The sequence below is a fragment of the Glandiceps talaboti genome, chromosome 2 (genome assembly GCF_964340395.1).
Source record: "Glandiceps talaboti chromosome 2, keGlaTala1.1, whole genome shotgun sequence".
Lineage (NCBI taxonomy): Eukaryota > Metazoa > Hemichordata > Enteropneusta > Spengelidae > Glandiceps > Glandiceps talaboti.
The window spans coordinates 33,008,744-33,297,101 of record NC_135550.1 but is presented as its reverse complement, the minus strand read 5'-3'; the positions used below and the strand labels follow the sequence as shown (position 1 = coordinate 33,297,101).

At 35.4% G+C, this 288,358-nt stretch overlaps 13 protein-coding genes, 1 long non-coding RNA gene and 1 other non-coding gene across 27 annotated transcripts in view; 7 read left to right on the top strand and 8 right to left on the bottom strand.

Annotated features, from left to right (window-relative positions):
- Nucleotides 1-30,631, bottom strand: part of LOC144453401 (uncharacterized) — a 45,054-nt gene extending 14,423 nt beyond the window's left edge. The window contains exons 1-4 of the mRNA XM_078144685.1: nucleotides 30,478-30,631; nucleotides 12,570-12,731; nucleotides 2,981-3,071; nucleotides 1,827-1,906 (exon numbers count right to left, since the gene is read on the bottom strand). Of these exons, the coding sequence (XP_078000811.1) occupies nucleotides 1,827-1,906; nucleotides 2,981-3,071; nucleotides 12,570-12,731; nucleotides 30,478-30,531 (387 nt within the window). The 5' untranslated portion in view covers nucleotides 30,532-30,631. The remainder of the gene's footprint in view (nucleotides 1-1,826; nucleotides 1,907-2,980; nucleotides 3,072-12,569; nucleotides 12,732-30,477) is intronic.
- A 7,820-nt stretch (nucleotides 30,632-38,451) lies between these two features.
- On the bottom strand, nucleotides 38,452-39,444 carry LOC144453699 (protein IMPACT-B-like). The gene has a single exon (XM_078145031.1). The coding sequence runs from the start codon at nucleotides 39,442-39,444 to the stop codon at nucleotides 38,521-38,523; it is 924 nt and encodes a 307-aa protein (XP_078001157.1). The 3' UTR covers nucleotides 38,452-38,520.
- Nucleotides 39,445-44,855: 5,411 nt separating this feature from the next.
- Nucleotides 44,856-45,740, top strand: LOC144446831 (uncharacterized). Its single transcript, XR_013481979.1, has 3 exons — nucleotides 44,856-44,887; nucleotides 45,211-45,331; nucleotides 45,559-45,740. It is a non-coding gene; the product is annotated as an uncharacterized LOC144446831 (long non-coding RNA).
- Nucleotides 45,741-49,189: 3,449 nt separating this feature from the next.
- Nucleotides 49,190-69,117, top strand: LOC144446824 (tRNA (32-2'-O)-methyltransferase regulator THADA-like). Its single transcript, XM_078136668.1, has 25 exons — nucleotides 49,190-49,341; nucleotides 49,715-49,904; nucleotides 50,121-50,214; nucleotides 50,673-50,882; nucleotides 51,405-51,557; nucleotides 52,396-52,459; nucleotides 53,762-53,986; nucleotides 54,400-54,596; nucleotides 54,975-55,151; nucleotides 55,450-55,595; nucleotides 56,163-56,300; nucleotides 56,704-56,808; nucleotides 57,317-57,427; nucleotides 57,653-57,745; nucleotides 58,125-58,275; nucleotides 59,002-59,245; nucleotides 59,532-59,771; nucleotides 59,926-60,154; nucleotides 60,640-61,076; nucleotides 62,351-62,515; nucleotides 64,056-64,194; nucleotides 65,989-66,110; nucleotides 66,826-66,910; nucleotides 67,492-67,612; nucleotides 68,518-69,117. Exons 1-25 carry the CDS (start codon nucleotides 49,190-49,192, stop codon nucleotides 68,772-68,774), a joined length of 4,245 nt encoding a protein of 1,414 aa, XP_077992794.1. The 3' UTR covers nucleotides 68,775-69,117.
- A 1,134-nt stretch (nucleotides 69,118-70,251) lies between these two features.
- Trnal-uag (transfer RNA leucine (anticodon UAG)) lies at nucleotides 70,252-70,333 on the top strand. The gene has a single exon. It is a non-coding gene; the product is annotated as a tRNA-Leu (tRNA).
- Nucleotides 70,334-72,813: 2,480 nt separating this feature from the next.
- Nucleotides 72,814-73,923, bottom strand: LOC144446813 (GPI-N-acetylgalactosamine transferase PGAP4-like). The gene has a single exon (XM_078136657.1). It carries the CDS (start codon nucleotides 73,921-73,923, stop codon nucleotides 72,814-72,816), a length of 1,110 nt encoding a protein of 369 aa, XP_077992783.1.
- A 3,809-nt stretch (nucleotides 73,924-77,732) lies between these two features.
- On the top strand, nucleotides 77,733-115,431 carry LOC144453790 (serine/threonine-protein phosphatase 4 regulatory subunit 3-like). Of its 6 annotated transcripts, XM_078145150.1 has the most exons (17): nucleotides 77,733-77,986; nucleotides 78,290-78,345; nucleotides 78,563-78,661; nucleotides 98,504-98,540; nucleotides 98,583-99,169; nucleotides 103,147-103,290; nucleotides 104,860-104,904; nucleotides 105,167-105,283; nucleotides 105,818-105,872; nucleotides 106,581-106,651; nucleotides 107,689-107,788; nucleotides 108,273-108,431; nucleotides 108,802-108,971; nucleotides 109,478-109,623; nucleotides 110,699-110,898; nucleotides 111,567-111,739; nucleotides 112,632-115,431. In XM_078145150.1, exons 1-17 carry the CDS (start codon nucleotides 77,845-77,847, stop codon nucleotides 112,731-112,733), a joined length of 2,403 nt encoding a protein of 800 aa, XP_078001276.1. In that variant the 5' UTR covers nucleotides 77,733-77,844; the 3' UTR covers nucleotides 112,734-115,431. The 6 variants fall into 6 exon arrangements, with proteins under 6 accessions (XP_078001276.1, XP_078001272.1, XP_078001274.1 ...); XM_078145146.1 differs by having other exon boundaries at nucleotides 98,504-99,169; nucleotides 106,581-106,663; nucleotides 110,678-110,898; XM_078145148.1 differs by having other exon boundaries at nucleotides 98,504-99,169; nucleotides 106,581-106,663; nucleotides 107,686-107,788; nucleotides 110,702-110,898.
- Nucleotides 115,432-125,946: 10,515 nt separating this feature from the next.
- On the bottom strand, nucleotides 125,947-138,855 carry LOC144453553 (cilia- and flagella-associated protein 36-like). Its single transcript, XM_078144870.1, has 10 exons — nucleotides 138,741-138,855; nucleotides 138,577-138,641; nucleotides 136,064-136,168; nucleotides 133,801-134,018; nucleotides 132,518-132,668; nucleotides 132,087-132,170; nucleotides 131,232-131,429; nucleotides 130,552-130,578; nucleotides 128,645-128,822; nucleotides 125,947-126,500 (listed from the first exon to the last, which is right to left on the bottom strand). The coding sequence occupies exons 1-10, from the start codon at nucleotides 138,838-138,840 to the stop codon at nucleotides 126,394-126,396; spliced, it is 1,233 nt and encodes a 410-aa protein (XP_078000996.1). The 5' UTR covers nucleotides 138,841-138,855; the 3' UTR covers nucleotides 125,947-126,393.
- A 1,066-nt stretch (nucleotides 138,856-139,921) lies between these two features.
- On the top strand, nucleotides 139,922-189,024 carry LOC144453763 (girdin-like). 7 transcript variants are annotated; one of them, XM_078145111.1, is made up of 27 exons: nucleotides 139,922-140,465; nucleotides 140,574-140,659; nucleotides 142,790-142,898; nucleotides 160,203-160,415; nucleotides 165,040-165,180; nucleotides 167,403-167,648; nucleotides 168,051-168,209; nucleotides 168,472-168,618; nucleotides 169,718-169,856; nucleotides 170,251-171,635; nucleotides 171,966-172,093; nucleotides 172,534-172,623; nucleotides 173,030-173,164; nucleotides 174,686-174,761; nucleotides 175,155-175,804; nucleotides 177,285-177,390; nucleotides 177,619-177,764; nucleotides 178,168-178,257; nucleotides 180,174-180,219; nucleotides 180,728-180,878; nucleotides 181,393-181,527; nucleotides 181,763-181,861; nucleotides 182,437-182,592; nucleotides 183,652-183,732; nucleotides 184,727-184,983; nucleotides 185,930-186,560; nucleotides 187,661-189,024. In XM_078145111.1, the coding sequence occupies exons 1-27, from the start codon at nucleotides 140,421-140,423 to the stop codon at nucleotides 187,669-187,671; spliced, it is 5,658 nt and encodes a 1,885-aa protein (XP_078001237.1). In that variant the 5' UTR covers nucleotides 139,922-140,420; the 3' UTR covers nucleotides 187,672-189,024. The 7 variants fall into 7 exon arrangements, with proteins under 7 accessions (XP_078001237.1, XP_078001234.1, XP_078001233.1 ...); XM_078145108.1 differs by having other exon boundaries at nucleotides 184,727-184,959; nucleotides 185,930-189,024; XM_078145107.1 differs by having other exon boundaries at nucleotides 185,930-189,024.
- Nucleotides 189,025-189,876: 852 nt separating this feature from the next.
- Nucleotides 189,877-197,338, bottom strand: LOC144453481 (molecular chaperone MKKS-like). Its single transcript, XM_078144792.1, has 6 exons — nucleotides 197,208-197,338; nucleotides 193,903-194,234; nucleotides 192,395-193,442; nucleotides 191,850-192,028; nucleotides 190,932-191,042; nucleotides 189,877-190,756 (listed from the first exon to the last, which is right to left on the bottom strand). The coding sequence occupies exons 3-6, from the start codon at nucleotides 193,422-193,424 to the stop codon at nucleotides 190,469-190,471; spliced, it is 1,608 nt and encodes a 535-aa protein (XP_078000918.1). The 5' UTR covers nucleotides 193,425-193,442; nucleotides 193,903-194,234; nucleotides 197,208-197,338; the 3' UTR covers nucleotides 189,877-190,468.
- Nucleotides 197,339-211,103: 13,765 nt separating this feature from the next.
- On the bottom strand, nucleotides 211,104-224,876 carry LOC144453267 (spermatogenesis-defective protein 39 homolog). Its single transcript, XM_078144541.1, has 16 exons — nucleotides 224,866-224,876; nucleotides 222,411-222,530; nucleotides 221,438-221,573; nucleotides 220,236-220,389; nucleotides 219,498-219,547; nucleotides 218,240-218,331; nucleotides 217,237-217,398; nucleotides 216,699-216,835; nucleotides 215,872-215,899; nucleotides 215,489-215,562; nucleotides 214,904-214,994; nucleotides 214,408-214,542; nucleotides 212,677-212,808; nucleotides 212,287-212,373; nucleotides 211,866-212,060; nucleotides 211,104-211,273 (listed from the first exon to the last, which is right to left on the bottom strand). Exons 1-16 carry the CDS (start codon nucleotides 224,866-224,868, stop codon nucleotides 211,253-211,255), a joined length of 1,617 nt encoding a protein of 538 aa, XP_078000667.1. The 5' UTR covers nucleotides 224,869-224,876; the 3' UTR covers nucleotides 211,104-211,252.
- A 5,801-nt stretch (nucleotides 224,877-230,677) lies between these two features.
- LOC144449474 (calmodulin-like) lies at nucleotides 230,678-233,993 on the top strand. Its single transcript, XM_078140015.1, has 5 exons — nucleotides 230,678-230,794; nucleotides 231,500-231,530; nucleotides 232,012-232,146; nucleotides 232,275-232,508; nucleotides 233,275-233,993. Exons 1-5 carry the CDS (start codon nucleotides 230,792-230,794, stop codon nucleotides 233,298-233,300), a joined length of 429 nt encoding a protein of 142 aa, XP_077996141.1. The 5' UTR covers nucleotides 230,678-230,791; the 3' UTR covers nucleotides 233,301-233,993.
- Nucleotides 233,994-240,767: 6,774 nt separating this feature from the next.
- LOC144450040 (atypical kinase COQ8B, mitochondrial-like) lies at nucleotides 240,768-252,184 on the top strand. 2 transcript variants are annotated; one of them, XM_078140614.1, is made up of 13 exons: nucleotides 240,768-240,889; nucleotides 243,001-243,216; nucleotides 243,994-244,437; nucleotides 244,611-244,731; nucleotides 245,223-245,308; nucleotides 245,728-245,868; nucleotides 246,491-246,572; nucleotides 248,365-248,458; nucleotides 248,581-248,722; nucleotides 249,603-249,710; nucleotides 250,278-250,346; nucleotides 250,574-250,660; nucleotides 251,259-252,184. In XM_078140614.1, the coding sequence occupies exons 2-13, from the start codon at nucleotides 243,016-243,018 to the stop codon at nucleotides 251,532-251,534; spliced, it is 1,851 nt and encodes a 616-aa protein (XP_077996740.1). In that variant the 5' UTR covers nucleotides 240,768-240,889; nucleotides 243,001-243,015; the 3' UTR covers nucleotides 251,535-252,184. The 2 variants fall into 2 exon arrangements, with proteins under 2 accessions (XP_077996740.1, XP_077996735.1); XM_078140609.1 differs by having other exon boundaries at nucleotides 243,001-243,219; nucleotides 243,994-244,444; nucleotides 244,606-244,731.
- A 4,333-nt stretch (nucleotides 252,185-256,517) lies between these two features.
- LOC144452918 (mammalian ependymin-related protein 1-like) lies at nucleotides 256,518-262,348 on the bottom strand. The gene is made up of 6 exons (XM_078144133.1): nucleotides 262,174-262,348; nucleotides 259,948-259,982; nucleotides 259,317-259,451; nucleotides 258,605-258,785; nucleotides 257,342-257,429; nucleotides 256,518-256,856 (listed from the first exon to the last, which is right to left on the bottom strand). Exons 1-6 carry the CDS (start codon nucleotides 262,340-262,342, stop codon nucleotides 256,790-256,792), a joined length of 675 nt encoding a protein of 224 aa, XP_078000259.1. The 5' UTR covers nucleotides 262,343-262,348; the 3' UTR covers nucleotides 256,518-256,789.
- Nucleotides 262,349-265,806: 3,458 nt separating this feature from the next.
- Nucleotides 265,807-269,641, bottom strand: LOC144453820 (mammalian ependymin-related protein 1-like). The gene is made up of 6 exons (XM_078145185.1): nucleotides 269,575-269,641; nucleotides 268,768-268,802; nucleotides 267,756-267,890; nucleotides 266,899-267,079; nucleotides 266,579-266,669; nucleotides 265,807-265,873 (listed from the first exon to the last, which is right to left on the bottom strand). Exons 1-6 carry the CDS (start codon nucleotides 269,639-269,641, stop codon nucleotides 265,807-265,809), a joined length of 576 nt encoding a protein of 191 aa, XP_078001311.1.
- Nucleotides 269,642-288,358: the final 18,717 nt, after the last annotated feature.

Here is a 288,358-nt window from a genome sequence, read left to right as displayed (position 1 = left end):
AAATTATCAAATGTGTTATAATACCACTGTCAGTTCAAGTTAGCTGATAACAGTATCAAATTATCAAATGTGTTACAATAAAACTGTCAGTTCAAGTTAGCTGATAACAGTATCAAATTATCAAATGTGTTACAATACCACTGTCAGTTCAAGTTAGCTGATAACAGTATCAAATTATCAAATGTGTTACAATACCACTGTCAGTTCAAGTTGGTTGTGCATGTACTGATAAACAATGATTGCAATGGGAAAAGGATTTCTTGATATCATATTGTGTATAAACTTGAAGAAAGTTTACACAGGAAGTTCAGATATACTGATTGATTTTATACATGGTCAGCTGCTACATGTGATATATTGTTTGACCAGTTTTAAGGCATGACTAGATGTCTAAAGAATGGGTGGCATTCCTGCATGCATGGTTAATCAAAGAAGACAGCTTCCCATGAACTTCTACAATATTCCTTTGGACTGTCACATGTGGCACATTTGTGTTTCTTTCAGCTGTAACTAATTGCCATCAACACAAATGACTTTTGGTTACAGTGTGTCAAACCACTAAGTTCCATTTGATACAATATCTAGTCATGTAGAATGAACGGTTTGCACCAGAATATCTCAATGTGTCAATGCAGTTTTATTTGTGATTGTGACAAGGAAGCAAAGTGTGTTTTATACTTCGACTTTAGTACAGGGCTGTACTCTATAAACTTTACACAGTAGCCATCTTGAATGGTGCATTCTGGGTTATGTGGAAACACTCTATTGATAAATGGGAATAAGCAATGCCTGAGTGTTCATCACCACAAGTCAACTAATCTGTCTTAGTTACCAATATCCTTCCTATCACCTCAGAACTAAATTCCAAAATTCTTTGCAACTACGCATACTCACTCTGAATTGTGAATTGACTTGTTTCTGTCTACTACTAGTATCTCATACACATTTTCTTTGCTTTTTTCTATTTATTTTGACAACTTCATTTTATATTGAATTTTATAAATGATAAGGTATTCTGAGAATAGTAACATTTTTTTGTCTCTGATTACTGAAAAGCTAACATGAATACATTATTTTGATCATAATTTTCATACCTGACACAATGATCTACAGGGCCAAACTTATTGGTTGAAATCGAATTTCATCACTTTCCCTGACATTACCAACTACTGGGTTCCTTGGTGAAAAAAATATTGCCTATAATTTAATAGATAGCGCTTCCAGGGCAAGGAAAGAACATTTTTGGTTGTAGATATGGCTCGACTCTTTCTGATAATATTGTGCATTATGTTTACATAATAATTTTATCACATAAGAAAATAGCAAATTTATCACCAAAATATCTCTGGAGGTAAAGATACGAGTCCTTCCTTCCTTGAGTCTTACATAACATCAACTCTTCCTCTTCCTTCGGATTCAATCAAATGTACAGAAATCACAAGTTTGTCGCTCATAGCTGTACCTTCTCTATTTGTTAGTTTAGGACCTTTGTTAGTCTATTCCTATGTGTGCTACAATCATCTCCACTGTGGAGACAGAGATTGTAGGAAACAAAAACAACTACATGTACATATATCGTGACTAGACTAGACCTTTGCTGGTTGACTTGGACTATGTCCTGTGAATTGAGAGGACATATTTGACTCTTGTGAAGTATCTTTTAGCCAAGCCTTTAACCACAAGGAATTTGGAATATTCAACATTATTAAGTTGCCAATGGTGTTGTAAATGAGAAGTGTAGAGAGAAAAGTATATGTGTATTTTACTAGAAGGTAATGATAGATATTATATCACATCACATTGTGCATTTAAAGTTACATACTTACATAGCCAGAGTCATTCTTCCAAGCTTTGGGAGCATACTTGGATAATTTCAGTTTGAAATCTATAAATTCAAATTCACAATCTGTGAAATAGAAGCAAGAAAACACTACAATATGTCAGAGGAGATGACAAATATTACATGAAAAGGTGTATCGATGTAGTTTTGGGTGAATGTGATGAAAAAGTATGAAGGTAGAACTATTTCTGAAACTTATCTGTTACAAGGTCTGTCAACCTATTTTGGATGAAAGGGTAAGCACTTCTCACTGATATGTCTTAAATTTGTAGAAAAGTTAATCTAATTTGCATAAGATTCTCCCAAGGTCCATTGTAATTGTATGAAACAAATTTCTCAATAATATTAACATTCTCTATGAATACCAAAAGCACTTTCCTTTTACAACTCTAACTTTATCATTTTCTGAAAATAGTTCACATTTGCAAACTATTTTAGATTAAATTGTTTAAAACCTTTACTATACACAATGCATGTGAAAACTTGCAATGATAAATGTACAAATGTTCTGTTTTCTCCTTTGGCCACCAGCATAGTAAACAAGCAAATAACAGACATTTGACATTGAAGAATTTCATATGTGGCACCTTTTATCTGGTTAGTTAAAGTGATTGCCTAGTGAGTTGAAACTTGACACTTGCCATGTATATTATGATGTGGCATAGATGGTGGATACCATTGAGACAGACCAAGAAGTTAAAACAAACAAACAAGTCTAACAAATCAAGTCAATATACAAGTATATGGAATATATGAATAAATATTGCATTCAACCTCAGTACCATTGAATTTGCTCTACCATGTCTTGTGAGTCTTTATAGAATCTTAATAGCTGATTGTAATGGTAAAGTGTGTTTATAATGTCACATAACTGACAGTTTGAGAAGTTTCTCACTTTGCAAAGCCATACATTCTTGCTTATTTTTCTACCGTTTAATAGACAGAAGCCATACCATACATCTCTTGCTTTACTGTAAAATAGGACACCATGGATTCTGCCTGGACAACTAGTGAAATCTTACTTCATCTGGGTTCAAATTTCAATTATTTTCATCACCCATCATACTCCTTTTCTTCGTTTTTGATGACAAAGAATCAGATAAATATGTCATATAGTGATTGCACAGTTGATTTTCTCACCTTGTTGGATGGCTATACCAAAATACTGACTTTCCTCTATACCCAGTAATGCTACCACCTGGTCAAACAGGTCTTGTCCCCTGGCCTTTGACTGAAAAGTAAAACAAAAACATAAACATATAGTGTACTCTTTTGTATATTGTCATAAAACTACAGGTTTGCATACAGCACTGCCCAGAGGTACTAGGTGGTGTCAGTGGAAAAAACTACAGGTTTGCATACAGCACTGCCCAGAGGTACTAGGTGGTGTCAGTGGAAAAATAATGATACTCTCTGGCTTGTGAGGATTACTAAATATAAGACATAATAATCAAAATGTTTGTCAGTTTTCATGATAATCAGGAATGGTAATAAACTAACTGTGTAGAATGCTGTAACAAAATTTTGCAGCTTTAAAATTGTCATAATTCATTTGCAAAAATGTGATCAAATCCTGCAATTTTGGGAAAGATATGGTTAGATGTTATTGCAATATGTGATATGCAAAGCAAAGTTTTTATTGTATTCCTTCACACCATACTTTACATACCAGTAGCTATAAATGTATCTCTGAGAACTGGTATGTGTTCATAAATTCTAAGCAGTAAAACTAGTGCTGACGAATAATCAACTAAAAAAGAAGACATCTCTGAATATTTGCAGCATGTTGGAGGGAGGCAAGTGAAAGTATCTGGTGACCATGTGAGATTTTCTTAACTCATCTTTAGTGCATTGGGTATAAATAATATGTTATCACCCGAATCACACCAATAACCTTTGCATCGCTAACTGTCTTTCTATTCTGCAATCTCCCATGTATGTTAACAATTTTCTTGTATACTCTGAGATGGTATGTCAACCGGTGACCTGGGTTGACACTGGAATTTATTCAGTTCAAATACTGGGCATTCTTCAGAAATTTATAACAGCCCACTGCTGCTATCTTGCAGTTCAATATTGGACTTCTTCCAAATCCCACACCGACAGCCCATTGGTCAGGGTCGAGTATATTTACCAATCCAAATACCACACCGACAGCCGATTGGTCAGGGTCAAGTATATTTACCAATCCAAATCCCACACTGACAGCCGATTGGTCAGGGTCGAGTATATTTACCAAAACCAAGTAGAGGCACTAAGAAGGAATTTTACACTTAGAATTTATAGTCACAGTTATCAAAACCAACTATTTTGTTGTACAAGCAAACCAAAGTTTCCTAAAAGATTCTTTTATAAAGTACGTAACATGAAAACAAACATCTTTAATTCTAGCCCACAGACTTGACAATGTTGATCACCAGAATGCCACTCTGCCCATAGACTTGGCTATCCAGCCTGACAATGTTGATCACCAGAATGCCACTCTGACCAAAGACTTGGCTATCCAGCCTGACAATGTTGATCACCAGAATGCCACTCTGCCCAAAGACTTGGCTATCCAGCTTGACAATGTTGATACCCAGAATGCCACTCTGACCAAAGACTTGGCTATCCAGCCTGACAATGTTGATCACCAGAATGCCACTCTGCCCATAGACTTGGCTATCCAGCCTGACAATGTTGATACCCAGAATGCCACTCTGCCCATAGACTTGGCTATCCAGCCTGACAATGTTGATACCCAGAATGCCACTCTCTCCAAAGACTTGGCTATACAGCTTGACAATGTTGATTACCAGAATGCCACTCTGTCATGCTGACAGTCAAGTTGCTGGACTACTATAATGCCAACATAACAATTTTGATGTACATGTATATATACAAATGAACATTTGTAACAGTAAAATTAGTAAAACATCTGAAATTCACAGGGTTTCTATACATCTCTAAATTTTCTTTTTCAACAACACAAAATCACAATTACAGGCATGAGTCACATGACATGACATTACATTACACTGAAGACATTAAAAGTTAAAACAGACTTCAAGACTACATGATATGTCAACTCTAATGATATGTCAAAACTAACATTACTAGTATTTTCTGTGAATCGTACTTGCTCTGTTTTTATCCCAATTTCAGTTTAAAATAATACCAAAGTATATCTGAAACTGAGAATGACACAATGCACCCAGACTTCAAAACATACATCATGGAATGGACACTTTACTTTCTGTCTGCCAGGCTACCATATCTGTGTATGTATGACGAGAGCATAGATTCCAACCTACACTTTAATAAATCAAATCAAATCACAGATTCATAAATCACACACTCTATATGAATAAATCTTGTATAAATTCCAACAATTACATGTGCCATACCTTGGTTACAGTTATCTGTTTAAGGTCTATTTTTAGTAGCCTGTCAACACATATGGGCAAAGATTTAGGATTCACCTTGTGTACGGAAAACCAAAGCCATTGTTTTTAAAATTCATGCAACTTGTTCTAAAATTGCAATGAGTATTTCAACAGTACTTTACATTTGTTTCTATGACTTATAAGATATGTTCAAAAATACATAAAATGAAAAGGCTTATTTTCATCCCTACCCTGCTTAACTGAGGGTCTGGCCATGATTTGTTCCATGCCATGTGCAAACTTAGCTTGAAGGAACATGCCACTATGATTGTTCGATGTCATGCAAACTTGGCTTGAAGGAACATGGTCAGTGTGACTGTGTAGACGATTGAAAAACACACATTATCTGATGTGATAAGTAAGATAACTGTGTGAACTTGAGATTGAGAACAGAAGTTGGTGCCACACACAGTTCAATGAGCTGTATTTCTAAAGTTCACCATCTCACTTTGTTTGATTGAACCTTTTCCATCTGGTTAGAATCTTCCCGTTGACATGCCAGCTTATCACTGGGTTTTGTCTTGATCTAATCATCTGTTAAAACAAAGTTAGTATAGTGAGCTAAACAGGTTGATATTCTCTGGGCTTCTCAGCACACAGCCATGCTCATTTACAGAGGGAACGTTCAAATTTTTACAAGTGACTGTAAAGTTGGATGACATGGCATTCAAGTTTATTACAGTTTTCTTTCTTTCTTTCATTTTGTTTTGTTGAATACCACAGGCCCCGATTTCTTGAATACCGTAGTAAGTAATGATTTCTTAGATTCTACATGTTATTTTTTATTTCTAACTGTCATACAAATTACATGTAGTTATAGAGTCTAATAGGTAGAAATCATGATGAAGACAGGTACATACTGTATTTTTGTTTGTTTCATTTACAATATCAATATTTGATTATCGAAAACACATGGCATTGTACATATAGCTAGACATATCACCATATCAGGATAGAAATACTGTACAGTCAGAACACCTTGTCATATTTTATGACAATATATGACTTAGTTTGTATTATTACACAATTTCCACTTCCATTCAACCATATGCATTAGAAGACACCATGTTAGTACTGTAGCCAGCCACTCCCCAAAACAACAACAACAACAACAACAACAACAACAACAACATCATCATCAAAACAAACAAAAAATGGTAGCACAGACTATGATTAACTCATCTGACAGGATCAATGAAAAGAACACACAACAGACCAACTATACTATGTTAGCATTTATTTCCAAAGATTAGCAAAGTCTGTGATGTTTTCATGATTATCAACTACAATAATGACTGAAAACTGAAGACTCTAGGCTACTAGTACTAGCATTTACACACTTTACAAGCTAAGAGGATCTGTAAAGGTAGTATTAGAGCTAATACAAATACTAAGTTATCTTAGTTACAAATAGTTTCATACCTTTTGAAAATAAATCAGTGTTCTAACTTTTCAGTCAAGTCAGTCAGTCAGTCTGTTTTGTGTTGAGTTAACAAAGCTAATTTCTATGTATACCCTTACTACAGAAAGTCTATCTTAAAGATGATACTAGACAGTGAATCTTCTACGGAGTCTGTGTTGAAAGTCATGTTAGTGCATTCATGTCAGAATTTTTGCAACAGTCAAAGTGTTATATAGTAATAAAATTAAAGTATACAAGATACATCATGGTATACTGTCTTTAGTAAACAAAGTCTGGTGTTTTTTATTGAGCATATGGTAGGTGCACTGCTTGTGGTGGATGAAGCCCTACAAGTGCATCCTCACCCATTTATTATACTTGTCTTCTGTTGCACCATAGACAGTGGATAATCTGTGTCTGTCTATGGTTGCAGAGAGAGAGTTACAGCTTTGAAAAGATTCTACAGCATCAACTTGAATCAATACTTCCCTGTTTTATAGAATAGCAGCATAGCTATGGGTTGTCGGTGGCCGAGCGTTAGCTCGTACGCCTCTTACCTCTGCAGCCGGGGTTTGAACCCACCAGGTGTCGGCTGGGCTTAACCAGGTCTGTATATAAGAAGGGTGATGCTCAGTTTGACACTGCTGACCAATGCAGCCCCCCCCCCCCCCAACAAATTTCCAAATTTATTTTGACAAATAAAATTATTATTATTGTTATTATTATTATTATATGAACTAAACCACATTTATTGTTCCTATTTTCACCAATCCTATACGGAGATGTGATATGCTGAGGTATTTAATTCAAAAGGCTGAGACTGTAATACACTTTCTATTTTGACTATATATACACACCAAGCAGTATCAATATATCATGTGGTTTATACTCCATACTTTTTGAGAAACTACTCATTGAAAACCGTGACTCATGCATGACTCAGTCTGGAAGGGGATAAATCAGAATCTTCGAATCACACACACACTGGTATTAACAGATTAGATATGCAATGAGAAAAGCATATGCGTTGTTGTTTAAACAGATCATTGACTCCTATGATGCTCTAGAATTACATTCAAGTCTCGACAAGCTGATACTCTCATAATGATATTTTCATGTTTAAATCATACTTCATCTTTATCAGTGTTTATAAAAATTATTTACTACTTCCTTCTGGTTGTGGTCAAACTAAAAGTGTTCCTTTTAGCTGAATCATTCAAACACACCCGCCAACCAGTAAAACTGTTATCAAGAAAAAACACTAAGGATGCATAGTGAGTTATAAAGGCTGGACAGGTTAATGATGGACAGCATGTCTAATGTTAGAATGAGATTGAACTGTACAGGTTGAACTGTACTGGAGTATTGGTAATGTCTGGATCATACACATTAACCTTATCACCTCCATAATTGACAAGTGGTTCAATTTCTTCAGTCAGAAGCTATCTGCTCATCCCCCAAGAATGAATTTCCTGTAAGTGATCTCGGTAATAAACACTAAGAAAAGCAAGAAAACAGTTTGGACCATGTGTCTGAACCATGTACATGCCAAACAGAAGTAGAATTTAAGAGCTTCTTGGCAGTGTCTCCAGTCATGCCAACAATAACCCTGCTCTCTCTAATCTATCATATGTCTCTGTCTGAAGGCTGTACCAAATGAACTCAAAACAATCCAAGGCAGTTACAAAAATAACACAACAAAATTTGATAACATTTAGAGACCACAACGTGGGCACTAAGCAACTAGATGAACTAAATATACACTTTTATTCTTTTTACACTACATATCAAACTATACAACATGAATGAAATATGTCTTGTTTTCAAAAGAGAATGTTGTTTTCACACATGTCCCTGGCTAGCAAGAATGTGGTTCCTGCAATGTGTGATCTCTTGATCTCTGTGTATCAAATAACTTTTTGAATTATGTTATTCATTACTATGGGATGACACTTGTGTCAGAATGGCTGGTATCCTTGGATGTTGCAGACTTGCCTTGGTGACAAACGTATGTACTGTCAAAATTGAAAGTATACTGTGCTGCAGACTTGATAGCCTTGGTGACAAACGTATGTACTGTCAAAACTGAAAGTATACTGTGCTGCAGACTTGATAGCCTTGGTAAGAAATGTATGTACTGTCAAAACTGAGAGTATACTGCGCTGCAGACTTGCTAGCCTTGGTGACAAATGTATGTACTGTCAAAACTGAAAGTATACTGTGCTGCAGGCTTGCTAGCCTTGGTGACAAATGTATGTACTGTCAAAACTGAAAGTATACTGTGCTGCAGACTTGCTAGCCTTGGTGACAAATGTATGTACTGTCAAAACTGAAAGTATACTGTGCTGCAGACTTGCTAGCCTTGGTAAGAAATGTATGTACATGTACTGTCAAAACTGAAAGTATACTGTGCTGCAGACTTGCTAGCCTTGGTGAAAAATGTATGTACATGTACTGTCAAAACTGAAAGTATACTGTGCTGCAGACTTGCTAGCCTTGGTGACAAATGTATGTACTGTCAAAACTGAAAGTATACTGTGCTGCAGACTTGCTAGCCTTGGTGACAAATTCACATATCAACCTTGACAATATCAAAATGGTCATTAGACAGCTTTAATATCTAAGACTGCATTATATACTATACACTTTGACTCCAATGAGACCTACCATCCAACCTATGAAGTAGGGTGCATGATGGGAGTTTATAAGGAGTTCCTCAATGGGAAAAAATCATGTAAACAAAATCCCATGCCATCCATCCATCCGAACTTCAGAAACGAATCAACTATCCCTGGCAAATAGTAAATACAGGCCTTTTCCTCATTACATTGTATTCCTACATACTAGAAGTTGAGGGTATCATATTATAATAGTAAATGTTTGGTCTTATAAATGAACTTTTGACAGTATAAATTTACCTTTAATTTGAAACAGTAAGTGACACATACTGAGATTGGTAGACTGCAATTTGTTATCCTTTGACACAGGTTATAGTGGTACTGCTATAAAATGTAGACCACCCAAACCGTACATTGTAACATGAGAAATCTTATCAGTGAAGTTCTTGACCATCAGTTTTGAAACTATCCACAGCAATTATGTATTAAAGTTTCCACAGTTCCATCACAATGCACTTTTTCAAGAGTTCATATGAGATCTTCTGTATTACTAAGGACGGTGTCACATTTTGATGACACACTACTGTGTTACAATACTACATGTATTTTTTAATCACTTGTAAAAAGTTATAATTAAAGTCTGATGAAGAGAAATGATCAATTAATTTCCCTTTCCTTAATTATCTTCACTTGACCTCAAATTGTATGCACACATACATAAAATGCATTCTAGCAAACCAGAGCTGGAATTTTTTTCCATGACACTGTGAAATGATGGTTGCGTTTTGAATGGTATGTAAAAGAAACAAACAATAGTCTCTTTCCATAAAATGTATGTAATGAGACTGCATACGGGAGTAAGGGCAAGGCTGAATTTGATCAGTTATCTACCCTAAAGTTATTTTTTGGTCAAAAACTTGTACAAAGTCTGGTGGGCCAGTCTGGAATCTTTTTTATTATTATTTCTACAAGAGAGTCCATGCTGTTTTGTCAAGTATATCAGATTTTAGACCAATCTGCCCGTTATTTTTTTTATTTCAAGTTTTTTGACCAAAAATGATATTTGTTTTACTCAAATCACATACCTGTGATGTAATCATTTTGCTTTGAACAATTTCCCAGCTAGACATCAAAAGTAATGTCTCCACCAAACACCAAGGCAATTGGTCTGGAGGTTTTGAGTTTAAGTCGTACACATATGCACACACACACACACACACACACACACACACACACACACACACACACAACAAATGGACAGACACTGCACCATGCCTATAGCACTACTAAACCTTATCAGTTCAGTTGTGCTAATAAAAACTATGTCACTCATCAACCTTTATGCTGTCCACCAAATCTGCCTGATAATGATCTTTGTATTCAAGTGTTCCAAATCAAGATTTGTAGTGTCTGATTTATGAGGCAACGTTGTTTACAGAGCCACTAAACCAATTGTAGTCAAGTTGAACTTTGTATATAATAGATTAATTCCATCATCTCAACCTACATTCCCACAAACAAACAAGTGTCAACAGGAAGTCATTCAAAATGTTCCTTTTAAAATTTTGAAATAATGAATTATTACAGAAGGGTCCTTGGTGGTGTAACAAACACTGGGACTTTCAAATTTGAAAGTAGGTCTGTAGCTGCTTCCTTGATTGTCATGAAAACATATTTGCAGTTGTCGAATTATGTCAAGTTTTTTGCAGAACATTTTCAGCAAATATCAGCTAATAGAGATTTGTACATTTTGAATGGTCCAGTTTCAGTTCCTAAGCTAATCTTCTAAGGAACTGTAAACAGTCAATGTACTACATTAAACTAAGTGAAGATTCAAATCATAGTGAACTTATCAACTTGTGTTCCTGATTACAATCACTTTGACAAAGAAAGTTTGCAAACTATTATCAAAAGATTACACGTGGAGACACAATTCACTATTGATTGGTTTTTAACTTCATGAGTTTACTAGACTGGCTAGAGGTAAAATTATTCCAGATTACTGTTCCTTGCAAAGAAAAAAATGAAACTTCTTTACTTGCTTCTCTGTTTAATGATTAGTTAATTGTTCATTTTCTATTAACTGCATTCAATACTTGTCATATATTTTCCCACACATATTATGACAATACATCGTATAATTAGTTTTAATTTTTCACATACATGATAAATGGTCAGAAAAAGTTATCTTTTTGTCCAAATTCTATTAATTCCTGTCAAAACAATGATAACTATTGATGTACACTCAGTACAGACCTGCCCATTCATTCAATAGCATTCTTTCTACTTTTAGTTCAATTTAACTGACATGCACATACATTTATTGACAACAATTAAGTAGACTTTTGTCTTGCTAATAAAGAAATGATTTTCATTTATAGAGATCTAGACTATTTCCATTGTTCACAAGACTTATAATGGTTTATTTATCGCTATATCCGTTGCAGTCTTACACATGCAAACCTTTCTGAACAGGGTTAATACATTGTACTAGACCCCAAGTGCAAATGGAGATCAGCTTAACATTAGATTGTGTTAACTTGAGGCTTTTCATTTGCTTATGACAAAATGTATATATTGGCAAGCAATGATCAGACATGCCTGGACTGTTATAGTTCCTACAATCTACCCTTCAGGAAATGAAAGTTTTAAGTTATCATAAATCCTGACAGCAGGCTATACCTATCGTTTTTCAAATTAGACTTGACTGGTAGACATTAGTGACGCTATGAAAAATTGCCAGTACTCCCTGAATTTTCCCAATTAAGATCATGCTATTCACTGCTATTATTATACATTATGTACACTAGTGAGATAACTGATTCACAAATATCATAACATTATCATCAATTTTTTGATAATTGGATATAAGTACTTTAATAGGTGAAAAGTGTGAGCAGTGGGAACAAGACCAGGATATTTCATAGAACAGTGAAGAAATACTGGGAAAAGCCATGATTCTCGAAGTATGATGAATCATTCCAGGAAAGCAAAAATAATGTAGGAGAAATAGAGTTGCTGTAATAGTACACAGCATTGATGTTTTTTTCACTGGATGTTGTTTTGCAAGAAAATTTACTTTTCATTTGAAACTTTTTATGTTGTTGAAATTATCGAAAGTATTTTGTTACATATTGGCTATTGCTACTACTTTTGAGTGAAATTAAACACAAGATGTACCAACCACCACATAAACAAAACATTCATTTGGGAACACTTCATAGTTAGTAGAATTCCCAGTAAAAATCTTCTACATTTGAAGAGTTGTATTACATGGAACTTACTTCAACTGCTACTTGTGTTTCTTCTTGAGTAGGTAGAACCACATTGACAAACTTTCTTCTACTTGAAAATGTCCTTCCAGTTGTTGACATGGTGTCACTGTCCCCAACTGTTGATATTGATGTCATTGACTGTGCTGATAACTTGCGACGACCCAGGAACTTCTGTAAAATTTACAGATCATAAACTATTAAGATTAAGTGATATTCTTGCATTGGTAAAGACTTACAATAGTATAGCCTTTCTTTGTATTAATAGTGTCAAAATCTTTGAAAAATACTAAATATGGACTTTCAAATGTCCTAACTTAAACTATCATGCATTTCCATTTTTTATTGAAAATGAACAGAAAGAACATTTGTCAACCAATTACCAAAATCAATCAACCCTACACCATAAAAGAAAGAAAGAACCTGAGAATTGTGCCAAACTAGGTGAAATCAGTGTTACACTTCTGCTGATGCTTTGATTTCCAGCTTCAAGCTAATGGAATCATACAAACTATTAGTAAGTAGTTGTGTGTAAACATCATGCAGGGATAATGGTGATAACTATCTAGGGAACACTTACATTTATGTATATAATGGTGATAACTATCTAGAGAACACTGTTTATTTAAGTTCTATCATGTAAACTACCATGAATCATTCTTACAAGTATCTCTTCCTAATTATGGTGTCAATTAAGTGTCATTTTGAATGACTTTATAAGATGGCAACTGTGACCATGACAACAAGTCACATTCATGCCTGTTTGGCTGTCTTGCTATTTTATTCCAATTCCTGATAAATACACATACTGACCATCAACATCTATAGGTCACAGCCAATGGTTACGGTTACATTCAAGATAAAATTCCAGAGAAACTTGGCAAGCTATAATCAGAATTCCTGTATCTTTTTTCAGTCAATGAGTTCACAAATCACATGAGTGTTTTTATTCAGATATCCAACCACTGACATAGTAAATATACCAGGTAGTATGTTGAAAATATGATGGACCTGAATGTAAACATTCATTCTAGTAGTAAACAATCCACAGCACGAACAGTTACTCCTGACCAACACAACATGGACTCGCCAAGATTCTGTCACTACACCTGATGAGAGTTTACCATGTGTAACAACTTTACAGAAAGCTCACAAATTTCATGGTCCACATATGAGGCAAAGCTTCCCAATTACAGATCATATGTTTTGTTTCAATTTCCTACTTGATTATATGAGAGCCAACCACAAGATAGTACTTCAGCATTAGACATCCGGTTGCCGTGAGCAATAACTGCTGTGAGAGAATGATCACTATCAGCAAATTATCAGATTTGAAAATTGAGCAATGTAAGTTCAATGAACTGGAAAAGACAGCAGAGCTAAATACAATAATGTCAGTATCAGATATATCTAGTGGCATGGTTTGTATACCTACAAATACTGGTGACTGCCTGAGGAATTTCCAGATGACCAAGTTCAAAGACACTTACATCAAAATGTTGCCAGAAGTTTTCTAGTGAAGTAGTCTACCAAGTGTATTCCAGTAAGGTTTGACAGTTGAAATGTTGCCAGTAACAGACTAGCACATCCCTTACCGAAATTCTAAACCATTTATCTAAACTTAAGATGGTAACTCCATCATTGGCCTTGATCATTATCTCCATGGGGGGGACAACCACTCAAGTATCACAACAGGTGCCTAAAAAGTACCACAGACAATAATGACCTGACCTACTTTCTTGAACTTCACCTGATAAAGCCTTTACAATTCATTCCTTCATACAAGGTAATAACTCAGCACAAACCACACTTTTTGGTTAGGCAAATCATAATTTTCTCAAAACGTTCCCTTTGGCCCTGACCACCCCTATGTCTGGATATTCCAAATCACTGACTAACTACCCATATTCTCACTAACATAAATTGACAAATCCAGATCTTCTCCTGGGGTTTATGGAATGTTGCACTCACTGGAGGGATTGATTTCAGACAGCTCATGATATGACGTCAGTAACACTCCCTGTGATTACAACCAATCGGAAAGGTTGTTGCAGGACAAAAACATAAAGTTGCAGCCGTTTGGTTCATGCTGTTGATTTAAACAAGTAACAGAAATACATGTTTATCTCACACCATTATATCACACTCCGCATAGTTTAAACTGGATATAGTCAACAAGTGAACAGAAGGTTTCAACTATGTGGAAATACAAACAATTCATGTAACATGCAGTAAAGAAATCAAAGTACCACAAGCTTTATTCAAATTCTCTACATGCTCTGAGTGAGGTCTGACAATATGGTAGCTGATCTATTTTGGCACCAAACCTTTGGCTTGGAGTTAGTCTAGTTCCTGTTGGACCATATTCCATACTACGTTATCATCATACTAAACCAGTATGAAGATAACATCGTACAGAATATGGTCCATCAGGAACTAGACTGGAGTTTGCATTCACTACACTGATGTTGATCCAGCATCTCTAGATCTGTTTAGCAAAAGTTACATTTTTCATTCATCCACCTGACTTGTAAGGTCAATTTAGTGCAGTGGCCTTGGAACATGGGCTATATGTTCACCCCATAAAATAGACATAAGTTGTACAGGGAATCCAACAAGGGCAGCAGGCCCATAGTGCCCCAGTTGCATTTCTACTAATACCATGGCTCCCTCTGTCATGATGACTTCATGATATTCATTACATTGTATGTACCGTACAACTGTATTTTCATCTCTTATTTTTATATATACACGTCTGCATTCTCATTCAAACCATGTCACATTTGTTGTACCATGGTATCATTGGTGTAGCTACAATAATATTGTAGTATTGTTTTGCTTTGCAATAAATTTTTATCATTTTTTTACATTTTATTTTGTGTTTTAACACTTTTTCTTTTCTCTTTTTATTTTCTGTTTGGGTTTGCAAAAAAACAACAACCAAAGGTACAATTCCATACAGAGACTGAGGCAATCTAAAATTACTTGGAAATTAGTATCATGGATAAAATCTCACATTACATCATGAAAATTTGGCATTCTGTAACTTCATTTCTAGTTATAAATACCTAATTGACATGGTAAATATCTCAATTATTTTCAGAAACTGTAATAAATACTTTCAAATTGTACAAGATCCCATATAATCCAAAACGGTTGCTACTTGTGTTGTCAGCTCTTTGAGAATTGAATTTGCAGTAGTCTTTGCTGCAAACTAACATTTTGAAGATTTAATCCAACTATAAATGATGTATTTATAGTGAGCAACATAGGATATGTTCTATTTTCTAAGAAGTATGGGATAATCTCAACAAAATCTGTATTTAAAGTGAGCTACAGATCTGTAGCTCGATTTTAGACCGGAGCATTACCTTATGGGTGCCGCTCTGTAGCAGTTCTAGCCTAGGACACAGAGTGGAAAATTACTACAGTTAGTGTCGTTATTATTGGTGAAATCATTTGGCAAACTGTCATGAGAGAAATTTCACTAGTCTTCATGAGTTTATTTGAACTGCAAGCATTCCAACAAAGTTTCAACACAGAGATGAAGGCTAAAAAGACAAGTTAGTAACCTCACGAGTCACATCTGGTTTTAATCATTGTTCTTAGCAATGAAGTTGTCATGCTGTTGTGAACATACATAATTGTAGGAATGTACTGTACTAGTAAAACTTGTACCAGGTTGTAGATACAAACTGAAAAGTGATGTTATGTCTAGAACCATGTCATACATTACACTCTACTTGGTTTGATAACAGTGGGCCATGAGATGACTTGAACAATAATACCACCTGCTATCCATTGTTGTTCATGATAAATAATTTCTGAACAGGAAGTTGCCTGTGAATGCATTGTAAAAGTCCAGTTGTGGTCAGAATCTATGTGATATCCACATACATATAATACATTGAATTCATACTATTCTATAGATAATTATGCCATCAATAAGACTAACGAAAGTTACTACATAAAACACAATTATCAAGTATTTTGTATAATTCAAGCACACATTATGAATACCCCCAACTTCCCCAAGATTAAATAGTACTACAGTCAAATGCTACATGTTTTGGTGACAATAGACATCTGATAGGTCACCTGAAATATTCAAAATTAATAACAATACTAACTACAGTTACATAGAAAATCAAAATTACATTGAAAGTCAAATACAGTTGATCAATATGTAATAATAATAATAATAATAATAATCTTTATTTATACTGGATAATTATTTAAGGCATATATAAACACTTGTCTCCCAAGAAATCTAGTGAGGGCCATCCCTCACGAGTTCAGTGTTAATGCAGGAGGAAACTGGAGTACGGGTATACCCGGGGAAAACCTGTGTTGTTCGGTAAAGTCAAACTGAATGACACTCTTCTTACTTTCAGCATGGTAAATTTAATCAAACCCTGAATGGAGTTCGAACCCCGACCGCAGTGGTAAGAGGCAAGTGGTTTAACCACTCGGCCACCGACAACCCATATTCATGTTTGGAATTTCCCACTTCACTGGTTGGTTTGTTGGTTTATTTATAACCTTTGCCATCCTTCAAACAAATAGATCAGTCCTGTACAAACAAGATCTCTTGATATAGGGTTCCTTATATGAAGATCTCTTGGTATAGGGTTCCTTATATGAAGATCTCTTGGTATAAAGGACAGAAATGGCTTTCTTATCTTACAAACTATATGAGTACAAGTCTTTACTGGTTACTTTAAGGTAATTATCACTAATCACCTACTAGACAACCAAAAAAGAATTGGCTTCTTTTAACATCTTAAATATATCTCAGATCCCATGCACTTCCAATGTAAAGCAGTATGTTCTTGTTACAGTGTACACATTCAAAATAACACAATTTAGTATTTAATACTTTACCTACTTGAGTTACCATAATAAACATTTGATTTATAGGAGTGAAATAGATTTTTGACACTAACAAACAAGGCTTTGTAGAAGACACAGTCTCCAATGATAGCTTGCATCTGATTATATGGGGGTAGACACTTGAATGGAATGTCTGTGTATTATAGTTTTTGAGTTATGTAGCAAATATAAATTTTCAACTACAAAATATGGCTGCCATTTGGTCAAATTTGCATATATTGCAAAACAAAGTGACATGCATAAATCATGTACCACATGAATGTCACCTATGTGCCAGGTATGTAGCATACATGTCTGAGATATGAGGTATTACAGAATGGATGGACAGATGCACGCACACACAAGCATACACAGATGGACGGAGCACCATTGTAATAGCACCTCCCCTTCAGGGGGCTAATTATAAAATTTGTAATCAATAGGAAATTATTATCAAAAATATTTTCAAGTGATGCTCACAATATCAGCATTGTAGACAGAGTTGACATACACTATGTATCCACTTCATTAAACACTTGGTGACTCATTGTTATTTGAGACTGGCTAGACACACATATATTTATCAAAACACTATTAATAACACATAGTCACATAAATTTTCATATATAATATATATCTAACAAACACTATTCTGATAACGTAGAATTTCTTAGTACTAGTAGTAAGTATACCTTTCCTGTAGAATTGTTTTGAAGTATAAGAGAAAGAGTTGTCAGTGCTTAAAATCTAAACAACCTATGCAAGAGTCCGGCTCTTGGTGGTCAGCGGCTGTTGGGCCTGACTGCCACTCACAATTGCCAACCTTGACTCAGAGGCTGCCGACCTAACTACTTGAAATGCATTTTTGTCCCCCCCCCTCGTGTTGATCCATCACTGTCACATAAGTTTTTTGCCCACATGTGCATATTGATTGACTTAAAAGACAATGAACTATAAAAATGTCTTTGAGAAAGGAACAATGTAGACAACCATTAATAACAATAATGACAAATACTTGACCATTTTCAAAGACAAAGTGTGAACCGACCACAGCTGATGCTATATATTGATATCTGCATGTATGCTAATGTGTAAATTATATGGTAAACATGATGCTGTAGACTTTCGACTAGCATTCTTCAATGTTGTCAAAAAAGTATAACAGCCTCATATACCTTTTGATAAAGTGATGTTGTGTCCAATCATTAGTTTTCTGTTCAATTTTACTCTGAAAACACTTTCAGTTAGTAGTTTGACATAGTGTGACAGTGAAAGCATGTATCTTCCAACATGGTGGGTAATGACGTCACAAACTATCGCAAGATTTTTGAGTCATCAACAGTAAAGTATAGTAAATCTCACATATCACAAGATTCCGACCAGACCAATTTTTTAGAATTTTGAAACTTTACTCATCTGTGGACATTAAGTTTGAAATAAGTTTAGCTTTTCTGAGAAAACTAATCGAAAACTGCAATTGAAAAAAATTGATGTGCGAAGATTGAGTTCAGAGTTACAAATTTGCAGAGAACGAAAAGTGAGCTTTAACTTTTTCATTGGCTACTTTGATTGTACATCACATAGTTTGATTGTACCATTAATTTATTCATGAATATTTTAAATGCAAATTAGCATGAATATAAAATAGTGACCGGGACTACTCTCAAGATTGGGAGAACCCTGTACACATTATACACTATCAGTAACTTGGAACCAATGCTTTTAGCATACAACATTCCATACCCAGGGAAATGCCTAACAAAGGAAAAACTTACCTGTAATATATTTTGATCATGATTGTAATAAATAACATATTTACTAATTTATACAAGTTTAATGAAAACAGATGACTATGCATCGAAGCATCTGTTATTGAATAACTGGTAGAACATTACTCTGAAGTGACAACTACCAGTAGACAGTGATAGTGTCAAGTTATACATGTGCATTGTAGATCATGGTTTTCACACACTATAGCTACAACTTTGTACAAAACCAAAATGCACCACTTGTGTTCAGAGAATGGCCAGACATGCTGTGCAGGTCATGAGCAGTACATACTATTTCACATGTCATGCTACAGAAATGAAAACACCTTGCACTGTCAAGGTACACCATACAGGCTTTTATGTGGCAAAAAAAATGGATTATATGTAAAGACATGAACAGTGTAACTCCATGCAAGTTGCATACCTTCAAGGAGCTACAGCATGAAGTTACATCAAGTGTAACACACTTGTTCCATGTAATCGATGAATGGAAACAGTGGTAAACAACTTAACTGCTCAAACAAGTTACAACATCAACAAAATTCCACAAATAGTGAACTTACACTGCCCCTTCTGCTATCTTCCATGGAAATTTTGAGTATTTATATACTAAGAATTCCATTTCTAATGTTGTTGTTGCCTGCAGTCTTTGATGACATTGTAATATGGTGAAATTTAAGAAATTAATGAATCATGAAAATATATTTGGGAATGTTTTATCAAATAGAATACCTCAAAAGTAACCTTGCAGTCAAAGACTCACAAAGGAATAAATAAATACAGCTTTACAGTTCACCTAGCCATGGAGGTGATCACTGAGTCACAAATATGTGGAATATGTTGATATCTAAAGACCTGTCACAATAAGACCTTCAACTATTCTTTAGCAATCAAATACCACACATTTTCAGCAATAGATCACAAAGTATTTTTCAACAATAAACTAGCAAACTATTTTTTAGTAGTGAGATTCAATGTTACCCATACATGTTATGTCAATAAACATTCATTTATCAATAGTTTCTAAGACAAGCAATATGGCTAATGATCTTTTATATTTCATTTTGTACATTTCAAATTAGACTGTCAACAGTCGCTCGCACCTTTTTTCCCCTACGTTTTATCTAAACTTAAGTTGTTGCGGCACTCCGATCCAGCGCAATACTACTATAATCGCATACTGATATCGAGGGCTGAAGGCCCAAGCAACTGTTCTCGCTCGTGCCATCTCTTATAGTAGTGTTGTGCCGGATCGGAGCACGGCAACAACTTAAGTTTAGATAAAACATAGGGGAAAAAAGGTGCGAGTGACTGTCGACAGTCTAATTTCAAATGACAATTATACATATACATTGTATTAAACTATACATTCTCAAATACAATATTCATAATGAAATGAATGAGTTTGGTCTGTATACGATTATTTGGGCTTATCACAACTTCAAGTAATGAAAATTTTGATCAACATCACACTCAGAAACTGTCATTATAACAATACACACAATTCTCTTTTATGGATCAACTTCTGTCATAATTTACAAAAACAGATTAATAAAGATACTATAAAAATATTTATCATGTTGTCACTCTCTGTTATCACTAGGAGTAACTGTTTTTCCTTGTGCCAGACTTGTTGATATATAAAACCCTCTGCCACTTGTTATCAGGATAATTATGCATATAGAATAACAACATGATCACTGGGCAATTTGACCAAAGGCAAGCAGTAGGAAAAACATTCTTCTCACTGCATTACTTTATGAGAATTTGAAATGATTTTAAATACTAGTATAGTAGTAATACATCCATATTTACTGTAGTGACAAAACCACTCTGATAAACCAACACATGAAAACATTGTCACACAAAAATGTTGTCTGACATATGTATATCTATCAGCAGCCATACAGGAGCGTACAACATAATCCAGTCCTGTATTTATCACTTCATCTTATCGTCTTTACAATTATACTGAACAGAAGATTTTGAAAATACCCCCTGGCTTTATCTTGAAAATTATCAAGTTAAAAGAAAATTGAAAATTGACAGCAATGTCTCAAGGGACAAGGTTCAAAAGCCTGGAACCTCAAAGTAAATACTAATAATACCTTGTCATCTCAATTTATTGCTAAAGATACTGAAGCACAACTGACCATAACTTACTAGAAAACTCTTGATAAACACTTCTATCCTGATAAATTGTCGCCTTTATTTACTGCCATGGACACTGAAAGTGAAATATTATGACTGAACATAACATAACTTACTGGAAACTTCAAAGTAAATACTTAAAGCTTTTTAGTTACCTCCCCCTCTTACCCTACCTTACTGTCTTCAAGAAGGGACTTTTACAATGAGCTCATCTGTCCATCCATAATATATCATTTCTCTGACATACAATATCACATTTCATCAAAACCTGGCACAAAGGTGATAGTCGTATGAGACATCATAGACAATGGCGACCATATTTGTACATAAAAATCACTTATTTCCTACATAATTAAAAACTGTAATACACAGAGACTTATTTCAAGTGTCTACCCTCATATTTTTGGGTCCAAGTTTTCTATCCAAGACATTGACCTTTGACCTTGACATTCAGGGTCAATTCTAAAAACCATTTCTTGCATATGCTTTGTAGCACTTATAATACATTGCCAATTTCTTTCCAATCATATTTACAAACAACAGAACAATTTGCAATCTTTAAAACCAATATTTTTAAGGATCTTGGGTACACGTGAAACAACATGGAGAAATACACAATGTGCCATGCACATATCTGTTAATTTTGGTGCCTATACCCCCTTCAAAACTGAATGACAGCCATATCAAGTGTAAAAATCACTCTTTACAATATGATTATATACCATAGAGATAAGACTGCATTCAAGTGTCTACTGTTTTCAAGGACAAGCTTTCTTTTAAGACCATGACCATTTCCCATTACCTTGACCACCATGCATATTGTGCTGTTTGTACACATTGTGGCATTGAAGTGTGATCAATTTTAAACCTTGTCCAAAGGTGATACAGAATATAGGACATACACACATGCATCATGAAAAGTACACAATAAACAAGTCATTGAGAATGACATAGTCCCCGCTATGATTGGGTTTTAAGGAATTATCACTACTCTGATCACGCAACAACACTTGTGAACCTAAATCAAACAGACTTAGATATGTTGTGTCTGCTTGTTGGACATGGAACATGCCTACAACAATAAAGGATTGGTCGGGTATGGGGGATCATATCACGATGAAAATGGATAATTATGCACATGTATGTCATAGAACACTGTCCTAATACCAACTTTGAATGTGAGCTGTTCAAGCATGTCTGAGTTAAGGCTTTGGACATGAAAATTCACAAACAAAATGGCTACCAGGTGGCCATATTGGATAGTATCATGACAACAATGAATATGCACATGTATGTCATAGAACACTGTCCTAATACCAACTTTGAATGAGATCTGTTCAAGCATGTCTGAGTTATGGCTTTGGACATGGAAAATTCACAAACAAAATGGCTGCCAGGCAGCCATATTGGATCGTATCACGACGAAAATGGATATGCACATGTATATCATAGAACACTGTCCTAATACCAACTTTGAATGAGATCTGTTCAAGCATGTCTGAGTTATGGCTTTAGACAGGGAAAATTTGCAAACAAAATGGCTGCTAGGCGGCCATATTGGATCGTATCATGAAACAAATTGACGTGCATATGTATGCCATTGTATGTTGCCCCTGTACCAAGTTTGAAAAAAATCAGTCCAGGCATCTCCAAGAAACGGCTGCGGATGGACAGACGGATGGACGGATGGACAGACGGAACCCAATCCATAAGTCCCCGTCCCAGACTTCGTCCGGCGGGGACTAATAAAGACACTGAAGAAGCCCCGGCTGTAAATTAATACTGAGCACTAAAGCTATATTTACATCTTCATGTTAAATACTGATGTAACTGGATATCAACATGTTTCAAATGTGAAATGTCAGTCATTGACTTACCTAATATGTATGATGTACAATATATTTGTCACGCAAATGCTTATATTTCTACTATTTTGCTTTGAACAGTACACACTGTGATGTAGTATCCTTTCTATACTTTTCACACTTTCTACAAATGCCAAAATTACCTTCACACACACACACACACACACACACACACACACACACACACACACACACACACACACACACACACACAAATTGAATATTGCATTTATAGAGCCACTGCAACAATTTGCTACCACAAACATACAAGAGATTGAGTGTCTATGCTTTGTTAGCTTTGCAGACTGTTTTTTTACCAGTCAGGGTCACTAAGTTACCCAGTATTTAACTGTGATTGATGATGGATCATATAAATTTAGTTTGGATATTCATTTTGTCTTTTAGATAAATATCTGCAAATGAAGGAGAATATAAACCAATCACAGTTTAATATTGTGTTTATCGCACCGATTACGCTCATGTGCAGGCAACTTTTAATGAGAATTTTGTCATTTGTGGCTGTGAGCCAAATATCTAGCATGTTTGATATTTTTGCCCTCACATGGATTTTTCCTCATGTGTGCATTTGCACACGAGTATTCTGCTCATGACTTTAGCGAATGCGTGGAGATGACATAAGTACAAAATGTTTGCCCCAGTCTAAAACATAGGTGAGTAAACTTCTATGTCAATACCTATGGTATTTTCATGATTTCAGAAGACAAGCATGTCCATCTTTCGCCAAAATACCCATATTGCCAGTGCTTTACTAAGTGGGATTAGTCACAAAACTATACCAAATGAGATAACTAGTATCTCATGCTATTAAACAATCACTGGCATCTTGTTGACCATTCCTTCTAAGGCAATAGCCATGTTTATTTAGGCCAAAGATCGACACGTTTGTCTTCTAAAATCATGAAAATACTGTCGTTATTGACGTAGAAGTTACTCACCTGTATTTTAGACTAGGCACAATCATTTTGTACTTTCACCATCTCCATGCATCCCTTCTTAAGAGAAAGTCATGAGCAGAATGCTCACATTCAGACGCACACACAAGGAAATATTCATGTGAGGCCAAAAATAACAAATACACTAGATATTTGGCTCATGGCCACAAATGACCAAGTTCTCATTAAAAGTTGCCTGCACACAAGAGGAAGCACACAAGAGGAATCGGCATGAGGAAATTGTTACAAGTGAAATTTCCTCTAGTGTGCTATTACAATTAATTTGCATTTAATTAAACAGAAATAAATCTTCATCAACTCTATTGCCTTTTATTAACAGATATTGATACTCTTTCCATATTTTAATTTTTTTTTTTACAAATGAAGATAGATGCTGGTACCTGTAGTCTTGTTTACAGTAATATCAGTAGCTTTTGACATCTAGTATCACTACAATACCTGCAAATGTATTGACTGTTATCCAGTAGCCCACATAAAATACCCATAGCATCAGCATCACAGTTGGTCATTTGAGATTTACATTAATTTTTCTTGTTTGTATTTTGCTTTGTTGTTGTTGTTTGTTTGTTTTTTGTTGCTTGGTTGTTTTTTATCATCTTGATGAATGAAATGTTGAATATCAAAAATTAATCAAAACCATTCACAGGCCTTTGTCTTGGAATGATTCACACAGGTCTATGAATGATAAAAAACATAAATCAAAACTTTTTGTGGTAATCGACTCAACAGTAAAAATGACAGGTATTGTGGTTCTAACAGACTAAAACTACCATTCAGTCAGAGTGGAAAGCTATCTCAAGTACTGGTAGGATATTATAACAAGTGGCATGTAGTCAAACAGTACAAAGAAAGTAACAAAGAAATTGCCACAAGCTTTTGGATACAGTTACCCTGCAAGCACATTATTACGTCATGACTTTCTCTTAACAAGCTGACAAGAGAGTTGTGAGTAACAGACAGAACAGAAGCTATTCATAGCTCCATTTCCCATTAACTGTCTACCTGTTTGTCAGGAAGAGATATCTTTGAAAGCTAGTTTGTATTAGCCATGGCATGATGTGTACATGTACTTTGCAATCTATTGTTAACAATGAAAGGGAAATAAAAGAATGCATTCCACAATATCTGATAAAAACACCACACCAACTACCCCATATCAACACAGAAAATTATACCTATTGCTATTTCAAGATTTCTACAATGGCAAGATACACTGCGCTTGAAAAACAACTTAATAGATATTCAAAAAAATTTGCAATGTATCTCAGTGTTCTCCCCAGGATTTTGTCACAAGAGGGGGGAATTGTTGCTGAGCGGAGCGAAGCACTGCGTGCGTTATGCGCACGCTGGGGGGTGGTGAGGAGGGGGGTGTCCCCCCTCCTGCCTAGGAACTTTTGCAATTTGCATCTTGAAATGGTGGCTTTTGGTGGCACTTTATTTAGCCATTTTAACCCACTTTAATCATGTGAATTTCAACACAACTGAAGTGTCAAAGTGAGTTTTGATATATTATTTTTAATAGTTTGTCCTAAATAGTTACTCAAATAGCTCATTTTAACACAAATGCTGAAAGAGTGTAACAAAACAAAATCTTCAACTTTCTGTAAAAAATTGCAGCAAATTTCAAGATGTTTCAGGACAGTTGTAGTGTTTACTACAAAACGAAATCCATTTTCAAGAGCTTCATTGCATCATCACCATACCACTACCAAAACAAACAAAAGTCAAACACATAAGGGTGAAGATAACTTTGCCTTTATGCATAACAGCTGAGTAACTTGTCTCACTTCTGTGAGAATTCTCCTGTCTTTGTAATTTCCCCATTGGTGACTGCTTGTTCAAAGTAAACAGTATCAGATTTGGTCCATCTATTGATATTCCCATAGTGATTCAATTCGTCTAAATGTACTCTTTTCTAGTTGACTTCTCATTAAATTTATCATTTAATTCCCGGACTTGAGAACTGCTCAGAATGACGGACCAGTATTTGCGGTGACGCAAAACCATGCGTATTATACCGTACGCAATGGAAATTAATTTTTTATGCATATTTGATCGAACGATCCGTATCTTATACGCAACGAATTTTGTTACATTTGCCATACCCCTCGACTGACGATCGTACTATACTGAGTGAGAGTCGATTGTTTTTATTTTGATACATAATACTATTAAGTATTATAGACCACTAACGAACTTGTACCCTGACCGGCCCTGTTACATACAGTCAATGTAAAAAAGACGCAACACTAATGTTGCAATTTTTGTTGCCATTGTTGTGTCTAACTGGAAAATTAATAGTACATGCCAAACACAGCTGCACATGTTCAAATGGACACTCAATACGTCACGCTCCCACGTCAAAAAAAACTCACACTGTAAGACATGCCTAGCCATGATATAGTTCTCTTCAGCATGTTCAGTTTTTTTTACGAAAACAAAAATAGTCGGTGACAATACGGCATGGCAGTTTCAGTTAGCACAGGTCTTTTTTGAAAGAAGGCGAAACCGCTTCGTGTCACTATGGGTGGTAATGAAGTCAATCAAAAGAAAATGAAATAAAACGAATCGGAATACATAGTTTTCAAGTGGGACAGGTATCCGACAAAACTTTCTGCTACGACGACTCACTAAGATTTTGAAAGGTCAAAGATTGTACTATGACGACACATGCAACGTCCGAACTATTAAACTAAAGGGAAGGGACAGAGGGGAACTTAGCGTTCAACTTCAATACTGACGTAGCCATGGAAAATCTTACTTGCGTGTTTTTATATTAAGAGAAGCAATTCATAGACACAGCGACTCTGAAAACCATAGATTTTGTAGTACATTTAGTGTACACGTAAAAACAGACCGTTCCGACACTTTTGTCACGGCCCACCTATCCATGAACAATGGAATCGCCCACATTGACACCACGTGTTTATCTGTGTTGAGGCCATCGCATCTCACCCGATATCTCCGTAAGTTCGATCGTGGTTCGATGGGTACGAAAATATTAGCCCATTTTCGTTTCGATTACAATTCAATAAATAGTTAAGGAACTAGAATGTACCATTTTGTTCATTTTAGTGACATATTATTTAGTATCATCTAAGTAGTGTCGGTGAACAACACAAGCCTTTCAAAGTTTCGCATTTCATTTTGTTTTTGTACCGTAAACTCGAGAAAGTGTGTGTTTACATGCAAACAATCCCACGATCTGAGTTCAAGTTCGCCCTGAAAAGGGCCGACGTGTAAAATATTCCGTGTACCTCCTGATCTTCATTGAGCTAAATGACGGAGGAAAGACATGTTGACTGTTTGAAAGCTATAGAATGAATGACAAGTTTGATGAAAGTATGCGTGAATGTGATTCGCACGAAGTTTGACATCAGTGACAGTAGCCTCTTTACCGAGATATTTGACTTTCCAAAATGGCGACCATGAGATCGTAGCGAAACCGCGAGAGAAGTAAATCGTTTTGCCCCGTTTGTTGAAAAAATATTCAATTCATTTTTTTCCCGTCAAAACTTACAAGGGGGCGCCAAGAATTTACAAGAGGGCGCGGCGCCCCTGTTACCTTGTTCAGGGAGAACACTGTATCTACTGAACTGCCACTAACATGTTGCCCTTTGAACTATACTACATGACTGACCAACCGATTCCTCTGATAAGCAACACAGTAACAAAAGAGACTCTCATTTCAACAGGTAGTCACCATGTTTAAGAGTGCTTATAGCTTTCTACATACCTCTAGCACACGGCTTTAATAGTTCCTGGCTGTCTACACTGTGCTAATAAGCATGCAACCATTACACAAGATGACGGTTGGTGTGGGTGAAACAATACATAGTCTGCAATACAAATGCTTTGAGCACTTAAAATTCACCCACACACATCACTTGCTCTGCCGTCTTCAGCTCTGTTTGTTCCTCAAATAAATACCTAGCTTACATAACTGCATGCACCAACAGCATTACTTTTACTGTCCAAGGTCTGACCACAGGCAAATATTGAGTGGAAAACCCAATATGTATAATTCACTGTTTTGTGGTTAACTGAAACTCTTTTCTTTAGCCAAATAAAAGAAAGATGCCTCCATCAATACACTTTCTGTGGTAAATAAACCACAATGCCCCAACAAATACTGCAACACTTCCGACCAAACCATATAATGTATGTCAAGGGGTGGAAAGGATTGAAAGTGCACATTTGAAGTGAAGTAATTCTGATAACAAAACTGTGTTTAGAAAGCTCACATTAACGAACTCTGACGGATACTACCATTTTGTATCAGAGAAACTAACATAAGTGACATATATGTCGGTAAAATGGCAGAAAATGAAATTACTATTTTTCAAGGGAAAAATCAAACACCCCTAATGAGATTCAGCTATGTTGTTTGCCTTTGTCATTTAAATTAAGGACACAAAAGGCCAAATCCATTGAACTATGTGTGGTTGTGACAATGGAAACACTGCATGTGCTGTTCACAACACTTCAATATTTTGGATAGCTGTTTTGACACTCTGACTTGATCAGGACAGTTACATCCAATGATACTCATATGACAATCACTGCTCGTGAACTGGAAAGAATGTAACAGGAGAACAAGCTAGTTGTGTTCATTATATCATGCTACTATTATGCCAGTGTCACATGCTCACAGCTCACTGGAATGTGTAAGGGTTGGGGCATTACTGGTGTAGCAGAAGATTTCATTTACATTATGTATCATCATATTGGCATACTATTAACTTATCAAACCTTTAATATTAATATTATTTAATTGATGGAATTAATTAGTAACCCTGTTAATAAAGCTAACATTAAAAAATTATCTTATGTACCAAAAGTTCAAAACTAAGTTAATTTTTAAGAGTTGATATGCAGCAGAAGTAGGTGGGGGTATCTATATAAAATAAACATATACATACTCCATGAATTTCTTATAAAAATGTAAGTGTGGCAAGTCACAACTTTTGGTTTGAGCTATACTAGGAAAATACTAGTAATAGATTTAGCACTATTTCAGTGTTCTGAACTTATATTTCTAATAAATATTCAAGTTCAGTGGTAAATATCTCTAAACAATTCACATGAACATAACAGTACTTGTCAGTAAGCTCAGCATTGTTGATTGAGGTGTTTTCACTGGTCAAAAGATGATATGGTTTTATGGTGGCACATGTTACTGTGCTCCACATTTGGAGGGAAGAAAACAATCTAGCAGGTAACTGCTGTATTCTTTGTATCACTTCTTATTTAAAATAGTCATGCTCAGGTGAACAGTATGTAGTATGTATCTCTCAGATAGTGGGGGGTAGGGGGGTGATTCATTTTTTTATGTTACATAAGCTAAATTTACTCTCTTTTTCAAATTATAAATGGCAAAGGATAAATAAAATGTTCATAACATCACCCAGATTAACAGTACACCATGCTATACACCAATACACAATAATAGTACAAAATACAATATTGTATATCACTCCTCTGGCTCCCATCCCTCTCTTTTTGATACTATAAACATGATGAAAAGGTTTTCGACAACTTGAGAAGTTTACGTTCAGCTCAGTTCGGTCATGGTTCGGTTGACTTTGGAAAAAGGTACGTATTTATATAAACCATGGATGTATTGGGAGATAAACAAACTTCACCCTAGCTGCAGGCATAGTTGAAATTGTTGTCTTATCATGTCATCTCTAGATATTACAGGTCCAGTTTGGCCTACTTAAAAAATAAATAGCATGGTCGACTTATTCTGTCGCACGACGGAGTGTACCGTACACTACTACTGTACTGACGATACAGTTGCTTCTGTAACGCGTTCGACTAACGTAATTTACAGTGATTCGAGTGAAGAAATTGATGCTGTCGTCATCACAAAAACAGCATAAATGGAGGTAAATACCAATGTGTCGTGTAGTAGTTACCGCTAAACCGACAAGCATGCGAATCGGTACAATCTGAAGCTCACTCAGACTGTCATAAATTATAGGTCCGTAAATTATAACTTATGGTCGGCTGCCTCATGACATGGGTACGTGGTATGTGTCTCACAAATCGGCAAAGATCGTCGTGTACACAAATACTGCCCGGTCTACGTGCAGACCACATATTTGACAACAGAGCTGTATTTTTGTTTGTTTCTCATATGATATTACACACTTTACACATGCTTTCTCGTAACACTTCTAACTACGCACGAAGCGTCTGCAAATATTATGAGGCCCCGCTCGGGCGACAGTCGATCTTACAGTTAGTGTTACACATACACATCATAAATATAGTTGCATTTTACCTTAAAACTCGATCCATATTTTGATGGTACATTGTGGTTGTCATCTGAAGACATCCTTGTACATCACCGGCTGCATACACGTTTTGGTGGGAGTAAATGGACGGCAGAATTTTAGATCTAGATGACGTCCCAGGTCCCGTCAACCGTACCGCACAGTTTCCGTCCTATAGAACTTAGTACAGTTTGTTGCAAACTTTCAACGCTGGCGTGGTTCAGCATATCATGTCGTTGGTGGCGCTGTATCAACAACTTTGTCACATATTCGAACACATAATACGTGTCTTCCTGGTCTCTTCCCGGACACTTGCGACCCGAGATATGTTTCAAATATCCAAAAATATTGGCATATTTGGCCGATAATATTTGAAAGGGTAAAATGACACAGATTTCGAGTCCACACACCTCGTATAAATATACAATATGTGTGGACTTAACGCGATCCGTAGAAACCATATATACTATAGTTACCACTTTCGCAAATCTATATAGGCCAAATATGCCAATATTATCGATATTTATCGATAATATAAATGAAAAAAAAAATATTTGGGATTCGGCTGACGAAATCGCTAGGCCCTATGCCATATCTTGAATTTATTCTTTTCGAAAGGGGAATTCCCAGACAATTTTAAAAGTTGCTCGTGTTATTCCCATCTTCAAAAAGGGAGGGAGATGTGGAGAACACTGGCAACTATAGACCTATTTGTTTTGCCTCTGCTAAGCAAAATTTTCGAAAGAATTATTAATAGACAAATATATATATATATATATATATATATATATATATATATATATATATATATATATATATATATATATATATATATATATATATATATATATATATATATTCTATTCTGAAACATATCCTGGGTTACAAGTGTATGCGATCTCTTCTCATGCTTCCTTTCAATACTAACAAATAAATTACCTAGGTGCGTCGGTGCACAAAATTCTTTATTTTTAGTCGTCTGAGGTATTGGAAAGATAAATTGGGGAGATATAGTGCTACACGATTGCAAACCAATGTATTTTCATTTCATTGCAGTTGTTATTATTTTTACAATCACTTTTTTTGACAATTCATCTAGCTATGATCGAGAGACTTAATCTTAAGTCTCTTTTTTTTTCGCATCAGCATGACGACGTTATATGACAATATCGAAGATACCTTACAATGGTCATTGAATATCGTGCATCATTCCTTACATGTAATGGAAAATAACATATAAAGCGAAAAATGAAAGAGACAGACTTTATTTATGGTGTAACCCTATTATCTAAATTACATAATATATTATGCCAAATATGATTTTGTTTAATTAAAAAAGTATGTTGTGGAATGTTTGCTGTATTAAAGAGAAACATTTTTAGAGAGACATTTCCTCTATTGTATGTTCTATTATCTTCATTACTTCTATTATCTGACATTTGTTTTGTAAATAATAAATGATGATGATGATGATGATGATGATGATGATGATGATGATGATGATGATGATGATGATGATGATGAGGATGATGATGATGGTGGTGGTGGTGGTGGTGGTGGTGATGATGATGATGATGATGATGATGATGATGATGATGATGATGATGATGATGATGATGATGATGATGGTGGTGGTGGTGGTGGTGGTGGTGGTGGTGGTGGTGGTGGTGGTGGTGGTGGTGGTGGTGGTGGTGGTGGTGGTGGTGATGAGGAGGAGGAGGATGGTGGTGGTGGTGGTGGTGGTGGTGGTGGTGGTGGTGGTGATGATATAATAATAACTTTAGAAGCGGTAAACTTCTGTTCTGTACATTTATTGGACATAAATCTTTCCCATTGTGTTTTACTTTTATCGAGACAAGTTTCCAGTTTCTTGTAAAAATAACAAACAGAACCCCACAACAACTTAAAATTCATATAATCAGTACTTCAATAACAACATATCTTCGTATTATTTTACCACTGTGTTCATCAATTTATACCCTTTTTTGGAGTGGCAAAGTACTGTCAATGAGAGGGACACAGACTAAAAAGTTAATCACATTTCTAGAAGAAAAAACATAAAATAGATGACAACAGACGGTCACTATATCAAAAACCAACAGGTTCTGTTCACCTGGCCATTGTATGTACTGTATTAGAAGCTGAGTCACCCACATAATCCATGTGTGCTGTCAAAGTCCACCCAGGGTCCACTTTAAGTTTATCATGTACATCTCACCGTCTATATATACACTTCAGTGACCGTGACTGAATCTACCATCCATCAGAGGACATGTGTCGAGTGGATTGTGACTGAGTAATACTGTTTTGAGTGTAAAGAGATATGCATTTAGAAGCATAAAAATATCGATAATCATTTGGATCGAAGTTAACACTTTGTCCCACGGTATACACCGGGAACGAAACAAATATTATTAGGTGCGCTTCGTACCCAACGTCACAATGGCTAGACGCTCAGTGTTAGGTAAGTACCAGCGCGTTTTTTTGTCAAAAATATGCTCAATACATCTCGTATGGATTGGGAAATGTTTTTATCAGGCATGTTAGTTAATTTCATTTATACCATGATACGTACACAATACAAGTGATCTAGTGATCCCAACAGGGGCGTGTAGTGTTTCGGCAAGTGAGTGAGTGAGTTATCACTATCAGTGTCACTGGCGGCAGACTTCACATGCAGACTTGCGCCCTCAACAGATAAACCCGAAAAGTTATAAATTTTATCCATTAACAAAGATGGCGGCGAAGAGTTTATTGTGACACGAATATAGACGGGAGAAATATTCTACTGCATCGTTTGAATCAAGCGAGTCTACTAAATGATTATATAGAGGTCAGTCGATGTTGAATGTATGACATGCAGCTATAAACATTCAGTAAATATTCTTCAATGATCAAAAAGTGGACAGTGCAAAGGGTCGTCACTCATATCACTCACATTCAGTCTGACCATTGATCATTGATGTATATTAAGGGAGATAATACATCCATGATCTGACTTGGTAATCTAATAAAAGTAGACTCAAAATTTGCATTCCTACCATGTACGTAAATGAACGATTCCCTTCCCGTAATTCATGTTATGGGTACTGTACTACTACAGTCATATTACTAGAGACAAAATATTTGAGGTGCGGCGTTTTTAAAAAAAAAACCCAGCATTGGCAGCAGTATTTTGTTGGAAAAGAAGAGCATACCATAGCAGTATACACTGTACAGACTGTGTGTGTACTCTCTCGTATTTCCTGTCTGTAGGAACAGCGTGTAGTCTTATGCATAACAGTGCGATCAATGACGAGAACAAACCGTTGTATGTCAGGCTAAATCGTTGTTTGGGGATGTATGACGAATTTTCCACCACAGAAAACTAATGTATAGTAATAATAATATTCAATATAATGATACATTTATGTTTTGTTTTTGTTAAGATGTATAACATTGTCGACTTGTACTCCATTCATAATGTATTAAAGTTATTTACTGCAATATCCAAGTTATTTATTATGTAACAATAATTGAAAACTCGTGAATGAATATCAGTTGAATTTTAAAAAACTGTTTTTGTGTTACAGTTCTTTCATCATGAGTTGTGGTACTGACCAACCAACTAGCTTGTCCAGACAAAACAATATGAGGTGTGATAAATGTGGATATACAACCTTCAATCCAAGTTCTATGTGGTACCATCGTAAAACCCACAATGGTATTAAACCATACAAATGTCATTATTGCAGTTACTCAGCACTGGTGCACAGCACTCTTACCACACATATGAAGCGTCGCCATGGCTACTTCCCCACTAATAATCGACCTGGACGTAAACCTAACCTGCAGAGAAGTCCCATGATGATGGCTATCAAATCTGAACCTACAAGGATGATGAGCAGTGATAAAAAGAAGAGAATGAATAATGTAACAAATGACTGTACTGACAAAAGTGGCAGTTCTATGCCCATCATATCTAGTGTCTATACATTACCTAGGGATACACCCTCTGAACCAACTCCAGTTGCTATAATTCAAAACAGAACAGGTAATACAACTCTTGTCACTAGTCCTATATCAACTGAAGCACAGATGAATGGTTTGTATACTTTACCACAGACAGTAAATAATATTACTAACAACATGCCAGCTCGGCCCAGACAGACATCAGCACCAAGCTGCGAAGCACCAACTATTGTTGGGCTTCTGAATCGTGTCTCTGCTGATATTGGTAAACTTATGAAAGGGGAGCAAAACAGTATCACATCTCATCCAGTCTTTTCTCCAACTGAGACAGTTGCTAGCCCTTCTCCAGCTGCATCTAACATAACCACATTAAGTAGTCCTAGACAAAATGAGGCAACAGACAGGGACCCTGTAGATTCAAGACCACAGGAACAGTTGGAATCTCATCATTCAAGCTCAGAAAGTGAAGTGACACAGTACTCCGTCTCAGAACAGGAAAATGGACTGTATGCATTATTAAGAACAAACTCGCATGATAATCAGCAACACTATCATCAAAGACAAGAGAGTTTAGAAAGCCAGAACTCTGCAGAGGCCGGAAGATCTCACAGTGAAAGCACAACCCTTACAGAGGCTGCAAGATCCCACACTAGTGCTGCTCCAGTGCAAAGACATTCACAGAATAGATATCCATACAGATGTAATCACTGTGCTATAGGATTTGAAGATGTGATGATGTACATCATTCATATGGGGTGTCACAGTTCTACTAACTCATTCCAGTGCAATGCATGTGGTCATGTCTGTGAGGACAAATTTGACTTTGCATCACATCTCATTATTGCTGAGCATGGTGGAAATAAATTGTAGGCAGAGACACATGAAGAACAGTATCTATGGAGATATCACATAATCATATCATTGTGCAATCACTAATGTAATATCATTCACGAAAATATCAGACTTGTGTACATATTCTACTTTGAAGTAAAGTTAATGTATGATGTTGTAGAACCTTTAATGTTTTCACACCTACAGTGTAGTGCTGTTTTTAAAAGAAAATTTTTATTTGATAAATTTAATTTGTTTTAAAGGAGATGATAGAAAAAATTGACATCATGATATATTAAAATGTAGACTTTGATTCTTAATTTACCAAAACACTACTAGTAAGTAGAACTAATATGATATTAACTTTGTTACAGCAGTGGATGATTTGGCATCAATTACCATGTAGTAAAGATGTAATTACAACAAAGAAACAAACTAATGCTGCAAAAGTAATACACACAGTTTGTGTCAAAGGTCACAACTCAACCTTGTAAGGGTCAAAGGTCAATTAAACTGTTGCTCTAAAGATCACACTGAACAAGTCTAAATATAGAGTAATCTCAACCAAGGGGATTTAGTGTGTGGTATTTTGTAACATATAACTTGCAACTCTTTATTGGTATCATCACATGACTTTAGTAATCCTAAGATCAATATTATATCAACAGTTCAGGTGTATGCAGTACATAACCATTGGAAGTCATTAGAAATCATTGTATTGAAATATCCTGGTAAGAAATTATAATATAGATGTTGGGTATTAGGAGAGTGCCCACTCCTTACTGTGATGTAGTCAATGCTTCCATTATGCTATATTAGAAGAAAGAGAGGTGGTTTCAGCTCCACCTGTATGGATAATAAAATGGTGAAACCCCCCTCCCCCGACATGAATGAATTCAAATATTGGGCGTGGATTTATCAAAGACATATGAGAAATTACATATCAAGTCACCAAATGTGGAATGCTGGTGTTTGGTGTGGAATTTCATTGTAATGAGTCCAAAGAAACTTTTTCTTGTGTAAAATGTGTTAGTATTGTCATAAAAAAACTTGTTGATAAGAACAATCAATCATATCATAATCACAATTGATCATATTGCTAATATTAACAACTCAAAATCAATACTACCATCAACAATGAAGGTATATTGTGTAAACAACTGGAGAATATCAGCTATAGACCTGGCTGGTCCACTTGCCACATATTGGTTGGTAGAAGTGCTCATGCTGTAGAAACACTTTGTGACTTCAGATCAAATATTAATAAATATTCATGATGAACATCATGTATAATACCTATAGTTCAGAATTTTGCATTCTAATGTGTGTAAGACTACAAAATTATGGTTTTGCTCTACTTGAAAACAGATGCACTTCGTGAATATTTAGGTCATGCATCAATAAATTTGGTATTGTGATGTGACAAAGTATTAACTGCTTTTACTAGAACCATCATAATACCCAAGTTTATTAGAAGTGCAATAAGAAAACATGTTCTTCCAACACAAGGCATTATAGTTGGGAGGAATAAGTTACTCACTTGATATTAGCGTGCACGTCATCATTTCAATTGAGTAGTTGTGGAAGAACTTGTCATTAGTCTTGTGTGAATTGGCAACAGATTTATAACAACAATTATACAAAGAAAATATTAATTATATCAAATTAATCCAACTATTGAATCTGTGCAAAACTGTATTACTGACATTTAAGAAGTGGACGACATCTAATAAACTCCGGTTACATGTAAACGATAGTAAAACAGAAGCAATACTAATGTCATCACCCAGACTATCTGCTTACCCCCCCCCTCCTTCTATGCATGTCAGAAATTCTGATATAGTTTTTGCCTCAGATGTCAAAAACCTTGGAGTCACACTTGATTCTAATTTGAATGTGTCTAAGCATGTTCAGAATGTTCGCAGAGCAGATCAACTCTATTCGTCACTTCCTCTCTCCACAAGCTACTGAAACCCTTGTTTCTGCATTTGTTCTGTCTTGCTTAGTCTATTGTAACTGTCTCCTTTTTGGTTGTCCTCAACACCTTATAGATAAGTTGGAAAGAGTTCAGATAAGTTGCAAAGAATGCTGCCACACGTCTCATCTGCAATGCTAAAAAGTATGACCATGTCCAACCTCTCTTACAACAACTTCACTGGTTACCTATTAGTTCTCATATTCACTACAAAGTTCCATGCATTTGCTTCAAATCAGTTGTGGACTGCAATACCTCTCTGACCTTCTTTATATATATTTCTTTTGATATACTCCACAAGACAACTCTGCTCTGTATGTGTCACACTCATTTATAGTGACCATATGATGTGTAAAAGCCATAATTTAATTATATGCCTAGTATGTGGTCTTTGGAACAGTCAATTTGTTTTCTACTAGAACAAACAGCAGACTGGTCACAATAAATGATAGTTGCCTCAACCATTACATTTAACTCTCAATTAGACTAAGATATATTGTCTGGTTCCACCCTCACCACTCTCTGATGTGTGAGGGCGCCTGTCAGAGTGTACCTTACAGACAAGCTCGAGGCAATGTTTTATGGCATTTATGTTTACATTCTTGTCATTGTCAATTTCCTTTCTTTCCACTGCAAATATTGTTTGCAGATTGAGTAGATTGAGACACCAGATACTGCATATACAGTGTACTGGGCTCACAAAGGGCTGATGATCAAAGCAATTGAAACAGTATACTTTTACATTTGATATTAATGCTGTAAACAATTGTGGCATCATGCAAACATTTTACTTGAGATGAGTAATAACATTTGGCTTTAGTGAAGCAGTAAAGTGTTTATGCAGAGTTCACGCTAGCGCTCACCACAGTCGCAAAATGCGAATAAAATTCCTAATTGGCGAAAAAAATGATAATGTCGCCACGGTGGCGATTGTATTATTTGCTGCTGTCAATGGAAGTTTTCGTGATTGTATCATTCCACAGTCATTCCAGCAGTTACCTTTTTATAATGCGTTCCCTGGAACACGTTCTCACCAAAATTAGCATCAAAATCCCAGTACGGTGCATCTTTTCCAAATTTGATACACACGACATGTACAGATGTACACGAAATACATAAATTATGTCAGAGTTTGTTTTTTAAGGATTTGGTTTATTGTTTTTAGAACCAAGTCTAAAATACAAAGTATGTTGTGGATCAAAGAATGTAAAGATTACTGGTAAGATAATGATTTGACCCCTTACATGTAATTGCTCAAATCAACTTCATAACATAAAGGTGTCCCCTAGTCAGACTATTTTCTGTTGCCATGTCTTTTCTGTTTGGATTTCTTGGTTGTTTCCTCTTTCTTTTCGATGTAACCATTGGCTTGTAGAATACTCCTTGCAGCATTATTGATGTGTTTGAATCTATCTGGACCAAGCAATATACCACCATACCACCTTGATACAACCACCAACACGTTGCTGACATTCAATATTTGTAATAGATGCAAAAGTCTGCCTCCTGCAGCTGTTTCTCCATCATCTTCACAATCTTGAATCACAGTATTTTTCTCATCATTGTGAATTCTATATGCATATATATTGTGTGTGGCATTTGCAATTTTCCTATTTTCATACAGACTATTCAGCACCAATTTGACCTGTTTTACATTTGTAACTTTGGCAAGATGTCCCTGAAATGTTGATCTTCTATCAGTGGTTGGTTCCCCATGGATAATATCTGGAGTATCATCTTCATCATATGGGATTGATAATTGTGATAAATCTATACAGTCCACGTCAACCTGGTACTCTGGATCATCAACTTCTACCACTTCCTCACTTTGTTGACTCACATTAGCCCGGTCTTCGTTTTGTTCTTGCTCTTCTGGTCTGGCTATTATAAACTCACGTAAATACTCCACCATCAAGAAAATTACACTCTCACCCATGTTATCTTTGCAAATTTCATTTAAACCATCCAGCATATCACATCTTTCCTGGGGTTTTAACCAAGCTCCATTGATTTGAAATATTGGTGATGATTCATTTGGATAGTCCTCCGGCAGTAAAACTTGTAAACATATTTTTCCAACAGATGGTTTCTCTGTATCAGATACTGCAATGCAATACACCCTGCCAATTTCATCAATAACACACCACTCGTCACCATATATAGAAGACAGAGCTTCAATCTCCTCAATCTGTCTCGTCAAACTGTCGTCCGATGCCATTTCGTTCTGTAATATTACAATGCCTTTTGCATGATACACAATATTTGACACGTGGGAGACAATTTATATTAGTCCGCGTAGTTACCACACCCCTTTACGGATTTCGTGAATTGGTTTATCAAATGTCAGGGTAAGATTATTTCTCAGGCAGCTGCCATTCCATGGTACATATTTGACGATCCGGTAGGTAAATTTAGCGATGGTCAAAGTTCATGCGCCCTCTAGCGGAATTAACATTTTAAAAATGGCCGCCTCCATACAGGTCACACTTTTAGTGTGTTAGCACTGTTAGGCTTGCTAACTACAGATCTGAACTAGATTTACCCATCAACATGGATAAACGTATGTGCTTAGAATTGCTAGGAAGGATGGATGTGCTGGGTTCACCAACAAGTGTTCTTGGATGTGTGGGTGCAGAACTAACCGACTTTGTGAGGTAGATACTAGGTTTTACCTTGTGAGAGATACCTTTTTGAAATTGGTTTTGTGTAATTCTGTATTTGTGTTTTGGGTTCTGTGTAAATTTTATGCTGATTGTGGTTTTACCTTGTAGAGATTCCTTTTTAAATTGGATTCAATTGTATATGTTTTTTTTTGTAACTCAGTGTAATTTGGCCCTTTGTCCACAATGGCTGAGATTAATAAACCATTATTATTATTATTATTATTATTAATTATTATTGTTGTTGTTATTATTATTATCATCGTCATCATCATCATCATCATCATCATCATCATCATCATTATTATTATTATTATTATTATTATTATTATTATTATTATTATTATTATAACTTGTAACTTATTCTCAATAACTGTATACTACTATTACTACTAGTGGTTTTAGCCACAGTCCCTACTGTGCTTTAGAGTTTAGTAGTCGTAGTACGGTAGTACTAGTAGTAATTTTTTTTTGATGTTTTGATGGGGTGGGGGCGAGGTTTCTGCTGTTTTTCTGCTTTTGTGCTTTTTGTCGTTCCATGTTTAACTGGAAGCAAACATCGGAGCGACAAAAAATACAAAAACAGCAAACACTACAATTATTGCTATAGTATCTTTTGCTTGAAAGCCAATGTCATTAGGTGTGCATGGCTAATAAATAGATGAGAGATAAACAATGACGTAGGATATTCACTCATCCAATTATTCACTCACTCACTCACTCACTCACTCACTCACTCACTCACTCACTCACTCACTCACTCACCCACCTACCCACCCCCATACATGTATGTAGACATAGCAACTTACAAGAAATTGTAAAATTGTAAAAAAACAACAAAAAAACCCCCACAATTCCATGTATTAAAGTGGCCATATGGAAGAGGATTGTGTATTTATTTTGTATTTTTAATTTATAAAAAAACTTTATCATGGATTCTAACTTGAAAAATAAATCAGTGTAAAACAGCGTGATATGCCAAGTCCTAGTTTGTAACTCAATAAGTTACAAAAGATTAATAAATATGTGAAATCTTTGTTATTGTACATACAATACCAAACATTTTACACATTTTTTTGAGATTTTACTTTGCAATGTACTGAGTTACAAAAACAGACTTGGTCTACATTGTTTGACATTGATTTTTGAAGTAGGAAGCTATGATAAAATTGTTGTATAAAATTGTTGTATACCCAACCCTCATTCATATAACCTTGTGAATTACAGAAACAATTGCAGCCAATTTCTATCACCAGATATGTCATGATGGCAAATCAGTATGTGTCCATACTTAGTGGTATTTCAGTTCATAATACTAGTAATCATAATTCTATCAATGTTTACAGATCCAGTAATGCCAAGTCTCAGCTACAGGCGATGGAAACCATCATCAAAGAATTGAGTAAATTAAAAGAGATATGTGATAAAACTGAAGAAGAAACCAACGTATGGCTAGGCTATAATTCTGTGATTTGTAAACTATATGTGCATGATGAGAAAATGACTAGCAAGGTATCAAAAGCTGCTTTAAAGGTAGGTCAAGGCATAGTCATGGCATGGGCATGGCATAGTCATGGCATAGTCATGGCATATTCATGGCATGGTCATAGCATGGTCAAGGCATGGTCATGGCATGGTCATGGCATAGTCATGGCATAGTCATGGCATGGTCAAGGCATGGTCAAGGCATAGTCATGGCATGGTCAAGGCATGGTCATGGCATGGTCATGGCATGGTCATAGCATGGTCAAGGCATGGTTCTGTTAGTGAGAATCAGATTGTGAATACTTCTCTGATGTATTGTTTACCGTGATCAAAATCTAATCCTTTCCTAGTCTGGTATCAAGATTATGTTATTCTTATGAAGTCGCCTGGTGTTTGTCAGTGATCTTTGTCTAATTTGAGAAAAGTACATGCTGTTCTAAGTATGATACTTATCAGTGAAAAAGTTGGATATTACAGACAAGAAATGCTGCAACATAAAACACTTAGTAAACTTAGGCAATCTGTCTTCATCAATTACCTCTGGAAAGGTCAAGTTTGTAATACAGGCAAGCAGAAAAGCATTCCAAAATTATGTCTGCTCTGTTAGGGGTGGGAGACATATTTTTGCTTTTTCTAGTAAACTAGTAGATGTGGAAACCAGGTCATTCATGTTGAAGTGAAAGTGACAGTAAAAACATAAAAGCTGATAGGTTTACATGCTGATGTACTTCATGCTTTGATATTCATGAACAAAATAACTCAACTCATTATGCAGTCTTACATCATTGGTATATTCACATCTGGGAAGAACATCAAACTTGTTAGTGAATTTAAAGAATCAATGGCTATGACCAAGCCAGAGAGAAAGTTCAAACATCTTGCTTTCCTGAAAATGGTAAAACGAAAGTTGCAGTAACTTTCATGGTGATTTTCATGTTTGTGGTATCACTGTAACCATCTTCATGTCTGTACCTCATGGCATGGTCATGGCATGGTCACGGCATGGTCATGGCATGGTCATAGCATCTGTACCTCAGATGCTGCCAATTATGTATGTCTTTTAACCTGTAGCCCAATCTGAGCAGAAGGTTGATACAGATATCATGCTGCTACTCAGAATGTGGATGTGTCCATGGTTGCAATAAGACAAAGGGTAGTGAAGGCTAATAAGACAATGGTTTTGTATGTATGAACAAAAAAAGATACTGTAGCAAGCAGACTACAAGTCAATGAACGATCCTTCTCACTAGTACATCTACGACCAGGTCACAAATCTAGCCAGGGAAATCTGGATAATATGAGCATGCTGCATGTAGCTGTGTACATTCCTTTGTAAAATATTTGTTTCTTTTCAGTGTGTTTTCCAGGTGGATATAGTGATTCTAAGATCAATCTACAGTAGATTGCGTTTATTGTGGCATTTATTGAATCAGTTTTAACTTGGAAATTTTTATCAATAGATCATTATCAAGCACAAGGTGAAGGTCAATATGGATATATGAACAAGTCTTCATAAATAAATTCATTGGATATCAGATACTAATTATTGTTTGGTATAAATGATCACCAGGTTGTCAAACAGATGTACAGATTGTTTCCTGCCACCACCATGGTGGAGTTTGATAAAGAAGTAACAGACCTGTGGTTCAAAATGGAAAGAAAGACAGACAAAATCTTACACAGAGGTAAGAATGATGGTATACATCGTTATGGCTGTGTTTCATTTACTATGCAACGACAGAAGCAGATACAATGTACTTAACTTAATTTCACTGCTACTCTGTTATGACTGCGTTTTCATTTAAGATGCAATGTGGAAGCAGATACAATGTACTTAACTAAATTTCACTGCTACTCTGTTATGACTGTGTTTTCATTTAAGATGCAATGTGGAAGCAGATACAATGTACTTAACTAAATTTCACTGCTACTCTGTTATGACTGCGTTTTCATTTAAGATGTAATGTGGAAGCAGATACAATGTACTTAACTAAATTTCACTGCTACTCTGTTTTCATTTAAGATGCAATGTGGAAGCAGATACAATGTACTTAATTAAATTTCACATCTTACTTGTCCTTTACAGTGTCCACCATGTTTGATGAATGTGAAATGATGAAAAAATTTGTAGGCAAAAATTTTGCAGATTTTATTTCATTGCTGGCAAAAATGATGAATCATTGTTGTGGCAGTGAAGGTGACTATGGTGATGTGTCATGTCAACTTATTACAAAGGTAAATGTTGTTGATATTTTACATTTTCCCAGAAGTGGTCTTATACCATGGTAGTTTAGAATATGTCATAAACACATCCAAAGCTTTGTTGTTTTTTGTGTGGGAAAAGCAAATGGAGATTTACTGGAGAGTAGATCTCTCTCAGTTATAAGCAAATATATTTAGATAATGAGGGAAAAGAAACAAAGAAAAAAGAACATGAACAAAAGACTATTTTTTATAATGTCAGTCCAGAGCCATATTTTCATCACCGATACTACCACATCTGATGAAAATATAGGCCAACATATATGACCACATCTGATGAAAATATAGGCCAACATATATGACCACATCTGATGAAAATATAGGCCAACATATATGACCACATCTGGTGAAAACATAGGCCAACATATCTGACCACATCTGGTGAAAACACAGGCCAACATATATGATCACATCTAGTGAAAACACAGGCCAACATATATGACCACATCTGGTGAATCATAGAACAACATATATGATCACATCTGGTGAAAACATAGGCCAACATATCTGACCACATCTGGTGAAAACACAGGCCAACATATATGACCACATCTGGTGAACCATAGGACAACATATATGATCACATCTGGTGAAACATAGGACAACATATATGATCACATCTGGTGAAACATAGGACAACATATATGACCACATCTGGTGAAAACACAGGCCAACATATATGACCACATCTGGTGAAAACACAGGCCAACATATATGATCACATCTGACAAAACAGACTCTCTCACAGTCCTCAGATCTTCACGTTACTAAAATTAAATCTAAACGAATTATTTTGTATGTACCGATACCAGCTACATAACCATACTAGAATATCCTTGTACTGTGCGCCCTCATCGACCACATAGAGATAACCATTCGTTGACATGTGACTGCGACGCTCCATGTTTTCGCAAAGTGCCGGGCTTCGCGTCACAGTCACATGTCAATGAATGGTTATCTAGATGGTATTGGTACATACAAAATAATTCATTTAGCTTTAATTTTAGTAATGCGAAGTTCCAAGGACTGTGAGATAGTCTACTGATGAAAACCTAGGCCAACATATATGATCACATCTGGTGAAAACACATGCCAACATATATGACCTCGATGTTGTTATTTCAGATTTGCCTCCAAGTTGTTCAGACTTTCCTAAATGACATAAAACCAGTGATTTGGGATGACAGTGAACATGAACTTCAATCTGACATAATACAGATAATAAAATGTTTATTATCAGTGATATTCACCCAGGTAAGCCTTGAATTACATCATTAGCTTCACAAATATAAAGGAATTCTTTTTTTTAAAACTAAATAGTGCAAACATGCACATACCAATTGTCCTTTCAGTAGATAGAGTTGATTCCTAATATGACTACTATTAAATTGGAATAGAAAATTATGTATTTCCATCCACTCTTTTACTCTTTAAAAATTTATTATAATTTTTATTTTTTATAAAAATGTTGTTTGATTTTAATATGCATATTCTGAGATTTTGTGTTTATAACAGCATCCTATTTCAAAGATATAAACATTCAACAAAACTGAAGACTGTTTATTATTCACTTTCAGAGGTTCAGCCCAGAATGTGGTTTGTTGGCTGGTAGTGCAGTTGGTCTATTGATGAATGCAGCAGCTGATAAAAATGGAGTTCTGAAAACAGCAATCAACCTCCTACAAATGAACACAGGGGGTAAATACTCATTCAGTCAAACAATTGAAATCTGTATTATATCATGGAACTCTGAAAAAGGCAAAAATTGTGGTGCATATGTCTGACGCACTGACACAACAAATCTGATATTTTTCACATGCCTTTCTGTATGTGATATCATTATAATTATATGTTTTGTTTCTGTAAATGTAGAAAGAAACTGTTAGATGCCACAGTGGTCAATTTATCAATGTTTTTGATTGCAGGGAGTCTTACAAAAAGACTACAGTTTGGTCACTTGGTGATAGACCTCAGTCTTGGTGATAATGGTCAAAATAATGTATTTCCTACTTTGGTTCTACTAAAGGCAATGTTGACATGTATGGACAAGGAACTGCTCATATCTTTGGTACAACAAGATGGTAAACAGGTGACAATCCATAATTAATCTACTAACTAGCATATTTGGTACATTAAGATGGTAAACAGGTGGCAATCCATAGTTAATCTACTAACTAGCATATTTGGTACATTAAGATGGTAAACAGGTGACAATCCATAGTTAATCTACTAACTAGCATATTTGGTACAACAAGATGGTAAACAGGTGACAATCCATAGTTAATCTACTAACTAGCATCTTTGGTACATTAAGATGGTAAACAGGTGACAATCTAGTATCTTTGTCTTTTTAAAAAAACTCATGTCATTACTAAAGCATGTTTGAAATATTGTAATCTCACACAGTTACCATCAGATGCTAGAGAGATTTAATTTATGTCATACTCCCAAGCCATCTCTTTAATAATAACACTTTAACCTGTCTGGTACATATCATGGATGGAACTTTCATGTCAAAATTAAACAGATTCTTGATGATAAACTTTCCTTCCAGGGTCCATTCATGTATTGCATTCTCTTCCAAGAAGTGTGTTCATTGTGTCGGAACATTGCAGAAGATCAATACCATGCATTTCAAGGTACATGACAGAATTTTTTTTTTTTTAGAGTGTATAGGAAGATATTTGGTTTGCTCTACAAACTCTAATTGACTACTTTAGGAGATAGTTTGCTCTACAAACTCCTTACTTACTAAATTTACTAAACTCCAATTTCCAATTTGTGAAATATTATTTGAAAGTACCCATGTATTTGATATCTAAAAAGGAAAACATTAATCAAGCACATTATTGAAAAAGATAATTTAAAGTACAACGAGTGTTTTGATCCCATTTTGAAATGAGAATCTACCAAATAGATCAAATCACAGGTATTCTAACCTTTAAGTGGAATTTTCTCTTTGACAGTGTTGGCGTTATGGCTGCAGTCTGCCAAGAACAGTTTACATCTACTGTACACAAACAAACATTGTGAGGAGAGAATATTCAGCAAAGATTCCAGCTATGTGAAAGAAGTGTTGCAACTCATTTGGGAAAATTGGGAGAATCCTGTAAGATATCATGATTGTTATTCTAGTTGTAATAAAGTTATGAAAACACAAACCCAGGAAGAGAAGTAGATGAATTTAGATGATATTTTGATGTTGCAATACTTGCAAGGACATAATTTTTAAAATAAGTATGGTTTAAAATGTGACAAAAGTGATTTGCAAAAGGACTGTTGTCAGAAATTGTATTGTAAATGACCTCTCATAATATGACTATAATTATTTGCAGATTGATGGAGTGGCTGACTCCATAAAAACCAGTTTTAGTAGTTTACTCGATATCTATAATGAAGAGAGTAAACTGTGTGGAATTAATGATCAAATGGTAAGCTATTTTGTAGTCAGTGGCAGGGTAAATCACTCCCCCCCCCCCCCCCCCCCCCCCTTGCCCACTGCAGTCTGGGTTCAAACCAAACCAGTGCAGATTTGGGTTGATTAGGTTAGCCCTGGTCTGTATGTAAGAGTGTTTTATTCAATTTAACCCTACCAAACAATACAGGTTTTCTTTGGGTACTCCAGGGTTTCCTCCTACTACAATGTACATCATGGGAATACTTTGGCACAGTGGCAACCACAATAACAAATTTATGAATTTATTTTAAACAGTAAAATATTATTACAAATGTATTAGGTAGTCACACTACAAGCCATAGTTAAATAGAAGTTATACTCCATAAATACTGAGTTCAGTTACATAATAATTGACCCAAACTGTAATGTAACCGGAATATTTTAATAAATATTCCTTCTTTATAAATTTATCTAATATCCTAACATGTAAATAATATTGAGTTACCTTAACTCTGTGAATAACAGCAGTTACTTTTGTCATTGAGTTACCTTAACTCTGTGAATAACAACAGTTACTTTTGTCATTTTCTGTAGTTTTTTGAAGAGTTGTCAACAAAATTAGTGAATACATCTTGGCATGTGAAGGGAAAATATGGACCACTATGTTCACTGGTTCCTTATATTGGAGCTTCCAAGGTAAGTACCCATAAACCAGTATGTAGAGCTACCAAGGTAAGTACTCATAAACCAGTATGTAGAGCTACCACATTGTTGCAAACCACGGCCTGTTTTACGACAACGTTCTTAATGAGCCCCCTACACGAAATGTAGTGGTAGAAATAATAACTCTGGTTTGCGAGAATGAGCTACCAAGATAAACCAGTATGTAGAGCTATAAAGGTAAACCAGTATGTACCCAGGGTAAAAAGTCTTCCAAGGTCAAGTAGACTGACTGACACTTAGCATGACATGCCGGTGTAGTATAAACTTTTATAGAAATATTTTATATTGAATATGAAAAACATGAAATGCTCTGACAGAACTGAATAATTTCAAGGAATGTATTTGTACGTAACTTTGCCATGTGATGTGTTCTTACAATTAGGAGTGATCTAGGTGACAGAACTGGTTTACAGCACCATTAACACAACACTTGTACAACTATGTGTTTATCTCATAAATGACACAACACCATTAACACAACACATGTACAACTATGTGTTTGTCTCATAAATGACACAGCACCAAAAATACAACACTTGTACAACTATGTGTTTGTTTCATAAATGACACAGCACCATTAACACAACACTTGTACAACTGTGTGTTTAGCTCATAAATGACACAGCACCAATAACACAACACTTGTACAACTATGTGTTTATCTCATAAATGACACAGCACCAAAAATACAACACTTGTACAACTATGTGTTTGTCTCATAAATGGTACAACATGCTGGTATTTATAGAATTGCTCCACAAGTCAGGAAAGAGGACAACGTTAAAACATTTAATTCATAAAGGATTTTGTATGATTTACAGCTCCTAACAGATCATCCTGAAATTGCTGAAAATTTGGTCAGTTGCTTAGCAACCAACTATCTTGCTCCACCATCCTGTGAAGTTTATAAGATGTTTCTACAGACCCTAAGGTCAGTCAATTCAATTTTATCATTAATTTGTTGAAAACTCAAATAATTTTTTCAATGAACTGTCACACTTTCTTATTCCCAAATGTGTGAAGCCCAAAGGAGGTTACTACACTGGGTTGTGTCTGTCCATCCATTTGTCCATTTTTACCTGTATCTCTGATATGCACATGCCAAATGAATTCCAACTAGGTACAAAGGTGACAAACCAGACTGGGCATGTGTGCAATCTTTAGTTTGGGTGGGTGGATGGGATTGTTATGGTGTTGTTTTGTGGGGGGGGGGGGGGGGGGGGGTTATGGTGTTTCGTGGTGGGGGATTACTATTATTATGAAGTAATAACATTGACTAGAAGTTGTAAGTTATGCAAGTAAAATATATTAGAAGAATAATGAAGTTAGTGCATAGCAGAAGAGAAATTCGCATCTCAAGTTTACAATTTTGGTGGATATTTACCTGTTTGTTTAGATACTATATTGTTACAACTTTTCTAAGGGCATATACCAGTATGCCAGAATTCGAAGCCTTGCTTAGATCAAATTTATTCATATATTCTATACACAGGAAAGAGTGTCCCAAATCTGATGAAGACAAAATGGCTGAGTTTTGGAGTCAATACTGGAGAAGTCATCTGATACATGCACTGTGTCACAATACACAGTAAGTCATTTCCATTTAACCTTTCTGTGTAATTCCCCCATCATAGGGTGTGTGAAATGCATTGACCACTTTTTTCTATTATCATAGACATTTTATTCAGACTGAAGTTTTTTCTTTAAAAAAGATCTGTTCTTTCAACATAAATGAGATTTAGCAATGTGTCAGTTAAAATTAGTGAAATACAATCCAGCATACAAGGTAAACTTGAATGTATAACAATTGATTTAATAAGTTTACTTTGTGTACATCACTCATCAAACATATCATCTAAAGCCAAACAACATAATTTCTGACACAATAATCTACAAATATGCAAATATGAACAACTGTAAACAAAACTATGAAATGTTCATTTCAATCTGTTTTGATGCAGATTGTTGAGGCATAATGCATCTCATTATTGGTTGCCATGGACACTGAAGGTCTTCCCATCAGCCTTTCACTTATTGACTGAAGTACTACGATGTAATCCAAGTGAAGCATCTTCTGCTAGATGTCTACACTCTCAGATATCAGTACTGAATGCTGCCAGGAATCTTAACCTTATCCATGGATCTGACTTGGTAGGTATTCCTCACGCTTAATTGTAATGGTTGAATCACTTTTATTGTATAGGTGACAAATTTAAATGATGAAAATATGAGAAAATCAAATTATCAATTATCTTTCCTGACCTTTGTGCAGGAAATGTGTGTATTGCATATCTACTTTACAAGACTGTTCAAAGAGTAGTTGTCTTGTCAGAATTCTTCACTGTTTCAAATTTGACTTGTTTACAGACATCTGAGCCAATCTGTGAAGCCTTGTGGCATAGTGATGATGACATCAGATCTGATACTGTAGGTTTGCTATGTACAAGTCACAGGAAATCAGGTAGGGACACATGACATACTCAATAAACCAGTGATGGTCACATGATACACATGTGATACATATGTCATTGAATGGCTAAATTCACCAGGAAATGTGTATATTAATTTGGGTAGATTCACCAGGAAATGTGTAATGTGTATATTAATTTGGGTAGATTCGCCAGGAAATGTGTAATGTGTATATTAATTTGGGTAGATTCACCAGGAAATGTGCATATTAATTTGAGTAGATTCACCACATGAACAAGTAATAAACATGTGACAATTTATACAAAGTATAAACTCATGTTAATATTTCAGGAAACATCACTAAATGTCTTTCCAGATTTTCCTGAATACAGCTACAGATGTATTTATATTCATAAATTAAAACCCTTCAAATGAAAGGAAACATAGGACTTGTAAACAGCTATCATGTCAGAAACATAAACTCATCAATTTATTTTCAATCTTGTGTAGAGTCAATGTCAGAGTTGGAGCTGACTCTTCTGAAGAACTTTTTTCCTCTTAACATGAACTGTGATTCATCATCATTCCGACAACATCTTTATGCATACACTAAGAGATTAATTGTCAGAATCAGAGACAGTTGTATAGCCATGGTTAAGCAGTACAAAAAGACATCAATGACAGACGTGGACCCTCCAAGACAACTTCAAATGTCTGTTGGTAAGATATAATTAATTTCAATAATGACCATACTTGCAAGATAGAAATTCTTGTAGTTGTATTGCTATGTTGAATCTTAGTGTCTTGTTTACCCTTAGAACATGGAGGGGAATTTATCCTATGTGTATTTGACAGCAATCAACCTATCATTATCTGTTTTAGTGTTTATATTTTATGTTTATATACGATATAAAACTTTACTCTGAGCTATTTACAACACCTGTATGGGGAACTTCTGATGCTATTGAAAATTGAACTTTCCAAAATACTGTATGAATTGACAATATAAAATCATGTGTGATACTTCCACATCAAAATACTAATATAAATTACCAATATATAGGCATATATGAAACTCCCACACCAACAAACGAGTGTTGAAATGTTCAGCATTGCATGACAGCTATCCTTTAAATATGTGCCAACAGTGTCATTTACTGTCACTGTTATTTATTTCCTGTTCTATGCTATTATCAGTAGACCATATTACTAATTATAGACATGTTTTTATTTACTTTTCAGAATTTGTAGACTGGTTGTACAGTCTGTGTATATCTTCCTTATTTCCTGGATCTTCTTATCAAAGAAGGAAAACATCTTTAGAATTGATAATTGCTGTTCTTGAGGGTTTTATCACTGAAAATACTACATGTCAACGAAAAGGACAAACACCAGGTAGCAAAAATAACATATAAAATATGTTATATTACCAAGGATAACACAAAAAAGTTAAAAACTGATTTTCTTTATGGCCCTCTTTGTAAGACATAAAACTGTACTAGAGGACAATGATAATAATGGAATACACTTCATATGTGATATTGAAAATACAAAAACAGACAAAGACTAGAAATGAATGAAATAGAAAACAGCTGTATTGAGACTAGTTTAGTTCTATAAAGTCATGATAGTTTGGTGTGTAGGACTAGTGGTATAATAATCTCATTTATAGTACTTGACCTTGACAGTTACAAAAAACTGACATTTAGTGTTGAAAAATAATTAATTGTTTACTACTGCAGTCATATTAATTTTGGCACATGAAAAATTTGGCAGAATAGCAATTTAGGATGTGTCAGGTGCACTTATATTTGGAGGACAATGCAAGGGGAAAATATACACTATTTGGAAATATCTCATCCAGTTTTCCCACTGTATTCAGTGCAAATGTTGTGGACACCATTAACAACAGCTGAATACAGAAATATCAGGCAACTTGCAAACTATGTTAAAGGGGCGTATTTCTTCAGAGAAATCTTTTGAGTGTATTCAGCTAAAACAAATCTAATGGCAAAAACATATGACTGCACTATACAGTATGTACCAACAACTTTCAAGTCTGCATATTACAATTGTTTTCTAATGTTAGTTTTTTCTGTATGAACAGTTCTATACATGAACATGAAAAGAAAATGAAAATGACAACATAATATGTGTAGAAGTGACTCAGACTGATTGATTATGCTATGGATTCTTGAAAAGAACTCATAAAATGTTGATATTGATATTCCAGGTGCAGTTGAAGTTCTAATTAGTTGGGCCACTGAACACAACAAATGGTCTTTCTTTTCTAATAGGTAAGTAATAGTAATTATCAGCCATGCTTATTAAACCTATACCAAAGATGACTATTGTCCATGGTAATTCAACCTACACCAAAGATGACTATTTGCCATGGTAATTCAACCTACCCAAAGATGACTATTGGCCATGGTAATTCAACCTACCCAAAGATGACTATTGGCCATGGTAATTCAACCTACACCAAAGATGACTATTGGCCATGGTAATTGAACCTACACCAAAGGTGACTATTGGCCATGGTAATTCAACCTACCCAAAGATGACTATTGGCCATGGTAATTCAACCTACCCAAAGATGACCATTGGCCATGGTAATGCAACCTACACCAAAGATGACTATTGGCCATGGTAATTCAACCTACACCAAAGATGACTATTGGCCATGGTAATTCAACCTACACCAAAGATGACTATTGGCCATGGTAATTCAACCTACCCAGAGATGACTATTGGCCATGGTAATTCAACCTACACCAAAGATGACTATTGGCCATGGTAATTCAACCTACACCAAAGATGACTATTGGCCATGGTTATTCAACCTACCCAAAGATGACTATTGGCCATGGTAATTCAACCTACACCAAAGATGACTATTGGCTATGGTAATTCAACCTACACCAAAGATGACCATTGGCCATGGTAATTCAACCTACACCAAAGATGACTATTGGCCATGGTTATTCAACCTACCCAAAGATGACTATTGGCCATGGTAATTCAACCTACACCAAAGATGACTATTGGCTATGGTAATTCAACCTACACCAAAGATGACCATTGGCCATGGTAATTCAACCTACACCAAAGATGACTATTGGCCATGGTAATGCAACCTACACCAAAGATGACTATCCAAAATATAATGGAGAACTGTGTTAAATGCTTCTAGTTAAACAAATTACTGTGTACACATTTTATACATACTATTATAACTTCAAGAAGAAAATGTATTTATCACCATAACAAAACATGCAAAATCCAAAGTGTGTGTAATTGTTAAGATTAAAAGAAAGAGAACTTTACAATTGGTTATACATCATCTTATGTCTTATCAAATTGATTATAGGAAAACTTCCCAATACATACAATAAATTATGACAATTTGCCTCAACAGACAGGCAGACTGCACCATTTTTTACCCAGTCTTCCTAGGTTTTATGACCAGGACTTTTCAGTGAATAACAAGATATTTGTTGTCCCTCCTTCAGCTTCAATAATAAAGTTAGTTATAGAATTAAGGGCTTATAAGGCTAGAGACTTAGATGATATTATTGACCTGTTGTTCTTTTCAGAAATGCTAGTGTTCTACTACATTGCTTGGAGGATGGTACAAATGAGATACGTGAATTATCCTACTCAGTTCTAACAAACTACTTTCCATGGCCATTAATGTGCTGTGAGAATAGTGTAGACTCAGCAGAATGTCAGATATTACAACATTGCTATCACTTGCTATGTAGTCCTAAAGCCATGCAGTGTGAGAGTGGTGCATTGATGTGTAAAATGGTCTGCAAACAGTAAGTATCAGTCATATCTGTAATGAAGGTCTTAGAAAGTGGTAACAGAAAGGACAAATTAAAGCCATCTTGCCCATTCAATGCTCCTGCAAACAGTTCCATGCAGTATAAATGAAATTCAGAATAAATAGAAATTAACTAGAAATTTGCATGATAGAGAAAATGTTGACACACAAACACTTTTGTTAATTCCAAGGTTACATTTGACCATCAAAGATTACCTGTGACAGAATAAAATGCTAAAGAATGAATTACAAACTGTAATTGAGTGAATATATTATGGACACATTATATTTGTCAAATTCCACAATTGAAAACATTTGATAGCAGTGAAAAGAATGTTCTAGTAAATCAAAAGATACTGATATTGCACAAAAATGTGAATAAATATAAACATATATTTCTATCTCAAGGTACACTACAGGACTTGGCTGGGACTTCAACATGGTGACTACCACCCCTGGTAATGTAACCATAACCAAAGATACAGAAACTACAAACAAATATTGTAAACTTCATTTTATAAAACAACTTGTACAGCTGCTAGCTGACCAATATCACTGTGCCAAGAGAAATCTGCTGAAAGCAGCCAGTACAAGTCCAATGCATGGTAAGTAAATGTGAATGTTAGTTCTTTATACAGTATATCTTGTATTGCACTAAAGATTCAAGAACATACAAGTGACATGTGGTTGTGGTGTGTTTAGGTAGCTACATAAAGTCAGAACATACAGACTATTTCAAATGACGTGTAGCTGTGATGTCAGTGGTTGTGGTGTGTTTAGGTCAGTAATGCAAATATTGTAATGGAAGGCAGAAAATACTCTGTGTGACCCAAGGTGGCCTAATTGTCACATTTTAATAGAATGTAAATGAGCAAGGACAGTTTGGTGATGGTTAATGAACTCTGCATGGTATGTCTGTTTTCCTTATATAACTATTGTATAGTCAATGAACTCTGCATGGTATGTCTGTTTTCCTTATATAGGCATTGTATTAGCTCTAAGAAGATGTCTCACTGAAGATACAGATATTGCAGCCATGACAACAGGAGTAGAAGCTACAGAATGGCGGTCTTTGATTGGTCAAATTCTTAGCATGGTGGAAACCATCATCAACTCTATGTTACAGGTTCTCTTTGGCAAAAATGCTAACCCAGACACTGGTAAGTATAGTGCAGTCTTTTTTGGTTGCTAACCCAGACACTGGTAAGTATAGTGCAGTCTTGTTTGGTTGCTAACCCAGACACTGGTAAGTAAAGTGCAGTCTTGTTTGGTTTGATTTGATTTGTTTTGTGTAAGTTATGTCAGCCTTCAAACTAAAATGTCCTAAATGCTGTTGACATGTTTAATACATTTATTTTGATTTGGGGATTGATAAATGTAAAATAAAGAAAATATGGGTGAGTGAGATATTTAAATTTCATTCATATTATTGTTTGTTCTATTATTCTAATGCTGTAGATACATCACCAGATTTTGCTGAGATGGGATTGGCTATTGATGAGGTCATAGCTGAGTCATTAGGTGAAGATAGTGAATATGAGGAATCAGCAGTCATATCTACAGAACATCAACTTATACTGGCTTGTTGCTGGCTGAATATCAAGGTAAGGTATATATGTCAAGAATATATGTCATGTTTTGGAGATTAAGTGTGCACTTCATAGGTGTAATGTAAGGGCATACAGCTGATACTCTTTGTATTCGTCAAATCAACATAACATTAATTTAATCATGTGAATGTACTCTCTGTCTCTGTCTCTGTCTCTCTCCCTCTCTCTCTCTCTCTCTCTCTCTCTCTCTCTCTCTCTGTCTCTCTGTCTCTCTCTCTCTGTCTCTCTCTCTCTCTCTCTCTCTCTCTCTCTCTCTCTCTCTCTCTCTCTCTCTCTCTCTCTCTCTCTCTCTCTCTCTCTCTCTCTCTCTGAAAATGAAATGAAAATTGGACTGAGTAAATATGCGATTTTCTTAACTTTAAATGGTTTACATCATTATTTTTCATTTACAAGGTTATATACAATATTACATATTATATATGCAGAACCCTGCATGAATTATCAAATTGTAATTCACAAGGAAGTTACACAGTTACTGCATTTTTTTATTTCAGGAGTGCAGTCATCTTCTTGGTAGTTTTAAGTTACACAGTTACTGCAATGCTGTTTTCTTTATTTCAGGAGTGCAGCCAGCTTCTTGGTAGTTTTGCAAACAAGTTTTCCTTTTCTCTTGAAAGTTCCAATGGTTTGTTGACAACTGAACAAGTTCGAACCATGGCAGACATTTTTGTGAAAATTTTGACTAAATGTAGACACAGGGTAAGATGTGACAAACATTAATTAATATAATTTGTTGTGAAAAATTTACTGAAGGACAGAAAGACAGACAAATGTGTCCTCAAGCTTTGTTTGCAGGAGAATGTTGTTACTGTAATCAAGCATACAATCATATACACTGTAATATCAAAAGTGTAGTTTAGTTGATAAATGTAAAAGTAAGAAATACTCCAAAAATATTTTATAATTAGTGCAAAATTCATTAGAAAATCTGTATTACTTAGTCATTTTTTACTTGGGAGGTGGATTCTTTTGAGGGAGGAAGGTTATATATCGAAATAGTCATGATTTCATGTGGCAAGAGTATTTTCAAATATATTTTAGCACAGATATATGTTCCCATTACCTATAGTACCAAGACCTTTTAAATTTGATTGTTTTGCAGGGTGCCATAGAAGGTTGCAGTTTGGGTTTCATCAAGTTATGTTCAAGGTTATTGTCAAGTTCAATTCAGGAGTTATCAAGTATACCAAAAAACATACTTGTTCAGGTAAACATCAGCAACTATAGAAGAGTGTGGTGTCACTTTGTTAGCTAAAGCCTACAAAGTTTACCAGAGTGAATAGTAATTGATGATGGAGTGATATAGAAGATTGTGATGTCACTTTGTTAGCTAAAGCCTACAAAGTTTACCAGAGTGAAAAGTAATTGATGATGGAGTGATATCCACAGTTTGATCAAAGCACTGGATTGACCTACAATGATACAACCACTTTCCATTTTCTCTACTCCCAGGGGAGCATATAGTTCATGCTACCGCTTGGTGCATAGGATTAAATCCTTCAATTAACAATCTAATCTATCAGAATCCTAACAAAACGGCTTGGTAAACCAAGGTGAAAAATACATATGTTTTGAGAAGCATTTATATTGGTAGTATGCCTGTGTGTGAATCAGCCCTGATATAACAGGGACTACACCTCATTGTCAAGTAAAGTATACACTGTTGGCATTTATAAAGTAAAACCTCACTAACTCTCATTTCTACTCCTCTATAGACATTCAGTTTGTTGGAATCTCCAAAGTCAGGTACATCAATCACCAGGAGAAGTGCTGGTCTTCCACTAATAATAGAAGCTATCACATCTTGTGAACCCAAAGGAAGAGAGGTAATTCTTGACATACAATACTGTGCTGAGAACAAAACACTTAAACAGGTCAAGTACACGGTGAACAATTCATCAGACAACTTGAAACCTTTCCTAGATCAAAGTGACACAGAAAATAATTCATCAGTTATGAGAAAGTGTTTGGCTTAAGAAATGTTTGAAAGAAGACAGAATTCAGTTTCTCCCACAACTTGTCTAATAATTTATTTTATTTCTCCTTATCAGAAATTACTACTAAAACAGTGTATGGAAAGATTACTGATTGCAGTACACCAACCATTACCAGAAAGTGCAGCCCAAACTATGGATTTACCTCAGGTATCTTGGTTTACTGTTATTTATCATACATTTGTAATGTTCAGTGACAGAGTTAGGTTAGTATACAATTCTTCATACCCTGGAGATTTGTAAAGCAACAGGTAATGTTATCTTTGGTCTTTTATTTAAGTCAGGTTTTGGGGTGGGGTGGGGTCAGTATTTTATCTTTTCTAAGTCTTACCCTTTGTAGCTTGTAAACTTTCCCAAACATCACAAATCCAAGGCAACTTTTTTTATTTCAAATGTATACGAAGGAGTTCACTTACTTGTCAAATTTTACAGTGTAACCATGGTTTTACTTAAAATGCTTGCAATGTATCAAACTTTCAGATGTAAAAAGAGAAATGATAAGTATGTATATATCTATTTTACATGACAGGTACATGCTTTCAATATTTTGAGGTCATTGTTCAGAAGTTCTGTGCTTGGAAATGCAATGCTGAAGTATGCATGTGATGTTGTCATGGTAACCATTAAAGGCTTCTCATCTCCATCATGGGCAGTAAGAAATGGTTGCACACTGTTGTATGGTGAGTTTAAAGACTAAGGTCGTATTAGAATTAATATTACATATGAGCTATAGTGAAAGCTATCTAGCTCTGTCTCATCTCCTTAGTCAATGTGTTATAGTGAAATCTATCCAGATCTGTTTCATCTTCTTAATAGCATATTTCTTTTTGTCTAAACCAAGTTGATGACATTTTCATAGTTAGATGTAGAATTGTAGTCTTTTATACCACAGTGTTTACCTGAGACTAAATTTTTGTCAATCTTTGAAACTACAAAATTTTGTGGTGTCATCTACTTACGATTTATGGATGCAATATGACCTTGACTCTGCCCTTGATTTCCTGGAGGTTGGACTCTGACTCTGACCTTCATTCCCTATTAGTTGGACCCTGCCTCTGACCTTGATTCCCCAGATGTGAGACCCTGCCTCTGACCTTCATTCCTTGGGGGTGAGACCCTGACTCTGACCTTGATTCCCTGGGGGTGGGACCTTGCCTCTGAGTCTGACATTGATTCCCTGGGGTGAGACCCTGCCTCTGACCTTGATTCCCTGGAGGTAGGACCCTGTAGATTGAATGATGGGGAAGGTATGATTTCATGAAAGAACTGTGTTCATTTTTGTATTTCTATTATTATATATATTCTTATGTTCCATAGCTGTTTTGCTGTTTATAAATGCATATTATTATATTCTGTAAGGATTGTTGATAAGTCATAAACTAGAATGTGTCTGCCCTTAATTTTAGGTACATTGGTAGCTCGTATGCTTGGCCAGAAAAGAGTGCAAGATGAACATTCACAGTTAAACTCCATCACAGCACAGGAGTTCTTTGTACGCTATCCTAAACTCTATCCATTCCTACTGTCACAGCTTGAAGAGGCATCTCAGTACCAGAAGGACAATAAACTTTGTCTGTATCCAGCACTACATCCAGTGTTGACATTGCTTTCAAAGTTAGGTCCTGGAATTCAACAAGACAACACACAGTGGTAAGAGATTATGGTCATGACTCATGCAGAGAGTTTATTTCGGAACAGAGACAGTGTTTTGTATGTAATAATACACAAGACTTATAAAGTATTAATTTATCAGTGAATACCTTTTGATGTATAGATCATGAAATTCAATTTAAAAAGTACACTTTCAGAAGAAAAAAAAATTTGAGAAAATCTCCAAATAATGTTTTACCTTGACTTTACTCATACTTCCACTTGCTGATATCTCTTTGAGATAGAAATTTGATATTCATGATGTAATCTTGTTGTTGGATTGCAGCTCACTAACAAAATTCATTGAACCAGTTATGAAATTATCAAGCAGTCCCATCTATACAGTAAGGGTATTAGCAGCAGCAGCACTTGTACCATTGGTTGCTATGAAAGATAAGGTTGAAACTCTGGCAGCCATCTTGGATAACATACCTGATTCTGCTTCTATGGTCAAATCACATAACAAACTACATGGGATGTTGTTACAAACTGAAAAATTACTGTTTTCAGTGCTAGCAAACATCAGGTAGAGAAATTTATTATTATTCATAAGAAATTATTTGAAACATTTTTGTCTATTGATTGATTAATTGATTGAAGTTGACTTTTCCCTTTTTTTAGTTTACAAAATAGCAAAAGTCTTGATTAGTAAAGACCAGATGGGTAATTTCTCTTTACAGAAGACATGAAGATACTGTAAATATCTCCAAGCACCTCCTAAAGAAAATATGGCTAGCATCAGAGAAGAATTTATGCTGTTTGACCAAGGCATTGTATTTAGATATTTTGATCAAATTTTGTACTCAAGTCAGATGTAATGATGATGCTGTTCATCTTCTTAGTACCTTGAATGAAATTATCAAGAAGTCTGTCTCTGAAGTTGAAGTTACACCAGTGAGGAGTATTCAGGTACAAATATACATGTACATGTCTAATGACTGATATATCAAACATCCTCCAACATATATGTGTGTGTGTGTGGGGGGGGGGGGGGGGGGGTGCATTGGTGCATGCATGGGTGTTTGGATGTTTGTATGTACACACACATGGACATGGGTACATGCATGGATGTGTGTGTGTGTGTGTGGGTTTGTGTGATCTCTGTAAATCAGACTAACTTTTCAGTCACATTCAGAGAGAAATTTTTGAATATTATACAATAATTCAATATTATGATGGTTATGATGAGAACTGAATAAAATTGAGATTGACCAGAAATAATTTACTTCATCATAGATAGCCTTTCACAACCAGGATTTAATGTTGCTTGAAATACACGGAGAGAAAATTGAAAGTGCAAGGCAGACAAATGTGATTTTTAACAATGTGGAGTAGTTTTGGGTTAAGATGTGCAATCCAGTAATCGTATCTCTTCACTTTGGTTGACTTTACAGATTGGTGATGCAATGTTGTCAAGGGCAAAGGTCACTGCTTCATTGAAGATGGCAAGTGATGAGAATAAGCAGAAAGAGTTTCTGACAGAATTCCTAGTATGTGACAATAGAGAAATCAGATACTCATCATTACAGTATGTTGCTGAAAGTTTGCGATCTGAGACCAATACTGTCAGATTTCTTAAAGAGTTTTTACTGAAATATATTACAGAACATCTGACGGCTGAACAGGACATGGCATGCTTACATACCAAATTAGAACTGTTTATTGAATTATCAGAAGAATTGGATTTATCTGTTTGTGAAGAGAACTTGTTCAGTTTATGTGATGTTCTTTTACCATTAGCCAATGGAGATAGGGGAACTACACTAACAGCTGTTGCTATTCCAGCACTAGCCTGTATTGTCAAACAACATATACACCATAGAAAGTACAGGTATGTGTGAATCTACATATACACCATAGAATGTACAGGTATATGTGAATCTGCATATACACCATATAATGTACATGTATGTGTGAATCTGCATATACACCATAGAAAGTACAGGTATGTGTGAATCTACATATACACCATAGAAAGTACAGGTATGTGTGAATCTGCATATACACCATAGAAAGTACAGGTATGTGTGAATCTACATATACACCATAGAATGTACAGGTATGTGTGAATCTACATATACACCATAGAAAGTACATGTATGTGTGAATCTACATATATACCATAGAAAGTACAGGTATGTGTGAATCTGCATATACACCATAGAATGTACAGGTATATGTGAATCTACATATACACCATAGAATGTACAGGTATGTGTGAATCTACATATACACCATAGAAAGTACATGTATGTGTGAATCTGCATATACACCATAGAAAGTACAGGTATGTGTGAATCTACATATACACCATAGATTGTACAGGTATGTGTGAATCTACATATACACCATAGAATGTACAGGTATGTGTGAATCTACATATTCACCATCAAATGTACAGGTATGTGTGAATCTGCATATACGCCATAGAAAATACAGGTATGTGTGAATCTACATATACACCATAGAATGTACAGGTATGTGTGAATCTGCATATACACCATAGAGAATACATGTATGTGTGAATCTACATATACACCATAGAATGTACAGGTATGTGTGAATCTACATATACACCATAGAATGTACAGGTATGTGTGAATCTACATATTCACCATCAAATGTACAGGTATGTGTGAATCTGCATATATGCCATAGAAAATACAGGTATGTGTGAATCTACATATACACCATAGAATGTACAGGTATGTGTGAATCTGCATATACGCCATAGAAAATACAGGTATGTGTGAATCTACATATACACCATAGAATGTACAGGTAATAGGTATGTGTGAATCTACACCATGGATGACACTGCAGTCACCATACCATTTACAGGTACACTTTCTTTTATGATAAGATCTGATAAGTGTCTCGGTGATGTAGGCATTCTACATTCCATTATTTCATAAATCAATTTATTAGGATTCCTGTAGATAATTTAACATGATCAAGTAATACTATCCAAATTTCACTTCATCAAAAAAATAACCCCAATAAAAAATGAAATATGACAGCAGAGATTTGCTTTATGTTGGTCATTTATGTTAAAATGATCAGTTCTTGTATTGATGTTGTTTTTGTTTTCTATTCTCCACAAAGAAACCTTATATGTGAGTTGTGCTGTCTGGTTGACAAATATAGTAAATCTACAAATGTTGAAGACTTGAGACTCTCTGTAACTAAGACATTACAGATTGTTGGTTGTCAAATAATCACAATGATAGCTCAAAGTCTGGATGAAGATCTCCTTCCATTTGCATTCAGGTAAGATCATCATCAAATTTACCATTTTAATATAAAGGCCATTTTATCAGTTAACTAATGCTGTGATGTTGTCTCACATACATTGTTACAATGATATGTGTTTCCAAGCCCTAACATGTGCTAAACAATACAAAATTCAAAAAATCCATCAATTTTTTCATATGCACCCCTTCTACTAGACATACACATATAATATCCCAACATAAGACATTGTTATTGGAGTTATCCTAGCAAGTAATAGAAGACATTGTTAGTGGAGTTATCCTAGCTAGTAACAGAACACATTGTTAGTGGAGTTATCCTAGCAAGTAATAGAACACATTGTTAGTGGAGTTATCCTAGTTAGTAATAGAAGACATTGTTAGTGGAGTTATCCTAGCTAGTAACAGAAGACATTGTTAGTGGAGTTATCCTAGCAAGTAATAGAACACATTGTTAGTGGAGTTATCCTAGCTAGTAATAGAAGACATTGTTAGTGGAGTTATCCTAGCAAGTAATAGAACACATTGTTAGTGGAGTTATCCTAGCTAGTAACACTAAACAGAAGACATTGTTAGTGGAGTTATCCTAGCAAGTAATAGAACACATTGTTAGTGGAGTTATCCTAGCTAGTAACAGAAGACATTGTTAGTGGAGTTATCCTAGCAAGTAATAGAACACATTGTTAGTGGAGTTATCCTAGCTAGTAATAGAAGACATTGTTAGTGGAGTTATCCTAGCTAGTAACAGAAGACATTGTTAGTGGAGTTATCCTAGCTAGTAACAGAACACATTGTTAGTGGAGTTATCCTAGCAAGTAATAGAACACATTGTTAGTGGACTTATCTTAGCTAGTAATAGAAGACATTGTTAGTGGAGTTATCCTAGCTAGTAACAGTATCAATAAACAAAGTTACTTTGTGGAAATATTTACTCTAAAGGAACTAATTTATCCTATATCATACCATGTGATTTTGTTATCATATTTTACTTCAACTTCAATAAATCTTCATTCATTAGCCCCCCCCCCCTCTATATATCTCAAAAATGATAATACATACTATTATAGAGACTTCAATTCAAGTGTCTACCCTGTATTATCACATACAAGCTATCTTATGATACCTTGGCCCTTGACTTTGACCTTCAGGGTCAGTTGTCAGTGGTGTTCATTTGTGTTCAATTCTTTTAAATCATGTTCACAAATAATACAGGCAGGGAGATACTTGATCAATTGTTATTGTTAAAGCTCATGTCAATTTTTACTGAATGGCGGCCATTTTGTTGCTCAAAATCTATATTTATTACATCACTCAAAACTATATTACATAGAGACTTCATTCAAATGCCTACCCCTACATAATTAGATGTGAGCTTTTTATTAACACTTTGACCTTAATCTTGACCTTGACCTTCAGGGTCACTTAACAAAATCAGTTAGTTTCTTGCATATCATATGCACTTAATGGTGTTCATTTTAGTCACATGCAACACAAGTAAACTACATTAGGGTGGGGTTCTCTGTCTCCTATGAAGACTTGTTGTTTTTGTTTATATACAGAATATTTACAAGTAGTGTCCAGCTTCTTCAAGATGAAATACAGGAAGTGAGAATGGCTGCAGCTGAGTTTACAGTCTTGTTACCTCGTCCACCATGTTTTGTGCGGTATTCAAGTCTTCATAGTAATGCTGGACTACAGGTATTATATAATATGATGAAACTGTACTGGTATTGTCAAAATATACATGATCATATCAATAATTAAGTATTGATATTTCAAATATATACAATTTAGATATTTACAAGTATACCCAGCTTTGCAAAAAGTAAAACCTTGATTTACATACGCTAACAATTATAATGAAATTAGTACTTGGATTCATTGGATCTGCTTTTTAGCACAACAGAACTGATAAGGTTCAATAGTGCTATAGGCATGGCAAAGTGTCTGTCTTTCTCTCTGTCTGTATGTATGTATGTATGTCTGTCTGTCTGTCTGTATGTATGTATGTATGTATGTATGTATGTATGTATGTATGTATGTATGTATGTATGTATGTCTGTCTGTCTGTCTGTGTGTAGATGTGTGTGTGTGTGTGTGTGTGTGTGTGTGTGTGTGTGTGTAGTAAGCAACTTAAAGTCAAAAACCACAAATTAGGTGTCAAAATGTGAGTTTTGGTCAAAAACCTATATCTCAAAAAGTACTTGATCTGAGACTGAAATTTGGTAAGCTGTTTCTAGAAGTATTATTCTGCAGATTTTGTTCAGAACATTTTGACAAAATATGCCCTAACAACCATGACCACACCCTTAGCAACAACCAAATGCCAGTATGTTTTGCTAAGATAACAACATCTTTTAGGCAAGTAAACATTAAAAAAAATGTATGCAAATATCCCTAGCAACCATGACCATGTCCATAGCAACAACCAAGTGATGGCGTATTTTACAAAGAAAAATCAGATTCTTCGACAAGTGAACAAACATTCAAAAAGTGTATGCAAATATGCCTAGTGACAAGACCATAGCAACAATCAAATGATCATATATATTGCAAAGATAACAAGTGATTAATAGCCTAGCAACAAGACCACACCCATCACAACAGCCAAACGATGATGTATATTGCAGATAACATCAGGGATTCATAGACAAGTGAACGAACACTCAAAAAATGTATGCAGATATGTGTAACAACATGGCCTTACCCAGACCAACAGCCAAATTATTATGTATATTGCAATGATAACAACAGGGCTGAATAGGCAACTGGATAATCATTGAGCAAACGAACACCCATATCTAGCATAAATCAGTATGCGGATTAACATTTTTAAAAACTGGACAGTTGTGCTACAATGCCATTGGCACTATGTTTGTAAAATTGTGACTATGATATAAAAGTACAATATTTTACCAACTTACTGTGTGAAATTTGTTCTATAGTGTGTGTGAGTCATCATATGAATCCACAAACCAATTTATTACTTTGCTGAAAACAAAACAGGATAGTGGAAGAGCTGAACACCAGAACCACTTCTACACATGTTACAAAAACAAAAAAAAAGGACAAAAAACCAGTGGAGCTATTCTGACCGATAGGTCGCTTTATTATGACATGACAGATGGATTTGGTTTGGATTATGTTATTCCAGCGTGAGCGTCAGAAACAGTCTTGTTTTGATTTCACTTGTTTGGATTCAGCTACATAAATAAGTTTATCAGTAGTATAAAAACAATATGTATACATTGTGAGAAGGAGGAATGATTTGAGTATGTACTGGATGAGATTATGTAAAGTTGTTAGTGTATAACTACTGTCTGTTATACCATAGACCCTACACCCTGGTGTAGGGTCTATGGTTATACAAAGGAAACTAGAACTACTGTCTGACTATTTGTTAGTGTATAACTATTGTCTGTTATACAAAGGAAACTAGAACTACTGTCTGACTAAAACCTTGTTAGTAATTCTATTAATTTTTTTTTACAGCTTTTGATGATGTATTTCTTCATGGTTTTTGACTGGTCAGATAGTTTCCTTGATTTCATACTGGGTTATCTACAGGGAAATATTACACCAGTGCAGGCCATTAAGGATCAACATCTTACAAGGTATTCAAATTTGACTATGTAGTATCTCTAAATATCTTCAATACTTTATCATAATTAAATTTTGCATATTAGAAGTGAAAGTTCATCCAATAATTCAAATTTGTCTCATAATTTGGAGACCAGTTTTGTATGAGTAGATATTCCATAGTTATAAGTGACAAGACATTGGTTTGATGGTGTCTGTATATCTTTACATTAGCCCAACTTATAGGACATTGGTTTGATGGTATTTGTATCTTTTTGTTAATCCAACTTATCTTTTTTCTTGTTTTAAAAGTTGTATTTGGCAAGTGACTCTGCATCATTGTGTTGATATTGTATGTATTGATATTGAAATGAGACAGTGGTAAATAAATGAACATGGTACCAGTGATATTTTTTTTAGATCATTACATTACTGGCACATTTATCAATATTTTTGCTCAGGAAATGACTTATTCCTTGTGTTGCGTTTGTTTTTAGTGTTTGCTATCATTCACTTCTTTGTTCTTGCTACTGTCATCCAGCATTTAAGTGAGATATCTAGAAATGTAAAATGTAAACACATATGAATATAAGGTTAATTATTCTAGAACTAGTACTAGAATATGTTTAGCACTTGTTACTTGTTGCTCTGATTGAACTGTACTTAACTGGTTATCTTGTCACTTCAAAGTTAGCATTGATGTACTTATTATCTTATGGTCACTTCACCCATTTAATCTTCTCTTGACAGTTCAGTTCATTTATTTGAACAAGAAGATGCCAACATTTATGCAGAGCATTTGATAACTGTACAGATGATGTACACAAATTTACATGTAAGATCCCAATATTTACTTGTTACTCATCATTATACATTTGCAGATGAAATTAACATGTTGACGCAGTAACTTCATGGATGAACTTATCACAATATCATTGTTTTACAAAAAAAATATATCTGGTCAGTTTAGTGCCATTTTTAGAGTCATTTGTTGCTTGATGTTGTACTTACACTCAATAAAGACATTGTCACGACTTCTAACATAAAAGATGCTGGTGTGCCTTTCCATTCAGCGAATCATCTCATTTTCCCAAACAAAATTATTCAGATTGTATGTCATACAAACATTGCCAGCCATCTTGTTAACACATAAAGATTGTATATATTATGACCAGTGTAGTGGGTTAACACATAAAGATTGTATATATTATGACCAGTGTAGTGGGTTAACACATAAAGATTGTATATATTATGACCAGTGTAGAGGGTTAACACATAAAGATTGTATATATTATGACCAGTGTTGTGGGTTAACACATAAAGATTGTATATATTATGACCAGTGTAGAAGGTTTTAGCAAAACTGTTGTACTCTTCTTCTGTTCAATGTTTCATTTTGTTTTATCACTTAAACAGAAACTGGTTGACAAAGGCATCAAGGAGAGATATTTTAGAGACACAGTGAAGTCCACGTTACAAAGTACCATCACTATACTGAAAGCAACACATGACGAAATCCAAACATCTCCAAAGCAAGGTATAAAATAACTCTTTTGGTAAAATTCATGCAAAGAAATGTCCACATGTTTGTCAATTCCTGTTTCTGAGTTTAGGAACTGAACTTATTCTTGTTATATTTTTTTAGTAATCTGCTAGATTTTTAAATCATTAATATCTGTCATATCTTTAAATAGATTCGTAAAAAGTGCTAGTAAACAATTTTTAAAAAGTAACAACTAACATTTTGGTATGCCTTTCAGTATTGATTTGATTGGTTGGGGTTGATTGACTTTGATTTGATTGGATGAGGGTTGATTGACTTTGATTTGATTGGATGAGGGTTGATTGACTTTGATTTGATTGGAAGGGGTTGATTGACTTTGATTTGATTGGATGAGGGTTGATTGACTTTGATTTGATTGGATGGGGTTGATTGACTTTGATTTGATTGGATGGGGGGGGGGTGATTAACTTTGATTTGATTGGATGGGGGTTGATTGACTTTGAATTGACTTTGATTTGATTGGATGGGGTTGATTGACTTTGATTTGATTGGATGGGGTTGATTGACTTTGATTTGATTGGTTGGGGGTTGATTGACTTTGATTTGATTGGATGAGGGTTGATTGACTTTGAATTGACTTTGATTTGATTGGATGGGGGTTGATTGACTTTGATTTGATTGGATGGGGGGGGGGGTGATTAACTTTGATTTGATTGGATGGGGGTTGATTGACTTTGATTTGATTGGATGGGGGTTGATTGACTTTGATTTGATTGGATGAGGGTTGATTGACGTTGAATTGACTTTTATTTGATTGGATGGGGTTGATTGACTTTGATTTGATTGGATAGGGTTGATTAACTTTGATTTGATTGGATGGGGTTGCTCGACTTTCAACATATATGAATTGTCATTTTCCTCCTTATTTCATCTCACAGGGTATGGTATTCATGGTGTACTGGGTTACACCAAACCATTTTTGGCTGTTCATCGCCTGATACTTTATTCAAATTTACTACTGAGTGTTGCCAGGCAAAAGGTAGCTAGACAGAAAGGTGATTTGGATGAAGAGATCACGACTTTATCACAAGAGTTACAATTATGTATAAGCATGTTATGCCAGATAGGAAGCACAGCTCATAACATGAAATGCACTGGGGAATCCTTTGCAAAATTTCCAACAATAAATGAATGAACTATCAAATAAAAATCCTGTAAACCCAAGAATTTACAGTCATTATGAACAGTTATAATGATGTAGGCTTGGTGTTTCATTCATGGGATATAACATTTTTTACACACATTTAGACAAGTTTTAATGAAAAATAAACAAGAAGAGATGTGCACACTTAGTTTGATATCAGAAAAGGTGCATTGTGTGATCTGTGTATTGTAGAGAATGACACTTCTTATTGTTATGTATGATATATGCTACAAGATGAAATGTACTTTGTCATCTGTACATTGCTCATAGTATAGTAGTAAGAGAAACTTCATAAAATGATCAAGATTCTGTAAGGACATGTAAAAACACATAAAGGTAAGTCTATAACGATCTGCAACTAATACTGCATTGAGCACTGTTCTCTCCAGTGAGAAACTTTTATGAACAATTATACATATGTGTAAACAATTATGTAATGAATAAAGATACGATTTATTAAAAAATAAACTTCTGTTGTTTTTTGTGTTATTACACTTGAAATATTAAAGAGGTTTTATTTTTGCAGTTGATATCACAAAGAAAGTAAATTGAATCTATTAAAGTGCTGAAAACTCACACTTTGCTGAAGTGGGGTAGGTAGGTAAAACATACACTAGTTGTATTTCTGAACATTCAATCTTCGGGAACTACATATGTTTGTCCCTTTTAAAACAGTAAGTTACAATTTTGTAGGTTTAAAGTATTATATGAACCTTTACATGTAATTGAATATATGGACGATGAAATGATTTACTAGGAATAGTGTTTACAAGTACGCGTAAATGTTGCGAGACATGTTGAGGGCGCTCTTAAGGTCAAAGGTGAAAAAGCCGGCCGGCAAATGTTATACATGTAAACACGTGTACACACAGCTGAATGGTTGATATTTTGAATGTATTCAAAATAATTCTCAGTATGTGATGGATGTTATAAAATGATGTCACGTTATGTGAATTGAGTAATCCTCAAATTTAGCTTACAGTTCATTAGTAAACGTTCTGGTTTGTTAGTAATGTTACAATAATAATAAATTCATCACCATGTGATGCGTTTAAATAACAATAACACTTTACCAATGACGGTAATGGCGATCGAAGTTTCAGACAGAGTATTCAAAGACATGAATTCAGAGAGTCAAAATATTGATTTTAAAAGAACCCTTCTTTGTGTTCACTTCCCGCCCATATAGTATGACGTACGAGTGAATGACCTTGGTGTCGACGTGATGATGATTCACGTCACACCAAAACATGTCATGACAACAAATATGGCTGTACGCGTTCACAACGAGGCAAATGTTACAGTTTTTTTCCTGTTGATTAATTGTGTGAAATATAACATTTACTTATAAATATTTTGTAAAATTTTATCATTGTGATCTTGGTTAATAGTAGAATTTTAAATTCCCTTTGAATATCACGCCGGGTAGCCAGAATTGGTGCGTTGTCAATGCATGTTCTCCTTCAGCGGTAGCGTGGCCGAGCGGTCTAAGGCGCTGGTTTTAGGCACCAGTCATTTCGATGGCGTGGGTTCGAATCCCACCGCTGCCAAGAATTTTTTCTTGAAATTACGTTGAATTATTAATGTAACATGTTTTAAAATAGTATATCTTTGTGTCAGACTCATATAACTATATTTTTTCTTCTTCCTATATTCACAGCCACGTTTTAAGTAAACGTATCTGTTCTTTGTAAAGTTGCCTGATATCATTGCAACACATGCTTAAACTTACAACTCTCCCATTGCTCTTTCCATGATATAATAAGCCTATACAAAGTGTACATGTTTTGGTAAATTGTTTGTATGAAGTAAACATTGATATTGTGTAGAACACAAATAACATTAACACGACGGATTTGAAAATAAGATTATATACACACTAGTACACCTCTATATAATCCGCCCCATAAGGTAAACACGTGTTTATACTAAGTAACACGGACAATTACAGCACGGTCTATTATAGACATCTAAAAGCTAATGTTATATTATTATTATTATGTGTGCACTAGGATAAAAGCCAAGTGGTGGACAAAAACTGATACTGTTTGGTGAGTTCAGATTGGACTCACATGGTACAGGAAGCCAAGTACAATGACACCATAGGCCTATTGGATTCAAGTGTATAAGATCTTTACCGAAGAAACTTTACTGCAATTATAAAAACATAACAACAAATAGTGGATAATGTCAACAAATAAGTGTGCATGACTTGGTGATGTGACCAGACTTAAGCTGTAAATAACAGACTGTAACTGAAACTATGGGTGGGCATCATTTTGGCGAGAGTCTCATTATCCTTCTCTTACATGATGTAAACCATCGTTCCCATACGGTGCTATATTCGTTTTATTGCATTGATTGTTTTATCTAAAAGTGCGACACCGTTTGTCGTGACACATGTGTCACCCGTTGCATGTATATTGCCGTGGTCTTTGCCAAAATAATTTTGTCCCTCCAGTGTACACGGCATGCGTCGATCGAGAGATATTTCTTCGTGTAAGCTTATATTTGAAATTGATCGAAATATACATAGATACCAATATAACCCAAACCAATTACCTTAATCTCACCTCAAAGGGAACAATATAAATTATTATCTTGTTCATTCATAAGCTAAGTACCTTTGTAGAACTACATTGCCACTGAATATCATTATGTTGTTTTAGTGGCCGGAATGTACACTACTGGAAAAAATAGAGTTGTTGTCTTATAACGTTACTTTGTAAGTTATCGTGAATGTTTGATTTGATGTTTACTCGATCCCCATTTCACATGTCGGTATCGGTATATTTATTTCAAAGCAACCCCGTTTCACACCGTCCCAGTATCGTTATTTTGCAGGTCGACAGGCTGAACTGCGGGTTGATTTGCGGGTCTTTCAAAATGACAATTATTTGTATAAAATCAACCAAAACAAATATGTTTACAAAAAATGGTGACAAATGAATACATATATATGCTCTTATGCAGTAAATAATCTGTATGAGCACATTAAGTATTCAGCCAATAATATGGTGATCATCCTCAAAATGATGACGATTTATTTTTAGTAATATGACATGAATAGAATACAGTACAGGGAGCTGTTTTGTGGCAATAATAGAGACAAAATTGCTGGATGTACTGATTATTCTATTTCAAGATTGTGGCTGTTCTACAATTCATTTCTGTTCCTCAGTGATGTAACTAGGGTCTAACTACTGTTGTAGTGTCATTGTCATTCTTACAGGCTAGTGTGTGGGAGCCATTGTGTAACTAGTCAGACTTATTTGAGTGTGTAAGATATATTTCAGCCATAAACTTGACTTATTGTTTTCAAGACAACAGGACACCACTTCCTATTAAGAGTTGCAGAGATACGTTGGTCCACATTCATCTCTGTTACAGTAAATAGTTAGTCTTATATAATCACTGAAAGTACATGTAATATTAATAGTGGAATTGGGATATTTTCTGAAGTCAATGCTATATGCTAACTAATCATTTTAAACAAATGGCCATCACTTTTAAAGGGGAGGAGGGTAAATACACCATTTGTGTGCAAAATAAGTTACCCCCAGTGGTCAGCAAACAAGTTTCTTGGGTTATAAAAAGTGAATAAATCATGCAAAAATAATAGCGACCTGCAGCGACCCGCAACCCTCACAATAGTTACACTCGTTTCACACGTCGGCATCGCTAAATTTGTGCATTTCAAAGCAACCCCGTTTCGCATGCCGGTATTCGTATATTACTACATTTCAAAGCAAGATTGGAAAAAAAACTCACGTAAAAGACGCATTAATGATGGAATAAAGGTAAATACAGGAAAACCAGCCTATCTAACATCAGATTTTAATCAGATTGGGTAATGACATACATATGTACATGTACATGTATAATGTACATGTATATGTACTTATTGTATTCTAAAATTATGACGATTTTATATAAATTGTAAAATAAAGTAAGCCTTAAATATAACAAATACATTACATTCAAATTCTAAAGTACGATTTCTATTATATCATATCTCGCGAGTCAAACGTTAAACATTCAGAAACTCCTCGGGATTTTTAGGCTCTCGATGAAGTGTGGAAAACATACCAATGTGGTCGACTAGGTTCGGAACAATATAGTGTTGTCTCATTCCCGTCTGTCTAACAAACTCGGAGATGGCTATGTCTATTGGGTATTCGGGAGAACATTCTATCGATTTTAAAAAGTCAACGATTTGTTTAACTTTTCTGGTATTGTACAAAACAGCTGGAATACAGCAATCTGGGGCAGTTTTCAACATATATAGATGTTTTGATAAACGACAAAGTTCCAACAAATGTTGGCGACCAACTAATAATAACACTAAGACAAAATACACAACTGATAGGAAAAATGTTATCATACGTAGAGTTAAGTTTGGCTTAATTCTACGGTTGAAAAACCAATACAGCTTTGCTAAAAGTAGCCCTCCAGTGCATCCGATGACTAATAATTCAAAGAGACTCGATTCTGTCCACGAAAATCCTTGCCATTTCTCCGGGAAATGAAGCTTGATAGTCGCGAAGCTGTTGAAATCATTAGTCCTCACGAGTTCACCTCTTTGGTAATTATTTTCTATCTTTGTTTTCAGCACGTATTCAAGAATCTCAAAGAAATCCCATCTCAATAATGCATCGTCCTGTAATATAAGTGTATAAGATGCGTTGAACTTTGACATAGTGTCCAAACAGTATAAATAGTCCTTCTGTTCTGAAGGGTAAATTATTTTGTTCATTGGCAAGCGTTCTTCATCACTTTCATGACCAACTTCGTATTTCGTAAATCTCCGTATATATTTAGATAGAAAAACTACCTCTGTATGTTGGTGTGGGTGATGGTCAACATTACACATAGCTACAACAACATTGTTGTCAGGGCGACGTTTGAGAAGTTGATGTATTCTTGATCCCACTTCTGTTAGATATTTTGGTTCGTATCCCGGATAGTTGTGACTTCCAACACGGTGCATCGTCAATATGCCTACTGCAAACTTTAACGACTGCTGTTGCTGATGGTTTTCGTCTAAATGTTTAGTTTGGTATATTGGTGACAGTGATGAGAAATATGCTCTCGCTTTGGTAAAAGCAGTGATCCTCCGCTGGATGGCGCTGTTCACCATGGTAGAGAATGGCCCACTTCGGAAGTACATAGAGTAAGGTGCATCATGACAGAAAAATGGCAGAATCATTACAAATGTGACTATATATAACACAATTGTGTGTTTTAGTATTCTAATGAATGAATCTCTCCGTAAAACACAAGTAAAAATAGCTTTGCTATTCATGGTTAAGAGTTTAGAATAATTTAAACCAAGGCATGTAGCTCTCGGATTCAGTGTTATATGTAAATAGCTGGTTCCTTCAATTTCTATTCGTATATGTGTACTTCAAAGACGCACACGTCAAAGATCTCCAGTTCATGAGACTGTCCAGTTCCAGTTCAAGGGTTGAGAATATGCAGAATAGTCATGAACACAATCATTTGAAAATCAAATATACCGTGCCAGCTTCTATAATGTATATAGAAGAAATATTGACACTTACATCCAGGTGTATGTGCATACAGAATAGCTCGAACTTATACACGTAAACTACAACAATTTCATCGATCATGTAATATAGCTACCGTTAGGTTGACGACTTGTTGACATGTAAATATACCGTTCTCGAAATCAGATGACTGGTTGTTCCTCCAAAACCAAAACCTTTGCCGTGATGCAATGTAATGAAAATAACCGTAACGTGGCGGCGACCATGCATGGGTAGGCTTATAGTCGTCAAAATATTCGTTAAACATTAACTCCTGAGAAAGATACATTTATAGTACATGTACTTGTAGTCCAGGGTCAGGCTCTACACTATGATCTGACATTGTGAATATATTTACAGCCTAATCCATGGCTAAATAGGCCTAATTATTGAACTAATGCCCAAATTATGTAAGTTCACAGTTGAAATCTTCATATTTGATGCAAACTATCAAATGAACAAGTATTACAGTAAAGAATTATTAAGGATCGGGATAGGTTCGTTGCCAACAGTTTTGGTAAATTTATCACTGAGCTGTTAATAAATCATAACAATTTGTATTAGTTTATAGATTAATAAATTTATTATTATACATTTAGTGTTTTGTTGTATTTCTGTTGGTAGCCATGAATTATATATTTGTCATTATTTATACTATACTATACTATACTATACTATACTATACTATACTATACTATACTATACTATACTATACTATACTATACTATACTATACTATACTGTACTTACTGTACTGTACTGTACTGTACTGTACTGTACTGTGCTGTGCTGTGCTGTGCTGTGCTGTGCTGTGCTGTGCTGTGCTGTGCTGTGCTGTGCTGTGCTGCGCTGCGCTGCACTGCACTGCACTGCACTGCACTGCACTGCACTGCACTGCACTGTACTGTTCTGTACTGTACTGTACTGTACTGTACTGTACTGTACTGTACTGCACTGTACTGTACTGTAATGTAATGTACTATACTATACTGTACTATACTATACTGTACTATACTATACTATACTATACTATACTATACTATACTATACTATACTATACTACTATACTATACTATGCTATGCTATACTATACTATACAATACTATACTATACTATACTATACTATACTATACTATACTATACTATACTATACTATACTATACTATACTATACTATACTATACTATACTATACTATACTATACTATACTTCACTGTACTGTTCTGTACTATATATTAGCCTAGTACTGTTCTGTACTATATATTAGCCTAGCTCATACATACATACATACATACATACATACATACATACATACATACATACATACATACATACATACATACATACATACATACATACATACATACATACATACATACATAAATGTGGAATTTAAATTGAAGGCTGAAAAGGAATGACTTGTCGTTAAACACATAAAAATCCAACAAAGAAAGAAGCAGTCAACAATCAATCAATCGATCGATCGATCGATCGACCGACCGACCGACCGACCGACCGATCGACCGATCGATCGATCGATCGATCGATCGATCGATCGATCGATCGATCAATCAATCAATCAATCAATCAATCAATCAATCAATCAATCAATCAATCAATCAATCAATCAATCAATCAATCAATCAATCAATCAATCAATCAATCAATCAATCAATCAAGACAATATCATCTCAAATTAGAATTGGGTGAAAATATTTAAGAAAAGTTTAATACCATTATGACAGTAAAAAGGTTGTTGGTGTATCTGATTGTTGGTTGAATGCATGAGTGACCTCTGGGGATGAGGGAGTCCTTGGGGTTTTCCCCCTGACAGATCTGCAGTTTTTTGCTTCTATTAAGACAGTGTTTAGTTTATTCATATCCTTTGAGGTAATATTTCCAAGCTTCGAATAGCTAACGCAAATGTAAGTTTTAAATGAGTTTCCCATGTCACATAAAATGGACCCGTAACATAGGGGCATTAATATTGCACGTTAAAGAACTTTAGGTGGTCATACCTAGTGTATAATAGAAACTGGAATCTGATAAGATGTGGTGATTGTAGTGTCAATAACATGTAGTGTCCAAAATAGAAAGTGTATTAATCCCTTCTAACAAGTTCATAGTGACGAGTAGAACATTTTAGAGTAACTTCTTTTATAAACTATCTATGAAGATTAAGCTTACCATTACGAAACTTTCAAGTTCACTTTTGCCCCAAAGTGCAATATAAGTGAAGCACTGATTGTGAAACAGCCAAGCATTTACACGACATGTTCTATAACTAGTGTGGTAACTAGGTAATACATGTATTATATGTATATGTATAGTTATGTTTGAACTAATAAGTAATATTAAAGAATTGATGTAAGAAACAGGGATAAGAACAAATATTTACATGTACCACATTTCAGACAAGGCTATATGCCATTGTAGAAAAAGGATTTTTTTCTTCCATCACAATCCAAAACACAATGACCCCCCTATCCACAATTTTGAAAACAGCATGACCCCCCCCCCTACTGCCAATTTCAAAAACAGGGTGACCCCCCTACAAATCCACCCCCAGGCCGAAGAAACTGACCGGTCCCTTAGCTTTTTCTGCCCAGAATCAAGATTGAAACTGAAAGATAAAACCCTGGTGACGAAGTAAGCCCAATGTGGTGTGAGACCTTTTCAAGTTCGCAAAGCCCACAGAAATGTATTTGTAAAGAAATCTCACACTGTTATGTATCCATGAACACTGAATTTGATTTATACCCTGTTTATAGTTCACATATAATGTAGTGTACCCAATCTGATGTGGTGAAAACGGTTATATGCCGCTTTATTTACTTCTATTTCCATCGTTTTGTGTCGTTACTTTGTTTTTGTTCCGAGTGATCGCCGCCTTCAGTGGGATCATGATATTTTTGAGAGCGCAAGGGCCCGGTGGGGTGGGGGTGGGGGTGGGTTTTGGAATTTTTTTTGACCAAAATAATTTCTCCCTAGCCCCCACCCCGACCGTAAATTCTACACCCCAGTCGTCTAGTCCATGTACGACACACAAAGTCACAACGCATTGCTGTTGAGTAAAGAAAGAAATAGTTACAGGAGGCAGACGGTAAACAAACAAACCAAACTTACAAACTAACAAACCGCAACAAAAAAACCTGATGAAATTCTATATTTTTTAAATCTTATAAAGTTACAATGAAATAGCCACCAAAACGATGTGTCGACATCCAGTCCATTGTTTCGATGTGTTATATTAGTCTTTCATTTTTAGCGTTAATTTGACGGTCGCGCCGTATCGTGTAACAGTGCGCGAATGACTTGTACATTTTAAATTTTGGCGGCGCCATGTATAATCCCTGTATCACAGTAATTGAAACCCCGTAGGATGTTGTTGTTCGATCCAAGATGGCGGCTGGGAAAGCTTATAAAGTGCATATTAGCTCATAACATGGACTCGTACCCCCCACCACATGTCCCAATACACAGAAATCATTGAGAAAACCGCTAGCATTTCAACATGGCTGATACCAGGCGGCGTGTTAAGTTATACGTTCTAAACGAAGAACGCCAGTGGGACGACAGAGGAACGGGCTATGTATCGTCTGCCTATGTCGAGCGGTTGAAGGGAATGTCCTTGTTGGTTCGTGCGGAGTCGGACGGTAATCTAACAATTCCAGCACGATTTCATTACTACAGTGATTCAGTCGAGGCATTGGTCGTTCCAAAGACTAATCAACGTTGTCTGAAACAAAGGACATAACAGCGATTTTGATTGTTAAAATCCGGCGAAACACGCGCCACTATTCACTGAACGCACTGATAGCGTAAATCGTATCATTGACCTTTGTTAAAATGGAAATACACTGACCTGCCGATGAAATTTTGATCACATTCATTGAGAAGGGAGATGTGTTATAGTTTTCAATGGCAGATTAACTTTCATGTTGTTTTGTTCATTACAGGTACTTTGTTACTCGAGTCTAGAATCCAACACGGCACAACTTACCAGAAACAACAGGTAAAATGTTAATCGTACGAAATCATATGAAGGCAAACAATTTTGACAGATGAATTCTGTGTAACGTTTAGTAGTAGTAGTAAGGAACACGCGATGGTGGTTTTAGTTTTAGTAAAGCTATTATTCCAGATCTATCACTATAAATGACGAGGAATGGATGCAGTTAGCCATATTATAACATTCTCCGTTGATTTTATGTCTGTTCTTTGTGTTTTAGGCTACACTGATTGTTTGGTCTGAAGCTGATAACTATGATCTGGCCCTCAGTTTCCAGGAGAAGGCTGGTTGTGATGAAATATGGGAAAAGATTTGCCAGGTACGTGTGTATATCGTGGTATAGCTGTATTTCATTGATACGTGTGTATGTTGGTGATTAACCGACTGTTGAACTTTCTGCTTCACTTCAACCAGGACATGTCTGTCAAAAATTGATCTTTTGTATTTGGCTGGTGTAGGGCTTCAAAAATATGACTACTTAGTCCATGGACAGTGATTGTATCACATGCCAAAGGGCACAAGAATACAACAACTCATAATTCTCTTTCTTGTCAGAAAAGGGGAAGTTGAAAAAACTGCAAACAGCTAGACTGTTGTTTATATTGCAGTAAACATAGTAATATATATGATGAATCTGACTTATTTGAACACATACACCTATCTGTCTGTTCCTCCAGTCTGGAGTGTTGCTGTAACTTAATATTGACAGATGGTTGGAAATAATCAAGTGGAAATTTTGATCTGTCTCTTGAATAACATGATTGAGATATTTATCATTTGATTTCCAATAATTATGATTTGAATTGTGGTACATACAAAGAAAGTTGTGAAATTTGTCGTATAATACATTATACATTATCTAACATCCTGATCAGTAGATGCTCACTGTAACAGAAATATTGTGGAGATCAAGGATTAACATATATTTTTCACAATATTTTGTATACAAATAAAATGACTGATACTGTTACAATGTTGTTTACCTCATCAGCTTTTTAATGTACTTATCAGAAATGCTTTTGTGACACTGTACTGTTGGAAGAAATATATTTAGACAACTGCAAACTACTGCTGTGTGATGTTGTGTTAGAAATTCAAAAGTAAATCCAAAGATATAAAAGAGTTGAAATGGTGACAATCTAAATAATTTGTTGGCATTGTGCTGTTGGAAGGAGACATTGGCAATATACCTCTATTTCATGTCATATAAGAAATTCAAAAATAAATCCAAAAATATGAGAGTTGAAATGAATGTGTATATTACTTTCACATCCTACATTGATCATTGTTACAATGTAGGATGGTTGTCATTGGACAGGTTCTATTGCCCAGACCTGTATATAAAGCAGTATTACATGTCATTTGAATTGTGATTGAAGTGACCTATAGTATGCATGTTTCATTGGTATGACCTGCACCACATGTCGAAATTTAACACATTCTTATTGTAAAAGAGCTTTTCATACATCAGTTTTACAATGTTGTGACTGTGATAATGTCAAACAAATAGGCATCACTAAACTAGTTCATGGGAACAATAACTTGATCTAGTCACTATGTAAATATATATATATATAATAGTAACTTGTGGACAATTCTAGATTATTGAAAATTTCTTCAGACTGTTTACACTTTGAAGGTTTTCGTTGATATCCCCTCTTCCCATCCACATAATTTGTAGTAAACACTTACATGTAACTTACATACTAGTTATATCCACCATGATTGAAGTAAATATATGTCCTTTTCTTGTCCCAAATCAATTCTCAAATTTTTTTAAATGAGTACTATTTAGAAATTTTTTTTTGGTCAAGTGGATTTATTCACTTAAGATATCATGATACTTACTTTATGCCAAATTTGGATATCTGTTTCTGTTGCTGTGATATGTAATGTCAAAAATTGTAAATTTCCATTTAATTGAAAAGAATGCAAACAAATCAAAAGTTAAAAGTTCAGTTTGTGTATAGAGATGATTTATATAAGAGACAAAATATTGTACACTAACGATGAAAATGTCGTAAGGTGTGAGTGTCATAGAGACTGAGAAGGTAATGTTAGGTTATGACCTTTGAGGAATATAAGTGGTTTACAAATTCAGCACATGATGATGGGATGTCAAGGTCACAACATATTTGCCTATGTCTTATTTCTTTGTACTAAGGCATGTCCTGACGAATTTGAAAGCACAGGTGTTACTGAAGTTTCCTATTGTTGTCTGTCTCTGGCACTCTAAAACACACACTTCTTCCCATGAATAAGGAAAGCCACTGATATTTCTTAGTTTAGATGTAGATCTAAAGTTTCATATTGTTTGTAAAGTATTGAATGTATCAAGGAGAACTGTTGTAGCCTGTAGAACAAACAGGTTGTCAGTGTCTGTTTTTGTGTGAATTTACCAGCCATGATTGTTATGTAAATATTGCAAGCCTGAATGTTATATCTGCTATCTCTCTTTTATGTCATGCTATCCCTTTATGTACTTTCTATTCGTGTGTGTGTGTGTGTGTGTGTGTGTGTGTGTGTGTGTGTGTGTGTGTGTGTGTGTGTGTGTGTGTGCACACATACACACACACACATACACAGACAGACAGCACACATACACACACACACAGACAAACAAACAGACAGAGTGATATGCATTTGTATCAATCCACAAATATCTATGATAAATATTATGCACCACGAATCACAGAACACAGAAAAATAGTGATGACCTTCTGTGACCTTGACCCGAGGTCTGTTGACATCAGATTTGTAAACAGGTGTGGTGTAGATATGAACATTTACTGCTTATATACATACAATATTGTATGGAAGTCACTTAAGGCTAGACTTGCCAAGTGTAGTATTAGTAACAACAAAAACAAGGAAATGTTCAAGTCTTTACAGTCAGTCTTTGTAACAATGAACAAGAAGCACTAAATAGTATTTAGTGCTAAAATGTTACACTTTCTTACAGTAATACTGAAGACTGATTTCAGCTGTGTAACTATTTCTATGCCTCATATATAACACAGAATAAAACACCCTTTAAAAAATACTGGTGGTCGTTTTTGAAATTACATCTTCCTTGACTCCTTTTGCATCAGTATTACTAGTAGACAACTATCAGGAGTGAGACAATCAAGATTGTACTGTAAACCTAGATATTTTCGCTACTAGAAAATCTGTCAATTTTACAGTCTTTAGCTAGTTCTCAAAGACTAATTTTAACTAATTACCAATACCTGACTGGTACATTGTGTTCATGTACAAGAATGTATCTTAGTCACTGCTTATTTTGGCATTTTTGTTTTCCAGCGAAATTAGCAAAAATAAGACTTTAGCAGAAATGTTCCTGTTTATAGTAATTAACGTGAAGGATGTTAGCCTTTGTATTGACATAATTAGAAAATCATACTCTGTATATTTAGATATTCCAATGTTCATCCTTGTTCGGCCAACAAAAATGTGAAAGAAATAGCATCCTTTGTCATGGTATTATCAGGGTGAATAGACAAAGCGTCCTTTCTTATGATATTATCAGGGTGAATGAAGAAAAATATTCAATGATGATATCATTGTACATCTTCAAAGTTAATTTAAGAAAAAATGCAGATATAATGGTGATTCTAAATATTTTGACTCATACTGTTTTTTGAATCAGTCATATGACACAACATGTGTGTTGTCATGACATAGGATGACCAGGGTATAATTACATATTTTCTGTTCAAATGTGTACAACTTGGCTGGTGCGTAGTATGTTAGATATTATTCCCAGATATTTGTCTTCATTCAGCCATGTGAAATATGAGTGAACTAAGAGGCCTTGTTGTAACACAAAACCCTTAGATCACAAGTATTGTCCTGTGGTTTAGAGAAGAAAAAGATTGGGGATAATATCATCATACCTCCTCAAGCATAATTTTCTGAAAAATTGTGAAAAAATAGTAGTGATTTAGAAGATTTCACGTCATATTCTGAGCACTGTAGAACCAATTGACAGACACAAGTTGTTGTCGTCTAGAACAACCAGTTTATAAAAATACATATTTGGACAAACATGTTTAATTAACCTGCCGTGTATTTAATAAAATGTATGTTGTTATGGTAATCGGTTAGCGATCACTCCGCTGATTCCAATGTAATGCGACACTGTACAAAGTGTTTTGGGTAAGATCGCCCTTGCACTTAGTATTTGCATATATGTCAATTGTCTGTTAGCCAGTTAGGAGGAGAAACAGATATTCCAGTGTTCCTGATCCTTACCAGAATAGACACAATAATTATGATTCCTGACAAAAAAAATCTTATCCTGCACACCCCTTTTGAAATTCCGTAGCACAACTGAAAAGCCATGTAAACAAATCCTTGACTGTAGCCGTGATCTGCTGTACAGAGTCCTACTTTCATAATCCGCTCCACTAGCATGGCGCTATTTGTAACCTCTAACACATATTTATTGAAATGCATCATCTTTGGCATCACTTCCGTCCAAAGTTTCTGTGTTTGGACTAATCGCAATGTTACTCATGGTGATGCTGAAAAGTTTGATCAATGGATATTTGTTTTTTGATTGGATTATTTGTGACTGATTTACATGATTTATGTTCTTACAAAACTGTTGTACACTGGTTAAATGGTCAAAATTGGTGAAAATTTGTCAGAAAATTGTATTTTCAGTCATTAAATTTAAATAAAAATAATCACTAATCCGTTTATGATACTACAGTCAGTCCCCCACCAGCAATGAAAGTGTGAAGTCGTTGCTTCAAAACCTGAAACATGAGCTGCTGTAAATATAATTCAATATTTGACAGGACAGCAAAAAATTATCGCCCAAATTTATTCTCTAAATCGGTAAAAAATGACTGTAAGTTGGTAGTATTGTTGCCAAAATCAGATGCATACCAATCAACGGAAATATTGTCGTTATTTAAATCCAATGTTAGGGGAGACAATTTTGGCTGCGGCCATATTGAATTTGAATTTTACCTAAAAAAACGCAGGCTAAAAATCCGGTCCGAAAATCCTCAGATCATGCGTAATCTATCCACCACTGACCAGTATAAATTGAACTTGTATGAGTATTATTCATTATTGAATGTTACCACAAAAGAAATATGAGCAAAATAATTCATTATATGGGTAAAACTTAGCCCCAAGGTGATAGTTTGGGCGTAGATTACAGGTCAACGAGTTATTCATTTTGCCTACTTTCACTATGACACCCATAAATTCCCCGTTTGGAGATTACATGGACTTCGCAGTGTTTCTGACTATACCGTTCCCATGCAACTACATGTATTCAACGATGTATTTCTGGTAAAATTCAGTGGAAATTTTGGTGAGCACCCTAGAGCATTCCTGCAATAGCGGGAATCGGGGAATCGGTGGTGAAAGGGTTAAGTATGTGTTCACAGTTTCATGTGCACTGAACAGTAAATTTCCATATGAATGATCTGTGGTCAACGATATATGGTGTTCCTCTGGTGGTGCTGTATGGACCTCGGCCCGCGATCTCTTCCCTAATATGTCTGATGATAGAAAATGAATAATAGAAAATTCTTGAACCATTCACAAAGTAATGTGTTGGCATCAGTTTTGCTAGCACGATACAAAACGCTAATTATAAATTGTTAGCTAAATCTGGTTTCAAATGAGAGGTATACAAGTGATATGAAGTAGTAACAGTCTGTTGATATGGTGAATAATTATAAGTTGTCCACACTGTTAAATACTTCCTGAGGAATGTAACAGTTCACTGATGAGGCCTGACCTGTATTTTGTTGTGATGAAATTACTTGTTGGTTCATTTATGTCCTCCTGTGATAGTACATTAAATATAACTTATACAGTCAATGTTGAACCCAAATACAGCTTTCATATTAACGGTATAATGTTTCAAAATTTATGGCTATGCCCAAAAAGAAAAGAGAAGCATGAAGTTCTTCTTGAGATAAAAAGACTTTATCTTCACCCATAATATAACCTGTTTTGTTGAATAGCTACTATGAAGGACTAAATTTATAAAAACAAAAACAAATACTGGGTAGTAGTTAGTTGTTATGCATGACTGTAAATGACAGTAGGTTTTTTTCATCCTTTTCCTTCTATTCAGATATTTAATAAGTCCAATAAAAATTAGCCAATTCTAAAATTCTCCACGGCATTGCTGTGTAAATATGTTAAATGTATACCACCCCTCATGATTGAAATGTTTTGTTATAATAATAGTAGCAGTAAATTAGTTTAATTTATAGTAACTGATTCCAGCCCATCAAGCTTAGATGTCACAAAAATAGATACAGTGGTAGTACAGAAAGGATAGAATGTACAAATACAAGTTAACTCATATAGTCGCCTATACAAATTTTCTTTCCACCATAAAAAATGCAGTCTCAGTGAATTTTGTAGTGTTCTTCATCTAGTTTGTAACGAAATACTCAAACTTCTTGACTGACAGAGTGATGAATTCTGTGTGTATTTTCTGTTATGATGCAAGTATTATGCAAATTGTCATAGCGACCACAATGTTAAAGAAAGTGTCAAAGCGTCATAATAACCATTTCAGGTTGTGAATCACATCAGTTATGTGACCTTGGAAATCCTGTGAACAATGTACATACACTACAGGTCACTCACCTGAATTACACACACAGTACACAACATTTGATTTCAAATATACCACAGTTTGCTATCATTACAAACAACACCTGTATATATGGTTAAATATTAAAAGACAAAGTAATTTGGTGGATGATACTACAAACGTATTGTGATACTAGGAGTAGATTTCTGTGACAGAATAGTGGACTGTTGTTTTAATGAACCAGATTGATAACATGATTTGAATTGTGAACAGTTATAATGGCCAATATAAAGGTTGAGTCTTCCGAAATAGGTCAGTTGCACTCAGCATATCTTCCTTAAGACATGCCCCAAGGACATTGTTCATAGTGAATGCCTTGCTTTACTAAAATCAGGTTTTGAAAGTTTTACACATGTAAATCAGTCATTTTATAGTGAATTATGAAATAGATCTTTAGATTTTAGCACAAACACTTCTGACTGATGTCAGATATATATGTCAGTAACAGACTGAAATACATTTGTTTCAGCTCTATAATTTGGCCCTGTGTATCAGTACAATTTTATTTTATTTGTTATTTTTTGTTTAGACTGAGCACCCATATCTATTTTAGACTAACTCTGTTTTTGTACCCAAATAATGTATTATTTGCTAGCCAAGGAGGAACAAAAGAGGGTGTAGTGAGTAGAGTTGGCAATTTGCCAACAACCTTTGTACTACATTACCGTATGTAAATAAACCATGTAGGAGCTCACCTATGCTTGTTTCAGTGCTGCTGTGATAGAGATGGGAACACATATATCAGTTATGTATTGTATCATCATGTTTATCTCAAAGTCAAACCATGATTAATAATCAAACACACACACACACAAAAACAGTTTATTTTAAACAGCATATTAGAGTAAAGAAATGTCAATTTATATTTTAACAGCAATCTGTTTTATTACATTAAAAATGCTAATCACGGGCATAATATTCCTTGCGTAGCATGGTGCTGTATTCTTTGCAAATGTTTGTCCATGCTTTTTGAGAACTGTAATCAGTATTTAACGCAGTCAAATTGTGATTATATGTTATATCAAATTGAAACTTTAATTTGGAAAAGTGGTACAGGTATTAATGGAATGATCTTTGCTAAATTAAAACATATGGCTGGTTACTTCATTAATTTGGTAAGCAATGGGAATACAGTTAAAGAAAGAATTGAGGTGATTATCTTCCACATTCAGGTAAAAAACAACTATGTTTTGTTCTCTTTCTCATAACGACATGGTTTTTGAAAACATAGAGGCATTCCTCAAGGTATTCTTCAAATGTACAAAGCTAACTAAAGGTGGGGTGAAGTGAGGGCGTTTAAATGAAACGGCCACTTTCAAATCGTGTACATTTATTTTACTATTGCTTAGATATTGCCTATTATGTGTAAGTGATACACTAAAAGGGATGAACTCTTGTACTGAATTTTTAAATTCAGATGTTCTAATTTTGTAAATTTTGTAAATTTTTGTAAATTTTGTAAACTGATTAAAGTAAGAATTTTGCTTTGATTTCAACAACGCTTTGAAGATTTGGGGTGGAATTAAAAACAGAAATATTGAACTGACTGTGCCATCATCTCAGTAGGAAGAATTTTGAAAGCAGCCTGTATTTGTAGAAATAGTCACTTACCTGTGGAGTTCAGTGTATTAGTAAATATTTTACTCTAAGTAAACTATAAGTAGCTCAGGCCAGGCTATTATAATTCTACAAGGAAAGTAAAATGTGCTGGATCATTTGAGTAGCTAGCGTATACTATACTTTACTGCTTGCACATTTATGCAAATATATGCAAAAATAATGTTAATTGTTATGCACATTAGCCATCCCTTAATTTTTTCTGTGGAGAACACTGCTTATGCTCTATTTCTTAGCTGTTTTTCGTTAGGCCTAAAAAAAAATTGTTTGCTTCTCATTACCTGACCCCCACTTAGTTTTTCACTGCCAACCCTAAACTGAGTAAAAATAAATAAAATTGTGAAGAAATAGTGGATGCGGAAACTTATATAAAACTGTACTTCAATCTGTAATGGCTGTACATCTGATGAGAAGAAACAAATAACACACAGACCATATGGAAAACAACGGAAAATATAACTACCTGAACTAGACACTCACACATGAAAAAAAAAAGATTTCAATCTACATACCCCACCTATTCTAAAATTGAATGTAATTGGATCGCACAATTTTTGTTTTTAGGCCTTAGTGAGAAATAGGTTGGCTTCCATCTTGTTTTAGATAAAATAAGTTGAGAATGCTGTAAATTGTAGCTGCACTTCAATTCATGTATTATTAGATACTGTTCCCAACATTTTTCTTCATTCAACTGAGGAAAATATGAGTGACCTAAGGGGGCCTTGTTACTATGAGTTGCAAGACGAGTAGTGGCAAACCCTTTGGTCATGAATATTTTTCACCTGAATGAAGTAAAATATTGTGAATAATATAATTATACCCCCTCAAGCATAATTTATGAAAGATTGGGAAAAATAGTGGTGATTTGGAAAATTTTGACATATCTTGGACACGGTTAGAATCAATGATGCAGACACGTGTTATAGAACAACCAGGCCCATAAGGGTATACAATCCATATTACTGTTTGAGGACAATAACTTGTGTGAATTGTAGTGTGTATCAAACTGGTAAACATAATCACATTAATTGTACAAAACGATATAGTCATATGTAACAGTTGTGTGTGTGTATGATCATAAATATGAATGGTCTTTGTCATTGGTTACATCATAAATACTAAGCTGCTTTTCAGATAATAGTTGGTTTTGTTGTAAATGTTGTCAGTATGGAAGTGATGAAATAAGCCACTGAGGCAGTTGATGATGTAGGTGTAGAAACCAAACATTGATGATTTAAATCTATTCCAAGCAGATTGGAAGAAATATAAGATTAAATTGTAGATAGAATGAATTAATTGAATTCACCAACAATTCATATTTTATAAATCATTGTTTTGTGACAACAAATTTTTAGTCAAGAAATTTATAAATAGCCTGTTTGTAAGAAGTTGAAGTATTGCTTCTTGTCATTCTATTAAAAAGAATAATAGTGTTGTTGTGTACTGAATGGCAGTGTTTGCACTTTGACAATAGTACCATTGAATAATATTTCAGTGGGTTGTATTTCCTACATGTATGCACAGTCCACAAATTATGGTTGCAGTCTTTGAGCCTAAGTCATGCTAAGAGTGATTTCACCTCAAGAAGTATTAGTAGTATTACATCAGATTGCTACATGTAATTGTGTTGTCATTAACTACAGGTGTGTCTATGTTGTTGTCTGTCTGCACATTTACTTTTACAAGCTACTTTGATTTTTTGCAATTTTCGATTCAATATACGTTGACATCAGAAATAGATAAAGGAAGGATGACTTGTTAACATTCACATGAGAGCAGTGTACAGTAAATGTTATTATGTTATGCGTAATGGGTATGGTTAATGTTTAATGATGCATAAAGGGAGACCAGTACACAGATGTTTGCATGACAGGGATTATTATCACAATCATTGTACACATTGATGAGGCAGAACATTGAATGCTTAGTGTGCCAGGTCACAGGAGATATACTGACTGTGTGTCTACATATCATTACATGTACAGAGTGCTTGGAATCAGGGTATACTACTGTACTAACATTTCACATATGTAGACAGACAAAACACACACAAACCCTATTGCAAATTGTGAGATTTCATTATTTTTTTAGCAGATCACACATACGGATACCAGAGGTTTGTTATAGACTTTTAAATCTACCAATCCTATACCAATTGTAGAGTTGTTAGATTAGAACACCAACCAACAATACAAATGGGCTAATACTGGTAGCAATCATCATCCCTTTGCAGTGATAGTCAAGACATTAACGTAACAAAACACAGAATGTACATTTAATGACCATGTTCTCTCATTTTATGAAATTGTTGCCATGATAATCCATGTGGAATGAAACCCCATTAAAATATCAACAATTGATATGTCACATCCTGGTAGTCATGAACTTACATCAATAAAAAGAACAAGAAAAAAGATGATACCAGTCTCTGTGGTTTGTAGCTTACTTTAATCTCTGTTTGATTCAGAGACTTAAAAATGATAATACCTGATCTTTGATCAGAAAAAGTTGTATAAACTGACATTAATTTATTAGACTGGCTCCATTTGTCCTTTGTATATATTATGTTATTGCAATACATGTAGAAAAAATTGAAAATAAAAAGTTCATTTGTAAGTCTTTCTATGTGTGATGTATGACAAGGGTGCCACTGTGTCTGTACATGATCCCTAATGAATAAACCAAACACCCAGTTCTTTCAACAGTAACACTAGTGCTGTTGTCTGTTTATACGAGGAAACTGATCTGCTGTTAAAAGTAATTTGCATGCGCACGCGCTCACGCCACAGTGTCACACACACACACCTACACACCTACACACCCGCACACACACACACACACACACACACACACACACACACACACACACACACACACACATGCACATTCACTCATTCATGCATGCACGCACAGTATCTTGTTGATCTTTTGATCAAGTATTTTAGGTAACTGGTATTTTATTTCTATTTGTTTTATGAAATTATAATGTTTTTTGTGTTCCTTTAATTAAGAAGACAACCCTGACAAAATGATGATTGATATTGCAAAATTAAATATTCCATTATGATGTAACTTTCATGTCTATAGATGTTTGAGTTCAAAATATTTACTTAAAAATAGTTCATATAATTGTCTGGTCCTGTTTATTCTAGCTATATAGCAGTGATAAAACTTGGTTGGTCATAGTTCATAATACTGTAAAAACAACTGTTAAAAACATGATTGATGTATGGCTGTTTTAACAGCTGGGACAAATTCTGTTAAAATTTCACAGAATTCATGCCACAAAACTTGTACAGCTTTGTTTTGTGACGCTGGTGATGGAATGACAGATCAAAGTCTGTTCTATATATGTACAACTAACAACTAACAAGAGGCATTTGTGCTGACCCTGACAGTTTAGCAGGGAAAAGCAAACAAAGCCGCAGCCATTGCAACGTTTTGCATCAGTGTCTGACATTTTAACGTGTGACAATGTGGTCCAATTTCGTCAATACTGACCTTGTATACCTTTGTGAATTACCTTTGCTGCCAAGTGTACTTACTGAACAGGTAGTTAGCACTGTCATATTGCTAATGTTAAATTTCTGGACTAAATATTTTAACCATATTCCCATATTCAATTTTTTACGCCTGTGCACATTCCACATCTGCTTTCAGTATCTAGCTTTTGTGATTGACTTGCAAATGGGGTACAGTACATCAGGACTCAACTAAATGCATTGCCATTTAGTTGGATGGTAAAATCACATTATACATACTAAAATGTGTCCACAAAATGAAATGAAAGTGAGTTTACAGGTGAATATGAAGAATTTTGACATTCTTTGAATTGATGAGTCATAGAAATATATAGTATTCAGATTACTATTAATGGCAGTTATATCATGTCAAAAGAAATATGTCATGGTTGCCAGTTGTGCAGCATGTTGTTTTATTTGATAACTTACTAAATACTTCAGTGAGGGAGGGTACTTTGAATCGTTCCTCATCTGCCATATACATAATATATGTATATGTGGAAACTCTCCCACTCATCTCAAGTACATATATGCTTTATTGTCACTATACAATACTAGTTGCAGTTGTTGGTTGTGATAGCCATTTATCACATTCTGTATTTTAACCAAGTAAGTATACTTTGGTTTTACATGACATAACCATGCAACTATGGAGATTGTATGTACTTATTCAAAGAAGTACTTGTATTTCATAGTATGTAGCTGTTATTGGAATATTGTTTATGTCGATTTCAGTCATGATTGTGTGTTTGATAACCTACAGGAAACAGAGCAGCATTTCAGTGACTCAATCAGATTAATAAATAATGTATTTTCAAAGTTTTGCTTTAAAATAGCAGTAATTGAAGCCATTTAGTGATTCCATTAATGTAACATGTGGCTGTGTTCATCATAGAATGATGATCATGTTTAACAGTTCATCTCTGTTATTCAGGACACCCAGGACAGTTGATCATGTCTGTGATTTGAAATCAGTGGATTTACCTCATATGAGTCCATGATTTGAGATCAGCAGATTACCTTGTGTCTATGATTTGAAATCAGTGGATTACCTCGTATGAGTCCATGATTTGAGATCAGTAGATTACCTCACATGAGTCCATGATTTGAAATCAGTGGATTACCTCATATGAGTCCATGATTTGAGATCAGTAGATTACCTGATGTGAGTCCTTGATTTGAAATCAGTGGATTACCTCATATGAGTCCATGATTTGAGATCAGTTGATTACCTCGTTCGAGTCTATGATTTGAAATCAGTGGATGACCTCATATGAGTCTATGATTTGAGATCAGTGGATTACCTCTGATTGGTCCATGATTTGAGATCAGTAGATAACCTGATGTGAGGCTATGATTTGAAATCAGTGGATTTCCTTGTGAGTGTCTATGATTTGAAAAAACCTAGTTATATTGATATCAAAACCAGCCCTGGTTTATCATGATCATTCACCAGTATCTTTTCAATAGCAACCATAGCAAGAAAGAGGAAAACAAATAACTTCCGTGTGTTAATTCAACTGACTTGAATGTTGGCATGAGATTGTCAGATTGCCATGACAACATACTTGACTGTAAGACTGAATATTTGTTGTGTTTACACAGTGTGTAAATGTGGGAGATTACAGTTTATATTGACAAATATCAATAAGAAAGGACCAGAAATATGAGTGGTTTCAATTTCATGTGAGAAAAAAAAATGTAAATTTTGTCAGCGTGATTTTACATATTTCATTGCAGGTATCAGATTAAAAATGTGTTTTCTTTTCAAAAAATATTTCTCAGATAATGAATGAAAGAAACAACTTAATTTAGTGATGGATTGAAAATCACAAAAACAATTAAGGTCAGTTTCATAATAGGTGTATGAAATTAAACCATTTTAGCATGTTCCAAAACCCAACCTTTTATAAAGAGCTTAATTTCAATTTTCCAATTACAATGCAATGATGAAGTAACAAAAAAAATGACAAATTATAAATTAAATCGATGCAGATTAATAGACATGTCAAGTTCTGGTGTTAGTCAGTGTAATTGTTGTCTACATTGCAATGCAAAAAGTCAAGCCCAGTAGATATTTTCAAAAAAGAATAATGTTATTATAGTTTAGTATAAATATTGATGTTTACAGAATGATGTATCAGTTATACTTTGATTACTGTAATAGTGGTACTAGATTACTATGGAAATCAAGCCATAAACAAACTAACAGTGGTACTAGATTATTATGGAAATCAAGCCATAAACAAACTAACAGTGGTACTAGACTACTATGGAAATCAAGCCATAAACAAACTAACAGTGATACTAGATTACTATGGAAATCAAGCCATAAACAAACTAACAGTGGTACGAGATTATTATGGAAATCAAGCCATAAACAAACTAACAGTGGTACTAGACTACTATGGAAATCAAGCCATAAACAAACTAACAGTGGTACTAGATTACTATGGAAATCAAGCCATAAACAAACTAACAGTGGTACTAGATTACTATGGAAATCAAGCCATAAACAAACTAATAGTGGTACAGTCAAACCTGTGTATAGTGGTCAGCCAAGGGACTAACAAAATGTGGCCACTATAGAGAGGTGGCCTTTCTGTAGAGGGTTGGTTGTTTTTGTAATCAGGTGGCCAAAACATTTAGAAGTTAAGAGAAGTGGGGACATAAACTAAATACAACATAATATTAAGGGTTTAAAAACTAATTATTTAATCTCACATCAAAAATACATGTACATGTATTTACAATTCAATGACAACTCTGCTTTGCATACATTCTAGAAGTAATTTTGCAGTTTCTGTGAAAAATATCAATCATCAATAGTCTAGTCCAATTACAAATTTATGTAACACAGTTTTTCGTCTTTCAAATCTTTCTTTTACGATCACCTGGTGCGTTGCTTTCGAACTCCTCCAAAAATTCAGACTTGCGTTTCTTTATGATCAGTATCTGGGTACGCCCAACACCATACTTCTCAGCCAGTTTGCGTGAGCCCACAGAACAACCACTCGCTTTGTACAGACTGATAATCTCGACCTTCTCGTTCAAAGTCAACGTCTTCCGAACAGCCTTCGCCATGGTTTCGATGATAAACGGTAAATAATGCTGTGATACAATTTGTTACGACGTGATAGCTACGGTGCAAAAGCATAGAATGGTACATGTACGAAGCTCTCGCTCCGAAACACAGTTGCCACCATTGATGTTTTGTTTACGTTCACGCACAGAGTGACTGTGGTTCACGTGTTACGTGATGACGCACTTTGACCTATGACCTGTCAACTGTACTTCGATGTTTCTTTGTACGGTAAAGTTTCTGACTCCTTTCGGCACTGCAGCAAGTGTTAAACGGGTATCGTTGACATTACTGTGGGTCTATTGGCGGTATGGTCACCCTGTTTGATGTTACCGGGTGATGCCCACAGTGTGGCTGTAGTGAATAACATGAACGAACTACGTCATTGTCTTGTTTCCGTAGTGCAGTGCCTATTGTTAACCAAAGGAGGTGTGTGTTTTCACACTGATACGGCGATAAAACAAAACATCGGACAACCTCTGACGACTTTCTATTTCAATTGAGAGTTTCAACTCAAAGATACCGACCGTTATACACGGTATAATTACCAAATTGGGCCGGTAATAGGTGGCCGCTGACCGCGTTAAAGAGGTGGCCGTTCTATCAAGTGTCATTAACATGTAAAATTGCATGGGACTGCCACAAAGTGACCGCTTAGAGAAGGTGGCCGCTCTGTCAGGGTGACCGCTAAGACAGGTTTGACTGTACTAGATTACTATGGAATCAAGCCATAAGCAGACTAACAGTGGTACTAGACTACTATTGAAATCAAGCCATAAACAAACTAACAGTGGTACTAGATTACTATGGAAATCAAGACATAAACAGACTAACAGTGGTACTAGATTACTATGGAAATCAAGATATAAGCAGACTAACAGTGGTACTAGATTACTATGGAAATCAAGACATAAACAGACTAACAGTGGTACTAGACTACTATGGAAATCAAGCCATAAACAAACTAACAGTGGTACTAGACTACTATGGAAATCAAGCCATAAGCAGACTAACAGTGGTACTAGATTACTATGGAAATCAAGACATAAACAGACTAACACACAAACTGAAACTGAAACTGTTCTTGCACATGTTGATATAAGTTATTTATGAACATTGATGTAATTGCTAATTACACTTATAAGAGGGTGGCATCTCTCATAGCAAGTTTTCCTCAAGTAGCCACACATTTAATCCTATTCAATGTTTTTACACTAGTCCTGCTTCCAAATAGAGTAAGTTTGGACTCAATTATGACATTGTCCCCTTCCTTCTACTTCTTGCAAAGAGCCGTGTAACAAACCTGAACTACCCTAGAAGAGCCTGATTCCATAAAATTACCAGACGAAGCAGTCAAATATTAGCAATTGGTTGAGTATTTATCCATTGTCATCTCTTTGACTACAGTAATCCCTGCTTGGATGACCAAAGTCTTAAAAATTAGAAATTTTGATAATTTCAAATGCCTCCTTATTCAACTTTGATACACTGGCATATCCAATATGGCAGCGTATGCTCAAGTACATAACTTTGAGATTTCACATCATGAAAAGTTATCATGAAATATGAAATAAGAAATAGTAAGTTGGTTGATTACTGTAACATTTGATTGCTGGGTATGTTAATTCTTATGTTATTGGTAAACAAGTATTTTGGTTTATTACATAGGTTTTTACAGGACGGTGTATAGGGACAATGTCAGAAATGTGTCACTGGTTACAATATCTTGATTATAGGGTGATTATATCTAGTATATACATACCAAGACACTGCATCAACAGTCCTTTTTAGTTTGCCAACAGCTTGATTTCCAGAGTAATATTAAAGCAAAACAATTGGTTATTGATCACTGCTTGTCATTCATTTTCATCTTGATCATTGCTATTCATACCGCATTACATGAATAAGTCACATTCATTCATGAATTATTTTCATTAATATACAGTTCACAAGCAGTGTTGAAGGTTTCCAAAGTGTTCAATTCAATATTGCTCATTAATGTGCAATGAAAAATAAATAACTGTGAAATCAATATATGTCATATGTGCTATGTAGATAAAAATGATTATAAAATGTACCAGTAATGGCTGCTAAATATAGACACCAAGGGATATATAATTGTTACTCATGGTTTGCAATGAATCCTAGTACATTAATTAAAATACGTTTTAGTCCCACATTTATTGTGGTGTACCATGAAAATAAAGGTGTGCTGCATTATATAACAAAATTAGATAAATTCTGAAACAACTATTGAACTAAATGTTAGTGCAGATTTAGATAGAATGCTATTTACATTGTAAGGTGTATCTGTTTTAAAATTCAAAATGGCCACCATAATATCCAAATGCTATTTCAAAAAAATGAGAGGATAATATTCTAAATTTTATAGAAGTGGGAAGGTAAATGTTACAGTTGTGTACAGTATGTTTGCAAAGGACTTAAAAGTCTTATAGCTAAGTGTGATAAAATTTGAAGTATTTTGTTACCTTGTGAAAACCCTTCCTACTGCCATTATATTGTGTTTAGTGTAGGAGTTGTATTCACTTGTATGCACATGTAAAGTGACAGTATATGTATATGCAGAGGATTGTGTTGATCAGAATTAGAATTTACAAATCTGTTTGTATTAACATTTACATAACATGATTGACTGGACAACTATTTTAACTGTTAGTGGTTGATACAGGATTTACATTTGGGCAATATACCAGTACTCTGCAAATATGAATAGTGATGCGTGATGGTTTATGATATGATATGTATGTCTAAAAATAACCTAAATTGATACGACAGAGATATCTGTGGTATGTTCCACTGGAAATGTGATATTGATGTAGTATGTACACAATATAATCAATGAATAAATCTGAGCCAATATGCTGAAATATTAATGAGAATTAATCATAAAAATTGACTTGATTAATCCAGTAGATATCAATCAGATATCGGGTTACATATCCTTGTCTGTGTTGGTTTTAGCTTGATTTTGATGAAGTGCTCAATTTTCCCAGTGGAGTACTATATAGGGAAACTAAATTAGAATGTGAAATGACAAAACAGGTGCAGGAATTTTAACAGTCTGTTTGTTAAATTAGTCTGTACGCCTATATTTTAATTGCAAAAATAATATTGAACATAGGGGAAATGTAATGTTGTGTTATATATATTGTTTTGTGTTACAGTTGTAAAGTTGGCAGACATAGACTGATTGATATGAATATTGTAATGATTGCAGTAATAATAAAAAACATCCCAAGATTTATTCAATGATGTGAAAAGAAAGAAGGAAAAAGAGAGTTTAGTCTAGTTACAAATTAACTTAATTTTTTTATGACAGTGAAAATGGAAATCTGCTTGCAAACCATTTTTTAGCACAACTGATTTGATAAGGTTCAGTAGTGCTATAGGCATGGTGTGACAGTGTCTGTCTGCCTGTCTGTCTGTCTGTCTGTCTGTCTGTCTGTATGTGGACAACTTAAACTCAAAAACCGCTTGACCAATTGGTGGGGACATTACTTATGGTATCTAGTTGGGAAACTGTTAAAAAAGGGAAATGATTCCATCATTGGTGTGTGATTTTTGGTCAAAAAACTTAAACTCAAAAACTACTTGGCAAATCAGTCTGAAATTTGGTGGGAATGTTTTTAGGGGTGTTTAGATTTAGAATTGCTAGTGAAATAATGATTCTGGCAGTGATGTGCAAATTAGGTCTAAAAATGTGTGCCTTTGGTCAAAAATTTATAATTCCAAAACTACTTAGCAGATTGGGATGCAATTTAATGGGGATGCATCTGGGGATGTGTAGATGAAGGTGTATGGTGAATGGAGCTGAAACTTGGTAGGGGTGTTTATGGAAGTGTTAGTGTGCAGTTACTGTTCAAAACATTTTGACACAACTGGCCCTAGCAACCCATGACCACACCCTTAGCAACAGTGAAATGATACATATTACAAAGATAACAACTGGGATGGGTATGTACATGAATAAAGACTTAAATATGTATGCAAATATTCCTAGCAACAATTCACATAGCAACAGCCAAATGATGTATGTCTTTTGGAATCCCTTTCATTTGATACAGTTGTGCTACAATGCCATTGGTGCTATTTTCAACTAAACTCTTTATGACAAACAGTGAAACATGGAAACCTGCTTGCAAACTGTTGTTACAAATATAAACAGAGTTCAGCTTCAAACGTAGTGTTAGATTGGCCATGCATAAAATCTGTCTTGTTCCTATGTAACATTGTTGTATGTTACTATATTAGGTATTTTACCTACTGATGATGGTTATATTACACGATGGGATCACTTAAGGATAAAATTTGAACCTTTCCAAAAAGGAAGTCATGAAATTTACAGCGTATATCAACAATTTAAAAGTATGGTGTATGTTTTATGTACACTTGTGGAAATATGTAAGTGGTCTATTTCATAGGTAAATTAGAATTGTTTGCTCAAAATAGGCCATTTACAGGTATTCTTGTATAAAGTTATCAATATTATACAGGTAAACATGGCTAATGAACCAGTTTTGATATTTCTTTGCTAATTCGTGAGGGAATAGTTACAAATGTGCTGCCTAAAGGCAACATATGAACTGAAAGACCATATTATACTGTCATGTTGGCGATTATCACTATTGTTATTTAGTATGCTAAAAATAATGTTAGAATAGTTTACTGTATAATGCTGGTTGGTTAGAATTATTGGCTTTTATACTAGTCAGAATTGGTGTGTGTGTGTGTGTGTGTGTGTGTGTGTGTGTGTGTGTATGTGTGTGTGTGTACATGCGCGTGTGCATGCATGCATGTGTGTGTGCATGTGTATGTGTGTGCGTATGTGTATGTGTGTGTATGTGTGTGTGTATGTATGTGTATGCGTGTATGTGTTTAGGACTGTGTACTAGTTTTCACACATGATTGATAAAGGATTCCTAAGTTTTCAGTGTACTACATACATACATGGTTGAGGATCAGTTACTTGGCAACAAATTATACAGCTGCTGTACCATGACACTTTGACATTTGTTATTTTAGTCTGTACCTGTAACCTTTTAATTGTGTTGTTGCCATGGCAACATAATTATCTGAATTTAGTTTGAACAGCATAAAAAACTCTGTGCATTCAAAACATTAAAATATGAAGGGTTGTGAAAATAGATTGCAATACATGTGAACAAAATTTTGTTCTTGACTGGTTTTATAGATTCCAGAATGTATCTTGACCATCCATGTGTGGAAATTCAAACTTGTGTTCTTTTATTTACTTATTTTGTATATCTGGATTTTATTCCTTAGGTACAAGGAAAGGACCCTTCAGTAGACATCACACAAGGCATCACACACAGCATCCCACAGTCTCAGGAGATTTCTCAAGACATCGTAGAAGAATCGGAAGAGGAGAGGTTTGAAGAGATCCATGATGCGGCTCCCCCAATTGAACTACCACCTTGTGAACTCAGTAAACTAGAAGAAATATCAGAACTTTTTAACAGTGTGCTCCCATCACCCATCCGCCGAGAGAAGCTAGCAATCGCCATAGAAAACGACCACTACGTGAAGAAATTAATAGAGCTTTTCCATATGTGTGAAGACTTGGAGAATATTGAAGGCCTACATCACCTCTATGACATTTTGAAAAGCATATTTTTACTGAACAAGAATGCTTTATTGGAAATAATGTTTTCAGACGATATTGTAATGGACGTTATAGGATGTTTAGAATATGACCCCAATCAACCACAGCCAGTCAGGCACAGGGAGTACTTAAATTCCAAGGCTCACTTCAAGGAAGTCATTCCAATCACAAATCTAGAATTGTTACATAAAATTCATCAGACTTACCGAGTTCAATATATTCAAGACGTTGTGCTGCCCACGCCTTCAGTCTTTGAGGAGAATATGCTATCAACGCTCAATTCCTTTATATTTTTTAACAAAATCGAAATTGTCAGCATGATACAGGTAAGTTCAAGTGGGTGATTTCATGCTTAATTATGCTTAATGGAGATGATGTCATATATACATCTTTTTATGTTCATAAACTGTTGTATTTTGGTTTTCTTCGTGATATTTGTCTCTGTTTATGTCTGTGATTTGAATATTAATGGTGGTCTTCTGAAAGAACACATCACATTTAGTTCTAACATTTATAGCTAAAACTGCAGAAATTCCAGAGAATGTGAAAGTACAGCTGCCTGAAAAGATAAGGTTCTGAGCCTAACAACACTGGAAATTTAATGGATAAGAACATATGCAATACCTGAGTTCCAAATGTAATTGCAGAAAGCAATACCCCAACACTTTCCTGAACTCTGAACTTTGATGAGAGATTGAGGTCACCCACTACACTATTAAAACCAATTGGAGTGATTTCATGGCTTATGTAGTATACTTGACATGACTACATTGAACAGCTGTCAGTCGTGTTAGAGATATGATAGGAAAACAAGGATTCCATAATATGATATTGCAATATGTATGGATGTGGTTACCATTTATTTTCAATGAAACACCATATTATGGGGTATACACTTTATTACCTGTATCTGTAGGAATGTGTTGAAGAGGCTGGGGTACAATTTACTGTGTTATAAGTGTGTACTGTATGCAGTTTTAATATACTAGTAGTTCACACATGAACTCTGTAACACCACAGTGCATGGTAGTGGCCCACTCTCGATAACTGGTAAATTAATACTCCTTTTGTATTAGTTTGCAAGCAAGTAAGGAATATGAGGCATAGCTGCATATTTTGTATAAAGGAAATAATGGCTGGCTTCTATAGGGGGACCTCTTTTATACCACAAGATGAGGTTGGTCACCCATGCTACATCTAATACAGGTACAGTTAAAGATTTTAAAGCAGTGTTTAGAATTCAGAATATGTACTTGCTTCAGGTATGTCTTTTTATTAGACAATGAAGAATGAACAAAACCAATAATGAAATTGCCCCAAGTCATTGATCTGTGAAGTGTTGTTCATAGGTCATGTGAGGTCATCTGAATATAGCAAATTAACAAAAACTACTGTAACATGTTCGTGATGGAACACTGTCGACAGATTGATGTGTTTGTTTGATGGAATGTTGTCAAGACTGTGTGTGTGTGTGTGTGTGTGTGTGTGTGTGTGTGTGTGTGTGTCCGTCTGTCTGTCTGTCTCTGTCTTGAAAATTTCATTATTAGACCATCTTACAACATGCTAATATATAGTAGAAGAGTTAGCATAGTAATGTTAATCATGTTTGATTTACACAGAAACTCATAATTATGCTACTTTTATAAGTAATGAAATAAGTTTTAAGTTGAAGTTTTAGAAAGCCTGAAAAGGAGGGAAGTACATACTACATGTAATGTAGTTGTATAGGTCGATGTAACGTGATATAACTCAGGCAGTCTTATAGCACTTGCAGCAAGCCATCTGTTGATACAGCAATACATGTAACACTAACAGTTGGTGGCTTACAAGCTCTAGAATATTGAAATATAGGCAGATGTGTGGCAAGTTATTACAATTAGAAATCAAGTCACATATTCTATTTTAATTACATAAGGATGGTTGTTTTCACCCCTGATAACACAATAGTAATGTAGTCAGCCTATTGACTAATCAATTTATAACTTATATCACAGGATGGTGTTTTCAAGAAACTAAAGTGTGGTATGTTCTGATTACATTTAGATTGCCAACCTAAATTAGGTCCTCCCAAATATAGCTATACCCTAGTAAATTACCAACTAGATGGATTATTTGTCTATAATGATTGATGTCATGTTGTTGTGTTATATTGTGTGTCTACTAGTACTAGTAGTAGATACACCTCATGTCAATCCTAGGATATCTTATGTAAACAATAGAGCCCTAAGATAGTAAGGGTCAGTTAGGGTCATGCAAAGACAACTGGAATGTGATCAGGCATAACTGTCATGGGTTTATGATCTAGAGAGCCAATACTGACATTCTTTGGAAACCTTAATAATTGTTGGTTAAACAACAAAGCAAAGCCTGGAAAGTATGTCATGAATAATACACAAGATATGTAGAGTTTGTTTAAAGGATTTTATCCATGGCATAGTTCAAGTCTCAGCCATCTGTTTGAGCAGAAAATCCTAAACATTTCACAGAATTTATTTGAAGAAATTATCAGACATGTTATAAATTAAAGGTTATGATTTTTGTTACGAAGAACAATTAGATAACAGAAAATGTATATTTCTTTTCACTTTTCATATCAATTATTGACTAAAAAGATTTGAATGCATAAATACTGAATGGCTGCAAATCCATGAAAAGAATGACTTGTATTTTTTAGTGTTGTAACTTACTGAGAGGTCCTTTATGTATATATGATATGATATGATATGATATGATATCTTTTATTACCTGATCAAAAAGAGAAGAGAAAAATGACATTACAAATATAGCTACAAAGAATCAAACTATCAGATCGAATAACAGGAGTCAGAAAATAGCAATGCTAATTGTGTCTGACCCCTGGAAACAGTAAATAATGGTACAAGTTTAGGGTGTAAATAAATATGCAAATGTAGCTCTACCCTCGATATCCCCCCCCCCCCCCCCATATATCTCTGAGAGGCAAAATGAAAGGAATGTATTTGTTCACAGTTTACACTGATCATGATGGTCAATGTACAGCAATCCATGAATAGCAAGGAAACCATATTTTCAAACAACAACAACAACAACAACAACATCGTCATCGTAACTGTACAGGTTGATGATGTTTACAAATAATTCAAAGTAGTTCCGACCATATTAAAATACTGTGATGTCAAAGTCAATCTGATTAAAATCCGATGTGGTGAAAGCATCTAAATGCTTCCATCGTTTTGTGTCGTTTGTTTTTGTACCGAATGATCGTACAAAAACAAATGACACAAAATGCTGGAAATAGAGGTAACTAAAGCATTTAGATGCTTTCACCACATCGGATTTTAAATTATAGTCAAAGTATAGGAATATGACATGTATGGATTTCATATCATTTCTATACTTTGATGTCACACCCTGGGAATATGAGGGTCTATGTATATAATAATACCTGTGTATGTCATTGATTGTTTACCATAATATGTTTAATAGAAGGTACACATAAATTGTCCTGGTCTTTTTGTCATGTATTGTAGTCATAGTTTAACACATTGCAGTATTTATCAATAGAGTGTGGTAAATTATTGTGCAGCAAATCATAAACAAAGGTACTGGTCATGAACCTATGCAGCTTATATACATCAAGAATTTCCAGCTCATTTAAAAGTGGTGAAGAGTGAGTCCTAAACTGACTTTGTATACTTAATATACTTATCTAGCCCACAAACTTACCTATTTGACACCAGGAGTTGAACTGGTGAAGATATTGTCCAACTAGATAGCCAAGTCTTTTGGCTAATTGCAGGTTTAAGATATTTGAGTGTTGTTTAGACTTGACCCTTGAATTAGGTCAGTTGTAAGGTCATTGTGTTGCAAAGTGTATCATAAGCTGTGAATGAAAGTACAGCGACAGTAACTAACAGAATCACTGTATCGCTAAGTCTAATATTGACTATAACAATCACTGTATCTCTAAGTCTAATATTGACTATAACAATCACTGTATCACTAAGTCTAACAAGTCTTTATACAGTACATGTCAAAGTTGATCTTGTCATATTAAAATTGCTGTGATTGTGCCGGACTAAGTATGCACAAAAGTCGTTTTAGACGTGTTATTGAAGTGCTAAGGTTTGATTGCAGATAAGCAATGGAACATATCCAAAATGGTTGTGGTCCATTTTTGTGATCAAGTGAACAAGAAGAATTCCTGATTTTGGTTAACAAAATATGTCTGTATTAAAAGGTTGGAGTTTAAGAATGGTTAATCATGTTATTTTGACCTACAGTAAGTGGTCCTATAATTTACAACACATTTTATCTGTTGTAGGATGACGACAAATTTCTTCCGGAGATATTTGCACAACTGACAGATGAAGCTACAGATGACAATAGAAGGAAAGAACTGGTCTTCTTTCTAAAGGAATATTGTACATTTGCACAGACATTTCAAAATAGAGAAGCTGTTTTCAAGGTATGTATACCTTACAATGTGTTCTAACAAATGTGGCTGTCTGATTTATTTGAATAACTTAAACTTAAAATTAAAACAAGTTTACGTTAGCATTGGTATCTTTATAACATCTCAACTTGTGATGAATATATAAAGACAGTGGATAAATTGAGTTGTGTTTGATTTCATCAAAACTTAGATGATATGTATTTCAGAAATCCTGACTGACTTGTGAATTGTGACAAATATTTGTGCAAAAATTGAATGAAATTGGTATGTACCTTCAGAGATCGCGTGAACGTGTTGTTTGTGCATATTTGACGCCATATTTGACACTTGGGACACTTTTTTGGATGTATGCATCACTGGGGACGTGTCATAAACAGCTGGGACAAATGGGGCTTACTGTTGGCAAACGTATGGTTATCATCTTTGCTTCGAAATTGTAGAGCATGACATCGTGGATTTAGTCAGTTCTGCTTGTAACTATTTTCTAAATCTTTATGTGCAGTGTGACCTGTTAAATTTGAATATGACCCATCGTATGCAAAACGTTTAAACCGTTTCATGTGCCCCATGACCATTTCTTGACGTGGAGAGTACGTCTTGGGTAGTTTAGAAAACTATGGGATATTATCATTACTTATCCACGTGATTGGTTACTTGTTAATATCCACATGATTAGAAAGGGTTTCCATTGATAGCATGGCCATTACGGTGAAGCATCTTCCCTCATGGGTGAAGCGATGATTTAATAGACCACATTGGTGGACAGTCTATGCTGAAAACTTCACGTAGATAAAATCATACTGCCATGTCACCATTTCATTCTCACTAAAACTGAAATTTTTTTTTGAGCTTCGTTATGAGATTGAACACATTACATGAATTTACAGTTCACTACATGCTCTTCGTCTATCTGAGGAGAACATGGTTCACATGTTATGTTAAGGCATCGTTCAAGAATAAACGAATAGCTTCACGTATACAGAGTTAACAGTTCTTCTCAGTGACACAAAATTTGTATCAAATGCTTTTACAACTGTGTCTGTCAAATTGACAGTTACCATCTTACCATAGAAAATAGAAAATCTAGAAAGATCAAATTAAACCACTGTATAGAGTATTGTTGCATATAAATGTTTTCTTTTTGGAAGTGCAAACTATGTACTTGTATACGGTGTGCAGGAGAATGACGTGTTCATTTCATGTACATGTATTTACATGTGTAACGTACATGTATTTCGTATACATCTGCAATACATGCAGTGTGCATGCAAATTTGGAAAAGACGCACCACTGTAATGGGATTTTGATGCTAATTTTGGCAGGAACGCATCCCAGGTACTCATCAGAAAAAAGCTACCTCGACCTCTGACCTTATAGACAGATAGTTTCAATAGATACAAATGTGTAAGCTATGATTTTCTAATTCTAATGTGATGCTACTAAGCTGTACTGAAGACTGTTGCCGTAGTAACATATTGTAGTATATGTAGTGTACATTTGTGTCAGCTATGTTATCTTGGCATCATTGCATATACTGTATTTTGACATCTAATTCATATGATTGTATTGTTATTGTTTCAGATGCTATCAAATTTAGGTGTTTTACCTGCATTAGAGGTTATATTGGTAAGTTACATAAATACTATTGCAATCAGATATGTAATTCAATGTCATATCAAGGTTGGTGTGTTTCAAACCTTCCATAGTCATACATAATTTAGGCATAAATTCAGCTATGAAATGTTTTTTTACAGTGTTTGTTTTCACTTTAGCAATTTATCATAAAACATAGTTGTACACATAGTTGATGCTAAGTTTGCCATGTATTTGAATTTATTGTCTTGCTTTGTTTTCAAAATGAATTGATTTGTTGTTGTTTACTTTGCAGGCAATGGATGACAATGATGTGAGGCAAGCAGCCATTGACATCTTTGCATACATTGTTGAGTACAGTCCTTCAATGGTCAGGGAATTTGTTCTACAAGAAGCAAATACTCAGGATGATGTAAGATTTTATCCCTTTATCCCTTTATCTTGTTTCCTAGAGATGTAATTGTCTTTTGCACAGATTCAATGAAAGACAAACACTTCTCACCACTTCTCCCCATCTACCACTTCTGTCAAACACCTCACCACCATTCCCCATCTACCAACCCTGTCAAATGCCTCACCACCACTCCCCATCCTAACATCCTTGGCAAACGCCTCACCACTACTCCCCATCCTACCACCCTTGGCAAATGCCTCACCACCACTCCCCATCCTACCACCCTTGGCAAACGCCTCACCACTACTCTCCATCCTACCACCCTTGGCAAATGCCTCACCACCACTCCCCATCCTACCACCCTTGGCAAACGCCTCACCACTACTCCCCATTCTACCACCCCAGTAACAATTGCAACATTTGACATGGTTCTAGAGACATTACAAGTATTACTAACAATCAAAGTGACCATTTCTGTAGTTACACTGAATACAATTTATAAGGTCTGATGCTAATATTGGTTTCATTGATTATTTTTGTTCTCATTTGTAGGATGTATTATTAATGAATCTTGTCATAGAACAAATGATCTGTGACCCTGACAAAGGTAAGTAACTAAAGCTGACAAGCAAAGTAGTCTTTGGTGTGCTCTTTTAGTACATTGTCATGTATTCTTTTTGAAAATGGGTTCCTTGACAAGCAACATACACACTTATATGAGGGAGACTGTTTTATCACTGTACAGACACCTGTAGATTATACCAGTTTTAGTAAGGAAAATACAAGGAAATTAATGATTGCTGAAATGTGTTTTGCACAGACCACCAGTAGATAATGGTATCTGTATCTGTATCTGTATCTGTATCTGTATCTGTATCTGTATCTGTATCTGTATCTGTATGTCTGTCGCTGTCTTGTATTTCATTGTATTGTATTGTATGGTATTAATTATGTGTGGTTTATGGAAATCTACACTGTGCAATCTTGTTAAAATCTGATGTGCTGAAAGCTGCTAAATGCTTTATTTACCTCTATTTCCATCATTTTGTGTCGTTTGTTTTGTTCCAAGTGATCGCCGCCTTCGATCACTCAGCAATGAACGATTAGCCGACATCTACATCGGATTTTAATCAGATTGATGCACACTTTGATGTGTCAGTTCCTGTGCAAATGGTGTCACATTTCCAATGTTATATTTCATGTACTTCACAAATATTTCCAGATTTCTTTCTGATGTAAAAGGTCATTATTATACTCAGTACATTTTCTTGCAAGTTGTCTTAGTTTAATTATAATGAATTTGCATATTTTTCAGAACTTGGTGGCGCTGTCCAACTAATGGGACTTATACGAATTCTCATTGACCCTGAGAACATGTTGGGGAATGTGAGTTTAAATGTAAGTCATATATTAGTATTACATGTAATATAGAGAATAACAACACAATAATGTGACACTACTACTACTATTACTACTACGATGACGATGGCGGCGATGGTGGTGTAGGTGGCGACGATGACGACAACGACGATGACGACTACTACTACCACGACTACTACTACTACTACTACTACTCTATAGCTGACTTGACTAATCAAAGTTACGCAATGCTGATCATTAGATAATGATAATAATGATAATAATTACTTTATTCGTCATGTAGAACGTGAAATTTCCTTTGCATTGGTACTACATAGCCATATAGATTACAATTACTCAAATAAGAAATTCATGAAAAGTAAAGGTTACAACATACGGATAAATATATTTAGCAGCGATTACAAGTGATGATCATTTATAATGTTAAGTACATGTAATAGCTTTATTTTCAACCTAGTGTTTCATGTACATTATGTATGTTTAGAATACTGTACTTGTGTTTGGAAACTTCACAAGTAGTTAATTACTGTATCAGGGTTCTCCATAATTATGAAAAATAAAGGGGCAGCCTAATTTACATATCAATTTGCATACTATTAGCATATTTTTTCAGATCTTAACATTAGAGAGTGAACAAATGTTTCAAGAACAAAAAGACATGGCAGGCATTTCGTGCTACAACAATTGCAATTCAAAGCCAAACTTGATCATATCATACCAGAGTAGTTATTCTTTAAGAATAAGTGTACATTTTAAGTTTTCATTTGTATTCATAGATACAATATAAAAATGGTCAATGATATCCCATGATCGTATGTACTATTAAGAGTACGTATGGGAAGGCTTGGAAAATCCGGAATGTGAACCGGCCACGGAAACTATCATCTACGGAAACTACATTTTCATGTATAGACAAAAACAATGCCACAGTTTTCTATGGACTCAATATGTTACTGGATTCAATGTGAACAAGCCTTACTGTGCTTTACCTTTCCAAAAACATGGAGGTTAACGTTCTTTCTTTTCTTTTTTTCGATCAGAAGACAGAGAAGACAGAGTTTTTAAGTTTCTTTTACAAGCATTGTATGCATGTTTTAACGGCACCAGTGCTAGCAAACACAACAGAAGACAAACCAAGTAAAGGTATGTATGTCATTTTGGAATCATCAAACTAGTCTGAGCTAAAAAGGACTACTATTATGAAGTGTTTGGTTTGAATATGACTATAGAATTGGAAAGAATTGTATATGTTTACAGTGTATCTCTCAGTGTAATGTCTATTATCAATCCTGACTTGGCTCTTGTTGTGTATATGTGAAAAGTAATTTGTCCAGTAAGCTAGTTTGCTGTGTAAGGAGTCAAGTCTGTGGGATATAATACATGCTGAAACTAGTAGGTAGCAATACTTAGTAAGTTTGAGTCACATACTAGAAATGTAGACAGTAAATCAAAAGTTACAACTACTGTGGCTTTCACTGTGATAGACTTTTGGACCACTTAGTCAGTCATTGATCTATTGCAATTTAACTGTTACATGTGAAACTAGTCCTTCTATCTATGTTGGACATTAGGACATTTGAAAATGATTTTAAGATGACACAGATTGTACCATTGTCTTTTTTTACAGATGACTATCAAACAGCCCAGTTACTGAGTATCATCTTAGAGTTGTTGTCGTTTTGTGTGGAGCACCATACATATCACATCAAGAATTACATCATGACTAAAGATTTCCTGCGCAGGGTACTAGTCCTCATGAAGTCCAAACACATGTTTTTAGTCCTGAGTAAGTAATATCTCTACTACCAAGCAACTGGTCACACATACGCATTTCTTGTTCACCTTACTATCAACAGTTTAATATAAACAGGCCATGAACTTTCTGAATATGAGTGGTTACTATTTAAAAATATCATTTAATTTAAGGGTAAACAGTTTTTTTGTTGTTGTCAAATATGATATGGTTTGACAGAATTATACTAGACTGACGTTGTTCTTGGTTGAGAGAGGAAATGTCACACAAAGATGTGACACTTATCAGAGTAACAGAAGTTAGTATAACTTAATTACATAATGTATGGAAGAGTTTACTTGATTTAGAATGGCAGATGTTGTATAACCATGTTTTAAAGTATATTGCTTGTCTTACTCTTTAGGTGTAGTACGGTTTGTCCGTAGAATAGTAGGTCTGAAGGATGAATTTTACAACCGTTACCTGATAAAAGGAGACTTGTTCCAGCCATTGATAGATGCATTTCAAGCTAATGGAGACAGATACAATCTGCTCAACTCAGCAGTGTTAGAACTATTTGAATTCATTAGGATGGTAAGTAATCACTTCCATATGCTTTTTGTATTTCTGTCTATTTAACTGTTCTTCAAGAACTTCTTAAAATTACTGAAATAGTGACGAGTAAAACTTTTGCTTGATATGGTACTTGTAGTATCATGCCAGGACATATGAAGTGAAACCCTGCAAAGAAATGCCACTAAGTGTTGTAAGACAAGACTATTTCAATAAAGTGATCACATTCCAGACAGACAGTGCAATGTTTTTACTCTGACCTTAGTATAATTGACTTAAATGCTTGGCCTGATTATAGGGTATGATCTTCTCTTCAAGTGATGACCTAGATAGACTGAAGAGACAATACTAGGAGTCAAAAGAGTTTTATCATGGATTGTCAATACTGTCACTATAGGTGACCTCTCTTCATTGGGGTCACGGGATGACATGTGATTTGTCTGTTTACAACTTGGAAATTCCTTTGAATCATGCTACCAAGGATGACTAGAAAGTGAGACAAGACATGTTTTGTTGTTAAATTGCAGGAAGACATCAAGTCATTGATCACCTATGTGATAGAAAGTCATAATGACACATTTCAAGACATCAACTATGTACAGACCTTCAAAGTACTCAAAATCAAATATGACCAGCAACAAGACAGACTGAGTGACAAGCCAGCTCTTGAAAAGTAAGTGGGTATGCATGGATTCCATGTAGTAGAGATACAGAGATGTACAGCTGACTTTTGAGTGTGTTTGATGGCTGAGGGATGTAGCGATTCCAAAGACAGATTCAGCAATATTGACATATTTTTGTATGAAACTGAAGAATGTTTGTATTGACAGCCACAGTGAAATGATATGCAAAGAGAAATTATACTGTTATAAAGTATGTGTCATGTTTGGAGGTAGTAAATGGGGATGCATGTCATACTGTCAAAATGTGGAGATGAAAATCACTAAAAACAATGACCATAACTGTGACCATGACCTTGACTTTGACCATGATCATGACTGGCCATGACTTTGATCATGACTGACCAAGGCCATGATCAAGACTGACCATGACTATGAATATGACCGACCATGACTATGACTATGACTGACCATGACTATGATCATAACTGACCATGACTATGACTATGACTATGACTGACCATGACTATGATCATGACTGACCATGACTATGAATATGACTGACCATGACTATGAATATGACTGACCATGACTATGTCATAACTGACCATGACTATGAATATGACTGGCCATGACTATGATCATGACTGACCATGACTATGACCATGTCTGACTGTGACTATGACCGACCGTGACTATGACTATAACCATGACATGACTATAGCATAGCTGTGGCTGTGACCATGACCATGACCATGACCATGACATGACTATGACTGTGACTGTGACTGTGACTGACTGTGATCATGGTTATGGCTATGACTGGCTGTATGTTGCATTTTCAGTAGGAAAGAATACCTTGTGGCTTGTTTGAGAGTGATGTTTTGTTTTTGGTTGGCACATAGATTACCCCTTACCTCTGTGGCTACAGTGTAAATAGTGTTACTTTACTTAATCTAACATGTAGCACTGTTTTTCCTGGCTACTGCAGTGCCTTCTTGCAGTATCACCTGAAATCAACTGTCTTCGTTGGTCACTGCCTTTTCTCGCTGTATGAAATCCCAAAAGTTTAAAAAGATCAATTTGTCTTGTTTTGTGATGTTCCAGAAACCCATTTCTGTTTTACAGTAGTGTGCACCAACCAGCCATCTTACACAACAGTCGGTTTAGGCGGGATGCCAGATCACTTGACGATGAGGAAGAGATCTGGTTTGATCAGGAGGATGAGTCAGAGGATGGTGAAGCCATTGTACCTGTATCAGATATGCTCAAAACCAAAATGGATGCTGAGTTGGATCATATTTCAAAAATTATAGATGGAAAGAAAGGTAAATCAATCAATCCACATTTTGCTATGAATGTCCTATGTGTTCAAAATGAGTACATAGAAATAACATCTGACGAAGGTAGATGTTGACATTATGATAAGAGTCATTGGGCTTGTTGACTCCCTGACATAGATTTGAATGAGGAAAATACAGATTTTTGACCACTTGACAAGGAAAATACAGATGGTTGACCACCTGTCAAGGAAAATACAGATGGTTGACCACCTGTCAGGGAAAATACAGATGGTTGACCACCTGTCAGGGAAAATACAGATGGTTGACCACCTGTCAAGGAAAATACAGATGGTTGACCACCTGTCAAGGAAAATACAGATGTTTGATCACCTGACAAGGATAATACAGATGTTTGATCACTTGCTGAAATTATCGAGTTGTGGTGTTTGAATCACAAAACAGAAATAGACAATTGCAGTTGACATACAAAGAGATTAAAGTATTTTCATGAAAAGTCAACCTGCCATATGGTTATATTAATGGTATTTCTTGGTTCAGTTGAGTGAGTCATATGGTTATATTAATGGTATTTCTTGGGTCAGGTGAGTGAATCATATGTCAATGTATAACAACAGTTAACATGATTAGAATTGAGACTTTCATATTGTCACCATATAATTGTGTTTTTATATTGATTTTGTTATTTACTTAAGGACACAACAACGATTTAGATGGTAACAAAGACGTGTTCAGCAGTACTAGACCAACCAATCCACTAGTAAATAGTAACAGATCACCTTCACCACCACCAAGTCTAGTTATCAAAGCAACATCACCTCCTGGGGCCGGGAACACACAGAATGCCATCCAACGTAAAGTCAACCAAGTAAGTTCATTATGAGTTAGTTAGGACACTATATATTTGTTTAAAAGGAAGTTGTCCAATCAAATGTCATAAAATGAGACACTGATATTATAAACTTGTAACTTTATCATCCCTTTCAGGGGGTATTGTAGGATTGGTACATTATCCTGTATTGTGATAAAGTTGTAACTTTGTCATCCCTTTAGGGGGGGGGGGGGTATCGTAGGATTGGTAGATTATCCTGTATTGTGATAAAGTTGTAACTTTGTCATCCCTTTCAGGGGGGTATCGTAGGATTGATAGATTATCCTGTATTGTGATAAAGTTGTAACTTTGTCATCCCTTTCAGGGGGGTATCGTAGGATTGATAGATTATCCTGTATTGTGATAAAGTTGTAACTTTGTCATCCCTTTCAGGGGGGTATCGTAGGATTGATAGATTATCCTGTATTATGATAAAGTTGTAACTTTGTCATCCCTTTCAGGGGGGGGGGGGGTATCGTAGGATTGATAGATTATCCTGTATTGTGATAAAGTTGTAACTTTGTCATCCCTTTCAGGGGGGTATCGTAGGATTGATAGATTATCCTGTATTGTGATAAAGTTGTAACTTTGTCATCCCTTTCAGGGGGGTATCGTAGGATTGATAGATTATCCTGTATTGTGATAAAGTTGTAACTTTGTCATCCCTTTCAGGGGGGGGGGGGTATCGTAGGATTGATAGATTATCCTGTATTGTGATAAAGTTGTAACTTTGTCATCCCTTTCAGGGGGGGGGGGGGTATCGTAGGATTGATAGATTATCCTGTATTGTGATAAAGTTGTAACTTTGTCATCCCTTTCAGGGGGGTATCGTAGGATTGATAGATTATCCTGTATTGTGATAAAGTTGTAACTTTGTCATCCCTTTCAGGGGGGTATCGTAGGATTGGTAGATTATCCTGATGAGGATTCTGAATCTGATGACGATGAGGATGATGATCCACCAGCCACTAAACGGCCACGTTTCATCTGATGACAACCAAACCAGTCTGTCCATCATCATGAGCTTCTAGTGATTGAAGGTAGTCAAGGCATTCCAACCTAATTCACCAACAACACCTAAACTCTGTATTTCCCAGTGTAATGGCAAACAGAGACACATTGCGTCATGTATACGTCCCAATGCCTTGTTTACCAGCCAAGCCTTATCACAAAGCATCACTTCAAGACTGGACTTCCGTCTTCACTGTTGTCTGAAACACCTAAAAATGAAATAGATACTATTTTTATGAGCTATGGAACTGTTTTTGTGTTTTCTGCAGTATTATGACAACAACAAGAAGAACAACTTGTCACCTGTGGTGGTGTCCTTTTAACTCTTCTTTGCATAGTCTGTGCAAACCATACCACAGATGAGAGACAGACACAAGTCAGCATGCAAACAACTGATGTACTGCCAACTGTGTAAATACAGCAATACTCCAAAAAAGAAATGTTAGTATTCTCCTAATGTGGTTGGTCTGCCATAATGAAATTAATAATCACAAGATCTAGTAGAAAATTATCAATGTGAGTGAGAGCAGACTTATGATCAAAGGAAAACTCAAAAACACAAAAAATTCAGGGAATTTTCTTGAAGGATTTTGTAAAAAACTGATATTATGTAATATGATGTGGTCTGTCATTTTGTGAGTATGATTTAGTCATTCTAAGACAAGGAGATTTTACACAGCTTTCAACCAACAAAACAAAAAAAAATGTTAAAAACTTGGACATTGTTCCTCTGAATGTATGAAATATGTACAAGGCTGAGACTTGACGATGAACACTGTTTCAAATTTTGGACAAATGTTGTTGAATATGGTCTTAATTTGTGTGTTGATGTAAATTCAACATGATGAACTATGTAGAAATAGCTAAGCTAATAGTAAAAAATAATTATGATTTCTTAAGTGTCATTGTCATCTATTTTTAACAAGATATTTCAAACTTTCTACTCTTCTTCCTTTTGCCTCATACAAAACTATAGTTTTTTTCTGCCAGTGTTTTATTTTGTCCCTCTACTAAGCAATGGCAGGATTGGGTTAGAATGACTCTAGCCTTGGGAATCATAGTTTAAACATTTGTGAAAATTGACAATGAATTGAATAATGAAATGGGTACTTGTGTAATTTTATTGAATGCTGATTTTCTTTTTTTGTTTTGTACTTTTTGCCTTTATTCTTTTTTAAATAGAATATTGTGTATGTAGTCCAATGCCAAGTAAATAGCTTTCCTATGTAATTTATTTTGAGTCCCATGTGTTACATAATAGAATGACCCTTAGAATTCAACCATTGTAATTATGAATCACTGTCCGTATGCCAATCAAATTTGTATTGTATATTTTACATTTTGTATCTGAAACTGATGTATGTAGCACTCCATATTCAGTGGAATATTCTCTGTCATTTGAGAGGAGTTTGTTTCATATAGAGCCATGCTGGACCAAATAGTTTATGTACAGAGATCTGTTTTATGATTTCATTCCTTGCGATGTCAACGTTCATGTGAGTATTTGAATTCATTTATGAAGGTCACAGGTCATTGATTGATGTATTCCTGTATGTGCAGACTTCACTTCCTGAACACTTTGACGAGTTCATTATTGGTTCATACTGACAAGAAAATGTTGCCACAAGATATAGTTCCAAGTCTCCAAGACCTTGGTCACTTATTTGACAGGTCTAGTGACTTGTGCTCTCTATCAGTTCACTTTAGAGAGATGTAAATATGAGAAAGTGTCCACCCTATGGCGTGAAGTCTGGAAGTTACCATCCTATAGCTTGAAGTAATGAAGTGATGAATGGTGAAGTTGGTTATGAGATTTCTAATGACTAGTCTTCCATCCTGGTATATCAATGAAACTGAACATCACATGTTGACCCTCTACACCACAACTCACTCACTCCATTGCCATACTTCTCCACTGGAATACTTGGATACAGATCTCAGCACCTGTCCTAATGTTCACCTTGACAGCTATCCCAAGCCCAAATTGTTGTGTAAACCAGGCCATTAGAAAAAAACAAAATAAACAAATGTTATCTCCCCTATCAGTGTGCATCCAATATTTAAGAAAGTCTAAAGATACATAGTTCTGAGTATTTGTAGAGCCACTGAGGAAGATTGGAAAATGTCAATGCAGTGTTGAGCATCCACCCCATCAAGCACTGATCCAATTTTAAAAAACCCACAAAAAACAAACAAACACTACCAATGTAGATAAGTGCAATGTACAGAACAGAACTGTTGCCTATAATTCTATCATAGAGTTTATCAAATATTTTTGTATGTTTTCAAATTCTCAAATATACATTGCAGACTCCATGTGGCGGGTGTATACATTGCAGACTCCATGTGGCTGTCAACCATACAGACTCCATGTGGATTGCTGGTGTATACATTGCAGACGCCACATGGCTTGTTATCAGATAAAATGGGGGCTTAAATAGAGAGCACTAAAAGATATGGGTATATGTCATATACAGTCAATTGTGGTCTATTATATAGTTTGTACACATTGATGGGGTGTTTGCTGAACACTGCAGTTTTTTCTAGTCCAACATATTATGTCAAATGTGTTGCTACCCCTTTCATTTTATGGTTACTGTGTTGTAGCCCAGAACCAGGGGTTTTTAAATGATGAATCATAACCAAGTTAATCTCTATAAATAAAGATTCTTTGAGATAAGCCAACATATAACTGCTGAGTCAACTACTTTGTGTGTGTGTGTGTGTGTGTGTGTACACATGTGCATTTACCCCGGTAAGCATGTTGGTAGCCCAAATGATAGTTTATATTTGGAGTCTGGGTCCAAATTTGTTCACATTCCAAGAATGATGTGGTAAAGAAAGCCTTTGTGAAGAATATACAAAATAAACAAATTATATTAAATTTATATATATATATATATATATATATATATAAAACACGAATGTAACATAGATGTGCGGAATCAAATACAACTCTGCAGTGTTATAATACCAATTGTGCATTATTTTCAATGTTTTTATAAAAGGCTTCCGTTAATACATAATGCTTCTACAATTTCATTTAGAACAAGCTTTTATCTTGAGAATTCCTAATACACAACTAGCCATTATATTTTATCTTGAGAATGCCTAATACACAACTAGCCATTATATTTTATCTTGAGAATTCCTAATACACAACTAGCCATTATATTTTATCTTGAGAATGCCTAATACACAACTAGCCATTATATTTTATCTTGAGAATTCCTAATACACAACTAGCCATTATATTTTATCTTGAGAATGCCTAATACACAACTAGCCATTATATTTTATCTTGAGAATGCCTAATACACAACTAGCCATTATATTTTATCTTGAGAATGCCTACACAACTAGCCATTATATTTTATCTTGAGAATTCCTAATACACAACTAGCCATTATATTTTATCTTGAGAATGCCTAATACACAACTAGCCATTATATTTTATCTTGAGAATTCCTAATACACAACTAGCCATTATATTTTATCTTGAGAATTCCTAATACACAACTAGCCATTATATTTTATCTTGAGAATTCCTAATACACAACTAGCCATTATATTTTATCTTGAGAATGCCTAATACACAACTAGTCATTATATTTTATCTTGAGAATTCCTAATACACAACTAGCCATTATATTTTATCTTGAGAATTCCTAATACACAACTAGCCATTATATTTTATCTTGAGAATGCCTAATACACAACTAGTCATTATATTTTATCTTGAGAATTCCTAATACACAACTAGTCATTATAGTTTATCTTGAGAATTCCTAATACACAACTAGCCATTATATTTTATCTTGAGAATGCCTAATACACAACTAGCCATTATATTTCATCTTGAGAATGCCTAATACACAACTAGCCATTCTTAAATGCTATCTACAAAAATGTTTGAATTAAATTCTTATTTGAGAAATGGTACACATGGCACATGCAGATGTTGAAAATATGAGCGGGGAGTTCGAGGGTATGGGGTATCCCCTCTCGTAATTTCTTATTTGAGAAATACACAAATAGTGCACATGGCACATGTATATGTGAAAAATACGGAGAGGGGAGCAAGGGTATGGGAGGGGATATTCTCCTCCCGGTGCAGTAGAATATTTTGACGAATTACAGTATCTCAGTTACCTATCTATCTGTTTTTTGTATCAAATACATTATTTATATATATATCCAGGAAAAAATTTGAGATTAAATCGCAGATAAAACGGTGATGTTTAGGGGTTAGCTTTAGGTAAATAGCATTTTCTAGGAAACCGTAAAGACTCTCCTTTTTCGTAAAAATACAAAATGTGGTACTTCCATTGAAGAGCTTAAAGACCATGAACACCACCCTCAGGTGGGGAATAAATCATGATATTGCCCCTACTATCATGACGTGTTATTATTTAAATATACTAGGATGGATGCTGGTGTTCTCAAGACAAGTATAAAGTTAGTGTCAGATTCAGAATCAGATTCAAACTAGAGGACAATATGAAGCCAGTCTCATATTGAGCCTTGTCAACCTAATAGGTTGTCTCATTCGAAAAATCACGATAACACCTGAAAAAAAAAAACGGTCAAAAAAGAAATCATAATATCCAGGTTACAGGAAATGTCCCCCTTCACACTCACTTGATGGGACTGGGGACTCAGCTTGAATAGGAAAAATATTGCCTGAAAATCAGAGATAAAAGCTTGTTGACAAAATATTTGTGAGGTCAAAGTTCAGGTGATGTGTTTGTTGGTAGACGCACTATTCCAATGATGTATCTGCATTGCAGCTGTTTAAAAAGATTTTAGTCTCATCTAAAAGTCTGTAGAAGTAATATTTTACGATGGGTGAGAAGTGGGACATTTCCTGTAGCCCCTATGGTATAACAGTACTTCTTGCAAAGGTGGAATGTACATGTTTGTGTGCAGGGAGGGGGACTCTCCAGACTCCAGTGTTATGTGATGATTGACTGGGTGAGGAGAGTGTTCTTCCCATGTATTTGAGAAAATTGATTGTGTGAGGGCATTCACCAGGGTTGGTTTTGCAAAGGTAGGGTGCTATCCAATGTTGGTTTTGTAAGGTTGAATGTGTGTGTGTGTGTGTGTGCGAGGGGGGCATTATGGAATGTATGTAATATTTACTCCAATCTGATTAAAATCTGATGTAGATGTTGGCTAATCGTTCATTGTCATTTTTACCTTCGTTATTTTGCCTGAATTGACCTTCGTGGTACATGTTTACGTTTTTATCCTGATCGCCTCCTCGAAGGTAAAATAGCAATGAACAATTAGCCGACATCTACATAGAATTTTAATCAGATTGCATTTACTCCATCTCAGTTTGTTTGGATGGATGGATACACAATAACCATTACTGCCAGTGTATATAGTGAGAAAAAGAAGGGGGAGCACTGAACTTCAAGTCCAGTAGTAACTCCTCTGTATGGATCTTACACATAACATTTTCACATGCATTCATCAGCTCACCATATTTACAATGTAAATTAACAGTCATTTATGTCATAGGCCATGACCCCTTTCTTAGCCAATCAGCAGACTGCTATCAATGGCTATGTCACCAGGATTCACTATAAATGCATATTTACATACAGAGGAGTTTGTACCAGACAACGATCTATTTTGTATTTTCAAAGTTAAGAGCACTATTTATGACCATTGGTAGCTGGGATTTATTTATCTAACTTTTAGGCTTATCTGAATAGTTTTGATTGAAGGTAAATAGTCAATAAAAGTTCATATTTTACAGGACATTTCACTCTAAGTCCCCTTTCTTTTTCCTTACATCAAGCGAGCATAGTATATGGAGAATATACTTATTTGAACCAATGTTATTCAACAGTTTGTATGCATTACTGATATAAATACTTTCAGGCAACATTACATTTCCCTGGCCCTGGCCCTGTGTGTGTGTGTGTGTGTGTGTGTGTGTGTGTGTGTGTGTGTGTGTGTGTGTGTGTGTGTGTGTGTGTGTGTGTGGTGAGAGCATTGATGGTTGTGCCCAAGTGGAATGTGTGAGGGCGCTGTATGATTTGACAAGAATAAAATCTGTGTTTGTGTTCACATTCTACTGTGCTCATCTCATGACAGCAAGAAAACTGGTCATCGTAAGTAAACACACAATTATAAGTTTTTCCAAAAGATGTACATGACCATTTTACTTCAATATTGTTGACTAAACTGCATATTCAAATACAATAGCATATCACATCAATGTATGAAGCTATAAAGTAAGTTTGGTAGAAGAAGGATTACCTAGGACGGCAAGTAGTAGATATGTTAAGTATACTATTTACATCACAACTGAAACTATATTATTCTGTAGACATCACATCAGTGTTAAGTTTGTGAAATAAATGTGTCAAATATAGTATATTGTGCCACAAATCTATTGCAATTCATAGAAATTCAAAAACAGAGAGTAATAACTGATTTTTGGACATGGTGAAAAATCAATTCAAAGTAAAACATCATTTTAATGTCATTAGTTCTCTCATTCTGTGAAGTCTATGGGTATCTTAACAAAAAAACTGTTATCACATTTTTTAAAAATAGAAATATCAATGGCAAAATTTATATTTGAAATCCAAAACATTTCTCATTTCAAGAGCAATAGATAAGGTGTATGTAAGGTTACATTTCTGTGTTTTGCCTTATTTACTACTCTTCAAGCTACATACATAGGTACATCTGAATACATCCATGCCTAAACTACATACATAGGTATTTCTGAATATCTCCATGTCTAGATAACATACATAGGTATTTCTGAAGATCACCATATCTAGACTACATACATACTTTTTGGGTAAATCTGAGGGTATGATACATACATAGGTACATCTGAATACATCCATGTCTACACTACATACATAGGTACTTCTGAATATCACCATGTCTAGATAACATACACAGGTACATCTGAATATCACCATGTCCAGACTACATACATAGGTACATCTGAATACATCCATGTCTAGATAACATACATAGGTACATCTGAATATCACCATGTCTAGATAACATACATAGGTACATCTGAAGGTCACCATGTCTAGATAACATACACAGGTACATCTGAATATCACCATGTCCAGACTACATACATAGGTACATCTGAATACATCCATGTCCAGACTACATACATAGGTACATCTGAATACATCCATGTCCAGACTACATACATAGGTACATCTGAATACATCCATGTCTAGATAACATACACAGGTACTTCTGAATATCACCATGTCTAGATAACATACACAGGTACTTCTGAATATCACCATGTCCAGACTACATACATACTTTTTGGGTAAATCTGAGGGTATGATACATACATAGGTACATCTGAATACATCCATGTCTACACTACATACATAGGTACTTCTGAATATCACCATGTCTAGATAACATACACAGGTACATCTGAATATCACCATGTCCAGACTACATACATACTAGGTACATCTGAATACATCCATGTCTAGATAACATACACAGGTACATCTGAATATCACCATGTCCAGACTACATACATAGGTACATCTGAATATCACCATGTCCAGACTACATACATAGGTACATCTGAATACATCCATGTCTAGATAACATACACAGGTACTTCTGAATATCACCATGTCTAGATAACATACACAGGTACTTCTGAATATCACCATGTCTAGATAACATACACAGGTACTTCTGAATATCACCATGTCTAGATAACATACACAGGTACTTCTGAATATCACCATGTCTAGATAACATACACAGGTACATCTGAATACATCCATGTCTAGATAACATACACAGGTACTTCTGAATATCACCATGTCTAGATAACATACACAGGTACTTCTGAATATCACCATGTCCAGACTACATACATAGGTACATCTGAATACATCCATGTCTAGATAACATACACAGGTACATCTGAATATCACCATGCCTAGATAACATACACAGGTACTTCTGAATATCACCATGTCCAGACTACATACATAGGTACATCTGAATACATCCATGTCTAGATAACATACACAGGTACTTCTGAATATCACCATGTCCACACTACATACATAGGTACATCTGAATATCACCATGTCCAGACTACATACATAGGTACATCTGAATACATCCATGTCTAGATAACATACACAGGTACTTCTGAATATCACCATGTCCAGACTACATACATACTAGGTACATCTGAATACATCCATGTCTAGATAACATACATAGGTACTTCTGAATATCACCATGTCCAGACTACATACACAGGTACATCTGAATATCACCATGCCTAGATAACATACACAGGTACTTCTGAATATCACCATGTCCAGACTACATACATAGGTACATCTGAATACATCCATGTCTAGATAACATACACAGGTACTTCTGAATATCACCATGTCCAGACTACATACATAGGTACATCTGAATATCGCCATGTCTAGATAACATACATACATAGGTACTTCTGAATATCACCATGTCCAGACTACATACATACTAGGTACATCTGAATACATCCATGTCTAGATAACATACATAGGTACTTCTGAATATCACCATGTCCAGACTACATACATAGGTACATCTGAATATCGCCATGTCTAGATAACATACATACATAGGTACTTCTGAATATCACCATGTCCAGACTACATACATACTAGGTACATCTGAATACATCCATGTCTAGATAACATACATAGGTACATCTGAAAACATCCATGTCTAGATAACATACACAGGTACTTCTGAATATCACCATGTCTAGATAACATACATAGGTACATCTGAATATCACCATGTCTAGATAACATACACAGGTACTTCTGAATATCACCATGTCCAGACTACATACATACTAGGTACATCTGAATACATCCATGTCTAGATAACATACATAGGTACATCTGAAAACATCCATGTCTAGATAACATACACAGGTACTTCTGAATATCACCATGTCCAGACTACATACATAGGTACATCTGAATATCACCATGTCTAGATAACATACACAGGTACTTCTGAATATCACCATGTCCAGACTACATACATACTAGGTACATCTGAATATCACCATGTCTAGATAACATACACAGGTACATCTGAATATCACCATGTCCAGACTACATACATAGGTACATCTGAATACATCCATGTCTAGATAACATACATAGGTACATCTGAATATCACCATGTCCAGACTACATACATAGGTACTTCTGAATATCACCATGCCTAGATAACATACACAGGTACTTCTGAATATCACCATGTCCAGACTACATACATAGGTACATCTGAAAACATCCATGTCTAGATAACATACATAGGTACATCTGAAGGTCACCATGCCTAGATAACATACACAGGTACTTCTGAATATCACCATGTCCAGACTACATACACAGGTACATCTGAATATCACCATGTCCAGACTACATACATAGGTACTTCTGAATATCACCATGTCCAGACTACATACATAGGTACATCTGAATATCACCATGTCCAGACTACATACATAGGTACATCTGAAAACATCCATGTCCAGATAACATACACAGGTACATCTGAAGGTCACCATGCCTAGACTACCAAATACAGGTAATAACAAGTCTGCATTGGACGAAGCTTGTACATGTAACAACCATTACATCAAAATAGCTGTATACTATAAAATATGCAACCTGAATTTAAAAATACAATCATTTGCTTTTGTTCCAAATTGGGTACAATATAAGAACCTGTAACATTTCTTTATAACTTCTATGTATGTTTTACCATACTGAGAGTTAGTGGATCTTTTACAGGTTGAAAAAATTGTCTGAGGTAAACATCCAATATACTAAGTCAACTATTTTCCAAGCAGTGTGCCTACAAATGCCATACTTAACAATAGTTTGAATTCATTTAATTATTGTTGCACATCAATAGTTTAAGAAGTTTACATTAAATAGAGACCTCAATATACAGCATAATTTTTATCTATCTACACACCAAAGTTATTTAGAATTGAAAAGAATTGTAATATTGAAATAAGAATAATTACAAAGTTCTTGGCAGAATATAACTGCCTCTTTTTTGGTTAGTAGATTTTGCCATCATCAAAGGAAGAGAATTGTTTGTGTAATATTTAAATACATAGGAATATAATGAGCCATTTTGCCAAAGGCACTATGTTTTCTTTCCAGGAAGGTTATATAATGCTTTATGTACTGCTGATCCTCTTTGGAGAGATCTTTTCAACAGTCTAAGTTTATAGTAAGTGGTTCAATGGTCTAAGTATAAGGTAAGTGGTCAATGTTCTAAATATACAGTAAGTGGCTGCAATGGTCTAAGTATATAGTAAGTGGCTGCAATGGTCTAAGTATACAGTAAATGGCTCAATGGTCTAAGTATATAGTAAGTGGCTGCAATGGTCTAAGTTTATAGTAAGTGGCTGCAATGGTCTAAGTATATAGTAAGTGGCTGCAATGGTCTAAGTATATAGTAAGTGGCTGCAATGGTCTAAGTATATAGTAAGTGGCTGCAATGGTCTAAGTATATAGTAAGTGGCTGCAATGGTCTAAGTTTACAGTAAATGTCTGCAATGGTCTAAGTATACAGTAAATGTCTGCAATGGTCTAAGTATACAGTAAATGGCTGCAATGGTCTAAGTATATAGTAAGTGGCTGCAATAGTCTAAGTTTACAGTAAGCGGCTCAATGGTCTAAGTATACAGTAAGTGGCTGCAATGGTCTAAGTATACAGTAAGTGGCTGCAATGGTCTAAGTAAGCAGTAAGTGGCTGCAATGGTCTAAGTATATAGTAAGTGGCTGCAATGGTCTAAATATACAGTAAATGGCTCAATGGTCTAAGTATACAGTAAGTGGCTAAGTTTACGGTAAATGTTTCAAAGGTCTAATCCAGGTATCTGAACACTGCCTGCTAATCTTAGCTTACATCAAGGTTTAAATGACCCAGTATAAGATCAGCAATGAACAGTAAAAACTATTAGCCTTTTCATATTTCTGGAGAAAATTATTAAGTTTCCTTTCATTTACTTGGAATAAACATGGTACTTGGTATACCAATCCATTCATATCATACTCACTCAGCTCTAAACTGAAAAGATTCTAGAAGCTATGAACACAATTGTCATTTTTGTACATTTGCATGAGTCAATGTTGTACAGAATTTGCATGAAAGTGTCATTTTTGTTCAAGATGTGAGGGAAAGTGTCATCTTTATACAAATTTCAAACTGTCATGTTGTACAAGATTTGAATGAACCAGTCACCATTCAACTTGTACAAGATTGAATGAAACTGTCATCTTTGTACAAGGTTTGAATGAAAATGTCATCTTTGTACAAGACTTGAATGAAACTGTCATCTTTGTACAAGGTTTGAATGAAAGTGTCACCTTTGTACAAGATTAGCATGAAATGTTAAGTTTGTACAAGATTTGAAAGACCATGGATTAAGCATGGAAGAGAAATGGCAACATACAGATGTTTATACAGATAGTCAACAAATATGCTGCTTGTGTGTGGTATCTTATATACATGAAGGCAAACTGTAATCTATTTTATTCTCTAGGCCAACTTACAGGCTCACCAAATTATCACAATTTTCAGGGGTAAATACTTCAGTTAATATCTCACACAGAAATTTCACATAAAATAAAATTGATTGAAGGCAAAAACAAATATACCGTATAATACATGCACTTTTGTATTTTAACTGAGACAATAAAGCAAAACCTTTGAAGTAAGATGTAGAATGGTGATCAGCTGATAAGTAAGATGGGGAATGGGATCAGCTGAGAAGTAAGATGTAGAATGGTGAACAGCTGAGAAGTAAGATGTAGAATGGGATCAGCTGATAAGTAAGATGTAGAATGGTGAACAGCTGAGAAGTAAGATGGGGAATGGGATCAGCTGATAAGTAAGATGTAGAATGGTGAACAGCTGAGAAGTAAGATGTAGAATGGGATCAGCTGATAAGTAAGATGTAGAATGGTGAACAGCTGAGAAGTAAGATGTAGAATGGGATCAGCTGAGAAGTAAGATGTAGAATGGTGAACAGCTGAGATGTAAGATGTAGAATGGTGATCAGCTGAGAAGTAAGATGTAGAATGGTGATCAGCTGAGAAGTAAGATGTAGAATGGTGATCAGCTGAGAAGTAAGATGTAGAATGGTGAACAGCTGAGAAGTAAGATGTAGAATGGTGAACAGCTGAGAAGTAAGATGTAGAATGGTGAACAGCTGAGAAGTAAGATGTAGAATGGTGAACAGCTGAGAAGTAAGATGTAGAATGGTGAACAGCTGAGAAGTAAGATGTAGAATGGTGAACAGCTGAGAAGTAAGATGTAGAATGGTGATCAGCTGAGAAGTAAGATGTAGAATGGTGAACAGCTGAGAAGTAAGATGTAGAATGGTGATCAGCTGAGAAGTAAGATGTAGAATGGTGATCAGCTGAGAAGTAAGATGTAGAATGGTGAAGAGCTGAGAAGTAAGATGGGGAATGGTGAACAGCTGATAAGTAAGATGGGGAATGGGATCAGCTGATAAGTAAGATGTAGAATGGTGAACAGCTGAGAAGTAAGATGTAGAATGGTGAACAGCTGAGATGTAAGATGTAGAATGGTGAACAGCTGAGAAGTAAGATGTAGAATGGTGAACAGCTGAGAAGTAAGATGTAGAATGGTGAACAGCTGAGAAGTAAGATGTAGAATGGTGAACAGCTGAGATGTAAGATGTAGAATGGTGAACAGCTGAGAAGCAAGATGTAGAATGGTGAACAGCTGAGACATAAGATGTAGAATGGTGATCAGCTGAGAAGTAAGATGTAGAATGGTGATCCACTGAGAAGTAAGATGTAGAATGGTGAACAGCTGAGAAGTAAGATGTAGAATGGTGAACAGCTGAGACATAAGATGTAGAATGGTGATCAGCTGAGAAGTAAGATGTAGAATGGTGAACAGCTGAGAAGTAAGATGTAGAATGGTGAACAGCTGAGAAGTAAGATGTAGAATGGTGAACAGCTGAGAAGTAAGATGTAGAATGGTGATCAGCTGAGGACATAAGTATAGCAAGACATCATTTCTATAAAACAATACATGCTTAATTTACACATACTCTTCAATTTGTCAATTTACACAGCAAATACTACCAACTTTGCATTCATGTACTATCTAATTGATACATTGGGTAATTGCAAATTGTCACAATATGCATACAGTCTATAGTTCATTGAAGACAAGTATGGCTGGCTTAGAAAGGGATTTGAAAGAATAAACTTTGCTGTACCTGGAACCATGGAAACACTAGTAGCAATGAATCACAAATTGTTGGGTTTTGTAGTGGCTTATATGATTTTATCTGACTTTGTATCTATGTCTGTACTGACTAAAAGTGAATTGATGATTTTGTACTGACTTGTAGATATGATTCTGTACAAACACTGGCAATGATGACTTTATAACTTGCTTTAATACAAATTTATGACTTTGCTGATATACATGTAGATAACCTTTGAACTTTGCTGAAATTTGCATCATTGCCCAGTAAAGGCATTAAGTTTAGTCCTGTCAACATTGACATCATCTTATTATTATTTCTTGTTTATGACTTCTTGTTTCAATCTGGTTGCCAAAGCTTGCCTCATGGCTAGTTTCTTCTGTTCTTCTGCTGACACTGCTGGCTGTGGGGCACCTTCCGCTGTGTACATGGATTTATAATAACATAAGTTAGAATATAAAAACATGACCAAGTACAAAAGGTGTATTGGGTGACATATTTGATAATTTATAGGTCAGCTGTATCTACGGAATTTGTCATTCTAATAAGGAAACATTGACCAGGACAGATCACAATCAGTGTATAATAGATATATGTATTAAAGTTGAACTGCTTGGGACAGGTATATGATGGACATACATGTATTAAAGTTGAACTGCTTGGGACAGGTATATGATAGACATACATGTAGTAAAGTTGAACTGCTTGGGACAGGTATATGATGGACATACATGTATTAAAGTTGAACTGCTTGGGACAGGTATATGATAGACATACATGTATTAAAGTTGAACTGCTTGGGACAGGTATATGATAGACATACATGTATTAAAGTTGAACTGCTTGGGACAGGTATATGATGGACATACATGTAGTAAAGTTGAACTGCTTGGGACAGGTATATGATAGACATACATGTATTAAAGTTGAACTGCTTGGGACAGGTATATGATGGACATACATGTATTAAAGTTGAACTGCTTGGGACAGGTATATGATGGACATACATGTATTAAAGTTGAACTGCTTGGGACAGGTATATGATGGACATACATGTATTAAAGTTGAACTGCTTGGGACAGGTATATGATGGACATACATGTATTAAAGTTGAACTGCTTGGGACAGGTATATGATGGACATACATGTATTAAAGTTGAACTGCTTGGGACAGGTATATGATGGACATACATGTATTAAAGTTGAACTGCTTGGGACAGGTATATGATGGACATACATGTATTAAAGTTGAACTGCTTGGGACAGGTATATGATGGACATACATGTAGTAAAGTTGAACTGCTTGGGACAGGTATATGATGGACATACATGTATTAAAGTTGAACTGCTTGGGACAGGTATATGATGGACATACATGTATTAAAGTTGAACTGCTTGGGACAGGTATATGATGGACATACATGTATTAAAGTTGAACTGCTTGGGACAGGTATATGATGGACATACATGTATTAAAGTTGAACTGCTTGGGACAGGTATATGATGGACATACATGTATTAAAGTTGAACTGCTTGGGACAGGTATATGATGGACATACATGTATTAAAGTTGAACTGCTTGGGACAGGTATATGATAGACATACATGTATTAAAGTTGAACTGCTTGGGACAGGTATATGATGGACATACATGTATTAAAGTTGAACTGCTTGGGACAGGTATATGATGGACATACATGTATTAAAGTTGAACTGCTTGGGACAGGTATATGATGGACATACATGTATTAAAGTTGAACTGCTTGGGACAGGTATATGATGGACATACATGTATTAAAGTTGAACTGCTTGGGACAGGTATATGATAGACATACATGTATTAAAGTTGAACTGCTTGGGACAGGTATATGATGGACATACATGTATTAAAGTTGAACTGCTTGGGACAGGTATATGATGGACATACATGTAGTAAAGTTGAACTGCTTGGGACAGGTATATGATGGACATACATGTATTAAAGTTGAACTGCTTGGGACAGGTATATGATGGACATACATGTATTAAAGTTGAACTGCTTGGGACAGGTATATGATAGACATACATGTATTAAAGTTGAACTGCTTGGGACAGGTATATGATGGACATACATGTATTAAAGTTGAACTGCTTGGGACAGGTATATGAGGAATGTGAGGTGTAACCTTGTAATACAGTATGTTATTTATTATTTTCTGTTCATACAATGTGGTATAAAATAATATACAATACGATAAAATAATATATGATTATTTATCCTTGTTGTGTTTATCATATATACAACAGCTGTAACCATGGTGATGACAATCTACATCAACATCATGCTAGGGAAGCAGTACACATCTGCCATGAAGACATTCCATTAAGGATCTTTTATTTATTAGGTATATTATTGTGTTTTATACAACATGACTATAGTTAATATTAACTTTGAAAGTTTGACTTCATTTAGTATCATACACATACACTTACTTACAGAATCACTGGAATTTGAGATTTTGTTTTAAAGAGCCAAATAAAGACAGAACTCCATTGCATTGAAATTTTAGATCATTGGTATTTACCTTTTGTTGCTTGTTTAGCAGCTCTTGCTGACCTAGGCCGATCTCTTCCTTGGGCTGATGATGTAAAAGTATCTAGTGTCTTCTCCCTTTCTTTCTTCTTCATAGCAAGCAATCTGTCACGTTGCTGTTTTAAGTAGTCTTCTCTACGCTTTATTTCTGCTGGATCACTTGAAGATAACTGTAATATACATGAAATTCAAACTTAGTTCTATATTTTATCATGATGTGATCTATGAGTAGATTGGTTCATTTATAACACTGATATGTGCCAAGGGTTATCATAGAGTTAAATGATGTAATCTGTGGGTGGATTGGTTCATTTATACCACTGGTATGTGCCAAGGTAGATTGGTTCACTTAAGAATAGCAATTATTAAATATGTACCAGAGATTACTTGCACCAGTGTGCACCCATACTTGTGGTATTTCCATGGCAGTGCAATACCGAAAACATTATTGCATACTTGCATGCAAATAATATACAAATCAGAGCCTGATTGTTCAGTCATTTGTTGTTTTAGATTAACATGTCATATGAATACTGGTAACAGAACCGCATACCACGTGAGTTCCAGTGTGGGTACTCAGGGTGTATTTGTACTTGTGCTTGCAGTGTTTTCTACTTCATTTTCACTCACTCACTATGCTTATGAAAGTACGGGAAAGTATGACCACAGACAATACTGCAAGCACTTGTGTAAATATCCTGTATACAGTACACCACACTGGTACTCAAGTATACTCATGAGGTTCTGTCATAGTAATACCTCCTATAGCTGTTATACAAAATCACGCTAGGAATAAGAAATAGAGAATAGCAATGAATATGAACCTACACAACTGCTTGTGAAAATGGAATACAACTCTCATTAGCAATAATGGCATATAGAAAGTGAGAATAGAGTGACAAGATCATTTCTTTTACTTATGTATGCTGTTTTTCAACCACTAATGTTTTCAATTATACATAACAGATACTGTAATTGACACTGTAAGTAAAATGAAATTGCAAATCTTTATTTATATCAATTTCTAAATAATACTTGTTAACAAACACATAGGTGTTAGTGGCATTCCAGTTGAAAGAGCCACTATTTAATAATATTTTTGGATTGACAAAAGGAAAGGAACCTAGTCAAGTATATTACATGTGTTGGATACTTGTATCAATGATCACAAATAGGACAGGAATGACGTAATAACAATGTCAGATTTATTTTCTGAGGTACTGTGTTCAATGGCTAGGTTACAGACCTGGAAACTGGGCAAATGGGATGATTTCAATAGAACTTACATGTACACATCAAATCTGAACAAGCCAATCAATGACCTTATGACCTTATGAGCATGTATTGGATTAGCAGTTCAATGCATTTATGATTTAATGGCTGTTTTCGATAGATAAGCTTCTGTATTAGTTGATTAAATGACATGCTTATCATGATGTAATACATGTAGAACCATACCTGGTCTGGCTACAAATTTATCAATACATAGGTACATCAAGAATTCACCAAATCAAGAAGAAAGTACACAGTATTCAAAGAAAAAAAGAGAAAGAAAAAGAGAAATTATGAAATTCACACGAGATAAAAAAACTTAAAAAACAAAAAACTAAATCACAGTTACACAAGATATAACAGAGTTAATAAAAAAAATAGCAGAAAAAACAGGGTATAAACTAGGATTTACTTTACATTTGTTTGAAAAAAATACTAAGAATGACTTTAATATACAAAGAGAAAACACACATCTTTCCGTACACAAACAAACAAATATGGACAGAATTACTATACTTCTATCTGATTGATTGTTTTACGGACGGACGGACTGACTGACTGACTGACTGACTGGCTTGTCAACTTAATGACTGACTAACTGGCTGATTCACTGACTGACTGCCTGACTTGTTGTCTAACAGACTTGGTGACTGGCTAAGTGGTTGGCTTGTTGACTTAATGACTGACTCAGTACAGTGACTGACTGACTGAATGAATGAATGAATGGCTTTCAAGTTTCTTGCTGAACTGAATAGGACCTATCCTGCTGGCTGGGGAAAATATATATACATAGCACCTACATATACATAGCACCTACTCTACTAGCTATACACATAACCACATAAAACATACCCTGCTAGCTATACACATTGCCACACAGGACCTACCCTGCTAGCTATACACATCGCCACATAAGACCTACCCTGCTAGCTATACACATCGCCACATAAGACCTACCCTGCTAGCTATACACATCGCCACATAAGACCTACCCTGCTAGCTATACACATTGCCACATAAGACCTACCCTCCTAGCTATACACATGACCACATAAGACCTACCCTGCTAGCTATACACATCGCCACATAAGACCTACCCTGCTAGCCATACACATCGCCACATAACACCTACCCTGCTAGCTATACACATCACCACATAAGACCTACCCTGCTAGCTACACACATCGCCACATAAGACCTACACTGCTAGCTATACACATCGCCACATAAGACCTACCCTGCTAGCTATACACATCGCCATATAAGACCTACCCTGCTAGCTATACACATCGCCATATAAGACCTACCCTGCTAGCTGAAGAGCTGGGTCTTGATGTCTCTGCTTCTGCTTTAGCACTACTGATCCAGCTGGCAGCAGCTTCAGCACTACTGATATCTTTCTTCTTGCTAGCAGCAGCCGGAGGTGGGGCTGGCTTGGGTTCTTCTATTTTTGGCACAGGCACAGGTTCTTTTGTTTTACTTGGTTCTGGCCTAGCTGCAGATTTCTGTTAGGAAAGTACAAGAATGAGAAAAACTATGATTGAGAACAGAATGATTTTTAACTTGACTCTCTTCACATTATGAGATATCCTTCTGTACCAGAAAGGCATTTCATGAAAATTATTTCACAACTGATTCTGTTCTTTATTTTTCTCAATCTAAATTGCAAGGTCTAAATGAAGTACTATGATTGTATTGTGTTTACATTTGTATTTATCTTGAGATGAATCAACACTTAATACTTGTTTTTTTTGAAATAGAAACCAAACTGTCAACTATTCTATTTCATAGCCTTGTTTATATCTATGGTAGTCTACAACAGTCTCCCTGGCTACAAGTTCTACACTATGGCTACAAGTTCCACACTATGGCTACACGTTCAACAGTATGGCTACAAGCTCAACACTATTGTTGCAAGATGAACACTATGGCTACAAGGTGAACACTATGGCTACAAGTTCTACACTATGGCTACAAGTTGAACACTATGGCTACAAGTTCTACACTATGGTTACAAGTTGAACACTATATGGCTACAAGTTGAACACTTCAGCTACAAGTTCTACACTATGGCTACAAGTTCTACACTATGGTTACAAGTTATGCACTATGGCTACAAGTTCTACACTGTAGCTACATTTCCACAACAGAATTCAGCCTACCTTTGCTTCCTTACGTATTTGTGGTAAATCCTTCAATGATGCTTGTGACTTGGTTGCTTCTGAATCCAGAGAAAGCTTGAGAGCCTGAACATTGTAAATATAGACAATGAATATGTATCATTACAGTGCTGATAAAGATGGTCTTCAAAGTGATGAAATTCTTTGAGAAAAGGCTTATCTTTCATTTGACAACAATATCTTGTCCACACACAACATAAACGTTCTTAAAGAGTCTTTTACCTTTTTCTGATGGGTTCATTCATCTACAAGCATAAGTTTGTCTGATGGGTACACACAACTTTACTAGTCTGATGGGTACACACAACTTTACTAGTCTGATGGGTACACATAACTTTACTAGTCTGATGGGTACACACAACTTTCTGATTTAGGAGGATTTATATATAGTTTCAACTGTTGACTCGGTTTACCTTGTCCAGCATATCTTTCTCTCTTTCTTTATCAGCCTCAAGTCTAGCTGCATCTGACTCACTGCTAGCGATGGCTTTTTCCATTTCTTTATCATACCCTGAACCCTTTCCCATTTTCCTCTGTTGTTGTTCATATTCTTCTTTAGATTTCCTGTGGGTGAGGGGACAGAAATTGTTTAGATTTCCGAAGGGTAAGGGGGAGGGAGACCAGTTATATTCTATGTGTGAAGGAGAGTGCGCAGATGGCTATTAGATTTACTTTTTGTAAGTGTGTGTGTGTGTGTGTGTGTGTGTGTGTGTGTGTGTGTGTGTGTGTGTGTGTGTGTGTGTGTGTGTGTAGGTAACATCTACCAAAGTTCCCAATGCCTTTACATTCCCACTGAATTTGACTGATACTTGCTGCTCTAAAGCTAGCATGATATCAATGCCTCAGTAAAAACACTGCACACATAATAATAGTAAAATTGATGTCCAAAACAAGTCCTCATAGAACACATAGCGACCCCCCATAGAACACATATAACCCCCCAATGTGACTGAATGGAGACATGATTTAAAGAAATTGGTTGCAAATAAATACTACAAAGTGTCTTGTGATAATGAAGGGAATTGCTGAATTTCAGTAGCTGAACCTGAAGATCCAGGTCTAGGTCAAAGTTCAATGTCTAAAGAGAAAATTTAAATCTGGCAATATAGGGGTAGAGTAGACACTTTAACTTAGTCTCCATGTATTTAACACTTTTGAGTTAATTGGTGAATCATGATTGTTCACTACAAATATGGCTGCCATTGAGTAAAAAGTGTTATGAGCACCAAAAGTAATGTATGTATATGTTTACCTGAATCTGCATTATCTATAGACATGATCTAAAAGACATTAGCCACACATAATTGCTACAAAGTGTCTGCAATATGTAAGAAATAACTTAATTTTGATGGTCTATGAATAGAGTCTATGATTAAATGTTTTGATTTATGCAGTATTAAATATAGTGACTGTTTACTACAAATATGGCTGCCATTCAGTTAAAGTAATATGAGCACCAAAAAGAATGTTTGTGTATACTTCTTTTCTTCAATATTAGTTGTAAACATGGTTTAAAACAAATTGGCAATATGTAAACACTACAATGTGTCTGTCACCTTTGTGTCAGGTTTAAAAGTAATTGGATATTGCATGTCCAAGGAATGATGTATTATGGTCACACATACGGATGGACAGAGCCCAATGTAATAGCACCTGGGGGTGATGGTGGGGGGGGGGGCACTAAGAAGTATAGTACCTGAGAACTTCTTGTAATATTCTATCTTCTTCAGTTTCCATTTGTGCATGTGAATATTGCACTGAGCTCTTGTCCCCTGGTTGTAAAGATTCTGGTACCATTCCATTACGTTGCTGAATCAGTCTTAAGGCTTGAAGTTCAAGTTCAATATTCTTCTGGATCATCATTCTTTTAAAGACTTCATATTGTTGTGATGCTTCCACTTGTTCAAAGGCTACCTACAGAACAGTGTACAGAACAGTGTAAAGGACAGTGTACAAGACAGTGTACGGAATAGTGTACAGAACAGTATTTGCAGAACAGAATACAGAAGTGTACAGAACAGCGTACAAGACAGTGTACAGAATAGTGTACAGAACAGCATATAGAACAGTGTACAGACCAGTATTTGCAGAACACTATACAGAAGTGTACAGAAGTGTACAGGACAGTGTACAGAACAGTGTACAGATGAGTACTGGACAGTGTACAGAAGTGTACAGAAAAGTGTGCAGATGAGTGTACAGATGAGTGTACTGGTTAGTGTACAGAACAGTGTACAGAACAGTGTACAGAACAGTGTGCAGATGAGTGTACAGAACAGTGTACAAGACAGTGTACAGAAGTGTACAGAACAGGGTGCAGATGAGTGTACAGAACAGTACAGAACAGTGTACAGAACAGTGTACAGAACAGTGTGCAGATGAGTGTACAGAACAGTACAGAACAGTGTACAGATGAGTGTACAGAATAGTGTACAAGACAGTGTACAGAAGTGTACAGAACAGGGTGCAGATGAGTGTACAGAACAGTACAGAACAGTGTGCAGATGAGTGTACAGAACAGTGTACAAGACAGTGTACAGAAGTGTACAGAACAGGGTGCAGATGAGTGTACAGAACAGTACAGAACAGTGTACAGAACAGTGTACAGAACAGTGTGCAGATGAGTGTACAGAACAGTACAGAACAGTGTACAGATGAGTGTACAGAACAGTGTACAGATGAGTGTACAGAACAGTACAGAACAGTGTACAGAACAGTGTGCAGATGAGTGTACAGAACAGTACAGAACAGTGTACAGAACAGTGTACAGAACAGTGTACAAGACAGTGTGCAGATGAGTGTACAGAACAGTACAGAACAGTGTACAGAAGTGTACAGAACAGTGTACAGAACAGTGTGCAGATGAGTGTACAGGACATTGTACTGGTTAGTGTACAGAACAGTGTACAGAAGTGTACAGAACAGTGTGCAGATGAGTGTGCAGATGAGTGTACAGGACAGGGTACAGATGAGTGTACAGGACAGTGTACTGGTTAGTGTACAGAACAGTGTACAGAACAGGGTACTGGTTAGTGTACAAAACAGTGTACAGAACAGGGTATGCTGTTCTTGGATATATGATAAACTTGACGTCATATAAAAAACTAACAATCAACTATATTTGATCTGTTTTGGTTCAATGTACTGCACTTATACATTGTCTGTACCCAATGGTAACCTTGTGACTTCATTTTTAACTCTACTTCATTTATTAGCAATATCATTATATGAAATACCCCCTAATTACTGACAAGTGCTTATTCACCTAGAACTAGATTTCCCTTTCAGTAACTGGAGTTTCATATAATATTATCTAAATGCAAGTCAGTCTTCTTATTCAATTGCATGCTGTTGAATAAATTCACAATTATCATTAATGTATAGTTCATGTTGTAATATTACAACTATACTGGCTGTCAATATTCAACCATTTATTTAATTTTTCATTGCATTATAGTCACTATGACTGATATCACTATGACAACACAATAGACTTTAAAATTGACCAATTTTTTATAACAATGATATGAAAATGATATTTCTAGATGATTGAGGGATATAATTTAACTTGAAGTTGAAAGCATTATAATGCACTCTAAATCTTTCATCTTTTCAACTAATTTATTCTATGACACATTAGTAATGGGTAAATACTGACAATAGTGCTGAAACAGTTGTTAATTTTATTCCAATGATGGCGTTATGGTTCAACACATCTCTAATAGCAAGAAAATACCATTTATCAAGGTTTGTCACCATGACAACATGACACCATTAGATGTTAGTTCGTATATAAAGTGATAGCTATCTACTATTAAAGTGACTGCCCCTGTTCTTGCATCTCATCCATACTAGGTCAAAATGTGGGCCCTGGAGTTTAGGTCAAACTAAGGTCAAGCCAAAAAGATGCCCTAGAATCATTACATTAAAAGACACAAAGCAATAAACATAGTACATACATAGGTTTCCTCTGAATGTTTCCCACTCTTTTCCTTGCAGGCAGTAATAAATTCTTCTGTAGAAATTCCGACATCTTCCAAGAATTTTTCCAATAAAAATTCAACCTGTAAGAATTATACAAATTACTTTAGGATAATGTTTATTCAAGAAATTGTCATATTTCTATAGCACTACTGCACGTGACAGCCATGTGTATGGTTAATAAACAATACTGTTGTAGACTTATATATCTTGTACAGAATATATCTTGTCTACTATGTACATTACAATCAATCTGTTATTAATCTGGTGCTATCCTTCATACAAATGATTTGACACCACTTTGGCATCCAGATTAATCTCTCATAATCTGTAAACATATCTTTTTGTAGACATGGTTGCTTGATATGCTATGACATAAAATCATGTACCTCGACTAACATTGACAAAGTAAAGAGCCAATTTCTACAGTTCTACTGCCTGTTTGGCAAGTTCCAGAATTCATATACTCGTAGCTATTTTGTTATCAAAATCTGTAGATACACCAGACCCTAATAAATGGACTTTAGAAAAAATGTCATGAATCTGACCAAGATCATTTTGAGTATAATCCCTACTATTTACATAATCCAAAGGACTAAAATATCTGTTTTCAATTTTCCCCTATTTACTAGATAATATAACATCAATTCTATTTATTTTGTATATCATTAATTATATCAAGTCAATCTGTTGAGGTGAAATGTAATCAGTTCAGTGGGACCTTCAAATAGTTTTACTGTAGTTAAAATACAACTGAAAACATATGCACAGGAAAATGTCAAGATCACTGTGTTACTGTAAGAATATGTACATTGTAATACTAATACTAGTGTCACATAAGAAAACTGAGCTTGAAGTTGTGTATTTCCATTACATATTTTTTAAAAGAACTCTTGTGATTTTTATAGCTTTGTATATGTATAGAACTGAGATGAAAGTTACAATAGATTGATTATTTATTACACACATGATTTTCACATAGCAAGACATGAGAATTATAGAGGAAACCATTCTATTCAGCCCCAGTTTCTCATCATTTGGCATAACCTTATTTTGTTTTCAATAAGATTGGTTCAATGTATTTACATAATAGGGGTGTTTAAGATTACTAGGTTCTCATTATGTTTCATCAATCACCTCAGGTAAATGTCTACTCTCATAACAACAGGTCAAGGTCCTGCATTATACTAACAGAAGGTCCTATATTCAGCTGACAAGGTTTTTTTATTCAACTTGTCTACAAGGGAAATGGCGACTAATTGTCCTAACTGCCCTTTCACAAACACATGCCTTTTTTTTGTTCTTTTGTGTACAAACTTTCAAGTAGCATAAGAATGCTGGTTCAGACTTTCGTTTTCATGCAACCCTTGCTTTTAGCTAATTTCAACTGTAAGTATTTTCTCCACAAAACATGCCAGTCCAGATTTCAAGTTTTCAGTAAGACTCAATGCATGGAATATGTAATCTAGGAAAGAAGGACTTTAGGATCCTACCAAATCCATTACCAAGTCAAGATCTAAATTATTCAATTTTACTATATAAAGGATTTGAATAATTCAATTAGAGACTATCAAATTCTGTTTCAGATACATTTACATTTTGTATGCTTTAGTATAGTATCTAACTGTATATTTGTGAGCCATAAAATGTTTTGGGGAGTTGTTGAGGGAAAACAAATATTAGGATTGCAGCCAAGTTTCCTAGTGACTGGCTTAGGAAAATCATGGCAATGTAAATAAAAAACATGGCGATTTAAAATCAAAATTGTTTATTTATCAATTTAATTTAGTTTAATATAAACAAAATATTACATTTAACAGCACTTTACAGATCACTGTGATTACATAACAATTGTCACTGCAGTAGTTGCAAAGCACAGCTTGTCAACTAGATGGGATTCTAGTATTACAAAGTAGTTCTATTTCTAGAAACTGCTCATATAGAATTGAATAAATTTTAATGACCAATCCAAGTTGTTGAATGATCATTAACATCTTGGTGGACACCTCTACAACTGTCTGGGCAAACTCCACAAATGTGTACAGTTTTGTCCATTTTATATTCAATTTACTGATATCTTTAATACTGGCAATTTTTTACTTTAGACAGGATCCTGTTCAACTTTCTGACAGATAAACCCATGTCTCGTCTGTTGCCATGACAGCAGATGTCATGGAGAGGTTTAGAAGCATTAAACTATTGGTCTGTGTCTATACCATTAGTGATGCACTGATGTTTGATGATGTAGTGGTTTGAACAACAGAAATCAATACAACAGGGATCTTAGAACAGGATCTAAAACGGTTCAAAGTACTATTATAATGACACTGACTGATAACTAACTAACAGGTCAGGAATGAGTCACCTCATGCATACATGTCACATTGGTTCAGTGTGATTTTAAAACATGGGTGGAATAACAATTCAAGGGGTATGAAACTAGAACAATAAAAGGGTCTAAGTGAGAGCGATTGGTGAAACATCCACATACCAGTTCCTTGTATTCTCCGTGAATTTCTGTGTATACTTTGGTGTTGTCCTCTTCGGGGTCGAACACTGTGAAAACACAAGGTATCGTGCAGTTATTTTAATGGTATTTCTTGATTGGAAAAAAAATCTAGTACAGTTCCCATACAATGCTAACTATGCACTTACCCAAACACTTGTGTTCAATAAAATTGACGATGGGCACAGTCCATATGGGACTGTAGAGGAAGCCCACCACAGTGTCAAACACCCAGTCACAGTCAGCCATTTCTGAACCGCGGTTCAAGCAAGCAACTTGTTATAACTGGAGGAAAGATTCTGAGCAAACGATTTTCGATTTTTTCAAAGTTGGGTGATGTACGCCCTCATACGCTCGGGCGCAATCAAAATACGGATAAAAACGTGTACGTGTTCGCGAGTAAAATGTAATAGATGATGAAAATTCATGCGCTGACTTTATATCTACAGTAAAGATAATTTAGTTTAGGACAACATAGTACAGACTTCTAAACAATCAAGCTCAGTTCCTGTATGGAATGAATGAATGAATGAATGAATGAATGAATGAATGAATGAATGAATGAATGAATGAATGAATGAATGAATGAATGAATGAATGAATGAATGAAAAGGTACGGATTCTGGGTTATTTAACTCTGCGAACCCTTTCTTTCGAGGTATAAGAGAAACTTAAAACAAAGATACGTAACATTCAATTTGTAGAGTCTATACTAGTATACTTCAAAGATGCTTCACAGTCAATGTAGCAAAACAATCAAATAAATTAAATCATTTATTAATTGATTGATACACATAATTGACTAATGAATCATTTTATGAGCGAGATTAATTATTTTTTTCTTTTTAGATTTTGTCACCTTTTCACCGAATCCCTCTGTTACAAGAGCTACTTCCCGAATCTGACTATCTGTTACATTGAGTAAACATTCGTAATCCACCTGTTGAAGACCTATAACACACAGTATCAGTTGAGACTCTAGTCACGTGATCATATTCATCCGCACAAAGATAGTTTCGTAGCTGACAGGTTCATTCGTTTTTATAGTATACATTTGGTAAAAATTGACAAATTTAGAAAAACTAATCATGTTGATCATTGAATTAGAACAAAATATAACGATTATAGTATCTTTGTGAGGTTCGTTATGAATATTACAGAATTACTTTATTCGTCGTCTGTCCCGGCGGAAGAATATCTTAAACAAGAGCAGTTGTGAGCACTCATGATGAGGTCATAGCAGAGGGGAATTTGATTGGCTGTAATATTGGCTAAACAATCGCAATCCGATTTACAACTTTGAATTTTCCGTACATCACACAGCATGACAGAAAGACAACAGTGACTAGCGGTGCTATAGCAGTCAAATTTTCGGCACTATGATACTCCCCTCTCACTTTCCCTGGTGTTGTCATCTTTGGAATGATTTCTAGCACCCCCGTGGGTAGTTGAATTATTCGGAAGTGTGTTTATTCGGGCATTTCAAAATCTTTGCCAGGGTTTTGTACTTTGTCTAGGAGTAGGAGAAGTCTTGGCAAGGTCTGTCACCGCGACGCGTTCCATCGTGTATGTGTTGGAATATATCATTTACCACAACGCAAGTTCTTCGACAGTTCTTTAGGAATTTACCTGTAACTGACTGCGTGGTGTGCTTTCAGTGACTATTAGATTGCCAAATATTATCACGTCGTGCATCCGGCATTTTTAAAACGACAATATTAGACACTGTGTGGATTACGGTTTCCAAGAGGTGGACTTATTTCGTTGTGTGTGCCCCATGTAAACCCAGACGTATTTCCCTTGCTTTGAATCATCGCCAACCATAAACGATGGCTGCCGCAGTAGAGTTCATGAAACACCCACTTGTAATATGGGTAAGAAATGTATTTTTCTCAATTTCACAAGAATGTCAATATGTCGTCATGCATTTATCTGATTTGTCCTTTATTCCATGCACTAATTACCGCAAATCTATTTTGAAGGTTGGTGCTTTCAAAGAGGAAAAGAAACCACTCGACTTCACAGAATTGGTTGATGGCGTCTTTTTAAATGACATTATGCTTCAAATGTAAGTATGCAATCGTATCAGTTTTGAGACAGACTTTGACCTGGTAAATATGTTACGGACGTATGAAGACAGTATGAAGGATGTAATTTTGATATTTGGATTGTTTCAGAAGCACGTCAGTGAGATTATACAATGACTCATATCGGATATTCAAATACAAATGTAGAACCCACCCTTGAGTATAGGTGATGACAAACATATGATGCATCCAACCTTGGCAGTAAAGGTGTACATTTCTCAACTTTCAATGTATAATGTTAAGCAATGGGTGGATAGACTGTGAATAGAATATCAGAATTGCAAGGTATTCATATTGTACACTGATGCCTAATCAGAGACACAACACAATGATGTTTTTGAGGTGACCTGAATACCTATTGTTAATCTTTTATTTGTAGTCAAACCTGTCATTGTGAAGGAAGCTCAGTAGCAACCTTGTTGGTGTACATCAGCAATTTTAAGGCTTTTTATACAACAAATTGAAAAAATGTAATATTGGTTTAATAACTTGTGTGCATATTGTCAAAGTTTAGTGAAATTTCCATACATTTTGAGCCAGTGTAAACATTAAGATTCCAAGTAAACACATTCATTGATCCAAGATGTTTTTAAAAAGTTGGGTGTGGCAGTTTGTCAGATTGTGGTTATTTTCAGATGAAATAGAAAATATCCTGTGTAATACAAATGGCTTTCTGTAGTATGTTTCCTGCTGATACTAGATATATACACCCCTTCAAGTACATGGCATTAACTTGTTTCCACGGTGACCTCAGACAGGCTGGTCACTCATTGAGGTTAAAATTCCGGTGTGACTGCATGGCCACAACCCATACAGGTTTCATAGCAGCACAAATTGAACACAGTTTGGTCACTTTCGTTCAGTTGCTATGTTCTGATTAATCTGTCCTTAAGATGTGATGCTGTAAAAGTTATGAATCAATACATGCACATATTTTGTGAAAGATATAAATTTAAGCCCAAAATAAAAACTGCTATTAAAATTTATGTTATTTAATTTTTTTTCTGGCATACAATGACTGCTAATGAAAACCTAATCCAATTTAAAGTTCAGTTGTGTGTAACATGGATTTTTCCAGATTTCAATGCAGAAATCACAGAATGTGAAACAACTAGATTTTCTTCAGACTTAATTTATAACAGTGATGTCAGGATTGTTGTTAATCATGGAAAAAAATTCTCTTAAAAAAATTCTCTAATCCCCTGTATGTTTTAGGTTAGCATGAATGAACAAGGAACATATTCAGTTTTTGACAAGCAGTTTTCTTACAAGTTTATTTATTGATAGTGACTAACTTACCTTGACTTTAGTAACCAATAGTACAGTAACAATGGAAACTGCAATCTTGAAGTAAAGGATTTCTGACATGTGTACAACAGGAATTAATGTACACCACTGAATACCATGTACAGTATTACAAAACATATTCAAAAATAAAGATAATGCATGGAGGAGTTGCATTCTTACAAGCCAGAGTACAATTTTTCTTGACAGTGCATGAAAAGAGGCTGTGATATATTTGTGTGCTAGATGTCTGGTACTCAAAAGACTGACTTTGCTTGCATTATGTAAGACTTGTGTCCTTCATACAGTATTGTGACATTTTAAGACTATATGTCAGCCTACATCTTTCCATAGTCTCTAAATTTGAGGAGAAAAATGGTGATGAATAGAACCATAGGCAATGGCAATTGCTGATGGTAGAACAAGTAATCACATATTATGGTATAGTTTACGGTCAATGATCAAAAGTTGCATGACACTTCAACAGTGTCAGGAAGTCTTACGTTTAAAGAATAAAATAATTATCTTGCATGCAATTGCACGTAGCCTTTAATACTCATGAAATGTGGATTGTGATGCCAAGATGAACACATATCAGCATTGTCAAGGTATTGATGGCAGAAATATGACCTGCCTACCCATAATGATATCTGGTGTTTCACAAGCAGATGTGTCACATAGTACATGTTACTTGCTAAGGAAGGTGTAACCACACACCTACCTCCATGCAGTCAAAGTGTTGTTGAATTTCACAACAGTTCATGAGAAATTCAAAGTTTGTTCAAATAGTTAACTTTATTGACAAATATTGTTTTTCTTGTATGCAGTGATCCTCGTCCAGCAAATATGATAGTGAATAGAGAGGTCAATGGTGATGTCAACTTGCGTATTCAAAATCTGGACAATGTTTTACGGAACATAAAATCATACTATCAGGTAAGTACAACCATGTATAATCAATGGTGTCAATATTTGAATACCATATGATTTATTTTCATTGTATTGATACACTAATACAGAGTTGAAAGAGGTATCGATATAATGCACTTGCTGGAACATGGTTAGTAGGTAATGTCTTCCAGCTGTTGCCTCTCTTCCAGTAAGAATGTCGGCTGCTGAAAATAGAAAATGTCAGTTTCTTGGTACTGTACAAATATAATGAAATACTAATACTAATAGTCATTTATGGCTTAAGTATTAAAAAAAAGATCTTTGTGTAGAATATTTTTAGTGGTTAATGCTGAAGGCTCAAGTTTGAGAGAAACTGAATAGCTTTTTGTTAACTTGGCCAGCAATTGTCAATCACTTGCATGGAGTACAAACCTGTGCATCTTATATTGCATGTAATAGACAGGGATTTGTGTAAAGCTTCATTGATTTGTATTAGCTGTTATCGCAACATCTGCAGACTAAGCAGCTGTTAGTGTTATATACAGTATACATGAATGAAGCATGTAGGGTGAAAATGCTTTGACATGTAAAAGGTACAGATCAAGCTTTAAAAGTGAAGTTTTCACCACAAATCTTTCTCATAATATAATATGCATAGTTAGGATGATCCTATATTTGCATTTAGGCATAGGCTGACTTATGTGTTCATTTTGGGAGTTTCTTAAATAATAATTATTAAATTGTGTGCAAGTACTGTGTCAGTTTGATTTGATTCACAGACAAGGAGTGTTTGCCAGCGTCTGCTACAATCACTCCTTGCCAACATCTGCTACGTAGTTTTCTATATCCACTGACTTGGAGAATATCTAGAATGTTAATCTATGTCTGATAATCTCATGCCCAATAAGTCCTTGTACTGTTATCAATGTAGTTTCTGTACTACCCCAGCCGCAGGTACATTTTATATGAATCACCTCTATAGCAATCTCTTTACCTGTAGATTGTCATCCATTTGCCTTTGTAGAGGTCTTTCACAGTTTGTCAACCTGGCAGTGTGATCTTTTTAGTATACAAATTAGGTTTAATCCTTTGGGTAGTACACCACCAGGGACAGGTGTGTACTGTTCAGGTCATTTTAAGTTTCATATTTAGTCAGACCACACAGCTAAATGGGAACTGACAAACACACACCATGATAACTTAATGCTATAAATATGTTTGACATATACAGGTATGTCTGTATGTCGGCTAAGATAAAGGATATGGTTAGAAGATATTCAGATTAACTTGTGCTGTTGTATACATACACACTAAAAACTGTCATGGTGAAATGGAAAACGTCAACAGAGCATTAGTGTCATGATAGTCAAGTAAAAGTGCAAACAACTGCAGGCACATTCTTTTACTTTTCAGTAATACAAGAGTGCTTTCTGGCCAGGATTCATGTCCTTGCCATAACATGAATTGTGTGTTTTTCAAAAAGCACTGCACAACATTTTGTGATCTTGCCTCACCAATAAATAGAGCTTGAACTTTATCATGAATAGGTATGGTGGGAAAAGTCCCTGACTTTGCATCATATTTGCTGCAGGCAGTCTGGATATAGTAGTGTTCATGTATATTCTGGTAATATCCTGTGAAGTAATGGAAGGTGATTTCCTTTGGAGTATGTCATGTGGAAAATAAAGGCAGGAAGTAAATTCAAACCAGTTTTTATGTCGTTAGTGTAATGGGCATTAAATTTTGACTGCTGTACCCATAATTTACCTAAAGCTTGTAATTATAATCAAATACTGAATGTTTGCATAAACTGATAACCCCAGGTAAAACTATCCAGGTACAGTGTGCTTGAATTATAAGAAAAGATGGAGACTTCAAATTGTAAATTTCATCGCATGACTGAAGGAAAATTAACAACGAGGTCTAGGTTGCTCACATTCACTAATCAAGACTTGTTGTTCATTGAGCTTCAAATTTCTATTGTGAACAGTAGTTGTACAGCCTGCATGGTTCTACAGCTTATACAAATTAAAATGCAAAACAATTACATAGAGAGTGGTGACACCCATGATGGCCTCTCCTCAGAACACACTCAGCTTTCAGTGTGTGATACACTTTGGTAATAAGTATACTTGGTGTTAGCATTTTGCATTTAGTGGAAATTGAATCTGCATCTGCAAATAACAGTTATTTCCAGGTAAAGAGACTATGAAAGAGGAGATGGCTTTCAATCAGGCATACATTGCAGGGTGCATGTAAATTGAATGTCTGCTAGCTTTGCACAGGTTTCATCATTGCTTGCTATGGTTTTTCAAAAGTCTCAGTCAGATGTGGAAATATTCTGTCACAAATCACTCCAGGGAGGCTCACAATTTAGTTAGCATAACAGCCATGGAAATCTGAAACTGAAAATTGTCGAATAACCTAAGTAGTGAGTGTCTCCATTTATATTAAATTTTCTGTCCCTTTTAGATATCATTTACCCATATTTTGAAGTTCATAAATAAACCATGTACAAGTCAATGAAATTACTCACCTGCTTGGGCCACTTGAAGAAAGAGGATAAATCAAAAAATATATTACAGGCTGTACATTTTGATATTCATTGAGCTGTGTGATATTAATGGTGCAAGTGTTTGACTGACGACTGCTTTGACACTGATCTATGTGGCCAGGCACGCAAATTGCAAAATTGAATCACTTTTTTTCTCCTCAGATAATTGAATTCCATTTATCATCCAATTCTTCACCATAGAATTACATTGCTAGGTGCTATGAAACAGGAAAGGTTTTTCCATTCTCCATTCAGCCGGAAATTTATCTAGGAATTATGACTGACTTGCGCTACTTAATGGAATTTGAAATGTAAAGAAACAACCCCACTGAATATATTATTGTGATTGTATTATGATTAATTAGATATGGAGCCTAAGAAATTAGAGGTTTTGATGATAGATGAATATTCTGAAAATTGACACGGGTCATTCTGATCAAACCATGTAGAAAAATTCTCCATGCCCCAAAAAAGGGAAAAATAATGTTAGTTTAATTAACTTGTTTTGATTGCCAATATTCAGATTTTGTTTATCATAACATTGAAAGGTAATGAAAATCACCTTCTATATAAAAATTATTGTATCATACTTATTTCAAGTAATTTTAATATATTATGATTTGTGTAAACCTATGTTGTTTGACTGCAGTGTGATATAGCTAGTGGATTCATAGTCATATATTACATAATCAAATTTAAATGCTGACAGTTGTATTAGCCTGGAGGTCACAAAAACAATAGGTTTTTTTCCCAACTGATTTGAATAACAATGCATAATGTATCAAATTTAGTTAAATTCCCACACTCTCCTGGTCCACATTTGTATAGAATCTACATTGAAATTTGAATAGAAGTTTTCAAATAATATACATGAACTCAAAATAACTTTTTTAAATGCTATTTTATGAGCAATGCATTGTATTATTGTACAAAGATACTGTCCATCTTTTATTGTTTTCTTTGTCTGAGATTAGAATCAGAAATATGATGGCAAGATTCAATTGATAGTGAAAACCATCCAAACCACACATCTATATTGTATGCTGAAGTTAGATTTAAAATGTCATGTGTGTAGCACTAATTTGTAATGTTCATGCTAAGCATATTTTCAATGTCTGGTATGAGATAAGTTTAGAAGGGAGTATTTCAGAATCAGTCATATTGTGTAATGGAATGCACAGACAATGTCTAGCCTGATATTCCATGTAACACTATCTTGATTACCATACTGTATAATTTAGTATATCAGGTAGATTTTAATCTGGAGTTCAATGCACTACACTCTGTGCTACATGACAGCTAAGATTCCTGTCAGACATATGTAGATAAGAAGATAGGCGAGCAGGAGAATAAACAATTACTAGAGAGGTGATATCGATGGAAAAGCTGAAATACTGTGCTTTGCATTTTATGGAATATCTTTGTATGGTAAAGGGTAGCCTGTAAAATGACAAAGAAACGTAATATTTTGTTTCCACATTTTTGGAGTAAACTGTATATCAACTTTTCTTATTATGTTGGTACATCACTAGTATTCATGACATAGATTTCATTATTCCCAAACCATGAGTTTAAAGAGAACAAAGAAGATAAATTAAAAAGACCTAACTGAAAGTTTATGATATTTAGAAATTCTAGAATTGAATTTTCCAATCAATTTTCATGTTATAATTACCTCTGCAATTTATCAGATATGTATCGTACAGAATCACATACATGTACAATAAGTAATTTCCGGAGTGCCATTTGCTGTAAATGTGTATGAGTATTTCAGGGACTGCTTTCTCATCCATGGAAACTTTATGTTTTCTTCACCATGGTCCACAATTTCAGTAGGTAACCTGTATGTTTAATTTCACAACTGGTGTTGTTGAGGGATTATGCAGAGAGGTGAAAATACATCCCACAAAGGCCTCATCAGTATTTTTATAGCTAATGCCAAAAGACATTTAAAGGAATGCATATACAAATGTAAATGTCTCATAAAACTGTAAAGGAATTCATGTAATAGATGCATCATTTTATAGGTTGTCCATCCTGGTGAATTCTAAAGTTGTGATAACAATGGCAGTGACATGGAAACTTAGGTGATAGACATGTGTTGATATGTGTCATTGGAGTTAATGTCTAGGTTAACAAAATATTGACATGTATGGAAAGAGGACATGAAAATTTACACCAGTTTAACAGTCTTGCAGTGTTCATAACAAATGTTACATTGGTCTGTCCTTTCAATACAACTCACATGTAAAAGCTGTCATAATATTAAAGTAGTTTGGATTTTTATGGTCTCTTCTTTTCGCATGCTCTAATTTTACAGTGAAGTATGTGCCAGGTTGTTTATTTTCTCAAAATAACAGTATATTCTTTAATTACATGTAATTGATTTCTATACTGAATATGAACAATAATCTGTTTTATGATATTTCTTTTTCAAATAAGTTACTATCATTGCTTGAAAATAAGAAAGATCTCCAATTACAAGTATCTGGCATCTTTACTTTGTATTACACAAACCCACTGACTGAAACCAATGATTAATGATGTGTTGAACAAAGCTCCAATGTTATAAAGTTTCTCTGTATTTTGCTATAATGTAGTCTGTTCACTTGGTGTGTTGATTGATCATGTCAATTAATCATTGTTTTGATGTTAATGCGTGCAAATGTGGTGTCTACCGACAACAAAAACAAACAATTATACAAAAAACATGCTCAGTTGACATGAAACTTGACAGTATTCTCACAACATTGTTGTGTGAGGTTGACTTTTTCTTGGAAAGAGTAGAAATTTCAACATATGGTAAGGAAGGTTTTGACATGTTTAGAAGGTGGAACATGGCAAGATGTCATTTTGCCATCCATATGACATGCACTTTGATCCAGCAGGGCATGCACTCCATTAGTATAATTTCTATTTCATTCAAGGTAATACCAGTAGAGTTTATTAAATTAATAAATTCAATGTCAATATTTGTACAGTTTGTAAATCAGTGCAGAGTAGCTAACTCTTTATCATGTGCACAATTCTTCTATCTCAAGTGCAGGTGATAATTATAGGAAAGACTTGCACGGTTTCCATGGAAATAATAAAAGTGAGGTAGTCTAGTGATGGTAACCTAGTAACAGTTGAACACCAGAATGTACTAGACATAAACACGTTTGTTAATAAAAACAAATTGAGAAAATTGGTGTAATTGAAAACATGACATGAATTATGACTGGCTTTGGGTCATTAGTTATCTAGGTCTGTGTATAGTTAGGTGTATGTACTAGTCCAGATTTACAACTTTGTTTAAAGGTTAATGTCAGTACTGTGTAATATTATGGTACCGTATTAAATATTTTACTTGTTATAGAGCGGTGTACATATTATGCAAATGAATTCTCTTAGGTACAGTGAAACTTCAACATGGATATCTTTCAGTATTTTTGCTACAGTTTGGGAACCGTAATGACAGAGGGGGAGTCTGGTGAAATATGCATAGATTGCCATACCTGCAAACCTGTACCATCTTTTTGGTGGGTAGGGTCACCCTGGTAAATTACCAAAGAAACTTACCATAATGTTTTTGATGACTAACATAAGACCACTTACAATATCAGTTAGACCTGTTTCCATGTCATGAATGCAGTTTTACTGTAATTGCGCCAGTGTATAAAAATCCACTTCCAAGGTAATTGTGAGTATGTGATACATGGTACATTTGGAATGAAGTTCAGCTGTCAAGGACTCCAGGAGTCACAGTATTGACTGTATAACTACTCATCACACCCACTGTACTGTTCAAAACCCTTTAGAGTTTAGGAATGTTATACCACCTACATGTATTTTAACACCCCACTATCACATGCCCCATTCACATGGAAAGCTGTGGTAAAATACTAGTAGAAGCTGTGAGTAGACATGATGTGATCTATTCATTTTGTGTTCAAAAATTACTCTGCCTGATAAAGAAAGTTAACAGTACCCTATTGTAACATCTTCTTGTAAGGCGATGTTATATTATAATGTAGAATTGCACAGTCTGACACACAAGTTCTGCAGTGCAGATTGTCAATCAGTTTTTGGTATTTAGAAATTAAACAACCAACAACAGTGTTGTGTATTTAGATATCAAACAGCCAGTCACAGAAATTTATGGTACCTGTTATAAGATAATGTTACAAATTACTTTAAAAAACTTCACAGCCAACTACTGGAAATGTACCGGAAATTCTACAGAACAGATTTCAAAACAACACTGTGTTATGTACTATTGACACGTTACTCAGCTGGTGACAAGTTGTTTATGAAAAATAACACAGCAGCCACTGAAATTTGATAAAACAGATTGTGAAACAATGTGCAATGTACTATTTCCAAATAAAGACAGATTACAACAGTATTGTGTGTTAAGAAATTACAGTCATGCACACAAATTCACCAGCACAGATTGTCAGACACTATTGTGTATTACTGAAAATTACATACATAGTGAGACACCAAAATTCACCAGCACAGAATGTGGAACAATTAGACATATGTATGGGCCATTAGAAATTCAGTGATGACTTAGTTGGCCAATTATGTACAACTATAGAACTCATATCGAGTGTCTTTGGATGCCAGGAATATTTAAGTCGCATTCCTGTCAACATGTAGAAATAAAATTCCCAGTATTTATATAAGCTACTTGTGTCTGTATTAGTTAATTTTCAAAATACATGTATACAATAATACAGTACTAGCAAAATAAGATGTGTGGCTATAATTAGGGTATGTATTGATAAGATAAAGATGTATATGATGGACATGTTTCTGGTAATTGTTACAATGTTACATAGTTTCATAATTTTTGGGAAGTGTAGTGTGATCTTGACGTTACAAATTGATAGTAATCATATATGGGACTGTACATGTGGAAAACTGCATAGTCTGCATAAAAACTACAAACTGGTATTGTGTTTTTGTTGTATTTTGTAACTGTGTAACCTTCCTATCAGCACTTATTTCCACACTGGTGGGTTACTTTCCTACATACATGTAGGGGCTGTCCCAAATTCCAAATGGTAGTTACATTTATGGGAAACTATAAAAGATGTTGACTGACAATGACATGCCTTGCTGTATTACAAGGTTCTTAAACCCTAGGAAAAACACACTTCTTTGAAAACTATTGGTAATGTACAGTCTGTAACACACTTCTTTGCAAACTATTGTACAGTCTGTTATCTATGCCCACTGGCATTACATCTACTGTTGATCTCTGTACAGCCTGGTATAGATAACTACTTTGGCAATGACTTCTTGTGTTGCTTGGCATTGGTATTTCTAACAGTATTGGTCGCAAGGATGCTGCAGGATCAAAGTTACTCAATTATTCAGTTATTTGTCAAGAGATTATTGAACAGGACATGTCACTACATGAATATTGGGAAACAATACATCCATCCCTTCAAATATTTCTTTTGTGGTATGTTGCAGACTGTTATTGGCAATGAAATGGAAACACTGAACACAATACTGTAACATTACAGAATGATGTGTTTGGTTTGTATTGACAATTTTACAATGATAAGAACAGGAGCATTGTAGAGTCAATGAACAGTCAAACATTAGAGGAAAATAATGAAGAGAACAGAAAACCAGTTCAATATTATGGAGGATTTGTTGTAAACCCTAAACTACACGTTACAATTGGGTGATGTGATTAGTTCATATTATTTGAAACTATAGACTAGTCCTTCTTTTGACAAAGTGTTGTAGCTAATGAATGATGTAAGTAGTTGTGTAATCTTTATGTGGCTTTCAAGGTACATTGTGCATGCCTTTTGTCTCCTCCTAAAAGCATTTTAGATAATGAACCAAAACAGTAGTCAATATTTTACTGTATATGGCTTACTGTAAGGCGATGAGCATAGTTGCAATTCTGTAGGTCTTTCATTAAACCAGGTTTATGACAGCATACAACTGGGTTCAGTTTTTCTGTGGTTTGTGTGCCTTGCTGAACTTTGTAATATCATAGTATGTACAAAGTTAACCACCATCAACAGAGTGGTTATACCACTTGAGGTAGATTTTTTTCACAATATAAACACAAATGAATCATTTGATGACCAATTTTGTCAAGCTGGAAACACCCAATACACCTTTTGTTGCATTGCTTTACTTCACAACTTGATTCATACTTGTATGTGTAGATAGACCTGTTACCATTCACAGACTTTTTATGTCACAATGCAGGTGGCATTATATAGTATACAACTTACAAGAGAAGGTTTACAGTTTCTATAACATTTTAGTGGACTTTCAATAACACACTGACTCAATGGGAGTCATTAAAATCAATATGAAGTAAAATTAAAATCAGAACTTGCAGCTTTGAACATAAAATTAGAGCAGACAAAATGGTATTGTTATGATTTATTTCAATAAAGAATTGGACAGTTTGAGAACAATATGATTTGTAAAACAATAACAGAAAATCACAACAAAGAACAGGACAGAAGGTCTAGTGCTGTCTTTCATCAAATCTTTCAGATCTCTCTTTGGTTAGAGACAACTTGTCATCCAGACTAAACACAAGAATACCCAGTAATATTGACACCTGTTTAAGATATCATCAATAGGTTATAGTTATTTTCAGCTGTGATATTTATCAGAATTATTTCTACCTGACAAATCTTGAGATTATCTGAAAAGAGTATGTTTGCCTTTGAAGAGTAAGTAATTGTAGTTGGACATTTCAAGATATCAATACTGAAGTGCACAATACCACTTCAAATCCTAAGACAAAGATTTGGACAAGATTTGGTTGAAGATTTCATTTATTTTATTTTGTAAACCTAGTCATAAGTCACTCTATATTCTTCCACTGTGGTGCTTGTTTTTTGACCTTATCCCTTTCTTGATCCATCATTGTGGTGTTGTCATGGAGATACTTACTTAAGGATTTAAATTCCAAATTCTCATCATGTTTTCTGTGAATGAATGCAATAAGTGAGTAGTTTTGACATTCAGGTATATGCTATAGGTAAAGAGAAGTCATTAAGCATGTAATCTGTGAGCATTAGTCACCCAGTAACTTGAATGCTAGCTGTGTCAGTGATTTCTTTGCATTTCAAGCTGTCTATCAAACAGGCTTTATAAGTTTATGCTAATTTGCACTTGACTGCCATGAACTCCTGTGGTTGATTCTAGCAAAGCTCTAAGTTGAGGTAGTGACAGTAGCCATCATAATACATATACACTGTGGTAGGGTATGAACCAATGAACTGAAGGATAGCTAGATGGTTACTACATTTTAACCTGTACTTTAGTCAACATTCTGTTGACAACCACTGTACCAGTGCAGATTTATCCGTTCAGCCCACTTCTATTGAATATCAATGACATTAAAAGAACGAACAAAACACTGCCTCTGCATACTTGCAAACTACAGAAAAGGGTATAACAGAACACAGGAAGAAATTTGAGTGGGTGCCAACAACAACTACTTTGCATAAGACTACATTGGCATCATGTTCTGGAAAGGAATGTGAAGGACTTATTGTTCTGGTTGATATTTAACCAGGCCTGGGAAGGATGAATACCTGTTTCCAAAAGAAATACAAAGGAATAAAAAAAGAGAATAGACTTGACTCAGTAGGAACATGGATTACATTCTTTTATTACCCTTCATTCTCTAGAATTTAGCAGATCTATTTGACCACAATCAGTGTCCTACAAACTGCACTATAACAAATTCATAATAATGTTATTAGAGAAATTGTAGTCAAGTTGATATGTGGCAAGTTTTGATGATTGTGTCTGTAGAACAGCTGTGATTTGTTGATTTGTTGTGTCTCAACTACTGAATTATGTAAACTGGTGAGATAGCTACATAACATGTAGACATAGATTGTGGATGGCTGGTGTCTACATATCATGGAACTTTTTTCTGTAAACAGAGAAGGACTAAATATATCATGGTTTACCAGTTATATTTAGTTAACATATGGTAGAAGAATAATCCAATGTGCCTATATTTTGTTGTGATATTGAAAATAGATCATGCCTTGAGTAAATATATAGTTGTGAGAAGTAATTCAGTTATATTTTTCGACCTCTGTACCTTTGCTGAGAGATGAATTAATTTTAGTGTTTGTCTAGAACTAAGGGCGTATGGCAATGACAGAGTCTGTATATCTTAAATAATATGAACATTTGAATTGTAGGAGCACCGTGGTATGGTGAATGAAACCAGAACCCTGCCTTCACCTAGGATACTGAGTTGAAAAGTGTCCTCTTACAGTTTTGGCATCAAAAGATGCAAGATGTGTGAATTTATGTCTGTATTCACTGTTGTACTAATAAAAGGTCCTTTAATATGTAGCTTTGGGGTCACAATTATGAAACTTTGTGTCAGTTTAGTAATACTATCCAAAAGAAACAGAAACCCTGACCTGGCCATGGGAACACAACCTGATCTAGCTTGGAAAGAGTGTGAGAGAAATAAATGATGCCAGAAAAAGACTAAGGAAAGGTTTCACAATTTCCTTTCACTCTGAATAATGTAAAATACTTGACAGAAAGCAAGAGATGGTAGAGTACATTTGTTGAACATCATACATATTAGTAAGTTATAAAAGATATGGTGAAACTGATATTTTGATAATAAATGCAATTCTTGGTACCTGGAATAGCATTTTACCTCATGTTACAGAGTTATTATGAAAGGAAAAATATCAATTTGCATATTATAGCATGTATGTGTAGCATGTTGAACAGAAGACATGGTGTTGACAAAGAATTCAAATGATTTGCTATTTTCCCTGTGATGCACTTGGGTAGTAAAATTCTATTTCTAGTAATGAATATTGAATTATAGTTCAAGGTAGAATATTCATGCTAACTTACACTGTCTGTCAGTTTATATTTAAATCCTGTTTCTCGTGCTACCAGCTCCTGCATCATGTATATCCTATGATATTTGAACCGTGTCTGTAAGGGTCAGACTAGAACAAGTACACCTACTGATCCATGTAAAAACAATCAAAAATGATGTTGCCTGGATTGTTTGATAGATCTATCAGTGATGCAATTTCTGTCTGAAATGTATCTACACTATCACTTTTCAAAACATGTAAACAGCTAGAAAGAGAGTTGGCTCCATGATTTATTAAACAGCATGTGTAGGTTAAAATAATGTGGAGTTCCAGTTGTTGATTTGTATGTACTATAAATTGTGTATTTTGTGTAAATTGCCTGCAGCTGTAAATGATTTATATTGATACTAACAGCAAGGTAGTCTAGAAGGACATGTAGTTACCGGCTGCACTATCTCTCACAAAAGGTTGAAGTGTCAATGAATTTTCTCATGATTTAAATGAAAAATGCATACCATGGGGAATATTGATATTAGAAAGTGTATGATAAATTGAGTATTTAAGAACAGAGCTGTGGGAGTTGTAATCATACCACAGGATTGCATTATACATTGTTGGACATAATGGAGAGGGCAAAATGAGTTCATTTGTGTGAATGAGGCTAAATTTAGGCACATTTTCAGGTTTTCCTATTAATGAATGATATAATAGTACTATGTATTGATTGTGGTGGATTACTGATTTCATCACTTGAAATTGGACCTAAATTGTGAACACATTATTTAATTGTCCTAAAGGATTATTTGTATGGGCAACTTAAATGTTTAAGATAGGTGCAGAAAAAAATCACTTCTTATCAGGCATCACACAAAGATAGAATATATTTTTGACAGGTATGATAAAATTAAATGGTTTTGATTGACCCTTAGTGACACTCTCATAAAAAAAAAATTGTTGGAAGGTATATAATGTCTAGCCTCATGGGTTGTAAGTCATTCATGCAGTACACTCACAAGAATTTTCTTCATTACCTTCTGTGGGAGGTCATGTAAGATTGTGCATGCATGAATACTTTGATTGGTAGGGCCAGTTCAGTGCACCCATTAGGCATTTGAATGATCCATGACTTGCTGACCAATGAAAAGGTGCGTTTTCTAATGAGGCCCTGCTGGGGGAAGTAAATTGAACCTTGGTTCTAAGTATGACCTGAAAGCTAAGTGTAGACAAGGTTTTAATTGTCAGTCAAGGAGATATGAAACAAGATGGTGACATACTGTCTCAGTCTGGTTATCAAGTAAAGCTTGGTGATTCATACATGTACTGCCTAAAACATGCGGGTACAGAAATAATAATGATTGCATCTATCAAATGTCTGTTTGTAATGTTTTTTATACTCTGAAGTGTCCTTCATTGCTGGCAGTATTTCTAACAATGCAGGTCATTATAGTTTATATATAGTAGGTATACAAGTATATTTAGATGCATGCATGCTACATTTCACTTTCCCCCTCGTAATGGATTCAGCACTGTATGTAGATGGTGTTTGGTGTATTTTTACCATCAGTGATGACAACAGCTACAGTATTAGTAGAGATGGTTTAATTACAGATGATAATATGGCTGAGTGGTTACCAGCTGCCAGTACATTACCTACATATGTTACTATTAAACCTTTTTGATATGCAGTTATGAGTGGATTTTTAATCTCTTTATCTATTGGTCAGATCAATGTATTTGAAGGAATGGTCAGTTTTATGAAAGTGACAATGAAAAAGAACAGAATATTCAGTTGGTATTCAGAGGTAGCATTTCAGTGTATAACACTCTAAGGCCTTTTTACGATAACTAAAACTTCTACAGGGATATCAATTTTTTTTAAATTCAGTATTTGGTGAATGAAGTATTTTTTGCATTAAGGCCAAATTAAAAAAGTTTTTTGTTCCGGTTACCTGACCCCACCTAGTTTTTCGCGCCACCCCTAAACTTTTTTTTTACATATTCAAGAAAAAAAAAGAAAAGCGTGAAAATTGTGAAGTCTTGCAAGAAATAGTCGATGCAGAAACTGGGATCAACTGAAAAAGACAATATAAAACTGTTCTTCCAATCTGTAATGGATGTACATCTGATGAGAAGAAGCCAATAACACAGAGACCATATGGAAAACAACAGAAAAACATAACTACCTGAACTAGACACTCGCATATATGGACAAAAATAAAATAAAAAATAAAATAAAAAATCTACCTACCCCACCTATTTTAAAATAGAATATAATCGGAACCACACAATTTTTTTATGCCTAATCATGAATAAAGTCTGCAACAAGAGTCATGTTTTAGCTGTACTATAAATACCTACATTCAAGCCAAAATGGGTGTTGTTTGTTAAATGGGGTGAGCTGGAGGACAACCAGAAAAACACACCTGAAGCGTAATGAGAAAATGTCAAACGTGGGTGCATTGTGTAAGTACACAATAGAGATAGTGTTCTTTAATAGTTATAGCAAGCTGTTATCCATATTTGGAAAACCCAGTCTGGCTATAGTAATTTCAAAGTTTAGGTCAGCACGCTGCCAGTACAGTTTTGTGAATGCTGTACAGAGTGTTTGATGCATTGGAAGGTCATTGTTATACTTGAGTATGATCATATATCAGGTTATTAAGGCAAATAAAGATTTAATGAGAGCCAAGTCATGTGTAAAAGAAATATATATATATATCACACACAGCAAGGCATAACATCAAAACAACCCATTAATTTATGACTACATAGTGTGATATAAAACCATCATACTGCAACTTTGACCAGGTTACTTTCTTCCCTACATTGGGCTCATGATAAGACAGTCAAATATTTGACGTTGGGAAGTCCAGGTGCCTTAGGCCAATGATAATAGCTTTATTTGTTAAAGAAGTTAAGTTATTTGTTGTCAAGTCATAACTTAACATTGTGTGACATGTTGATACTGATTCTAAGGTCATACTGATCAAGATCAAAAATGCTGTCAATGTCAATCTTGCTGATCTCATTTGTGGTCAACGCCATCCTGTACATGTGTGTAGTTGCTAGGTATATGTTCACATAGTTTACACCTCTAACATTTAAGACTTTATTCATCATGATGTAATACACTATGCATTATTTACATAGAATTATCATCACAGATCAAACACTGTTCATATAAAGTTTGGTCTAGTGGTCGATTCTAATATCAGATTACAGAATATTCTTTGAAACATATGAAAGGAACAATATTTTATTTAAATACTGTACCTAAAGCAATGTTTATATTGGTTCCTGGACAGATACTAAATTCTGAAGGGGAAGCATTTATCCATCTGAAAGTAGGTTGGTTTGAAAGCGAGAAGTGATATTTTCACTTTAATATCTACCAAGGCAATGTCATCCACTTGTATCTACTGATTATATGTAAAAAGGTCTAAGTTGATAATAACTACTAATCAATCATCTGTATGAAATGGAAAGACAATAGTATGTGTTTTCACACTTCTGGTAGCAGCATGTGTGGGCTTTACTATTACTAAAGGGCATTGGTAACAGTACTGCAACCAATCATTTTGATATCTATGGTCAGGCAAAAACATACCAGTACCTTGTCCAAAGCCTACAGCAAAGTACATACAAACATTCATGGATATAACTAGACAAACTTTTGTGTTCACCCTGATAATTTCAATAAAATTTGGTGTGTGGAGACAAATTAGGACAGTCTCATGGGGCCTTGGTTAGCCAACCTGAACTCTTCAATCTTGGCCAGTCAAAGACGATATATATGAAGGTCCAGTGTGAATATCTGTGTTATTGTTGTAAGTAATATCAGCCTTGAAACATACACCAATGTTTTATTACAGGCAGTTCATGTAGAATTACTTGTAAAGAGATTATGCCAATATTCTGGTAAATTTGATAGTCTTGTCTAATGCTTCCTGAATGTTGTATTTTACGAAGGGCAGTTAAACCTGGTTTAACCCTTTCACCACCAATGGCCTCATGGGATTGTGTGTTGTCCACCAGCCCCCTCACTAACATAATGTGAGAGTGAGTGTGGTGTAATCAAACTGATATAAAAATATTTAGAGTTGCTTATTTTTTAAAAATAAGGTATCATTTGAATGGAAAATAAATTGTCTACATCATAGTAGCAAATACATAAATTCAAATATCACACACATAACCGAAATATGGATTAATGTAATAAAATATTAATAAAACAAGCATAGGTTGTTTATTTATTGACATATCACAAATAAACAAAATATCTATATTACAAACAAAATTCAAATTACCAACATTTATGTTCCTACAAAACTTCTGTATACTGGTTAAATGGTCAAAATCGGCGAAAATTTGTCAGAAAATGTTATTATTAGTCGTAATAAATTTGAACGAAAATAATTAACGGCTCACTAATCCAATTACGACGCAATAGTCAGCCCCACACCGGCAATCAAAGGGACAAAAATATCTGAAGTCGTCGCCCCAATACCTTCTGAAAAATCAGTTTGTGTAATTATATATCATTATTTGACAGAACAACAAAAAATTATCACCAAATTTATCCTCAAAATCAGTAAAAAATGCCCCCAAGTTGGTAGTTTACGAGTCCGAATCGGGACGCCATCGTGACGCTTTTCGCCGACATGTTTACCCACAAAAGCAAATCTGCAGTCGGGACTTTGAAGTTACGTTGCGATAATCTGATCCTTCCATATACTGCATCGAGTTCACGCAGCCATCTCCTTGTATAAAACATCGTATTCATAGTCAAAATTGAGTGGAAATTTCTACGAACAGCACCTTTATTTACATTGCAAACGATGTTAGGGGAGACAGATTTTGCCTCAGCGATGTTGAAATTTGAATTTTACATTGAAAAACTCGCGTAAAAAATCCGATCGGAAAATCGCCCATATCACGAGTAAGTTTCCCTCCACTGACCTCTACACACTGAGCTAATACAAATACAAGTCATTATTGAGGCGTAACAAAAAGAAATAAAACCAAAATAATCCACTATATAGCCCAAAATTACCCCCAGAACGTTAGCATGGGCGTCGGCACGGTCACAAGATTGCGTAAATTTGAACGACATTCAAAAATTCAACCGTAAACTGCCGTCGGCAGCTCACACGGCCTTAGCGGGAATTTGATGCTTACATACAAGTACAATGTGTTCCCATAGCTAAAAACTTGTATTCAACGATGTATTTCAAGTCAAATTCTGTCGAAATATCCAAAGATAGTGACATAATTTATATCGTAGGCCATGTTATGAGAGCCGTTAATTACTTCCGCCATGTTGAAATTCGATTTCGTGAGCGAAAAACGCACAAAAAATTACGATCGCTCGTCATTTGGATCGTACTCGAGATACCGTTCACTGTCATGCTTTCAAAATGGCTGTGTAGATAAACAAGGCTAATACGCATGTGTGGAACTAGTTATGGCAGCAATTTTTGCAGCAATAGCTGCCGTTAAACGGCATAACGGCGAGGTAGGTGAATGAACTTTGGCGTTCCCGCAATAGCGGGAATTGGTGGGCGCCCTAGAGCGTTCCCGCAATAGCGGGAATTGGTGGTGAAAGGGTTAAAATCAAATAACATTTTCAAAAATTCAAACTCTAAAAGCAAGAAATCCTCAGAGACCAATGATGACAACATCTCCAATGTAAACCTTAGTTCAGTTGAGCATTATGTCCTGGTGTGTGATGTAGTGAAATTAATGAAACATGTCACTTAATAACTCAGCCTGTATAAATTCATATTTGTGTGCATTTGCAGTCTTAGCATAGAGTCTGAGTCATCCACTATTGCAAATTTTCTGCATGACTGCACAGCTGCTGAGAGTAAATTTTAAATGGCTAATCTCAGAGATAGAATGAACATTTGATGTAATAGAAATTTTTCTTGTATGAATTTATTATAGGATATCCTACAACAGCTAATTGTGATGAGTCTACCAAATATACTGTTGATTTCCCGAGAGCCAGAAAGTGAACAAAGTGTGCAAGAACTCCATAAATTACTATTGCTGATGCTGGGATGTGCTGTACAGTGTGAAAGGAAGGAGATATTTATTGAAAAAATTAAACAGCTGGACATCGATGTTCAACATGCTATTGTTGGTCATATTCAAGAGGTATGGTAATATTGGAAGTATGTCTCATCACAGTCATAATCATAATCTCCAATTCAGATTTAGTGAGAGAGAGCATCCCACCCCATTTTATGTGTAGCTGATAGTCATAATCATAATCTCCAATTCAGACTTAGTGAGAAAGAGTATCCCACCCCATTTTATGTGTAGCTGATAGTCATAATCATAATCTCCAATTCAGATTTAGTGAGAGAGAGTATCCCACCCCATTTTATGTGTAGCTGATAGTCATAATCATAATCTCCAATTCAGATTTAGTGAGAGAGAGTATCCCACCCCATTTTATGTGTAGCTGATAGTCATAATCATAATCTCCAATTCAGATTTAGTGAGATAGAGTATCCCACCCCATTTTATGTGTAGCTGATAGTCATAATCATAATCTCCAATTCAGACTTAGTGAGAGAGAGTATCCCACCCCATTTTATGTGTAGCTGATAGTCATAATCATAATCTCCAATTCAGACTTAGTGAGATAGAGTATCCCACCCCATTTTATGTGTAGCTGATAGTCATAATCATAATCTCCAATTCAGACTTAGTGAGAGAGAGCATCCCACCCCATTTTATGTGTAGCTGATAGTCATAATCATAATCTCCAATTCAGACTTAGTGAGATAGAGTATCCCACCCCATTTTATGTGTAGCTGATAGTCATAATCATAATCTCCAATTCAGACTTAGTGAGAAAGAGTATCCCACCCCATTTTATGTGTAGCTGATAGTCATAATCATAATCTCCAATTCAGACTTAGTGAGAAAGAGTATCCCACCCCATTTTATGTGTAGGCGATAGTCATAATCATAATCTCCAATTCAGACTTAGTGAGAAAGAGTATCCCACCCCATTTTATGTGTAGCTGATAGTCATAATCATAATCTCCAATTCAGACTTAGTGAGATAGAGTATCCCACCCCATTTTATGTGTAGGCGATAGTCATAATCATAATCTCCAATTCAGACTTAGTGAGATAGAGTATCCCACCCCATTTTATGTGTAGCTGATAGTCATAATCATAATCTCCAATTCAGACTTAGTGAGAAAGAGACCATTCAATCCCATTCATGTGTAGCTGACAGTCATATGTCACATTGCTAGGCATTATTCAGGCTTCCGACAGCAATATTTTATTCCTGATTCTGAATCCCTCAGGGTAATTGATGACTGCTGGAGTCATCATGGCTAGACAACAGTTGTATATTATGGCAATGTCTTGGGGAAAATTAATGAATTTAGTTATTCTGTGAATATTTACATGTATCATTATTTCTGCAGTGTATTAAAAGATAAATGACAAATAGACTACTCAGTTGATCCCACCTCATTTTCACCCCTCACCCCCTCCCTCTGTAAACAGTTGAATATGAAAACTACTACAGTTTACTGTTTCAGTGTGTGGTGTACATGTCCTTAATTAAATACCATTGAGTTGTGAAGATATGTGTTTAAATGAAAGTGCTTTCTAGAATTATGAATATATGAAATGGCCACTGTCTGACTTTTGAGACATTGATTCAATATATTTTCCTTTCCCATAAGTTAGTGAAAGTATAGTTACTGTCATTTCCTTTTTATACAATACATCAGAACCTTGTAAACTTTATGGGCGTCTCATCCACTGCCATTCAATGAGTTCTTTTGTTCAGATACACATGAAGGCAGAGGTCAGTGTGCCTTGTCAAAGGTTGTTGCAATGAAACAAGAAAGGCTTTCATGTGTGTTTTTCTGTACGGTTACTATTGTAAGGCCTACAGCTCATAGCAGTTCCCATTGATTTTGTCAGAACACACCTAAATTGTTTGTAAGGGGTATAGCAGTATTGCTTTGTTCATAACATGTACTACCAGCCCACAAACAGGGTCAAAACATAATTAATATGCCAGCTGGCCTTCAGACTATTTGTTTGTCCACTACTGCCCTTAAAGTAATAAGTTATAAAACGCTGCATATCTCATGGATAGCAAGAATGAGAAACTGCTAAATGAGGATTGAAGTACCAATCCATTCTTGAATGATGAAATACATGCTGTATGTCATGTATGAAGGAGACAGTAGTTCGTAGTAGATACTCCATGTATGTGTGGAAAAGATTTAAGTTGATCCTTTGGACTTTGAATAAGCCAAATATCCTGAAGCTGTCTCTGCTGTGGTACTGAGAATAAATATTAGATAACACTTGGCAAAGCAATGTGTATGTCCCACACAAAGTCAGACCTTTCATTTCAAAATATAAATATTTTTACCCATTGTTCAAAGTTTACTCAGCAGAATAGCAATCAATCAGCATTGTTTCTGAGTAAAGACCATGATATTGCATAGCAATTGTAGCATGCTTGGTTGTCAAGGTCAACAAAAATGATAAGGGTATACTCAAGACTGAGGTTGTCAAGTGAGCTGTGCTTCAAAAACAAATCCTTTGACTTGCTAACAGTTTATATTTAGTAAGTTGTGATATCCAACTACACAAGATATATTCTGTCAAAGGTGAATTGAATACGAACATCTAGAAATAAATACCTTTCCTTTATAAACTATATCTAATGGTCTATAAGATATGACACATCCATGTCACAGTGTCAGCTACCACTCAGGTAAGAAGCCTAATAGGGCTGAGCAATGTGACATTTCTTACAATGGTGTAGAAATCTGATAGAGCTGAGCAACATGATGTATCTTACAAGGGTTGAGAAGTCTGATAGGGCTGAGCAACACAGTGTATCTTACAAGGGTTTAGAAGTCTGATAGGGCTGAGCAACACAGTGTATCTTACAAGGGTTTAGAAGTCTGATAGGGCTGAGCAACACAAAGTTTCTTACAGTCTATATCTAAGTGTGTATTGCAAATACCTTGCAGTCTTCACTTCCAAAGTCTATTTATTTATTTGTAGTTACATTTTGAAAAGAATTCTCATTAAATCTTCACCACTCTTACTCCACCTTTTACTATAATGATTTCAAGAAGGGAAAGGAGTCATTTTCCATCTCCAATTTCTTTAGCATAATTCTACCTTCTTAGAAAAGCTCAACAGAAGCTATGAAATCATTGACTGTGTCATTGTTCCAACAAAACTTGCACATCAGCCCAATGTGCCCTGGAGAAATTCAATGTAATATAATTTTATCACTGAGGTTTTGCTTATCCATGATCAATTTCCCACAAGTGATCTACAAATGTGAAGGAAAAGAATTGATTTTGAATTAAAACGGAAGATTGAGAGTCCATTGTCATTTTGTGATCAAGCATGTCAGATTGGTTGGTTTTCAAATTATTCTACGTGGCTACCCAAGGGAAGGAAGGGGAGATTAGAAAAGGGGATCACAAAGGTGATTTTACTATTGGTTAACCTGCTACAGTGCTAGTTTAATACAAGGATTCAGACAATATGTCATCTTGTCATCTTTTTGTTTTTCACCTTTACAACCTAGCTTAGGGTTATGCAAACCTATAGTGCATACTAATACCACTTTGATTAATAGTGCTACTGATGTGTTGTCCCTGGAGTTGACCTCTTTCTTTTAATGCTTCAATTTTCTCTGTTTCCATGGTAATAGCGAGGTTTCTTGTTGTCAATCAAAGTAGTGTGAAAAGCAAAGCATTGAAGGATCATTACATTAGCCTTCAATTATGATTAGTATATCAAACACAAAACCTGTTTTTAAAAAATAAGGCAAATTTTATATATTGCAATCCTTAATTTATATCATAAACTATGTATTTTGTTTTGTTTGTTTTATAATTTTGGGATTTCTTTTCTGGTTAAAATTTTCAACCAAAAATAGGGACTCTAAAAGGAATTTGACACAATTGTCACAGGAGTCTGAATGTGATTGCTAAAAATAAAGTGATTTACATGATGTCAGCTTTTTAATGGTTATTTTTTATTGCTTTATGATTTCTGTGGTTTTAATAGTTTAGTCATTAATCTATGATTTCTGTGGTTTTAATAGTTTAGTCACGAATCAGTTTAGGAATATAACATATGGGATGAAATGAGGTTTTTTTAAAAGATCATGTATTGTGTATATCCCTGTCATGAATATGACAAAATATCAAGTAATGTTTATAATAATGTTGAAAGGAGTGTACATTCACATTTGTGTTACCATGGATGGCATTTTATTGTTTTGTTTAATACTTTATTTACAAAATAGATATAATGCATGTATTGAATTTTATAATGTAAAGGTTATATAGACAGTAAGTATAGGAGGAATAGGTGCAATTGAATTATAGGGAAGAGTCAGGTTATTTTTAAACACAAATAGTTGTATCTCTATCTCAACAACTAATTATGTTCAGGCCGTTTGTCTGTGATAATGGTAGGTGGTTATATTCCTAGATCAAATGATAAATAATTTACAAGGTATTACAAATGTATATTAAGTTCAGACTATGTTAACAGTTCAAGGTGGCACCATTTCACTTGCATGTCAGCCATACAAATATATAGGGCGTGTCATTGAGTTGTAAACAATATAGGCAATTAGTACTGACACTGACAGTGTGTATGTATGTGTGTCAGCAGTCCTGGCACTTCAACTTTGTGTGTGTCACCCTTAACTGTCATATTGACATGATTGATGATGTTTCGTTTTTCCCCACAGATAACAGATAATACTGGTAATGTATTCTGTATGCAATGGAGTGAACTAACAGAGATCCCAGCTGAACAGTTGGATGCACTGGCAAGGAATATGTTTGAACATCTCAAGAGAGTAGTCAAAGAGAGAGATGACTATGCAGAGGTAAAGGGATGAATAAAGTCAAGTAAATCAGAGTAGTCAAAGTGAGATATGACTATGGAGAGGTAAAGGGATGAATAAAGTCAATTAAATCAGAGTAGTCAAAGAGATATGACTATGCAGAGGTAAAGGGATGAATAAAGTCAATTAAATCAGAGTAGTCAAAGAGATATGACTATGCAGAGGTAAAGGGATGAATAAAGTCAATTAAAACTGAGATGACTGCAGAGGTAAAGGGATGAATAAAGTCAATTAAAACTGAGTTGCCAAAGTGAGATATGACTATGCAGAGGTAAAGGGATGAATAAAGTCAATTAAATCTGACTAGTCGAAGAGATATGACTATGCAGAGGTAAAGGGATGAATAAAGTCAATTAAAACTGAGTTGCCAAAGTGAGATATGACTATGCAGAGGTTAAGGGATGAATAAAGTCAATTAAATCTGACTAGTCGAAGAGAGAGGGAGAGGGAGAGGGAGATGACGTGACATGACATGAGTGTACAGGTAAATGGATGAATAAAGTCAATTAAAACTGACGCCAACATCATGATGTGAGGGAGAATACATCAAATTCAAGTCCCATCTAATACCCATATACAAATTCACTGATAGTCCTCTAGTTACCTGTCTATGGTTGCACAGAATACAAATATGTCATAGTACTTTTTTTCTTCGTTTTTATTTTATCTCAAATGAGATCCAAGTCAAATCACTTGGCAGCCAAAATTCTCAGATTTATTTTGTACGCCTTGTAATTAAATCCAGTTGAAAGTGGTAGACAAATTTTCAGTGTAAAAGAAGTCCTTGAAAATAAGGTGTTTCACAATACCACCTTACCAGACATTTGAGTTGAACACAGTAAATTTGATCAGATTAATTAAACTACAAAAGAGTAATGCATGGCAGCTGTTTAATATATGAAATGTAATATTTGACTTTTTATGTCATACAAACCATTGGAAGAAAGGCATGAATAATAATATGTGTGATGCATTGTGATGTGTGACCGTAGTGTAATTTGATTAGTAAATGATTGAAAACTGTAACAGTATGTACCTAGTGCTTGATTCTATAAATGTAGGAGGTGGCTGAAATTAGGGTATGTTAGGAATGTGTTGGTAACATAGCACCATTAATATGTAGGTGGGTAGAATTATCTTATAAACATGAGATGACATTTCAATAAAGAGAGGCCCATCAAATTGTTCCAATTTCAACATCAATCTTCAGTAATTAAAACATTGATTCAATATTTCAAAATTATTTTTAAGATAGCAACAACAATATGTAGATGTCTGTAGTTATCTTGCAAAGGTAAATTGACAGTTTGATGTAGAGTTTGCAGTCAAATGTTCCAATTTCAATATCACACCTTGGTAATTGATAAACAGCTTGAATATGTTAACGTTGATCAAATATTTGATGAGATCTCGGTAATCTTAACAAAAACACTCAACCAGATATCTGCACATAGTAATATATTTGAATGCAATATTTTATCTAGAAAATAGAAGAATTTCATTTATTCAAGAAGTAAATTGTCACCTAGATATGAATCATTACATGACTATTTCTACTAAGTCTTATTTGTTCTCTGCAACACACAAATTACTCCCTGCGGTCTCATAGTCATTCACCTCAAATTGCACCAATCTGTTTACTTGAATGATACCTTTTGAGTATGCTAGTCAGGTGTTGTATAAAAGCCATCCAGGAATCTCCAGGGACTAGAAGTCTCTTTAAAATGCTAAGAGTTGTCTGGTGTACAGCCTTCCTATGAATCAGATTATTTAATCAGATATATGTATGTACATCACATCTAAACTTTAAATGGTACAAGTGAAAGTATGATTAATGATGTGTTTGATAACATCCAAAAACTGTTAATCAAAATTTAATTTTAGAATGTGTGTACCATTGTGGTGATATTGTTCTCATATTGTAGGTGTTTTCTGTCAATCCTCTTATATTGATATTAATGTGGACCAATCTTGTGACGTCATCATTTGTTACAAAACCTTTTGATTCATGATGTGTTGGGATTGGTCATTTTAATAAGATTATAATGAAATCATCTATAAAATACAAAGAGAAAATCATCTAGTTATAGTTTTTATTTTTTGCTATCAGCAGTATGTCCTTGTATTCAGTTGTATACTGCTTGACTACAATTCTTTCCTGTCATATTTGTGTCTGAAATGTAAATGTTGATTTATAACTTCAGGTCATCACAGAACTTAGTCAGGAAAAAGAGTACTTGCACTCCCAGGTAGACATCAATAGACTACCTATCTCACCACCAGCAACACCTGACAAAGACAAACAACACCACATTAGTGTGGAATTAGCAGACACCAAGGCAAAGTTGAGAAGAATGAGGCAAGAATTAGAAGAAAAGAATGAACAATCCATGGAAACCAAAGAAGAGTTGGAACAGTGTAACTTACTTATTCAGAAGCTGAAACAGGAGGTATAGTATTGTGTTTCTATTTGGTGTGCTTTGTAGATACTGTGTTTGGAAGGGAGAATATATAGCAGAGTGAAGACAAGATAACAGCTTCATGACTCAATTCACTTCTGTATGTATTTTCATGCTTATCACTCAGAGCAACTTTCTTTCAGAAATCCCTCGCCTAAAATAGACGATAGATTAAAAGTCTCAGGGAACAAACAGAAGGAACATCTGTTCTTTCATCCGATAGTATTTAATATTTGTCAGCCTACTTCCTTGTTTAATGTACTCAAGGAATAATTCCTCATCAGTGTCTCTCCAGACAGGATGAGAAACGTGAATGAAATAATGATATTGAGTACTATGTACTAAATTGTTGGATATTGTGTATCAAACTAACAGATTTACTTGTTTTTGCAGAATCTTGACCTTACCCAGGATGCAAGGGCAGCCAGAGCCTACAGAGATGAATTAGATGTATTGAAAGAAAAGGCCAGCAAGGTGGATAAATATGAAGGAGAAATCCAGAGGTACAGAGAGAAACTCAATGAAATGGAATACATCAAGAAGAGAATGGAGGTAATGACAACTTGGACACCACAACAAATCTGTAGATTTGGAGTCTTTTTTCATGTCATGTGCATTTCACAGCTAAATTTCTGACTGTTAAGCCCAACACCAAAAGATGCAATTACAAAACTCTGTTCATTGCAGAAGAATTGAAATTGACAAGTAGAATGTGAAAAAAGGAGTGCACCAGTCAGCTGTTTTCTGTACTATAATTGTTGTCATAGCACAAAAGTTATTCTGGAATTAATCTTGCTATTTTTCACCATACTAGGAACTAAGAGAAGACAACCAACTGCTCCATGACACCAAAGCTCTGTTGGAAGAACAGCTAGATGCTTCACATCGGAAGGTGGAAAGGATGGTACAATTGGAAGCTGATGGACTGAGGTTTAAGCAGCAGATATCAGAATTAGAAGAGGTATGGGTAATTTGAAGTGTCACTTAATATAAAAATCATCATTCTACACTATATAGACATTATGTAATTCGCTGTCTCTTTTTCATTGATCGCTTTCTCTAAGTCATCATTTCATATTTGACCTTTGACCCAACTTGATCCTTGTTGGAATTGTTGCATTTAATATGTATTAACCACTCTTAACTGTTTCCTTGCCATTAACAATGCATCCACTTTGTCTAAACCTTCAACGCTTTCTGTCATCCTTTTTGTCAGTCATTATACTTAGTAAAGCACAAAGGACAAGGTAAATGGGACCCAGAGACAGCCGTCGCTGCGTTCCAAAGGGTAAGATCTCTTGGTATGGTAGTCTATGATTCATGGCTCACATCCTGTCTTACTTTGTCACTGTCATGTTAACACTTGAGATGATGTGTTTTTTTCCATTGTTTGTCCAAAATTTGTTCATCATGTTTGCTTCACTAGTCAATATGTACATGATGTATGTGTGTGTTTGAACAAGATATCTGAATGAAAGAAGAACTAGTTCTGGTTGATGGATGGGGGCTGCACTTTCATTTAAATTAAAATTAAATATGGCATGATGAATGGGAAATCACATTTTCTGACAGCAAGTTAAACTTAGAAAGTTACAACAGATTTGATATTGGGTTTGAGGACTGGGATTGAGGGAAAGCTATGTTGCATTGATTAAAAATTCTCATTAAACAAATTAATTGCAATAGTGATGAAAAACGTAATTTTATAATTAATAGCTTATGGCATGCCAAATTGGAAATGATAGTGCAGCTGTGTTGTTGGCTGTATGGTGACATTATGTTTCATGATCATCAACACATTCATTTTTCAACTTAATAGATTGCCTGTATATTTTGTACCTTTCTTCTTTGCCATGTATATCTGGTTTTCCTCTGGCATGGATTTGACAACCCCAACTTTGGTTTGAGTATTTTGTGAAAGGAAAAAAATGCATGCTGACATGTACAGATATCATAATGTAATGTGGTGCCAATTTTCTGTAGAATTTAGTTCTCTGAGCAGTTATCAGCTGTAAAAGTATAACTTTGATAGATTCATTGTGTGCATGTATACATTTCAGGAACGAGAAGGTGACCGTGAACGGATCAGGGAATTGATGGATGAAAATGCCTATCTGAGAGTTGAAAGTAAAGAAAGTATGAATGACTCTGCCAGCCTTGCCAAGGAGCTGGATATAGTCAAGAAACTCACATCGCCAAGTAAGTCAGACTTACTCTTTCTCATCACTTTTAGAAAGTAAGCAAGTTCTATAAAACTGAACAAATGATGTTGATAATTATTGGTACCTGAAATAGAATATTACTGCCTAGCCATGCATAAGATTTGATTTATGAGAAAGAAATTGTTATGTATTGGTGAAAATGTATGGTGGAAGTAATCCAGTTGAAAACTTGAATAATGGTCAAGTTTTATAGTTTAAAATGCTGCTTGTGACTTGATAATTTTAGTCTATGTATTGATATACTATTGAACATACACCTTTTAACATAGTTCTAGTCTAACTATGTATTGATGTACATTTGAACATACACCTTTTCACAAACTATTAACCTATAATTCACAATTTTTATTTGTTCCTTCTTTTCATAATAGTGGGACATTCCTTATCAGCAGAGTACTCAGATGCTGCATCGACACAGCTATTGCGGTTAGAAAGAGAAAATCAGAGATTACAACATGAATTGGAAACTCTTCGTGAAACTACCATCATGGAAAATAATGCCAAAATACTGGATTTAGAGAAAGAAAACCAGAGATTGAGCAAGAAAATTGAAAAGCTGCAGGCAGCTTGTACCAAGGACACCAAGAGTTTTGTGGATCTTGAACAAAAATATAATGAACTGAGACGAGACAAAGCTCAGCTGCAGTTATCTGTGGATTCTCTCTCCAAATCAGTGGAGAGACAGCGGAAGGAGTATGAAGCTGAAACTGAACAACTCTCACAAACTATTGAAATCCTTAGAGAAAGGAATCAAAAGAACGCTGATCAAAGGACACAAGAAATCCAGAAAGAAAATAAGAAATTACATGAAACATCCAGAGAAGCAACCAACAAACTGTCAAACTTGGAATATGAACATAGGCAATTGTCAAAGAGTTTTGACAGACTCAAAGAAAAGGGAGAAAAATTTGAAGAACTTGAAAAGAAGAATGCTGAGTTACAGGAAGAGATAGAGAAACATCAGAAAAATAATGCTACTTTGCTATTAACATGTGAAAAGGTAGAGTCCCTGGAACAAGAAAATTCTGATTTGGATGTGGAGAAGCGAAAATTAGAGAAATCAGTGGAAAGTATGAAAATGAACCGTGCTAAGGTAGAGGAAGTGCAGAGTGAGAATATCACTTTGCAAGCAGAAGTGCAAAAATTACAGAGAGGTTTGGAGACGTTGAAGTCTCATAGCGCCAAGTTAAGCCAAATTGAACAAGAGAAAGATGATCTAGACAGGCAGAACAGACAATTACAGAAATCACTTCAAGCATTCCAGGCAAATCAAGAGAAGTACACACAAATGGAAGTTGATAACATGGAATTGGAAAATGAAAACCAACGACTTTCAAAAACCTTGGAGCTTGCCAACCGAAAAGCCAACACACTTGAACGTGACATCCAGGAACTGGAGAGTGAAAATAACAAACTGCAAAAGGAGATTGAGAATCTGAAAACAATGTCTAAGAAAATTGAAGAGCTGCAGAGGGATAACAAAGACTTGGAAGCAGACTATGCCAATTTAGAAAAGGACTTGAAACAAGTGGAAAAGGAAAACAAACGTTTCCGACAGTCAATGGAAGTCAAAGACACCACCATTGATGATGCCAATGGCAAAATTGCAAATCTGGAAAGAGAACTGAAACGACTTAAAAAGTCACTGGAAAAGAACCAGGACTCTAATGAAAAACTGAAGGAGATTGAAACAGATAATAGAGATTTGATGCAGCAAGCTACTGTAGATAAAAAGACTCTGATGACTCTAAGAGAGGTAAGGAAGTTTTAATCTGTGTACTATGTATACTGATACCATGACCCAAATACCCTAGAGTACAGAGTGACATTTCAAAGGGAGACCTAAGGCTAGGATTTATCATGGATATTACAAGCACTTTTCTCTTCAGTCTTTTCAAGCAATACATTCTAAACCAATCGGAAAAACTGCTGTGTAATCCCCAGGTCTCAACAGAGTTTACTGCAATTGAAGGGATTGCATTATAAAAACCAATGTCTATTCCTACCCCTTGTACAAGGCTACACAGTAAAACATGTTCAATTGAGTTCATTGAATACAAATATGTGCATGTCTTGCTTTATGTAGGAATTGGTCAGTGAAAAGATTAAAACTCAGCAGCTCAGTAATGAACTGGAAAAGTTATCAACAGAACTTCACAAGATTGGCCTCAACAAGGAAAAGATCTTGCACCAAGAACTGACAGAAGATGAAGAGTGAGTATACCAGGCTGTATATATATCAACTCAGAAAAATAAATGAAAAGAACATCAATCCAAACTTACAGTTGCTTTACTATCTTTGTAGTATCATTGCAATTATCTTGATTTATATTGTAAAATTAGAACAAGACCAAATGAGATACCCAATGCACAAAAGTGTCTTTGAAATGTCAAATATGTTTTGTCATAGACCTTCTGGAAGAGGTGTGTGGCAAGAATATGTGAGCAATGCACTGTGAATAATTTGTATGCAAATATTGAAGACTAGCTTTCAAATTTATTCATTTTTTTAGCATTTAATTTATACTAGTCTGTTTTGCCAATAATATGTGGACTTATTTTCATAGAAGTGATTGATATCTATGTTACTTTCAATGTCCTTGAATAATGGTGATCAAGAAAATTTAATTCTTAATTTTTGTGATGTTTTGCAGTCGCTATAAGGCCTTAGAAAATAGGATGGAAGATGCTTTGAAGAAGAGCTTAGAATTGAAAGAGGAGAAGATAGTAGCCCTTGAATCAAGGTAACAAATATAGGTGACTGACGAAAGCGATACAGATACTTGTATATATTATTGGTATCAGTACAATTATTGTAATTGTAAATAATGTTCAGGTAATTTTGGATGAATACAAATAATATTAGCTTGGTTTGAATACAGTGGATGAGTCAAAGATGGCTGAAAGTGTATAAAAACTTCTATCAAGTTACTTACTATCATGATACATACAAAAGTGATGACTTTTTTCTATTGAGAATTTAAATGGACAACATACAGAAGATTGTGTTGTCAGTAGAGGGCGCTGTATATTGCAGACCTACTAAATACACAGACAAATACACTTTGTGCAACAAAGTATGAGTATTTGTATTTCAAATTTTCCAGTTTGTGTTTTTTCTCTGAATTCTTGTTTGAACTTTGATTTCAGGCTAAAAGAATCTGTGAGTAGAAATCAGAAACTAAATGAAGAACTGAAGAATGTCAAGAGAGACTTTGTAGTCCTTCAACAAAGACAAGAAGAAGAACAAGTCACCAGTACTACACCAAGCCCTCCAAAAATACAGTAAGTCATCATTTCTCTCGCATTTTATACTGTATAACAAGGTTTGTAAAGAAGAACAAGTCCAGTGATATATGTGGTCAGAATCTGTGTATAATCACCAGTCTATCTCAATACTTTTCAGTCCCCAACGGGCACCGCCCAGAGGAGACTTATACATTGGGTTCCATCTGTCTGTCTGTCTCTGTGTGCATGAGTGCATTCACCCTCATATCTCTGGCATGCACCAACTGATTTCAACCAAACCTGGCATAAAGATATCTTACTATGTGAGACATACGCACAGCACTGTGTTTTATGACCGAATCAAATATGTCCGAATGGCAGCCATATTTGTTGTTAAATTCCACAATATGCATCATAACTTTTGAGGGATATTACAAAGTGACTCCATTCAAGTGCCTACACCCATATTATCAAGTATGAGTTTTCTTTTAAGACCTTGACCTTGAAAGTCTTTCAAAGTCAAATAGCCAAATTTGGGTTATCTTCATAGCTTTTTGAATCAAATATTTCAAGTGATGATGATGTTTAATCATGTCCTGTTTTTTGCTATTTGAGGCATATGCACATCACTTAATTTCATGACCTTGACCTGAATAGCAAAATGGCAGCCATGTTTGTGATACATTTTGCCTGTTATGCCAAAGGTTTGATACATATGGATACCATTCAAGTGTCTTCACATGATCAATGATGAGCTTTCTGAGATATTGACCTTTGACCTTGACAAGGATTTTCAGGTGAAATGACAAATTTTTCTTTCTATGTAACTGAAGAAGTTGAATAAACAAAGACTCCATTTAAATGTCTATACCCCAAAGATCAGCATTCTTTCCATATCTTGATCTTTGCCTTTGATCTCCATATTCAAAGTCAAATAGCAAATTGGTCAATAAATTATGAAGTTTTGTACCTCAAGACGTCATTCAGATTACATTGTTCTATATTATTTTATCAAAACTCATCATGTGAGTCTGATGAATAATTAGATAGTATTCCCCAATGTTTTTCTTCATTCAACTGAGAAGAATACATGTGACCTAAAGGGGCCTTGTTACTATAAGTTGCTAGATAAGTAGTGACAAGGCCCCTTAGGTCTCAAGTATTTTCCACCTGAATGAAGTAAAATATTGGGAATAATATAATTATACCCCTCAAGCATAATTTATGAAAGATTAGGTAAAATAATGGTGATTTAAAATGTTTTGACTCTATTTTGAGCATCACAAAACCAGTGATGTAGACGCATATCGTTGCATAGAATATGGGTATATAATCCATATTTTCTGTTCAAAGACAATAACTTGGCTTGAGTATGGTATAATAGTTGTTGACTCACAGAGTTAGTAGTAGGAATGTGTTCTGCCTATGGGCTTGTAAAGAATATCCATAGGTTCACACATTTCTTTGCCATCCACATACCAATTTTGTTTAAATTTGGTGCAAAGTTGAAATACCAAAAGGGTGTATATTCATGTTATTTTGTTGGATGAACGTTATCACATTTTCTTTTGGTTACAGACGTTCTGAAAGTGAAAGAGTTAGTGCCAAAGAGATTCTGAAGATGAAGGACCACTTGATAGAACTAGAAAGAAATGTAAGTTAGTATTATTGGTGGTATATCAGTTTGATGGGTTCAGACTTTCTGTACATTCCCATTTGTATACACAGTTACTCACAGTGAACAAAACACTTGGCAGAAGTGTGACATTTCCGTTTACAATTTTCATGCAAACCAGAATCAGAGTAGTGAGACTATTTTATCACTAGATAATGAAAATGTGATTCTCATATTCACTTGAATTCACTTCACATTTCAACATATAATAGTTTAATAACTAAATATTTGTATTCAATTTGACTTTTTGAAAAGAAATGTAAGGTTATGCAGAAGTGAGTCTAGTTATAATGTGTAGTGGTAATACAAGGTGTTATCTACAGAAGCCTCATTCATCAAAATATAACTTGTTTTCACTATTTACCATTTCAGAATGCATCGTTAGAAACTGAAACAAATAGTCTGAAGACTCAAAATGAGAATCTTCTTGGCCAGGTCAACAACCTGCAATCCCAAAATACTTCTCTACAGTCCCAGGTTGCAACACTGCAAGCTCAAAACTCCAACCTTCAATCCCAGCATGCCAAGATACAAGTTGAAAATACCACTCTCAACTCGGAGAATTCATCACAGAAATCAGAAATCTCGTCACTGAAAAGTAAAAATGCAGCTCTAGAGAAAGAACTTGAACGACTTCGAGCTAAGGTTGATGAACTGGAAGGGAGACATGAAATCTTGAGAACAGATCAAGAACAGCTACAGGATCTTCATGAAGTGCTCACACAGGATTATGAGTCGTTGATATCAGAACATGGCTCATTGAAATCTAATCACAAAGCATTGAAGTCTGAAATTGAACGAGTCAAAGAAAAGGAAAAGATGATTGAGAAGGAACAGAAAACTATCAAGCAAGAAAAAGAGAGTTTGAAAGCAGAAAAACAGTCTGTCATACTTCTTAAATCTGAAAACAATAATTCATCTGTACAACTAGAGTATAATAGTTTGAAACAGATGCATGAACGGTTAAACAGAGAATACAAAGAGATGGAAGAGGATTATAAAACTCTAAAGTCTGAAAACAGGTCAGTATCACTATATGCTATACCCATTCAGAACTAAGTGTGGAATTTACCTTTCTCTTAATAATGCTTTTTTTGATTGTCTACATTTTGACTATTTTCTGTGGTTGATTTTTGTCTGAAGTAGGAAGTGACATATCCTCATGAAATTTAAAATATTTGTCAGCAAATGTAGGCAAAGATAGAAGTAGAGAAATTTGGTGATCTCTATATTTTGTTGGTTCTGAAGTAGACACCATTGTTTAGAAACAGACTATGCAGAAGGCACCTTGTGAATTTGAAAAGCAGTTTTGGACAAACTGAGGAGCTGCCTGTGTGTCCATTTGATAAACAAAAGTGATGTGGAACAGTTTTGTATTCATAAGTCTAACTTTGTGACAAGGAATAGTCTAGTATCCTTCTACTAAATTACAATAGTATCAAACGGACATTTTACAACTTGACATGTTATGTTACAATACATGTTACAATACATGTTGATTGACATATTGTAACATGACAGCAAGGTAGGACAATGTCATCATTTAGTGCTGTGCATCATTACAACTTATAGGTGTGAGGTGTTCTTTTTTCTTCAATGAGCTCAAATTGATGAGAAACCAGGAAGAGTTTCTCATAGGTGAATACAAGAGTATATTTAGTGTAATTACTTTTGTTTGCCATCAAAACTTGTTTTGTAAAGAACTATGTGCAATTCCACTTGGGATCAACTAAAAATATACATTGGAAATACCTGTGGTAGAGCAGATAAGACATCATGCGGAGATTGTCTTATAAATGTTCTGTGTAAGACTGCTCCTTCGCAACCTTGACATTGCAGTTTTCATGATTCATGGGCTACATGTATATTCAGATTAAAAATAGATATTTTTTAAAACACAAAATTGTAACATTGTATCAATTTTCTTACATCATATCTTATCTGGTAGGACACATGTACTGTAATGTAACACATTGTGTGTCACATGCAAGCAGCATGTACAAAAGGGATGGCTAGGCTGTTGGAAATAATGTACATGTACACTGACGTAGTGTCTGATGCTTATTTACTTGATAAGCATTCCAATGTAATACTGTCTTCATTTTGTGAGGAAGTTTGGTGTTGTGTATAACTTATTATGATGGATGTGTTATTAATATACCACTTATATATATAATATTACTCACCTGTGGAAATTACAGCAAATTTAAAAACTGTACATTACCTGAATATAAAGATGTAGAGAAGTCTATAATTGAATACGATAACATTGTTGTTGAAGTGCCAATCTTCTTCCTTTGGCTGGAAAATATTCACTGATGTTTTCACATATCTGTGACTGAAAGCAAGCATACTGATACCTCTGTTTTTCACACTGCATCAACTTTTAATTACTACACATTTTACATTTGCACTATGTCAGAAAACCTTAGAGAAAATTGTGATGTTATGTTATCTTTGGGGTGATTGTTTCAAAATGTGTCTTCTTATTCCCTTCCACAGACAACTTAGCCTTGAGAAGGCCTCATTGCAAGGAGAAGTTGCTGATCACAAGGAACAGTGTCAGCAACTAGATATTGAAATTGCCAAAATGGCTAACAGATGTGAGGTGAGTCATTCAAACAGCAATTTTTCATTTCAGATGAAAACATACCATCTTGTAATCCTAACTACAGTACAAGCTATGAAATAGTTAGGGGTATTAAATGACACAAGACTTTTGAGCAAAAACCAAAACAATAGAGAAATACTAAGGATGATTTTTTGTAAACAACAATGAAATCAGAATGTACTGTACCTCAGTTTCAACTACTAAGTTTTTTTATTTCAATCACAGACTCTTCAACAGCTGAATGGCAACCTAGAAGAAGAAAACAAACATTTGATGGAACAAGTGAATAAGTTACTGGAGAAGAATACAGAACTTCATGCTTACACTTTAGAGAGTAAAGAAATGCACTTTGAAGAAGAGAAACAGTTCTTGTAAGTCATAATATCTCATTATTGATTTGTGTTTCAAAGTATTAGTTTTGCTTCACTGTATAGCAGTCTACCACGCTGTATGCCGTTGTAAACACTAAACCATTATATTGAGTTTTTTCATCTTTAAACTCAAAGCAAAATTTAGGGCCTTAAAGGAAAGGGTAATAGAAATGATTTGATACATACTGTCAAAAAGTTTATTGTATGATAAAACTGTGTGACCTTTTTGATACAATCGGAATTCAACCTCCAGATGACCTGGTATAGTTCAAAGTTATTGAGTCTCACACTGACTTCCTCAAACACTGATATTAGAATTCAACCTCCAGACATTTCAAATATATTTTCAATTTTATTGAGTCTCACACTGATATTAGTATGGTACCTGTTTCTTGATGAATAGTGATAAAATAAATGATCTCCGAAGACAAAAGGAGAAGTTAGAAGAGAAGATAATGGACCAGTACAAGAATTATACATCTCCACCAAGAAGGTATGATTGACATTGTCACACCATATTCAGACTATGATGTAAACTTGCACTAATAATATCTGCTTCTTTCTGATAACACTCTCCGTTTGCCAAACTAACTAGCTCTTTACATGTAACTTTCTAAATATCAGTCATTCACATCTTCTGTTTAGCAACATACAGAAAAAGAACATAGCCTGTCTTCTTCAATCACACTGCTACTGCACTGAGGTATCATTGGTCCATAAGCTTAAAATAGATACACTGCAGCAGTGCCACAGCAATGTTTTGATGTAGTTTGACCTCCAGAGGGGGCTATTACATAAGAGGGTCACAGCAATGGTTTGGTGTTGTTTGACCTCCAGAGGGTGCTATTGTGCAAGAGGGTCACAGAAATGTGTTGGTGTAGTTTGACCTCCAGAGGATGCTATTTTATAAGAGGGTCACAGCAATGTCTTGATGTAGTTTGACCTCCAGAGGGTGCTATTCTATAAGAGTGATGTTTCAGACATGGCATTTTATAGTTTGATACATATAAAACTATCGTTAGAACTGCCATCAAATCTGTTGTGATTGTCACATAGTCATCATGACTTTTAATATTGTACCAAGTGAGTTACACCTAGTTACACAGTCTGGTTAGCTAAAACAATAAACTGGGAACACAGGATAACAGTAGAAAGAACACATGACCACATTGATAGCAAGAGAAGTCTTGCAAAGCTAGGACATGTCATGGTTATATATTGCCTATTTGGAACTACAAACAATTAAATCACTCTACGTATTATATTATTTATGAAGCAATGTGGCAGACTGAATTTTGATCTAAAATGTTAAAGTATATTTGAAATACCAACCAATATATAGGAGAATCTGATTTTGAAGGAATTGAAATGTTGATGGTGGTGGTGGTGGTGGTGGTGCAAAGGTGATGGTTATGTTAAAATGAATTATAAACTGATTTAAATAGATATAAGACAAATATGATAAAATAATACAAGTTTGAAAAGTTCTATCATAAAACTTTAGATTTCAAAAGTGTGATGGTGATTGGGTAGATAGTTAACAATATTACAGACCAAAAACTTGTGATGTGTGGTGTGAAACTAACTAAACTGTCATAAATATGTCATGATATGTACTTATAACATGTAAGCTAATCAGGTTTTAGACAGACAGACAGACAGACAGACAGACAGACAGACAGACAGACAGACAGACAGACAGACAGACAGACAGACAGACAGTGTGAATGGTGGTGGTCAAAGTCTAAATAACGAAATAAACTAGCTGTGTGAGCACTGCTGTATTGCGTATTGCTTGCCATGCTAACTCTACTTTTTACATTTTCATCATTTCATTCACGCTGCCATGGAATCACACAGCAAACTAATGTAAGTTTTTCAATGCCCTATCAACAACATTTGTCTTGCATTATTATATGAAGCTAGAGAGAGGCAGAATTGGAGAAAATAAGAAGAGCTTTGTAGTCCTGCAGAGTGGGGGGGGGGGGACTGTTACAAAGACTGTCCATCTGTCCATGTGTCATTTCACAGACATGCAATACTGAAGATTGTTATGGACATATTGTGACAATGCATCAAGTTGGTGTATACATGTAGGAGTATTTATTTCCATTGTGTTAGCCCCAAATTGAGGGAACACTTTTTTTCTGACAATTGTCACATGTTATATAGAAAAAAAAGGATCTGAAGTTGTTTTATTTCTTAAATTGTAATGTCCATCACTTAATCTATTGAAGAAGAAGAATAAGAAATCTGCCTATTCCAATATCACTTTCCAGTAATTTCCAGTTCCGTAGGAAAGTTAGTAACTCACTACTTATTTGTATCAACACTTATTACAAAATAGTTGTGCTCATCGTTTTGCATTTTTTCAACTGTATTTTTAAAAGCAAAAACCTTTATTTTTAGGACATCCCGAGGGTTTAAGTTCCCCTTTATGAAGAAGTTTGGAAAGGTAAGCACAATATTATTGTACTGTCAAAAATTATATGCCTGTCATTCCTGTGTGATTTTTCCAAACATGGCATTTATCATGTTGGAAAATGTAAAATGAAATGTGCATTTTTAGATATGGGCTTTGGTGATAGATATATCTTGCACTTTGAACCCAAAGATATACTAAAGATATTGCACAAAGAAGCAGTTTACCAGTATACAGAAAGATATGCAAGATCTTTTTTTCATTTTGACAGATTTCTATGTATAATCCATCATCTGACATCACAAGGCATGATCAGCCATCTCTACTATCAATCCTTTGCAATAGTCCCATTAACATGAATGTACATTGTATAACTTTATATCAACAAACCTTGAGTTGACCAATCAAACAAAATCCAACATAGATGAATACTTTGTATATTGCTATGGATGTAGTATATGTATTCCCAGTAGTCTCCCCTGTTCAGATGTGACATATATAGTCTATTGTTTTGTAAACCTTTGTGTTGTGACTTTTTCAGCCAAGCCATTCCAAAGAAAAGGATCGATCAAGCAGGAATAGAAGCCATGATCATTTGGATAGTGCTGAGAGATCGGATACTTCATCTGTTGGCTCATATCCAGAGTCAACTGATGGTGCTGGTGATTCAACAGCCTTACTTAACAAACCAGGTATGAAGATTGTACTTGCTGACATCTATCTAAAACACTGTCATCTCATGATGAATTGAATGTACACTGATTTTACTGATTACTTTACATGAAGGCATAAAATACAGTAATTTCTTTTTGGTGTTAGATAGTGAACATTTGTAGCTGTCGTCTACTCATTTAGTGGGGTAGTAAGATAGAGAGTTCAACACAGTCTGTGTATGCAGTAAACAGGAGCTCTAGTAACAGTTGTTATTTGGTCATAGCTCTGTCTTGATAGCAGAAACTAGCAGCCTTACTTACAATTGTTGGTCATAGCTCTGTCTTGATAGCAGAAACTAGCAGCCTTATTTACAATTGTTGGTCATCGCTCTGTCTTGATAGCAGAAACTAGCAGCCTTACTTACAATTGTTGGTCATAGCTCTGTCTTGATAAATAAAATAGACATATTGTAATTTTAGAGTGATGCGGTTATGATGTGTATTACTATACACAAACTTCAGAGAGTGAAACTTGGTTGTGCATTTCTTGTAGAGCACTATGCCAGTACTGATGACATCGATGCAGGTGTAGTACGACGGAGAAACAAAAGACGAGACCCTATTGTGATGACTGACTACAGGAAATCCTTGCCACCAATGGTTGGAGATAGTGGTCTTACTGTCCATGGTAACATATAAAATCTAAATATGCTTTGTGTGTCCTTGAATAAAGTGATTAAACAGACTATCACCAAAACACTATGCTGATGTGCATTTCAAGATATATAGTAGTTGCAATAATTTTCCTGTTTTGCAAATAAACAGTTCATTGAGATATATACTCGTAGAGATTCTTTTGCCATGCTTAGTTCTAGTGTGTCAGTATCAAAATTACATTTTTGTTTCTGTATCTTTGTCCACAGCTACCAACAGTGTGTCTAGTGATGATTTGAGAGGTGATGCAGATTCTCTGTCCAGTCAAGGTTCCTTTGAAAGGCAGCAATCTGGTGGTCGCAGACATGGTATGTTTATCAACTATGTGAAAACATTACTTTATGTAACTTTCTTGTCATATCGTTTGTGTTCTTCTGATGTCACTGTCATAACTTCATATCTGCCTGTGTTAAATACTGTGATGCATGTATTTTAGTCTAGTCCTCTGTTCCAATCTTACCCAATCTTACCCTACCCAATCCTACCCTACCCTACCCTACCCTACCCTATCCAATCCAATCCTGTGGTACACCTTTCATGTAATTCACATCCTTGTCATGTGTTGACCTGTCTGCTCCTGAAATAAATACTTTTCACAGCTTCTTCCTTGTCTAATACTGTCGACTGATGAAGCAATCATGCATACTAACTAACATCAATGCTTGTAAAACAATCACAGAATTATCATCAATACATAGCTCACAGAAAGCACATTAAGAATTAGAGAGTGGTGTGTTCCCACTAACGACACAGCACAGTAATTAACTAGTCCACTATGATGTAATAAATCATAAGAACTAATGGTTATTTGATCATACAACCCTGCCTGCTTCCCTACCTACCTACCTACCTACCAAACCCTTCATCATTACATTGGATGCAGCTCATGAGCGTAGGAACAGTTATGAACAAGCTTTGACAGATGGAACGTCCAGCAGTCAAAAGTCAGCCAAAGATAAAACCAAGGAAAAAGATAGAGAAACAGAAAGAGAGACAGAGAAAGATGAGAATACTGCATCAGATGAGAATCAAACTGCCGGTAGGCCAACTTGTTAAAGTTATTGTATGCATGCTATATGTATATAGAATGTACAGTGTACATATATGATATGGCATACTCAATAAAACTTTGGTGTCTAGTACAGTGACTGTGTATCTAATATGTACAGTATACTCAATAAAACTTTGGTGTCTAGTACAGTGACTATGTATCTAATGCGTACAGTATACTTAATAAAACTATGGTGTCTAGTACAGTGACTATGTATCTAATATGTACAGTATACTTAATAAAACTTTGGTGTCTAGTACAGTGACTGTGTATTTAATGCGTACAGTATACTCAATAAAACTTTGGTGTTGAGTACAGTATACTCATAATACCGGTACTTGTCTGCATGCATTCTAGAATTGTGTAGTAGTACAGTCCTATCATATCTACCCCATGTGATATTTGTAATGAAAGCAGTTATGTATGATGACTGCATGGATGTCAATTTAGATATTTCTATTGATATCGTGTATTGTCAGATTCTAAGTATTGTAATGTGTAGAGCTATATGGTCAACAATTATCTAGAACAGAGACTGAGTGTAGTATTTGTCAAAATAGTTCTACATGAGTGGAGGAATGAGAATCGGTATCCCAGAAACAGGAGCCAGATTAAAAGTACAGAAACATTGCAGTAGACAAGCTTGATGTAGTGTAGAAAGTAGTGTACAGTAGTACAAGTAGAATGCATGAATGCAAAGAATGGCAATCTTATGATGTAGAGATCTAACCATCACATTATTGAGTACATTTAGAGACCACTGTGTGTGTGTGATTACTATCATGCATTCATTCATTCATCCATCCACCCACCCACCTGTGTTTTCATTCATTTGTTCATGCATTCATTCATATTCATGTTTATTTCGCAGTCTATTATTGTCTGTGATTTCATGTATTCTATCACCTTTGTAAGTTGTCTATGTTGTACATTGTATTCATATGCCTATTTTTGAAAAAGAAGAAAAGAAAACCATCTTTTTTGCCTCACTCATGACCCATTCATGATTTCTCTCTCAATTTGTTGATTTCTGTTTTTTGTGTGAAGTTGACATAGGTACAGACAACATAAATTTACACTTCCATAGCAGTGGGAGTATGACCACAAGTGACAAAGACTCAGACTCGGGTATGACGCAGTAGCCAACAATCTGTATATTCTTTGCATAATGCATGATAGTAGACAAACGCTGTATGATGCCACTTGATTCAGTGGCAGGGGCTGGTGTAACTTGAATGGCTTATTAGTCCTGCAGTATAATTTAAGGAAAGGCTACAAGTAGTAGATTGCATGGTGGCCTTGACTTGTGACAAACTTTCCCTAGTAATCATGAAACGTTATGTAATTGTGTAGTTCTTTGTCAAAACTGTTTGATCAGCAAGTACTTCAGGTCCTGTAGAGGAAGAAAATGGTGAACCACTGTTAAAGGACTGTTGTACCAAAGACTGTCAAAGTTTTACATCACAAAATTCATTGTTCTATCCTATCAACCATATATGGTGTTTCAATGTATCTCTGAAGTTTGTTGATAACTTGCTATTGTCTATAATCTCGGAGAAATGAGTTACAATTGGGAAATGCAATCTTTAAGAGCCTAAATTAAGACCCTGGTTGCATGAAATGGGGTAATATGTATCTATGATGAATAACTTTGTACTGTAATCTCACAAGAGACAGTACAATATACACATAACCAGTATACCTTAACATTATATTAGTCATTAGCCTCACTAAAAGTAACTTTTTAGAGGTTCTAGGAATTTTGAATGAAATACAATTTGTGATGATCAACCCTTGTTCCCTACTTTATAATATGCTATGTACAACTATTATGAATAGTTGAGAAATAATACCTCAGCTACTTATTATGTATTGTAAACTAAAAACTGTGTTCTGCCCTGAAGCACCACCATGTTGTTTCTGAAATGGAAACACTGAATATAACTAAAAATAAATTGAAATTCAACAAAGTCCTCCAAATTGACCAAAAGGGCTACCAAACTGTCTTTCCAAGACTTCTTGGGAGAACACTTAGAAGTGATGTATAAAAGTGCATGAAACTGTTGTCTCAAAATTTTTATTCAAGGTTACCATAGTAACTGATAAATATCTGTACCTACAGACTATGGATATAGCCAGACTCTTGGTTCATCAAGAGGCAAGAGTGGATCGGTGGATATGTTATCTGACAAGCCCAAATCCAAACCTGGACTGTTGTCCCGACTGAAGAGCAGATCTCGAGAGATGTTGGATGATAGCCGATCTCGAAGCCAACCTGTCATATCACCCAGCAAAGAATACAGAACTCAACAAGCAGCGGATGAATTACTGTCACTGGAACAGTTCCTGGAAGAGGTAAACAAGGCACCACCTAATTCTGTAAGTTTTTATTTTTATTTTGAACGACGGACGGATGCTGGAAGTTAAACTCTACTAATTGGTTACGGTTGACTCATCCATAACACAACTATCCACTCCATATATGGACACTAATGGTAACGTGTAACTTATTCTTTGTAAAAAAAAAAATCATTATAGAGTGAAACTCATCTGAACTGAGTCTTTTTGGAGGACACCTTCATGCAAGTGTACTTGTTATGCAAATTTGAATGATGTTCTCAGCCTCTTGTTCAAATCTGTTTCACTAGTATGGTGAATGTGATGAATAAGTGTGTATTTTTATGTACTATATGTTGTTACTGTGTCTGCATGGATTTGAGTTTACAGAGTTTGATCATGTGCAGTAATTTTGGTAAACAACTCGACCTATGATACTTCAAAACATTTCACTCACGAGAACTAAAGACAGAATTGAGCCATGATCAAGCACTGTGGTAAAATAAAGACTACCAAATGATGTGCTCAACACAAGGTGAATGGTTGTATTGTAATCTAGATACTGTCTTATCTTATGTAACTGTCATCTGTTAAAGACACTTACAAAAAACATGAACTTTGTCTTGTATAATGTAAATAACATCGTCACAGATGATGACATCATCAGTTATATCACTTCATAACTTTTCTTGACTTGACTTCCAAAAGATGTCTTCTTTCAAATTTCTGTCATTGTGTCTTGTCAATAACATTTAACATCATTCATGTCATTTTTTCAGAGCATGTTGATACGTTTGTAAAATTGTAATATGCATGATACTGTGTATTCTGTAAGTGTCTCAAACACAACAGTTGATCTACAGGTATGCAATACAACTGTTCAGTCTGAATAGAACCACCATGATGATGTACTGAAAACGTATTGGGCGTGTCATATTGGTAAGGGTTTTATCCAGTGTGTTAACATAATATACTACTTTCCCTACAGAAAGAGCCAGGATTGGGGAGCTCCCCTGCCAGACATAGAGGACCTGTATTTGAAGGGCCACCAGATGATGATGTACCACCAGTTCCTCCTAAGAATTTCAATAGTCAGGAACAGAATGATTTGTCTAAAGACACAATCACGTCACCATCAAGAGCTGTACCTCTGACACACTTGTCAGGTCCAAAACCATATCAGTCAGACCAACCAGAACAGGAATTTGTAGTCAACATCCCAACAAGTTCTGGATACAGTACATCAACTCCAATGCAAAAACCTCCCAGTGGTTATACCGGCAAAGCTAGGGTGGACATTTCAAGGTCGTCTTCAAAACGAATGGCACCTCCACCACCTCAGAGGTCATCATCTAGTGGACTGGCTCCCCCACCTAGATCAAACAGGCCAAAGGATGGTGGTCCACAGTATGCACAGCCAATAACCACAGCAAATGTGAGTGCCCAAGACAGACCAAAGAACTTTGCTCCATCAGATGGTAGTAGACACAGATCTGGTGCCCAACCGTCACCTACAGCAGAGTCTGCCAAAAATATGCCAAGAGATCGGAAACAGGCACCTCTGCCACCAACAGGAAGACCAAGACCAAGGCCATCAAATCGAGGAGAGGATAAGTCAGGTGATTTGCCACCACCACCTCCCCCAGGGGATAGGGGATCTGGGGCTGGTAGTGCAGGCCAAACCAAGGATGGAATGCCAAAAGAAAATTCAGTGTGGTATGAGTATGGATGTGTGTGATTAAACAAAAAACAAGCTAAGAGGATCTTATATATAAATGTCTGCATAATGTATTTTGTCCTGTGTACATATATATATATATTTGTATATTGCGATGGCAGTTGTTTCTTATATCAGTATTATTGTATGTTGCTACACTACACATAAGACAATAGACTATCAATGTGTGTGTTGTCATATCAAATTAGATGGTAGGCTAGATGAAGAGTAGCCAACATGTGTTGAAGTATGTGTGAGTGAGTGTATGTGTGAGTGTGTGCTGTCCTTGATGGGATGTGTTCTCAATGTTAACAACTCTGTTAGATCCTGAACTCACACAGAAACAGTGTGCTGTGCTGTGTCCTCCAATTGTCTGCTGTATTAAATGTTTTTCAGTATCTCTAAAATGTTGTTTAGAGTGCAATGCACATGTTGTGTCACAGTTTTAGAGTGCTCTAATGGCATAAAATCCATCCTAAAAACAGAAATCATCACACACATCCATTCACATTCTAAATGTGTACTTCTCATGTAGTCAACTCTAACCATGTACTCAAAAATTGTCATAATTAGCCAGTAAGGAAGTTCTCACTTTTAAGTAGATTATTCCCAGCAACTCATCAAGTGCATGCCATCTCCATCTCTACACTTTACCCATCATGCATCCCTTCCTCAATCCATTGTTGGAGCATGCTCAGAAAGTCTCTGTTAATTGGCTCTGATTAATTGCATTGGCTTTATAATTAAGGGTACTCGGCCAATTAGCAATGACTTCTGTGGGTGCTTCACATCAGCTCCCTTTTACAGTTTCCTGCATGGTTGATTCGGTATGATCCTCCTTACTTACTGCTCACCAACAACAAAACATTGCTCCTGACAACCTGCATCATGGAAGGACTCATGCTGCAATCCTTTCCAAGGAATGAGATTTCAATAATTTATTTTGCTTTTGTAATCTATCCTGTCTTGCACCATTTGACTCCTACCATTTTTTACATCCAGGTAACAGGTAAAAAGGTGTGAGGCAACACTACGCCCCTTTGTGCATGGTCCCCATACTACAAGAAAACTGTGACACTTGAGTAGCTGGGATGGTCTACTTTTAGTCAGACTTCCTGTGGAGGAAGTAGTTCCATAAGATTTTGCTGCAAAGTTTTTTAATTTGCATGGTTTCTTTGCTGTTTCTGTTATGTATTTTGGTTGTCCTGTAATTAGGTTTATTTTTATCATGTTCAGATATTTTTTTTTCAGTTTGAGACAAATGTTGACGTAATATGTATGATGTGGAGTGTTGAAAATGAAAACTACTGCTGTGAGGAACAGTTTTGAAAAAACATTTCAGGACTGCACTACATATAGTTGGGTTTGTAGGAGACCAGAAGAAATAGAGACCAAAACATCTTTCAATGAGACAAGAAAAATAAAGAATTTGAAATCATTAATTTATAACTGCTAGTCCTAGGTTATTCGCATCTGGTCCAATCAGATTTAAATATGCAAATTACAAATAATGTATCCAATCAGTTGAAATTTGCATAAATTTTTGTATATTATTGTTTTACTTTTGTCAGATAATTGCAAGTGAATGATTTGTACAAAAAAATAGTGTCAATGTTCCGTCGTAATGATCAATGATTTAATTCATTACAAAATGAAGAAACAAAGAAGAAGAGGATACCACACAAGTTACAGATGTATAGCCGCATGTTAGCATTCTATTTAGACAACCCAAGTTTACAAAAGTTAAAACTACTTGGGACATCCACAAATTATATTGTTATATTCCTGCACATTTAAAATGTATATTCCTGTTTTACTTTATATCAGTAGATTTCTATTCATGCCAGTCTTTATGCAAACAAGCCTTCTCTTTCAGATGGCTTTATGCAGGACACATTTAGTCACAAAAACAAAGTCAGTTTCATAGAATTCCGTTTTAGAACTCTTAGTAGAGTATTTCTGTGTATAAAACTGTAGCTGCCCCTAGTGTCAGTTTTTAAAAAGTTCATCACAAAATTATCATGTATTTGATGATTGTAAAATTCTGTAAGTGGTATCTAGATTATGTATTTCAAGTATATGTTTGTCAGTCACTCTAAAAATCTAGATGGCAAATTCTTTCTTTTTTTGAGTGTAAATGGCAACAATTTTTTTTCGTATTTGGTTTACTGTACATTTGGCTGTAATATAATTCTTTGAGTAAGTCGTCCGTAAAGTACATGAAAATAAATGCTGCTGATGTGATTTTTTAGTAAATACCATAGTTGATTTGATTCAATATCTTTCTCATTTCCAAATGTGAGCAATTTTGCTTATTGTAATAACGATTATACAAAAGATAAAGCCGTCTACTGTTGTTGTGTTCTTCTGGATGCAATTCACTCATTGATAATAAATATCCAGATTGTAAATCTTCATCTCAGTCTCAGCCTCTTTTTATCGTCATTCTTTATTATCTTATTTATTACCATCTTGACATTTTTCAGAATTCATTCCAAATTGTCATTCTTGTTCTTGGTGACTGGTTAGAATTACATGTAATCTATGAAAATCTGATGGAGAAAACGCTGTTTTCTGTCATATTCGTCTGAGTCTTCTAGTGTCAGGTGATCTCATGTATTATGTTTTATATAAAGTGACAAATATCAATGTTCTTCCTTACATTACCTGTGGGTATCTCTATGATTGGTTTGCATAATTTATACAAAATATCCAAAATTGTCAGACTTGTGCATGTGTGTGTACATATAACATAATCATATATATGCCCCCTGTGTGCTACTCCCTGTCTGCTAAATATTTAAACCCCATGTAAAGATGACATCCCAGCTGTCTATAGTGTTGGTTAAAGCAAGAAAACATCCAAGCTGTCATGTTCAATTTCAAGCCATGCCTACATATTTTTTTTCCTCATATTTCAAACACTGAGGATGCCATTCTTTACAGATTCTGATTTGAATATTTGTTCACCCTGAAAAGGTTGAATGTCCTGACTTGATATTAAAGTACTCTGAGGTTGTTAAAATTGGCATAACTTGTCAGAAAGTCATTTAATACTTTGAAATAAATGTGATTTGGAGTTATGAAAAGTACTATAAGTTTGTTTCATAGAGATGGAACTCTCTGTATTTTATTGAAACAACAAACAAATGCACATGTTTGGAAAAAGTAACCACATCACACTCAAATCATTAGGTAGTCCAGTTTTTATGTCCTGTAAGGGAGTGTTAAGTAATTATATATCATTACAACACTACCATAACAATGTAGTTATTAATATTAATATTAAGCCTTTCCTTTATTGAGCACCTTCAAATATTTGTTTTACATCATACATAATAATATATCACTTAGATTCATAAAATACTGTAACTATGCCAGACATTAATATTCAACAAAATTTAAAAAAGATATACATGTATAGATTTTCAATTAGCAGGTAAACTATAAATGAAGTGTTTGGTTATTTGTGTTCAAATTCAGCATACTACATAGCCTGAAAGGTGCAGGTGGTCCTTCCGTTTATATAATGCACACTCTCTCTCATGGGAAACAAGTGGTTACATAAATGGACCAAGGGCTGGACCTTTCAGACTACATACTATAGAAAGACAACATCTTTGTTCAACTTATTTTAGAAGGGCAAGCAACAAGTACAGAAGATAAAAGCAATAGAGCATCTCATATTATAGTATTGTAAACACTAAGAAGTGAATACAACCGAGTTATTATACATCATTACATCATGTATGTGTGTCAGGACACTTTTATTGTAACACCAACAACTGGACTTACAGTCTCCTTGTGGTCTCACTTTGTATCATGTATGTAATTATTAATCTGTAATACAACATTGGAAATTTCTACCACAACCTTGAATGCATTTATCTTCATTGTGAAGCAGTCCACAGGTGTGTCTTCTATATGAGTATAGTCTGGGTTATATTGACAGCAATCGACAGCATCTATACAGTTTATGTTGTGTGATACATGTCTTACTATGGTTTGCAGGCATTCAATAAATGCAGTGGACACAGCTACGAAGTGACTCTCTCTGCAATATAATTCCTTACTGATAGGAGATGCCAGTATATCCATCTATAACAAATTGAGAGATATATATGGAATTGGATGGCAACATTTTTGACCACAACAAAAGTTTACTTTAAAGATTTCAGAAATGACTTTACATATAGGTCCTAATGAAATGCTTTGAAGTGGTTATACAAGACATAAATTTTGTATGTTGCTGGGTGATAAGATTAATACTTACCTGTTTTCTGAGATGGTTAATTAAACAACATTCAGTGATGCCAGCACCTAGTAAAGCAACAGGGTTTACTAGAGAATGTCTTAAAATAACATCAACATTTTCACACACTCTCTGTAAGTAAGCAAAACATAACAAAAGTTATAGTCAAATGATCTATTGAACACAGATTAGTATCAACTTTTCCATTAACAGTACAACAATCCTCCAAAGGTACATCCCCAGGAGACAGCGAACATGTAATTGATTGATTGAGTGACTGATCAATTGAATGATTGATTAATTTTTGTGATGAAATAAAACATGTTTTGTGTGATATTGATCAATTGATTTTTGTGGTGATATAAAACTTTTTTCCCTTCTTTCCCTTGCTAGTTTTCTCTATCAACTCTACACTCTTTATTGACTATTAAAATAAAGACATTTTGTCCATTCCTCTCGTATCTATTAAATCAAAAGACCCCTAATGTTATAATATATATCTGTTACACCAACAGTTTGCTTTATCTCATCTTCTGGGAGATTATCACACTGAATAAACACTCAACCATACACAGATTACAGTAAAGAGCTCTCTACTATACTAATCTGTGCATGGTTGAGTGTTTATTACCTCACCCATGGAGGAGGTATAAGGGAATAATACCTCCATGCCTTGCCATACCTGTAGTTCCTGTACATACTTTTCAGTTACATAGTTTACAGGAATGGACACACCTTTAGTTCCTATACAGAGTTCACTTCTATTACATAGTTTGAAGGAATGGACATACCTGTAGACTGTTCAGTTACATAGTTTACAGGAATGGACATACTTTTAGTTCCTGTACAGACTGTTCAGTTACATAGTTTGAAGGAATGGACATACCTTTAGTTTCTGTAGAGAATGTTCAGGTACATAGTTTGAAGGAATGGACATACCTTTAGTTCCTGTACAGACTGCTCAGTTCTATTACAGAGTATCAAGGTTATGACATTACTGGCAAGTGACTCCAAATGCAGGAAACTTTTCCCAAATATCACTTTATGGCTGACATTGGTTAAATAACCAAAGTCGGACTCGGTGACAGATGTATGCAGAGTGCTCAACAACCTTGCACCTGTAAGAACAAGACAATAGACTCTTTCATCTGAGTAAGTACTCGGCTATATTTATTAATTCTACACTAAGAATGCTAGCAATAGCCCATTACAAAGTAATATATGGAATACTGGTAAACTGATGATTTTGTCAAAATATGTATGAAGTAAGCAAAATGGCATATATGAACTCAGCAATGTTACAGTACAATAGAGCAAACTATTGGAAACAATAACAGTAATCTGACTGAGAGAAACAATTTGAAAACTTGCGAGTCCATTTTGTATTTTCATACAATGGCCATTTTATTACAATTTCTACTATATACAGTATACTATATACTATCCACTTTATGATGGTTGTATCATGTAGCAGACCACTGTACCTGTCACATACTGTACAGCATTGATGTGAGTCAGTGATAGCCTATCCAATGTCAGTATCTTCTGTTGTCTACAGTATTTCTTGACAGCTGGATGGATAACCTTTTGACAGGCTAGCAGTCCTATCCCTTGCTTGACTAGGTCTTCAACCACATTTAGCATCTTCTGTACAACAATATCACTGCTCGTCATACCACTTGTTGACTCATATTGCACTTCTACAAATTCATCACTATCTCCAGACATGGAAATATTATACAAAGCAACTCTCACTAAACCTTGCATTGGTCCACCACTGACGTGTCTCAACTCAGATACACAGCATTTATATGTTGGCAAGTACGGAGCTTGAAATAAGACACCAGGCAATAGTTGTGAGTCTGTCACTGGTCTGCCCTCTATGTTGACATACTGTATAGTTCCAATGGTTGCATGGTTACTATGTTTGGGTTCACCTGCAAGTGACTGCAGAAAAGCCTGCAGAACTAAACTACTTATTATGCTCTTCTCTTTTGGAAGAAGACAACAGGCAGGCTTACTTTCGATAACACCTTTCACTAAATTCAACATTCTGTTAGAATCAGAAAAGTCCATTTTTATTTTACATCTACATTCTTCTGATTCAAGGTACTCTATGGTTTGTCTCAACATAAACTCATTAATACAAATACAAACTGTCCTTGGAATATCTAGCTGCACACATTTCTCTATTAATGCTGATGTGAACAGAGCAATGAACAATCCACCATCACTGAATCTCGCTAGGTGACTTTGAACTGCACTTTTAACAAGTTGAAGTATTGGATTTGACACTGAAACACTTTCAAGTAGAACAGCTGACATAGAGGTCATTGTCACTGTACCACCTGAATTATTTTGAATTATTTTGATTCTTCCTCTTGGTCCATAACAGGAAGACATAATGTTTTTAAACAACTGAATGGAGTGTAAAACCTCTGGATCATTTAGAGTTTGAATTGAAATTGTTGATTGCTGACTTGGTGCCACAGTGATTCCAGGATTGACATCCATTCTGATAATTACAGACAACTGAAAGAATGAAAGAATTACAATTTTGTTTAAATTAGAATATTAATTTATACTGCACTCACTGTACATCCTAATAAAACAGCAAACTTTTTGGGACAGTATTAAAGATAACAACTTGGAATCTAATTGTGAATCATTACAAAGGCTTCGTTCACAACTGATATTGAAATCCATGCTGTTATTTTATAAAGAAGGTCATTCATATGCATAACATTTTTGAGTTTTGGCAGATTTACATACTAAAAGGAATACTGTAAATAATTGTCTCATCAACACCTCTTCATCTATACCCCAGAAACATCATCAGCAGATTTCACCATTTGAATTAAACAGACAATAGTTTTAAAGTTTTAGCTTTCTGACAAGAAATCCCATTTTAAAGCTTCATTTGCATTTGCATGATGGCAAGTGTGTTAGGAAAACACAGGAGAGATTGGGATGACGATACAATTCAACTTACCTATGTGTGATATCAGTTGATCAGTTGAATCTAATCTTTGTTAGATTTTTTGGACTTTTCCTTGGATTCCTTGGGATCAGAAGACTCTTTCTTTTTCTCTGACTTGATATATCTTGGTTTGACACTGGCATGCTCTGATCTTTTAGGAGTAAAGACTGGATTTTTCTGTAACTGATACCAACTCGCATGTATACTAATAAGTGCTACACCCATCACTATTATAAATCTATTTCTGACAAAGAAATTAGGTCTGGGTGGTGGTGGTGGTGGAGGTCTAGTATGGCTTTGAACTTTGGGTTTCTCTGTCTCATCCATTCTACTGTGTTCAGGATCTGAAAGGTGATAGTTGAAAATTGACATATCAATGTTTTTGGGGATTTTAACTTACACAAAAGGAAAGGACAATCTATCACATTAGTTGGTACAGATGGACAAACACACACATACATACATACACAGACAGACAGACAGACAGACAGACAGACAGACAGACAGACAGACAGACAGACAGGGGTAGGTGAGATGTGACACCAACAGACTGACTGATAGACACACACACATACATACATACATACATACATACATACATACATACATACATACATACATACATACATACATACATACATACATACATACATACATACATACATACATACATACATACATACATACATACATACATACATGATATACACATACATACATACATACATACATGATATACACATACATCTGCAGCAGACTACATACACACGTCTACAAATAAATTAGGATATACCAAAAGATGCATGAATTTGGTCTCCGATTCAGAATCAGATTCACATTGGAGGACAATATGAGACTATATTCAAGACTTATGTACGGAAAATCAAGATGACACCCAGCTAATGCTGTCAAACACAAAATAATACCATAGAGATTGAGTTTCAGACTACAGGAAAGGGCTCCATTTCACATCCACTATAAAGTATTACTTCTGCAGACTTTTAAGTAAGATTACATGTAAAATCTTTCTATAGTATACTTAATAGACATATCACTGGAATAGTGCCTACATCAGCTGAACTTTGACCTACTAGCTTGACAAGCTTTTACCACAATTTTTTGGTAATTTTTCCCGTACAAGCTGAGACATCACCTCTCCTCTCAAGGGCCAGGGGATATGAAAGGGGAATGTTTCTTGTAGCCTCAATGTTGCTGTTGTTGAGTGTCATGATTTAAACTTATTAAGTACTACATTAGTCTAGATCTACTGGTGGTATCAAAGATAGATCTTGAGATGTGATGTCATGGATATCACTAGACTAGTGGTGGTATCAAAGATAGATCTTGAGATGTGATGCCATTGATATCACTAGACTAGTGGTGGTATCAAAGATAGATCTTGAGATGTGATGCCATTGATATCACTAGACTAGTGGTGGTATCAAAGATAGATCTTGAGATGTGATGCCATTGATATCACTAGACTAGTGGTGGTATCAAAGATAGATCTTGAGATGTGATGCCATTGATATCACTAGACTACTGGTGGTATCAAAGATAGATCTTGAGATGTGATGCCATTGATATCACTAGACTAGTGGTGGTATCAAAGATAGATCTTGAGATGTGATGCCATTGATATCACTAGACAAGTGGTGGTATCAAAGATAGATCTTGAGATGTGATGCCATTGATATCACTAGACTAGTGGTGGTATCAAAGATAGATCTTGAGATGTGATGCCATTGATATCACTAGACTAGTGGTGGTATCAAAGATAGATCTTGAGATGTGATGCCATTGATATCACTAGACTAGTGGTGGTATCAAAGATAGATCTTGAGATGTGATGCCATTGATATCACTAGACTAGTGGTGGTATCAAAGATAGATCTTGAGATGTGATGCCATTGATATCACTAGACTAGTGGTGGTATCAAAGATAGATCTTGAGATGTGATGCCATTGATATCACTAGATTAGTGGTGGTATCAAAGATAGATCTTGAGATGTGATGCCATTGATATCACTAGACTAGTGGTGGTATCAAAGATAGATCTTGAGATGTGATGCCATTGATATCACTAGACTAGTGGTGGTATCAAAGATAGATCTTGAGATGTGATGCCATTGATATCACTAGACTACTGGTGGTATCAAAGATAGATCTTGAGATGTGATGCCATTGATATCACTAGACTAGTGGTGGTATCAAAGATAGATCTTGAGATGTGATGCCATTGATATCACTAGACAAGTGGTGGTATCAAAGATAGATCTTGAGATGTGATGCCATTGATATCACTAGACTAGTGGTGGTATCAAAGATAGATCTTGAGATGTGATGCCATTGATATCACTAGACTAGTGGTGGTATCAAAGATAGATCTTGAGATGTGATGCCATTGATATCACTAGACTAGTGGTGGTATCAAAGATAGATCTTGAGATGTGATGCCATTGATATCACTAGACTAGTGGTGGTATCAAAGATAGATCTTGAGATGTGATGCCATTGATATCACTAGACTAGTGGTGGTATCAAAGATAGATCTTGAGATGTGATGCCATTGATATCACTAGATTAGTGGTGGTATCAAAGATAGATCTTGAGATGTGATGCCATGGATATCACTAGACTAGTGGTGGTATCAAAGATAGATCTTGAGATGTGATGCCATTGATATCACTAGACTAGTGGTGGTATCAAAGATAGATCTTGAGATGTGATGCCATTGATATCACTAGATTAGTGGTGGTATCAAAGATAGATCTTGAGATGTGATGTCATGGATATCACTAGACAAGTGGTGGTATCAAAGATAGATCTTGAGATGTGATGCCATTGATATCACTAGACTAGTGGTGGTATCAAAGATAGATCTTGAGATGTGATGCCATTGATATCACTAGACTACTGGTGGTATCAAAGATAGATCTTGAGATGTGATGCCATTGATATCACTAGATTAGTATTACATTTATTAAAATACTACACCAGCAGCACTGTAAGAAATTTTGTAATTTTTGACTGGGAAGACATGGTAAGTGTGGTCTATATACTTCAGTGTGTTTGTAAAATATAGACCCCCGTTTCACACCTCATTCTTTTGAGAACCCCCCCCCCGTAGCTTTGCATTTTGTTACTCAGATTCTTCCTACCTACCCCCCCCCCCAGCCGTACATAATGACGGCTCCCTTACTGCTGTACCTCGAGACCCCCCCCCCCCCCCCATGACTCGGTTAAGTAAAACTTGTTAGGCTTGTTAGTGCTTACACAACTTCACAAGTCATCTCATATCAACAAATGCACATACCTTACAAATATTGAATTCAATCCGTCTGCAGATTAGTGGTAACAACCTCGATAACGAAACGATCTTGCAGTTTTTTATATCGACCTTGACATGTACATTTGGAGAAATATTCGATCACATGTCTGTCTTCACAACGTGCAGCTGGTCATGTAATTTGTAAAGGTCATTGACTTGGGTCAAAGGTCACACATGAGATTTATAAATTTCTCAAACACAATCATGACTCACTATGTTAATATGTAGTTTGAAATTGATAAATGCGTATTACTTTCTTAAGTGCATTTTTAAATATAAAACTTATATAATAAAATACGTAACAGTTATTTCAGTGATCTAGCTAGGGGTCATCAGAGGTCAGTTTTCTCTAATCAAAATCCTTGTACCTTATGTATATGTATTCTGAGTTTTCGTTTCGACCAATCAGGTTCTCTTTTACGTAGAATGTCTACCGCGAAATAATAAAGTGGTTCGAAAAGCAGTACAGCTAGCTCAGGATATTCAGAGGATATTTTAATGTAAACATTCAACAGCCTATCCCTCTTAATCGGGAGATATAGTGCTAATGGATTATATTCCAAGCAAATTCCTTAAGGTGAGATGATGTAATAATGTGCAAAGTTAGTAGTAGTACACTGTACAGTACAGCACGCGCATCTATATACTGACATGGGTACAGGCACCAGCTCGAATCAATCTGTATGATTTTTTTTATGTTTAGTAAATATGATAAATATATAGTAAATGTATAGTAAATATTTACTGTACATTTTTTTTTAAAATCATACTGATTGATTCGAGTGCCTGTAGCTGTGGACGTGTACTTAGGGTCAGTCAGAATCGAGGCTCGCACTGAACTGAACTGAACTGTCTGGAAGTAGGACTATATTATACTAGTAAACGAGTAGCTTCAATAATTGTAGCGTTTGCTGTGATTTTGACTTTGAGGTGATTTTCTGTTTTGTGTTGTTCCGATGTTTAACTGGAAGCAAACACTACAATTCCTGTAACGTAAACGCAAATAGACGGAAGCGATTCAGAGATTGTAACGTTTCTTCAAGTTAACATGGGAACGAAAGCACAAAAATAGCAGTTTATATTTTCCATCGCTCGTTATCAAACACCAAAATAGCAAAATAGAAAACAAGCAGTGAACGGGATGTTTGGAATGTTATTGATGATAATTAACAATAACAGTTTTGATTGACAGGTCAACAACAAACTTATGATGATAAGACTTCTCATCAAACAACGTAATAGTGGGCGTACTTCACGTGAATCATGGTTTCAGGAGCAACACTTCCAGGTATTAGTCTTTAGCTATGTTGATATCACACACACACACACACACACACACACACACATACATACACACACACACACACACACATACATACACACACATGCACACACACACACACACACACATGTGCACACAGCAGATACACACCCACATGAATCTTTACACAACTTTTGCAACATATGTATTGAATTGAGTAAACTGAATTGAGATGTTTTGAAAATTAATATATAAAAAATTCAATAATATTTTTCATTATATTGCAATTTAAATCTGTGTTTGCAGAATTTAATTTAAACCAATTCATCAACTTTATTTAATATATACTATAATGCTACAAATAATAATTTATTGCATCTGTTCAATGTTTAGAACTGCATGTAGTAACATTTCTAATAGTTCATAGCAATATACATTAAATGAAATAAAAGGTAAACATGATAATTGTTAATTGATTGAGTTGTGCATAATAAGTACATATATTCTTTGACTTAATTTAATTTATATATTTTGTTAATTTATTTGTTATGTATGTTTTTATTCCTGGTGAAATCAACAAATCAACAAATCAACAAATATAAGTACAACATAAAACATATAATCTAGATAAATACAACAATGTATATATTATTCCCTTGACTTAGCTGTAATGGTGAGATAAAACTTTGTCTACATTTTTAGAGTGTTTTTTTTCTTGTGTCATCTTCAGGAAGTTCTGGTGTTACTTCAAGAGCCTATCCATCAGTACATTCAAGAATACAACTCCATGAGACTGTCTAAGAAAGTTACTGAAGATAAGAAAGATAGAAATATCTGTCAAACTGAGTTGATAGGTATAATATACATATATGTATATATATATATATATATATATATATATATATATATATATATATATATATATATATATATATATATATATATATATATATATATATATATATATATTACTATTGTTAGCTTTCTTTCAGGATAAACTTGACTGGAAAACACAGATACAATACAATAATGCAGACAATAATAACTACATAAAACAGAAAGGATATAAATTGATGATATATATGATGTGATTAGATGTAATGTGATGCAATACAATACAATATCATTGTTATGATATCTATATGTTCCAGTCATAAACTGTGTATTGTGGGTAAGTTTGCAACATTGTATACTTTTATCAAGTCTTATGTAATCATCCATATTGGTCCATCACATGTTAACACAGCTGATTGTAGTCATAGCAATTGTATCAATTCTAACAATTGTCTTTCAAGGCTTGGTTGTCAGTATCGTGTCTAGTTCACTTGTGGATCAGTATCATGTCTAGTTCACTTGTGGATCAGTATTGTGTCTAGTTCACTTGTGGATCAGTAGCATGTCTAGTTCACTTGTGGATCAGTATTGTGTCTTGTTCACTTGTGGATCAGTACCATGTCTAGTTCACTTGTGGATCAGTATTGTGTCTTGTTCACTTGTGGATCAGTACCATGTCTAGTTCACTTGTGGATCAGTATTGTGTCTTGTTCACTTGTGGATCAGTACCATGTCTAGTTCACTTGTAGATCAGTACCATGTCTAGTTCACTTGTGGAAAGGGGTCACAAGTTAATAGTACATTTTATATCTGATCTAAATGTAAAAGTGAAATGATACCATTCAGGTATTGATATTCCACAGAATCATTTAATGTTGTTTTTATCTCTAGTTTGAATAATGACATCCATTGTCAAATGTTGTTTTCCTTTGCTTTGTTACAGGATCATCTCTTACAGTTCAGCATCACTTTGTAAAAAGACATAACCATAACATGTGTTTGGTATCCGAGTATTTACCTTTAGTAGATCTGGATTCTGGTAATAGAGTCAAAGGTTCGTACAAAAGTTATCTCAATCATGAAAATACTGATAATTGCATTTGTTATCAAGTACTTGGTATGACAAACTAAAGAAGTGCACAGGTAGTGCTGGCTTACTGGTATAGTACAGGTAGTACAAATATGGCTGACTTACTGGTATAAGGTTTAATAGTACAGGTAGTACAAATATGGCTGACTTACTGGTATAAGGTTTAATAGTACAGGTAGTACAAATATGGCTGACTTACTGGTATAAGGTTTAATAGTACAGGTAGTACAAATATGGCTGACTTACTGGTATAAGGTTTAATAGTACAGGTAGTACAAATATGACTGACTTACTGGTATAAGGTTTAATAGTACAAGTAGTATAAATATGGCTGACTTACTGGTATAAGGTTTAATAGAACAGGTAGTACAAATATGGCTGACTTACTGGTATAAAGTTTAATAGTACAGGTAGTACAAATATGGCTGACTTGCTGGTATAAGGTTTAATAGTACATGTAGTACAAATATGGCTGACGTACTGGTATAAGGTTTAATAGTACAGGTAGTACAAATATGGCTGACTTACTGGTATAAGGTTTAATAGTACATGTAGTACAAATATGGCTGACTTACTGGTATAAGGTTTAATAGTACAGGTAGTACAAATATGGCTGACTTACTGGTATAAGGTTTAATAGTACAGGTAGTACAAATATGGCTGACTTACTGGTATAAGGTTTAATAGTACATGTAGTACAAATATGGCTGACTTACTGGTATAAGGTTTAATAGTACAGGTAGTACAAATATGGCTGACTTACTGGTATAAGGTTTAATAGTACATGTAGTACAAATATGGCTGACTTACTGGTATAAGGTAGTACAAATATGGCTGACTTACTGGTATAAGGTTTAATTGTACAGGTAGTACAAATATGGCTGACTTACTGGTATAAGGTTTAATAGTACAGGTAGTACAAATATGGCTGACTTACTGGTATAAGGTTTAATAGTACAGGTAGTACAAATATGGCTGACTTACTGGTATAAGGTTTAATAGTACAGGTAGTACAAATATGACTGACTTACTGGTATAAGGTTTAATAGTACATGTAGTACAAATATGGCTGACTTACTGGTATAAGGTTTAATAGTACTGGTAGTACAAATATGGCTGATATAAGGTTTAATAGTACAGGTAGTACAAATATGGCTGACTTACTGGTATAAGGTTTAATAGTACTGGTAGTACAAATATGGCTGATATAAGGTTTAATAGTACTGGTAGTACAAATATGGCTGATATAAGGTTTAATAGTACAGGTAGTACAAATATGGCTGACTTACTGATATAAGGTTTAATAGTACTGGTAGTACAAATATGGCTGATATAAGGTTTAATAGTACTGGTAGTACAAATATGGCTGATATAAGGTTTAATTGTACTGGTAGTACAAATATGGCTGATATAAGGTTTAATAGTATACACAATATGTTAACTAACCATCTTTTGTATGAAATATTTAAAGAGCTACAGAAACAAGTAATGGAATCTGACAATAAATGAAACAAAAGTTTGTATGATCTGTAATGATGTGGTTTAGTAAATGCTATATTATATGTGGTAGAATTCTCACTTTTATTTGATGTCAGAATGATAAATGTTGATATGTATGTTTTTAATCCATTTTTATTATTCTCATTTCTTTTCTTGGTTTTTTATTCATGTATTTTAGGAAATATTATTCTCTACCAATTCTGAAAGTTGTTAATCATATCATGTTATTTAACTCCACATAATTTTGTTTTTTCAATAGATGTGGAATACAGAAACTGCCACTTGACGCCCCACAAACTTGTTGTAAAGGTAACCCAGCGTCATAGCAATGAGTCAGGAGAAGGTTTATCAGAAGAGAACGTTGGTATCAGTAACTACTTCAATCAACATGTCGGTAGTAGTACTAGCACAACTGGACATCAAGGTGTACCAATAATCAGGTCAGCTAAAAGAAAAATGTCAAAATTGAAAACTATGTAAGTATGAAAACATACTGTTATAAATGCTGAATATAACTATGCCTGCAATATTCATTTGTCACACAAACACACTCAGACTTTTTTTCATGCCTATATATCACCATGGCAACATTTAAATCTGTTAAAAAATAACAAATCTTTAATAAAAATGAAATTAGATAAGTGCAGTAAATCAAGATACATTGTATATTTTTTTTGTGATGACAGCAAGGTTTTTTAAACATTAACTAACCTGTTACTCCTTAGCTTTTAAAACATCATATCTGCTCAGAGTTTGTATGTGCAGTATTTCTCCATTTATAAGTAATGGGAATGGTAAGAACTAGTAAAAAGGTTTGATAATTTGTCACTAACACTTACATGAAGTTGTTACCCCATGGGATTCATTTTAAAATTAGATATCTTATTCTCCTCAGAATGAAACGTTTTCAACAACCCAAAGAAACTCGGGTATCAAAGTTACGCTTATCAGGTGGTGGATTTCTTGAAGACAATAATAATGAAGAGATTGAAGACAGTAGTACTGAGTCAGATTTAGAAGATGACAAAAGTCATGATGAGGCTGGAAGTGTTTCCTCAGAAGAGAGTGAAGAAGAAATTGGAGATAAGAGTGATGACAGTGAATGTAGTAGTGGTACCACACAGTGTGAAGAGGAGAGGAACAATCAACAAATAAACATTAACATTGAAGTGAAGGGATCAAAGGAGAAGCTAGATGAAGGTGACAGTGAAACTATACATGACTTGAATGTAAAGGAAATCATTGATACCACTGATTGCAGTAGTAATCATGACAAATCGTCATCAAGTCAATCTAAACATTTTGATGTTAATAAACTGAAAGAAAAGATGTACGACAGGTTTTGCCATGCACCTTGTAGAATAAACAAACTGTCTAGAAATCAGAAAAGAAAGAGACTTGACGATGACCTGAGTGAGAAACGAAGTGATGATGTTGTCACTATTGATTCTGGGGCTTCCTATGTTAAGAATATACATGGATTTACCAAGAAACTCAAAGTTATGAATATGGAGAAAAGTTTGGAGGACAGTGGTGATATTAATAATACAAAGAGTGACATGGACATTTATGATAGTAATGATTGCAATAATATGGATGAAACAGATTATGTCAACGATGTTGGATGTGAGAAGTCAGTCAACTCAATAACTTTTTCTGATAGAAAGTTTCAGTCAAGTTATAGTAAAGATTCAAGCATTAACAGGTTTGACACTACCAGTGCAGAGAGTTACAATAACAATAGTGATACAGATAACATACAGTTTGTGGATTCTAAGGTCAAAGGTCACCATTCAACTGAAACTGCTACATATCAAGATTGTAGTCAGTTGAAGTCCAACAAATGTGTTAAACTAAAAAGTAAGTCAACTGTACTGTGTGATGCTAACAAGACAAAGTATCAGCAACTCATGTCAATTCTAAGTACTGATTCTGATGATGATAATGAAATTAACAAATTCAAGATCAATCATGTACCAAAGTCTTCCAAAAGTCCTTTCAAGATGGCCAATTATGGAAAAGCTGACTCACCAGTTTTGAGCCTCAGTAAGCACAGAGTGTGTAATAGCAGTACAAGTGAAGAAGAAACAGAGATTAGAAAACAAAGAAAACCATTGTCTATCCAGTATAGTCAACAGAGTAAGTTGATGAGATTTTCAACTCAAGATGGTCAACAGTTGACTTCTACATCTACAAGTGAATTTACAAGACATAAAAATCAACAATTCATACAGTGTTCTAGTGGTATGACCAGCTCAGTATGTACTACAGTTCAGGATGGGGGTATTGACTTACAGAGGAAGGCTGATACAGACCTGCAGAGAAAACCAAAGACAGACATGATATGTATTGAATCTGGTGACTCAACAGATACTGAAGGCAAGGCTATGGCAAAATCATCCAGTGAAATGTACAGGCAAGACATGGAAATAGCCCTCCAAACAATCAAGTATGTATCTTTTCATTTCATATGAAATGCTGTACAGTTTGACTAGAATGTTACAGAGTACAGAAATGTGAAAAATTGTAGCTGTAATTCTACAGAATATGAAAATCTGTACCCATAATTTTACAAAATGTGGAAACGTGCATCTAAAATTCTACAAGATGTGTAAATGTCATCGTGAAATTTATATCAGTGTTTGGCCATATAATGAAAATAGAAGATAATTACACCTGATAAATGCCAACTATGCAGGATTTTTTTTGTATATTTCGATATCATTAGAATCATATTACAGAAATTGTGATCATTTTCATATTGTGAGAACAAAATATTTCTGTAATATAGGGTATCTTTAAACTTTATCTAATTTTCTCTGTTATATGATGTAAAAAAAAATCTCAAATCTAGTTTGTTACTTGCAGGGATATCAAAGATATAAATGAAGAGGAATTGATATATCTTGTCAATAAAAATGAAAAGTATCTACGTAGCATATTTCAAGGAAAGGTAAATTTTTTGTATTGTTTTCATTGAAGAAATGTTTTCTCTGACCAAGATACCATGGATGCTAAGCCCTCAAATTTGTAACACCCACTTGATGAAATAGTGATATATAAAGCACTTTATCTATTGTCATCAGAGTTTAGAAACTGTTAAGTGTACAGATATCTTAATTTTAGGAGTCTACACAAGTTAACCTAATTAGTATTTTACACTATATTATAGCAAATATAGCAATGATGGAATTTTTTCTGATATAGATTGACTTTTTGAATTAGACTGCGTGTATCATGTTATTCACTGAACCATATTAGTAGAAAATAACCATGTGTCCCCAATCATGTACTTGCATAGTTCAAGTTTGACATTTTCCATTATTTTGTAGAGGGTGGTAGACAGGTAAAACCTACCTATGTTCACTGTCATTTCACTGGGGTTTCCCCATCAAAAGTATTTTACAATGCATTGGAAACTATACCTGTTTACTAGCTTTCTCCCCTTTCTGTTACCTTTCTAGAAATGATATGAAAGGGAAAATTATGAATACAGTATAAGTTCAAATTGTACAATACAATATTGGTATTGGGCAATACCTAAACAATGAGAATTGAATCTAAATATTACAACATTTTTATTTTCTGTCTTTGCCTTCCATAGCTTAGTTAATTTTTTATACATTTTCCATTTTGACAAGTACCAACACAATTGCTAATCATGTAATTTTTTTTACTTTTTTGCTGACAGATCTATAGCTGGAGACATGAAGACTATAAAAGAGGCGGAATACGTAGGAGTAAGGGACTCACTTTTTTCTAATCTGTTAGCATAAATTGTCTATTTAGGTGGCATTGTGCAGGATTTGAGAGTACATTAGTATCTGACCATCAGTCAGGTGGCATTGTGCAGGACTTTGAGATCACATTGTATCCCTGACCATCAGTCAGGTGGCATTGTGCAGGATTTGAGATCACATTAGTATCTCTGACCATCAGTCAGGTGGCACTGTGCAGGACTTTGAGATCACATTAGTATCTCTGACCATCAGTCAGGTGGCATTGTGCAGGACTTTGAGATCACATTAGTATCCCTGACCATCAGTCAGGTGGCATTGTGCAGGATTTTTTGAGATCACATTAGTATCCCTGACTATTAGTCAGGTGGTATTGTGCAGGATTTGAGATCACATTAGTATCCCTGACCATCAGTCAGGTGGCATTGTGCAGGATTTGAGATCACATTAGTATCTCTGACCATCAGTCAGGTGGCATTGTGCAGGATTTGAGATCACATTAGTATCTCTGACCATCAGTCAGGTGGCATTGTGCAGGATTTGAGATCACATTAGTATCTCTGACCATCAGTCATAAATTTGTATTTTATCACTGACAAGGAAGAAACCTTTCCTGTCAATTGTTAAAAGTTACATTACTACATTGGCTATAATTATAATAATGATAAATAAACCAAATTTAGAGAGAAGGAGCAACTTTTATGCATGACAGATATAACCTTTAAACCATCTACAGGGTATCTTTATAATTGTCATTTGATCTGAGGGTGGTGAACTAGCTACCAGGTGATTACAACTAAAACTGCATTTAATATTCCACATTACTTTAAATGACATTGTTTTAAGCTTGTCTAAACAGAATGTTGAATTTTCTTTTTGTACAGTTGATCTTACCTACCAAGTTCATTTGAGTTTGTATTCTGAGGAGCAGCAAGACATAGTAATGCAGACACTAGTATTAATATTCTGTGCTAAACATAACAAAGTAAGTAGTAAACAAAAGTTTATGGTGATCAGCAGGTTGGGGGCGCCAACATCATTTGTTGGGTTGAGCCAAACAATCCCAGGACATTGTATATGCCCACATTGAGCTGACATGTATTTCTGGGCATATACTGCAGTGTGTCTGGTGTACAGTTTGGCAGCTGAACATACTTATATTACACAAACAACAGTCGGTGTTTATATTCATACAACATGCTAGTGAAAACCTATACCAAGAACCTACTACATACAGAATACTGTAAAGTAGTACATGCCCACACACCACAGTTATTTCTGTATTTGTTGTCTTGCAGTATTTGGACTATGTACTGAAAGTGATGTTTCCAGAAGCACTGATAAAGATTTATATGGACATTCATCATGTAACTCATCAAGCAGCAGAACTTATTATGAAAGACCAGTTGAAAAATCCAACTGAATCTCAGCAGTAGTTGTATTGATACCAATCATAATATGGTTACCTGGTTTTACAAATGTACAAGAATACTTTTGAACTAAATTACCATTGTTATTTAATAATTTGACATCTCCAGTTCCATTCCTGTTTAATCGTTGTTCTGTGTCAAACATTAACAATGATGACTATTCTTAATTAATAATGACAGTAAGGTATAGGGTATATTAAGAGGCAATACAGATAGCTGTGGATACTTGTCATACTTTCAGTCCAATACTGATAGCTGTGACAGTACTTGTCATAATTTCAACACAACTGTACTGAAAGAATGGCAAATCCATTTACATGACAACTCCCAATGTGCAGAGTGAATCAGTGACAATTTTACAAAATTCAACTTGCATCAACTTGAGAGATCTACTCTCCAGGACTTACTACACCTATCTAACTTTACATCCAAATTTTGTCAAAATAACATTTGTAATCTTCCACACTGTGGTCAAGATTCAAGAGATTCATTTCATATCTGCAGCTCATTCTGATCTACGTCTGCAATAAAGAAACACTGATGTGTTTGCTTGAGTGAAGTGAGCTATGGAATGACTTCACACAATGACATTAGGTAAAAACAACAATACAACTAACAGTGGGTGCCTATGGTGTAGGTTTAGGCATAGACCCTCCACCAGGGTCTATGGTTTAGGCAATGCTTTTATTTTTTTCATCATTAATTAAAGTCAATTTCTTCCCCCTGGCGGGGGGTCATCGACTGTCCTTCTTTCCATGTGGCACTCACATTCCTCCATTTCTGCCTGTTCCCATAGTCATTGATGTTTAATCCAATCTGTTTACATTGTATGTTTTATCAGTTTGTTTATATCTGTGGAAGTTATAATGTAAGAATAACAGCCATATATGTAGCATTGTATCAACAGAGTTATTGGATCCAGGGTTCCTGTGGTGTTTATACTACAAGTTACTGACACTAATTACATTGCATGTCTTTGTATGCCATTTGTCACATTCCTGCTTATCTCAAGCACAGCCTCAAGTAAGCAAATGCACTGGGTTATTGTTGTGGGTTGTATGTTACCTGTCTTACATGAAGTGAAGACAATGTTGTAAATCCTACCCCAGTATTGTCCATGGTATGAATTTCTATTGAATGTGTTCACTTTTTTTATACTTTGTATGTCAACATGATGACAGAATAATTCATGCTAATTACAAAATAATTTGAATTTGAACTTTAAGACATCCTATATTTACACTTAGCATCCCTTTGAGCATCCCTAGTACTTCTCATTACTTGCCATACTTGAGTTATTTGTATATATACAAGCACACGTTAACTTAGTATTACTTCCTTGAAGTAAATGACTGCATGGCATTTTGGGAAGATTATAAGTATTGAGATGGAAGGACTGAGAAAATCTCTCTTGTCCCTGAAACTATTTATCACTGGTTATATAGTAGTCTTGCAGCTAGACGTTCAGGCTTTCTTTCAATACTATAAGCGAACTAAGTTCACAGTGAGGGCTTGCCCAAACAGTCTAGCAAATGTCATTTCAGACCGGACATTCCATTGAGATTACATTAAGCGGTGGGTTGGGCCATGTATGCATATATATACTTTAATATATTCAATCTCTGCATGCAGGTGTTGACAAACACATTTACGTCATTACCATGTCTTATCAGTTTATGGTAATTGTGTTTGATGAGTGTGTAGACGTTGTCATTCACACATTTCAGTTAACGCATTGGTGGTTATTTTTTCAAGCCCCTCCTTAAGATGAATAAGCATGAAAAATTAGCTATTGTCCTCTGTTTATGCTTGTCGTTAATACGGTGCTCTGATTGGCAGTTATTTATATCCTGATGACATTTGCTAGACCTTGGATGTTCCATCCTCGATAGCAATGTTCGGTCGTGTGTCGTATTGTATCGGAAGAACATCCGAGGTCTAGCAGATAGACTAGTTATATAGTAAAAACCTGGTGAAACTTTCATACTGATAATGTACATGTAAAATACACTCCAATCATTTGCAATACTTTTGATTTAAAAAAAATCCTGTTTATTCAAAAATTTCTTACTCATATATATATTTAAATAAAGTTACAGTTGCAATGTTATTGTTGTCAGAATTGTCTTCTCTGCTACACTACACAGTTAGTTGTGGTCTTAGTTAATTGCACAGTTAGTTGTCAAATCACATCATTTCTAAGTTAATTGTCTTGTTCACAGAATTAGTTTCTTCACTCACAGAGAATCAAATTCATCACCTCAATGTTCTGAGAGATGATAAATATTTGTACATTTTATGCAGCCTCTCTCACAGACTCAAGAATCAACTCCAGGGTCAATATTATCATTCACCATCCAACTTTTGATGGATTTAATATTGAGAAAAGTCGACTAAATGTACATAAAATGGTTAACCATGAAACATTATAAAATCACTGACACTGAGGTAGAGTGCACGTTATTTCTACTACATGTATCCTGTAATCAGCTGATTATGCACTACACTGATATTTGAAGGTTTTCATAATCAGAAATACAGTGTCAATTTACATTACAGCCTGTAGGGGTATAGAAAATCGTTATCTCTTCCTTCTTGTGTGTTAACAAAATGTACACTATAGATGTTATTCCCCAATATTTTTCTTCAGTCAAGGGAATGAGTGACCTAAGGGGCTTTGTCACTATGAGTAGCTAGATTCATATTTACAAAACCCTTAGGTCATGAGTATTTTCTGGCTAAATGAAGAAAAATATTAGGGAATAATATAAAGAAAAACTAGGAAGGTAATGGCCATTTTGACATAGTTCAAACCAGTTACGTTATTGTGATGTAGAACAACCAAAGTATCGTATATATTCCATATTTTTTGTTCAACTTGGCTCCTCCATGATATAATTTGTGATATACAATTATATCTCAGTACTTTATACAGTTCATGAGTTGTCAGCTGGCCAAGTCAACTTAAAATCCTGTCATGGCAATGTAGGTATGAATTTATGAACAGATGAACTTCTGACACATTGATATGCAAGTAAAGACAACAATTACTACATTTATATACATTACAATACACTATATCATCATTATTATTATTATTATGTTATATTTATGTAAATGACATGGCACAGTTCATGCAAATGACCAATATTGTATAAGACACTATATACACAATGAAAGTTATTTACTATACATCTTGTCAACTTGTTACTGGGACAGATACTAATAAAGGACAACTCAGTATAAAGGTAGGAACAGGTTCTCTCAAGATATTTTGTCAAATGGTCAGATTTCTTCAGAATGTGTATGGCTTCCTTGGGAGGGGAATTATTTTTTGTTAGATATGACTAACTCATAATATCGTACACCCAGAATAGAATCCCCTGTGGGTAAACATATTGTACATCCAGAATAGTGTGGAATCCCCTGTGGGTAAACATATCGTACACCCAGAATAGAATCCCCCGTGGGTAAATATATTGTACACCCAGAATAGTGTTGAATCCCCTGTGGGTAGACATATTCTACACCCAGAAGTGTTGAATCCCCTGTGGGTAAATATATTGTACACCCAGAATAGTGTTGAATCCCCTGTGGGTAGACATATTGTACACCCAGAATAGTGTTGAATCCCCTGTGGGTAAATATATTGTACACCCAGAATAGTGTTGAATCCCCTGTTGGTAAACATACTATTGTGCAATATAGCCAATCAAATTGATCTTTGGATCAGCATTCAAACATCAGCTCCCCCTAGGACTCATTATTTCAACTTATTACTGTACTACTTATTAACATGAGTAATGTCTGATTATTGGTATTTTAAACAATTATCAGTGAATTTTTGTTGGTTGTCTAATTGAAAAAAACAACAACCTCAGTTACGACTGGTTTAAATTCCTCTTGCATCAAATTTAAAAATTGTACAAAATGTTGTCAGTTTCATATTTCATTGAGTTTTACATACTCAAATTCTATGATCAGTTTTAATACAGGAAAGCACCAGACACTACATCAATCATGAAATGCCTCAGTACAATCTCTGTGATATCCAGCAACCACTACCTATCCCTGATCAGTTTTTGAAAGGAAGTTTCCACCATAAATATGAAATTAGTGTGTACTGCCTTCTTAAAAATAGCTGCTTTGTAACTCCATATCTAAGATCCCGAGAAACTTCAATTCTTCCATTTGTTATTCTGAAATGAGAAATATTTCTATAATTAACTAAACTCATACATTAGAGAAATCATTTACAGTACATTTGTATTGAGTAAAACACTTCTTGTCTTACTTTGGGTATCTTACTGAGAATTTTAAACCCATCTTTATAGTCCACATCAGATTAGGACTATAATCCAGATCGGATTAGGACTAAACATTTTAAACACATCTTTATTCAAACTTTTGACCTTTACTGATGACATAGTGTTGCTATAGAAAACAAACACCGATGGTTCCCGAAGAGCAACTCACATGTCACTCAATAACTTTCGGCATATGTTTAAAACAAAGGAGAGCCTTGCAGCCTACTGAGACAATGATCAAGCTCGTAATCCCCCTATTAACACCTTGCAATAATACCCATTGCTAATCTGTGTTTTACTTGTCTGTGATTGAAAGTAGACTGATATGCTGATAAGAAAGGTAAAATATCAAACATATAAACAACAAGCGTGGCTCGCAATAGTCAGTCATTGTAAATAAAACTGAATGACAGCTGTCAATCACTGAAAATTGAAAGCAGACAGTAAAATATTCATGTAAGAATTAAAATTTTGTATATCTTACCGTATTTCTAAGTATTGTATCTAATCTGATTCTTTCTGCACTATTGAAGTGCAACTTGGAGCCATATTTCATAAGTTGTTGTCTATCTTTGAGTTGAAGCAATGTATCTATGACTGTATTATGACAATTCAGTTTGGCTGCTATGGATAACCTCAGATCTGTGTCATCAATGTGTTGTAAATACCTGTCAAGCACCTAAATAGAAACAAAATGAAGTGCAGTTTGACAACTACTGTAATGAATAAGACAAACAGTTATCACTTTTTGTATATTTGATCTGTTGTCTCAAGACATAGATCAATTGAATAATATTTCACATAGTGTCAATTTGTATTGATATTGTCATGTACTCTGCACTACTACAAGTGGTAAATCTAATGATCCATGTACAAACAATCATTTTGGATTGGTGTTCACTTACCTCTGGAGGTGCATGCATTTTGTTCAGAATGTCAACAACTTTGTCAAAGCCTATACTGGCTTTCATTTTCATTTTACCAAACCAACCCTATAGTATATGAAGGATAAAAATAAATTTGTTATACTACTCATAAAAGAGAAAGACAGTGTTATAACTAAGTGTAGTACGCCTTGCATTGTTTAAGCTGATATTGTACTCTGCGGTTTGTGGGTTTTTTTTATTTAAAACTCACATTTTAGGAGAAATGTTTTCCCTCTCCAAGTTTTTTTGACAAGAGTTTTGCTCATGTTTATGGGAGATGAACATATTTGTGAAAATGACAGTTGTTGGAAGCGATTATTTTTCTATACCATTGGTTGACAACAAATTAGTTGTTTTTCCGAAACATACCTTGCCTGTAAGCAGTGTTTCAATGTCACTCCATTTTTGCAGTTTACTTCTGGATGTAAGTGCTGTATACAAAAATTGATTTTCCGATAGTTTAAAATCTCTCTTGATTGAAAAGGGACTCGCAATGGAATTCTGTAAGGTCAAAGGTCAAATAATAACATATAATTAATGTATCACAATATAATCACCTACGTCTAAAATTAGCTAAAGAACCAATCAGGTCAGATGATACAGAGTTAAATTAGCTAAAGAACCAATCAGGTCAGATGATAATATGTTGCTGTAGTTGTTTGATGGTTAACTGAATTCATGTACGCTTCACCATACACATACATACATGTACAAATTTCAGTTTTCTCACTGAAGATGGTTTACTAATTTATATAAGTGTTTATATATTATCAACTGAAAGACATTCATTCAGTACAATAATTAATTCTTCAGTCCTGTAGTGATAAAAGATAGTTTGGGAAAGTACAATATAGTTACTTTGGAATGTTACATTGTAAGTGGAAATGAATGTGATGTTTTGATCCATCTACTACGGACCTTGATCACGCAATGATTTAATTATGCAGCGTTAATGTTTATCTCTGAACTGGTGGAATAATATGTCCGTAAATATATTGATGGTAGTTGGTATCCTTGGTAGCCCTGTTCATGATATGTCTTCTCTGTCTAATGTAAATGGCTTCCTTTACTTTGTGTCTTAACCAGTCCTGTTCTCTGGCTAAAAACCATGATGTTATCCCGGGACACATTGTGGCCAGTCTTGCTGCAGTGGTTCCTAACTCCAGTGGCCTTATCCCTTTTTGTGTGTTCTTTGAATCAGATGCCGAGTGGGAGTTTGGACTCCTTCGAACCACGAACAATATATTCTTCAAAAGATATTTTGTACAGTAATATCAACCTCCTACTGTTGGTGGGAGATTGGCTAGAATTGTAAGACATCATATCATGACACCTCTATGTGTACTTACCTGGGAATTATAAGACATCATATCATGACACCTCTATGTGTACTTACCTGGGGATTATAAGACATCATATCACGACACCTCTATGTGTACTTACCTGGGAATTATAAGACATCATATCATGACACCTCTATGTGTACTTACCTGGGGATTATAAGACATCATATCACGACACCTCTATGTGTACTTACCTGGGAATTATAAGACATCATATCATGACACCTCTATGTGTACTTACCTGGGGATTATAAGACATCACATCACGACACCTCTATGTGTACTTACCTGGGGATTATAAGACATCATATCATGACACCTCTATGTGTACTTACCTGGGGATTATAAGACATCATATCATGACACATCTATGTGTACATACCTGGGGATTATAAGACATCATATCATGACACCTCTATGTGTACTTACCTGGGGATTATAAGACATCATATCATGACACCTCTATGTGTACATACCTGGGGATTATAAGACATCATATCATGACACCTCTATGTGTACATACCGGGGATTATAAGACATCATATCATGACACCTCTATGTGTATATACCTGGGGATTATAAGATGTCATATCATGACACCTCTATGTGTACTTACCTGGGGATTATAAGACATCATATCATGACACTTCTATGTGTACTTACCTGGGGATTATAAGACATCATATCATGACACCTCTATGTGTACATACCTGGGGATTATAAGACATCATATCATGACACTTCTATGTGTACTTACCTGGGGATTATCATAATGGTATATACAACAATAAAATAATGTTGTTATTACAGGTAAAAATGGAAGTGCTGTTGATCTTGGATATTGTTTGAAAATTCCCATTCTAGCTTCCTTCTCCATTCGAGAATCTCCTTGCTGAAACAGATGAAAATATTATAAATTTGAATAGTACACAGACAACCAGTACATCTGGATACAAATTGAGGCTTCTCCTTGTGTGGTATTACATAATACCAGTATCACGATGTCAACATTGTACCATGATTGCTGGTTGATTCATCCATACTATTACACCCTTATCAACCAATAACAGCAAAAAAAAAAATATCATAACATACTGTATTTGGAGAGTTCCACTTCCAAAACCTCAATATACAATCCAATAACACATTATATAATTCATGGTATTTCGTACATCGACACAAATTTCCAAAATACAAAGATGTCCATATTCAAGTCATACAACATCACAATATAGCCATCACAGATATATTACCTCTATAGCTATCTGCCTTTCTAATAGTGCACAATGGTCTTCTACATATTCAGTTGGTTCAGCTAGACCCCAATGCTCTTTAAATTGACCCCTACACAAAAACACAGATCAGTAGTAGAACAAGTCTTGAATCAAGTCTAGTGTGATTGTGATGAGTTAGTGTGTATATGCATGAATGCATCATGAATTCACCTGTATATTTTTCACATGCATCACGTTAAAATTGGCGAGATATAATATTTCTAAGACACTTTTCAATTCAAGGAATCTTTCTTCATTCTCTTTACACAAACAATTAACCTTAGGACAGACTCAACATTTGGTCAAAAATACCACTATAATTCTGAATGTTTGCCATTGTATTTGAGCAATCTAACCTTGATCTTTACTAAAATGCTTCAGATTCTTAGAATACATCTTTTCTTACGTCATTTCCAAATACTTTTTTCTTCAACACATACAGATATTAATAGTAAACACTTACAGGGAAATAGGAATATTTGAATTAATGACAATTCTGTCTCTATATGTCAGATGTATTGGCAAACATACAATATGTAAACAAATCTATGCTAGCACTCATACCTTAGGCAAGTTTGTAAACTTCTAAGTCTATCAGCAGGTTGCTTTTGTCCTAACACCTGCTTGTATTTCAACATCTGGAGAAAAAGGAAAAATAATCAAGGTGATATTTCAAAGGAGAGATCAAAGAAGCACAGTCATCCACACGTCATTGTCAGGTCATCAGGTCATAAAAGTTCAAAGTTCAAAGTTCAAACACAAGAACATACAATTTGTTTGAGTACTCTTTATAGACAAAGAGTAAAACCTAAACTTTAGGTTCATTTTTTACATGGTTAACTATTTCAAAGTTTAGTCTAATATTCAAGATGGAGATATTTTTTATTTTTTATTAGTAGTATATGACTTCTCAGTGAAAATGAGAAAAACAGTATATGTATACTCACAGAAACTTCCTCGACTTTGTTAATAATTCTATAGAGAGACAGAGAAAATATTTGCCATTTTAAGATCTGCGCTACACATTACTTGCTGTGTTGATATATTCCTCAAATGATCATATTTGTATATGCTTGCTATTTTAAATTTCCATTTCACAGTTATCTTGACTTTGACTTTGTCTTTATCTTTACATGATTGAAATCCAGTCTTTCAAATTCTCCTTAATATCAATATCTGTATCTGATCTTTGGAAGTAAGCTATCTGAACTTTTCAGAAGATTAGATTTGAATTTAAAAGAGATTGTGACCTTAGAATGCCTGCTATCTTTGTAAACTGATAATGATTTGTTCACTAGTAATTCTTACCTTAGGACGTCTGCCAACTCTGTGAACTCATGTTAACTAGTAATTCTTACCTTAGGACATCTGCCAACTCTGTGAACTCATGTTAACTAGTAATTCTCACCTTAGGACGTCTGCCAATTCTGTGAACTCATAATAACCTGTTAATTAGTCATTCTTACCTCAGGAAGTCTGCCAACTCTGTGAACTCATAATGACATGTTAATTAGTAATTCTTACCTTAGGACGTCTGCCAACTCTGTGAACTCATGTTAACTAGTAATTCTTACCTTAGGACGTCTGCCAACTCTGTGAACTCATGTTAACTAGTAATTCTTACCTTAGGACGTCTGCCAACTCTGTGAACTCATGTTAACTAGTAATTCTCACCTTAGGACGTCTGCCAACTCTGTGAACTCATGTTAACTAGTAATTCTTACCTTAGGACGTCTGCCAACTCTGTGAACTCATGTTAACTAGTAATTCTCACCTTAAGACGTCTGCCAACTCTGTGAACTCATAATGACATTTTAAGTAGTACAGATAGTGGTTCATAGCATCCTCCCTTGCTTGTAATTCTTTAATGAACAATGGTTTCTTTAGTGTGTTTTTCAAAAATAATACAACCTTGAAGAGAAAAGAAGGCATTTCATTCAAACATCAAATTTCAATCATACTTATCAATGGTGAAAGGCTGCATAACAAGTAATATCATGATTAGTCTAGCTGTTACACCCTCAGGAAATTGTGCTAACTTTAAAAGTGACCATATAGGTCATAGACCTGAGGTCTGTACTCCATAGGGACTGTAAACAGAGGTACTTTCAACCTTTGTTTTTTGGTTCTGTAACCTTCTGAGCATGGTCTTACTACAAGACTGCACCATAATGACAGAAAGTTGCACCTGATGAAAAATCAATTACTTCTCAAAGTATGTCCTACTAAATTGACTGTTTATCTAACCTTTTCACCTGACATTCAACACTAACCTTTCTATTTAAATAACAAACAAATCCAAGATGACTTACTGCAATAATTGAATTCCCATCATGCATTGCAACAGCTGCGTCCAGCAGAGCAAGTTTGTTTGTTAGTGATCTGTGCATCTCCAGTGAGCAGGGTTCACCACGAATAAGTCTTTTGACAGTGTCTTCTGGGGGAAGAGTTGTCCACCTGTCTCGTTGAGCTGACTATAAAGAAGAAAAGTTTTTTTAAAAAGTCACAATTTCAACTTGAATAATGATTTACTAAAAGTGATAAAATTTCTGTGTAAAACAAATGGAATTGTAATTGTTAATGATACAGGAATACATCCTACTATGCTAAGTTTGACATTACATATAGAATCCCCTTGATACAAAGATTATAACAGACTATGTATGACAATACCTATTGTAGACACAATATCCTCACTGGTTGTAAACCTTCCTGCAGCATTTTATTGGTTCCCTATTTCCTGTAGCCTTTTATTGGGGGTTCCCTGTCTTCCTATAGCCTTTTATCGGGGTTCCTTATCTTCCTGTACCATTTTATTGGGGTTCCCTTTCTTCCTGTAGCATTTTATTGGGTTCCCTATTTTCCTGTACCCTTTTATTGGGGTTCCCTATCTTCCTGTACCATTTTATTGGGTTCCCTATCTTCCTGTACCATTTTATTGGGGTTCCCTTTCTTCCTGTAGCATTTTATTGGGTTCCCTATTTTCCTGTAGCATTTTATTAAGGTTCCCTTTCTTCCTGTAGCATTTTATTGGGGTTCCCTATCCAAGCTATGATATTAATACACAATATGCAAATCTCTTCATATGATCCTCTGTCCTCTATTGTAGGAAGAACTTTATTTGCAAGCACAATTCAGACATTAAATTGTTCTATGACAAAATTGGTGAGTTTTGCAGTTGTAGTGTATCAGTAGTTGTATGGCATTTATTTAAATATACAAATCCACCACATTTAATACATAGTCTTTATACCAATAGTACTATTGTAACACATCTCATACAACTAATTAGAGTCGAGTCCAATGAAAACTTACATCCAAGCTTCTCTGTAATAAATGGACCTGAGATTCCAATTTAGAAAATTCAGTGGCAGTGATCTTTTTGCGTGGAGCTGACGAAGTAACGGCTGAAAGGCAAAATACAATGTACTTGGTAACTTTATGGTTGCTATGAATCTCTTCAAGAAATGTTTTGTATTTTTATGACTTTTTAGACAATGTTTTATTAACTGTGAACAGTTTAACAAATTCACATCCTTGATTTGATGGTTTGTTTCTGTTTCTAGTTCACATGCTCATTTATCATATGTGGTGGTGGTGGTGGTGGTGGTGGTGGTGGTGGTGGTGGTGGTGGGGTGGGGTGGGGTGGGGGGGGGTGGTGGTGGTGGTGGTGGTGGGGTGGGGTGGGGTGGGGGGGGTGGTGGTGGTGGTGGTGGTGGTGGTGGTGGTGGTGGTGGTGGTGGTGGTGGTGGTGGTGGTGGTGGTGGTGGTGGCGGCGGCGGCGGCGGCGGCGGCGGCGGCGGCGGCGGCGGCGGCGGCGGCGGTGGTGGTGGTGGTGGTGGTGGTGGTGGTGGTGGTGGTGGTGGTGGTGGTGGGGTGGGGTGGGGTGGGGGGGTGGTGGTGGTGGTGGTGGTGGTGGTGGTGGTGGTGGTGGTGGTGGTGGTGGGGTGGGGTGGGGTGGGGGGGTGGTGGTGGTGGTGGCGGCGGCGGCGGCGGCGGCGGCGGCGGCGGCGGCGGCGGCGGCGGCGGCGGCGGCGGCGGCGGCGGCGGCGGCGGCGGCGGCGGCGGCGGCGGCGGCGGCGGCGGCGGCGGCGGCGGCGGCGGCGGCGGCGGCGGCGGCGGCGGCGGCGGCGGCGGCGGCGGCGGCGGCGGCGGCGGCGGCGGCGGCGGCGGCGGCGGCGGCGGCGGCGGCGGCGGCGGCGGCGGCGGCGGCGGCGGCGGCGGCGGCGGCGGCGGCGGCGGCGGCGGCGGCGGCGGCGGCGGCGGCGGCGGCGGCGGCGGCGGCGGCGGCGGCGGCGGCGGCGGCGGCGGCGGCGGCGGCGGCGGCGGCGGCGGCGGCGGCGGCGGCGGCGGCGGCGGCGGCGGCGGCGGCGGCGGCGGTGGCGGTGGTGGCGGTGGAAGAAGGCATTCATTTTTTGGTGACAGCATATGTAGTTATTCAAATATATTGTTAAAGTGTGAGTCTTTATTATTGATTCATCCCTATCATTGCCTACAAACACAGAAAAAACAGTGTTGTCTGTGCTCAGCAGATAGTGATCACTTGTCAATGCTATAGGTAACACTTACTTACCGCCTTCTATAGATGATGGTTCTCTTGAAAAAGCAACTCCAGATTTGATGCTACTACCTGCAAACCATGAAGACAGAATCATAAAGAATCCTTGACTGATTGTTCTGTATGTTATTGTTTGATGTGTATGTATATGGCAAGTCAAATGAGGTAATGCAACAATTCATCCACATCGAACAGTGACAGTAACAAGAGTTAGTATATCTATTGATATCTATTGTCATAACATGAGAGATTTAGAATATCCAGAGTTGGTTGGATTTGCAAAGTGAAGACAGAGAAACACAAAACATTTATATTACTAGATTAGTGGTTATTATTAAAAGTTACATGAAGGAAGTCACATGTATTCTATTGATAACTAGAAAGATTCCGACTTGATGTTAGTAAAAGACATGTTGTATTGATAACAGGGTGTTATAACTACCAACAATAGTTTAATTTCCAAAATGCCACACAATGCTAGAACAATGTACCAACCATCAAACTTTTACAATTCAACACCATATTGTTTCCTGTATCTATCAAAAGTGGTCAAAGTCTTGAATGCCACATGCATACCATAACATGCATCGACCCTTTAGTGGCATACAATGACAGTAATGTACTTGCCTGTATCAATCAAATGTTCATTGGATGACCACAAATACTCTGTACCTATGATTGACAGAAACAGTATCTCATGTCAAACTGTAATCTCAACTCAGAGTGATGACATTACATTAAATATAGTAAAACCTACCTTGATTGGGTGGTGCTCTGGAGTACCCAACTGATAATTCTCTGGTAGGGTAACTGGAATTGGACATGTTTGATGACACTGGCATGATTTTAACACTGCTTGTCTGTTTTCCTGTTGTGCTATCTGGTCTGAATCTCGCTGATTTAATTTCTATAGTGCAAACATGTTAATAAACACATGGAAGTGATGACCTCATCTTTTTGAACATGATGTAAAACAGAATATCATATTTGAAACAATCCAAATGTAATACAGCAAATCAAGAGAAATACTTTGCCAGCAATTCTTCATAAATTCTTTCCATTTGTAGGCTGTAAGTCATACCCAATGATATTTTGTAATCTGATCATCCCTTCTAGGCTGTAAGTCATACCCAATGATATTTTGTAATCTGATCATCCCTTCTAGGCTGTAAGTCATACCCAATGACATTTTGTAATCTGATCATCCCTTCTAGGCTGTAAGTCATACCCAATGACATTTTGTAATCTGACCATCCCTTCTAGGCTGTAAGTCATACCCAATGACATTTTGTAATCTGATCATCCCTTCTAGGCTGTAAGTCATACCCAATGACATTTTGTAATCTGATCATCCCTTCTAGGCTGTAAGTCATACCCAATGATATTTTGTAATCTGATCATCCCTTCTAGGCTGTAAGTCATACCCAATGACATTTTGTAATCTGATCATCCCTTCTAGGCTGTAAGTCATACCCAATGACATTTTGTAATCTGATCATCCCTTCTAGGCTGTAAGTCATACCCAATGACATTTTGTAATCTGATCATCCCTTCTAGGCTGTAAGTCATACCCAATGATATTTTGTAATCTGATCATCCCTTCTAGGCTGTAAGTCATACCCAATGATATTTTGTAATCTGATCATCCCTTCTAGGCTGTAAGTCATACCCAATGACATTTTGTAATCTGATCATCCCTTCTAGGCTGTAAGTCATACCCAATGACATTTTGTAATCTGATCATCCCTTCTAGGCTGTAAGTCATACCCAATGACATTTTGTAATCTGATCATCCCTTCTAGGCTGTAAGTCATACCCAATGACATTTTGTAATCTGATCATCCCTTCTAGGCTGTAAGTCATACCCAATGACATTTTGTAATCTGATCATCTCTTCTATCCAAATTCTCACTGTACTGTTACTAGTTCTACAAACTTATACACTATATACAAACCTCCCGTCTTCTTTCCATCCCATGATAAGACATCTATTGAGTCCACATCATCATCACCCATATTTTTCACTTGTTCCCTCATAGTCCTTGACAACTCACTGGCTTCCTTTTGTCTGCTCACAGTCAACCAACCACTCTACAAAATGAGGGTGAAAATAGAGTTTCAAAAACAACTCTAAGTTTACCAATATTGGGTATTATTGATGACATTATAGTATGTTGCTAATATTGCAGCATAATCAATATCATAAATTCAATCCAGTGATATTTTCATCACAATTTTGGTCAAAACCTGGTGAAACTGAACAACATAAGGACTGAGGTAAAATGTTATAGATCTGGTTACAAGAGTATATATGTTGGTAAATTTTGACAGGGTTTTACAGTAGTACCAGGTGGATGGTAAATGTCTTTTGATGTAATCATTCTGATATTATGAGGTGTACAACTCTAGAGCACCATCCAGCCCTTTTACTAACCAGCACTAATTAGATTAACTAGCAGTGACTAATTAGTACCTTTTATTAACTAGCAGTGACTAATTAGTACCTTTTATTAACCAGCAGTGACTAATTAGTACCTTTTATTAACTAGCAGTGACTAATTAGTACCTTTTATTAACTAGCAGTGACTAATTAGTACCTTTTATTAACTAGCAGTGACTAATTAGCACCTTTTATTAACTAGCAGTGACTAATTAGCACCTTTTATTAACCAGCAGTGACTAACTAGTGTGTTAATACTAACCAGAACATTTTACTAACCAACACTAACTAGTACACTTTACTAACCAGCACTAACTAGTATCTTACTGCTATATGACTGAAATAATCATCTTGTGATTAGTAAAGATCATTCCTGTGTCATCATTCCTGAACAATAGTTTGAATTACACAACATCTTGTACAATTCTAGACAATTCATGCTGACAACATGAATCTTTTTATGCTAAATAATTGATCAATTTACTGACCACTTCATCGTCTTTAAAGTCAGTCACATCATCTTCAAAGTCAAATGGGTTGGTAAGGGTTTTCTTGCTTGTCTGAGCCCAGTAATCCTCATCCTCTTCAGACGGTTTGCGAGAACCAGACTGAAACATCAAATCAACAAATAGGAGAGGATTATTTAGGTAGTAACTATTCCATCTCTGTTCAAACCACATCAATACAACATTATCATGCCAATCAGAGATACCATGGGTTGCTAGTCACTGTATCTGTAATACTACATAGATACCATGGGTTGCTAGTCACTGTGTCTGCAATACTACATAGATACCATGGGTTGCTAGTCACTGTGTCTGTAATACAAGATAGATGCCATGGGTTGCTAGTCACTGTGTCTGTAATACTACATAGATGCCATGGGTTGCTAGTCACTGTCTGTAATACAACATACATGTAGATGCCATGGGTTGCTAGTCACCGTGTCTGTAATACTACATAGATGCCATGGGTTGCTAGTCACTGTGTCTGTAATACTACATAGATGCCATGGTTTGCTAGTCACTGTGTCTGTAATACTACATAGATACCATGGGTTGCTAGTCACTGTGTCTGTAATACTACATAGATGCCATGGGTTGCTAGTCACTGTGTCTGTAATACAACATAGATACCATGGGTTGCTAGTCACTGTGTCTGTAATACTACATAGATGCCATGGGTTGCTAGTCACTGTGTCTGTAATACTACATAGATGCCATGGGTTGCTAGTCACTGTGTCTGTAAGACAAGATAGATGCCATGGGTTGCTTGTCACTGTGTCTGTAATACAACATAGATACCATGGGTTGCTTGTCACTGTGTCTGTAATACTACATAGATGCCATGGGTTGCTAGTCACTGTGTCTGCAATACTACATAGATACCATGGGTTGCTAGTCACTGTGTCTGTAATACTACATAGATGCCATGGGTTGCTTGTCACTGTGTCTGTAATACTACATAGATGCCATGGGTTGCTTGTCACTGTGTCTGTAATACAACATAGATGCCATGGTTTGCTAGTCACTGTGTCTGTAATACTACATAGATGCCATGGTTTGCTAGTCACTGTGTCTGTAATACTACATAGATGCCATGGGTTGCTAGTCACTGTGTCTGTAATACTACATAGATGCCATGGGTTGCTTGTCACTGTGTCTGTAATACTACATAGATGCCATGGTTTGCTAGTCACTGTCTGTAATACAACATAGATGCCATGGTTTGCTAGTCACTGTGTCTGTAATACAACTTACAGCTCTTCACAAAATACATGTACATTGTAATTTCAAACAGTGTCTTTTAAATTGTGACTTTAGCCATTCAAAGGTTATAATAGTCTAGTTCCTATACTGTATATCATTACCATTTACACCTCCACTCACAGTCTAGTGTATACAATATCATTACCATTTACACCTCCACTCACAGTCTAGTGTCTAATAGTATACAATACACCATTTACACCTCCACTCACAGTCAAAGTCATCACTCTAGCAGTCCTGAGATGCATGAGATGCAATTTAAAATTGATCCACAGCCACCCACACAGTCATTAACACCATGTCTTTGTTAATCAATCACAAAATTCTAACCAATAACACAGTCACCAGACGTGGTTTGGTTATATAGAAACCCCGTTGGCATCCAGACTAAGATTACAAATATCAAAGAAACATTTTGACAAGACAATTTTACAACACATTTGCTGGCAACAAAAAGTGAGTGAAAATTATGTTTGTCACAGGCCATTATGTGTATATAAGTTGAAATGGCTAACTACAAGCACTCATCAGTAGAATTGTTCAACTGTTCAACAACATTTATCTTAATACTATCACAGTTCCAGAGCATAACTGTTGATGCCAATCGTTTGATCTTGTCAACAATAACAGATCAACTTATGTAAAATTTCCCTTCTTATTCCCTATCATCATCATCATCACCAAACCTCCTCACTGGAAAGAAAATAATAGAGGTTTGTAGTGCATGTACAAAACTTAGAACTATGAAGGGATGATCATGAGTGGTGGGATTCCACACAGGTGTTAGTTAGTGTTTGTTTATACAGTTTAGCTAGTAGGGGAGGTGTAAACATGGAGACAGTCTCCCCTCATACTTCCACGGTGTGAATGAACCATTGCCCCAATTTATCCCTGAGGGATATTGGCCCAGAGAAGGTGAGAAGTTATGAGTACACCAATACGATCAGTCTTTGAGACAATATGGGTGTGTACGATATGCAATGTTTACATGATGGCAGCGACCGGTTGTCCTACTTGAAACTTCACGAATTATCACTGACAACAACACTAAATATCATCCTTTGAAAATCGTCGATTTTCCTAGTTCAGGGACATTTGCGACTCTGTAAGGGTTCTTGTACATCTAAAATGCCGCAAATGTGAAAGAATAACGCAGAGTACATGTAATACGAACCATCCAGGAGGCCGCCATCTTGTTTCTGAATGCATCACGGGAAAATAGATCCCGTCATCACTAGTTTCGGTTACCCAGACGCTCGCCACATGGGGCTCTGCCTACGAGACCTCTCGTCTGGATGGTGTCGTGTAAGAGCCCCGAGATCACAGGCACTCTAATCAATCTGTATGATTTCGGAAATAATGTATTATTGTTATTCACTATACATTTTTTTAAATCATACACATTGATTCGAGTGCCTTTGACTATCATCAAACATGACTCACTGATGCATTCCATTACAGTCAGTCCTTCATGTAACTTTTTGCGAACTTTGTCTATTTATTGAAGATTGATTAATTAGTATTAAAATGTAAATATCATAAATTTACATTACTGAATTGTACTTCTGTTGGCGTTGCGGGTTTATAAAACTCTAGTAACTGTTACACCCTGTTGTTGCGTAATGGACTCACTGACTCTTATTCATCAATCTTAGGCAGAATAAGAACAGAAAAAAAACAGAAAATCAACTTATCAATATACCGCAATATATTAGCCACAAAAATGTATAGTTCATGGTCTTATATATATATAGTTATGTATATAGTTATAGCAATTTATATTAGTTACAAAAACGAATCTCGTCTATGCTGTTTCACATTGATTTTACAGTAGAAAAAATAGTAAAGTTGCTTTATGCATTAAACTATGCAACTATAATGTATTCTTATCTGTCAATGCAATGGTAATGGTGTAGAGTCATAGACTATGACTAAGCCCACCAAACAATGTACGGTCTTATGTTGATAGGTAACTCGATGGCGTGTAAATTAAAAATAATAAATGAACTAGAGCACCAATGTAGCAATTTACTGATGCGTACAGTTGATTTATTTACCCTAGGTAGATTCTGGCGACGAGGATATTTATCATCAGCTGAAGATAGTATACTAATCTTATACTGTGTTCTACTGGACACTATATATGGCAAGACGGTCATGATGGATATACATTTGTAGGTTAAAGTTATGATTGTGATGTCATGAATTTTTAATTACTGTTCTGGGGATCAGACATGGCGTTGTTCATACATGTCACAACCTATTTAAAGAAATGAATATTATGGATGTCAAGACAATAGGTACACTAATATCGTTTGTATGGAGATGTCATTCAAGTTAAAGTTTAGTGTCCTTTGTGTCATTTCCATGACGACGCTCATAATTATGCATGACCTATTGTTATCTTAGGAAGCTTAACTCTTATGTGTGACTTATTGTGATTTAATTATTGTAACGACCACATAGTGTCGCATATTTGAGGATTTATTGGATATTGATCTTTTACTACAGGTCTTGCTGATCTAAGATTTGATAGTGATTAAAATGTACACATAAACTAAGGATCATTGTGAAGATAGAAATGGTTTAGTGGTCTGGGGTTTAATTAAATGTACTGTAACACAGTTGGCAGATTCTCCAGTCACTTGTACAATTCATGATCCGAGAATAGGAAGGTGTAAGCAGCTCCAATTGACAAAGCAATTGCCCTTCTTGAAGTGTATCATCAATTTCAAGTAAACTATGAGTTCAAGTTCAAGTGCCCGATCCCTAGAGGTCTATTCTGACAACACAAACTACCAACATATATCCAATAATATAGCATGCATTGCTGTGTACATGTATACTGATTTAACCCTCTCAAGTTCTGGTCAAGTTCAAAGATAATCACTATTAGTGTTAATAGACTAATGGTCATAGGAAAACTAGCGAAGACTGTTCAAGATGTCACGAAAATCGAAACATGGTGTATGGCGCACAATCAAGGCCAACAGATGGCGCACAATCAAGGCCAACTGATGAGACCGCATAAGTGGTGGTTTATATGTCGGGCCATTCCTAGGTATACTTTTGTTACTTTCATAAAATGACACAAATTGTAATAAGTGGCGATAAGTCTTATTACAACGATAAGCACGATTGCAAAGACCGTTGAAAAATGCGATTAATAATTTATCTACCCAAAATATTTCTAATTGACTATTGTAAACGATCCTAGGGTGCAAGCATCATTATGACGTCAACAAATCTCAACCCAGCATGTCTGTAAATAGTTTATGCAGAAACGTCTGTGTTGTCTTTCATAAATCAGACTGAAACCACGATGAACGGGGTAAAGAACAATCTAATTGTAATTAGCGAATATTATATAGCCTTTAGAAACACCTTTCTAGAAGCTACAATTTAAATGAAATTAAATTCTACAATTTTAGTCTTTAAAAGAAGCTGTAGATTGTCAAATTGGATATGTTACTCGATTGTTGAAATATTTTGATGACAGCTGATATCGATAATTAGACAAGATGGAAACAGCTGCACTAGGAGACTACAGAGATAGATACCTTGGTAAGAAATCAGACACCATCAGATGGATTGGATCCATAGAAAAGGAAATGTAATTGTGGGCAGGATAATCCCAATACTGCCAGTCAGATCGTAATAGTCAACTCCTGGCTTTCTTAGTCTTACACAAGTTTATAGAAGAGAAACTGCGTGATTAACATCAATTAAAGGGCCGATAGTTGATGTAAACATTAAAAAAATGTTACTTAAGTAGAACCATGCAATATTGACGTGACCGGAAAAATAAACAATTAGCAGGTTGAAGATGCACTACATCTATCAACAAAGTCTTACATTTAATCTTACTGTGTATATTGTCTCGAGTCATTAAGCAGTTATAATAAACACTGTCAGGCTCACAATTCCTAAGTCACATGTTGATACGTTACTTATGTATGTAATAGAACGAAATACCATAACATATTCAATCAAACCAAATGCATTATTGTTGTGTGGATCATGTTTATTTACGTGGTCAGATCACTACATTACATAATTATAGTAGAGTGATCTGAGATTACATGCATCAAACATAACATGACATCATCAAAAATAGAGTAATGTAGGCCCACCAACGTTTTCCAGATCCACAAACTTCACGACTCCGTCCTTGATTCCCTTCTGTATTCACGTACTTGGTAACTTAGGCTTGACATTTTCTTTGTCGAGGTGCGCAAAACGAAGATTTTTTAACTTTAAATGTACGAAAACCATATGCTTATCATTTTTCTGTGATTATTTGTATAATTACATGCAAAACGGTTCTTTACGTCATATGTTGTCGAGGAATGCACATACTACAATGTACGTGATATCATGTCTGCAATGACCATGGTTATATTATTTATTGTTTTTCATGTATTGACATTGTACTATTCATGTTTTATTCATTTTTCACACAAATGGAGAAATCTCAACAGTGGGTCAGCACAAGTCGAATAAATGGACCTATTACAAGATGTACAAAAAACAACACTCAGTACTATAGATATAAGATAGCCTGAATAGTATAAACTATAACAACACTCACAAATATAACTATATCCAAATACAACTCTGACTGTGAGGGCAGGCTGTTTCACAAAATAGCACCATTAAAGTTAGTCTGTTTAGTCTGAACTTTGGGGTTGTAAATATTACAAGTACTGGAATGTATGATATTATAGGAATGGGTCTGATTTGAAAAGAATGACCATTCGACTTAGATAACTATACGCATGACAATAATATGTTGTAGACTCATGTCGCCAACTGTTGCTGCCATCTATTAAATTTGAAGACTTAGCCATCAACAATTATCTCTGATCACTTTGGGTAGCTTTTATCCAGGGATACAGGGATACGAGGATAGCCGTGAGGCATGGGTTATCGTATCTCGACAGTCACGTGATTTAACAGTAGACTGGAAGGTTACACAGTAAAGAGAGATTAGAAGGCTTCTGACAAGAACGGTGTCAAATGTACAATTGACGACCTGGAAACCCTAAATGGCAAGATACAGCTTGCAACACGATCATCATGGACATATTACTGTAAACCCACTAACTTTTACTATGGAGAGGGAATGGTCTTTGAACCAAAAAAGCCGGTATCATGACACTGCATCTCACCAAAATACCTCATACCAACCAATATTAAAATGGGTTAGAGCCGCAGCTCATAAACAAAATTAGTTTTAACTCTCATATCAAATTACTTACTCTTTTTTTAAGTCCATGTAACTGAAATTGTATTAACTATATTGGTAAATGTTCAGACACGCTTTTTTCTTTCAGGTAAACCTTGTATGTATGAACGATACATTTTTTATATCCAATAAAACAAACTTTCTTCCAGACTGAATATACAGCTGATGTAATAATTATCCCGTACGATGCTATTTCGAAAGACAAAGCAGCCAGAACTACAGTACATCATCGAACTATCATAGGCTAACACTGTTCGTAAGACCTTACTTGTTAAGTGTATTCTTGGGCCAGACATAAACATTATATCAGCTTGCGTCAACGCCTAAATATTAGTGGCGTGATTGTTCAACGTTTCACTAAATGTAACAGTGACGTTAAAATAAGTATTTTTCATAGTAATTGTATTGCCGTCGTTTATAATGTGCGTTTTTAAAAGTCGGCAGGAACTACTTTAAAGCTATATGATATCATGTCAAGGTAACGCGACTTGATTCCAGCAAGCCAATCACACATGGTCGTCTCCAAGTAAACCATGAGTTTATTGGCTTTGAATTTTAAAACGCCCAGCCACTGAAGAAAGCGTAAACATGAGTGGTTGATGTACACCTGCAATGCGTCAAATGTCCTAAAACTGCATATATATCCCAGCTAGCTAAGCGATACCCCTCGCGCATACTGCAAATTCTTTTGAAATATCCCTTTATGGAAGTTACTAAGCAGTGTTCTAAGTTTTATGTTTTGCACAACTTTTCAGTTCTAAGACAGCTTAAGTCTACTTACACTTTTCTGTTTCCGGTTCTCCCCAGACCTGTAGATGTCTGACTTTATCTTATGTTTTAAGTTTGATCATTACGTAAAGTGTAAGTTGTAAGAGTCAAGTCCAAGTTTAAAGCATAACTTATACGTAAAATATCTTTCTGTATTATAATTGTTCATATCATAATGCTATATGTAGTGGTGTGGATTTTGCTCTACATGTGGTAATGAAACACATACAACTCTAACATCTACTTTGAATTGGGCGCTTGTCTTTTTATTGGCAGATCTTTTAATTCCACAAGGTAGCTTTGTGTCATCCTATTTTAAAAGCTAAAAAGTTTACTTTGCAGTCTGTTCCAAAAGAGAGATTTTGTTAGATACTGTGTTTCCCTTCTGCCAATCAATGATACTTGCAAGATTTTATTTTACACTAAGGTGTAATCTAATTCTTTGATGTATCCTGTTGACACCTGCTGTATCGACGTTCATGCAGGATACAAAACTATTACATATTACATTCTTCTTCTTCTTCTTCTTCTTCTTCTTCTTCTTCTTCTTCTTCTTCTTCTTCTTCTTCTTCTTCTTCTTCTTCTTCTTCTTCTTCTTCTTCTTCTTCTTCTTCTTCTTCTTCTTCTTCTTCTTCTTCTTCTTCTTCTTCTTCTTATATTAGATGTCTGAATTTGTAAATTTTAATATTCAAACAACCACCTATGATACTACACTTGATACTTTCTTATATGAATATGAAACAAAAAAATATTATAATTGTTCTTGAAACAACCCCCCCCCCCCATTCCATGATTCTTGTGAAGACGATTTTTTAACTTAAGAAAAGTTTGAATATTATAAAGAAAGCATTGCCTAAAGGGACAATGCCAATCAACACTTGAACAACCTAGAACATAAAACTTTGCAAAACGTAGAACGTTGAGCGCTCTTTAGTGACTCCCTATGATTGCAAAATATCTCAAGCCGATGGGCATTGTGGTAAGGGCCGTTATGGTAATCATTGTCTGTCTGTCAAACGAAGAATGCACTCGTGTGGAGTAGACTAAGGAAACAGAACATAGTGGACAACATCGATCTATAGCAATGGTAAGCCTGTTCCACTATTTTTTTTCTTCGTAACTTCTAACCACTTTCGTTCTCCATCACTATGCATCAAAAGTTTGCCTTGAGAATTGGGCATTACTTAGATGACGATTTGAAACGTAAAATCGGAATAACTGATATGTGCAAGATTTTTTATCGTCAGTCATGTGATAGTGGTAGATCAATTGGCAAGCATCCGAAAATGATGTGATTTTTACTTATCTGTTTGACTGATAAGTTTACACTGGAACTTTGAATTGCTCTTAGCGATTTTTTTTACATTGGGTGCCGAACGTGTCGTGTGCACTAGCAAAGTTTCCAAAAGTTTGAACGGATACTTGTTGTAAAGTAAAAGGCACAAAAATGACGTGACTTGATGTGTAAGTTTAAGTTGGACAGTCCGAAGTTATAAATAATGTTGTACCAAAAGTTAAACGACACGACTGAACTCATGCACATCTCGTAAGCTTTGATGATCTTTTTTAAAGTACGATTTCGGTGATGTGAATTATTAGATCATCATCATCATCATCATCAACAACAACAACAACATTGATGATGATGACTGTATTAACGAATCAAGGCACAAAGCAAATGCAAAGCCAAGGCTATGCCCATAGTAATAATGACATTGGGAAGGTTAGTAAAGAATCAAGTGCTTTGACATGCATGGATAAATACTTCGTCCTTTCCTCTTCTTCTTCGCAGGCAGACCAACTGACTGAAGAACAAATTACCGGTGAGTAAAATGTTATATTTGTATCTAAAATGGTTACATGGAAACACCCTAAACCTTAAGTCAAAGTTTCTAATATAAATGCAAATGCCTTACAGCGACACACGGGCGCAATGCTCATGGGAAGACACATGGAACATGAAATTCCCTACATACTTTGTCTTGCCGGGGTCAAATAACGACCACGCCAGACGATGACTTGTCAATTATTGCATACTCCATCAATAAAATAGAAGTTATCACAGCTAATACCATACATTTTAAAACAGTCCTGATTTTGAGCGTCATTGCTAAAGTTAAAAAACAAGACATTCGGTTTGATATTAATGACCGACTCATTCTGCATTCCGTTCATAGCTTTGTTTCTAGTAACCTTGCCATTCCCTACTGTCAAAATACAGTTTAGTGTAGACATCAAGCACCCTGTGTTTTCATTCTATAGTCATGCTATGATTAGTGATATTCAACTGTTTTTTCACCACAGAATTTAAAGGCATTTTCGCCTCATTCGACAAAGGCAGTGGCCTCCCAGCAAAAGATTTAGGCGAAGCCCTGAAGAAAGCAGGCCAGGCCTCCACAGACGGTGAAGTTGCAGATATCATTAAAAATGCAGGATGCGGTAAGTTTTAGTGATTTTGATAAACTTTGTTTATTTGCTTTCAGTAGAAATAACTGTAGAGAAACTAGTCTCTATGGCAACAATAGAGATTTCAAACCTTAACAGTTCTGTCGTCTTTTTGTTTGCAGGTGAAGACGGTTGCGTTAACCTCGATAAATTCTATAGTATTCTGGCACAATTACTCAGTGAGAGTGAAATCAGAGAAGCGTTTCGTATGTTCGACAAAGAAGGCAAGGGTATTATCAGTGTTGCACAACTTAGAACCGTCATTAAAGATTTGGGAGAAAAATTAACAGAGGATGAGGTAGAAGAAATGATTCGAGATGCTGACATTGATGGTGATGGCCAGGTTAATTATGAAGGTACATGTAGTTCCATGCCTTTCACTATGTACGACACTAATATATGTACCTGGTGTGTACGTTGTCATATCCTTTCAAGTTGAGTCACGTGTTGTTGCTATTCACTCAGTTCACCTGATTACTAACATTTAAGGGGCTTCGTTTTCCCTGTGTGATGCACAGCTGTCCTCACATACCTTATACCCTTTGTAATCTGATGGTTTGGCGATCAATCTTCATGACGTAACCAGTCTTTTCTTACATGGCCATTACAACTAGATTACTGCTATCAGACAGCAGTACATCTTGGTTTTAAATCTTGGTTTTAAAACATGTCATAACTGTTACGAGTTGTACAATATTTATTCAATAAGATGCATAGTCGAATGATAGTGCCAAACACAGTCACTAGAGGGACTGTGCCAATGTAGGAACGGTCATGTGAGAAAATGTCATGGTCATGTGAAAAATTCTGAAATGTGATAAAAAAATTCTACAGTTAAAGCATTCATTGAATTACAGTGGTCATGTGAGAATTTATGTAATGTGACACTTAGACAAAAAGTTGCTGGGTGATCCAAATTCTTGACCCTTGTCCTCCAATGGTTGTATGACCTGGAGACATACAGTCACTTTGTTTTGAACTGACTGTTTCACTTGTTTGGTTTGATAGTTTGTCTCTTTATTGTTAGAGATCTTTACATATATTGCACAGGCAGATGTCCAATGACTGGGTAACTTAATAACGATGACTTATACAGAATTCCATTCTCTGTTCTATTTTCAGAATTTGTAACCTTGATGACATCTTAGTAATGCAACCGACCAGCAGCACTTGCAGATCCTTGTTCTGTTTCCTCCTTCTTCTCAAATACAAGTTTAAAAGTTTCAATCCAACCTAACTCAGATCTTACAAATTACATACAGTTTTCATCACTATGATCCGTTTTCACAAACTCATTGCTTTTACTCGTAGACAGTGCCTAACTCAGACAATCATACCGTGTGCTTGCTAGCTAGAAAGTAGAAAAAGAAGTCTTAGTTTGTTGAAAAAAAAATTGTGTACCATATTTTAAATACAAAAAAAGCAAATTCCATGTGAAGATGTGATGTTTATGAATTGAGATTTTTGATCTCGGAGTCACTTGACACAAGTGTTTAATTATAATCTACTCTGAACTTTCGCTCAGCTCATCCTCATTTCTAGAAATGGACTATCTATCATTTAAAACAAGCCATTCATCAACGGCACATGTATTTTCATTTTTTTTCAATTTTTTTACTTGATTTAAATTGTTTCTCCATCGATTTTCTGACAAGCCATATTTCAATATTGATTCGAAAATAAAATACACTTCTAAAAAGTGAATTGACGATCATTCATTGATACTGTCACGAGGGTACTGCCCAAAGGAAAAATCATATATGTAGTGTCTTTGTTATTTTTTTTCACAGTTTATGCTGAAAATAAATTAAAAAAAGAACAAAAACGTTTTATTATTTAAACTTTGTTTCTGTGTTTGATATTTTGCGAGATTATGGTTTCTGTTCCCTGTTGTGTATTTGAGAGTTATGGCCTGGAATCTACAAGAATGTGATTTACTGCATATTTGCTAGTAATGTGTGTGCTGGGGGAATTCATGGACATACCATGAAAGTTCCAGGGTAAGGCTTGAAGTTGTGAGAAGAGGTCACCGTAAGGGTTTATATGATAGTGCTAGCTCAGCTGTGCTCCCCTAAACGTATACTGTACTGTATGAATCGTTGTACAAACTACTACTAAGCGTCAAGATGCAATGATGTCAAAAGAAATATACATCTGTAAGCAATTATGTTGGAATGTCAGCTGATCTTGGACAGATGATGATTGATGTTGATCTGAATGAAGTGTTAGTTTGCATGCAGCTACTTTCCAATATTATTTCTATCAGATGTGCCTACTTGTGAATGCATAAACGATTTGCTGACGTGGATCCTGGAGAAAAAAATACAACATAGCCCAATAAGCATTTAGAAATGTCCATATACGATAGAATCACTCAGGAGTCACTAAAACTTGTGTACGTTATTCAAAAAGTGTCTTGAAGTCAGAATATTTGCACAGTTACTTACTAGGACATTGGAAAATCTATGGATGCATCGGCTAGTCGAAACTAAACAGTAATCAATTGTTAAGAAAGTGTTGTCTACATTGAAAGTGTAGACAACAACAAAAATCACGAATACAATCAAATAGCCTTGGTCTAGGCCTCTTAGATTCATATTATATTACCATTTATAGTGGCCAGCATTCTTGATGACATACACTCCCATGTAATGGTCTTATAATGTGTGCAGAAAAATACCAATGTAGAAAATGCACTGTCTTGTCACGACGCCCTCTGGAGAAGTAAAATATGGTTTCTAATCAAACTTGTATTGTGTCTTTTGCGAATGTAGGTTGGCTGGGCACTAAAAAAGCTACGACGTGACATTGTTTGTATTTGTGAGAGAGGACCAAACATTTCTATTAAAGGCCACTGGTGATATTATTATATGACACGAGTACACATATATGAAAGTTGACTAAATGCAACATGTTTTTGCAAATACAGCAATGTAATGATTCTGTGATTGAGTCAGAGAATCTTTTCGAAAGTATAACCCCTGCTTGCTGACGGAGATATGGAATTTAGTCATGATTGACTCGAGACTGGTTTATTGAAATCAGAATACTGTAAAGTTTGATGGGCTTAAAATATTTGGAACTACCATAAATAGAAAGGTGCAATACTAGTAATAGGGACTAAACAAGATGAGAATGTCATCGAAAAGTGTTATTATGATGGACGATTAGAAGACAAACTTACAAGAATTGTAACCACAAAGTTGTCATTTGGTGTTCTAACAAGACATCCAAATTATTACATCTATTTTACCAGCATATTCAAGACGTCGTTGTCCTTTTTACGACGACTGAAATACATGCCTACTATATCTATGTTTAAGAATGACACTAGCTCGTGAGAATGATTCAAACGGCTATAGTAACATTGTTTAGATCTTAAACAAGCGTATTAAGTTTCATGTCTAGTAAACTTTACCAGTATTAAATACATTTCTAGTAATATTATATCTATAAGTTATGTATTTCACTCAATAATAAATTTAATACTCGTATAGTAATAATATATCTATAAGTTATGTATTTCCGACCTATGTCAGATATTTTACTTCTCTCTCGTTTGAATATTTGGGGGCATAGAAAACACAAATAAAACTGGATGGTCTCAACAAACCTGAACTCAAGGGGTTTCAAAAATTACGACCTGCTTTCGCTCTGTTAACAGCGCATCAAATTTGGGGGCATTATATGAGAGGCAATAAAGTGTATATTATTGTGTTAAATTATTTTAATAATTTTGATATGAATAGTTGACATAAAAGTGTCAAAAATCCCATAAAAGCTGGCATAGGTAATGAAATATTAGTTACAAAACTACAACAACGCCCTCTCGTATATTTGGGTGAAAATACACACACAAGTAAGTTTAATTACTGTCATTAATGACTGTTCAAGAAAAATGCATATGGGTTACAAAGTCAGAAATTTAGTTTGTCTTTTAAAAAGTGGACATCTAGTAATCTGTAGCTTAGAGCCACGATTGTTCTTGTACTATATAATTTCTGTCACTTGGGCGTGTAAATTGAAATATAAATCTTAGCACCAACAAAAAAAACAAAAGAAAGAAAATGAATGTGTTTACAAGTGTCACGGAGAACTTTTAAATACAGCGTGGACTGAAAATCAACAAATGTTATTTCAAACTTCTATTCAAAGACGAAATTCAACAAGCAGTACTGTATTAATACACATGTACGTGTATGCAACATCAGGAGACGTCGAAACCGTGGGAACTTTACATAGTACTCTATAAACACCCTATTCATTTTGTCGTTACTTTTACAAATACGACATTTTGGTCACGCGTTTTTAAGAAGGATGACGTCAACAAAAGATACAGTTTCTACAAAAATATGAAATATCAATAATTGAACGAACAAAAACATGAAAATGTATGTGTCCGTTACTACAACACAAACGTCCCGATTCAATACCAGGTACCGGTGTTGGCGAGCAAAGATACATGTATCTGATTCAATACATACGGGATACATATGATCACTTTACATCTAATATGTCAATATTTACTTTACAGTTCTCAATTAAATAGAACAAATTAGAGTTGACCACGTAAAGTATATGAAAACATGTAATACGTGGGAAGAAGTATGGGGTACGGGTTTACGTAGCAGTCTGTTCCCGATTAGATACACTTTATGTCTGCTTTTAAATTTGAACACTGAAAACAAAATGGAGTCTTGGACACCAGGCTTAGTGTAGTCATTGTTATCATAATATCATGTGCCATAGATTCATGTACCAAATCATGAACGAATTGGGATTCAGGGTGACTCTAAAACGAATCTCAACACGAATGAGAGAAAACGAATGACTGTTTACAGTATGTAAACAGTGGAATGACACCCTTTTATACATTTTAATAGTAAGTTGAATGATACTCTCGATACTATTAAAATAGATGAATGACAGCCGCCAATTTCTATCATAAGTTGAATGACATCAATTCTAATGCTTTTAAACATGAATGACAGCATATACAGTATGCAAACAGTGGAATGACACCCTTTTCTATATTTAGTACGTTAAAAATATTTTATGTCAAATAATATAAAGATATTGAGAAAAATTCAAAGTCGAATCACACAGCGAACGGATATTGATGAGCACACACTTGCCATATTTGGGCAAAGTGTGCCAGGGCAGGGCGTGACACAGGAAATTATTGCACAGGTTTAACCGTTTATATGCACACTCTCCATTGAATTGCATTGGAAGTGAAACTGGGTATGTTATAATGTCTCTTTAGGGACCGGTCAGTTTCTCCAGCCGGGGGGGGATTGGATTATTAAATCGTGCCGACGAAAAGACACTGACCCCCCCCCCCCATGAACCAAAAACAAGCTGACCCCATATCACTTAATTCTAAAATATGATGACCCCCCCCCCCATATGGTATTTTTTGATCGTTACTCAGTGTGGACTGCTTGACTGTCTTGCAAATACTTTATAAGATCCCGGGATAGCACTATCACAATTATAATAATTATTGACTACACAGGGTAAATGTATTCCAGAAGGAGTTTAATAGCATCGGGGAATATGTACATCTCTTATGGGGGGTTCTAGGGAGTCTCCCCCTAGAAGCCCAGGAGGCTTGTAACTCTGAAAAGCCAATTTTGAGACTATTCAGATCGACCTGAATTGCTTTAAAAGACAATATCATCTCAAAACAGAATAGGGTGAAAACATTTAAGAAAAGTTTAATACCATTATGACATAATACCATTATGACAGTAAAAAAGGTTGTTGGTGCATCTGATTGTTGGTTGAATGCATGAGTGATCTCTGGGGATGAGGGAGTCCTTGGGGTTTTCCCCTGGCAGATCTGGAGTTTTTTGCTTCTATCAAGGCAATGTTTAGGTTATTCATAGCCTTTGAGTTAATATTTCCAAGCTTCGAAAAGCTAACGTAAATGTGACCTGAATTGCTTTAAAAGACAATATCATCTCAAAACAGAATAGGGTGAAAACATTTAAGAAAAGTTTAATACCATTATGACATAATACCATTATGACAGTAAAAAAGGTTGTTGGTGCATCTGATTGTTGGTTGAATGCATGAGTGATCTCTGGGGATGAGGGAGTCCTTGGGGTTTTCCCCTGGCAGATCTGGAGTTTTTTGCTTCTATCAAGGCAATGTTTAGGTTATTCATAGCCTTTGAGTTAATATTTCCAAGCTTCGAAAAGCTAACGTAAATGTAAGTTATGAGTTTCCCGTGTCAGTAAAGTCACCGGTATGTTAGAGAACTTTAGGTGGTCATATCTAGTGTATAATAGAAACTGGAATCTGATGAGATGTGGTGATTTGTAGTATCGATAACATGTAGTGTCCAAAATAGAAAGTGTTATTAATCCCTTCTGACAAGTTCATACTGACAAGCAGAACAATTTAGATTAACTTCTTTTATAAACTATCTATGAAGATTACCATTACGGAACCTTCAAGTTCACTTTTGCCCCAAAGTGCAATATAAGTGACATGTTCTGTAACTAGTGTGGTAGCTAGGTAATACATGTATATGTGTATGTATAGTTATGTTTGAACTAATAAGTAATATTAAAGAATTGATGTAAGAAACAGTGACAACAACAAATATTTATATGTACCACATTTCAGACAAGGCTATATGCCATCGTAGAAAAGGATTTTTTCAATGTTCAAAACAGCATGACCCCCCCACTGCCAATTTAAAAAAAAGGGTGACCCTCCTACCAATCCACCGCCCCCCCCCCGGCCGAAGAAATTGATCGGTCCTTTAGTACGGTAGGACTGACAAGACAATCCTTCGGGATTTATATTCTACATAAAAATTGAAAAGACAGAATCATTTTGGATGCATACATTGTACTCTATATCCAACTGACTTTTTGGAGAAAAACCTGTAGACATTTTGTGTTGCTAGTCACCCCTTGCATAGTATGAAATCGGGCATGTTTTGTGTCTTTATGCTTCTATTAGAAACAAACAAAACAAATAATTAATAAACAAACAAACAAACAATAGATAAATGAATGAATGAATAAATAAATACTGACAAGCATCAACAAGAGAGTACTTACAAATCATTATCAACAACAAGAATTAATATATGTTTTCCTATATGCGAACTGATCACAATATTGTACATATCCCACAATTGTGACCATTTCGCATATCGTAAACATAACTAACTAAGCCTGAGTGTCCTATGATTTAGTGTTAAGTGTTACACAGATCAGAGATGCATAAATAACATTTTGGTTATCATTTTAACCAATGGCATGCAAGAATAGTTCTGTCGTTGTATTTTTTTACTCATAACAAATCATGGATGCTAGTATATGTAATCTGTTTGCCGATTGACTCATTCGGACAAAAATCTTAGTTTTTCAATGTCTCCTATTTTGGCCTTGGTACCACCATGGATATAAAATATAAATGTAAATACACCATGTCTATCGTGGTACCGCCAAAATTGAACCAAACGTAGGTTATTACATTGTATTTTACGGCAATCTTTCTACAAAGTTTGATCTACCATCAATTTACATATAATCTTTTTAGATGTACACAAGCAGACAGAAAAGACAAACGGGTGTATGTGCATGCAAACAACATTCCACGTTCAGCTCCCGTCGACAAAGGTATAAACGCTACTATATAAATGAGAACTATATAGGCCCATCAAAATCTGATGTGGTGAATACGGCTTGATTTCTTTCTCTACCTCAATTTCATTTGTTTTTCTTTGTGTTTGTTCCGGGAAATAAATGCCTAGCTGCTTAGGCCAAATAAAAAAGTTGTTTGGTTCACGTTACCCCATCCCACCTACTTTTTCACGCCGATCCTAAACTTTTTCATACGTATTCGAGAATAATAATAATAATAAAATCGCGATAATCGTGAAGTCTGGCGAGAAATAGTTGGAGCGGAAACTGACATCAACTTAAAAAGACAATATAAAACTATTCTTCCAATCTGTAATGGCTGTACATCTGATAGGAAGAAATAAACAACACAGAGACCATTTGGAAAACAATGGAAAACCTGAACTAGACACTCACACATGAAGAAAAATATATAATAAAATAAAATAAAAAATCTACCTACCCCACCTATTTTAAAATTGAATGCAATCGGAACCACACAATTTTTTACGCCTAATACCAATAAACCTTTTCCTCAAAGATTGCGCCCCCTATATAGGCAGTATATATGGTTGGTATATATGTACCATGGTTATTTCCCTTGTTTTACCACATACAAGGAAGAGAGTCTGCGGTTTTACAACAAATGTGCCGACATAATAATTAGAATGAAGCACTCTGTGCATTGTAGATTAGTTAGTATGACTATCAAATATATTAGACATTTGTACATTTTAGACAGATGGTTGATGCGTGAACATGGTGATTAGTGCGATGAATTGGTTGACTTTTTATAGAAAACTGAAAAAAAATTATTAAAAAGATAAATCAAGCAATCGATTTTGCTAAAATGAGACATTGCTATACTCTCGTAGCATCCTGTGAAAAATAATTGGTGAAAAATAACGATACTAGTGAACAGCGCCACCAGCGACAGAGTCCCAAAAATTCCTGGGATTGTGACGCAAGCACAGAATCGACATGACCTGCTTCGAGTGTGTGGACGTTCATCCAAATATCATCATTTTCTGAGGTTTCAACTAGTTTGCACCGCGCAGTGTGCGCATAGCTAGGAGAGTAAAGTGTACCAGGTTAGTCGATGGTTTATATAATATTACGTAATCAGTAAGCTGCGAATCATTGATGTTGTTTACGGTTGTAAATTAATAATATGTAATCTGTGTCCAGTTCACGTGTGTCGCACGTTTGCTACTTGCGTAAGCTGCACCGGCCATCTTTGAAATTCACAAAATATACTCTAGTACCTGGTTGCACTACACAAGGGTTTCATAAGTTGTTACCTTGCCAAAGATTCTGTTGTTAGGTGCTTTGTATGTTCAAGGATTCGACCAATATTGTGTGAGAAAGGACAGGTAAGATAGAATGGGACTAACTTCACTCTGTGCTTGTTGCAATGTTTGTTTACGTTCCTCAACTTTACATGTAACTTGTAAGCTGCACGCCAATGAACTGCAGTGCGTAGTTTGGGAGTAATAACGCAATTTTGCCTCCATAGAAGAGTACATTATACCATGTATACTTTCAGTCTTAAAGTAAATATCGAGACAGGACTTGGATCTAGTCCCTACTTCATCATCGGCACGATTGAGGTGATCTCTGCCAGTTGTTTCTCCTGTCCTTCCTCTGTATGTACCACCAGGCTCTATGATTTACAATATCGTGACTGATCAGCTGATAGTAGTCATAGTGTATGTAGCACAGTCATTTGTGAGCTAATATTCTATTTCAGAATTCTAATATTTTAGAACTGAAATAATAACCGACAACGGTATTTTTTGAAATATTTATTGTATATACATAATCATTTACCTAATAACATCATTATGATCATCCTAACTAAAATATTACCATTGTGGAATAGAATACTAGTATTAGCTCACAAGTGACTGTAGTATGCAGGGACGTATGTGTACAGTGCAATTCATTCAGAACATGTCAGGAAGTGAAGTTTAAGGTTTCACAACCCAAGAAAAAACACCGGTGCGATTTTTTTGCTTGTGGTAAGCTTGACTGAGACAGTGTTAATGTAGTCTAGTTCCTATACAGTATCGTTATGATTTGTACCATAGGTACTTGAATCAATTTGTATGATTTTGAAAAAAGTGTAGAGTAAATAGACAAGGTATGAAGCCTAAAGAGCCACCGACACTTTGCAATTCAAACACCCAACAATTTCAACAAACAATTATGATAATCAAGCAACCACTAAAACTCACCTATGTACAGTCAATAGAAGCGCTATTAAATATATTCGATGATTTGTAACATCGATACCCTAAAGATTTTTGTGCAAGAGTGTGTGATTTGGGTAAAAAAAATGTGATTTTGGGTTTAAAAAAACGTAAACTCAAACTACTAGGCAGATCAGTTTGAAATTTGGTTGGAATGTTCTTCAGGGTGTTTATATTAAGAATTGTTCATGACATGATGATTCCCTCTGTATTATTCAAATTAGGTGTCAAAATGTGTCTTTTTGGTCAAAATCTATAATTCCAAAACTACTGAGCACATTCTACTGAAATTTAATGGGGTTGCCTATGTATGGAGATGTGTACAAGAAGGTGAATTTAATGGGGATGCAGCTGGGCATGTGTAGATGAAGCTGTATTCACAATGTGATGATCCCTTCAGTGATATGCAAATTAGGTCTACAAAATATGTCAAGTTTGGTCAAAACATATCTTGAAACTGCATAGTGAATGGGTTGAAACTTTGTAGGGATGTTTCTGGAGGTGTTATTCTGCAGTTATTGTTTTGACACAATTTGCCCTAGCAACCGTGACTATGCTCTTAGTAACAGTGAAATGCATATTAGTATTACAAAGATAACAGAGATGGTTATATAGGTATGTGAATACAGATTTAAAAAATGTATGCAAATATGCCTAACAACAGGACCACACCCATAGCAACAGCTACATGTAAATGATGGTTTATATTACAAAGATGAAAACTGGGAAAGGTAGGCAAGTTAATCAATATTCCATAAATGAATGCAAATATACCTAGCAACAAGATCATGCCATAGCAACAGCCAAATACAGTTGTGTTATCATCATAGCTTCACATCATTACATACAGCCAGTCTCGTATAAATATGAATTAGCATGCAGTACTCTTTAGTTTAAATGTTGATATACTTGTATCTAAATATTAATATGCCATTCATATTTTTTCCCAGAATACATATGCAGTCATGTCCCGTGTAACAGATTTGCGTATGTTTTTGAGAGGATTTCAAAAAGTTGGAAATGCGTATGTGAAGCTGCAACAAACAACAGTACAGGATAAATGGGCCAACTGTAGTGTGAGGAAAGTATTTGAGGGTGTACAGACAAAGGCAGAAGAGACAGTTAGCAATGTCCTCACGAAGAGACAAGGTGCCTCACATGACAATGTTGTAAGTATCAAACTATGGCAAAGTATGTGTTCCATTGTGTTGTAAGTACCAAACTCTGTGTTCCATTATGTTGTAAGTACCAGAGTATGTGTTCCATTGTGTTATAAGTACCAAACTATGTGTTCCATTGTGTTGTAATTTAAAGACTGGTGTATGGGTTTCTCTCTGTTGAGCAATGTTTCAGTGTTTTGAGTAAAATTAATGTCACCAGATAAAGCCATTAATATGAGACAAGGTTTGTGTGTGTGTACAGTGACAGTGTTTTTAGGTAAATATGTATTAGCAAAATATATTCTGATGTAGACTGGTACCTGTCCCTTAAGAGATTTTTTTCGTAACCTCCCAAGGGCCCTACTCGTGACTAGGAATATTTTTTTTAAAAGTTGACCACATTTTACTTCCCAAATTGAAATGAGTAGCTAATTCAAAACATTTGAAGATTATGAGACAAAATAAAAAAAACATCTCCCAAGGGTCTAGACTGGTGCCAGTCTAATTCTGATGGTGAAATCATGGTTTCCTCTTTTCACTATTGCTAAGAGTATTCTCAGGAAGGGATAATGAAATTGATGTGTATGTCATCCCTTTTCCATGAATTTAATTGTTATCACGAACTCTACTTTTGTGTTTGGTAGCCTTGACATATTGTACTGTCATACCCTTACTATTGTTTACTGCTGTGAAATAATATGAAAGATCAGAACTAGTAATTTTTGAATGGAAAGAAATTACTCATTTTGCAGACATCATAATACTTCACTTGTTTTCCAACAGACATCAACTGCCACTGCTGCTGCTGCCACTACTAATGTTAAAACCAATGGAATTATTGTGAACGGTTCATCACCATTAAATACACCAGTAGACACAAACATCAACTCTGCCACAACAAACAATGGTGGTGTTAAAGCCTTTCATTATGACTCAACATCTGGTGCTATAACTGCAGAAGAAATGAGAAAGGCAATGTTGAAGGAAAAGCAGAAAAAAGCAGGTGGAGGTGGTGAAGGTCAGAGACCACCACCTCAAACACCTCGTCCAAGACCTGTTGTGAATGCATCATCAAACCCCAGAATGAAGCAAAGTCTGAGTAAAAGATCTCGTGAGAGGAAAGTACCAGCATCAAGAGCTGGGAGAATGATGAATTTTGGTAGTCTTGCAGTAGGTCTTGGTGTAGGTGCTATTGCAGAGTATACAAGACAAGCACTGGGGATGAAGGCAGATGGCAAGTAAAGCATTTTATGTCTTGAGTTTCTACTGGTTTTCCTAACTTGTAGTTTTTTGTGTACAATTAAATACCTCCCAGGTAGAACAAGAATTAAGCAGGAACCCCAAAATTACTATAATCTGTACTGAAAAGCTTGTTATTGTTATTGTTGATTTCAGGTAAGGGTGGTGCTGGCTACCATGACAACACTTTCCTAACTGAAGCCAATGCAGAGAGGATTGTCAATACTTTGTGTAAAGTCAGGGGTGCAGCACTGAAGCTGGGACAAATGCTCAGTATACAAGGTAAACAGACTTCAATTGTAGACATTAACTCTAAAAGTTTAATGTCACTGTATACTATGGGATAGTCATGACACTGAACACAATGTATATATTATGTACAATACCCCTATTAAGTTGTTGACAAACTAAGATAAAATAGAGGAGACTGAGACATTCTGGTTAGGAATGTTAGAGAAAAGGTTAGTAGTCTAAATTGATACAATGGTTGTTGGAGACCTTAGCTAATGTGAAACTTTTATCATACGAATGGCTGCAGGACCCAGTGTTTGACAAGTTAGACAAAATGATTCCCAAAAGGGTATATTTTATGGATTATTTCATATCATTTACCAAGAATCTTAAAGTTTAGCAGTAATAGAATATATTTGGTGGCTTTATTACAAATATATGATATGCCATAATTATTCTCTGTATGTACGTAATGGTCTTGGCCAATAGTGTCACTACCACAGAATCATATCATATGTGCTTTGTATTTCTTACTTCTTCAGATAATACAATGATAAGTCCACAACTTCAGAATATTTTTGAAAGAGTGAGACAGAGTGCTGATTTCATGCCACTGTGGCAAATGGAGGTAAATATGTGTAAAGGTTAATCTCAGTTCATCTTGTAAGGTGTCCATCTTTGAAAGTGGGGTTGATGAAAAACTGCTACAACAAGTCACATCCACAGGTGTGATAATAAATCAGAAGTAAATTATACATGTATGTGTGTCATTGTTAAACAAATCATAAGATTTGTTAGTTGAAACTATTTCACTCTGAAAAACATCATTTGACAAATAAGTAGTAAGAAATGTAGGCATTTAACACAAACCCATTGCATCCCACCCCCAACTGTTATTTATGTGTCATGTGATAATGAAGTGTCAAAGTACAGCTGTAGTGTACATATATGTAGGATATGGATAAATTAGAGGAACATGGCTTTAGTGTAAAATGTGGAGAAAAAAATCCATGGTGATGATATATTTCCTTTTTGTTGTCCATGTAGAAAGTTCTCAAAAGTGAATTGGGTAATGATTGGAGGACCAAAGTCAAAAGTTTTGAAGACAAACCATTTGCTGCTGCTTCAATAGGTCAAGTTCATCATGCAACACTCCATGATGGTAGACAAGTTGCTATGAAAATACAGGTAAGATCCAAAGTACAACTGTTTGCTGTTACTTCTACAGGTTTATCTGGGAAGGTGGTGGTGGTGGTGGTGGTGGTGGGGGGGGGGGGGTTACTTCTACAGGTTTATCTTGGAAGGTGGTGGTGGTGGGGGGGGTTGGGGGTTGGGTTGGGTTACTTCTACAGGTATATCTGGGAAGGTAGTGGGGTGTAGGGGTGTATAAAAGAGAACTGAGTCCACTCATGGTTGAAAATACAACGTGAGACAAGTTAGAAGTCTAATTGCTACTAAACCCAACAAACTAGCTGTATAGTGATTATATATATTTATTGTAAAATCTAAAAGAGGAGTGTCACTCCAGGAAATACAGACACTTTTACAAACTATAGGTTCTGGAGAGTCTTTTTATGATTTTTACATCACCTACAATTACTTGTGATTTCTGAGAAACATCAACTTAAACATCAACTTGATCTTGTGCATTTATAGGGTATCTCATATTTCATAGTTTATGAAAATGTCTCTATTTCCTGGAGTGGCGTCCTTCTGTCAAAGTTGATATGGTTTGAATTGTGCCATGAATGATGGTAATTTCACTCTGAATCATGTCAGAAATGATGTTTTTTCTCTTGTCTGCATACAGTATCCAGGGGTTGCCCAAGGAATTGATAGTGATATCGATAACATAATGGGAATACTTAATGTTTGGAATGTTCTTCCTGAAGGTAGGTTTATGAAAGAATGTAAAAAGACCAACATGTTAAAGACAGACTTTCCAACTGATCAAAAAATATTTTATGCATATGTCAATCTGATTAAAAATCTGATGTAGTGAACTTGGTGTAATTTCTTCATTTAACAGTTTCTTACCTTCTATTTTGTTCCATGAGTTAGTGAATTGTTCCGAAATATGAGACAGTACTATAGGAGTTCATGTTCAAATCCTGCACATTTACGAAGATTCACGCAACCAATGGGAATACATCATCTGCTGAAACTTATGGTACAGTACCTCAGCATGCTCTGTTCCAAAAGAGCTGAAGTGCAGACAGTGATTTTATTGTTATTGTTTGGTGGTTCTCTTTGTTTTCATTTCAATGCTCGAGTGTTATATTGTGGGACAGATTCTGATTGGCTACACGTAAGTGCGAGATTTGAACATGAACTGCTATGGTATTGTGTCAAATGTAGGAACAAGTCACTCACTCAGAACAAAAAAAAGAACAAACACCAATAAACATAGGAAACAGAGGTAAATAAAGAAAATGTGCCATGTTCACTACATCAGATTTTAATCATATTGTGTATGCTTCAGTAAATAATATGTCTGCTATGTATGTAGACTGTCTTGTTGATGTCTATGTTGTCTTTCGTTGTGTAAAATGTTACTTATGTCAGACATGAAGTCTGTACATGTATGAAATAATTGTAAACTCTTATGATGAGAATTGACATAAAATTTCATATACATATTCACTATTATCTGGGATTTTAGAAGCAGTTGTAGGAGTAATGACATAGCAGTATTTCAAGATATATGAAACAATGATGAATGTTGGAGTTTTATAAGTATGATTTAAATATAGAGTACCGAAACAGATTTTTAAAATGTGCTGGTACAGTCTTGTTGTGCCATGTCAAAATAAAAGTTATTTCTAATGTGCACTGTTCTCTATGTGCACTGATCAATTGTATCGTGAAGAATACCATTAACATGGAGTTTTCTAGATTAGTAGTATGAACCTGTGGTCAAAGTTTTGAAAACAGTTACTACAGCCTACAGTCTGTTAGTTGGATAATATCTATGCAGCAGATTCTACATCTGTTGTTGTATTTTTAGCTCCCGTATGGGAGGTAATGTCGTGGCGATGTGTGTCTGTCTGTGCAGAAATTTTGTTCCACTGATATCTCAAAAAGTACTGTAGCATATGTTTTGCAATGTACTATGTGGCATTGTCCCGGCTGTAACTTAGCACTTCTGGTGGGTGTGGCTTGCATAATTTCTATAATTAATGACACATAGGGAAGCCCTTTTAATAGTAGGCACCCAGTCAGGCCTAATCAGTCTTTGTATCTCACTTGTATTTGATCTTGAGGCAGACTTTGGACTTGAAGGAAATGACACCATGTGTGTGTAGATCCAGCGAGCAAGTCAACTACTTATTTTATTACATATTCATACAGGTTTTTTGTACTCCCAAATATTGATATTTCCTTTCCAAAGGTATGGGAAGGCATACTAAAGATTCAAATTTGTTATTTTATATGTCTTGGCTTGTTTCACTGTAATGTTTTTCAATGTTGCTACACACAGTACAGCCATAATCAGTCTTTGTAACATCACTTGTTGCATTTGATCTTGAGGCAGACTTTGGACTTGAAGGAAATGACACTATTATGTAATAATGTATATACAGTTCACTGCAAATACCCCAGGAAAATGCTAAAATGATATCTCTGAACGGGAGCATTTTTTAGTTTACTTCTAGTTTCTAACCAAGTTATGCTTCTTTTTAGGTATGTATGCTGGAAATGCTATAGATGTAGCACGTAGGGAATTGATGTGGGAAGTAGACTATGAAAGGGAAGGTGCCATGTCAGAAAGATTTAGGTAAGTATATACACAGTGATGTAAAGCTATAGATATTAACTATTACTCTACTATCACTTAACGTGTACTACACATCCCTTTACAACTAATTGCTAATGTTTTGGCAATTTCTACTTTTCCAGAGAACTCTTGAAAGATGACCCGTTTTTTTACGTACCAGCAGTAATAAAAGAACTTTCAACAAAACAAGTTTTAACAACAGAATTAATTGACGGCGTGCCTTTAGACAAGGCAGTTGACCTTGACCAAGAAGTTAGAAATGAGGTAATGTCTGTTATTTTTGTTGATTAATAACACTCAATAGGGATAGGAGCACTTTGTGTCTTGTTGTATTTCTGTGTGTATAGTGGGTATATCACGTTTTATCTTTCAAAGACTAAATGTGTACAGTGCTTCCCATTGTAAGGCATAATCACAAAGTGAACTGGAATGCTAGATCACATTTATTGATTTCTGAAAAGCATACAGGATCATTCTTTATACTAATTTACATGGACATAGAACCCTTGTTTGTTGCATTCTACAGTATTTAGTCTACAATATCTATGGGTTAAATGCTTTGTGTATGCCCAGCTTGTATAGATATTATGTTTGTATGTACAACTTGTATAGATGTAATGTGTGTATGCCCAGCTTGTATAGATGTAATGTGTGTATGCCCAGCTTGTATAGATGTAATGTGTGTATGCACAGCTTGTATAGATGTAATGTCACATTATGTGTGTATGCACAACGTGTATAGATGTAATGTGTGTATGCCCAGCTTGTATAGATGTAATGAGTGTATGCACAGCTTGTATAGATGTAATGTGTGTATGCCCAGCTTGTATAAATGTAATGTGTGTATGCACAGCTTGTATAGATGTAATGTGTGTATGCACAACTTGTATAGATGTAATGTGTGTATGCACAGCTTGTATACTGTATATGTAATGTGTGTATGCCCAGCTTGTGTAGATGTTATGTGTGTATGTACAACTTGTATAGATGTAATGTGTGTATGTACAACTTTTGTATATATGTAATATGTAATGTGTGTATGCACAACTTGTATAGATGTAATTTGTAAAGCATCACTTCACAATATTGTAGGTATAAAATAGATAGTTAATGTGAAATACTAACTTTCGTTATTTTCTTTTAGATTTGTTCAAATATTCTACGACTTTGTCTTCAAGAGTTATTTTCATGGCATTTGATGCAGACAGATCCAAACTGGAGTAATTTCTTTTATAACCCAGATACAAAACAGGTAGGATACTTATACACCCCTTGTACATTTCAATTGTATGTTTGTTTCAAATTGTAATTGTTCATTACAGTATGATCAAAATTAGATTTCTACGCTCCCCTTTTCAAGATTATTGAAAGTATATTGCCAAATCGCTGCTGTTTGTTTCTGAACGGCTAAAGTCCTTGGGTAAGATTTGAATCATGATAGTGCCTCAGTAAACCCAATGAGATTTATTCCAGTTAAACTTAAGAGAAAATAGAAAAATTAAACACAGCCCAATACCTGAAAGGAAGTTGAAGTTTCATTGAAATTCTACCAAATTATCTACAGCAATAAATAAGGATCACTTATGGCAGTAGTGCAGTCTTACCAAATTCCCTTTTTTTAAAGTAATGATGTAGAATACATGTTTGCCAGCCACAGTATAGAATAAGTTGTCTGTTTGAATGTTCATCTCTAACTTTATCCAGACTTTTCCTAACACAGTGTAGCATTGTATTGATACTGATTGCCTATCACTTCAGTCATAATATAAATTTTGACTTTATGTGAAATTTGAACTTGGCCATTTCTTGTGTCTTTCAGGTTGCCCTGCTTGATTTTGGTGCAAGTATAGAATATGATAAAACCAAGTTTGTAGACAAGTATATCAAAGTAAGTGTCATTTGAATTTATGTACATGATATAGAATGTGATGCCTACAATGCTTTGAATTTTGAGAATAAAGAGAAGACTCGTATGGTAGAAAAGTAGTGCTCACATTGTTTTCTTGACAGTTTTGTCAGAAACATTTCTTGACTGATCAAAAAGGCTGATGGAAAAGATCAAAGATTGTGATAATGGAAAGTTAACCACTTGTGATATCTATCTTTGTGTTTCAGGTTATTCGCTCTGCATCCAGAGGAGACAGGCAAGGTGTTCTAGAGGGGTCAAGAAAACTGGGTTTCCTTACTGGTTATGAGACAAAGGTAAATTACTATTCAACTAATTTCAGTCAGGATTGTCAAGTGTGAAAAGATTGTGTTACAGATAGAAAGTAGTGTCTGATTCCTCAAAGTTTATTTCATCAAATTTATCTTTGGATTCTTTCAAGTATTAGGGTAATATTTGTATTTGTTGATTTACTGTTAATGGTTATTGAATTTGCTGAATTGCTACAAATATCTCAATACTACACGTACATGTACATATCCAAACACATGCACAATTCAGCTGACTACATGTGCTGTAACTGTTATTATAATACTGCATATGTACTAGACAAGTTGGCAGTATGACACACTACATAGTCTCACAGAATACACTGATTCAAAATGTCTAGATGCCAAGCCTGTGTCTTAAATTTAAAAGTTTGTAAGTGAATGACATGGTACTTTATATAAGGTGATATGGCAATTGATCACGTACACTAGACTGGGAGACCGGGAAATTATTTAGTGAGAATAAAGTTATAAATATTGGAAGTCTGAGCACTTGCCATTCAAGGATGCAATGCAATATTACTATTGTTGATAGTACACACCTATCTGATAACAGTGATATTTCACTGTATTTTATTTCCATCAGACAATGGAGGATGCACACATAGAAGCTGTCATGATTCTTGGTGAAGCCTTTGCCAAAGCTGAACCCTTCAATTTTGCCAACCAAGACACAACACGGAGAATACACAATCTGATACCAACAATGCTAAAACACAGATTGGCTCCTCCACCAGAAGAAAGTTACTCACTTCACAGGAAAATGGCTGGTTCATTTCTCCTCTGTTCAAAACTGCATGCCATCATTCAGTGCAAGGAACTCTTTGATAAAGTATGGGACAATTATGATTTTCCAGAGTGACTGACATTTACCTGAAATTGCATGAGACTTCAAAACCAGTGCACACCATAGGGCAGCTGTACCTGCAACAAGGCTGGAATGTTTTCAGGTGTGGAGCAAACAAGTGATGAATTTGATGTTGTGAGGTATTTTCACTCAGTGTACTGAAGGATATGATTGGTCCATGGTAGATTGTACCTTTCTGGAAGGAAGTATATGATTGGTCCATGGTAGTTTACCTTATTGAATGAAGGGATATGATTAGTCCATGGTAATTAATACTTCTCTGCAGCAAAGGACATGATTGGTCCACTATAGTTCCTACTTTTCTCCTTGAAAGTCATCATGGATATACACTCCACAAAAAGTGCAGGCGTCATCCTTATGATGGGAATTTGACTGCTGCTTTTGATCATGTACTCACAGAGAAAATAACTTATTTTAGTTTGAATTTTATTTGAAATGTTGACAAGCATGTCTATGGACTTAGAATTTACAGTTTTCACTTGCTTGAACTTGACAACTTAAATATATTACAGTATCTGGAGTTTTCTGCTGCCAGCACATGCAAATAAGACTGCTTGTAGTGAAATGGAAATTCAATTTTAAAAGAGGAATGTTCACTAATTTCAAAGTTGACAGAAATGTGAATGACTAAGAAATAAAAAAAGGAAGAGTATTATGTAATCCTGGCATGTCTTATTTGTACTTTGTATCAAGTATTCAGTGTGTGTGTATGTGGGTGTTTGGGTGTGAGTATGAGTGGGAATCCCACCTTAGCACAACTGAACACACCAGTAGACTGATATGAGTGGCATGCCATGTTCTGCTATGTATGACTGCATGCATGTGAATGGGTAATCTTTGTACTTGCAATAATCCTCAGTGGAGACTTTCTTTAATGTGTCTGGGAAATAGTAATTTGGTAAACAAATGTCTTTATGAGTAAAAGTGTGAATATTTTAAAATCCGCATCTTTATCGAGAGGTAATCATAATGGCAGTACTGGTACTTTATGTTGTTGTACACAACTTGAGGGCGTGTATACTGCCTAATACCTTGATGTACACAAGGACATGTATACTGTCTACCTTGATGTACACAAGGACGTGTATACTGCCTACCTTGATGTACTCAAGGATGTGTATACTGCCTACCTTGATGTACACAAGGACATGTATACTGCCTACCTTGATGTACACAAGGACATGTATACTGCCTACCTTGCTGTACACAAGGACATGTATACTGCCTACCTTGATGTACACAAGGACGTGTATACTGCCCACCTTGATGTACACAAGGACGTGTGTACTGCCTACCTTGATGTACTCAAGGATGTGTATACTGCATACCTTGATGTACACAAGGACATGTATACTGCCTACCTTGATGTACACAAGGACATGTATACTGCATACCTTGATGTACACAAGGATGTGTATACTGCATACCTTGATGTACACAAGGACATGTATACTGCCTACCTTGATGTACACAAGGATGTGTATACTGCCCACCTTGATGTACTCAAGGATGTGTATACTGCCTAATACCTTGATGTACTCAAGGACATGTATACTGCCTACCTTGATGTACTCAAGGACATGTATACTGCCTACCTTGATGTACTCAAGGACATGTATACTGCCTACCTTGATGTACTCAAGGACATGTATACTGCCTACCTTGATGTACTCAAGGATGTGTATACTGCCAACCTTGATGTACACAAGGACATGTATACTGCTTACCTTGATGTACTCAAGGACATGTATACTACCTACCTTGATGTACTCAAGGATGTGTATACTGCCTACCTTGATGTACACAAGGACATGTATACTACCTACCTTGATGTACTTAAGGACATGTATACTGCTTACCTTGATGTACTCAAGGACATGTATACTGCCTACCTTGATGTACTCAAGGATGTGTATACTGCCAACCTTGATGTACACAAGGACATGTATACTGCCTAATACCTTGATGTACTCAAGGATGTGTGTACTGCCCACCTTGATGTACTCAAGGACATGTATACTGCCTACCTTGATGTACACAAGGACATGTATACTGCCCACCTTGATGTACTCAAGGACATGTATACTGCCTACCTTGATGTACACAAGGACATGTATACTGCCTACTTTGATGTACTCAAGGATGTGTATACTGCCTAACACCTTGATGTACTCAAGGATGTGTGTACTGCCCACCTTGATGTACTCAAGGACATGTATACTGCCTACCTTGATGTACTCAAGGACATGTATACTGCCTACCTTGATGTACACAAGGACATGTATACTGCCTACCTTGATGTACACAAGGACATGTATACTGCATACCTTGATGTACACAAGGACATGTATACCGCCCACCTTGATGTACTCAAGGATGTGTATACTGCCTACCTTGATGTACTCAAGGATGTGTATACTGCCTAATACCTTGATGTACTCAAGGATGTGTGTACTGCCCACCTTGATGTACTCAAGGACATGTATACTGCCTACCTTGATGTACTCAAGGATGTGTATACTGCCTAATACCTTGATGTACTCAAGGACATGTATACTGCATACCTTGATGTACACAAGGACATGTATACCGCCCACCTTGATGTACTCAAGGACATGTATACTGCCTACCTTGATGTACTCAAGGATGTGTATACTGCCTAATACCTTGATGTACTCAAGGATGTGTGTACTGCCCACCTTGATGTACTCAAGGACATGTATACTGCCTACCTTGATGTACTCAAGGATGTGTATACTGCCTAATACCTTGATGTACTCAAGGACATGTATACTGCCTACCTTGATGTACACAAGGACATGTATACTGCCTACCTTGATGTACACAAGGACATGTATACTGCATACCTTGATGTACTCAAGGGCATGTATACTGCCTACCTTGATGTACTCAAGGATGTGTGTACTGCCCACCTTGATGTACTCAAGGATGTGTATACTGCCTACCTTGATGTACTCAAGGACGTGTATACTGCCTACCTTGATGTACTCAAGGATGTGTATACTGCCTACCTTGATGTACTCAAGGACATGTATACTGCCTACCTTGATGTACTCAAGGACGTGTATACTGCCTACCTTGATGTACTCAAGGATGTGTACATGTATATTGCCTACCTTGATGTACTCAAGGGCATGTATACTGCCTACCTTGATGTACTCAAGGATGTGTATACTGCCTACCTTGATGTACACAAGGACATGTATACTGCCTACCTTGATGTACACAAGGACATATATACTGCCTACCTTGATGTACTCAAGGACATGTATACTGCCTACCTTGATGTACTCAAGGACATGTATACTGCCTAATACCTTGATGTATTCAAGGACATGTATACTGCCTACCTTGATGTACACAAGGACATGTATACTGCCTACCTTGATGTACACAAGGACGTGTGTACTGCCCACCTTGATGTACACAAGGACGTGTGTACTGCCCACCTTCATGTACTCAAGGATGTGTATACTGCCTACCTTGATGTACTCAAGGACATGTATACTGCCTACCTTGATGTACTCAAGGACATGTATACTGCCTAATACCTTGATGTATTCAAGGACATGTATACTGCCTACCTTGATGTACACAAGGACATGTATACTGCCTACCTTGATGTACACAAGGACATGTATACTGCCTACCTTGATGTACACAAGGACATGTATACTGCCAACCTTGATGTACTCAAGGACATGTATACTGCCAACCTTGATGTACACGAGGACTTGTATACTGCCAACCTTGATGTACACAAGGACGTGTATACTGCCAACCTTGATGTACACAAGGACGTGTGTACTGCCCACCTTGATGTACTCAAGGATGTGTATACTGCCAACCTTGATGTACTTAAGGACATGTATACTGCCTACCTTGATGTACACAAGGACATGTATACTGCCAACCTTGATGTACTCAAGGACATGTATACTGCCAACCTTGATGTACACGAGGACTTGTATACTGCCTACCTTGATGTACACAAGGACATGTATACTGCCTACCTTGATGTACACAAGGACGTGTATACTGCCAACCTTGATGTACTCGAGGATGTGTACATGTATACTGCCTACCTTGATGTACCTACTTGCTATGTTTATAATGCTTGTGATCTCACTGGAGATACGTAGCTGAGAACACTTTTATTTTCACGCGCGCGCGCGCACACACACACACACACACACACACACACACACACATACACAAAAAAAAAACAACCCACACACTCGAGTACATATAATTTTTTAATGGGTTAGTGGGAGATGGTTGTAAACACCAAGAATAAAATATGCATAAATGCATATAGAGTTCTACAATTTTGATACACACTCGTAAATGGTTAGACCAGCTGGGCATTCACTGATTCACACACTTGGGCATCTTTAGTGTTTATGTTGTGAGGTGATAAATACTGGTGTAATAATTCAGAAAGAAACTGATTATTATCTCCAGATTTACTGGTTGTTTGTAGCTGTCTGATCATTTTGGTTGAGAGACTGTGGTGTGCAGTTACCTGGCCACTCTGGTTGAGGTACGACTGTAATTTACATGCATATTTACTGGTTGTGTGTAGCTGTCTGATCATTCTGGTTGGGAGACTTTGGTGTGCAGTTACCTGGCCACTCTGGTTGAGGTACGACTGTAATTTACATGCAGATTTACTGGTTGTGTGTAGCTCTCCGATCATTCTGGTTGCGAGACTGTGGTGTGCAGTTGCCTGGCCACTCTGGTTGAGGGACTAATTTACGTGCAGATTTACTGGTTGTGTGTAGCTACCTGTCTGATCATTCTGGTTGGGGGACTGTTATTCAATATACATGCAGAGTTGGTTGGGGAAATTAGAAAGTGTTATGGATTTTTCTAATTTACACACATTACTTTAGTGAATAAACACACATTCACTAAACAAGTCTTTCACATTCCATCCATGAATATGGAGAACTATATGTTGACAATTTTACACCATTATTTTATTACAACTTTTCCCCAAAATATTTGATATACAAATACTTCATTCTCATTATAAAAAATTACATCCACTCATTTGTTTACAGATATTTGCACTTGATTATTAAATCTACAAAGTGTGGTATATATGCATAGGTAACTGTATTGTACTCTACTTAGTTACACCTCTACGTGCACTGCTAAGTATCACCTCTACATACTGCCATGTAAGTACACAACCAATACTACGGTATGTGGTATGTGTTGCACTACATGCATTCCTTGGGTGGGATAAAAACATTGGGATCATGGATGCCAGCAACAACATCATAGAAACTGTGGGAGGAAAAGATTGAAGAGTAATTAACAAATATATGACATAGTAGAATAGAAAGCTACTTAGTCACTTCAAAAACTAGATTCCAATATTAGGCAATTTTACTATTACTAAAGATAAATGATACTTTCGTACCAAGGATGTATGGTATCTGTAAGAATAGGAACATTATCACAGGAATCGATTTGGTTCAAATTGTAAATATTAGTTTTTACTGAATGCTTTAAAAATCAAATAGTCTGTAAGGTACACCATGATGGAGTGGAACGACACGACATATCTTGAAGTCTAAAAATCTAAATGATGTTCATAGCTTTGATTGTGACTACTTGTTTATGATCAAATTTTGAATGTTGGATTAAATTGCTGACAAATGGAAAGATCAAGACAACAGAAGTTTTGGTTTCAATTCCTACTCTGTTGTCAGTCATAAAATGCCAATATGTATGGAGTGTAGCGTCTTATCAAATATGTTAGTACTAACCTGGAGTGAACTAGACCAGTTCTGTTACTGAAATACACATCTGTTACTGGAATACATCCCTTCACAGTCCAGGAACCAGCATAACGACCTGTACACAACCATGTCAGGGTTAAAACTTTGTTTGAGGAATACTGACTGCTTTTATAAGCAAATGAGTCAACTTTGATTGATAATAGGGGAATGCACTATACTTTGGTGTATCAAAACACCTTATGATGACACAGGTTTTGCTTAAATTTAGGGAAAGTTTCATTCTTATCTTAGTATTGGTAGTGTTTGACACTAGTTTAATCTTTCAAGATATTAATGTCACCTTTCCCATATATAGAATTATTGTTTTCTCTTCATATTCAAAAATATTATACATTTGTGACAAACGTCCCAATATTTTCACTCACCATGGTTCAGTTTGTCCACCCCACAACTGTACAGTCACACCTTCCCCTGGTGCAGCCCAACTACCAATGATGGTTTCACTCACCATGGTTCAGTTTGTCCACCCCACAACTGTACAGTCACACCTTCCCCTGGTGCAGCCAAACTACCAATGATGGTTTCACTCACCATGGTTCAGTTTGTCCACCCCACAACTGTACAGTCACACCTTCCCCTGGTGCAGCCAAACTACCAATGATAGTTTCACTCACCATGTTCAGTTTGTCCACCCCACAACTGTACAGTCACACCTTCCCCTGGTGCAGCCAAACTTCCCCTGGTGCAGCCAAACTACCAATGATGGTTTCACTCACCATGGTTCAGTTTGTCCACCCCACAACTGTACAGTCACACCTTCCCCTGGTGCAGCCAAACTACCAATGATAGTTTCACTCACCATGTTCAGTTTGTCCACCCCACAACTGTACAGTCACACCTTCCCCTGGTGCAGCCAAACTACCAATGATGGTTTCACTCACCATGTTCAGTTTGTCCACCCCACAACTGTACAGTCACACCTTCCCCTGGTGCAGCCAAACTACCAATGATAGTTTCACTCACCACGTTCAGTTTGTCCACCCCACAACTGTACAGTCACACCTTCCCCTGGTGCAGCCAAACTTCCCCTGGTGCAGCCAAACTACCAATGATGGTTTCACTCACCATGGTTCAGTTTGTCCACCCCACAACTGTAGTGTCACACCTTCCCCTGGTGCAGCCAAACTACCAATGATGGTTTCACTCACCATGTTCAGTTTGTCCACCCCACAACTGTACAGTCACACCTTCCCCTGGTGCAGCCAAACTACCAATGATGGTTTCACTCACCATGTTCAGTTTGTCCACCCCACAACTGTACAGTCACACCTTCTCCTGGTGCAGCCAAACTACCAATGATGGTTTCACCATAAAATGTAGCATTTTTGGGAATTTCAATTGGTCTGAAGGGTCTGGTCAGCTGAGACACTTTGCATTCTTTTGTCTTCAAGTTGATTTGGTATTCTTTGCCCTGAATTTACAGATAAGATTACAACTTTCAGTTTCTCAGTATCACATCTTCTTTAGTTTATATATGTACTTCAGTCACTATAATATAGTAACACAAATCATATCATTTTTATGTCTACAGTCATCACTCATTTCAGTTAGTCAGTACCACTTCCTGTTCAAAATATGCATATCTATATTTTATTACATTTGGAAAAAATTAAAATCCATATTTCATTTCTTACGAGATTAATCAAATGTTTTTGTGTATCAAACTTCTCTTATCTGGAGTAGCAAGTGACCAGCAAAAATGTGAAATTTTGTTAACATGCATTGTTATGTAAAGTAGCAAATTGAAGCACAGACCGTCATGTAAGGTCTGTGATTGAAGTTACTACTCTCTATAACAGCTCTACAAGATTGATAAAAACAAGTTGTCTTTGATCTAATTGGATTGTTTACTTCAATAATAAGTAACATTTATTTCCTATAAGTCACTCTTTCTTGTTATAAATCATATCATGTTCATACATCACTTCTACATTTGCCTTACCTCTTTGTGCAGATACAAGGATTCAAAGAAATCTTTCTTATCATGAAGATTGACTTCTTCCATAGTATGTATTCTTTCATTGTAACTATCGTATGTTATCCTGACACGTGCCTCAAATTCCTTAGATGCATCAATCTATGATAGATAATCAGATACAAGGTAGATACACAAGTTATCAATTATGTACATGTATAAGGAGGAAAAAACATACATTGGCCACGAATAAATCAAATTGGGTTAGGTTCCACAGCAACTTTAAGGCTGTAGTGTGTGTCCACCACTCACTCTAAGGTTTGTTTGGGGCAGTTGAGGTGTAGAAACTCAAACTTCCATCAGCTTTCACAGAAATATAGACAAACTTGTATTTTCAGTTTAAATTTGGGGGGTGGGGGTGGGGGGGGGGGTGGGTTACCATACTTTATGTAGTAGATGTACTCACCCAATATAAGGATGACAAAATATAATATTATCTCTGAACCCATTTACATACCTATACCTTCAGTAGAACAGTTTACTTTATTGGACTTGGTCATGAAAGTAAAATACCTCTACAATAAATCTATATATATATCATACATTAAAGAACTGCTATTGCCACTTTTTCTTGATTGGGTCGACAGATGATACATACCTCAAGCATCTTGGCTTCCCATATAGCTGGGGCAACTGCAAGAAAATGTAAAAAAAAAGAAGAAAAATTTCGTTGTTAGGATTGGCTTCTTTTTGAAGCATAGGGACAGTTGATGTTGAAGCATGTAGTTGACAGTCATCAGATCTTAAGATATAGAGACTATGGGTGTATGTATTCCTCAATGCACTAAGGGCTTCTCTCTTATGTTGCATTGTGATTAAAATTTGTATTTGTGTAGTACTAGTAGAAGTACAAAAGAAGTTGGGCCTGAACAAAAGAATGATTAATCCTATATAATCATCATGGCTCCACAGATAACTCTGATGGATGAACCTGGGATGGAATCATGGGCCTTTAATTAATATCTCCCTCTAGATAGTAATAGATAGTGCCATCTAAGATAAAGTGTTAGGGGATCATGTGATGTGGCGATATCAACTTCAAGATAAAAGTTGTACAAGTATATGCAAGGACAAATTAAAAATCAGGTTTTTAAGTGATAAATATTATTTTCAGATACACAGTTTGTCTTGGAAGTTCATTATTCATGTACTTTTTGTTGCATGATGTATGTAACAAGAAGTGTTGATAGCAAATCTTTTAGAAGTGTAGTACATTATGTTCTCATAATGAGTTTTGGAAATGTATGTATATTAAGGATCACATAGTTATGATATGAAACTCTACTGGTCAAGAAATAATTAATAGGAGTGAATTACTACTTAATACTAACTTACATAATATATGAACACCTTCTAAATCTATTTGAAAGGCAGTATAAAATAAGTCAACTTGATAAATGGTTGCAGTAGGGTGGGCTAGAAAACTTTAGGTTGCACATTTTTGTAATGGATACAATGGTTTATCTGTTGACATCTGAATTATATGTTTCAAAATAAACAAACAGAAAAAGGAACTGGTATGAACCATTCATTTACCCAATATAAAGATTAAACATGTTGATAGCATTCATCTACCAATCTGTACCATATCCTCCCACAATTTTGTCATTAATATGTTAACAATAAGTGAGAAGGGCATACTTGTTAGTTAATTTTATGAACATTTTCAATAAATATTTGGAATACGCAAGAGGCAAGTTACCTGAACAGTTAGTAGTAACATAACTTGAAGGGTTGTTGTCAATTTTATGTACTGTCTTTTAATATGATATACCACTGTGAGTCACACAAGCATGACTTTATTGGGGTTATATTTAAAAACAATTATAAAAACTAATTACATTACAAAAACAAATCTCAACCCATAACTGTATTGTAACAATATACTAAAGTTCAAACTTTATTCCAACTAATCATTGATATATGGATTTTGATAGGAAGGCTTGCATGCAAATTTCATCTCATAAATGATAACACCATAATCTACTTATCAGTTGTTTGGTTTATCAATGAATGAATGAATGAATGAGTGAGTGAGTGAGTGAGTGAGTGAGAGTGAGTGAGTGAATGAATGAATGAATAAATCAATCATTGAATCAATCAATCAATCAATCAATCAATCAATCAATCAATCAATCAATCAATCAATCAATCAATCAATCAATCAATCAATGTTATATTTTTATGCAATTTTATAAATAGTACTCTTTTACTCTAAACTTGGGTACAAGGCCTAGGGTTATTTTTACTTTAAATTACAATATACTTGGTGGGGGGGGGGGGGCAGAAATTTAGGCACCGTTCCCAGGGACCTTGGGAGCCTGGGCTTTGGAGGCGGGGCAGGCATAGGCACAATAGGTCCGTAAAGTAAACAAGCAATGAGTAAGCATTTTCACAACCAGGCTGAACCCCACAGAACATCCTGAACGTGGAGCATATTACTATTTTGGGGCCAAAGTACCTATTTTGGTGAATAAATCAAGTACTTAATACTTTGACTAGATTTCAGCCGGAAGATACGTATCGTACCTTCATGCAAGCAAAGTCACGGTAAACATATACAGGTGGTAACCCAGACAATAATACAGACAACCGACACAGGCGTTTGAATCAACCTGTGTACACATTTTCTTTCACATGTATGATGTAAATATATGACCATACATTACTATACACACGTGTTTTTTTAAAATATACACAGATTGATCCAAATGCTTTTTGTACATTCAAAAAACCCAGATTGATTTACTTTTGCCTGTGGTAATGGTATGGATGCACAACTCTTGTCTGCAGACACAAGGGCAGACGATGTTAAAATACTTACCGCATGGTGTTGGGACCTGGCCGTACACCGTTCCAATGAAAACCAACACTACGAAAATGAGCCTCATGTTGTATTTTGGTGCGTGGCGTGAGCTGTGTGTCAGGTTCAAGTGACTTCCAGTTGAGACAGTGCAGTGTCGATGATGATGATAAGGGGGAGTTGCTGACATCACGTGAAGAACTGCAGGGGTATGTTTATTGTTTGACATATGGGTCGGGGCGGGGTCAGGGGCGATGCGCTCCAAATTCACTAACCACAACTCAACAGATCAAATGATATTGCTACATATAATATCACTGTTGTAACGAGAAGGTTTTGATGAAATATTTCAAGGGAATATTTACGTTCAAAATGACAAATCAATACGAATCAGACTATATAGTTCTCACCCTGATAGAAGTAGATCCCCATGCTATAAATGGAGGCTCCTGGATTTTACGCAATGTTTGATTCTCGTGACCTTGCCAGGTTCGATTATACAACATTTGAGTTAGCTGTTGCTGTTGGGACACGAAATGCATCAAATAGCCAAAGATGAAATTACTAAAAAGTGGTCAATTATTTACAAAAAGACATTGTTGGTGGCCATGCACTATTATAATTATGTAATAATGTATGTCGTGTAGTGGAACTGGAAGTTTAAATCTTGAGGTCACAGCTAGGTTTTGAATCTGTCACCATTATAACATCTGTACTGGTTGTAACTGGAGTATCATTTTCCGATCAGAACACCACAATATATTCACTGAAAATTGTCAAAATAACAATAATTAGACACTGAACACGTTGATCAGTGGTCGATATTATCATAAAGCAGAACAAAAACAGGTGATACCGTGATCGCCGTTGAGGGCGTTGATTTTGCATGAGAGCCCAAAAATAAATTTGATCTGGGGCGCATTCGATTTGCCCCATGTGATGATTATGATTGTGCAAATCGAACGCGCCCCAGATTTACTACAAAAAAGTTTACCTACAGGTGATGCAATACTTTTCATGGTGTACGATATTACGAGTAAGTTTAATATTACACCCAATAAAACATTTTAAAAAAACAAAACATTTTCCAGATGCAGCTAGTGCATCAAGTGCAGACGAGATTTCAAACATTCGTGATCTAGCTAGCTGATCCCACAACAACCAGACAGTATTAAAAACGACTGCACATATGTAGAAAGAGGTTACTCAAGAAGAATTTGATTTTTAAGAAGATGTAATTGTACAATATCTGTATCAATAACTTTAAATCGACCGAGTCAAAGAGAATGTTGTTGTTTATCGAACTAGTATAAGCTTATATTTGATTTATTCTTGAACTGCAAGCCCACAGACAAGTACATGATATTTATTGATATTTATGCGGACACTTTAGCTACATGATGAAATTCATCAGTTACAGATTCTAAGTCCCACCTCACTGATGCATTACGGTAGTTTTCAGAATGAGACAACATTTAGTTGATATAATAAAAAATACAAATTTTGTTGGGTAAAATAAAAAAAAATCCCACGTGTCACTAATAAACCTCCGTAGATATAAGTCTTATAACATGTTTCAATTTTATTTAATTTTCCATTTGCATGTGGAGGAAGGAATGCCTATTTTTTTTTAAAACGTAGAATGCACCTTGGAAATAAACAATTTAAAATTAAACCTTTGCTGATACTTTGTTCAGGAAAACTCCAGCCTATTCACAGTTAAAATCAATTTTAAAAAAAATCAGGGTCTTCGTATAAATTTTTGAATTAGATCCATATGACCGCCGAATGCTGTGTTAACTCTGTGGGAATAAAATATTGTCAATTTCCTTGGAAACAAGATGGTGGATACCTAAATTTCTTTTATTATTTAAACAAACTTCTATGTATGGCGATGTTTCGAGAGTTTTGAGAAGAACTTTTATTTTTCAGAAAATTCCACTCTAAGGATTTTTTCGAAATAAATACCACCTGGGTATCTGAGAACTCCCCTTTTAAAACGACCATCAAGAAACATGGACGAAAATATAGGAAAGGCATCGTAAATTTGGAGTAATGTACACACGAATGCGTCCTCACGATGATGATATCGATGGGCAACGCTTTAAAAAAAGTCAGTTTCTTTTTGCATATCATAATAGATGGCGCTGTACATTTAGGCACAAGTTTATGGACAAAATGGCGGCTGAAGCAGACGGTACCTGGCACCCGACCGACGGTTAAAGAGAGGAGTGACTGGTACAGGTTAGTTCTTGAGCAGAAAGGCAGAATACAATCAAAGGCTTGTCACAGACGCCGAAGAGCACACGGAGCATATTTGAATGTGTATGTTTACAATACAACAAGCATTTACGTTGGTGAAAAGAAGAATCTTGTAAGTTTTACTGAGTAACTTCAATGTCTTGTCTGCTTTCGAATTTTATCCCCAGCTACATAAACCAGAACATGAAAATTTGGCACAATTGGGCTACTGGCTGAAACCTATACTGGCTGTGTTGTTTGTTACAATTCTTAGACTAAACTAAACCATTACTCACTGCAAGTGTGCATGATTTTATAGCCCCAAGTCACTTTGATGAGTCTTTAACTTTAAGTTTAATAAGTTTTACAGCTGTAATGTAAACAAACTTGTCATTTGGATGCGAAAATATGTTAAAACAGTTGTTGCAGTTATTATCAGTTTAAACAAATTCCAGTACATATAGAAAATAGCACTATTTTTCCAATTGTTATCTTTTAGGCTGCTAAGTGTATCTAAAAGGCATTCATATCTAGATTCTACCAGTATGTAACCATGCATGATTAAATTCAATGAGTGTAATGAACTTTAATATTGTGATTAAACGTCAGCTCAGGAATCAACAGTTATTCATTTTGATTAATTTAAAAAAACAAAATGACGTGCAAACATCTGTCAAGCAATGATACTTTAGTAGCTAGTACCAATACATTGCTGCTCAGTGCAGTCAATATAATTTAAGTACATTTTAACCTTTTTTCATTTTGTATTTATCTGTACATAACTGTTATTTATATCCTTGAGGTGCATGCATGTTAGTGATCAGGAGTATTTCTTGTCATTTAACTGCATATAGTAGATGAGATTTTTCTGTCAACAAGTGAAAAGCAAAATGTTCATTGACTTCAAAACCACCACCCCCACCCCCACGAAAGAAGTTTTACTTTTCATGTTTCACCAATACTTGTGAAGTTGTCTGAAGTGTATACATGAAGCAGTCCACTAAGTTTATATTTCTACAGAAGACTAATGAATCTTTGAAACAAGTGAAACAATATAATGTGATCAAATCACTTTTATTTCTCAGTCAGTATTGAGTGGAAAGTAGATAAAATCTACCTGAGAACACTCAGCTATTTACTAATACCAGGGCTTCTCTATGAATTATGGTACAATTTATGGAAATATATGCACATTTTACCAGATTGTCCCTTTGTTACCTGGCAGAGTCCCTAAACCTTAGCAAAAACACATTTTTAAAACAAGACTGTCTTGATAGCAATTGACATGCACTCTAAATTGATGAGATGAAGTTATACAGAGTTTAAACTGTATAAGTACTATGGAATTAGATATACTTTGATTGATCTGACCAGTGCAAAATTAACAAATGTTGTTATCTTCATTCTCGTTGATTACATACATTCCTGTGGTGGTATAAATATGGTAGGGTCATGAATACCAGCAGTAACATCAAAGAAACTAGCAAAGAAACAGGAAAAGACATGTATTAGTCACACTGTGTTATCGTGTTTATCAAGTAGGGTTACTTTCAAATTTAAAGAACACCAAACTGTGCACAACTATAAAGAAAAGAGAGCAAAAATATCCCTTGAAGGAAAGAGGTCCATTACACTTAAATTCTTTCAGTAATTTTGTTAGATAGCGCCCTTTCCCATATGAATGTTTATATACATTGTTTTGCTCTAGACTATTATAGAGTTTGCCATAAAAATCTTAGACTTTTAATGTCATTATAATTTGTCTGTCCAATGAATAGCTTCATTATTATTTGAACACCATACTGATATTTTCACAAAGCTAATTTATGTATGTTTTGTGTCCATTTCTATCTTTTCAATATGTAGTGAACTTCATCATCAAATTATGGGTGAAATGAAGATATGGCCTATCAGGTTGAAGACAGGGATAAGGTAAATACATATTACAATAGTTTCAGTACTTGACTAATATAGTCAATAACATTGTTACATGTACACATGGATTTGTCATTGAGGAATCTGTTTGCAAAGCCAATCATTGGAGCTTGATCTAGTGTCTTCATCCTTTACCAATAGCATACTGCTTTGTCATACATCTACATACATGTAGTATATTTACCTAAGAACATTTAAGTACTTTCAAAATCCTACCTTTATATACTAAGATCACTTCAAAGATACTTACTCAGTATGAACTGATTCAGAGCTGTTGAAACGATGGTAGGATTCATGAATGGGAACACACCCATGGACAGTCCATGAACCCACATAACGACCTATAAAAATAATCAATACCAAAATCAAGTTCTGAATTATTTTAATTGACCATAAGACTTGGATAATGAGAAATTTTTCCATTCTTGAACAAAGGAAAAGTTAGATAAAAAAAAAACATCCAAATAATGATAATCAAAATATTCATAGCTTAATCATTTAAAAACTAGAATTAGTTATGAAGTAACACATCAGGTGCTCTCCATGTTAAGTGTTAAAGATTTGACTGACCTCTTTCTGTGTGTCCACCCCATAATTGCACTAAAACTCCTGCACCTGGTTCAGACAAACTACCAATGATAGTTTCATCATAGAATGTAGCGTTCTCTGGAATACCAATATGGCGGAAGGGTCTTGTCAGCTCATGGGTTTCACACTTTTTAGTGGCCAAGTTCAGTCTGTATTCTTTACGCTGTGAAACAAATATTTGTTTATTTGATAATTTTTATATAGCACATTGAGTTGGATGTGAACAAAATGGAGTTGGTATGTTGTGTCATTATTGTGAGAGATATATTTCAATTCTGGTAGTTACCGATATGCCGTGTGTACAGTTTTGACAAAAATGATCTCACTTTTTGCTATATATTTGCAACAAAATACCTGTATCCTGCAAATTGCCACTTGCGATATTTAATTACTTTTATTACACCGTACACCCATTGGTCCAGTCATTCACATAGCCACTCTTCATTCATCATCATTCATCATAGAAAGAAGAAAAGTTTCTCTTTGATTTTGAAATTGTACTTGCATATAAGCATCTAATATGGACATGTCCTGCATTATTTGTAGGAGATCGAGTGTCCCACAGCTAATCTGTAATTATATTTATTAAAATTTCTGCGAGAAATAAACTTTTGTAGTTACTTGTCACCTCGAACACGTAACACTTGAAAACATGTGCGTAGGAGAAGCGCAACAGTCAAAATAACTTCAGTGGGCAATAGTGCCGGGCACTTAGTCTTTGCACATGTGGGCAATATCACTGTGCGGGCAATAGTGTATTTAAAGAAGATCTTGTAATTCGATTCTGACCAATGACAGCTTGTGTAAGAATGTCGAGGTGTAATAAATTGGTATATTACCTCTTTGTGCAGAAACAGGCTTGCAAAATGGTCTTTTTTCTCTCCTATAAACACTTCTTCATAACTATGGAATCGTTCATTGTGGGCATCATATGCTATCCTAGCACGGGTTTCAAACTCTTTAGCATAATCAATCTGTAAATAAAAGGTGACATTCTAGATTCATATATTTGCTGTCAGTTATATACAGACATGAAATGAATCAGTATATTTCAAACAAGTGTGTCAAGTATTTTTGTATTTGTCCTGAAAATGAACGTAAATTACAAAAGAATATAGAAGTCTCGAACATTGGCTCAGTTGGTTTCTGGCGTTCGCTCTCTCTGAAGCAGCTATGAGCTACATAAAAATAACAAATGTGGAATAAACCATGCAAAATTCCTTGACAAGACAATTGTGCTTGAAAAATGTTTAATTCAGGACATGATTTTACATGTTTAAGTGTCTCAAACGTAAAAACATGAAGTGTAGTAGTAGTAGTATACAAATAAAGTTTCTTAGCAGACACACCCCCTTATAAATCAAAATCACGTCTTAACCTGATCAATGATCACCAAAGATAGTGCAGTCTACTTTAAAAGCTGTCAATCAGACCATATATATAAAATTGTCAGTTTGATTCATTGTGTACCAGATTTTTTGATAGATATTGAATTAATACAGCAATCTCATTTGTATCACTATGGTATTGTAAGATCCATGTCAAAAAAAATAATAAAATATTTATTGATATATATCAAACATCAAACATGATACTTTGATGTGCAGTGTGGGTAGTGGTAGTAGAGGGGTGTTTCAGCATATTCTTACATGAGTGATAAATGAAAGATCAAACATGATACTTTGATGTGCAGTGTGGGTAGTGGTAGTAGGGGGGTGTTTCAGCATATTCTTACATGAGTGATAAATGAAAGATCAAACATGATACTTTGATGTGCAGTGTGGGTAGTGGTAGTAGAGGGGTGTTTTCTTACATGAGTGATAAATGAAAGATGAAACAGTACAAGCTTACCTCAACCATTCGTGCTTCAAACAGAGATGGTGCAACTGTAAAAGTCAAAAACAGTATCAATGCTAACTATTGGAAAAAAATGAACAAATTTCTGTCATAACTACATATTTGTAATGTTATTTTTTTTATTTTCCAATTTGTGTGTTTATCTTAAATCATTACTGACAATAATAAAATTATGATGTATGTCAGTCAAAATTACCACATATGTTCAAATCTTTACACTTTAGTTTGGTGTGTGTCACCTCATGTCCGTCCATTCTGTAACTTGTTCTCTATTGTTACATTATCACCTAAAGCTCTTTGAAGAACAGGCGCATCATAAATCCTATTTATTATAAATAATAATAATAATTATTAAAATTAGTTAGTTAATTCAATTCAATAAAACTTTATTCTCCTCATGAAATTGCTGTTTAGCTTTACCCCCAAAAGAAACATAATGCAATCAACATGCTTAAGTACACATATATGATACAGACACAAAATACAAAAATTCTTGTAAATGACATAGAAATTATTCTTGACTTTAACACATCAAATCCAAACACTAGGAGGTTTATGATTCTGAAATGAGAATTGGTAAACATAACTTCTTAAAAAATGTTATCAGCCAACACATAGGCATATATATGAATTTGAATATGAATTTACAGAGCTGAGTTTGGTTCCCTTTAAATCTCCCTGTGGATATATTTGATACTTTGGAATAAAACCTTAGTCAAACCCAAGAGTGAAATATTTGCATTGATTTCAGCCAATAAAATTATGCAATACATGAGAAGCAAAGAGAAAACTAAAACTCACGGCAAGGTTTTGGGGTTTGTCCATAGACAACGCCCACCAGAACAAGTATTGCCAGAAGCCCTTTCATTGTAGAGTGTTGTACAAGAGAGAGAGAGAGAATTGTTTGACTGCAGTTCCCAGAGTGAAATGAAGGATAACAACAGAGCTTTATGTAGGGCAGAATTCTGGTCATGAGACCCAAACAGATCAATCATCTCATGATACTGTCATCTAATGGTACAGTAATATTCTACAGTTCTGTAACATTATCCTAGGCATTTTTGTCAAAGTCAAGACTTCAAGACAACCCAAAAGTAAAATCCCTAAGGAGTATGAGTTTTGTGTCTCAATAAAATCAAATACGTGAATGGTTCAGAAGTGTAGAGAATGAATGAATCCAAATCAAAATGTTGTTAGGGTTTCAGTTCATACATTGAATCTATCAAAATGTTTGCCTTGTGCTTCAAATGGGGGAGGATAAGTCACGAGTTATAGGTCGAAACTTTGGTGCCAAGTAGGGGTGTGTGTACCTGGCATATGTTGATTAAGGTTAACAGATACTAGTCTTGGGTCATACTTCATTTTAAGACACATATTGGGTTACAAGAAGAGGTTGACCACTAAGCTAAAAAGATGCCTGCCTTTGGTTGAGAATTTGTTACAAATAATCTGGCATTTATACTACCTTTATATTGAAAGAAAAGTTGTGTCTTTAATACTATAGCTAGTGCCTAATCAAATTCATTGAAAATCTATTAAGCTACAATTATACTTTATGATGTCTGATAAGTTTTGACAAAAACATTATATTTAGGTTATTACTGTCTGCTAATGCTGTAATGTTGCAAAATAAGATGATGATGATGATGATGATGATGATGATGATGATGATGATGATGGTGATGGTGATGGTGATGGTGGTGGTGGTGGTGGTGGTGGTGGTATGAAAATCAGGGTTTTAGAAAGGTGTGGATATGTTTTAACACAACCAGCTTGGACATATTAAACATTTAATGGTTCACACATGTATTAAATGGTGGATAACATGACATAGTTGTCCATGTTTTGTCATTCTTGTCATGTGAAAGTATTTTTTCGAGTGATATATGATGTCAATGTCATCTTAATCAAAGTATATTTCATACACTCCCTCTTACCCACCCATCCAGGGGCATAATCTGGTCAGACAGTAATTCTCACAACTCAGATTTTGTATGTGTTCAATAATGTGTTCATTTGTATTAATTAATGTGTTTTGATATCTGACTCAGTTGTTTGATTCATGCATGCACACATTGAGATCCAAAGGTACAAAAACCCAGCCAGTAACTTTGGAGACTCAAACAGTGTATGTCATAATTTGCATCGAACATGAACATGTCTACAGAGGCCCCTTGCTAATACTACATACTGATAGCAGCCATTACATTACCAATACTGGAACTTACTATATCAATATTCAAATTCATGTTGTTATATGGGAACACTTGCAGATTTATACAACAATCATGCATCTGTCAGAAATTTACATGATTTTCAAAAGACTGTTTCTTCAAGTGAACTCAGACACCCAATCTGAATAAAATCTGGTGTGGTGAGTAGGCTTGATTTCTTTATTTACCTCTATTTCCTTGGTTTGTTTTCAATTTTAATGTTCTGAGAATCATCGCCTTCTTTCCACTTCTCACCCTGTATAATAGAACTTCTCGTTCAAATCTTGCGATTGACAGCAGGCGATCACTCCCAGAATAACAAAAATACAATAAACACTATGGTAAATAAAGAAATAGAGCCACATCAGATATTAATCAGATTGTCAGACACCATGCAGATAAGCCAAATCAATATAATGAATTTAGAATGGGTAAGAGTTTATGTACTGACTGTGATGTGATGCATTGCATTTGACATCATACAAAAAGCACTTCAAATGCACGTCATGGACTTGTGGATGGCAAAATCACATCAAAAAGTTTGAATTAAAACAAAGTATGTCTTAGCTGACTACTTTGGACTGCAGAGGGCAGTATTTCCTGGCTCAAAATTCTTCCAATGAATGTATATATGATGAGACTGTAATATAGATAAGACTTAAAATTCATTACAAGGCAGATTTTTTTTAGTTTTTTTATATAGATATTTTCTATGATATGGAATATGGTATTCCAACAGTATAAATCCAGTTTGTGGTATGACTTACTGTTTAGTGGTTGGTTTGACTCTAAAAATACTAAATACATTCTAAATTTTCTTAAAAATATGAATCATTACTTGATGGTGTTGATCTTGGCCTGTTGTTGGGGTTATGTAGACTTCCAGTTGTACTGCTAAGAAACTTTGAAAATCAGATAGTTTTGTTGTATGACTTGGATCAGCAAAAACACTCCAGCACTAAGGCTATGTATATGAATGTTTGCTATCATTCATAAACATTGTGCCCTCTAAGGATGACCCTTTGTATTTTTATGTTTCTGATGATCCAATTGATTCTGCATAACAATTTAACAAATTGATTCCCTCTATGACCAAATCAGAAAAAGATGATAAAAAAGATGTCATTGATAATGGGATGAAGATTCTACATGATAACTTTTGACTTTAATACCACATGGTAATAAAGGAATAGTGAAACACCAAAATGTGGTGTGTTGCAACAAATGACTGTGTCAGTAGTGTGTTAACTTGGCTTAGAGGACACACACTGGTTGTTTGATAGTCAAAACAAGAACAAGTCCAGTAGGATAGATTGTAATTGTTTCATAATAACATAAAACAGCACTATAAGGCTGCAAAGATTATGTACATGAAGTATTATGTTACATGTAAACATTATAACACATAGACTTGGGCAAGCCACATCTTTGTATACATACATTTGCATAATACCTGACAGAGGATGGACTTGTTTGAGTGACCCAGTCGATTCCAGCGGGATCACAACCGACTTATGCCGATATGTGCTTGGGATAGTTCGCCTGACGAATCCAATCAAGTGCCGGCTGACAGTTTTCTCCTGATAGATATCATAAAACTTGCATAATTACTCTAATATTTTATTTCAATTCTTAGCTTTATAATTAAGGATGTTATTTTGCTAATTTAAGTACATATTACAGAAATATAAACTTTCAGATTACGTTTATCGCTCCTCGTCGCCATGTTTGACCATCAGTAACCGACAAATCTGTTGGACTATTTGGGTATCCACTACAGAATGCACGCACCCCCCCCCCCCCCATATCAAACAACTGTAAAAAAACTGAACCTGTGTAGACCATGATAAACTGGGGGAGTCTATCAAGTGCACCCAATGACATGATTGCATTTTGTACCAGAAATGATTGATATAGTGTACTTGGATACTGACTGATCTACTTCACTTCTACAATCTATACTTTTCAACATTACATTGTCCAAATGTTGTCTGTAATTATATTTTCCAATTAGTCTGCATTTGAATAATCAAAGTACAAGCCCTATCTATCTACTCTAAGTAAGTTGTAGAACTTAGTAGTATTATTCAGGTCATGGACCCTGGAATGAACTGTAAAGAGTTATATAAGGTGTATGTAAACCATTCAAATGTGAATTTAGCAGCAAGGTCAGTTGCTAGTGCTAGTGTACATCAGCAGGTCATACACCATTACCAGTCATGTTTCTCGATAGGTTTACACTATCCGTACGATATTTTAAGACTGAAATTTTATATTGCCAAGAGCAGAGGAAATTGGCTGTAAAACCCACACTACTTCCAATACTTGACTTGATGTGAAATACCTCAGATGAATCCATGCAAGGAAAATTCAAAGTGGCAGTGATTTTGCCACCTGAACTTAAAGTACTGGGAATGTCAAGTAGATGAAACTCCACATTGACAGCTATGTCAATAGAAGTGTTAATTTTGTTCACAAGTTTTAAAAAATGTTTGGAATATAACGAGCCGTTGACAGCATCAGTCAGTACAGTACTTTCATTAAAGGTACATATGTTGATTGTATACACGTATGTTTGTAGGAGATAATTTTTTTGCTATATATATTTATGTGATGTAATGGTATTCTATATACAAAACTTACTTATTTAAAGGGGAACACCACTCCAGCAAATAAAGAAATTGTCATAAATATTTGGTTCTGGAGAGTCATTGCATGATTTCACATCACATAAATTAGAAACACTAATTTGAATCTTGTTTCAAATTCATTGTTCTATGACTGTCTTACTAGCAGTGATACAGTGTTGCCTCATGGGAGTCAGTAGACATGCATATATATCAGGTGAACAATATATATTTACGACATTTATTCCCTTCAGATAACTAGTCATGAATATTTATTTTTCATTTAATACACATGTCTGCTAATTCCCATAAATCAATGCTGGACCTCTACTACTGGGATAGTGACTGTGAAATACGTTTCAATGTGGTATTTCTTGGCAATCAGGGGAAATTTAGTAGATGCCAAAACTGACATCAACTTAAAAAGACAATATAAAATTGTTCTTCCACTCTGTAATGGCTGTACATCTAATGGGAAGCAACTAATAACACAGAGACCATATGGAAAAGAATGGAAAAAATAACTACCTGAACTAGACACTCATACATGAAATTTTTTTTTTTTTTTAAATCTACCTACCCCACCTATTCTAAAATTGAGCGTAAAACTTTTTTTAGCCGTAAAGGACGAAATGACTTTCCAGAACCCAAAGTTTATGAAAATGCCTTTATTATATGAAGTGCAGTAATGTTCCCCTTTAAAGTACCTGCTTTTGACAGAACTCAAGCCTCGTGCTTAGGTAAGATAATGTGTACATGATTCAATGACATTAAATTTAATAGTATGTTTTAATGTGTAAATTTAATGTTTAACTATAGAAAGGATGAGAAAACCCCTATCATTCCAGCAACTGTGCTAACATTCGAGACAACCCCTATCATTCCAGCAACTGTGCTAACATTGCAGACAACCCCTATCATTCCAGCAACTGTGCTAACATTGCAGACAACCCCTATCATTCCAGCAACTGTGCTAACATTCGAGACAACCCCTATCATTCCAGCAACTGTGCTAACATTGCAGACAACCCCTATCATTCCAGCAACTGTGTTAACATTGCAGACAACCCCTATCATTCCAGCAACTGTGTTAACATTCGAGACAACCCCTATCATGCCAGCAACTGTGCTAACATTGCAGACAACCCCTATCATTCCAGCAACTGTGCTAACATTGCAGACAACCCCTATCATTCCAGCAACTGTGTTAACATTCGAGACAACCCCTATCATGCCAGCAACTGTGCTAACATTGCAGACAACCCCTATCATTCCAGCAACTGTGCTAACATTGCAGACAACCCCTATCATTCCAGCAACTGTGCTAACATTGCAGACAACCCCTATCATTCCAGCAACTGTGCTAACATTGCAGACAACCCCTATCATGCCAGCAACTGTGCTAACATTGCAGACAACCCCTATCATTCCAGCAACTGTGCTAACATTGCAGACAACCCCTATCATTCCAGCAACTGTGCTAACATTGCAGACAACCCCTATCATTCCAGCAACTGTGCTAACATTGCAGACAACCCCTATCATTCCAGCAACTGTGCTAACATTGCAGACAACCCCTATCATTCCAGCAACTGTGCTGACATTGCAGACAGTACCCCTATCATTCCAGCAACTGTGCTAACATTGCAGACAACCCCTATCATTCCAGCAACTGTGCTAACATTGCAGACAACCCCTATCATTCCAGCAACTGTGCTAACATTGCAGACAACCCCTATCATTCCAGCAACTGTGCTAACATTGCAGACAACCCCTATCATTCCAGCAACTGTGCTAACATTGCAGACAACCCCTATCATTCCAGCAACTGTGCTAACATTGCAGACAACCCCTATCATTCCAGCAACTGTGCTGACATTGCAGACAGTACCCCTATCATTCCAGCAACTGTGCTAACATTGCAGACAACCCCTATCATTCCAGCAACTGTGCTAACATTGCAGACAACCCCTATCATTCCAGCAACTGTGCTAACATTGCAGACAAATCCTATCATTCCAGCAACTGTGCTAACATTGCAGACAACCCCTATCATTCCAGCAACTGTGCTAACATTGTAGACAACCCCTATCATGCCAGCAACTGTGCTAACATTGCAGACAACCCCTATCATTCCAGCAACTGTGCTAACATTGCAGACAACCCCTATCATTCCAGCAACTGTGCTAACATTGCAGACAACCCCTATCATTCCAGCAACTGTGCTAACATTGTAGACAACCCCTATCATGCCAGCAACTGTGTTAACATTCGAGACAACCCCTATCATGCCAGCAACTGTGCTAACATTGCAGACAACCCCTATCATTCCAGCAACTGTGCTAACATTGTAGACAACCCCTATCATTCCAGCAACTGTGTTAACATTCGAGACAACCCCTATCATGCCAGCAACTGTGCTAACATTGCAGACAACCCCTATCATTCCAGCAACTGTGCTAACATTGTAGACAGCCCCTATCATTCCAGCAACTGTGTTAACATTGCAGACAACCCCTATCATGCCAGCAACTGTGTTAACATTCGAGACAACCCCTATCATGCCAGCAACTGTGCTAACATTGCAGACAACCCCTATCATTCCAGCAACTGTGCTAACATTGTAGACAGCCCCTATCATTCCAGCAACTGTGCTAACATTGCAGACAACCCCTATCATTCCAGCAACTGTGCTAACATTGTAGACAGCCCCTATCATTCCAGCAACTGTGTTAACATTCGAGACAACCCCTATCATGCCAGCAACTGTTCTAACATTGCAGACAACCCCTATCATTCCAGCAACTGTGCTAACATTGTAGACAGCCCCTATCATTCCAGCAACTGTGTTAACATTCGAGACAACCCCTATCATGCCAGCAACTGTGCTAACATTGCAGACAACCCCTATCATGCCAGCAACTGTGCTAACATTGCAGACAACCCCTATCATGCCAGCAACTGTGCTAAACATTGCAGACAACCCCTATCATGCCAGCAACTGTGTTACCATTGCAGACAACCCCTATCATGCCAGCAACTGTGCTAACATTGCAGACAGTCCCTATCATGCCAGCAACCGTGCTAACATTGCAGACAACCCCTATCATTCCAGCAACTGTGCTAACATTGCAGACAACCCCTATCATTCCAGCAACTGTGCTAACATTGCAGACAACCCCTATCATGCCAGCAAGTGTGCTAACATTGCAGACAAGGGATTTGAAGTATAAAGTCTGATGTGGATTCTTTGAACCTGGATGGGTTGAAATAAGTACAGAAATATTAGGGGCTTTATGAATTGTTGCAACTATTGTATAGTATATTACACATGGTAAATACAGTGAACTTTTGTATCCTGGCAAGTCTTGCCAATAGTTTGAAAAAAAAAGAAAAAAGTACAAAATAGCATATTTATAACAAAATAAATTTTTTTATTAGTCACTTTTTATTGATATACACAGCAGTGACAAGTCCTAGAAAGTCCAAGGTAAAAAGAGTAAAATGACTTCCATAAATTTATCAGTGTGAACTATACTATTGCAGGGACTATTCATCAGAGAGGTTGGTTTAGAATGTCATGATGTTCTTTAATGACTCCTTGTAAATAATGTCAATGACATTGGCTTATAAGTTACATTGTTTCATATGCATGGTCAATTACAGGGCAAAGCAAAGCTGACATGACATTTTTATGATTTTATTATTAAAGGAAATGATTTTAGCTGTGAGTGTGAATATATATATACATTAAAATGACAACATTAACGTGTACATGTGTAATATTTTAAAAGTTAGGTTATTGTGTCAGACCAAAAGTACAATTAAAATATTCACTGTATTTCATATGTTGCCACCAGATACAGCAAGATCTGTCAGATATGAAAACTGATGTGTTCATAGATGATAAAATAATCATTAATTTAATGTGAAGCTATATCGCTAATAAAATAGTTCATTAATCAGAATAAATGATAGCATTCATCAGACAGTTTGTAGTCAGTAGTCAGACAATGACCTCTCAACTGACCTGCTTTATTAGCTGTTTGTGATTGATTTTGATTACAGATTAGTAGACCTTGATAAGAAGGATGAAACATGCTATGGGTATTAACATATCATGATAGTCGATGGCCAAAGCACCTTGTATTAATTGGTCCAATTCTCTTGTGGCAACAGAAGACTTGTTAACACATATCATCAAATCACTCTTGGTTATCTAGGGAATATTCCCAAGTAGTTAAAGATGTGACTGCTCACTTTGCTCTGAATTACAAGACATAAAGTTCACTGTCTTAGATGCAATTTACTGTGTAAAAGTTGAATGCGCCAAAAGGATAGTCTGATTAAAATGAAGATATACAACATTAGGGAGTTATGCTAATAAACAGGGGTATATACTACTGTACACATGGTTATGACCCACCACATGGTTATGAGCAAAAGCCTGTAACTAGATTGGAGCCATGTTCGCTTAGATGTCTGTTCGTTTGGAAGTTAAAGATAATATTTCTATACAACTTTAAGAATTTTGCAATATATCTACATTTGTAATTGATAAATTCAACCTAAGTGTGCATGGTCTCTGAGTCCATATGTACACTACTTTAGCTTTGATCGAGGAATGGTCATACCTCTACCATGCCTACCCTCGAAACAAAACTACTGCCTTGACAACACTACCCACCTACCGATAATTAAAGACTCCTAATAATCACCTGTACACTGTGATCAATAACATGCAATAATTCGAGTTCCCAACAAGTCAATGAGGCCTGTTTCTGTTCAGTCCGAATGATACTGGCCGAAAATAATAGATGTAAACTCACTGTCACAAGCCAAGCATGTGACAATACAAGACCACAATAAAAACTGTGAAATATTTAAAAGGTCATTTTCATTTCATATATACATAATAAAATTAGGTCGGCTTTGATTTTGTCTCGCCCAAGTAAAGTCAAAGGCCTACACTGCAAAACCCCTGGGGGGATCCTGCCTATTGGGTATATGTATATGTGCTGCCTTTTGGTCTAAATTGGGTACTGTATTTTTAGAGATAAGGAGTCTAAAATTGGGTCCACTTTACCCTCAATTTTCAATTTTGTTTGGTCTAAAATGGGGTCCTGGATAGAACCATGTGATAAATTCTTGACTACTTCGGAATTTCCGGGAATTTCCGTGAGAATTTAAAGTAAAAAGGTGTGTTAAATTAAGAATTGTTCACAACATGATGATCCCATCAGTGATATCTAAATTAGGTATGAAAATGTGTGTTTTTGGTCAAATATGGTTCGTTTCAAAGCTACTGTACAGATTGAGCTGAAATTTGGTTGGAACATTCTTCCTTCAGGGTGTTTATATTAAGAATTGTTTATGACATGATCCAATCAGTGTTATGCAAATTAGGGCTAAAAATGTTCCTTTTTGGTCAAAAATCTATAATTCCAAAAAATTGAGTACATTGGGTTGAAATTTGGATGGGAACATTCTTAGTGGTGTTTTGTTCATAACATGGGGATCCCATTAGTGATATGGAAATTAGGGCTAAAAATGTGTTTTTTGTGAAAAATCTATAATTCCAAATCTACTGATTTGGCTGAACTTTAATGGGGATACATCTGTGCATCTGTAGATGAAGCTGATGATCCCATCAGCGATATGCAAATTAGGTCTAAAAATCTGGGGATCTATAGATGAAGCTGTATACACAACATGATAATCCATTAGCGATGTGCAAATTAGGTCAATTTTGATCACAAATTTGCATCTTAAAACTGCATGGTGAATAGGGTTGAAACTTGGTGGGGATGTTTCTAGAGTTGTTATTCTGCAGTTAGTGTTGAATTTTTTTGACATAACTGGCTCTAGCAGCCATGACTGCCCTTAGCAACAGGGAAATGATGATGCATATTACAAAGATAACAAGAGTGATGGTTAGGTAAGTGACTACAGATTCAAAATGTATGCAAATATGCTTAGCAACAAGACCATGCCCATGGCAACAGCTAAACCCCTACCAGACCGGCCAGTGGTAACCAGTCCCTTCCCCCTCCCCTTTGGGACAAAACCACTGAACATTACTTAGTAGCAATCAACTTCTGGGGTGCAGAAAAAAATCGGCAATCAGAACATTATGCTTGGTTCGAATTATTATTTTTGAATCAATACATTCTAGTTATCATTAGAGGAATTTTGATATCGACTTGTACAATGTAATAGTAGTTGAGCTCCAAGTTTTATCAAGGTCCGAAATGGCAATAGAATTTGACGATTAACTTAAACCCAATATACTCTCCAATATCACTAGCATTTTCACTATTGTTGCTATTGTAGGACACAACACCTACGTAAAAAGTCAAATCAATCTATCGAACATGGCAAATTTTCAGTGAGAGACGATTCATCACTCTTAGATAAATTCTGACGAGTATCAAAGTCAGAATTATTACTGTCTGCCATTGCTCACTATACTAACTGACATGAAAGTACTCTCTATGATGTCATAATCCCCAAAAGGGAGAACAATAGGCAGTGTAACTGTAAATTCATAGCTGCTCAGGTTGGCCACAGATTGCCAGTTTTAACTCTTTTTGTTTCTCATTTATCATGCAATTTTGAATAGATAGCTTAGCATTTACTGGTTATGAGACATATAAAGAACATTTTTCAAGGTTGTGGTATGAGGCATTTTGAATCACCTTAAACAATAGAGTATATTTATAAAATCATTTGTTGATAATACTACACTATGAATAATGATTAAGTAGTCTTAATTACTTGATGTTTCTGGCATTATGGTGATAAATGGTTTTGGTTTTTAAATCACTGTTTATTCAAGTACATCCCTAGAGTTTTATTGTATTTGCATTGGTTGAGTTGTTAGTTTTTATAGTTAGTAACAAGTGGCTGTTATACAAATGATCTGTGCAAGGAAAGTCAACATTTCTCAACAATTTATGTTAGTTTCACCTAACACGTGGTTGAGTGTGTTTGGGAAGGGGGGTATAGTATTCTTTGTAGAAAAGGGGAAAAATATTTTTCCAGGTATCACAAAAAAGGTATGCATTCCCCCATGCATTCCAATGGAAGGAGTCACATTTATGGTACATCAGGGCAAGGTAAACAAAGTACCTTGTCCTTTCTTTGTCCCCATTACACCTAAAGAGGTCTACTTGACTGTTTAGACATCAAGCATTTATGCCATGCATAGGTGCCTCACAAGACAATGTCATATATAGTTCATATGTATAATAATGTACATGTATAGTAAGGACCTACCATACATTCTTTCCTGAGAGATTCTAGTTTTATGTATCACTCTATGATAATGAGAACACATTGTGTAGCACGCTGGGACCAGTCTATATGCACTTGTGATGTTACTATCTTACCATTACATTAGTGTCAATGTATAATCTTTTTCTGGTTTAGTCGTAGCTAGCAAGCATATATTTTGTAACTTATTTGTCAAATCAAAGAAATATAGGGTTGGGTGATGAGGAACAAAAACCAAAAGGGCCATCCTTGCAGTGACTGTGTTGAACAGTAAACTGTGTATTTTACTGTGATATGCTCTGTGTGTGTGTGTGAGTGTGTGTGTGTGTGTGTGTGTGTGTGTGTGTGTATCACCTGGGTTCTGAAACCTTTGGAAACCTATTGGAAACCACTGCAATCACATGCAAAGACTGATATCCTATATAATTGTTAGTCACTTAAAATTGTTAATTAAGTATCAGAATGTGGTATTGGGTCATTTTTATGTATAAACATATGAATCATCAAAAATTCAGCATTTGTACTAGTACATTGGAGTAAACATCTCTTGATTGAAGGAAAAGTCCTAACAGGCTTATTTCTGCCTTTTATACACTTTTATTTATTACTGCAATCAACTTCATATGCTTTTGGGGTGATCAAATATCACTTGTAACATATTCAAATTTGAAAACTAGTAAAGAAACCCTAAGGCATTTGACATGTGTCTCATCATTTTGGGGATTTCCTGTAAAGGTTTATGAGAAAACCTGTGGTGATGACATTACATTTACCATATTAATCTGTTTGTTTTGACACTCTAAATTCACCACTAGATTACTTGTGTGTTATGGCTATGCAATAGATTCATAACGCCCACTTTATTAGTGCTGAAAAAACATTATCTCTATTGAAATATCAGAACAGAAGTTACATCTTTTATCAATGGAGAGTACTACTACTGATGGCAGAAAGTAGATAGAATTATAACTTTACAAATTTCCTAGGCTGGTTACATTATGAATAGCAGTTCAAGAAAATGCACACATACAATCTATTGCTGTAATTTATTTTTTATACGGTGATAGGATATTTCTATACATCTCAAACATTTTATTGTTGTAGCAGTCACCCCTTCAGAAAGTAAGTTGTTGGCAATTTGTGTAAACATTGTCACATAAATATGAGAGTTTCTGCTGACACGGTATGCGGCCAGTTACAAAATAGACATGTGTCTTGGTAATTTTCAATTGAACTCTCAGTATTGTGCACTAATTAGCTGGCAACATCTGTAAGTTGCTGTCTGGGAAATTCCTGCGATGACTGTAACTCGTCACCATTTATATATCAGATCAGGAGTTACTATTGTTTATGTGAAAGCAAGGCTATATGAGGATCTTTCTGTTGTCCTATATACAAGTTACAACTCAACTTTTAAAAATTGATGACCAGACCAGGAAGTCTTTTGTCATGCTTCTATTTCAGTTTCCCAAATCCCTTACCACCTACACAGTTATTTATAACAATTTCCTGCTTCCATCATAAATAAGACAAGTAAATATTTCAAACTAAAGTAACACTTAATAAACACTTTGATTTGAGTCTCCATATCATGGAATCCAACATAGTGATTTCCTGTACCACATCCTGTGACACCATACAACTCAGATATAGAATGTTGCTATTGAAAAAGTCAATCCAACTTTCTTGTGTGGCTTTAGTTTAAGTCTAGTTTTTTTAGCACAACTGAACTCTGAGGTTATTCAGTCATGCTTTAGGCATCACAAAATGTATGTGTACAGTTTTTATGGAGATTACAGTAACAGAACTTTGAATTTTCTTCATTTTAACAAGATCAATCATGATTTCATACATTGATATGTTCCACCATGCAAATCCATTAGTAACTGAATTGACAGTGATGTTGTGGAATTCTAACTAAGAAATTATAACATCTATTAGAAATTAATACTGAATAATTTCAATAATATTTGAAGGATTCTACCTGATTTAAATACTTTATCTACAGAAAACAAAACTACAGCATTACTAGAGGCATACTATGGAATCTTAATAGATAGTTTTTGGATTACTAATTTAAGGATGTCTTTCAGGAATACTAATTTACAAGAATTCTTGAAGCAATTTTAAAAGATATAAATTGTTATCTAGGGATATTAAAATACTAAAGGATTCCTATAGGAAGTCTTTTCGGAATACTAAAGGATTCCTATAGGATGTCTTTTAGGAATACTAAAGGATTCCTATAGGAAGTCTTTTCAGAATACTAAAGGATTCCTATAGGATATCTTTTAGGAATACTTAGAATTCCTATAGGAAGTCTTTTCAGAATACTAAAGTATTCCTATAGGATGCCTTTTAGGAATACTTAGAATTCCTATAGGATGTCTTTTAGGAATACTAAAGGATTCCCATAGGATGTCTTTTAGGAATACTAAAGGATTCCTATAGGAAGTCTTTTAGGAATACTAAAGGATTCCTATAGGATGTCTTTTAGGAATACTTAAGGATTCCTATAGGATGTCTTTTAGAAATACTAAAGGATTCCTATAGGATGTCTTTTAGAAATACTAAAGGATTCCTATAGGATGTCTTTTAGGAATACTAAAGGATTCTTATAGGATGTCTTTTAGGAATACTAAATGATTCCTATAGGAAGTCTTTTAGGAATACTAAAGGATTCCTATAGGATGTCTTTTAGGAATACTTAAGGATTCCTATAGGATGTCTTTTAGGAATACTAAAGGATTCCTATAGGATGTCTTTTAGGAATACTAAATGATTCCTATAGGAAGTCTTTTAGGAATACTAAAGGATTCCTATAGGATGTCTTTTAGGAATACTTATGGAATCCTATAGGATGTCTTTTAGGAATACTTAAGGAGTCCTGTAGGATTCTTTAAAGGAATACTTAAGGATTCCTATAGGAAGTCTTTTAGGAATACTTAGAATTCCTATAGGATGTCTTTTAGGAATACTAAATGATTCCTATAGGATGTCTTTTAGGAATACTAAAGGATTCCTATAGGATGTCTTTTAGGAATACTTAGAATTCCTATAGGATGTCTTTTAGGAATACTTAAGGATTCCTATAGGATGTCTTTTAGGAATACTAAATGATTCCTATAGGAAGTCTTTTAGGAATACTAAAGGATTCCTATAGGATGTCTTTTAGGAATACTAAAGGATTCCTATCGGATGTCTTTTAGGAATACTTAATGATTCCTATAGGATGTCTTTTGGGAATACTTAAGGATTCCCATAGGATGTCTTTTAGGAATACTTAGAATTCCTATAGGATGTCTTTTAGGAATACTAAATGATTCCTATAGGATGTCTTTTAGGAATACTAAAGGATTCCTATAGGATGTCTTTTAGGAATACTTAGAATTCCTATAGGATGTCTTTTAGGAATACTAAAGGATTCCTATAGGATGTCTTTTAGGAATACTAAATGATTCCTATAGGAAGTCTTTTAGGAATACTAAAGGATTCCTATAGGATGTCTTTTAGGAATACTAAATGATTCCTATAGGAAGTCTTTTAGGAATACTAAAGGATTCCTATAGGATGTCTTTTAGGAATACTAAAGGATTCCCATAGGATGTCTTTTAGGAATACTAAAGGATTCCTATAGGATGTCTTTTAGGAATACTAAATGATTCCTATAGGAAGTCTTTTAGGAATACTAAAGGATTCCTATAGGATGTCTTTTAGGAATACTAAAGGATTCCTATCGGATGTCTTTTAGAAATACTAAAGGATTCCTATAGGATGTCTTTTAGAAATACTAAAGGATTCCTATAGGATGTCTTTTAGGAATACTTATGGAATCCTATAGGATGTCTTTTAGGAATACTTAAGAATTCCCATAGGATGTCTTTTAGAAATACTAAAGGATTCCTATCGGATGTCTTTTAGGAATACTTTAAGTATTGCTATAGGATTCATTTGGGAATATTAAATGGTTCCTATAAAAGGTCTTTTAAAAATACTAAATGGTTCCTAAGGAATACTAAAGGATTCCTATAGGATTCTTTTAAAATACTAAAGGATTTCTATAGGATTTTCGTAAGGGTAACACCACTGGGAAGATTATTTTGATATTTGGTAGGGATATTGTTTTTAGTTTCTAGTTACGATATTGTTCAAGACCAAATGTACATAATCTGCCTGGCAACAAGACCACGCCCTTTTAGCAATAGCCAAATGATGTTGCCTATTGCAAAGATAGCAACAGGGATAGATAGACAATTAGGCAAACATTCAAAAAATGTCTGCAAATACGTCTAGCAACAAGATCATGCTCATAGCAAGTCAAATGATGACATATAATGCAACGATAGTAACAGGGATGGATAGGCAATTGGGCAAACATTAAAAAAATGTATGCAAATACATCTAGCAACAAGATCATGCTCATAGCAAGTCAAGTGATGACGTCAGTTTGCATTGACAAGATGTAACTGCGGTTTGGTTGTCAAGAAAAAAATTGGTATTATTATTCACCTGCCTATACCATGTACTGTAATAATGGCTGACTGTTAGTTCAGATGACAACTTGTAACTACCTATTTATGCATATATAGATGTTATGCCTGATGATTGCTTGTCACTTTCCGTGGGCACTCTAAATAAACAAATAACAAAATATGAAGGATGACTCTTACTGTCAGTGTGACTAAATAAGACCAAATAAAAACAGTTGTTTGGTTCCGGTTACCCGACCCCAACTAGTTTTTCACGTCAACCCTAAACTTTTTTTTACATATTTGAGAAAAAAGATAATAAAATCACAAAAATCGGGAAGTCTCGCAAGAAATAGTGGATGCAGAAACTGACGTCAACTTAAAAAGATAATATAAAACTGTTCTTCCAATCTGTAATGGCTGTACATCTGATAGGAAGAAATAAACAACACAGAGACCATTTGGAAAACAATGGAAAACCTAAACTAGACACTCAAACATGAAAAAAAAAATAAAATAAAAAATATACATACCCCACCTATTTTAAAATTGAATGTAATCGGAACCACACAATTTTTTTTACGCCTAAGCAGTAACTAGAAGTTCTTGTATAAGCTAGAAATGGAATGAGATAGTTTGTCCCAGTGTCCTTTGTGACATGACCCAAACCACCTAGTTAATGGCCTATATTGAAAAATAGGTATATGATAAAGACATTAAAAAAATAATTTATTGTCCATATGATGCCTTGTGTGGACTTTGCTTGTGAGGCTTAGTCTGAAGTGCTCTGTACTCTAATAAGGTTTGTCACTCTGTCTAGATGTAAAGCTAGACGGATAGAATAAGACTGAAAAACATTTTAAAAAACAAGGTCACAATTTGTAGCCAACAACAAAAAATGCATGAAAATATATTGATCAATGTGATGGGACCAGGAATAATCAGACTGAGGGATAATGAGTTTGTCAAATAACAAACCATGGGGAATTGCCAGCTCTTGAAAGATGAGTTTCTAGTTGTCTTCAGTACGACAACCTATTTGTCTCTGACTGGTCTGTGTGTTTTTAGGAGCTCTGAGTATTTCCAACTCACATTTGTTATTATGTCACAAATTATCACCATCTTTGTGGTAAACAGGTGTAATGAATTGAAATATAATTCAAACTACGTAAAACTTCAGTTTTGATTGTATTCATACAATAAAAATGAAGGTATTAAGCTCGTAATGATGTGATAAATTAAAGACTTTCTTTGGATCAGGCTTCAAATCTAGGTGTGAAAATCAGTTGTTTGGCAGAGCTATAGAAAAAGTTAGTCCATAACAACAGAATGATTTGATGAAGATTAGATTAGGTTAGATTAGCTTAGCTTAGATTAGATTAGATTAGATTAGATTAGATTAGATTAGATTAGATTAGATTAGATTAGATTACAATACTTTATTAACCACTGTAAAGCTGAGTAGGAATGTGTCTTGGTGTTGTTAAACATCAAAAAAGGAACAAAGGCAAAACATACATAAAGTTGTAAAACAATACAATACAATACAATGCAATACAATACAATACAATACAATATAAATTGTGATAAAAAATACAAAACATGACACTAACTAATGCAATGACCCAGTTTTCAAACAGAGTAAAAAAGGAACAAAGGCAAAACATACATAAAGTTGTAAAACAATACGATACAATACAGTATAAATTGTGATAAAAAATACAAAACATGACACTAACTAATGCAATGACCCAGTTTTCAAACAGAGTCAAAAAGGAACAAAGGCAAAACATACATAAAGTTGTAAAACAATACGATACAATACAGTATAAATTGTGATAAAAAATACAAAACATGACACTAACTAATGCAATGACCCAGTTTTCAAACAGAGTCCTTTAAGACAGGAAGAAATACACTGGAAGAGATAAACTAACATATTTTAGAATCATCATTACACAAAATACAGAAAACTGCATTCAGAACTTTGCATCAAACTGTACCATATAACTTGGTTTTATGTATGCAGTGTGTGCTACTCTCTGTATTTCCTATAATAGAGTTGGTATGTTACATATCCATGCTGTACTAGCATAGATTTGGAGAATTTTTACCCAATTCAATGTACCCTATCATTTATTTTGCTTGCCCTGTCAGTATTCTTATAGTATTGCATGCAAAAAAAATACTCATTAAAGAATTGCTTTGTGACAACCATCTGAAATGTAGAATGAATTATGGAAGTGTACTACAGTAGGTCTGAAAGTGGCATTAAATTATGTTTTATGGTGGAAGTAAGACCTGCGTCATACAGTGAAAGTAGCTACTCGTACAATCGTTCATGAATTTCCATGCATAACATGAACATACTGAACAAAGCATAATTTTAATGCCCCAAGATTTATATGTTCTTAATAAAATCAGTTTGTTCTGCTTGATGTACTCAAGATTTTCAATTTTGTTGTTGCATTTCCAATTTTTGATTTGCAAGTGTTTTGTGAAGCGTTGTTTTCAATTCTGTTGTTGTAGGTGTATTACACATTACACCTACTTACTAATAGTAGTATACTGAAAAGGTATATGTATGGCTGCCAAAGTACACAGACGCCAAATTGATTTATACTATTAGATCTGCCATTACATGAGTTGTAGTGTAGCCTCAGCGTGTTAAGAGCATGTTGTGTGTTTGCTTTATCGCCATAACAGTGTGCCATAAATTACTCACATAGGTGTCTGCATTTGTTATGATTGGTCATTTTAACAGTAATTCTCAAAATAACATTTTTGGCATCCCCTTTTTTTTCTTAGTTTTGAAATATTAACTTTATCATATGCAAGTAAAGGCATAGTAAAGACAAACCTTTCACTTACTATACTGTAAAACATTTGATAATATATTGTATTGTGAATTACATGAATTATGCAGACATGTGACAGTCGTTGATTTTAATTCTTCTTTGTCGATGTCATAGATTTGAAGATAACAGAAGAAGAGAACATT

Excerpts from the sequence above, each read along its gene's own strand:
- LOC144452918 (XM_078144133.1), bottom strand. The coding sequence starts at position 262,342 with ATGTCAGCAACTCCCCCTTATCATCATCATCGACACTGCACTGTCTCA. Across the intron at positions 258,786-259,316 it reads CCTTGTATCTGCACAAAGAG|GGCAAAGAATACCAAATCAA; the intron begins GTAAGGCAAATG and ends CTGTAAATTCAG. Across the intron at positions 257,430-258,604 it reads GGGTGGACAAACTGAACATG|GTCGTTATGCTGGTTCCTGG; the intron begins GTGAGTGAAACC and ends GGTTGTGTACAG.
- LOC144453553 (XM_078144870.1), bottom strand. The coding sequence starts at position 138,840 with ATGGCTGACTGTGACTGGGTGTTTGACACTGTGGTGGGCTTCCTCTAC. Across the intron at positions 132,171-132,517 it reads AGAAAGATATGCTGGACAAG|GCTCTCAAGCTTTCTCTGGA; the intron begins GTAAACCGAGTC and ends TACAATGTTCAG. Across the intron at positions 131,430-132,086 it reads AAATACGTAAGGAAGCAAAG|AAATCTGCAGCTAGGCCAGA; the intron begins GTAGGCTGAATT and ends CTTTCCTAACAG.
- LOC144453267 (XM_078144541.1), bottom strand. Across the intron at positions 215,563-215,871 it reads ACAAAGTCGAGGAAGTTTCT|ATGTTGAAATACAAGCAGGT; the intron begins GTGAGTATACAT and ends CTTTTTCTCCAG. Across the intron at positions 214,995-215,488 it reads AGTTTACAAACTTGCCTAAG|GGGTCAATTTAAAGAGCATT; the intron begins GTATGAGTGCTA and ends GTTTTTGTGTAG.
- LOC144453820 (XM_078145185.1), bottom strand. The coding sequence starts at position 269,641 with ATGAAAGGGCTTCTGGCAATACTTGTTCTGGTGGGCGTTGTCTATGGA. Across the intron at positions 268,803-269,574 it reads ACAAACCCCAAAACCTTGCC|TTGCACCATCTCTGTTTGAA; the intron begins GTGAGTTTTAGT and ends TGACTTTTACAG. Across the intron at positions 265,874-266,578 it reads TCTGAATCAGTTCATACTGA|TTTCTTTGATGTTACTGCTG; the intron begins GTAAGTATCTTT and ends TTTCTTTGCTAG.
- LOC144450040 (XM_078140609.1), top strand. The coding sequence starts at position 243,016 with ATGTCCCGTGTAACAGATTTGCGTATGTTTTTGAGAGGATTTCAAAAA. Across the intron at positions 246,573-248,364 it reads TTGGAATGTTCTTCCTGAAG|GTATGTATGCTGGAAATGCT; the intron begins GTAGGTTTATGA and ends GCTTCTTTTTAG. Across the intron at positions 248,723-249,602 it reads ACCAAGAAGTTAGAAATGAG|ATTTGTTCAAATATTCTACG; the intron begins GTAATGTCTGTT and ends ATTTTCTTTTAG.
- LOC144453790 (XM_078145145.1), top strand. The coding sequence starts at position 77,845 with ATGGCTGATACCAGGCGGCGTGTTAAGTTATACGTTCTAAACGAAGAA. Across the intron at positions 77,987-78,289 it reads GGTTCGTGCGGAGTCGGACG|GTACTTTGTTACTCGAGTCT; the intron begins GTAATCTAACAA and ends TGTTCATTACAG. Across the intron at positions 107,789-108,272 it reads AGAAGACAAACCAAGTAAAG|ATGACTATCAAACAGCCCAG; the intron begins GTATGTATGTCA and ends CTTTTTTTACAG.
- LOC144449474 (XM_078140015.1), top strand. Across the intron at positions 232,147-232,274 it reads CATTAAAAATGCAGGATGCG|GTGAAGACGGTTGCGTTAAC; the intron begins GTAAGTTTTAGT and ends TTTTGTTTGCAG. Across the intron at positions 232,509-233,274 it reads TGGCCAGGTTAATTATGAAG|AATTTGTAACCTTGATGACA; the intron begins GTACATGTAGTT and ends TTCTATTTTCAG.
- LOC144446824 (XM_078136668.1), top strand. The coding sequence starts at position 49,190 with ATGCCAGAATTCGAAGCCTTGCTTAGATCAAATTTATTCATATATTCT. Across the intron at positions 55,152-55,449 it reads AAATGCTAACCCAGACACTG|ATACATCACCAGATTTTGCT; the intron begins GTAAGTATAGTG and ends CTAATGCTGTAG. Across the intron at positions 66,111-66,825 it reads AAGGATCAACATCTTACAAG|TTCAGTTCATTTATTTGAAC; the intron begins GTATTCAAATTT and ends TTCTCTTGACAG.
- LOC144446813 (XM_078136657.1), bottom strand. The coding sequence starts at position 73,923 with ATGGTGAACAGCGCCATCCAGCGGAGGATCACTGCTTTTACCAAAGCG.
- LOC144453763 (XM_078145107.1), top strand. The coding sequence starts at position 140,421 with ATGGCTGCCGCAGTAGAGTTCATGAAACACCCACTTGTAATATGG. Across the intron at positions 140,466-140,573 it reads AACACCCACTTGTAATATGG|GTTGGTGCTTTCAAAGAGGA; the intron begins GTAAGAAATGTA and ends TCTATTTTGAAG. Across the intron at positions 181,528-181,762 it reads TAGTGGTCTTACTGTCCATG|CTACCAACAGTGTGTCTAGT; the intron begins GTAACATATAAA and ends CTTTGTCCACAG.
- LOC144453699 (XM_078145031.1), bottom strand. The coding sequence starts at position 39,444 with ATGGCATCGGACGACAGTTTGACGAGACAGATTGAGGAGATTGAAGCT.
- LOC144453481 (XM_078144792.1), bottom strand. The coding sequence starts at position 193,424 with ATGGATGTCAATCCTGGAATCACTGTGGCACCAAGTCAGCAATCAACA. Across the intron at positions 191,043-191,849 it reads AGTCTGTACAGGAACTAAAG|AGAGTGTGTGAAAATGTTGA; the intron begins GTATGTCCATTC and ends GCTTACTTACAG. Across the intron at positions 190,757-190,931 it reads TTAACCATCTCAGAAAACAG|ATGGATATACTGGCATCTCC; the intron begins GTAAGTATTAAT and ends AATTTGTTATAG.